Raw genomic sequence first — 249,656 nt, forward strand, 5'->3', positions numbered from 1 at the left:
TCATTTTATAATAATTTAGCACTTCTTTTTTCTTGATTTTGTAGTGGAATTCATATAGTTTGTGTTAAAAACTTGAAATATAAAATATAACTGAGTATATTTTCATTAATTAACATAATAATATTTATTTACATGTTTTATTACGTCATTTATTTCTGTTTAAAAGCCGAAAACTAACTATGGGTAACTGCTTATTGATGTGATGTGTGATACAAATTATTATAAATATGATTAATTTTTTACAGCTTAAATGTTATTCATTTTACAAATATAATACACTTAAATCAAACTACACATACCTTAAATATAAATTTTAAATACAAAAAGAGAGACATTCAAAATATTATGTAGCATTAAGCATGAAAGCAAGCAATATCAGATACCACCAATCAAACTACAAAATTTCTCTAAATAATGCGTAACTTGTCTAAACAATAGTAGTACTGTTACTGATCCCGACATAATAAAAAATCTATCAAGGAGTTGAGTAACTTTCTCGGCTGTTATGGGATTTAATTTAAAAACCACATTTTAATCATAATAAACAAATAAAATTGTGTGTTGCCATCTGTTATAAGATTTCGTAATAAAAACTTTATATGAAAAGTCGGCTTCAATCTTATTGTAATTTGTAATAAAATAAATAGTGCGGTTATAAAAAAATATTAATTTTAATTAATTCAAAGTACGGTAAAATGTGAAAATAATCTCACTATGTGTATTTATATTTTAGAAAATACAAGGGAAGCGGCACTTCCACAGCTGCCATGGACCGCAGGCCACTGAAAGGTAATGATTATATTTTACGATTTTTCTGTCCTACAATTACAAATGAAGTAAAAGTAATATCTTTACTTCCACATATTAACTTTTGTTATTGTATTTGTATTGTTATTGTAACTTTTCTTACTGTATTATTAAGGTATTATACTGCACTTATACGCTTGGCTTTTTTTTATTGTGTACTCATCTAAATTAAAAAATTTTTCTTTGGCTATCCATATCGCTTGTTTTAAGCATCCATTATTATAATCGGGATGGCTCTTGTCATAGATACTGTACATGAATACTTTCGGATGTTTTCGATAAATCTTTCCAGATCTATTCTAGGTCTTTTCTAAGTAGCTATAAGAGAACGTTTATCCTATTATGCGAGAGTCCAGAGCTCATAAAAGCTCGTTTTCTGCCATTTTCGCTCGATTTCACAACGATGTAGATCTCTACTGACTTAAGATTGGTTTATAGTACCGTTTTACGGACGTATTCGCATCGGAAGTTGAACACTGCTGAACTCGCTTTACGCCCGTTTCACGACACACTTCGGCGTGGAATATCATGGTTACATGATTAAAAGTATTTACGGCGAGGATTTTTACTGCTCGATATATTCGATATTATTAACAGTTATCGAAATATTCGATAACTGTTAATAAAAGTAATAGACTACCCGCACTTTTCTAAACAACTCAATAAAGCCATTAACATTATTAGTTAATTCCTTATCGTTACCACTCAAACCGAAAACGATAATGTTATTTTTCTTCGATTCGTTGTATACACAGTCTATATAATAAATGTGAAGATAAAACTTATCCTTACATTCAGTTTTAAAGGTAGAAAGTTCGGTAATTTCTTCTTCCAGGCAGGTTAGACGTTTATCGTTCTTCTTGTGTATATTAGGCATCCAGTCAAAAATTTCGATGACAATTCTTTCAGTTTCGATAGAATAGTATTAAAACGTTCCTCAAAAAACACAGAATGTTGTGAGATATTGGAGAAGAATTATCCTGCGATGCAAAATAATATTTCAATCTAAATTTCAATGTTGATCCGCTTGGAAATCGACAAAGTTTACCAGCAGAAGTGGAAGCTTTATTGCGAGGAGAAGGTGCTGCACGAGACATTGGACCTGGATTAAGTTCGACTCCTCCAATAAGTAAGAACAAAATTAAGAAAGAAAGCATTACGGTAGAAAAAGACATCCTCAATAAAGTCAATTAAATAATGGTAAGCAGTTGAATTGTGGATCGTAGCAGTAACTCGTGAGAAAACACTCCAACAGCCGGAGCCCCTATATACGCAAGAATAAAAAAATTTTAAAGACAGTGGGATCACAGTAAACAAAGGGTTATCCTCTCTAAAACGAAAACTGTGGCCAAGATGTTAAATTTCATAGTAAATAGCCGAAATGACGAAGCTCAGTTTAAAGCTCGTAGAGCCATTGTTTTTACAAATATACTGTTTTAAAAAATATATTTTTTTCTATTTCCCACTTCATATTTTAGCATTTCAGTTGTGTTTCTCGTCCTTAAAACAACACTGCAATCTTATAGAAAAGTATTTTTACTTACCTTCACATCTGTATTAAAATTCTTTCTTAAAATTGTTTAAATTAAGTTGAAATTTTTCTTCGTTTCGTTCAATTGTAAAGTCCGAATATTTCGTTTCTAACTCTTCTTTTATCTTCATTTTCTCGATTTACGATATTCTCGTATGTCAGCAATCTGTATTCAATCAAAGTATTAATTAATAAATTAATGTTCATTTGAAATGTAAAGCAAGTAACGAAGAAAGACAAGTCAGCTTATTACTATTGTTCCCGTTCTAGCAAGTAATCAATGGGTGCACCCTCAAGGTTAACGGAGGAAACTCCAGTAGTGACACGTGTCCAACACACATGACACTGCAGCTATAAAATCAAGTATTATATGGTTAATGTACCCCAATGCCTCTTAACCCATTTTTTCTTGTTAAAAATATTATTAGAGAAACCTTTTTAAGAAACTAACCCATTTTATTCTGACAGTACAGTACATTGTTCTGTAAATCTGGCAACAATTGAAGGCAATGCTTCTTCACATTTAAGTTTTAAAACAAGAAGCAGAAAGGTTGTCAATGACCCCAACCTTTGCCTATTATCACCGTTCACTACCACTACGGGAATTGCTCTAAACAGTCCAGCTTGGTCTTGTTTTCACAGTTCTAATTGGAGGAGTTCTGTGCTTACAAAGGAGGTCACCTTCCCATAGGGCGAAATTGTTGCCTGTGTAGAAGAGGGACAGTGTAGCCGCCAAAATTCCTGAACCGTCGACCTTAAACCACTTGAATGTCCCTAATAAAAGAGAGAGGACCCAGGAAGAGATGAATTAACAAAATAGCTCAAAACCTAAGAAAAAGGACTGACGATGTAACAACAGTGTTTGCCAGACTAGTGATAGAAACGAGGTGGGTTCTAAGAAAAATTGTTTATTATATATCACGTGCGTTTGTTAGCTACAAACTGTCACGTGAGTTGGTGACATGCTACCCCTAGACTTTCTTGCATTAACCTTGAGTGCGTATCTCTTTTAGTGCTATTACGCTAACAATATCACAGTTTACTTGTCTGTCTTTGTCACTCGCTTTAAAATTTCAGTGAAATTATTGTAGATATTTATTAATTGATATTGATTGATGACACTCTATTCAACTAGGAGAAGTAAGTGTTTCTTATTATACGAATTTTATTTATTTATTTAAACAAATCTGAATTCAAACTTGACGGTTTAAAACCCTTTTATTGAAAACAGATTGTTGACATACGAAAATATTCTAAATTGAGAAAATGAAGATAAAAGTGGAACCAGAAAATGAATATTCAGAATTTACATTTAACCGAGGTGACGAGAAGTTTGAAGTTTTAAAGAATTGCAAGAAAGAATTCGATAATAAAAAGTTCTGTAGAAGTATTAAATCAGAACCTTCAGAACATAAAAATATACAGGTGAGTAAAATGTACTTTTGTATACGACTGTTGTGTCCTGCAACAGGATATAAATAACCGTATAATTAACCGTACTCACGTTATTTTTTAAATAAAAATATGATTAAAAGCTGCAGCTAATATAAACGATATTAAACCTGGATTACTATCAATAATTTTAAATGATACAATTGAGTTGATTTCTCTATAGAATCCTTAAAACAGACAAATAAACAGTGGCGCGTTATAATTTCATGTGACCACGGAAAATTTGAATCGGGGGGACCCTACATAAAGTGTTGATTTCAAAAATTTTCCTTCGGAAACTGAAGTGGAGGGGAAAGGTTGACCTTAAGTGCACGTTCGTTTATTTCATTAAATTTTACACAGTTTATGCATTTTATTATATATATTTCAAAATTTCTTCTATGTTTTGCTTCTACTCATTGTATTTTTTGTTTGTGAAGTCATAAAGGATTAACGGGAGGAGATTTATTGAACGTCCGCAGAAGGGAACATATTACGAAAACGTAGACAAACTGGGACAATGGGAGAGAGAGAAAATGAACAGATCCTAAATCTAAGCCAGAGTGGCACTTATTCTAATTTTAAATAACAGAAAAATACAATTAAATAGTTAATAAGAACGAGGTATTTTGTATGTTTTATATCATAGAAATGCTGTGTGAGAATAATTTAAAGGATTTATTTAAACGTTTTGTATTTTGGATCCTTTTGAGTGAATATATATGGTTATAGCAGAAAAAGGTATGAAAATGCTCCAGATTTAAATTAAGTGAACAAATTTTTATAAGAAAACAATTGAAAGTAATGCAGATAAAATATTATTATTTTGAAAAAATTTATCGATTAAACGGAATTTCATGTTTCAGTTTAAACACTTCTATTTATTTATTTTTGTATAAAGATTAATTTGTCCAATAATGAAGCTCAATTTTTCAATTATTTCAGGTAAATACTTATGAAAATTCAATTTTAACAAATAACACAAACGGTTCTAATATTTGGAGTCATTCTTGTTGTAATAGTGAAACAGGTAAGAGGCTTCATACTTTTAACACTATAAAAATATGTTTCTAGTGTTTACAAAAAGAGTTAAAGCATAAATATAAATAAATTCATATTTATATAAATGTTATGTTGATAGCATTCAATAACCTTTGACAATATTTTATATACAGTGCATATGAAATTAAATCTATTTTAATATTATCAATATTTGATCTTGATAGAGTTAAAGCTTTCAATTCAATTTATTAGTGTCCTAGAACAGAAAAAATCTCAATTTATAATTTTCTAAATATCTATCTCACTCCTAGAAGTGAGTTAGTTCGTGAACAGTATATGGATAAGGTCTCTATTCCATCATTTATCGCCGATATTTATTTGTTTATTTCAATTCTTTGCTTAGAAATTTTTAAAACTAAAACACTGGTAATTCTAATACAGATTGTAAGAAAGAGAAAATAAAAGAGGAGAAATATGACATTAAACATGGCATAAAATCAGAATGTAAAGTTGTTTTGAAAAGATTGAATTTTAAAGTGAAAACTGAACATTGTAAAAACGTTAATCTCTTAGATGAATACGAAGATTTAAAGGTAAGTGATAAAACTTCCCAAGATTTTACACATTTTATTAGTTAAATTTGCAGATTAATCTTTGCGCATTATCGAAAAAGAAGGTAAACATAACTAATTTTACACAATTATGCTGTAAGTTTTCGTGTATTACGTATTAAAAAACAGTCAATTTTATGTTTTTCCTCGCTTTCAACTATTTTTTCACGATAAATTTCCGAGAAGTAAAAACAGAAAAGAGAGTAAAATCAAAAAAGCAATTGTGGTAAACAGTTAGATTATTTGAGTTTATAATATGAACATATATATTATACAAAAAAACTTTTGTGAAGTTGCCGAAATGGTGGGAGAAAAGGGAAGAGAACAATTGAAATCAAGTCATAATAAACGAGTGATAAGAAACGGTATATACAGAATGATGTGGAAAATCTTAACAATATAACTCGCTCATTTTCAGCCGAAGTAGATCCTTTACAGAACAGTGGCGTGCCGTGACATTTGATGATAGGGAAGCTGTTTCTGTAAGAAACCGACTTACAGGGGCAAAGATTAATTGCGCGTCAATGCCCGTTCGTATTCGTTTGTTCGATAAGCCAGTAAAAACCGTATACTTCTTTAAATGTATTTTTAATAGATTATCTGACGTACTTAATAAATAAGAAAGTTCAATATAATTACCTCCGTTATTAGATTCAATAAATTCCCTACGCCCTCTAAATGCCAATTCTCGCTTTGAGAAAAAACATATAACGTCTATTAATTTAGATATATCTATTAATCGTAATTACCTTCTTATAATTTTCAATATTTATTTTGTATTGTCTACCAATGTTAAATTCTATTCTATTTTGATATCCAAATTGCTTCAATTTTACGAAAAAATAGTCATTCGTCATAAATTTTATCGTCAAAATGTCGAAATTTTTTTTCGACGTATTTATATTTGATTTAGGCATTGGTCTTTCTCTTTTAATAATGTTTTCTTTTTCATTATATGGTCTTAAACCAAAACTTTTTAAAATAATTTTTTCAATCACTAGCCACGATATAAGGGCTAAAATTAAAATTATAAAAAAAACTTACTTAGTAAAACAAAATGTGTGATGAATATGCATGCTTAGTAAAAAAAATTCTTCAATTGTATAAATATACTTTTAGAGAAACTTATAATTAAGTATAACTTTGTGAAGAAACGTACATAAAAATAACAAAATATTCTTTACTTTTTAAATCTTAAAACAATCCACTTACAAGTTAGTGAAATAGCTCCCTACGAGTGGCTAATGAATGGAATCAGAGACGGTCCTGGTAGGTGCATGCACGCGGGCTGCCAAATCCCAGAGTGCCGATACCGATCAATGTCAAATGCCTCTTTTGTTTCATCACTAGTATATATCAAAGAACGCTACAGGGTTGTTGTAGATTTTAAACGTTTCTCACCACAGCTGTAAAAATCTAAATATGCTAAACTTAACAGATTGTCCGTGGTTCGTTTTCTAACTAATTCGTTTTAGGACCAAGTGTTCACGGAAATTTTCAAAATTTACAACTTTTCGGTCACTCTCATTGAACTAAAAAAATTTCTGTCTTAATTACATCTAATATTACGAAGGGATCAGACCCCACTGTACTCGGCAAGAGCCTGGTTCAGTTAAGCTTCTGTTTAAGTAAAATTTCGGCTCTTTCATCGGGGTTTTATATGTGTTTCTAATTCCCTAATCGCTTAATTATTTAACTACTTTTTAAGTAGAAATAAGTTGAAACCGGTTACTTTGTACGTGAATATCTGTAGTCTTGCGAAAGAAGTGGTAAGAAATTTTTATGACAACCGATACATAAATCGTAAATTTAAAGAAAATAAATTCTAGAGCTTTTTTGTACCTTGTGCATTTCATTCATTAAATTTGGTTGTAAAGATGATGACAAAGTAACAGTTAATTTTTTAACATTGTACAAGAATTGTACACGTTCTTTCTGCATCCCCTTACAGATGAGACATACTAAATCGTAATATCACCGGTTTAACATTGAAATCCGTAAGTAATATAAGAAAGGAGAGCAGAATAAACGCAGAATAAATATATCAAATACTTTAATGGAGTTTTTTTAAACTCCTGTCAACTATACAGAACTATCATAAAAACATGCCAGTAAATTCCTATCGGTTGGGTCAAGTTATAAATCTAGTCTAGGGTGGGCAACCTTTTTTATAACATGGGCCAGAATAAATTTTACGTTATTTCCGCGGGCCGTAGTAGTTAATTGATGCCTTCTTGTGACTCGTAATTTTTTTAGTCTACAAATACGAAATAAATAAATAAAACGTTAATTAATATATTTATTTCTCTTATTGTTTTCGAAAATTACAAAGAATTGAAATAGTAACTATTAATTAGTTATTTTTCCAATTTAATAATCTATTAAAGATCTCGCGGGCCGGATAGAAACTTTACGCGAGCCGTAGCTGGCCCGCAGACCGGGGGTTGCTCGCCGTTGATCTAGTCTACTTGTGATTCACATAATCGGGCGAGGGCGGCCGAATATTTAGCAGGCAGGCGGCTAACAGCCCACAACCGGTCCGGGAGATAAAATTGGACGCTTTACGCGTGTGTTGCTTCTACCAGCTAAACCGTGAGGTTGGGTGCACTATAAACCGCATGTGACAATGCCTATATAATCTGGCTGATTGGAAACTGACCCGGTTTCGACATTCTTTCCGCCGCTTAATTATCCGAATATACAATAGCAATCTTATCTTTTTTTTCACATGTAGTATAGAAATTTGTAAAAGATACATAATGCAGTTATAATAAAAAATTAATTTTAATTAATGCAAAGTACGTTAAAATATGAAAATTTATATTCTATAAATTACAAGGGAAGGTCATTGGAAGGTGGAATCGGCGCTTCCATCGCTTCCAATGACGGCACGCCACTGACAAAAGATAACATTTGGAATCATGTTAATTTTAAATATATTGACAAAAACAATAGCAAGAAAATATTACAAAACTTCACAAATAGAAATCCCCCCATAATATATTTGAACTGTTCCACAACTGGAGAGAAACTAGACCATATGTCCCCACTAAAGTATATCCTTAGGGTACTATTCACTCTACAAATACGTAGTAAAAGCAAAATTTTAATGATAATAATAAAAAGATTGTTAATAATTAAGAAGTAAAGTTCTTAAAGTAAATTGTTCATTCGAATTCATTAAATTTTTATATTTTTAAATTTGTTAACATAGTCTTTTATAAATAATAGTACATATTAATTAACTAATTAATAATTATATATTTTGGACCTAAAGTTTTTAGGGTTTCATTAAAAAATTTATTTTCGTTAAAATCTTTCTATAAAATTATGTTTAAATATTACGTAAGATAGGGAAGAAGTGGGGGATCAAAGAAAATATTACGATTTCTTACACAAAGGTGGGTGGAGATCTATAATGGCCAAAATCGCCCTTACGTAATTTATGGACGGCCCATAAGCCATTTTGCTAAAATTCATTTTGTCTAGTTAAATCAATAGTTTTAACTTAAATTCATTTTAGACTACAGTAGAGCATCGATTAACCGACTTATCGGTTAACCGACCGCATTCTAGTCGGCAAATTTAAATGTCCGCTAGTGATGTGGCGCTACAATATTTGGTTATGTCTTGGCTACTTTAATATTATTTTTGTTAAATTTTTGCATGTTTTAGCTGGCAGCACTGGTTCGACCATAAAAGGGAGGCGGTTTATGTTTACACCAGGCATAATACACTGTACTAATAATGTGTTTTTCCATACTTTTCGGTTATCAGACTTTTCAGTTTTCCGACCAACCGCAGTCTCCAATTAAGTCGGATAATCGATTCTCTATTGTAGAAGTAAATTCTAGTTATAACAAAGACATCCAGTATAAACTAGTTAAAACGCGTCCTTATTAAAAACTGGTTTTAACTGCAACATGGATAAAATCACCAATCACTGGTGTGTCGGTGGCGGCTGTGGCGCCTGGCCAACCAGCAGGCCACGTGGAGTTTTACGGATTTTCTTGACGTTAATAGCGAGGTTGAAGCCAAAGTTTTAAACGCGAAAACGTGTACGTCGAACGTTCGGCGTCGCTTTCCTGTACGCCTAGAAGTTTGACAATAACATTTGGAATGTCGAGCATGATTCCACTGACGTTCCAAACGCCATTGTAAAACTTCTAGGCGTACAGGAAATCGGCGCCGAACGTCCGACGTACACGTTTTCGCGTTTAAAACTTTGGCCTCAACCTCGCTAATAACACCTAAATAGCAACCAGTTAACCATAAGACCTCCCGGGAGGCAACGCCCACGACTACATATAAAGCTAAACCGAAAAATTAAAAATGAAACAAAGACTATTTTGACAATACAAAGCTCTTTATTGATACTTTAATAATGCAGTTACAATATTTAAAGAACATCCAGCAAATAACATTTATTATATTATAGAAGTGAAACCCGAAGTTCGACTGTGAGATCGCCAATTATAGGTTAACTATAAAGTAAAAGACATAATTTTCATACAAAATATTATAAATAAAAATTAATATTCAAGGGCATTTGATTATTTTAAATAGTATTTTGTCTGTATTTTTCAAAACAAGAATTATAATTTCTTAAAACAATTACATATTGGAGAAAAACACAAATAAAAGAGATATTTATACTTGCAAATGAAAGTAAATAGAAACTACTTTATAAATAATTAAAAAATAAATTGATTTCATTCAATAATAAATTAAGAAATTTTTCTGTTTAATAATACTGACCGTTTTTAATTCTATTTATGAAATCTACTCAGTGCTTTAATCCTTTTCCTAGATTTTCTTTTCTTAAGGCTCTTCCCATGACTCTACCAAAAGTACCAAGAAAAGCACTAGCATCATCAAGAGTATCATCAACACCACCGAGACTACCAACAACTCCACTAACAGGGTCATCACCAGTATTTTGCGTACCAAATGCGTTAGCATTTGCAACAACATCTACATTTTTTACATTTGCAAGACTTCCTTCGGAACTTCTTCGTTTTAAATTGAATTGATCACGTCCTTTGATTTTGACGTATCGACCTTCGGTACTTTCTAACAAAATAATTACTGAAACAAAATAAATTTAATTATTGACCTTCAACACTATTAATAATATTATGAGGTATTAATTATTATTTTAGCTTTAATTCAAATTCTAACGTAATAATTCTAATATACCCCATTTTTTCACTCTCTGCACATCAAGTATTCTAATTTATGTGTTTCCTGTTATAATTTCAATTAAAACACATTTGTCAATAAAACAATTGTCAATTAAAACACATTTTATAATAATGAAGGCGAGTCTTGTTAAAGAAGAAATCTCACTTCTGAGTGTTGCCTTAATCTTCTTTTTAAATCACATTCTTATATTTATTTTATTATTATTAAAATAATATATAAAATTAACACAAATTCATTAGAATTAAAAATATATTTTCTATCTGAACTCTCCAAATTTTATCGTTTTTGGGCCGTGCATCTGTTACGACCCAACTCACTTGTCAAATTTAATTGAAAGTTTGTCAACGCACGTGGAAGACCTGCCATATTCTGTTCTATTTACAAATTTATTTAAAATTTTATTTTCCTCTCTTAAATATAAGTGCAATTGACTGTCTTGTTCTTTTTTGCTCCTTATAAGCGATTCTATGAATGAAATTGTAGGTTTAATGGGATAAGGCAATATAATCTACCAATAAGATATTCCCTCTATGAAGGAATATCTATGGTAAATTGGCATGCATATAAATGAAGGAAACTAGGAAAATTCCGAGTACTCTGCAAGAGATAAATTTCACTTAATAATTGATAATTCTGTTATAAAATTGAATACGTTGGAATCGTGGAGGTCCTCAGATCAGTAATGTGCATTTATTTCCGTAATAATATACGTGACAATAGAAACTATCTTTTCATAAAATATAATGTTTATATACAGACATTAATAATCCACATCTATATATCAGGATGTTCGTAAATTTTTAATTTCGGATGGGGAATTTTGACTGTTAGATGGAGATAATTTGGGTTTGGTTCGATGGAATTCGGCAACGGACACACGGGCCATCTGTCGAAAAGAGTACTTTCCGAAAAACTTTTTACGAAGAATTTGGCCTCTACTTGGATATTAAATACGCCAATAAAACCCGAGAAATTTCACGTTGTTAGCCAACACGTGACCAGGTTCGCGGTGAACAGTACCGTGTTTACTGGTATTATTCAGCCATTACTGGTGGGCCCGGTTGTCTGGCAGCCGCTGCTCTAAAAGTAAAGTTCATTTTACCACACGAAGTTATCCTTTAAATTATTTTCGCATTATTGAATTGAATTAAATTAACTAAAATTTCCCATAACATCGTTAACAATAGACACAGGAGCACCAACGATCGACGGTCGTCTAAATCCAATATTAACGTACGGCCACTCGTTTTTAAAACAGCATAAAAATCTGTTTTATATACTAATTCTGTAATAATTCTAAGTGAAATTTAAAAAGTAATTTCACTCGGTGCTTATTGTATAATGTTAAAGATTGGAAGTATTGCAAGATAAAAACTTCAGTTGTGTGTCTGATCTGAACCATCAACAAGAATCTATTAGTGTTGATATAAATAAATTATTATATTAGTATTAATTTAAATGCTGAGATAATAATAATGATAAGATCATACATTATGCAAATAATAAGCAGTAATCGCAATAAAAATATCCTTATTCTATAATGTGTAGAAAGATATTTGGCAGTTCAAATGCCATCGAATTTTTATGGCGACATTAACATAAAACAGATAAATGGCACCATACGAGCCACTATAATAGTCTTAGCGCTGCGAGTCGTTTTATTGTTTTTGTTTATTCTTAAAATGCTCTGGAGGATCTTTATGCGTTTTTATAAGCAAAACTTTTCTGAAAAGAATTATTCTACGTTTAACGAATGACCGAGTGGACAAAACAACCAAGCACTATTTTGATTGTGGGTTCGCATCTAATCAACGGTTTCTTTAAACTCCTTCCACTCTGTGATCACTACGACTACTTCTTCACAATCATATTGTGAGTTTAACCAGGTCCACAATGCCAAGGAGGCGAGGACGGGATCCGACACGCCCGGACAGACCACCCATTCGGGTTTTTCGACGGTCTGGATTCGGACTCAGATCCACAGAGCGGTAAGATTCCATGTTAACCGTCCAATCAACCGTTTGATGGCCAGGTGAAGTTTTCAAGTTTTATTCACGTATCTGATATGTAAATAGGAAACTATTTCCTATAGAAAGTCCTTCCGAGAGGCATTTCTTATTGGCAAATAATCCAGGCGTCACGTTGCCTTATCCCATTAATAGAATCTCTTGTAAGGAGCTAATCGTATAAGGCAATCGGTTGCACTTATACTTAATTTTATGATAGGAAAATAAATTAATAAATAGAACAAACCATGGAAAGTTTTCCACGTGCATTGACAACTTTCATTAAAATTTGACAATAACTTGACAATTAACGGCTGCCTCACCTAAAAACGATAAAATTTGCAGAATTAAAATAGAAAATATATTTTTAATTTTAACGAATATTTTATAATTCCAAATTTTTCTAAAATAATCTCTAAATATACTAAGATTATCGCCATACTCGGAAGTAATATTTTTTTTCAGTACAGTTCATCGTCGTCACTTTAAAATATGTTTTAAATAATATAAATTCAGAAGAATTTTAAATTAAGTCAGTTCATCTTGTTTTATTGATGATAAATTATAATATAAATACATAAATTAAATTAATGGATTCACAGAAAGAAAAAAATGGAATAGTCTTATCAAAAGACAAATTCTTTTTTATAATTTAAAATCGCGTAGTTAGATAGCGCTTAAAAATGATTGAGGATTCCCGCCTATATGTTAATAAATGGGTGTCCATGCGTGTATATAAACATCATATTTTCTGAAAAATTTGTTTATATTAATAGGTATATTTTTAAGCAAAAAAATGCACATTACCGATCTGAGGACCTCCAAGATTTTTCTGTATTTAATTTTATAATAAAATTATTATTTTTGAGCATCCATTAATACTATTTTTGTGTTTATATTTTCAATTTTAACTCTCCATATTTTATCGTTTTTGGGTCAGGCAGCCGTTAATTGTCAAGTCATTGTCAAATTTTAATGAAAGTTGTCAATGCACGTGGAAAACTTTCCATGGTTTGTTCTATTTATTAATTTATTTTCCTCTCATAAAATTAAGTATAAGTGCAACCGATTGCCTTATACGATTAGTTCGCTTACAAGACTATTATAGTGGCTCGTATGGTGCCATTTATCTGTTTTATGTTAATGTCGCCATAAAAATTCGATGGCATTTGAACTGCCAAATATCTTTCTACACATTATAGAATAAGGATATTTTTATTGCGATTACTGCTTATTATTTGCATAATGTATGATCTTATCATTATTATTATCTCAGCATTTAAATTAATACTAATATAATAATTTATTTATATCAACACTAATAGATTCTTGTTGATGGTTCAGATCAGACACACAACTGAAGTTTTTATCTTGCAATACTTCCAATCTTTAACATTATACAATAAGCACCGAGTGAAATTACTTTTTAAATTTCACTTAGAATTATTACAGAATTAGTATATAAAACAGATTTTTATGCTGTTTTAAAAACGAGTGGCCGTACGTTAATATTGGATTCAGACGACCGTCGATCGTTGGTGCTCCTGTGTCTATTGTTAACGATGTTATGGGAAATTTTAGTTAATTTAATTCAATTCAATAATGCGAAAATAATTTAAAGGATAACTTCGTGTGGTAAAATGAACTTTACTTTTAGAGCAGCGGCTGCCAGACAACCGGGCCCACCAGTAATGGCTGAATAATACCAGTAAACACGGTACTGTTCACCGCGAACCTGGTCACGTGTTGGCTAACAACGTGAAATTTCTCGGGTTTTATTGGCGTATTTAATATCCAAGTAGAGGCCAAATTCTTCGTAAAAAGTTTTTCGGAAAGTACTCTTTTCGACAGATGGCCCGTGTGTCCGTTGCCGAATTCCATCGAACCAAACCCAAATTATCTCCATCTAACAGTCAAAATTCCCCATCCGAAATTAAAAATTTACGAACATCCTGATATATAGATGTGGATTATTAATGTCTGTATATAAACATTATATTTTATGAAAAGATAGTTTCTATTGTCACGTATATTATTACGGAAATAAATGCACATTACTGATCTGAGGACCTCCACGATTCCAACGTATTCAATTTTATAACAGAATTATCAATTATTAAGTGAAATTTATCTCTTGCAGAGTACTCGGAATTTTCCTAGTTTCCTTCATTTATATGCATGCCAATTTACCATAGATATTCCTTCATAGAGGGAATATCTTATTGGTAGATTATATTGCCTTATCCCATTAAACCTACAATTTCATTCATAGAATCGCTTATAAGGAGCAAAAAAGAACAAGACAGTCAATTGCACTTATATTTAAGAGAGGAAAATAAAATTTTAAATAAATTTGTAAATAGAACAGAATATGGCAGGTCTTCCACGTGCGTTGACAAACTTTCAATTAAATTTGACAAGTGAGTTGGGTCGTAACAGATGCACGGCCCAAAAACGATAAAATTTGGAGAGTTCAGATAGAAAATATATTTTTAATTCTAATGAATTTGTGTTAATTTTATATATTATTTTAATAATAATAAAATAAATATAAGAATGTGATTTAAAAAGAAGATTAAGGCAACACTCAGAAGTGAGATTTCTTCTTTAACAAGACTCGCCTTCATTATTATAAAATGTGTTTTAATTGACAATTGTTTTATTGACAAATGTGTTTTAATTGAAATTATAACAGGAAACACATAAATTAGAATACTTGATGTGCAGAGAGTGAAAAAATGGGGTATATTAGAATTATTACGTTAGAATTTAAATTAAAGCTAAAATAATAATTAATACCTCATAATATTGTTAATAGTGTTGAAGGTTAACATCAGACATTCAACCGACCTTTTAACTCTGTTTTACTTTAATTCTTCCATTTTAAGAATGTATCTTACACACAAAGAGAATATATTTGTAAATTTTACTTAATTAAAGTTGACAGAATTACCATAAAAATCTATTGCAGCTATAGGCACATATGGCGAGACTTTTACGGACTCCTGTTATTTGTCACTCGATTAGAGACCTTTATATTTTTTAATGTATCCATTAATTCATGGAAAAAGAATCTGTGATATCTTACACGATTAATTGAATAAGGATACTTGGGCGTCTGCCAAATTCGATAGCCTGCATAGAGAACTTATACGTCGACAAAAAAATTTCGACATTTTGACGATAAAATTTATGACGAATGACGATTCTTTCGTAAAATTGAAGCAATTTGAAAATCAAAATAGAATAGAATTTAACATTGGTAGACAATACAAAATAAATATTGAAAATCATAACAAGATAAGTACGATTAATAGATATATCTAAATTTATAGACGTTATATGTTTATTCTCAAAGCAAGAATTGGCATTTAGGGGCCATAGGGAATTTATTGAATCTAATAACGAAGGTAATTATATTGGACTTTTTTATTTATTAAGTACGTCAGATAATCTATTAAAAATACATTTAAAGAAGTATACGGTTTTTACTGGCTTATCGAACAAACGAATACGAATGGGTCCTGACGCGCAATTAATTGATTGCCCCTGTAAGTCGGTTTCTTACAGAAACAGCTTCCCTATCATCAAATGTCACGGTACGCCACTGAAAGAAAATAATAGATACAATAACACGGCATTATTCAAACTCCGAATGAGGGGGCAAATAAAAAACCTAAATGAACCATACCCTACGCGCGACCCTTCACGAGATACAGCTCTGTACAGAATTGCCTACGTCATTTCCAGTCACAGCGCTCAAAAGCAAAACAACTCGCTGTTTTCTTCTTTCTACGGTCATCTTCCTCGCACCTCCCGATCTGTCCTCGCTGCCATGCCATCCACACGTCCAGCAGACCACTTCTCTTCCAACTGCCTATAAATTAAGGCAGTGTTTCTCAAACTTTTTTGTCTGGTGGCACACTGAAATTATTAAATAAAATTCACGGCACTCCTATTATTATTATTATTTGCTTTTTTACGGTTAGTAAAGATATGAAGGATGAAAAGTCTTTGAAAAAATATAAAAGTTTTTTAAAGTAAGTAAGTAAGTTTATTTCCAAACAACACAAAAATATTCAAAACAAAAGTTAATATTATAAAGGTATCTGGTGATAAAATAAAGCTTTGAATTTTTGAAGATTTACTAGTGCTAATTGATTTTTTAGCTTTGCTACCAGTAACCACTTCTTGATCATAGAATCTTCACGTTTTCTTTTTTTAATGAAAAAAATTATTTATGATATTAAACGACATAATTCACTTTAATATTTTATTATAAGATTTAATTACAAGTTAATAATTTATTTGTTCTTGTTGTAAAGAAAAAAAAAATTGTATATCATGCTTTCTCGTTATTGTCTGAACATATAACAATAATAAAAACAACTACATACTGCATTCAACGCATTTATATTGCATTTCTACTCGCTGCAGGAACAGAAGAACAGACAACTAGTAACTAGTTCGTTTTTTTTTTAATAGTATTTACGTATCGCCAATTACCGAGTCATTGAGACAAGTAACGATGTAACAAGATTAGTAGAAATAACCAATATTCATTTTTTATAATTGTTTTAATTATTTATTTAATTTAATACTTTAATACAATTATTTTAAGTAATTTTAATTTAATTATTTAAAAATTTCGCGGCACCCTTGTGGCGTACTTGCGGCACCCTGAGGTGCCGCGGCACCCGCTTTGAGAACCACTGAATTAAGGTGACCAGACGTCCCGGATTGTGCGGGACTGTCCTGGATTTGGGTTGTTAGTTCCGCATTGAATACCGTCCCGGAAAGTGTCCCGCATTTGGGCATGTAACATTTTCAACATGTTCGCAAGTTGTCAAGAGCACAAAGTTGTCGTTTTCTTTTACTACTAGTAGCCCGGGACGCCCCCTAGTGGACGTTCTGGCAGCAACGGTGTCATTCCGTGGTATAAATAATAAATTCATATCAATAATAAATTTCCATTGCAATAATAATATACTGAATTTATTATTAATTTAATTAATATCTAGAAGCGCCTCTAGTGGCCGTTCTAGGCATACCATGACAGATATACAAACAGCGCCATCAAGTTCTGAAAAAAAAATTTTTTTTCTATTTTCTATATATATTTTTGTACTATATTATTTATTAATGAATTAGTTATTATTATTATATATATGTATGTCGGAGGTTTACCCCATTTTTAGCTCCCACAACACAGAAGCGTCTCGCATTTTAACCTAACATATCTGTTCACTTTACTATAAATACAACATTGCCATCTGTTGCCTGTAAATACAACTAATTACAGTCTAAGTCGACACCCCAAGGGGAAGTGGAAATGTGTCGATCCGATTATCCGATGTTACGACTAAAGCGAAGTTGGAAAAAAACCACAAACCTACAATTAATAAAATGCAGTAGTGCGTTATACAGTAGTATAGGCTTACAACACATTGTATTTTCCATTTACAATTACTCTGAAGATGAAAAACTGAAAAATTCGTTTGGTGTTGTTTGTTTTGAGCACTTAACTATCCCGACTTTTTTTCAACGATCATGAACACTTTTAAAACATCATCTTCGCAATTGTCACTTATTGGCAAGTAACGTCTAAGGATTCTTAATGCCTCTGGCATGAGAAAATGTAAAATTGGATTCTGGTATGACGTTGATGTAGATTGTATATTTTCTTTTTATCTGTTATTATTTTATACATAAAATACATGAAATGTTAAGGCACTTTTATTAATTATATATTTATAAAAAATCGACTTCCCCTCCTGAAAAAAATGAGTTCGCACCACACGTGCAGAGTGAATTCAATTTTTTTTCAGGAGGGGTGTCGACTTATCAGAGTGGGGGACAGCAAAAGTATGTCGACTTATTCAGTGGTGACGAGTTAAACGGTGTCGAGTAAAACACAGTTTTTTAACATTAATGCCTATGTAAGTCGGCCGGGACCACAGAAAACTGACTACTTAACCGATGGTGTCGAGTTATCGGGGTGTCGACTTATGCGGAGTCGACTGTATTTATTTTTCCGTATTTTATTTATACATATATGTATAAAAAATGGAAAGCACGAGATGTCAATAGGGTTTACCGGGATTACCTTCAATAGTGTCCTGGCTTTTAGGCATAGAATGATGCCCACCCTACATAAAATTCATCTTTGTTTTATCAAAGTGGAATTAAAAAGACTCGCTATTTTGCCTAAGGGTAAGCGTAAGAGTAAAATGGTCAGGTAAATTCTAGATCTAAAGGAATAAGTACAACCGAGACCGAGAAAATTTTTGTTTTCGTTCTACGAGAGACTGAAACTTTCCTGTCTGACATTTATAAAATAAAAATAATAATAACACTTGTGTTCCAGTCTCACTGTTCCTCGGAGAACCCTGAGACTGGAGTTCTGAATTCCTGGTTTTATAAGTGGTTCAGTAAATAAAACCAGTGATCATTCATTGTTTGTTGTGGGTTCGCTCCTGGTCAATGGGAAAGTTTTCCGGGTTTGTTCACTTTCCAACACCCAAACAGTGGCCGGTTTTCTTTAGAAACACTTCAGCAGGTTGCCCACATTCCCTTATACAATCGTAAACAAAACCGAAAAATATTAATAATTTCTTCAAAATGTGTAAGAAAGAATTTAGTTTTAATGCACTTTTCTAATGCACAACAATACATTTATGATTTACATAATTGTTTTTATGTATAACATGTTTTTTGTGTTTTTTCTACATTCTTTAGCCTGTGAAGAACGAGTTTTTCATTCCCGACAGAAATTCTAACAGAAATGATACGAACGTACAAAGTAAGTAACAAGTGTATCTGTTAAATTCTTTTGTGAATATCACATTTTATATATATAGGTATATGCTGTATGTGACATTTAAAATTTTGGTAATGCCATCTTTTATCATATTTCATTTTTAAAAGTTTCTATATTTTAAACTATTACAGAATGGGAAATGCTTTAATTTTGAAGGTACGGATAAGTTTTACTAAAAATTGTAAATGCTAAGGAATATAAAAATCGTCATTAAATCTAACTTTACTGGAGATATACACGACCCCAATCTCCTCACTTCCTCCATCTTTAACCATCAACATTTAAAATCATCGAGTCAGTGCAAATTTACAGAATATTTCGGCAAATAGCACAGGAGTTATTTAGCTTCAAATAGGGTAAACAAAATTAGTAGAAAAAAACTCAAATTTTTTCATTATTTATTTTTCGACGTTTCAAGGTCCCGTGAGCCCAAAAATGTAAAAATATTGAGCGGTTATTTTCTTCGCCGATTGTCACGCTGGCTGTACCCCGTTGTTTTAAAGAAAAGTTTAAAAAATTATAAATGCTAATAACGAGAACAATCTTATTTATGTCCGATCTCACGCGTGATACCCTCTGTACCCGTTAACTTGTACCACCAAAACTTAATAGCATATAACACCGAAAACATAAACTTACGTGCAAAATTTCAGAAAGTTTGCACAATACTCCAGCAATTATTAAGTACTAAAATGAGTAAAAAAGAATGTTACTAATACAAATCCATAGGCCGGATGGCCGAGCGGTCAAGGTGGCAGCATACCGCTCTGGGGGTCCCGGGATATTATGTATTTAAAAATGCGCAAGTTCTCTTACCTACTTACATTTTAATATTCAAGTTGTGCAATGTTTATTATGTGTCAAATTACGTGAACACAATAAGCACATAACTTAAAGTAAATAAAGAAATTATTGTATTTTACTTTTAAATTTCAGTTAAGGAAAACGAAGAGAGTGAGCAATACGATATTCAGCACAATTTAAAACGACAAAAGCAGAATAAGTGTACAGCAAACAAGACGAAATTCATTTCTTCAATTAGAAAATACAACTACAAAATCCGAAGAAAGATAAAGAGGAAATACCTTAGAGTAACGCGTTCATCTCACTCTAAACGAAATCACACATGTGATTTATGTCAAAAGACTTTCGTAAGTAAGGAAATACTACAAGCGCATTTGAACTTTCATATCAGAAAGAAACCATTTAGCTGCACAACCTGTAATCAGAAATTTTCCTGGCTATTTTTACTAAGAAGACACTTGAAAGAATACAACACCGAAAAACAAATCGAAATTGATCATAAAATACGTCATTTGTCATCATCATTAAAAAATCGTAAAGTATCTAAGCGAAAACACTTTCGATGCGACATCTGCGATAAGCTACTTACCTCAAAGGGCCATTTAGAGAGGCATCACAGAACACATCAACCAGTATCTCATTCTTGTAACATATGTAGAAAAGAATTTCAAACGAAATCTATATTGAGACAACACCAACTTACTCATAGTGAAGATCGTCCTTACAAATGCGATATATGTGATAAAGGCCTTAAAACCAAAGACAATTTAAAAACGCATCCTGAAACTCACAGTGGTGAATGTAAGTATTCTTGTCAGGTGTGTAACAAAAGTTTTAAAACAAAACTAACTTTAAGGAATCATAAAATCACTCACAATAAAGACTTAAATTATTCTTGTCAGATCTGTAACAAGTATTTTAAAACAAAACGCTATTTAAGACGTCATGAAAATACTCACGAAGATAGAAGCGATAAGTATTTTTGTGAGGTGTGTAAAACGGGTTTTAAATGCAAAAGTAGTTTTGACAGACATCGCATTGCTCAACATCAGAACATGTTTCGTTGCGGATATTGTCGTAAATCATTCAAAACTAAAAATATGCTGAAAGCTCATTGGAAAATCCATATTCGAAAATGTAATATCTGTAGAAAGGAGTTTTCGTCTAAAAGCGCTTTAAACGTTCATCAGAGATTTCATTTTGACATAAAACCGTATCTTTGCGTGGTGTGTAACAGACGTTTTGTATCAATCTCCGAGTTGAAACGTCATCAAAGTTCTCACAATAAAGACAAACTTCGTTTCGTTTGTGACGTTTGTAAGAAGGGTTTTTACGATAAATCTCATTTGTTTAGGCACCTACCTGCTCATGAAAGGAAGAAGCATTTTTGCAGCCATTGTAAAGTCAGATTTAAAACAGAAAGTAAACTGAAATTGCATATACAATATTCTTGTTTAGAAATACACCCCAAACGATTACCTTACCAATGTAATATCTGTAAACGGACTTACGTAAATAGTTCTTCTTTGGAGCGGCATCTACTTGCTTACAAGGATCAAATACACTTTTTTTGTGACGTTTGTAAGAGGAATTTTACATCAAAAGTCGAATTCCAAACTCATCAAAAGTCTGCACATTCCCCGGGAGGAATGTATAAATGCGAAATTTGCAATAAGACCTTTCGGAGAGAGATTGATTTAAATAGACATATGAAAATAAATCCCGATTTAAGCGTTAAGAAATGTGATGTTTGTGATAAGAAATTTTGTTCGTTTATCACTTTAAAAGTTCACATGAAAAGTCATTTTTAACAATAAAATTTCCTGTGTGAAATACGTCGAAACCATTTAAATACATTACGTATTTTTTATACTAAATATATTATACAAGACAATAGAAATGTTTTAATTTTATGTCTGTTATTTCGTTTTTAATAATTGGGCTTCATTTGAAGAGATTGTACACCTATAATTTTTGACAGTTCTCTGTTTGTGTGCCTGTATTTCTTTAATCTAGAAAATGAAATAAGATTGATGAAAGTCGTGAGAAGGTATGGAAAGCTTAGGAACAGCAGGCTTCGATAGACTATATGCAAACGTCAGGTTTGCACCAGAAGTCACGTTATTTTAAGCTTTCTCCTTTAGCAATTGAGTCATGATGATCTGAGTACTTTCAGGCAAAAAAGGCTTGAATTAAAATAACATAACTTCCGGTTTGCATTAGAATTTCTTACACAGTTAAATAGGGTTTCCGGACTCTATTGTTTCCATATCTGCTCTCACCTTTCATCTATCTAACCCCGTTCTCGAGATTAACGAAAGACATGCAGACGGACGGACAACAGTGGAAATTTATAGGTCTTCAATCTTTTCAAATTGCAGCCCAACAAAATTTTTAAAATAGAATTTATCAGTTATTGTTATAATAATAATTGTTGAATTTTTTATGAAATCAACATTTAGGCTAATGAAATAAATAATTTTTAAACGTTCTAACATGTTTTTTGTGAACTTTTTGTTTGTTTATTGCTTTATATGTAATGGTTAATCAGAAATAAATAATTTTCGAATAATAACTTGTATGTAATTTTGACAAAAGATCGATGCAATGTCCAAGTTCACAGTGTTAAATGTATGATCGAGGAAAGTGAGATGTCTGTCCTATACAAGCAAACGTACTATGTATTCATACGTGGTAGTATACTAATAACTTTGGAGAAATATGAATGAAAATATCAACCATTTAATTGTTTACATTTATTTTCCTCTAATTTTAATAAACCGCATTTGTGAGAGTCTGGAGACAAACAAGAGCCTTCCTTTAAAGTTTAGAAAAGGTCTCTACATTTTTATTTAATAATTAATGCAAAAAAAAGATGCTTTTATGTGTGAAAAACAAAACACAGACCACTTTACACGTTCGCGAGAACGAATGACAAAGGGAAATAAAAGCTTCAGCCTATTTCGCGTGGCATAATTTTATCTCATCTGCTGTTCATTCTTCTATAGTACCGTCTTACCCGCTGCCCGTGTGGCGCAGTTTGTGCATTTCGTCACATCGCAAAGACTTACACCATTGATAGGAGGAAAGTTGCAGATATAAAGGGGTAGTAGCATCCTAGACTCGGGGTGGACACTCTCTTAGAGTAGGCTAAATTTCAATCTGTCAACTCTCTCGACCAGCTCAGAAATGAATAATTTTTAAATGAAAACAGAAAGCAGATTATAAAATACAATCTCGCATTAAATATTTACGTCATATTTCATAATTTTGTTTTTATATTTCTTTACAAATCTTATTTTTACCAATGGCATTCTGTGACATTGGATGATAGGGAAGCTGTGTTTCCATATAAATTTTGAACAAATACTACAAATGACAAAAATAAACAGTTTATTTATTTTAAAATAGATACATTGATACGAAAAACAAATATTTAAAAACTTGTTTTTAACATAAAAATCGCTCCGTTCGAAATAATTTATTCTGCTTAGGTAGGTCTCGCTTTAAATAAATTAGGCATAATTTAGGCATTAGGCTATTTTACCATTACAAGTGTGGGTTATTTGGTGAAGAGAGCATGGATGAACCCTCTATCCAAACCTACTCCGTTCTTTTTCATTAATAACAGGTTAGACTCTTTCCTGTAAATTGTAAAGCATTTACATACAAGAAATAAAAGTTGTCCGATAATCTGAAGATTTTCGAGGCTACCGTAAACATAAACATGTGTAAAAAAATACTGCAAGTGAGAAACAGAAATGTTCGATTTATACACCAACTAGTAGCCCGGGACGCCCCCCCCCCAGTAGGCGTTCTAGCAGCATTACAAGTTCCTATGAGGCACGTTGACAGACGGACGGACACGCATTCAATGGGTTATATAGATAGATCGTTATATTGACCAAATAATAATTTATATTGTTAATTAAACTGTTTGAAATATGACACACGATAGGGGCGCTTCTAGTGCCCGTTTTTGGCATACCGTTACGCTGGCGGACGGACGGACACGCGTTCAATGGATTATATATATAATTTCGCGTAAACAGCACTCGCAGCAATCGTAGCATTCGAGTAACACAATGCAGATAATCCTTTGTGAACCGAATATTTTTCTGGTTTGATCAAGTTTTTTTAAATACACAAAATGGCTGCATTCCGGAGAACTTTTCCGTTTAGGGAGATTTTCGTTTTGAACAGGTTTTACTGTATATCTAGACGTGGCAGTGAATTTAAGTTTATACAGTAATCACACGTGTTCACCGTCTGACCCTGATTTACGATAACGAAAAAAGTGATAGCGTGTTATGTCAGGAAGTTAATTTGTCATTGAATCTAAAAAATAACCCTGATAATATGTAAAATGAAAGTGATAATGAAATATTTAATTGCGCTGTATAATAATATAATATTAAATCGAGAGTGACGGTAGTGATTCCACACCAAGTAAAAGAGCCATTGAATGACTATACGGAATCACAGTTGCTGATATTCGAGAGTCAATTTCTTTGTCTACCAAGCTCCTGTAGTAAGTCTAATTTTCTCTTTCGAATGATAATTGCTTTCTTAGTTAATGTGCAAAATTTCTTCATTTTCTATTAAGCAGTTGCCGAAATATAAGCGATCGAAAAGTACAAAAATGCTGTATTACCGTCAGCAGACGCCCTAGAGAAAAACTACAGAGTCTAAAAAGATCAAATTTAACACTTGTTCTTTCTCGTTATCGATGAGTTGCTAGAGAAACTTCCGGGTCGCAAGGTCAAAGTTCATGGGGGTTCCCCGTATAGCTATTTTACTTTTTGTCGCATAATATTATGCTTACTCACAAGGTTTTAGCATGTATTATTGTTTTTTACACTTCGATTCGAAGCGCCAAGCTTACTTTTAGCAAAAACATACACCATATCTTTCCTTTAACAATACAGTTGTGCTGATCATGTATGTAATACTTTTCAGGGGAATGTTTGAATTGAAATAACGTGACATCCGGTTTGCATAGGAATTTTATTTATAGTCAAAATCTGAGTTTCCTTTATGGTTTCTATTTGTTTTTGTCTCGGATATCATCTAACTACCTACTCGAGACTGAGGAAGAACAGACAAACAGACTATCGGGTGACAGTGGGAATTAAAAAATCTACAATTTTTTCAAATTTTCGCCAAAATATCCACGGTAAAGACAAACTGCTATCCCTGTTTTTTGTCTTAGTAACAGGAGCTCTGTTTAAATGTTGTGACACGTAAATATTACAGTAAATTCAACAATATCAATCTCCCAATACACAAACCTCCCTTCGAAATTTCATAAATTTTCGATATAAAGCACGGGAGTTGTTAAACTTCAAAGTGAGTTTATAAAATGTGGCCCCCACACTTCTAAAATACGTTGTTAACTAAAGTGGATAAAACAAAAACGTCCAGAAAAAATAATTAAAACAAACGGAAAATAAATAATAAACAGTTAAATCTAAACTATTTTAGTGTAAAATTTTGGAACTAAGTACATTCTATACAAACTGACAAAATAAACAAAATTATACGAGAATTTAAACTGTAATAATATAATACACATCTGTATTTCGTAATTTAATTTGTTGTTTTCTGTGAATATAAACACAGACTTAGCCTATTATAAGCAATAAATCAGTTTGGCATTTCATTTTGTTTCATTTTAACTTGTGATATAAATTGATTAGATTTCGAAATAGTGCATTGAAAATATCACGTAGATAAGACTTTTAGATATGAAATAATTTAGCTAATGGAACCATAAACTACAAGGAACAAGACTTTTATTAATTGAATAGAAACAATGTTTCATTTACTTGTCTCTTCTGTTTAATTATGTGTTAAAATTTGTACAAGTAACACTCAAAAAATAAAAACAAGCTTCACTAATCTGCTGTTTTTCACACGCCCAAGAAACCACTGGGAGAAGTCCTTACTTTATTGCCTTAACAGATATAAGAAAATTGTTTAATATTCTTATATTATTTCATATATTTTACAAATGAAATTTTACAAAACGTGCCATAGATTTATTCGAATATTTAAATAGAAAATAATGTGAAATAATACATAAAAAGATATAACAAAGAGTTAATTATAGCTAACGTAAAAACATAATGTCCCTAGAATATAACCATTAAGAATTTAATAAATATTAAACACCAAAATTTTCTTTGTGAATTAATCATTTATAATGTATTGTATATTAATTAATATCAATCGATAAGCATTAAAATTTATTATAAGTAATGTTATATTTTGTAAAGTAAATTACTATACAATATACAATGAAATCTGGTAATGTGACCACTGAAAATGATCTTTTTACACAGGTGGTTACTTATGCGGGTGGTCACATTAGCAGGTTTCACTGTAATCTTTCCAGCAAAATTATTAAGTATAGTTACTGATGTGCCCAATATTTGCAGCAGTAGAGAAATAATTTCAAATGTAATCCAATTTATCGATCGAATTCCATTAAATTCTGTTCTGAGGTAAGATTCTGCACCGCCTTTTCAAGCGTGTACACGTAAAACTTGCAGTATTGACCAACATTCTTCAACACATTTTATTCACATATCTGAACTATTAGATTTTAAAGAAATTCCAAAGGAATATCACGCATGACGTCAATAGAAATATTAAGTATTTCTATTGACGTCATGCGTGATATTTCTTCTTCATTTATTAACACCTTATAAGTCTTACAGTTTCATTTTTTAAAATATTAGTAACGTTTCTAGATTCTAGTTATAAATTGTAATGTTTAAGAATATTATAAATCAATGAAAATAACTCAATCTCGTAAATTCAATAAAAATATTATGATAGATAGTAATATATATGTCACACAACAGCAGAGAATACAATAAAATATTTAGAAAATGCACGAAACCAATTCCAAAATGGATTCTTAAGAAATCAATATAAAATCAATATCCACAATTCTATAACAACATATAATCACAAGCTGCAACCCTATAAAGCCACCACTTGCCATCGCTGTGCCATACACAGATTACAGTCAAACCTGTTTTTATGCGGTCAATAGGGACCGCATAAAAAAGTCTCACACAGAAAATAACTCAAAACCGTACGAAATAGAATTTATTGACAACAGATGTCAGCACTTGACTGCATCGTCTCGTCTATCGTCTGTTTTACATATTTTTGTCCAGGTGGTGTTTTGTTGACTTAAAAAATAAATTATTTCATTTTTCGCATATTCATGCAATAATATTACTATAATAAGTTCATTTATGCTATAATAAGTTTATTTAGCTATAATAAGTCAACGTGAGACATGACAAATCGCACGAGACTAGTCGCCAACTATACCGCCCAAATAAAAAACCGCACAAATAAAAAATCGCACAAAAAAGACCGCATAAAAACAGGTTTGAGTGTATTAGGTTAAATGGCTGATAGTTGCGTTTATTGTATGATATGCCAACGTTAAACCTCGCCGTACTTTTCGGCGACATATTTTACGCGCGTTGCAAACACAAACGGTTTAGCGAGAAATACAAAAAATGGTCTTCCATATACGAAAAATTTCTGCGCTTACTATTTATTACGCAATTAACTACGTTAACAATGCAGAGACTTGCAACAGACGATAATCCAGTGTTTTGTAGTCCGCCAGAAAAAATAGTAGGAAGCGGATTAAACAGCCCTTTCCTATTGAGCATGGTTTATCTGGCAAACTTTGGCACTCTTTCATTACTCCATACTGGGGCAAAAAATAAATTACGTCTAAATTTAGGCGTTTCAGGGTACGTTGGAGAGGAAGAAAACTTCAAAAATGGCAGCTAGTACACAAATTTTCTGTCTCGGTGGGCGTTCTTTTATACAATAATCGGTTCGGTCGTTTATTCCTTTCACGTATTTAAGACAGTAGAGCAGGGATCAACATGGATACGGGCTTTGGTCTGTTCTGTGTATATACAATATGTCATGATTAATAAATTTGGGGTATTAATGTGGATCATTAATGCAATGGTGTTAATAAGCGCAATACAGTACGAAAGGTTCAACGCTATATCGAGGCAGTTGGCTTTAGCTGTTAGACAAAATGCAAAATATGAAATTAACGATATAATACAAAAACACTTGGAAGTCTGCGAAATAACTGGACAAGTCAACGATATTTGGGGTAATTGTTGCTTTCTTATTTACGGGATTGTCGCCTACATTATATCCTTTACTTTCTATAACGCAATATTCACAACATCAGCTACATATATACGAATTCTTCTTGTACTCTGCTCTGTCCTCAGCATATGCTTGGTGGTATCAGTTTCATTTGTGGTTTCTCGTATCTTCACATTGATAAGTTCGAAGGAAATTACTTTTAAAATATTAATTTATTTGTAAAAGTAATTAATCTTCTTCTTTATCTTCGCCTTTTTCCATGTTTATATGGGGTCGGCGTTTTTTTCTTTAATACGTATCCTCCATTTCTTTTGTCTTAATTTTCCTCTGATTCAAGTTTTCCTCCAGTTTATCTTTCCAACGCAGCCTTAATCTTTTTCTCTTCCTTTTTCCATTTCCTACCAGTTTTCCGACCCTCTTTCCAACGTAATCTTCACTACTTTACAACATAATCTTCACCTCAATCTGCATTCTTGCATTTTCCTGCTCAAGGGACCCACCTTAACAGAACCTCTAATAAACTCTTTCCTTTTTCTATCCTTCTTTGACACTCCACACATTCACCTTAACATTCTCATCTCCGCCACCTCCATCTTTCTTTCTTGTGATTGCCCACTTCTGTGCTAATGTCTAGCACTTCTCCTTCATTTGCCTGTCCATCCTCGTATTAAGTTATGGCGTTTTCCTCATTCAATAAAAAGTTTTCCTTCATCCTTTTCTAATCTTGTAATACCAATCCTTTATCATCTTTGTTAAATTTAATAGAGGTAAAAATCTTTTGATGCCTTATCTCTTGCTTTTGCAATCTTGTGAAAATAATTAATAACTAATTTATTTCTATCCTCTAACAACAGGCTTACGATTCTTTTCAAGAAATTCGGAAATTTAGTTTGATTCCTCTTCCGTTGGAAGTCAATTTGAAGGTAAATTAAAATTCCAAGTTTTGTTTTTAAATTTTTGAATTAACACAGCAAAACTTTCACACTTATAAATTGTTTACAGGCGTTGAATTTTATGAAAAAATTTCGCGAAAACGAAATTGGAATTAGTTGTGGAGGCTATTTTATTATTTCCACACAATTTCCAATTCAGGTATTTGTACATAAGGTCAAAATAGTAGATTTTATTATTTTTATAATTAAAATGTAATAAAGCGTTTTCATTTTATAGATGTACGAATCACTGTACAGCGCTTTCAATATATTACTTCAGATACGCGATATCTTTGAAGGAATCGACAAATCGTGTAAACCAGTCACAAGACCATTGTTTAACACCACTAATACTCTCGATGTATAGTTTAATATCATGTAACAAACATCTTGTTTGAAGAATTTTCTTATTAAAAACATAGCTTAGATTATTAAATTTCGTCGTTAGATAATTTTTTAGTCGATTCAAGAAGACGTAGTCTGTTCAAAAAATAATTTTTGGGTCCACCATTTATTTCTTAACTGTGTTCTAGAACACCCTTTGACGACCGGACCTTTCCTTTGAGGCTGCTAGGCCGCCGGGTTAAAATAGTTCCTTTAAAAAACACAATAAAACATCCAAATTAAAACAAAAGTAAAAAATTCAGAAATTGGCGGATCTTACAGACATCTTCAATTTTAATCTATCCAGCGGCAGACTTCCAGACTTTTATATCCACTCGAGAAGCGCTGTTTAATGCAGATTTCTGGTGTCCCCCTGGTGACGAATTAACTTTAAAATTGTGGACCCAAAAATTATTTTTTGAACAGACTACGTCTTCTTGAATCGACATAGCTTAGAATTAGCTTACTATAAGATTAGTTTTACAGAAAAACCATCTTTTTAATAATAGACTAGCTGTGTTTCAACAATGTAAGACACCGGAACAAAATTATTAATTAGCCATCACGATAGGATTTTACTCGTATTAGGATAGATTAGCATCCAGATTGCCCAATTTAACCACGGTAAGTGGTTGATAAATTTCGGATTACACGAATTATTTTATTTATTTATTTTCTTATTAATTGTCGATGCACATTACTTTCACATAAAAGTTCAAATTTTAAGCAACCAGAATGCAGAGCTGTGGCAAACTCGGTTACAGGTCACCACAATCGAACTTTTATGCGTTGTGTCTGTCTACCTGACCTCACAAATGTTTTGTTAAATTTATTCTTCTAGATTTATATTATTCTGAATCACAGATATTTGTAATTGCAAATATAAGAAATAAAGAAATAGTTTGGTCATTAGAATATATTTATTGTATTAAAACAATAAAAATAAATACAAACACGTAGTATAGAGTACTTATTAAATATAAGTAGTCTTTCTACTTATTAAAATATTTTATTATCACTGTATTAATACATTTAATTATACATTAGATTTAAATTTAAAAATTACCGATATTGGAAAAGTGTAATCAATAGATTCAAAAAATTATTTTATTTTGAAAAAATTTTCACAAATAATGAATTATTTGCCAAAAATGCTTAATCAGTTTTCCCTTTTATCTTCAGACACAACGTACACAATACAGTTATTTCTCTTTATACTAAAGACTTTGTGCTCATACTGTTAAGTATCTTTACTACACATTATACTTAAAATTAATAATAATAAGGAAAACTCTATATTAAAGTACATTTATTACATTAATACAATTAAAATACTATAATTAGTATAAAATATGTAAATTACTTCGAGTCATTTCAGAAGAAAACTCTATTGTGAAAGATGACTTCGCACGTGAATATATTATTAGAATCAGATGCAAACATAACCTTGAAGTACAGTCATACCTCGGTACTCGAACGTTTCGAAACCCGAACAAATCGGTACCCGACCAAAAATTTCGAAAAAAAAATGCCCCTGTTCCCGAACAAAATTTTGGTACTCGAACGGGAAAGCCCGCCAAGTCGACGCCGACGCCACGGCGGCGGCGCGTCAGTTACGAGACAGTCCAGTTAGGCCTAAATTTATTTAAATTATTTAATTAAAATTCTAATTAACACACTAAAAATAAAAAATTTTTAGTTAAATAACAAGTAAAAATTATACTCTTTCCATTTCCGACTTCGAGGATTCTATGAGCCAAAACAAGACAAACAAATAGCAAGGAACAACAATTATTTTATTAATTTATCCATATGCATTTCGCCATCTAGGCCTCATCAGTGGATACATCAGGATGTTATTCGTTGATTACGTTTTATACCCAACAGCCGTTCCCAGCATGCATCAACAATCAATCCAGCATTCAAATTAAGTAAATTTACATGTTCGGCGATACAGAAATGTTCTACAATTTTTCTTTCTAAGTTATTTTCTATTCTATACAAAATTTTAGTATTTTTTATATTTATATTACAATTAAATTTTTGGCAATGTAAAAACCATGCTGATTCCGTTCTTCTCAGTCTAATGGCTGCCTCATGTTCCCTTACTCTCAACTCCAATCTTCTTCCGGTTTCTCCAATGTAATAGTTTGGATTTCTACATGTACATGACATCCTATATACGACACCGGCGATTTTAAATTGGTCTCTGGGCGAATTTTCACTGTTCATTATACTAATGATGTTAGACATCTTATTCTTTTGACTCGCAACTATGCATACAGAGAATTTTTTAAAAATTGGTTTATATTTTTCAAAAACTTTAGCAACATAAGGAACCTTTACATAAGAAATATCTTCTATGCTATTTTTAACATTAAATCTACGTTTTAAATATAAATTGTACCACTTACAGAGGATATGTTTCGGATAATCATTTAACTGAAATTTTTTAAACAATTGTTTTACTTCGATGTCTATGTTTTCTTGCTGAGTTGTTCGATTTAGTATCTTTCTCAATTCCATAATAAAGACATTCTTTTTATTTTCTAAAGGACAGTAAGATTTAAAGTTAATGGTTTTACCATTATTACATAGTTTTTCATACTTACTAAATGATACACTTGTTTCTTCTCTTTTTATAGTGACATCTAAAAAATTCATTTTATTTTGTTGTTCATCTTCACTTGTAAACTTTAAATTTTTATGTAATCCATTTGCATATTCTTCAATGTGTTTGGATGAAACTGTTTGAGAATCATAAACTATTATTATATCATCTACATATCTTGCATAATATTTAATACCTGTTAGACTTGAAATTCTTTCATCTATTTTATTCATATAGTTATCAGCCAATTTTGGTCCTATAACCGATCCCATGGCAATGCCTTTTTTCTGCCTATAATATTCTGTAGAAATTTTAAAGTAATTATTATTGAATACAAATTTAACAAGTTCTATTATATATTCAGGGACGTTATATGTTTTAAGACTTTCTATTATCATTTCTAAAGTGATAGATGGGTACATAGACTTTATATCCAAACTCATAATACGGAAAGATTTTTTTATAGTTACCTTTTAGCAATCCGTTAATTAGTTCTTCTGTATTTTGAATACTATAGGTTGATTTCTCCATATTCTGAAAGAAGTTTTTCAAAAAACATTCCAAGTTATACAAAACAGTTCTTCTAAAATCTACAAGGGGTCTGCAAGCATTACCAGGCTTATGTGTTTTGATTCTTACATTTAACTTAGGCTCTCTTACATTATTAAAGTCCAGAATATTTTTGACTTGATTGGCTGGAATTTTATTCTTGTATTTTTTGATTAATTTAGTAAGATTGCTTTTAATTTCTTCAATAGGATTTCCTGGTAATAATTCATAGTCATCCGATGAACATCATTATCTAATGTTTTTTTTAGATGTCACTATAAAAAGAGAAGAAACAAGTGTATCATTTAGTAAGTATGAAAAACTATGTAATAATGGTAAAACCATTAACTTTAAATCTTACTGTCCTTTAGAAAATAAAAAGAATGTCTTTATTATGGAATTGAGAAAGATACTAAATCGAACAACTCAGCAAGAAAACATAGACATCGAAGTAAAACAATTGTTTAAAAAATTTCAGTTAAATGATTATCCGAAACATATCCTCTGTAAGTGGTACAATTTATATTTAAAACGTAGATTTAATGTTAAAAATAGCATAGAAGATATTTCTTATGTAAAGGTTCCTTATGTTGCTAAAGTTTTTGAAAAATATAAACCAATTTTTAAAAAATTCTCTGTATGCATAGTTGCGAGTCAAAAGAATAAGATGTCTAACATCATTAGTATAATGAACAGTGAAAATTCGCCCAGAGACCAATTTAAAATCGCCGGTGTCGTATATAGGATGTCATGTACATGTAGAAATCCAAACTATTACATTGGAGAAACCGGAAGAAGATTGGAGTTGAGAGTAAGGGAACATGAGGCAGCCATTAGACTGAGAAGAACGGAATCAGCATGGTTTTTACATTGCCAAAAATTTAATTGTAATATAAATATAAAAAATACTAAAATTTTGTATAGAATAGAAAATAACTTAGAAAGAAAAATTGTAGAACATTTCTGTATCGCCGAACATGTAAATTTACTTAATTTGAATGCTGGATTGATTGTTGATGCATGCTGGGAACGGCTGTTGGGTATAAAACGTAATCAACGAATAACATCCTGATGTATCCACTGATGAGGCCTAGATGGCGAAATGCATATGGATAAATTAATAAAATAATTGTTGTTCCTTGCTATTTGTTTGTCTTGTTTTGGCTCATAGAATCCTCGAAGTCGGAAATGGAAAGAGTATAATTTTTACTTGTTATTTAACTAAAAATTTTTTATTTTTAGTGTGTTAATACTAACACCGATCCATTTGTTTTAAATAATTGATTTTATATTTAAAATTCTAATTATTAAATTTAGCAAGAGATGGCGCCTAACTCTAGTACCAAATTATCTTAAATTATTAATATTATTATAGCCATTTGCTAGCCCGATAATATGGCAGTTGTTGGTCTTTACGAGACAGTCATTGTTTCGCATACACATTAACTTACGCTGTGCTATATTTTTTGGATTAGCATTTTTTTCTTTTGATTTATTAGCCCTTAAACATGGGTCCCAAGAAGAATAAAAGTGAAAGTGGTCAAGTGAAAAGGAAAACAGTGAGAACAACAATCGAACTGAAAAAAGAAATCATTGCTAAACACGAAAATGGAGTGCGTGTTTCGGATCTCGCTGTCCAATATTCTATGACTAAGTCGACGATATCGACTATTTTAAAGAATAAAGAAACAATAAAAAAAAATACTAGCGAATCAACTGGGGATTGGAACGCATTAATCCATTTTACATTATTTGTAATGAGAAAAAATGATTTGGAGTCCGAACATATTGGTACTCGAACCTCTTTCTGGAACGGATTATGTTCGAGTACCAAGGTACCACTGTATTTCCTTTTTATCTTTTCGTGAATTTTATTGGAATCTCTATTGGAAGGAAAGTATTTCTTTGTTTTAATATTATATTTACAACGCTTCTTTCTATTTTTGAATTGTGCTGAATATCTTATTCTTCAATCTGCTCTTCCTCCTCAACTGAAAGTTTAAAAAATAACATAATGAAGTACCTATTATATTTCAATGAACATAACATAGCTGCAATATTAAAATGTTAGTGCTTTAGTTGTATAATTGATAAAGAATACCTATATATTTCGTTTAAAAAGCAAGGTATTATTCCAACATTACTTTTATTAATAAATATCTACTTTAAGTTTAATCGAATTTTAGAGCTAATAACAAAAACAGACAAGTAAACTCAGTTTTATTGTTAGCGTATAGAACTAAACAAAGGGTGTACATTTAAGATTAATACAAGAAAGTCCAAGGGTTTCACGTCACCAACTCACGTGACAGTTGGTAGCTACGAAACCCACGTGATGTATGGTAAACAATTATTGTTCCTAGAAACTATCTTTGAATATTTATAATAATTAAAAATTAAGTTTTCTGTATTATCGTTAAAATCTATAAATTTCTGACTCATTACCATTTATCATTGAAAGAATTGAATTTGCTGAGCTAATTTTCCAAATATGGAGACAATTAACATATTGTCTTAGAATATATTATTGTAAATAAACGTGAAAATTAAACAATAAACTTTGATATAAATATCAAATTTTGCGTGATTCTACTTTAAATATTTTTTACGTTTTATTTTCTAATTCTGAAGAGGACAAAGGTTAATTTAGGTCATTGTTTCCGCTTCACTTTCTTCCAGATAACGGCCTATTTCATTTTTACTCAGCCTATTATAAACATTTGTTGGTGCGTTTTAAAAACAATACTGTTAACCATATAACACGTGATTTTAAAGCTGTAAGTATCACACGTGCTGGTGACGTGTCACCACTGGAATCTCTTCCGTTAACCTTGAGGGTGCACCCTTGTTCACTGCTACAACCGGAACAATACTAATGAGTTTACTCGTCTTTCTTTGTCACTTGCTGTAAATTTTGAATGAACATTAATTAATTAATTAATTAATTCTTTAAATCAATGCAGTTTATTGACACACGAGAATATCGTAAATGGAGAAAATGAAGATAAAACAAGAGTTCGAAACAGAACATTCGGACTTTACAACTGAACGAAACGAAAAGAAATCTGAAGTTGATTTAAAGAATTTCAAGAAAGAATTTAACACAGATGTGAAGTGTTATAAAACAACTAAATCGGAACCTTTAGAGGTAAGTAAAAATACTTTTCTATAAGATTGCAGTGTTGCTTTTAGGATGAGAAACAACTGAAATGGCAAAATATGAAGTGGAAAATAGAAAAATATATAATTTTAAACAGTACATTTGTATAAATAACTGCCACACAAGCTTTAAACTGAGCTTTTACCAAGTATTTAATCGATCAATCTAATTGTTTAATAAACTTAACGGTGTTAATTGACAGCAGTGAGATATAAATACTGACTTGGATTACTGTAAATAATTGTAATAATACAGTTAAGTCGATTGTCCTATTGGAATCGATAAAACAGACAAATCAACAGTTACGCGTTATAAATTCATGGAACCAGGGTAAATTTGAATTAGGGGGGCCCCACATGAGCATTTTCCTTCTGGAACCGGAAGGGAAGGAGGGATTGATTTTAAGTGGACGTCTGTTTATTTAATTACAATTTATACAGTTTTTGCATTTTATTATATTCTTGTATCTTTTGTTTTTACTTATTGTATGTATTATTCATAAAGTTATGAAGGTTTAACGGGGAGAGATTTATTAAAAGAGGTAAAATTACGGAAACTTGAATAAATGGTACAATGGGAGAGGGGCGTATAAATTTTAAGAAAAGTGCGGACGTAATATATGGACCAGTGGTGTAGCGAACATAACTTGCGCCCGGGGCACGACACTTTACTGGCCCCCCTCTCCCTCCAGAAACACATATAGTTTGTCTTGGAGACCATTTGGGCGCTCCTATGCGAGTGGCGCCCAGTGCATGATAGACTCCCTTGCACCCCCCTCGCTACGCCACTGATATGGACAGCCCCTAAATGCCACAATCATTCTAAGACAAAACTGAACTTATTCTAATTACAAATAACATAAATACATTAAATAGTTAATAAGAACGAGTCGAAATTGATATTTTGTATGTTTTATATCATAGGAATGGAGTGGAAGGGTTTATTCAAATGTTTGGTATTTTGGATCTTTTTTAGTGAAAAAATGTAGTTTTATTAGAGAAAAAAATCAATATTTTATAAGTAGAAAGAGTGAGATGATGTATTTTCAGGTTTAATAACTTAGAAACTCATTTTTACATATACATTTGATATGATTATAAAATAATCAAAAGTAATGCAGATAAAATATTATTATTTTTAAAAAATTCATCGATTAAACGAAATTTTACGTTTCAGTTGAAATATTTCCTTAATTATTCTTTCGTAAAATATAACTTGTATGAAAATGTAACATAATTTTTGTATTGTTTCAGATAAATACTTATGAAAATTCAATTTCAACAAATTACACAAACTGTCCGAATATTTGGAATAATTCTGGTTTTAATAGTGAAATAGGTAAGAGGCTTCATACTTTTAACAACTATAGAAGATAGTTTCTAGTGTTTAAAAAAGTTAACATAAATATAAATAAATTCATATTTATATAAATGTTAAGTTAATAGAGTTTAATATCTTTTGCAAATGTTTTCTATACAGTGCATGCGAAATTAAATATATTTTAATGTTATGTACATTTAGTCTTCATAGAGTTAAGGCTATAAATATAATTTATAAGTATCGTAAAACAGAAAGAATCCCAATTTAGCTATTTTATAAAAGGAAATTTGATGGTGATACGATAGAATTCAATCTATTTTCAATTAAAAATTTAGTTTATTCTCTTATGGTGTCATTTTATCGTTTAACTCCGGAAGTAGAGCTTGATCTTCTCTATCTTCTCGGACCTTGACTTATAATTTCCAATACGTTATACAGTATATAAATTATAACCGAATATTTTTCTGGTTTGATCCAGGTTTGCTAGATTTAAATTTAAAAAAAAAGCCAAAATTTATTATATATCTTGTATACATTATACTTTAAATATACTTGAAAGCTATTTTATTATATTAATACTTCTTCTCCAAAAAGCATATCTTCATGACTAAGAGAAGAAATTGAATCAGGGGAATACAGTTTCTTAGAAGTAAAATACTCTAACATTTTATGTGAAGGGACAAATTCTTTGCAACATATATTTGAGAACAAAAGTTGTGACCTAATCCTAATAATTGCATCTAGAAGAGAAAGTTGCATTCTATTCCTTGCCTTATTCTTAAAGTGAGTTAAAAGTGAAAACACCCTCTCTACTGTAGCATTGCTAATGGGTGTTATTAGGCAATTGAGGGCATAAGTCGCAAGTTCTTTGAATTGGGATTCTGTAATATTTTTTGCCAAAAAAACTCACTCTCATTGGGTATTCCACATTCCTAAATTGTCTTCTCAATTCATTAATAAATTATACATGACCTTTCCTCGAACTAGCCAGCGAGTTGAAGATGTTTTTTCAAAGGGAAGTGGTGCAATTCTAACAAAATCTGTTGAAAAGTTTAAAACATTAAACAACTCTTTGAAATCTTGGCGTCTTAAATTGCTATTTCTAAACCATTTAGGTATCTCAATCCAACAAATATCCAATATTAGAAGGTAATTCTGAAACGGCATATTGAATACATAGCGCTAAAGAATGACATATGGATTTATAAAATTATATATTAAAACCAAAATCAGTTTCATAATATTTATCGGTTTATTTCAATTCTTTGCTTAGAATTTCTTGAACCAAAAATACTTTGTAAATTCCAATACAGATTGTAAGAAAGAGGAAATAAAAGAGGAGAAATATGACATTAAACACGAAATAAAATCAGAATGTAAAGTCGTTTTGAAAAGATTTAATTTTAAAGTAAAATCTGAAGATTTTAAAGGAGTTTCTCTTCCAGACGAATACAGAGATTTAAAGGTAAGTCATACTATTGAAAGCGAAGGTCACTATAACATTTATAATTTTATACAATTATACTGTAAGTTTAAGTGTATTATATATATAAAACAAAAGTCGTAATTTTATGGTTTTCCTAACTTTCTGTTTGTTTTTCTACGATAAAAGTCCGAGCGGTAGAAACTTTGAGTGTTTAGTTAGTTCAGACTGATCCAGGGCTTTGTCGATCCAGCCATGCCACGCGGTAAAAATGGCAACCTGATAGAGTAGGCCCTCGAATTTGTAAGGCACTAAAATTTTACATTTGAGACCCATCGAAAGACCGATGGTGGTAAACAGTTGGATTATTTGAGTTTATAACAATATGAACATGTTTTTTTAATGGGAACATCCATTTGTGAGGTTTTTATACATTTTCTTCTCTATAACAAAAAATATTTTAAACAAGTTTAGAGAGAAGTTCGAACTTCTTGTAACATCGTCATACAATTCCGGCAATTTTTAATCATATTTTAATTTTAAAAATTACGAGACTTCCGGGAAAGACTGGAAGTTGTGAAAGTTATTTGGTGCCTCAAACCCCTAACCGTGTACTTATATACTTGGCTGAATTGTAAATTTTTTTAAAAGATAATAGTAAAATAGAAAGGATCCCAACGTGTTTTCTTATCGTGGAACCCCTACTTTTTAATAAAAAATGTTGGAACTCTGCAGATATCAACGAATTAAAGTAAACTAATACCCACTTTACTGTTTTGGTGGTTTCCATTACCTTGTCAAACATTATATCATGATTTCAGTTCGTTCCGTTACCGGTAAATTCGTTCCCACCGTTTATAGACCTATAAATAACTTTAGCACGTGTATCGTCATACAAAGACTATCCAGACTACAACAATTACACTTCATATCTCAAATCTGCATTGGCACATTTATACGTCACTAGATTTAATGGATTTTATTGTAGAACACCAAATTTTTTATTAAAGGAACTCTAGGATTATGCGGAACACAGGTTGGAAACCCCTGGTCTAATAAGTAGTCCACTGGATAAAACCAGTAAACATTCTTGTTTGTGGGTTTTCCTGGTCAATGGGATGGCCAAGTGAAGTTTTCGGGTTTCTTCACGTTTGAAACACCCTAAATTGGGACCAGTTTTCCTTAGCACTCTCGGGATAATCCCCTTTAACAGATTGCCGTATGCAACCGTAAACCAAACCGAAAAATAAATAAATAATTTCTACAATTCATGTATGAAATAATTTAGTTTTAATGCAATTTTCTAATGCACAACAACACATTTATGATTTACATAATTATTTTCATGTATAACGTATGTCTTGTGTTATTTTTACATTCTTTAGCCTGTCAAGAACGAATTCTTCAATTCCGACAGAAATTTTAACAGGAATGATACGAACGTACAAAGTAAGTAACATGTTACAAGTGTATTTCTTAAATGCTTTTTTGAAGATCACACTTTACAAATACATCAGCATTATGAGACATTTTTAAAACTTTGATGGCGCCAACTATTATCATATTTTTAACTATTACAGAATGGGAAATGCCATAATTTTGAGTATAGGGATGAGTTTTATGTAGCTAATACTAAGGAAAATTTGACCGGCCCTACTGGATATATACACAGTCCCTATTATGTCCCCACTCCTTTAACCTTTAACCACAATTTAAGCATTAATATTTTTAATAATAAGTAAACCTCACTGCAAAATTTTATAAATTTCCGACAAAAAGCAAAGGAGTTATTAAGCATTTAACAGGGAGAACAAAGTTGGAGAAAAAAACCCCCTTTTTTTATTTCTCGATGTTTCAAAGTCCCGAGTCTAAAAATGTAAAAATTTTGGGGGTTATTTTTTATCTGTTGCCATACTTTCTGTCTGTTATATACAATTGTATAAAGGAAGGCATAAATTAAACATTTCTTACTGTTATGTCAGCAGTTATAAATGTTTGAAACGGTTATCTTCAAACTTGAAAACTTAACGTCTAGAAATGAATTTTTCGATTATAAAATATATTTTTTAACTTGGATTGCCTTAACGGGTAATTTTTATTCTCATTATTTCATGTAAAAAAAGAGAGAGTCAGAATGAGTAGACGATTGGATCTGAGATGGTCTGTAGATGTTTCAATTGTGAATAAAAGGAAGATTTAGTGTGTGAGGATGGAAAAATGATATCTGAAGAGTACGAAGAGCTGCCGAACATAAATTTGACCTGGTTTGTGTGGATCTGAATGGAAGATTCAGCAAGACAGTGTCCCAGTCCACACATCAAAATCGACAAAAGAATATTGGTTTGAGGAGAATAACATAAGTTTTACATGTTTTATAGGGACATTCGAACTTTTGCTGATTAAGTGTTGATCCAAGTGGCATTGTTTTGAAATTATTTTATAACTGTTTTAAACATTTATAACCATAGCCGAGTTTGTCAAAAAAAAAAAACAATAGTACACCCTAGTGACAAATTCCAACCATTATTTGCTCAAAATTACTAAATTATGTAAGCCCTGTGAGTATATCTTTGAAATAGTCAGTGTAAATATTTTTGGTACCTTTTTTCCCTGTAGTTTGTTATGAACAAAATTTGAAGACATTATGTGAAATAGTAAATAATAACATATTTTGTGATTAAACTTTCAAAATGTTAAAAAATTCGATGCGTCTGTATATTTAATGATATAGCTAAACGTAAATGTGTTTTGTAACACACACATTGATATTACTATATAAATACCCTCTTTTTCTAAATTTTGTAGGTCCTCTCAGTCCAAATATGTAGAACTTTGGGCGGTCATTCTGGCCTCATATTGGCTGTTATATGTAACAACAGGAAAGTAAACGTACATAATAAAAGAATGTTTGAGTTTTTTACATTATTACGCAAATTTATCACATTTTAATGATGAGACCCATTTGGAATTCCGTAAAAATTCTCCAGGACTTAATTAAGAAGCAATCGATTCTACATAATAACAACATTTATTGATTTTCAGAACCAAAAATTAAGCTATGAACTTGCTATAATGAGAAAAATTTGATACAAACTTAATAACTTAATGATATAATATAAAGAAAACTTGTTCATTTACAAATGCACAAGTTTTCTTACCTGCTTATATTTAAATATTTCTTAAATTTAAATATTGAATTTGTTTATTATGTGTCAAATTATGTGAACACAATAAGTGCGTAATTTAAAGCAAATTAAGTAGTTAATGTATTTAACTTTTATATTTCAGTTAAGGAGGAAGAAGTGAGTGAGGAATACGATATTCAGCATAATTCAAAAAGTGAAAAGCATAATAAGTGTAATGCAAACAAGACGAAATTCGTCCCTTCAATTAGAAAATACAATAAAATCCAAGGCAAGATTAAGAGGAAATACTTCAGAGTAACGCGTTCAGCTCACTCTAAACAAAATCACATATGTGATTTGTGTAAACAGACTTTTGTAAACGAGGAAATACTACAAGCGCATTTGAACTTTCATATTGGAAAAAAACCATTTTGCTGCACAACCTGCAATCAGAAATTTTCCTGGCAATTTCTATTGAGAAGACACACCAAAGAACACAGCACCGAAAAACAAAGCGAAATTGATCATACAAAAGTTGGTTTGCTATCATCATCAAAAAATCGTAAAGTATCTAAGCGGAAACCTTTACGATATGACATTTCTGATAAGCCACATAACACAAAAAGCCAATTGGAGAAGCATAACAGAACACATCAACCAGTATCTCATTGTTGTAAGATATGTAAAAAAGAATTTCAAACGAAATCCAAATTGAGACAACACCAACGCACTCATAGTGAAAATCGACCTTTCAAATGCGATATATGTGATAAGGGTTTTAAAACGAAATCCCATTTAAAAAGGCATGGTGAAACTCACAGTGATGAATGTAAGTATTCTTGTCAGGTGTGTAACAAAAGTTTTAAAACAAAATGCTCTTTGACGAATCATAAAATCATTCATAATAAAGACTTAAATTATTCTTGTCGGATATGTAACAAAAGTTTTAAATCACAAGTGCATTTAAGAGCGCATGTTGTTATACATACCGATGAATGCAAGTACTGTTGTCAGATATGTAACAAGTATTTTAAAACAAAACGCTATTTGAGACAACATAAAAGAACTCACAAAGATAGAAGTGATAAGTATTTTTGTGACGAATGTAATACAGGTTTTAAATGCAAAAGTACTTTTGACAGACACTGCTTCGTTCAACATAAAAATATGTTTGTTTGCACATATTGTACTAAGTCGTTCAAAACTAAAAATATGCTGAAAGCTCATTCGAAAACTCATATTCAAAAATGTAATATCTGTGAAAAGAAGTTTTCGAGTAGACACTCTTTAATCACTCATCAGAGAATTCATTTTGACATAAAACCGTATCTTTGTGAGGTGTGTAACAAACGTTTTATATCAAATTCTGAGTTGAAACGTCACCAAAGTTCTCACAATAAAGACAATCTTCGTTACGTTTGTGAGGTATGTAAGAAGGGTTTTTACGATAAATCTCACTTCTTAAGGCACCAACCTGTCCATGAAAAGAAGGTGCATCTTTGCATCCATTGCAAAGGCAGATTTAAAACAGAGATTAAACTGAAACTGCATTTACAATTTTCTTGTTTAGAAATACACCCCAAACCATTACCTTACCAATGTAACATCTGTAAACGGATTTACGTAAATAGTTTTGCTTTGGAGCAACATTTACTTGCTTACAAAGATCAGATACACTTCTGTTGTGACGTTTGTAAGTTGCAATTTACGTCAGAAGTCGAATTCCAAACTCATAAAAAGACTGCTCATCCCCCGGGAGGAATGTATAAATGCGAAATTTGCAATAAGACATTTCGGAGAGAGATTGGTTTAACTAGACATATGAAAATAAATCCCGATTTACGCGTTAAGAAGTGTGATGTTTGTGGTAAGAAATTCTGTTCGTTTATTCATTTAAATCTTCACGTGCGAAGTCATCTTTCACAATAGAATTTCCTGTCTGAAATATGTACTATTTATAATAATATACTAAATATGTTATACAGGACAATAGGTAGAAATGTTCAGATATTACTGATTACTTTTGTTTGTAATAATAGGGCTGCAGTTTTAAAACATTGTACTTCTATAAATTTTCTTCTGTCCGCGTGTCTATATTTCCTGAATGTCGAGAACGGAATAAGATGAAAGTCGTGACAAGGTAGGGAAATCTTGGGGGCAGCATGCCACGATTAACTATATGCAACACATATCCGATTTGCAACACAAGTCATATTATTTCAATTGCAGCCCGGCATTGTGACGATGTTTACAATTAGTTTTATTTTTACTTGTAGAAAGCCTCGAAACATATGTTATTCGTACGTTATCTCGTTGTTTCTATTTTCATTATGTTTAAAATTAATTTTACGGAAAACAAGCAATTATTTATTGTGACATGGTCACACTGCCAAACTGCACTTTTTAATCGTATTCTTAATTTATTGTATTTTAAATATATGCTCTCCACTTCAAATTAGTAGTCGCTTGCTCCTGTGCATCACATTTTACCTTTAACATTAGAGTCGTGCCGATCATCTATCTAACCCCTTTCAGGCGAAAAATTTTGAATTAAAATAGCATGACTTCCGGTTGACGTCAGCTCTTACATAATTAATCAAGGCCTACGGAACCTACGTTTTTCAGATCTGGTATCGTCTTTCATCTATCGAAATCCTTTCTCCAGATTGACGAAAGACAGACGGACAGACAAACGTGGGAATTTATACGTCTACAGTTTTTTCAAATTGCAGCCCGTCAAGGTATTCAAAGTAGAATCAATCAGTTATTGTAATAATAATTGTTGAATTTTTAATGAAATAAATAATTTTTAAATATTCTAACATGTTTTTCTGCGAAATTTTTGTTTGTTTATCGCTTTATATGTAATTATTAATCAAAAATAAATAATTTACGAATGATAACTTAACTTGTATTTAATTTTAACTCGAGATCGACCTGTGACCGGAAATATAGAATGTCAAAGTTTACAGTGTTAAGTGTATGGGCGAGGGAAGTGAGGTGTGTGTCCCACACGGGCAAACCTAATACGTATTCCTATTTGTGTTGTTTACTACTAACTTCTGAGAATATTAACCGTTTAATATTTATATTTTAATTCTAATAAACCACACTCTACTGCGTGTTATGCATTTAATACTTCATTAATTTCGTTCTAAATTTGCTCACAGATCTACATCGGTTATTTACTTGAACATTTTTTGAATATTTACATCGATATAACGAGTGTTCTTTTACTTTCCGAATTTTTGTCTCTTTTTTCATATCACTTAATTTAAGCCACTTGTATAAGTAAAATATATATATTTATGATGCGATTTTACTCTTTTTTAAAAGTTTTTTTAAAAATCCTCTTTAAAAATATTAAAACTTTAAAGGTTAAGACAAAATAGATAACCGTTGTTTTCATCTATAACCGCATTTTATCAGACACAAAACAATGCTAAGGTTTACAAACGTTAGTATTTATTACTATGCATTCCGGATGCAAATTTTATCTCTTTTGCATCATCTGTTCAGTTAAATACAGATCAAAAATAGGGAAAAACGTAAAGATAGTACAAAAATAATACAACACATAAATGATTCATAATATACGAACCAACCCCTTTTGCAATATCTATTTTAACTCTAAATTATAAATAATTACAAGTGATTTAAATTAGGCGATATGGAAAAAGAAACAAAATTTCTCAAACTAAGAGAACTTCATTCAAAATGCAAAATAGATATACAATATTTTAAATGCTTTCTGAAGGAAGAGTTCACACCAACAACATTAAGTCTACCTAAATCCATTTCAGCAATCTTTTTATCTCTCATATGTCGCTTAGATGTAAGACAGATCATAAAATCTGCAATAAAATTTTAGAATAAAAAAATAAAATAATACTGTATTAAAAATTGTTCCATTTTAAACTTATTCAATAAAAAATACTGATGACTTATTAAGAAAAATAAGGCAGGGAAAGATAATGTCAACGTATAGGTTATTAAGTTTGGACATAGTATTTATGTACCCATTAGTAAAGTGGGAATTAATTGAAAAAAGTCTACTTGATCTAAATATAAATAACTTGTTATTAGAATTAATAAAATATAGTTTCGTAAATAATTACTTTCCTGTCGGTGAAAAAATATATAGACAGAAAAATGGGATTAGCATGGGCACAGAAATTGGCCCAAAACCTGCCATAATATATATGATAGAAATAGATAAAAAACAAAAAATAGCAAATTTAAATGGTATAATATTTATAGTAAGATATGTGGATGATATTATAATAATATATGTATAAAATATATTTGAAATTATATTTAAAAAATTTTTCAAAAGAAAATATGGCATTGTTCCACAGATACATGGAACACTAACAGATATTAAATCAATTCGTTCAATTCTTTCAAATGAAAGTTCTTTTTGTTTTTTGCACTGTAGAAATTGATCTTCATACTGAGCTTGTAATAAACATTGTAAAAGCTTATATAATTCAACAGTTAAAGAGAGAAATAAATCAGATGGATATGAAAGACCTCCTCTATCAATTTCCTTAATATAACTTATAAGTTCGGGATGTAGAATGTCAAATTCTAATTTTTTATCTAAACAGGATATTACTGATTTACACTTTTCACACGAAATGTTCTGTTATAATTTATGAACAGCATAACCAGCAATAAAAACTAAAACTTTAATGAAAGACAAAGGAACTGTTATCATTTCACATTCAATAGGAACATCATCAAAACATTCGAAACAAATATCCATCCGTGATTTAAAGGAATCTTGCGTACAATTTTCTACTTGAGCTGACATCAAATCATTAATATGGAAATTCCATATTTTCTCAGATTTCAATTTCAGTAAACTTAAAATTTTTAATTTCTTTTCACATTCTAAAACCTGCAAGACACTAACATGAGAATTACCACCACACATTTGGCGATATTATCCAAATCTAGCTTCAAGATTACCTGTTTGGAACTTTCCCAAAAGTACAAACTTCAATGAAAATTTTTCAAACAAATATTCAATAAGATGAATCATAGCATAATTTGTATGTTTCAAATCAAAATGTGTTTCATCTGACGATCTCCCATGCTGTTGTTTCGAGTTAAATTTCTCCCATGCATCCAAAAATTCTATAAAACAATTTAGAAATTGAATTTGCTCATCATTTTTAGTATATATTGGTCTGCAGTAAAGATCTCTTAATCGTTTCCCCTTTTCTGGATGTGTTTTACATTCATTACATCCCACCATGTTGCAATTCTTTCAACATGGTGGTCGTGCTGAGGTTGTGTAATGAACGGTGACCGTAGGCAAAGGTTGGGATCACTGACAACCTTATCCTTTCCTCTTTTAAAACGAATATAAAGAAACATTGCGTTTAGCGGTTTCTAGATTTGGAAAACAATGTACGATAATAATACAAAAAATGAGTTTCTTTAAAAAGTTTTTCTAACAATATTACATTACCTTTTTCATACAAGAAAAAATGTGTTCGCAAGCGTTCGGGTACGGTTGGAGGGGTTGGGTATAACTTGACACTGATTGGTGCGAATTGTTACGAAATGTTACGCTAGAACAATCGAATCTAAAGGAACTTGTGTTATCACATTTTAACAGAAAAGGAAGTTCCTCCTGCAGTTTCGTATGTTTTACAAATAGAATATCGAACAAATTATTAATTATATTTGTAATTAATTATAACTTTTATTCCCCCCACATAACTATTAAAAATTATTTCAGTGTTGTTTCTCACAAAAGATAATCAAAATTAAATGTATTTTCTTAGTAAATTAATTCATTTATTTTATAAATTTACCCGCTTTAAAACTTTTTTAAATTAAATTTTAACTTTTAATTATAAGTTAGTTAATGTTGAAGTATCGATTATGAAGTAAACTAGAAAATTTTTAGATTTTAAGGATGTGATTAAAAAGGCATAATTCATTTTGAATTTCTTACTATAAACATTAATAAATGCGTTTTAAAAATAATACTATTAACCATATAACACTTGATTTTATAGCTGCATGTCACGTGTGCTGGACACCTATCACCACTTGAATTTCTTCCGTTAACCTTGAGGGTGCACCCCTTGTTTACTGCTAGAAAACAATAGTAATAAGCTTACTCGTCTTTCTTTGTTACTTGCTTAAAATTTCGAAAAAACATTAACTAGTTAAGTAACGCTACATCAGCGTGTAGTCGGAACGAAGCTGCTCGCACCTTTATTTTCTAGATTATGAGAGAAAAAATAAACAAAGAATCATTCGTTCTCAACAATACATTTGATTTCTATTGGATCATTTAAAGGTACAAATATAAGGTCAGAATAAGCAATTAATTAATTGCTATGCCAATGTCTCATGAAATTCTGTCTATCACTATAGGCCTTGGACTTGCAGATTGACTCGTTGCGATCTTTATTGTAACTCTTTAAAAATACTATGTCAGTTATTTTTTCACTGTACTCAATGTAACATAGATAAGACCGATAGCTGTTTCTTTTTTCCCTATATCTATTTTGATTTTTGGAAGAGTTAATCCCTGTGATTTATGTATAGTCATCGAGTATGCTAAGGTAAGGGGATACTGTCTACGAGATCACAATATACTGCCATCGTTCGAAGTGTGTGTTATGGGGATTATTGGAAACAGATTATCATAGATGAAAGGTCCCTGATAGCTATCGAATTCCACTAAAATAAACAGAGAAAGAGCTGGAGGGCGAGCATTAGGAACATATATAATGTAGCGTATAGTTCCTAGTGAACCATTGACGAGACCTCCTTGCACCCATAAGTTGACTCAGAATGATTCTGGCATTAACTGAGAGATTCAAAAACTTGGAGGGACCGAGAGACCAAGAGCTTGAGTCATCTTTGGACGAAGGCAGGGCAATATCTGGAGTGTTTTCAGATGATATATAACAGGCATGGGCAAGTGCGGCTCTTTTTGAGTTACATGCGGCTCTTGCTGAAAGTGCTATCCTTTCCGGCCTTACCATACTATCCACCACGATAGTACAGAACTGCGGCTCCCATGCATTTTTCAAAACCTACATTTCGGCTCCCACTGAACTCTTGCTTGCCCACTCCTGCTATATAAGCAAAAGGGCATCCAGTTGACTGCAAGTAGTCTTCATTGCTTTGTTTAACTTGCTCGTTTGTTGGATATAGCTCTACTGCCGTTTGGAACTGATCAAGTTCATCTCTGGATAAATAGGCTCGATTTCTTGTCGTCAGAATGTTCAGATCTGTATCAGAGAAATCACCCGAAGCTAGATGTTGTAAGACATCCGTGAAGGAACTATCTGCGCTATTTTGTCTATGAGAATTACTAAGTTCAATGAACTTCTCAAAAGAATCAAATGCGAATCTACCTTGTTGGGACATTACATCGTAAAAAACACTCGAGTAGAGAGGAGTATCTTTAACAGGAGGAAGCTGACGAAAATCACCAAACAAATAGATAAAGAATCCACCAAAAGGCTCATCTTTCTCGGGGTTTATCTCTCTCAATCTTCTCTCGATCATGTAAAGCATTCTTGCACCAATCATTGACATTTCATCGATGATGATGAATTTGAGCGACTTCATCTCAATTTGGAATCTCTGCGCAGCTTCTCCATTTAGAGATCGAAATTTCGTACTAACGATAGGAAGACGAAGGAGAGAATGGATCGTAAAGCCATCAATATTGATCGCTGCTGCTCTACGTTTTAAAAAGAAGACTTGTTTAAACTTATTATTCTATAAAGATTCTTTATATTTCTTGTGTGTCCAGTTAGCGACAACATTTACCTTTCAAAATTACCGTTTTAATGCTTGTCATATTTTCCGACCACCAGATGGCGCTTCTACACGTGCGTGTAGGTAGCGACGAACACTTGACTTCATGCATTCCTTGTCAAGAAAATAACTCTAGAATGAGTTGTCCGATCTTGATGAAATTTTCCACGACGACTCATCATCACTCAAAGATGAACTGATTAAAATTTCAACTCTCAAAAATGATCCATACTGAAGAAAAACACCTATATCCAGTTCTACAAAAACGGATCATTTTTGAAAGTTGAAATTTTAATCAGTTCATCCTTGAGTGATGATGAGTCGTCGTAGAAAATTTCATCAAGATCGGACAACTCATTCCAGAGTTATTCTGCGGACAAGGAATGCACGAAGTCAAGTATTAGTCGTCACTACGTTCCGATAATTAATTAATTAATTCTTTTATTGAATACGGACTGTTGACATACGTGAATATCGTAAATCGAGAAAATGAAGATAAAACAAGAGTTAGAAACAGAACATTCGGACTTTACAATTGAACAAAACGAAGAAAAATTTGAAGTCGATTCAAAAAATTTCAAGAAGGAATTTAATACAGATGTGAAGTGTTATAAAACAATTAAATCGGAACCTCTAGAGGTGAGTGAAAAATACTTTTCTATAAGATTGCAGTGTAGCTTTAAAACACAACTAAAGTGCTAAAATATGAAGTGGAAAATAGAAAAACATATTTTTTAGAACACTACATTTGTATAAATAATGGCCTTGCGATCTTTAAACTGAGCTACGGCATTTTCGATTTCAAGAAAAAGTCATTTCTACTGTGAAATTTTACAGTGTTCATTTTGGAAAAGTTAATTCTTTGTTTATTGAGAGGGTTTTGTGGTTTTACTGTCTTTAAAATTTTTTATATTTTTGTGTATACGGGGAGGCGCATTTGACAGTGCTGGCTGTTAGCGTGTTTTCTTACCAGTTAATGCTACGATTCACAATTAAACTGTTTACCATTAATTGGCTTTATTGAGAATGTCTTCTTCTACCGTAATACTTTCTTTTTTAATTTTGTTTTTTTTTTTTTACTTATTATTGGAGGAGTTGAACTTAGCCCAGGTCTAATGTCTCGTACGGCACTTTCTCCTCGCAATAAAGCTTCCACTTCTGCTGGTAAACTTTATCCATCTCCGACGGATTAACATTGAAATCATCTCGATTGGACGATCATTTTGTATCGAAGGATTTTTATTTCAAATTTTTCAGAAGATTCTGTGTTTTCTTAAAGAACGTTTTTATACTATTGTATCGAAACTGGAAGAATTGTCAACGAAATTTGACTGGTTGTCTAATTTACATAAGGAGTACGATGAATGTCAAACCCGCCTGGAAGGAGAAGTTACCGAACTTCGGAGATTTGAAACTGTATGTACGGATAACTTTTCTCTTCAAAATTATTACATACACTTTGTATACAACGATTCGAAGAAAAATAACATTATCGTTTCTGGTTTGAGTGGTAACGACGAAGAATTAGTTGATAATGCTAATGCCTTTATTGAGTTGTTTAAAAGACAGAACAAGGAGTCTATTTTTTTATTAACAGCTATCGAATATCTGGAACTCGACTTGTATTGTTCGAGCTCTTACTCAAGCTGATAAGAGGTTTATTTTTAAAACATAAAAGAAAATTTAAACGTTGCCGTCTTTCCGTGCATTAGGTTTTTTGATGATGTTGTTCGACTTGTATTGTTCGAGCCACCATCTTGAAACCATAGGTAACATTAACCGACATTTCTAACCTGAAAATTTAGTCTTTTTCTATTTTATATTAACTAATTAAATAACGCTGAATCAGCGTGTAGTCGGAACGAAGCTGCTCGCACCTTTATTTTCTAGATTATGAGGGAAAAAAGAAACACAGAATCATTCGTTCTCAACAATATATTTGATTTCTATTGGATCATTTAAAGGTACAAATAAAAGGTCAGAATAAGCCATTAATTAATTGCTCTGCCAACGTCTCCCGAAATTCTGAGTATCACTATGGGCCTCGGACTTACAGATTGACTCGTAGCGACTTTTATTGTAACTCTTTAAAAATACTGAGTCAGTTATTTTTTTCACTCGACTCAATGTAACATAGGTAAGACCGATAGCTGTCTCTTTTTTACCTATATCTATTTTGATTTTTGGAAGAGTTAATCCCTGTGATTTATGTATAGTCATCGAGTATGCTAAGGTAAGGGGAAACTGTCTACGAGATCGCAATATACTGCCATCGTTCGAAGAGCGTGTTATGGGGATTATTGGAAACAGATTCCCATAGATGAAAGGTCCCTGATAGCTATCGAATTCCACTAAAATAAACAGAGAAAGAGCAGGAGGGCGAGCATTAGGAGCATATATAATGTAGCGTATAGTTTCTAGTGAACCATTGACGAGATCTCCTTGCACCCATAAGTTGACTCTCGGCATGATTCTGGCATTAACTGAGAAATACAAATACTTGGAGAGACCAAGAGCTGAGTCATCTTTGGACTAAGGCGGGGCAATATCTGGAGTGTTTTCAGATGCTATATAAGCAAGAGGGCATCCAGCTGACTGCAAGTAGTCTTCGTTGCTTTATTTAACTTGCTCGTTTGTTGGATATAACCGTTTGGAACAGACGGCACGGATGGCCGAGCGGTCAAAATGGCAGCCTACTGCTCTGGGGGACCCGGGATCGAATCCGAACGGGTCGAATAATCCCCAGAAATCATTCGGGGGGTAGACCGTTCGGATATGTCGGGCCCCGTCCCTCACACTCGGTCGCCCCATTGTGGGCCTGGCTGAACCCATACTGGGCCTACTAAAAGAGGCCCTCTTGGTGCCCACAGGGCGGAAAGAGTTAAAAAATACCGTTTGGAACTGATCAAGATCATCTCTGGATAAATAGGCTCGATTTCTTGATGTCAGAATGTTCAGCTCTGTATCAGAGAAATCACCCGAAGCTAGATGTTGTAAGACATCTGCGAAGGAACTATCTGCGCTATTTTGTCTATGAGAATTACTGAGTTCAATGAACTTCTCAAAAGAATAAAATACGAATGTAATGTAATGTCCCAACAGGGTCCCTACCTTGATGGGACATTACATTGTAAAAAAATACTCGAGTAGAGAGGAGTATCTTTAACAGGAGGAAGCTGACAAAAATCACCAAACAAATAGATAAAGAATCGGCCATCCAACCAAACGGCTCATCTTTCTCGGGGTTTATCTCCCTCAATCTTCTCTCGATCATGTAAAGCATTCTTGCAGTAATCATTGACATTTTATCGATGATGATGAATTTGAGGGAGTTCATCTCAATCTGAAATCTCTGTGCAGCTTCTCCATTTAGAGATCGAAATTTCGTACTGACGATAGGAGGACGAAGGAGAGAATTAATCGTAAAGCCATCACTATTGATCGCTGCTGCTGCACGTGTTAAAAAGAAATCTTTTTAAAACTTATTATTCTATAAAGATTCTTTATATTTGTTGTGTATCTAGTTAGCGATAACATTTACCTTTTACAATTACCGTTCAAAATGCTTGTCATATTTTCCGACCACTAGATGACGCTTCTACACGTGCGTGCAAGCAGCGACTAACACTTTACTTCATACATTCCTTGTGAACATTATAACTCTAGAATGAGTTGTCCGATCTTGATGAAATTTTCTAGGACGACTCTCCATCACTCAAGGATGAACTGATTAAAATTTTAACTCTCACAAATGATCCATACTGAAGAAAAACGCGATCTTCGTTTTGATTCCTATCTCCAGTTCTATAAAAATGGATCATTTTTGAGAGTTGAAATTTTAACCAGTACATCCTTGAGTGATGATGAGTAGTCCTAGAAAATTTCATCAAGATCGGACAACTCGTTCTAAAGTTATAATGTTGACAATGAATGCATGAAGTGAGGTATTAATCGTCACTACGTTTATATAAAGTTTTAATAACAAAATCTCGTAACAGATAGCAAAACATACAATTTTATTTCTTTATTATGATTAATACGTAATTAAAAGTGGTTTTTCAAATAACAGTAGAAGTTACGCAACTCTTTGCTAGAATTTTTATTATATCGAGAACATTAACTATAATACTCTTCCTTAGACAAGTTACGCGTTATTTAGGAAAATTATGTACTTTGATTGCTAGTAGCTGATATTGCTTTCTTTTATGCTTAATGCTACATGAAATTTTAAAGGTATCTCTTTTTAGTGTTTTTAAATTTATATTTCAGGTAGACCTATGTGTTGTTTGAATTTAGTGTATTATATTAGTAGAATCAACGATATTTAAGCTGCGTGAAATCAATATATGTTCGAGACTTAAGTTCTATAAGGGCCAAAATAGTAGAACTCGACTAGAGATCGCTTTCATTTTCGATCAAGTCTTTTGGAGATTGTCCATAATCGTGCGATTGAACATCACAAAATAGAAAACCTGAACTTATTTCTTATTGAAAATATTCAGCTACGAGTTACGTAACTCTTCCGGCAAAAAAGCTTTACAATTGTATGCGGCACAGTCTACCTGGAAATTTTATTTAAACTCCTGTTTATATTATTAGTTGTTATAAAATGTCAAAAAGCTGGAAATGAAAATTTCTTTTCGTGTATTTTTACAGAGATTTACGATTAGGGATCTTACACCTAAGAACCTAACATATTGTTTATTAAATCTGGCAGCCATTCTTAACTAAATAGCAACGCCCATTAAGATGTTCTACCGCCCTCCCTCTATCATACCCCACTGTGCAAGTCACACTAGACTTTCAGTGTATGATACAGGGAATACACACTTTGTTTTAACCTCTCATATTTTGTCTATGTTCTCTGTACATCTCATGAAAATTATTTCACACCTTACAGGTATTCCGTTATTAATTTTATAAAAATTCTGCCTCTTAATATTTACTTAATTTTAGATTTAAGTTTACCCCTCTTTTATTTTAGCACATCTTATACTGTCCTGATGTGTATAAGTGTAAAGACAAACGAATTTTTAGCTCTATTTTACTCTCCTTTTTCAACTACGTGTATATCTTCATACGAGTCATGTTGGTTTAACTGTCACTATCTCAGTTAACTAAGTTTTATTGTATAAATGATTGTACGCGCATCCTAATTTTTTCAATGCATTCTGTAAATTTGTAAACCTGCAATGAATTTCCTGATAAATATGTAATAATAGGACTGAAGAGGGGCGTTAAGCCCGAAATGCATAACCGTTCACATTAATAAGCCAACCTGTTTCCTGTCTGATATGTTTTCAACGGCAACATTGTGCTTAAAAAATGCATATAATATAAAACAACAAGTACTTTAGATTTTACAAAGTAAATATCTAATGGAGATTGTATTTTTTAATCTGCTTTCTGTTTTATTTTCTATTGCAAAAGTGGTCAACGGTTAATTTGTATCATTGCTTTCTCTTCTCTTCCTTTCGGATAACCTGAACAATTAAGGTAAATTGATATATTTTCACGTAACTTGGTACGTCACGTGTAAATTCCTGTTAAAGTGAGCAAATTTACAACGAAATTAATGTAGTATTAAATGCGAAACACACGGTATAATGCGGTTTATTAAAATTAGAGAAAGAGAAAAATAGAAATAATTAAATGATTAATATTTCCGTTTATTTTTCTTCAGTTAGTAGTAAACAATAGAAGTACGAATACGTATTACGTTTGCCTGTGTGGGGCAGACATCTCGCTTCCACTTAACACAAAACTTTGACATTTATATTTTTGGTGACAAGGCGAACTTTTGTCAAAATTAAATACAAATTAAGTAATCATTCGAAAATTATTTATTTTTGATTAATCATTATATACATGTTATAACCTTTAAAAATTATTTATTTTTTAAAATTTCATTTCATTAAAAAATTCAACATTTAATATTGCAATAACTGATTGACTATATTTTAAATACTTTGTTGAACTGCAATTTGAAAACAATTGTAGACCTACAAATTCCCACAGTGGTCCGTCTGTGTGCCTGTCGCTTTCTTAATGTCGAGAACAAATAGCCGAGAACAAATAATATGAAAAGCTTAGCACGAGGCATTAACTGTGAACGAACTTTCGGCGCTAATCGGAAGTCACAATTATAAGCTTTTCCCCTGAATGCAGTTAATATATGACCGGCACGACTCCATTGTTAAAGGAAAAGTATGCTATACAGGAGAAAGCCACAACTAATTTGAGGCGAACAGCATATATGTTATATTAAATACATTAAAAATTGCAGGCCAGCATTGCGATTATGTCACGATAAATATTTGCTGGTTTTACTTAAAATTAATTTTAAACATAATAAAAATACAAACACCGGGTAACGTACCAAGAACATATCTTTCAAAATTGTTTTACACGTAAAAACAAAGCTACTTTCATTGTAAACATCGTCAGATTGCTGGGCTGCAATTTGTAATAATATCTTTAATTTATTTACTTTGCACCGAAATTTGTAATGTTTTGCCTCTGTACATCATACTTTTTCTGTGAGCAATAGAGTTGTGCCGATCATGTACAGTACCTAACTCCTTTCGGGGAGAAATTTTAAATTAAAGTAATGTGACTTCCGGTGCAAACCGGACGTTTGCATATAGTTAATCGGGGCCTTTTTACCCTAAGTTTTCGATGTCTTTTCACGGCATCATCTATCGTATTCCGTTCTCGAGATTAAAGAAATGCAGACACACACACGGAGAACAGTGAAAATTTATAGATTTACAGTTTCTTCAAGTTGAAGCCCAATTATTACAAACGAAATGAGGGACATATAATTTAAACATTTCTTCCTTTTGTCCTGTATAATATATTTAGTATAAAAAGATCCGTATTGTATTTAAATAGTTTCGACGTATTTTACACAGGAAATCCTATTGTGAAACATGACTTCGCACGTGACGTTTTAAAGAAACAAGCGAACAGAATTTCTGACCACAAACATCACATTTCTTAAGATTATATTTCATATGTGTATTTAAATCAGACCGTGTCCGAAACAGCTTATTGCAAATTTCGCATTTATACTTTCTTTTCGGCGAATGAGAAGTCATTTGATGAGTTTTGAATTCGACTTTTGACGTAAATGTCATTTTACAAACGTCACAACAGAAGTGTATTAGATCCTTGTAGTCGAGTAGATGTTGCTCCAAAGCAAAGCTATTTACGTAAGTCTGTTTACAGAAATTACATTGGTAAGGTAATTGTTTGAGGTGTATTTCTAAACAAAAAAATTCTAAATGGAATTTCAGTTTACCTTTTGTTTTAAATCTGTCTTTACAATGGATGCAAAGATGTTTTTTATGAACAGATTGGTGCCGAATCAAATGAAATTTATCGTAAAAATCTTTCTTACAAACGTAACAAAGATTGTCTTTATTGTGAAAACTTTGATGATGTTTCATCGCAGAAGTTGATATAAAACGTTTGTTACACACCTCACAAAGAAACGGTTTTATGTCAAAATGAATTCTCTGATGAACGTTTAAAGAGTGTTTAGACGCTAACTCCTTTTTACAGATATTACATTTTTGAATATGAGTTTTCCTATGAGCTTTCAGCATATTTTTAGTTTTGAATGATTTACTACAATAAGAGCAAACGAACATATTCTGATGTTTAGCAATGCGATGTCTGTCAACACTAAATCTGCTTTTAAATCCTTTTTTACATACGTCACACAAATACTTATCACTTCTATGTTCGTGGGTTCTTTCATGTCGTCTCAAATAGCGTTCTGTTTTAAAATACTTGTTACATATGTGGCAAGAATAATTTAAATCTTTGTTATGAATGGTTTTATGAATCGTCAAAGAGCGTTCTGTTTTAACACTTTTGTTACACACCTGACAAGAATACTTACGTTCATCACTGTGAGTTTTATTATGCGTTTTTAAATGAACTTTCTTTTTAAAATTCTTATTACATATGTCGCATTTAAAAGGTCGATCTTCACTATGACTAACTTGGTGTTGTCTCAATTTGGATTCCGTTCGAAATTCTTTTTTACATATCTTACAACAATGAGATACTGGTTGATGTGTTCTGTTATGCTTTTCCAATTCACTTTTTTTATTATGTGGCTTATCAGAAATGTCACATCGTAAAGGTTTCCGCTTAGATACTTTACGATTTTTTGATAATGATAGCAAACCAACTTTTGTATGATCAATTTCGCTTTGTTTTTCAGTGTTGTGTTCTTTCGTGTGTCTTCTCAATAGAAATTGCCAGGAAAATTTCTGATTGCAAGTTGTGCAGCAAAATGGTTTTTTTCCAATATGAAAGTTCAAATGCGCTTGTAGTATTTCCTTGTTTACAAAGGTCCGTGCACATAAATCACATTTGTGATTTTGTTTAGAGTGAGCTGAACGCGTTACTCTGAAGTATTTCCTCTTAATCTTGCCTTGGATTTTATTGTATTTTCTAATTGAAGGGACGAATTTCGTCTTGTTTGCATTACACTTATTATGCTTTTGTGCTTTCGAATTGTGCTGAATATCGTATTCCTCACTCACTTCTTCCTCCTGTTTAACTGAAATTTTAAAGTTAAATACAATAATTACTTAATTTAGTTTAAATTAAGTACTTGTTGTCTTTACATAATTTGACAGACAATTTAAATATTCAAATTTAAGTAATATTAATATATCACATAGCTCTAGTACTATATTTAAAGTTTGATTTTCACAAAAGCATCTAACAAATAAACTTGTAACATGTTACTTACAGTTAAAATTTCCGTCGGGAATGAAGAATCCGTACTTTATAGGCTAAAGAAAGAAGAAACGACACAGAAATATGTGATACATTAAAATAATTATTTAAATCGTAAATGTGTGGCGCTCGTAAAACGGATAAAAATTAAAAAAATAAACTAGGCAAAAAGAAGACGTTTTAACGGTGGAAACTTCTTGGATGGCAGGAGCGAAAACATCATTGTTTAATCTACGAACGAGTTTCAAAGTTCGATCAACATGCTTTGGTGGGCGTCGACATAGGGTGTTAGGTGAATACCAATAATCGATTTTCATCGCCACCCGATCTGGTCTACTTTCACTTAGAGACAAAAAGTAACCAATCGGGAAAGAGCAGTGTTCCATTGGAAAAGGAAATTCGGGGATAAAAGTACTTAAAAACCTCGAATTTCAAGGAAAAAATCAGATTTTTCCCACCTCACAGTTTTACTTCGTCTGACATCACGGATTTACTTGAGGAATGATTTATTTATTCATTCTGGTAAAAACACACTTTATGACATTCACCACGTGGCCTGCCCGGTCTGTTTTGGGCTCGACAAAGCCCTAGATGAGTCTGAACTAAACACGCGATATTTTACCTCTCGAACTTTTATCGTGAAAAAAAAAGCAGAATATGACGTAAGTTATAAAGTTTCAACTGTCGTTAAATACAAAATACGCCTAAATTTACAGTAAAATTGTATAAAATTGGTATAAAACCTCCCGTTTCGATAATTTACTGAAAGTAATATGCAAATTTCACTAATAAAATGTGTAAAATATTTTTAACTTTTATCACTTACCTTCGAGTCTACGTATTCAACTTGTTTACAATCTTCTGTTTTTACTTTAAAATTCAACCTTTTCAAAACAACTTTACATTCCGATTTTATATCGTATTTGGTATTACAATTCTCCTCTTTTATTTCTTCTTTCTTACAACCTGTATTGGAATTTACAAAGTATTTTTATTATAAATCTAAGGACGAAATATATCCCTCGCTAGATTTTCGTATAAACATCAAGCAACGAATTGTATAACTTTCCCGGAAAAAAATTTTAATATAATGCTGGCGCCATCTGTTATGATATTTTATTTTAAAAATTTTTTAATTTTAATTATTATAAAATGTCAAAACGTTTAATTTTGAGGCTAGAAATGAATGGTTTACAAAATTATAAACGTTAATAATAAGTAAAATCTTCGCTAATTTCGACTCTACATGACACACGAGTCTTCATCGTGTATAAAATATACATAATGTTAATAAAATGTTAATAATGAAATGTTAATAAATTGTAGACCTCAGTGGCGTAGCGTGGGTGTCAGCAGCCCCCTTAAATAATATACGGGAAATCCCTACAAGTCAGTACAGACGGTGTTGTCATTCGCTACAATGAGCAAGATGTCATTATTATACATTCATTTAAAGAAAGGGGATTCCCCAGTTTCGTCACAGAATAAGTAATGAAAAATTCCGTGCTCGTTTCAATCGGTCCGAATCGTAGGTGCGACAAAAATATGAAATGAAATGGTTCAAATTTTTACAAGATATTATTATTATTTATTGTGAAAAAATGCCTCTCCCTAAAAGTGCCGCCCCCTCTACGCTACGCCACTGGTAGACCTATAAATTCTTTCTGTCGTCCGTAAGGCTGTCCGTCCGTCTTTCCTTAATCTCGACAACGTAGTTAGATAGATGAAATAAAAGACAAGATATGAAAACTTTATTGACAAGAGGCCTGTATTAACTGTATACGAACTTCTGATGCGAACAGGAAGTCGCGTTATTTCAATTTAAAGTTTTCCCCAAAGATGTTACCTAGATGATCGGCATGAATCTATTGTCATGTAGTCATGTAGTAGTAAGTGTTAAGCGCTATCACCTTAACATTTACATAAATATAAATTTATTTATATTTATGTTTTAACTATTCTTTTATAGTTTTCAAAGTATGAAGCTTCTTACCTGTTTCACTATTATAACAAGAATTATTCCAAATATTCGAACCGTTTGTGTTATTGGTTGAAATTGAATTTTCATAAGTATTTACCTGAAACGATAGAACTATTACGTTACATTATAACACAAGTTAAATTTTACAGAAGAATAAATAAAAAAAATATTAAAACTAAAACTAAAAATCTCGTTTAATCAACAAATTCCTTTAAAATAATAATATTTTATCTGCATTTCTTTTGATTGGTTTTTTTTTTTTATAAGAATACATTTAGTTAATTGCACTCTGAAGCATTCTCATACCAAATGAACCCGTAAAAATGACAGTTTTCAAGTTTATTATACCACAGAATACATCATCTCACCCTCTCTAGTTATAAAATATTGAATTATTTCTCTGTTACAACTACAAAAACATCGAAAATAAAAATAATTTAAATAAATTCTTTGTTAATTATTATTTTATACCATTTGTATAATATAAAATATACAAAATATACTCGTTCTTATTAAGTGTTTAATTGTATTTTTTTGTTATTTTTAACTAGAATAAGTTCAGCTCTAGTTTACAATTAATGTGACATTAAGGGACCTCTCATAAGTTACGCTCGCAGTTTTCTCGAAATTTTTACGCTTTTTCCGCCATTGTCCCAGTTTGTTCAACTTTCCGTGATTTCCACCGCTTTAAATTCCTTCAAAATAATAAAATTTTGAAAGAATTTAGAGGAATTGTCCAATAAAACCCTTTCCTTAAAAACTTTCATAACTTTACGATGAAATTCTGAAATAAATATAATTAAACGCATAAACTGTATAAAATTTGATGAAATAAATAGATGTCCCTCATTTTTTTTTTCAGTTCCATTCAACACTTCACGTGAAACTTCTTAATTTACATTTGTCCCGGTCCAAAAAAGTTATAACACGCCACGGTTTATTTGTCTTTTTTAACGATTCTAATAGGGCAATCGACCGAATTGTACCATTTATAATTATTGAGAGTAATCCAAGTTAGTATTTATGTCAATCAACACCGTTAGGTTTACTAAAATTGATGTATTTTTAATTTTCTATTATAAACATATCGGTTCACAATGGTTAAATTACAAATTTTCGAAAAAAGTATTTTGAAAGTTTCAATTAATTTGCAACGATTATAATATAAAAAATATATATATTTTTCTTTGAAACAAACACTGCAAGTCTATAGAAGCACGTGGTGTAAAGTTATTGTATTGATTACAAATGTATTGTTGTTTACCTTCTCTCTCTCTACTGTGGGTGGTGAACTTCGCCAAATGTAAGTCAGTTTATGTCAATGTACTCTGTACTTTAAATAGTGTCTATTAGACGTTTTACTTGTTATTCAAACGATTATTACAACATTCGACTATAATAAGCAGCTTAAAAAGCGTTTAAAGATAAACTTCAACAGCCAATTAATGGCAGGAAGTCTTCTCAACACTATGCTATAGAAGAGAAAAGGGTAGAAACCAGAAACATATTAAATTCATCGCGGCTAGCGTTTGAAACTTTCACTAATCGCAGTTCGAACTTTGGGTCTACGAGACCAGGGGCAAATCTACGTAGGGACTAATAGGGCTTAAGCCCAGAGCTTCCAAGTGTCAAGGGCCCACGAAAATTGAATTTTTCTCATAAATTTTTAATACTTTTCATTAATAATGAGCACTTATCGTATAGTAAAATACAGTTAATATTATTAATAATAATAATATATAAATGAACTTTAAATTCAATTTAAAGATTCTTGATCTAACAAAAAATGGGGCCCCATTGGACTTCAATAGGCCCCGACAACCCTAGATTTGCCCCTGTGCAATACCCAGACCTACTTTCATGTCAAAAAGTGTCTAATGCATGCCGGCAGGTTGAGATGTTAAGAAGTATGTTCAGATTTTTTAAAGAATTTTCAATTTTTTAAAATTTGCTTACAAAGGCGCTACTGGGTCTAGAGGGCTCAGTGTAACACACCCAGAGTTATATCACTAACATAACTTTTATCTGTAATAACATCCGCTACAGCCGGGAAATATACATCAAACATGTCACCGGCAGCAACAACCAACAATACCAACCCAGGAGACCCAACGACGTCCCCGCCAGTAGGAACTTTCAGCTCTCCTGCTTCTTTCTCAGCGCTGGACTTCACTCCGCCTGTTTTATTGTAATATAGACCACTGATTTCTGTACATAGTTTTCTTCAAGCTGGCTTTGTGCCCTTGTTTCGCGCAAGACACTTTGTATAGTTTGGCCGGCTTTGAGCCCGTGTCGTCGCGGTGCTTTTTACATTATCTTTGTCATATACTCCTGTAAATACTTATCTTTTGAATCGTTTGTTACACCTCGAGATAATCCAATAAACTAGAAATTTTAATCAATTCTTTGTAAGTTATTCTCTCATCTCATTCCTTTGGTATAAATCTCATACGGATTATTTATTTTAATTTTTCCTATTAATTATTTATTTGTATTTTCCTGTTCTTTGTAAGTACAATAATTTCAGCTCTAGCTTACAATACAGTCAAACCTGTTTTTATGCGGTAAATAGGGACCGCATAAAAAAGTCTCACATAGAAAATAACTCAAAACCGTACGAAATAGAATTTATTGACAACAGATGTCAGCACTTGACTGCATCGTCTTGTCTATCGTCTGTTTTACATATTTTTGTCCAGGTGGTGTTTTGTTGACTTAAAAATTAAATTATTTCATTTTTTGCATATTCGTGCAATAATATTACTATAATAAGTTCATTTATGCTGTAATAAGTCAACGTGAGACATGACAAATCGCACGAGACTAGTCGCCAATTATACCGCACAAATAAAAAATCGCATAAAAAAATCGCACAAAAAAGACCGCATAAAAACAGGTTTTACTGTACTGTAAATACAACTATTATATAATTGTATACAATCATTGATACATTTAGTATTTACAAACAATATAAATTTGAAAACATATGTATTAGTGATGTAACGAATAGTATATTCGGCCTCAGCCGAATACCGAATATTCGGCCAGGAGCGTGACCGAATACCGAATATTCGGCCAGAAGCGTGGCCGAATGGCCGAATATTCGGCCAAACTATTCGGCTTGATTAACGCACATATAAAAATTAGCGCTCAAACCTCATTATGCAAGGATCGCGCACCCTGCTCTCTATTGGCCCGATGTCACCGATTTTTTCTTCCAGTAGGTCTAAATTATTTAAATGTATTAATTAAATTATAATTATTAAAGTTACTATGAGATTGAGCCTAACGTCTACCTCTAGTGCCAAATTAATTTATAATTTATGTAATAGCCGTAAATAGCCCGATATGATTCGGCAGTTGTTAGTATTTAGATGCAAGTTATAACTTATAAGTTATTTTATTTGCAATCGATCTTTTTTAACTTTTTAATTAAGCAGTAAAATTTTATTTTTACTACGTATTTGTAGACTGAATAGTACCCTAAGGATATATACTTTAGTGGGGACATATGGTCTAGTTTCTCCCCAGATGTGAAACAGTTCAAGTATATTATTGGGGGGTTTCTATTTGTGAAGTTTTGTGATATTTTGTTGCTATTGTTTTTGTCAATATTTTTAAAATTAACATGATTTCAAATGTTATCTTTTGCATATAATGAGAAATGCCCATTCTTTGCTTTATATATAAAATAAATTATATAGTAGTTACTCATCTTCTAGAAATAAATAATTCTTTCATTAAATACGATAAGTTTCAATAAAACGTTTCGTAAATCATTTTAAAATATCGTAAAAAATATTAAAATATACAAGAATACGAATATAACATAATTAACTAAACAATAACACTAATGCCCGATTCGTTCTAACCTACATACCATCAATGCCATAAGATATCGGGCTAGATAAAGGCTATATTATTATTTAATTACGAAATAATTTTACTAGAGTTAGACTCTATTTCTTATTAACGTTAATAATTATAATTTAATGTTTAGCATTAATAAAGTTTCCAAAATGATTAATTTACTGTGTTTTTGTTATTTCTTACTCCTGTTTTTAGGTATTCGGTATTCGGCCGAATAGTGATTTAAATATTCCGTATTCGGCCGAATAGCGAAAAATAGGCCGAATAGGCCGAATACTGGGTAGTAACCGAATATTCGTTACATCACTAATATGTATGCCAAATACTATTTTCTGTTTTTATCTGGACAAGAAATTAATCCTTTTAATGTAATATATATAAATAATTCAAAAATTTAGGTATTATTTCTGTAAAATTGGATTGACAAGTTACAGATGTTTTACTTAAGGCATTATTTATGAATTCTTGTTTACGCTACTTAACACTATAGAGATACGTTTCTAGTGATTAGAAAAATAGTTAAAGCATAAATTTAGTTAACATAATTTATATAAATATTAATTTATGTTAGTGGAAAGTTATTTGTAAATTACGTCATATTTTTAAACACATTCTTTTATTAATATTTAAGGAAGTTTGCGAAGGAATATTTTCCAGATAATTTATTAATTGTTTCTAAGGGTTCATCAGTATTGTGTCCATTAAATAAATCAAAATTACTGCGAACACTTAGTGGAACAAACTGTTGAATTTTAAACTTTGAAACCACACTAATAGGATCATTTATAACGTTGATGGTAATCCATCTTATTATTTATATGTAACTGCTGTTTATTGTATAAGCTAATCGTTTAATTAATAAATTCCTTCGAAATAACATTTTATCTGGATTATTTTTGATTGTTTTCTTATAAAGCTTCGTTCACTTACTTAAAATCTGGAGAATTTTATTATTAAATAAATACGTGAAAATGACAGTTTATTAATTAAACAACTAGCAGATAAGGCTGGCGTTGCTCGGGCAAAACGTAACAATAGCGAAGATTAAGATTATTACATTATAGTGAATCTCACCCGTTTTCACAGAATGCAAGAATTAGGTCGCTCTGTTTCCAGACTAATTAGAGAATTTTTAGATGGGTCTAAAAATATGTTCGATTTTTCACAAAAACGCAAAAAATTGCATCTGCGCCTGTAAATCTTGCACTTCGCTTTCTCTTTACACTTCCATTGTTAACACTCCATTGACTTAATGCTCTCCCTCTCCCCAGCGGGGGAGGAATTTTGAAAAATCCCTTCTTAGTGTATGTTCTCGTGAACGTACCCTAACTGTATACCAAATTTCAACTTTCAACTTTTAACCGTTTCGGCTCTGCGCTAATTATTATTATCAACCCATCTCGATTATAGATATAGATTAAATAGAAACTTTACAGTTTATAGATGCTGTCTTATTTAATACACGTAATAAATAAATAAATATGGTTTAATAATGATTAAAAAATCACGTGACTACAGTTAATCGGGTCCCCGGTAGCTAATTTTTGATGTTCTGTGTTCTCGATATTTAAAAAGGTCAATAGCAGTAACGTACTGTACTACATGTCTGAAATTTGAAAATTTAGCCTAGTTAATATCATAAGTAAAGTCACGTAGCTGCTGCAAAGGATCACCAATTAGTAGTAAATAAAAATTAAATAAATCTAAATCTAATGGCATAATAAAAATCCTGGAGACAACTGTCGCACTGATGTCCGTTTGACAGTTGAGTTCCGCTGACTTCTCTTGCATCAAAATCGTAACATTTTCCCTCGTAGTCATGAATTTAAGTAAACAAAGTGTATTTTGAAATTTTGGAAATAGTAATGAAAACGTAAAAAGTTGGCAAACGACGCTTTTAACCTCTCTAAAACGAACACTGTCAAGTATTGTAATAAACAGCCAAAATGACTTTTTCTTGAAATCGAAAATGTGGAAGCTCGGTTTAAAGCTCGTAGAGCCACTATTTATATAAATACAGTAGAGAGTCGTAAATCGGCACCCTGGTAATCGGAATCGCCAGTAATCGGCACGATTTTCAGTCGGACTGTGTCGTGCTGAATCGAACGTTTTTGATACTAAATTTACTTCTAAAGTATAATTTTCATGTTTTTATATTCTTCAATATATTTATTTTGTTTGTACAAAATAAAGAAATAATTTTTAACGATACAATAGCCTCGATTATTATTATAAAAATTTTCGTTAGGCTTAAAATCGACGAAAATTCAACACGAAGCGACACGCAACGGAGAAAAATTTGAACATCGGACAGGTTAATATATTTTTTCGTACATAGACCGTAATCGGAACAAATCCCTAATCTGAACAACCGCAGTCCCCAATTGATTCCGATTTTCGGTTCTTTACTGTATATTATTTTAAAAATTATGTCTTCCTATGTCTTACTTCATATTTAAGCATTTTAGTTGTGTTTCTCGTCGTTAAAGCAACACTGCAATCTTAAAGAAAAGTATTTTTCACTCACCTCTAAAGGCTCCGATTTAATTGTCTTATAACACTTAACATTCGTATTGAATTCTTTCTTGACATTCTTTAAATCGACTTCAAATTTTCCGTCGTCTCGATCAATTGTAAAATCTAAATTTTCTGTTTCTTGTTTTATCTTCATTTTTTCGATATTATCAACAATCTGTATTCAGTCAAAGAATTAATCGATTAATAAATGTTCTTTCGAAATTTAAAGCAAGTAACAAAGACTAGTAAACTCATTGTCCTTGTTACTGTTGCAGCAGGAAACAGGGGTGTACCCTCAAGGTTAACGGAAGAAACTCCAGTGGTGACACGTCACTAGCATACGTGTTACTCTGCCGTATAAAATCACGTGTTATTTGGTTAATAGTATGTTTCTTAAAACGCACCTATAAATGTTGATAGCAGGCTAACTAAAAATAAAATAAGCTTATTTAATTATAACATCTAACATCTAAACAATCTTAACATCTAAAAATTTTCTGGTTCACATAATACTACGTAGCCTGATGGTTCAATGTTAACTGTCTAATAATAAAAAATTAAAATTAAAAAAATCAAAAAGCAGGAAAATTTCTGAAACATATGAATGAAATTACTAAATAAATTTAAATAAATTTAAATTTGATAATATTCTGTGCGAAAAAAAACCCTAAAATAATTTCTATAGTTATGTGGCAAAAGAAAAGAGAGTTACAACTAATTGAATATATTATAGTATCAGAATAATGAAAATGAGATCATCGATAAAATGTAAAAAATTCAGTCGATAGCAGAAATTTGGGGTTTTTAGCATTACTTTTTCAATGGGCATTGCGAATTCTGTTTCTATTGGTCCATATACAGACTGCTTCAGAACGAAATGATAACAAGAATCCTGCCTCGAAACCATTTCCTAAAGATAATGTAATATTTACCTATCGGACTGATAAAAATCATTAACCAAACCTATCAGAACCAGCCCCGTTTCAAGCATGTTACAATCTGCTAAACGATTTGTATCTATTTCCCTGTTCCAATGCAGTTGTATTGCCGTTGTTTAATTGCTGTTTTTTTTTCATCTCGGACAGTTACAGAAATAATAACTTTCGTTTTATAAGTTAAATGGAAAAATGTGGTACCTGCGTATCACTTCTAAACATTAATGCAGAAAAATTCAATGCAAAATTAATATTATGCAAGAATGCAGAGCTCATAATTTATTTTTAACAAAAGTTTATTTTATTTGTTCGATATTTTTCTCTATTTTTGTACTCTCCAAACCCCCCTTTTTTAATGAGAAATGCTTGGAAACATTGTTAGAAAAAAACTTTTTAAGAAACTCACACTTTAAGTCTTTACTGTAATTGTTCTCCAAATCTGAAAACCATAAGAGATAAGAAAAAAATTGTCAGTTACGTACGGAACAGTTATGTAACAATATGTAATTGAATTGGAATACTCGGAACCACCACTAGAGGGCCAGACCAGTTATAAATATGTTAAGGACTTGATGGTATAGTAAAAAGATTATACTTCTGTTTTTAATGTAAAAACGTCAGATCCTCCATAGAAAGGCTGACGTTGATATCGTTTTAACTATGTGAATTTTCTACTTATTGTTTGTCTTTTCGTAAAGTTTTTCTTCATGTGTTTTTAGCTGTTACTTCTGTGGTTGATGAAAATGGATAAAACATAGACTTGAAAATGTGCACATTTTCTTCATTGTCTTAACTTCGAAATAGAAGATATCCAGAGTTATGTAACAAGATTTCTATCTATTTTCCTTTTTCCAATGCAAACGTGGTATTTTAACGACTTAATTACGGCACCGAGTGTAGCTTTGTTTGCTTTAATTGTTGTTCTTTTATCTCGAACAGTTACAGAGGAACTTCCTTTTCTGTTAAAGTGTGAAAACCCCAGTTCCTTTGGACAGTTGAGTCCATTGTTCTAGCGTGCGATTTCGCACCAATTATCCGCTAAACTAGTGATTCCTAAAGTTTTTCGATCCACCTCCCCCTGTATTCCATAAAGTTATACCCAACGCCCTAAACCCATTTTCTTATATATATATATATATATTATATATATACAGTCAAACCTGGTTTTATGCGGTGGATAGGGACCGCATAAAAAAATCGCACGAAACATCACGAATGGCTGTAAAAAATAGTTTTCGCAACACAATTAAAAAATATTTTTTTATGCGGTCAACAGGGACCGCATAAAAAAAGTCTCGCATAGAAAATAACTCAAAACCGTACGAGAATAGAATTTATTGACAACAGATGTCAGCACTTGACTGCATCGTCTGGTCTATCGTCTGTTTTACATATTTTTGTCCAGGTGGTGTTTTGTTGACTTAAAAAGTAAATTATTTCATTTTTCGCATATTCATGCAATAATATTACTATAATAAGTGCATTTATGCTATAATAAGTTTATTTAGCTATAATAAGTCAACGTGAGACATGACAAATCGCACGAGACTAGTCGCCAACTATACCGCAGAAATAAAAAATCGCATAAAAAAATCGCACAAATAAAAATCGCACAAAAAAGACCGCATAAAAACAGGTTTGACTGTATATATATAAAGAAAAGCTTGGAAATATTGTTATAAAAACTTATTTTAAGAAACTAACGCTTTGTGTGCCTTACTGTAATTGTTCTCCAAATCTGAAAACTATGAAAGGCAATTTTCCTTCACACGTGTTTTAAAAGAAAGAGATTGTCGTGACCTCAATCTTTCTCTACGATCACCCAACCTTTACCCCCCTCCCCCGCCTTTTCTAGATTAATCACCACCAACATGGGGTTGGTAACGCCAACTGCTCTGTGCTAATCAGTCTAACTTCCGTCACATGTCGGAAAAGTGAACATGGTGTTTAGACAGTTCTAATGAAAGAAGTTTACCTGAGACAGACACAGAGTAAAGGAATATATATATGGACACAGGGCACGTCCCTGGTTTCTCCCAAGTAATTCTTGTTTCCCGTGTAGAAGAGAGACGGTGTAGCCACAAAATTTCTAAATCTCCAACGCACATAGAGTGATGTGACCAGATTTTAACATTGGTAAAGCGAGACAAAATTCACGGGGAGGGGGAGAGATTGTCTTGTTTAAAAAATTGTTCTAGAGCAGTGGTTCCCGAGCAGTGGTCCGCAAGAGCTAAAATATGGTCCGTGAAAGATTTAAAACTTTTATTCATTTTAAATTATTATTCCTACATTGATACAAACTGAATTTAATTTTTAATAAAAATGTTATGTTTTCTATTATAATAGTACTGTTAAAGCATGTTACTCTTGAGTTTAACGATTACTTATGTTAAAAGTTTTGATTAAAGTTTATTTTTAGATTGACACAGTTTATTCTTCTTAAACCTTGTGGTCCCTGCTAACAACAATGAAATCAAAGTGGTCCCTGGTCAAAAAAAAGGTTGGGAACCGCTGTTCTAGAGCAACAAAATTTTATCATAAAAAACCGCATAAATTGTATTGTATTTTTTAAAATTTCAACATATGCAAAATTACGAATATAATAAATACAAGGGTGGGCCAACGAAAACGAAACAGCAAAGTGTTCGTGTTCGTCCAAGCAAATCGCTCAGACAGGTCAATTTTATTTTCGAGGGGACATCTTTTGCAATAACGTTTTTGCGATTCTGAATACAACAGACAACAAAAAATTTTAAAAACTCGTTTATTTTGTATTAACTAAACAAACATTTATTTCGAAAAAACATGTTTGTTTAGTTAATATTCAGAATTGCAAAAACTTTATTGCAAAAGATGTCCCCTCGAGAGTAAAATCGACCTGTCCAAGCGATTTGCTTGGACGAACACGAACACTCTGCAGTTTCTTTTTCGTTGGCCCACCCTGTATATATGTTAGTGAAAACGCGTTTTTAGTCAGAACGCGTTTTAACTAGTTGAAACTAGTTTATACTGGATATCTTTGTTAAAACCCGTTTTGTCTAGTTAAAACTAGTTTTAACTCAAAAATTCATTTTTGACTAGCAGTAAATTCTAGTTTTAACTAGACAAAACGGGTTTTAACAAAGATATCAAGTATAAACTAGTTTCAACTAGTTAAAACGCGTTCTAACTAAAAGCGGGTTTTGACTGTAACATATATACTATTATAAATTTTTAAAAACTTTAATCTTTTACATATTTCTCATATTTGAGTGACTTTTTAAAAATAAATTGCTGTGGTTGTTTAAAATGTCATAAAATTTTCACGAGAATTTGTTAAATTATATTTTACACATAATATGACTTCTATAGTCTCAACACTTAATTGTGATTTGTCGGATGTCCACACTTTATTCACGGTAGAAAAAACGCGTTCAGTCGGGGTATTTGTTCCCTGCAAGGAGAGTGCATATTCCACAGTTTTTAATGCGTTATTGTATGAAATATAGTTTGTTTCAAAATGATGAAGTATTTCTAGCCATTTGTTCTCTGTTGAGATTTTTGCTGATGCCCAAGATTTAACCTTTTCCTTATCAATATATATATATTTTTTAATAATGATACTTCATTAAAAAGATCATTTTCAGAAATATTGCTATCTGGAAAATGTTGACTAATGTGATTGAATAATTTTTGCACATCTTCCCAATTAAGTTCTTGTTTTAACATGAACCAATTTAAATGTTCAATATCATTGTAATGTCTCAGCAACGAATGTTGTTCACACACATCTCTCAGGATCACATTCCTCTCTTTTGTTCTAAAGGGATTAGATCACTACCACCCAAGTAGGAAGGGTTGGGAAGGAAATTTCTACAAGGGACAAACAATAGACGAAAGAAAGGAAAATATACAAAAATTACAACAAAATATATATCTAATATGGCGTACAATTACAATACGAAACTATCTTTACCGAATCTTAAACATAAAATGCAAGTTTAAGACACATAATTAACAAAAATTTAATCCTTCCAAAAAGTCGGGACATTTTTAAAACGCTGCGGAACAGGACAAATTGTTTAAGTCCCGCCATACGCGGGACGTCTGGTCACCTTAACATAGAGGAAAAACGGGAAAGAAATTAAAAAACAAAGGAAAATATCGCTGATTTAAAAAGTAATTGTGTAAACATTAACAGGTATATTATATTTAATTTATTATGTAAACTCTCTCTCTCTATTTCCATTCGGAAGGAAAATGCGATATTAGGATAAACCAGCAACGAGTTACGCAACTTTTCCGGAAACATTTAAAATATTGATGACGCAAACTGTTATCATATCTTAAAAAACTTTTTATATTTTTAAATAAGAAAATGACAAAAAGCGTAATTTTAAGGGTAGGGGTGAGTTTTGCATAAAAAATTACAATTGCTATTAACGAGTACAATCGTCATTAAGTCCCGACCTCAATGGAGATACATACGACCCCCATTAACTGTCACCCCGTCGACTTTTAACCATCGAAATTTAATAGCATAAATGAACCTAATGGAGGAAAGAATACCTAAAAGACAGGTGGATGAACAAAATACCTAAAGACCTAAGAAAAAAACTAACGATATAACAACGGTATTTGAGAGACCAGATAGGTTCTAGGAACTTTGGCTGAATTCTTAATGCCTAAATGTAACGAAAATGTTTGCTTGGTAAAAGATTTGTGCTTGATATCTAAAAAGATTTGGTTATTCATTTTTACAAACGTGAGCTTAAAAACAAATCTTTAAACATGGAAATTTTTTCTACTGCTTCGAGTCGAATAAAGTCGAAATGAAAGACTTCTGAACGCGTTAAGCGATAATCAATCCTAGAGAACAGTAAAGTCTTATAATTTACTTGTTGTTGTAGCACCCTTAAATCTTTTCTAGAAAATTACTCTTTTAAAAGAGTTTTTGTAGAAAAGGAAGTGTGTATTTTTAATATTACTGTTAACGTTTAAACGTTTAAGAAAGGAATACGAACACTGCATTAAGAAACGAAAACATTTATTATATTACATAATTCATTTTTACATGAATATTTTCATATACAAGCACCATGATGCAAGTCCATTTCGAAAACTGCACAGATAAATTTTTTTATTTTACTGTGTGGACTCAGAAAATAACAAAACTGACACATTTCCAAGAATTGCTCGTAAGAAAAATATAGAGAATACATTGACAGAAAAATAGTTTTTTAATAACGTTGGTAAACTTGTAATAAATATAATAATATAATATTTAGAATAAGCTACAAAATTATAGCCCTGAAAAGTGTAATTAGATGGAACTAAATAGATGTGAATATAGAAAGTATACATAGAATATGGAAAAACTAATATAAAAAAAAAGTATTACTATGTATTTCTCGATTAGAAAATGTTAGAAAAAATTTATAATTTAACCATTTAGTTGTGATTGTTATGGCTTAGTGATTATATCGAAAATATTTTCCAGTTATATTTGTAATCACAGTAATAAATTATGTAAAATTCAGTCTTGATATAAAAATACATCATTCGAATAGTAATGGCGCTTAAAATATTTAAAGGATTAATTGAAGTTTTCGAATTTTGTTTGAAGAAACTGATGAAGGCAAGCGTATCAACAGTTGTATAATGAACTGAATTTAAGTAAATTAGTTGACTTTGTATGTTTCGATATCATTTTTTCGTAACATTACGATATACGAACTTTTGATTTTGTAAATTGTATTATACTAAAGAATAAAGTTTTTTAATGTTATTCTCCTATATAATGATGTATTTATAATGTTTCTGAACTAAATGATACTTATTAAATTGAAATCCAAGTTTTACAAAGTACTATGAATATTAGAGAAGACCGTTTTACTATAAATTACTACGTCTTACTCTAATGTTGATTTTACGAAAAAGTAGGTCAGACAAGAACCGTTAGACTAATGACGTAGGCTGTTTACATTTTCGGGTTGTATCGGTGCTCTCGCGATAGCGTCATTTACAGAAGTCACACCTACTTTTTTCTGACGCGAGCCAATTAGGAATATTAATTTTTTTAACCAATCAGATGATGGCGGGAGGTTTAAATTCGATTTATGTCGTTAGATGGCCCTCTAAATTTCATATTTATTTTAATTTTCTCTCTTTTATTGTAATTTCTCGACAACTAAAGGATATTCCAAAACAAAGTTGGAGAATCCAACTACTTGTGAAAATTCTATGACTTCAAGACATGGTCCAGGTATTTTATATGAATTTTTTTGCGGATATATACGTCGCGTCACTGTTAAGAGGTGAATTTCGTTATAGAAAGTTACGGTGTTACGGAAGCGTAACTAAGCAAAGCTGGTCCACGGGCTGTCCACACGGGTTGTCCCCAAGAAGTAGTCACGTGTTAGCAGTAAAGGATAATTCTGAACTCGTTTGTGCATTCTGTTGGGAAGCGTGCTGTTTGACGCAACGACGGGTGTTTATAATACTGTAGTAGTTTGCCCTTAGAAGTCAACGTGGCATGCTCAACAGCTCAGATATTTCCGTTTTTGTAGTTTTATGAATAAAAATTTAAAAAGTTGTAAAAACGCACGTCAATATATATACCCACACGGTGATGTAAGTGTTGTCTCGAGTTTTTTTCGCAGCTACTTTGAATGCTATTGGAACCCATAATTTAAATTTTCTCTCTAAAAATTACAGATCCCGCATCAAGATACTCGATATTACTGGCGTCTCTTTTTTCACCTACGTTCGCAAATGTCTACAAACAGCAGCCCAGCTTAGCGACCGCTATTAATTAATGTACGCACCGTTGGGTGTCTTTGCTCTATCACGTGACGCAGCGCCTGATCCAATAGGTGCGAGGCCCGATTGAATTTTTTTTGCGGGGTCTCTCAAACTTTAAATAACAAAATTAATTAACAGCTAATTTACATATTGAAATACAGTAGAACATCGATTATTCGACCCCCGATCAACCGTCACATCGGTTAACCGACCGCATTCTAGTCAGCAAATTTCAAATGTTCGCTAGTGATGTGGTGCTACAATATTTGGCTGTCTTGGCTACTTTAATATTATTTTTGTTAAATTTTTGCGTGTTTTAGCTGGCAACACTGGCTCCACCACGAAAGGGAGGCCAGTATTTAAACGAGGATTAATTTTATTTAACGACGCTATCCAATTGCTGTTTTTAAAACGTGTGCGAGATTTAGCGGCAAAAAAAACGAGTGTCAGCTGTGAAGCAAAAGAAAATTTTGGACTTTTTTTTCTAATCTATAGGCCTACTTTATGTAAAATATGTAATCCGAATACATATATATATATATTGTTTTATACTGTATTTTTCAATAAACAGTACAGTACTGTATTTATTTTGTGCAGAATAAAGAAATAATTTTTAACGATACAATAGCGACAATTATTATTTTTAAAAAAAACTTTGGTTAGGCTTAACATCGATGAAAATTCAACGCGAAGTAGATTAATAGCGATATACTAATATACTAATTACATGGGATATACTAATATACTATACTAATAATGTATTTTTTCATACTTTCCGGTTATCCGTTTTTTCAGTTATCCGACCAACCCCAGTCCCCAATTGAGTCGGATAATCGATGCTCTACTGTATGTTGTTTTATTTTTAATAATAATATAACTAAATATTTATTTTTGTCACATGTACTATTTTTAAATATATAAATTTTGATGTGATGCGGGGCCCGATTGGCACCAATCGCTCCAATCGCCTCAAATCCGGCCCTGACCTGACGCCTGCAAGGTATAGTGCAAACAGAACGAATTCTTCCGCCACAAGAAAAAGTTGTCCGGAACGCGTCAGAGATGTAGTCACGTGAGCGACTGACGTCGAAGCCAGGTCACGCCCTCCAATGTGCAGCTCCACGACGAAAACAAGCTTAACGATGGTAGTGTAGAGTCGGTAAGTAGTCCTATAATTTTTTTGTTTATAGCATTTTTTAAATGAGTTTGCAATTATATATTCGATGTGCTTTGGACATGTCTAGCTTGTATGTCTCTATTGTAAATATAATTAAGAGGGAAAAACTGTGTATATTTTATAAACTTATACCCTCTTGACTTTCAATAAAAATACAAACGTATTTTATGAACATCTTCTAAATATCACATTTATTATAAGCCAGAGCTGAACTTATTTTAATTACAAGTAACAGAAAAATGCAATTAAATCTATATATATAAAAACGAATGTATGTCTGTCTGTGTGTGTGTCTGTGTGTCTGTCCTTCATGCATTACCACACTATTTATCCGATTGCCATGAAACTTTGGGAAGTTGTTTAATACACTCCCGCAAAGGTTTGTGGCATATGTGAAGACCACTATTTCCCCCCTTTCAAAAATATATTTATATATGGATTAAGGCTTTCATGTCCAACAGATGGCGCTAACTTCTGACAACCTAAGTTGGCTTTTCTGTGAGGCGTTATGCTTTTCTGTTAGAATAGACTAAAGCAGATCATTTTCTATCTATCTATATAAATAAAATATAACGTTTGTTTGTTCCTACCGATTCCTTTTGAATTTTGACACAACGTTGCATTCGAATACGCAAGTGTTTGTATATAATATACACGTCTAAATTCCCCCTACTGGGGGGAGATGGACGGGATTAAGGCTTACCGTGAAGAACCCGGCTTCTATTATACTATTTTACATGCGGTTTTTTGCGTTTTTAATTGCGTTTTAATAGGTTACGTCAACAGAATATACACTAAAAAGGGATTTTTCGATATTCCTCAGCGGGGAAAGGGACAAGATTAAGGCTTACTGTGAAGAACTCGGCTTCTATTTATACTATTTTGCATGCGGTTTTTTGCGTTTTTAATTGCGTTTTAATAGGTTACGTCAACAGAATATACACTAAAAAGGGATTTTTCGATATTCCTCAGCGGGGAAAGGGACAAGATTAAGGCTTACTGTGAAGAACTCGGCTTCTATTTATACTATTTTGCATGCGGTTTTTTGCGTTTTTAATTGCGTTTTAATAGGTTACGTCAACAGAATATACACTAAAAAGGGATTTTTCGATATTCCTCAGCGGGGAAAGGGACAAGATTAAGGCTTACTGTGAAGAACTCGGCTTCTATTTATACTATTTTAGCATGCGGTTTTTTGCGTTTTTAATTGCGTTTTAATAGGTTACGTCAACAGAATATACACTAAAAAGGGATTTTTCGATATTCCTCAGCGGGGAAAGGGACAAGATTAAGGCTTACTGTGAAGAACTCGGCTTCTATTTATACTATTTTGCATGCGGTTTTTTGCGTTTTTAATTGCGTTTTAATAGGTTACGTCAACAGAATATACACTAAAAAGAGATTTTTCGATATTCCTCAGCGGGGAAAGGGACAAGATTAAGGCTTACTGTGAAGAACTCGGCTTCTATTTATACTATTTTGCATGCGGTTTTTTGCGTTTTTAATTGCGTTTTAATAGGTTACGTCAACAGAATATACACTAAAAAGGGATTTTTCGATATTCCTCAGCGGGGAAAGGGACAAGATTAAGGCTTACTGTGAAGAACTCGGCTTCTATTTATACTATTTTAGCATGCGGTTTTTTGCGTTTTTAATTGCGTTTTAATAGGTTACGTCAACAGAATATACACTAAAAAGGGATTTTTCGATATTCCTCAGCGGGGAAAGGGACAAGATTAAGGCTTACTGTGAAGAACTCGGCTTCTATTTATACTATTTTGCATGCGGTTTTTTGCGTTTTTAATTGCGTTTTAATAGGTTACGTCAACAGAATATACACTAAAAAGGGATTTTTCGATATTCCTCAGCGGGGAAAGGGACAAGATTAAGGCTTACTGTGAAGAACTCGGCTTCTATTTATACTATTTTGCATGCGGTTTTTTGCGTTTTTAATTGCGTTTTAATAGGTTACGTCAACAGAATATACACTAAAAAGGGATTTTTCGATATTCCTCAGCGGGGAAAGGGACAGGATTAAGGCTTACTGTGAAGAACTCGGCTTCTATTTATACTATTTTGCATGCGGTTTTTTGCGTTTTTAATTGCGTTTTAATAGGTTACGTCAACAGAATATACACTAAAAAGGGATTTTTCGATATTCCTCAGCGGGGAAAGGGACAAGATTAAGGCTTACTGTGAAGAACTCGGCTTCTATTTATACTATTTTGCATGCGGTTTTTTGCGTTTTTAATTGCGTTTTAATAGGTTACGTCAACAGAATATACACTAAAAAGGGATTTTTCGATATTTCCCAGCGGGGAGAGGGACAGGATTAAGGCTTACTGTGAAGAACTCGACTTTTATTATACTATTTTAGATGCGTGTTTGATTGCGTTTTAATAGGTACTGTACGTCAAGAGAATGTACACTAAGAAGGGATTTTTTGAAATTCCCCCCACGGGGGAGGCGTTATACATTTATAATAGATATATTTTGAGCCACAGCAACGCGTGGCCGGGTCTGCTAGTAGTTAATAAGGACGAGTCGAAATAGATATTTTGAGTTTTATATCATACGAATGGAAGGGGAGAATAATTTACAAAGAATTTATTCAAATTTTTGGTTTATTGGAAGCTTTTGAGTGAAGAAATGTGATTTTAACACAAAAAGAATTCAATATTTTATAACTAGAGAAAGTGAGATGATGTATTCTGAGGTATAATAACTTATAAACTGTCATTTTTATGTATTCATCCAGTATTTCAATATGTTTGTAGTCGAATTCATTCAAAAAATTTTAATTTAATTAGAATTTATTGAAAATTTTTATTTTTTAATAGTAGAAGGTAATTAGCATATATTAAAAGGTGTCATGGTTGATCTTCGCTTCCGTTTAAGTTTATCGTCCTAGATACGCGCCAAGATTTGTTTTTAATTTTACTGGTGCTTAGGCTATGTTTATAAAATAATTGACAGATACATTCAATTATTTTATAAACATATTTATTATTTTAATTTTTATAAATTATTTAAATTGATGCAACGCGATGCGCTCAGAATCGATTAATTACCGTCGCGAGGCGGGACTCGATTCATTTATTTCTTTATTTCAGACGTTAATAGAGAGTGTTATTTTAATGTAACTTTAGACATAATGTATGTTTATTATAATTAATAAATCTATATAGGAATAATATATACTACTGACTTTATTTAAAAAATAAAAAAACACAACAAAAATCTAATAGAAAAAAATATGTTTATACAATTGTAAAATATTCTACATCTCTTTTACTTTTAATACAAGATTTATATAAATAATAATTAAGATAAACAGCTTAAATTGGTAATACAAAAACATTATATTATATATTATTCGTTTATACATACTACATTATACAATGCTAAAACTTTATGTATACATTTTTTATTGCAAGAATTACAATATTGTGTGTGTAAAAGGTCCAAAAGATCCTGTATGCTAAATCCGTGAAAGGAACCCCTTATGCTTACATACAGAAAATAAATGAAATATAGAAAAATAGGTAATATAAAATATGAATACGTGTATATAGTGTTAACTTTCTAATTCTATTGTACTTTCTAAACTTTTTATACATGACTATGTTAAGTATGTGAATGCTCACCAAAAATGTATTTATTACATCAAAAACACCGATTTGTCGTCTTATATTTTTTATAACAGCAATCAAAACAGGAAGATCGCTTTCGTGATCTTCCTGTTTTTATTGCTGTTATATCTATATTTATGCTTTAACTATTCTTCTAATCACTAGAAACATGTTTCTATAGTATTAAAAGTATGAAGCCTCTTACTTATTTTACTATTAAGACCAGAATTACTCCAAATATTACAATCGTTTCTATTATTTATTGAAACTGAACTTATATAAGTATTTATCTGAACCATAGAAAAATTGTCACATTGTCACGCAAGTCAGATTTTTTACTTCATAATAATGATAGTTTATAAGTTGTTATAAGAAGACATCATCTCACTTTCTCTAGTTATAAAATATTAAATTCTTTCTGTGTTAAAATCGCATTTCTTCACTCAAAAGCTTCCAATAAACCAAAAATTTGAATAAATTCTTTGTAAATTATTCTCCCCTTCCATTCGTATGATATAAAACTCAAAATATCCATTTCGACTCGTCCTTATTAACTATTTAACCGTATTTTTCTGTTACTTGTAATTAAAATAAGTTCAGCTCTCGCTTATAATAAATGTGACATTTAGAAGATGTTCATAAATTACGTTTGTATTTTTATTGAAATTTTTATTTTTTCTTCCCCATAGTCTCAGTATGTCCAAGTTTCCGTAATTTTCCTCGTTGTTTAGACGTCCAATAAATCTCCCCTATTAAACCTTTATCATTTTACGAATAATAAATACAATACGTAGAAACAAAACATATAAAAAAAATTTGAAATAAATATAATATAATGCATAAACTGTACAAATTTAATTAAATAAACGGACGTCAACTAAAGGTCAACTCCTCCTCTCCCCACACTCCCCGAAGAAAAATGTCTGAAGTCAACACTTCATAAGGGACCCCGTAATTCCAATTTGTCCTGTTTATTTGTCTGGTTTAACGATTCCATTAGGGCAGTGATTCTCAATCTTTTTTTGTCATGGTACACTTTTGATAATTTGAAAATTTGGCGGGACATACGGTTACTTCGATATGTTCCGCAGGACAACCGGTGAAGTCATAACAGTGATTTTTAAACGCAGTTGGTTATTTAGGCAATTTTTGTAAACGCTATGGTAACTAACTACCGGCAGATACCGGTAACACCCGTTACAATTTCCAAACGCGTCCTAGGAAGGTAGAATCGATTAAACTACTTGCCTGACGTCGCTTGCCTATGGGTATTCACACACGTTTGTGGCGCATACTAAAGTTCCGCGGCACAGTGGTTGAGAATCACTGCATTAGGATAATCAACTCAATTGTATTATTTATAATTATTCATTGCAATTCAGGTTTAAAAATCGTTTATATTGGCTGCAATTTTTAATCATATTTTAATTTTAAAAAATCACGTGGCTACGCTTAATAGGTCCTCCGGTAAATAAGTTTTCGATTTTCGTCTACATAACTCTGTTCCGACACGGTCTGTAACAGCAGTCTACAAGTCTGAAATTTAAAAATTTCAGCTCGGCTAATATCAGAAGTGAAGTCAGGTAACTGCTGTGAATGATAATAAGTAGTCATGAATTTAAGTAAACAAACTTCATTTTAAAATTTTGGAAGCAGTAATGTAAACATAAAAAGTTTGCAAATGACGCTTTTAAAACATTTTACTCGCCTGTACGTTTTCATGTTCTGATTTAATTCTTGTACAATAGTTTTTTTTCATCCGTGTGCAATTTTTTAAAACAACTTAAAACTTTTCATTACCTCCACTGAATGTGAATTCTGTATATTTCTTTCTGGTTCTACTTTTATCGTCATTTCTTCAGTTTAGAATATTCTCCTATGTAAACAATCTGTTTTCAATAGAAGGTTTTGAAACCGTCGAGTTTGAATTTATTTTTGCATGATTAGATAAATAAATACCTAAAATGTATATAATAGGAAACACACCTTTTACTTGAATACAGTGTCATCAATCGATGTCAATTAATAAATATTCACAATAAATTCACTCGAATTTTACAGCGAATAAGGCCTATTTTACTCTGTGACCGACCGCTGCTACCCGATTACAAATATTTTAACTTTTTAAATCTGTCGAAGTGGAACGACCTGTGTGTCGACCGACTGTCCGCGATTGGCGCTGTTCGCCGTATCGGCATAATATAGAGCAATGCTCTAGACGCTCGTGGAGTAGAACCAGTCGGCCATAGTATGAAAGAGCTCTAACAACGACAGGCAAGTAAACTCAGTGTTTTTGTTCGCGTTGTAGCAGTAAAAGGTGTGCACACTCAAAGTTAATAGAAGTACAGAGGTAGCACGTAATCAACTCATGTCATAGTTCGTAGCTACGAAACCCACGTCATGTATGATAATCAAATGTTGTGCCTAGTACCCAGGCCATCGTTATTCAAGTCGTGCTTGTGTTATAACGTCACAGTATTGGCATTTCCTGCCTTAATAAGGAGGATGCACACATGCGTCGCGGCAAGGAAAACCGGCAGAATGACGTCACTTTATCCCTCCGCAGAAATCGATTTTGTGCCGCTTTTCTCGTGCAGCAAAAGTTGGTTGAATTCTCTTTTGCGTCGACCGCCGCCAAAACGCGTTCTATCAGCCAATAACAGTTCGACTGGTAGTCACGTGAAAAAACACAATCACGTGGTGTTGTAATGGCGGAAGGTTCGACGCGGTTAACAGACCGCGCATTCTTTTATTCAGCAGTGCGCTGAGCAGTTGCTACCGGAAGTGACGTTTTTGCTGCTGACGGTCGAAAACACTTTTGCTGGAGAGAAAGCTATCTCAAAATGGCCGATGTAAACGATGATTCTCTTACTGCTATATTTACGCGCGTTTGTTCAGTATTATTAGAAGAAAAGCCATTAAGTTCGATGTTTTTTATAAGAAAACGTAAAAATGATGATTTATTTGTGTCATTGGCGTTGACTGATTCTATTAACACTTTATGTATTTTTAAATGATTTAATGATGATAAGTCTACTTCAGAAGGCAAAATTTTATTCTCTCTCAAATATTGCAGTAAATTGCTAGAATCTGTAAATAAAAATTAGAAACAGTATTTCATAAACCAACTTTTAACGGTAGGTTTGACTTCATAAACAAAGACAATAATAATAGATTCTTATATTTCGTTTTGTTATTATACATTTCACATTTATTAAAAAGATACTTGAAGCAAAGGAGTTAAAAATCTGCTCATTTAATGTAGCAAAAAAACTGTTTATCGTTTGGTAATCGAAAAAGATACTTCTTCACGGAGGCGTCCATCTTGTAAGCAGTATTTTTAGCGTGGTCGAGAGGTGCTGCCAGTGCGCTGAAAGCGTAGCTTAAGCGCGCTGGCAGTAGGCTTAATAATTGAACACATGCGCTAAAAGCGCTGCAAGCGCGCTGAATAAAAGAATGCGCGGAGAGATAACTAACATCAGACTAAAGAGGAAAGGATAATAAATTTAACACAAATAATAATATAAAATTTAATTCAAAGAAGAAAACAACCGAATCTTACTCGAAATAGTATTCTTTATCGAAAGATCTTGATCGAGGAATAAGCCTATTTTGTACACTAGTTCTTTCTCGATCCGACAAAATCTCTCTAATCCAATATCTTCCTTCGAATCTCCGACAAAATCTGTTCGCTAAATAAAGCAAGCCGTACAAAACACTTACCGACTCTGCACTACCATCGTTAAGCTTGTTTTCGTCGTGGAGTTGCACATTGAAGGACGGACTCGCACACAGCGTGTCACGTGACCTGGCTTCGACATCAGTCGCTCACGTGACTACAGCTCTGACGCGTTTCCGGACAACTTTTTCTCGTGGCGGAAGAATTCGTTTTGTTTGCACTATACCTTGCAGGCGTCACGTGATAGAGCAAAGACACCAAACGGTGAGTACATTAATTAATAGCGGTCGCTGCGCTGGCCTGCGGTTTGTAAACATTTGCGAACGACGATGAGAAAAAAAAGACGCCGGTAATATCGAGTATCGTGATGGCGGGATCTATAATTTTAAAATATGCGTTTTTAGAAAGAAAATTTAAAAGATGGGTTCCAATAGCATTCAAAGTAGCTGCGAAAAAAACTCGAGACGACACGTACAATACATCACCGTGTGGGTATATATATTGACGTGCGTTTTCACAACCTGTACATTTTCATTTATAAATCTACAAAAACGGAACTATCTGAGCCATGAAGCACGCCACGTTGGCTTCTACGGTAAACTACTATTACAAACCTCCGTTGTTGCGTCTGATAGCGCGCTTCCCGCTTCCCGCCAGAATTTACAAAGCAGTTCAGAATTATCCTTTATTGCTTACACGTTACTACTTCTTGGGAACAACCCGCGGACCAGCTTTGCTTAGTTACGCTTCCGTAACACCGTAACGTTGTATAACGAAATTCACGATTTAAGATTGGACAACGACGATTTATTTTTCGAGGTTAACTTGTTAAAAACATGTATTTTATATAACTAATCCTTTTAATTTTAAAATTAAAAGTTATATAACAATACTTTAAATAACGAGTAACCTAACATTTTTAGATACTTGGCTGGATTATTAATGCCTAAATGTAACGAAAATGTTTGCTTGGTAAAAGATTTGTGCTTGATATCTAAAAAGGTTTAGTTATTATTTTTTTACAAACGTGAGCTTAAAAACAAAACTTTAAAGTTGGAAATTTTTCCTACTACTTCGAGTCGAATAAAGTCGGTATGAAAGACTTCTGAACGCGTTAAGCGACAACTAATCCTAGAGAACAGTAAAATCTTATAATTTATTGTTGTTGTAGCACCCTTAAATCTTTTCTAGAAAATTATTCTTTTAAAAGAGATTATGTAAAAAAGGACGTGTGTATTTTTAATATTACTGTTAACGTTTAAACGTTTAAGAAAGGAATACAAACACAGCATTAAGAAACGCAAAACATTTATTATATTACATAATTCAGTAATATAAGGCTACCCTAAACAGTACTCTGAGAAGTTGAAATTACCCTAGAAAAGGGTAATTACCCTAGAAACGGTAGCACTGGTTACCAGTAAAGCCGGATGCACACATGCGGCGCGGCTGCACAAACACCCTATTTTCATTTCGGCACCTGCGTGCAGTATCCAATATGGCGAACGATACCGACACTGCCGTTATCCACGTGTTTCAAATTTTGTTTTGTACGACTCGCGTTATTTAACTAGAAGATTGTGGATGAGAGATATTTTCTTGGATCGGGAAAGAACTGGTGTGCAAACTTTGCTCATCCTTCGATCAAGATCTGTCGATAAAGAATACTATTTCGACTAATATGCATTTGGGTTTTACTCTGAATTAAATTATACGTCATAATTTTGTAAAATTTGTGTTAAATTTATTATCTTTTCTTCATTCTAATTTCAGTCGTCTCACTTAACCAGGGCCGGATTTGAGGCGATTGGAGCGATTGGTGCCAATCGGGCCCCGCGCTTAAAGGGGCCCCGCATCACATCAAAATTTATATATTTAAAAATAGTACATGTTACAAAAATAAATATCTAGGTATATTATTATTAAAAATAAAACAACATATTTCAATATGTAAATTAGCTGTTAATTAATTTTGTTATTTAAAGTTTGAGGGGCCCCGCAAAAAACATATTCAATCGGGCCTCGCACCTGTTGGATCCGGCGCTGCACTTAACCTTATCGTTCTTTCTGCCATTAAAACACCACGTGATATTATTTTCTCACGTGACTACCAGACAAACCGTTATTGGTTGTGCGGCGACCAGTAATTCATCAGAAATTCGACAGATGGCGCCACTCCTGTAGAGATGTTTCGCATAGCCTTGTACAGTACTGTACATGAGAACTCTATTATTCCCGTTGGATTCTGGGATACCAGTTTTTGTGGAATGATTGCAGCTAGAGCACGTGTAGCTGATTGTACCGTACCTTGTAGTGATTGTTCATTAATGAATATTGTTAGTGTTTAAAAAATAGTTCTGGACTTCGCGAGAATCTGTTTACCGCATCCCGAAAAACGCAAGTTTTAGTAATGATCGAAATGGATGGGTGATGAACTGATGGATGGATGGGTGAAAGCCATTTCTTTTGATTCCACGTGTGGCCCTCCATTACCCTCAGCTGATAGAAACGCGTCATGGCTTTTCCATTTTATAATATTTAACCAGTCGTCTCCCAGATTTTCGAAAAGAAAGGAGAAAAAAGACAAGTTCTGAGGCTCGGATTTTTTGTAAAATAATTTAAAATTGCCATATTTCTCTTGAATTTTGCTCTATAGACGCGCTGTTTTTTCTTTTGTCTATAAACACTTCTGTCTCTCTGGTTATCGTATTTGTTTTTATAATTGATGAGAAAAAATTTTTAAAAAGACAAAAAATTAGCGTATTTTCAATTAAAAAAATTAATTTAAAAAATTGTATTGTTTAACATACTGGTTACAAAGTAGAAGTGTTTCTGTGTCTAACAAAATAAACCGCGTCATTCTAGCTGCAGTAGAACCGGAGATGTTTAGGTTCAAAGTTGTGATTTGTCACATGGGAGTCTTAAATTACAGTGCTGTCACGGCGTCGGCTCCCTGGTGCGATAAGCGATACTTATTTTTTATTATTTTCAATAATTTAAGGTTTAATAAATGTTCGCAATATAATTTCTTGGATTGGCTTTTGTTTAGGTTGTTTGACTGTACACCGACAAAAGAGTTCATCTGTAATCAAAAATATTCTGGGAAACTGTACCTTCCTATAGTAAGTCAATGGGAGATATTCTTGTCGTTAATTGGCTTTAAATTTTTTTAATTGTTGTTCAAAAAAATAGCATATTTTTAGAATTTACAAATAGTTTAAATATCTTGTTTAAACGCCTTTTACTCTCTAATTGGTCGAGTTAGAGTGATTAATAGTTCTGTAAACAGTGGGGGCGGATTCAGCCGTATTATTATTACGTACAAAAAGTTTGACACGTGACGCGCGCGTCACGCGTCGCTTAGCGCCCACTACAATGACAAAATCGTCGCGTCGCTTAGCGCCCACTACAATGACAAAATCGTTCCTGTCTCAGCTAGTATCTTTGAATGACCATCTGAACGTGTGTTACAGTTATTTATAGCTCTGTAAACATGTGGGGAACGATTTAGCGGTAATAAATGTAATAAACGAACCGGAATTGCAGTTTAACGTTTTGATACGCGATGGGGGACCGTAAAATCGGTAGCTAATTGAAATAAAGCAAAAAAATCATTCAAAAAACATAACTTTATTCAGAATCCAACGAAAAAAGATTGAATAAATCGTTAAATATGTGGTATCCTACTGCACGGCTTTATGCAAAATAAATAAATTTTATGTCTAGGAGCTCGAGCTGTATGACGTCAACGGTTCGGTACGTCACGCACCTGGCTTCACCCTCAGGACAGATGTCGTCAACGGGTTGCCGACTCCAGGGTACTGTCCAGTGTGAGGGTGACTTCATTTTTAAGCGCTGAACTCTTTCAATTAGAACTGTCGAAACAAGATTTCGGAAGTTGTCGGAAGTTGGACTGTTTAACGCAGCGATTGCCAAAGTTGGCGCAACGCCCCTTGTGGGTGGCCAGTAAATCTACAGGGCGAAAAGAAACTAGTGGTCGACAGGGGACACTGGAGGCAGAGTATTCGACGCCGGGATTGAGGTCACTGACAATCTTTTTCTGAACTTCTTTAAAACGCGTGTGATATTATTTCCAGATTTGGAGAACAATGTACGGTAAATTGTAAATTTCATAGCAAAGTTTTTCCTAAAAATATTTTCAAGCCCTTCTCACACAAGGATGAATGGGTTAAAGAGCGTTGGCGTATATTAACAGAAAAGGAAGTTTTACCTTTAATTTCGTTTTAAAAAATAGGGGAAAATATCAGACAAATATAACAAACTGTTGTTAAAAGTAAATTATGAACTCTGGGTCCTCACGAAATACTAATTATGCATTGAAATTTCTGCGTTAATTTTACTATTTTAAATTAATTGTAACTGTCATTTCTTTCCACATAACTATTAAAACTGATTTTAGTGTTGTTTCGCCGAAAACATAATCAAATTTATATTAATTTTCATTTTTTAGAAGTTTTATATATTTATTTTATAAATTTACCTGCTTTTTATTTATTTATATTTTTAAATTTTATCTTTCAATTATAAGAGAGTTAACATTAAACTAGGAGGCTACCTAGTCAAGACATAGGGAGGGGCTAATAACACTCAAACCATGAGCCTACAAATGTCAAGGGTAAACAAAAATTCTATTATCATAAAGTTTAATATGTTTTTATTAACATTCTATAAATATGTATATATTTCAACTCTAATTTTGATGTTATTAAAAATAAATTTTTAGGTTTTTAGGATATGATTAAATGTTTCATTTATAGTTTCTTTCTATAAACATTTATAGGTGCGTTGTCAGAACAATACTATTAGTCATATAACAAGTGATTTTGTAGCGGTGTCACGTGTGCTAGACACGTTTCACAAATCTAGTTTCTTTTGTCAACGCTGAAAGTGCACCTGTTGTTTACTGCTACAACGGTAACAATGGCAATGCGTTTACTCGTCTTTCATTATTGCTTGCTCAAACTTTCGAATCAACACTAATTAATTAATTCTTTTTATTCAATACAGATTGTTGACATACGAGAATATCGTAAATCGAAAAAATGAAGATAAAACAAGAGTTAGAAACGGAATATTCGGATTTTACAATTCAACCAAACGAAGAGAAATTTGAAGTCGATTTAAAGAATTTCAAGAAAGAATTTAATACAGATGAGAAGTATTATAAACCAATTAAATCGGAACCCTTAGAGGTGAGTGATAAATACTCTATTTTAAGATCGCAGTGTTGTTTTAAGGACGATAAACACAACTGAAATGCTAAAATATAGAAAAATATATATTTTTAAATTATATATTCATATAAATAATGGCCCCAGGAGCTTTAAGCAAAGCTATGTTATTTTCGATTTGAAGTAAAAGTCATTTCGGCCCGTTACAATGAAATTTGACATTTTGGCCACGGAACAGCTCTTTCAGCTGTATCATTCACTATCTTGAGAGAAAACACTTTTTCTTTAGCTTGTACAAAAGAAGTATTTTTTCCCCATGAAGGAAACTGCTTTCAATTTTTAACCTAGTAAACAGATATTCGCTTTTCCTAGACCCAAAACAATCCAAGGATTTTCCTGAAACAAAGAGTAGGTATAGTTTAAATAAGATATAATTAATTTACAAACAAAACGTGTAGTTCTACATATTATATAAAGATCTGGCTACTTCTTCTCTTGATGGGATAAACTTTCTTTCGAAATCGGATTAATACAATACTTTCCCATTCCACGTTAGCTACTATTTGATAGTAACTGATATTGCTTCATTTCATGCTTAATTCGACATAATATTTTGAACATATCTACTTTTTCATCTGTAAATTTATATTTCAGGTATGCGTAGTTTGAGTTTTATGTATTATATTTGTAGAATAAATGATATTTAAGCTTTGTGAGGTTAGAATTTGCTCGGGACTTTTAAGTCTTGTCAGGCCTAAGCAGTATTAGAACTCGACTCGAGATCTTTCCCATTTTCCATCAAGTCCTTTGCGGATTGACGATGATCGAGAGTTGATAATCACAAAACAAGAAACCTAAAGTTACATTTTATGAAAAAAAATGCAGAAACGAGTTGCGTAACTTTTCCGTCAAAAAACTTCAATATTGTGTGGCATCATCTGTTAGGAAATTTTATTTAAAAATCTGTTTATATTATTGCTTGTTATAAAATGGCAAAAGTTCAATTTTCAGAATAAAGATAAATTGTATTTTTTAAACATTGTAATTTGTAGTCACAAGTAAAATCTTCATATTTTTAAACATTTTTTCGGTGTTCAAGAAGTCTTATAACGTGAAAGATTTCAAAAGCAGAGGGTCAAACTGACACGATTTTTATAGTTTCGCTTGTTATATGCATTACAAATCCCGAAAGTAAGAGAAGTTCAAACTCTTTCTAATTGCAAAAAAGAAAAAACAGTCAAAGAGCAGATATTTATTGTGGCATGGTCACGATGCCGGGCTGCAATTTTTCATTATATTTTAGAAATACTTGGCATGAATCAAAACTTAAATTATAAAACAAGAATTGGAGATCTATCAAAGAATGAAATGTACAAACTAAATAATTTTTTTACCCAAATTACCGATATACTTAACAACGATGCTTATAATCATGTCTCAGAGAACGTCAACCAACAATAACTTCTTATATGTATAATTATATTTATCTTTTTATTCAATTTGTGTAATAACAAAACTACCATATGATGTATACAATTAGATATTACGAGTTTCTTTTATGTGTAAATAACTTCCCTGTAACAAGGATTTTTTTCTTTAGTATAATAAAGGATTTATTGATTTTTCATTATATTTTTCTTTTATTTAATTTAAAAAAATTACATGCTCTTCACCTGAAACTAGTAGTTGCTTGCCCGTGTACATTATCTTTTTTCTGTTAGTAATAGAGTCGTGACGTTTACGTATCTAACTTCCTTCACAGCAAACTTTCTGAATTCATAACGTGACTTCCGAAGTTCTTGTAGTTTCTGTAAGTTTTCCACATCTATTCTCGACTTTTACCTATCTAACTCTGTTGTCGAAATTAAAAAAGGACTGTCAAACAGTCGTACAGAGTAAGGAAAATGGGAATTTATAAACGTTTTTTCAAATTGCAGTTCGATTCTTAATAAACTATTATTTACATATTCATATTGTATCAAATTCATTTAATTTGGCAGGAGAATTCGATAAACTATATATGTATGTCTGTTGAAAACCAGAAGTTACGTTGTTTGAATTCAAACTTTTTTTCTGAAAAGTGTTAGATTGATGACAAGCACTACTATTAAAAGAAAAGTAGTTAGTAGTCCATAATTTATATAAATATATTCATTAAATAAATTTTTATGTTTCAATTTAAATAGCTTTTATTATTAATTTCTCTATAAAGATCAATTTGTCTGATAACATAACGTAGACTTTTATTATTTCAGATAAATATTAAAGGAAAACCAATATCCACGAACAACACAAATGGGTCCACCATTTGGAGTCATTCTGGTTATAAAATCGAAAGAGGTAAGAGGCTCAATACTTTTAATACTATGAACGTATGTTTTTAGTGATAGCAATAATAGGTAATACGTAAATTCATACTCGTATAAATGGTAATGGTAACATTTGAAACACTTTGCGAATACGTTGTATATAATGAATAAGAATTTAAATAGAATTTAATATTATCAATTACATTAAATTGAATTGATAGATTTAAAGTTGCCAATTCAATTTACTAAAATTTTACAACAGAGAAAATCCTAATTTAGATGTTTTAGAAAATGAAACGAGCGATTGTTGATTGTGACATCGTCCCAACGCCAAGCTTGCAATTTTTAACGATATTTTTAATTTATTTAACATAAAAGATATGTTGTTTACCTCAATTAGTAGTGGGTTGCCCTTGTGACTATACTTTTTCTTTAAATATCGTGCCAGCCATCTCGTTAACTGTATTCAGGGGAAAAGTTTGAATTCAAATAACGTTACTTTTCTTAGAAAACGGAAGTTCCTATATAGTTAATTTAGACATCCTGCTCCTAAGGTTTTCAGATCTGGTCTCAACTTTCATCTACCTAACTCCAACTTCGAGATCAAGGAAAGACAGACACAGACGAATGACAGTGGGAATTTATATGTTTACAATTGTGAGATCGGCGCAAACCAATATGTGATTTCTGGTGCCTACCAGGGTTCCGAAAAGGTCGAAACCCCACTCGAGTGACACCAATATGTGAGATCGGGGAGGTAGGAGGAAGTCGTGCCTCCCTTTCCGGTTGCTCACTTGTCAAGGATGGCGGTTACGTGGCTAGCGTTACGCGAATAGGATAGGAGGTGAGATGGGGTCGACGGTAAGGTGAAAGCGATATTCGAGACAAAGAGGACACCAATTAACAATTAAAACAAGGTTTATTAATATTTAACAAGGACACACATACATAAAGCTGACAAAATTCCCTAAGTCGCGTAGGGTTCGAGAGAGAGAGCTTACAAGTTCGGTTCATACCTCATTCGTTCGTTTCCTTAGAGTTTGCACTTGATATCTACGAGGTGGGGATTAGTATCCGAAATAAACACAGTTTTATATAGACGCGACTGAGCGCGGAGACGTTCGGACAGTAGGTCCGAGTCGGTGACGTCCGGCGATGGCGTTTGTCCGGCAGATGATAAGAGACTCCCCGGAGGGGGGAAAGGAGTGGCTTTTATAGTTTTTGCCTGGGAAATTAGGTCACGTGGTCGTAGGTGGATGACGCTTTGTGTCATAGGTGTTCCCGGGATTCAAAATATATGACGAATTCGAACGTTAAGTATAAACTTAGGTTGCAAGATGATCCGTTTAAAGCTTAAGAACAAAGGATTGTTGACAGTTATCTGGCCGGGTACGCATATTTTCTCGTCCAGGGCCGTTTTTAGACAGGATGTTTATATTAGGGGAAAATTCCTAAAACGAATTATTACATGTTTAATTCTGAGGGAATTCCAGATCTCTCACAATTTTTTGAAATTGCAGCCCAACTCTACCATAGAATTCAATTTTCTTTTAATGAATAGTGAAAGAGTCTGTTCATGTTTATTTTATAGTTTTTATCGATATATTTAAATGATATTGTGAAAGTAATGGATTCTCTATTAATGGGTGCTCAAGCTGGGATGTATTGTTACGTTTCACAGGCCCTAAGTTTTTAAAGTACTAATTTTCTCTATGTATAAATAGAACTGATTTCTACTTTCAAAATTCAGTCTTTTGTCATCTATAAATAATAATAATAATAATAATCAGCGCAGAGCCCTATCGGTTAGGAGTTGAAAGTTGAAATTTGTACACAGTTAGGGTACGTCACGAGAACGCACACTAAGAAGGGGTTTCTCGAAATTCCTCCCCACGAGGGAGAGGGACAGAATTAAGGCTTAACACTTCCATCAACAACGGAAGTGTTAAGTAACAACGGAAGTGTTACGTAACAATGGAATTGTTAAGAAAAAGCGACGTGCAAGACGGAGATGCAGTGTTTTCCGTTGTTGCGACAAATCGAATATATTTTTAGACCCATCTAAAAATTCTCTAATTAGGCTGGAAACGGGGGGACCCAATTCTTGCATTCTGTGAAAACGAGTAAGGTTGCCTATAACGTAATAATCTTAATTTTCGCAATCGTTACTTTTGCCCGAGCAACGCTGGGCCTACCTGCTAGTTTTATAATAATTAATAATATAAACCGATTATAACATTTTTGCTGATCAAGTTCCGTAACTCGCTACGGGATTTTGTTTATTTTCAAATCAAACTCAAAATAATTATGTGCAAAACTATAGCATTACACATTTTTTTCTTGCTTATGAGAGCCGGTACCACAGTGAAAGTAAATTATCCGTCGTTAACAAACTCGATAATTAAACATATCACTCGTACGCTCCATCCACATTATTTTTTTACCTTAGTTATTATGTATTTGTGCATATAATATTTATTTAAGATCCAAGCAAAGCATCCTGGAATCGCTTCTAATTGGATAGGGACTGTATTAATCACGCAGTAACTGCAATCTGTTGACCTATGTACTAAGCATTATGTGCTTCTAAGGAATGTTGGAATGCCGTGAGGACAGGATATATTCTGACCCAAAACGCAAGTGAAATTAAATCCTTGTACACTTAGTCCATACTTATACATTACTTGCGTGGAAGTTTTCATTGCATACAAATTTATGTATTATATATGAAACAAAAGTGTGAGAGAGTGACACGCAAAATATGCTCAGTTTTATTTTATATTTCAAGTTTTTCTTGAATCCTTTAACACAAAACTTTGTAAATTTCACTACAGATATCAAGAAAGAAGAAGTAAAAGAGAATTATTATGTAAAATATGGTATAAAATCAGAATGTAAAGTTGTTTTGAAAAAATTAAAATTTGAAGTAAAGACTGAAGATTGTAAAGAAGTTGTTCATCTTCCAGATGATAATGATCAGGTAATGGTAAGTAATACAAATTTCGAAATATTTTACAGTGAAATTTGAACTTAGCTTTCTGAATGTTTGAAAACGTAGCTCAACACCACTAATATGATATTATTCTTTGAATTTAGTTGTGTTCAATATTAAATGAAAAATATGTATTGTATAAGAAAAAAAATCTAACAACGAGTTGTGTAGCTTTCCTGGCTGTTAAGAGATTTTATTTAAAAAATAACTTTTACATTATTAATCATAAAAAAATAAATAAAATTGTGTGTGGCTTTATATGCTATGAAAACTATCAATAATTATTAATTATTATAAAATGAAATGTTTAATTTTGATGGTAGAAATGCATTTTACAAACAATTGTAGACGCTAACCAAAAATAATGGGCCGGTTGAATAAAAAATAGTAAATGCTTAAAAGTAATTAGTAAAAGTAAAAATACTTACTGTAAGTAAAAGCTTTGAAGTAAAAGTACTTACTTTTTATGTGTGAATAAAAGTTTACTTTTACTTATTAGTAAATGCTTACACTTTTGAGTAAATACTGGCAACACAATCAAAATGGCGTCGCCATGCGAAGAAGGAAGCCAACTAATCTTTGCCAATGTTTTAAAATAATATAGAATATTATTAAACAAGTCACAGGTTTCTGCTATCAAAAGAAGAAAGGAAATCGCTATTTAACAAATTATTGAAGAACTGAAGATAAATCATGCAATTGAGATGAATAAGAAACAACTCATGAAGAAACTGAACATGACAATCGACTTAAAAGAGAAGACAGATCTGAAACTGACTGTAAATAACCCGATTATGCTAAAATATAGGAAAAAGATGATTTTTGATTTGCTGGATAGAGAGACGAACCTGACTGTAAATTGTATTGCGGGTAAGTAAACAATAAAGTTATGAATGTGTCCTGATTTAGCAGAACAAATCATCGGCCGATGAACGTGTTTTTGCTGTGTTACTTTCGACTAGTTAATAAAGTTTGAGTTTTTCAATCATTGTTTTGAGTTTATAGTTTGGTTTTGTTGAATTCATTTACCATAACGAGACATATGGACGCTCTTTCGAGGAGGAATGTCTCACTGAAAATTTTTTAAATAGGAAACTGACCCATGTTAAGATGTTACTAACTTGAAGAAAATCCGGAAAACTCCACGTGGTCAGCTCATTGGCCAGGCACGAACCTACGACCAACTACCAATATTCAGTGGTTTTATAAATTCGTCCCCCGGTAGACCTTTTAAGGTTATAAATAATTCTTTTATTTTCAAAATGATTATCTTACAAAATTTATTTAGTTAAATACTTTAACGTTTTTTTTTTTTTTTGTTTTTTAACTTTTGCTATAAAAGTCAAAAAAGAAAGTCGCAGAGTTTATCGATTATAGTACAAAATGTCACCGATGGTTTTCCTGACGTCTTTTCCTCGTTTTTGAATTTGAGCCTTGCTTTTTTCGCATGGATTATCGTCTGAATCATCGCGATCTTGTAATATTTCAGGGAAATCCAAGCAGTCATTATTTAGGTATTTCGATACGTTATGGAGAACAAAACAACAATTGATTAAAGAAGGTAATCGAGCGCAACTCTCATTATATAGGCCAAAATAGGAAAATCGCGTTTTTACCTGCCCTAAAAAGCGTTCAATAATAACACGCTCCTTCGTAAACACTTTGTTAAAGTGTTCTTCTTCGAGAGTTTTTGGATCATTGTAGGGAGTCATCAGCCATAGTGCAATACTGTAGCCAGCTTCTGCGAGTAGAAGTACATCTTTGGACTTCATCATAACTTTAAATTCTGCACTGCATTTTCAAATTTCACTGTCGTGAACACGTCCAGACCAACGCGCATCGATACTAGTAAACCACTGGATGGCATTGCATGTGACCGTAATGTTTATCGTTGAAACTCCATTCCTGTTGACAAATTCGTTCGCATGAAGGCCAGGTTTCAAGACTGGCACGTGTGTAAAGTCAAGTGCTACAATACACTTTGGAATGGAGAATCGTTTTGTCGAATTCTGTTTCGCTGTTTGGTTTTCGATAAATTCCTGAAATCGGCAGTTATCGTATTGTTTTGGAGTCGATACTGCTTAGTTTTTTTGACAATATTGTTGAATACAACAAAGCCATTTTCTCTATATTAAAAATCAAAAATATACGAATATGAAACATTTTACTTGTGGTTGTTGATACCTGTAGAGCTACCTTCAATGTTTTGAAGTATTTACTTATAAGAGTAAGCTTTCACTTATTTTTATTTACAGATTTATAAGCATTTACTAGTCTTTATAATCGATGTGAATAAAACCAAGCTTTTATTTTTTTTTTTTTTTTTTGCTTTTACTACCCTTAACTGTTAGTAAAAGCATTTATTAACTTTTATTCATTAAACTTGTAGTCAACTCTAGAAAAATTGTAATAAAAGTATTTACTACTTTTTATTCAACTTGCCCAATATCTTCATTAAGTCCAATTCCACTCGAGATTTTACACGTGACCATTTTTTATCTTTTTACCCCTCGATATTTTATTATTAAAATTTAATTGCATTAATGCTCCTCATACAGAACGTACGGCACCAAATTTCGTTTCTTATTCTTCAATTTATTCTAAAATATTATATGACATAGACACCAAAATACACGCACACACCCATATAATCACGGAATTTTTTGCCATGTTGTTTGGCTGTACAAGATATCAAAATGTAAAAATTTGCAAGAAATCAGAAGGTGAAAATTGACCAGATTTCAATACTTTATCTTGTTATGCATACGTAACATCCCTAAAAGTAAAAAGCGAATTTCAACATTAAATTTATATATGTAAATTATAGTGTTTCAAACTTTTCTCAGTTGGAAGTTTGTACTTTTTTGCCCGGTTGTACTTTTTTACCCCTTTTTTGATCAGGTTTACAATGGTTGCGGCCACATGTTGAGGAAAAATTACCCGACATACAGGCAAAGCTAGGATTTACGAAACACTTTGCAAAATTTACTTTGAGACCCATTAAAACGACGATAGTACAAAATACTATTTATTCATTTTTCTAATACTATGAATACATTAATTAGATAAACACAGACTATAACAAATTAATAAACACTGCAAATTATAATTTTAACCATTGGTAAAGCAACAGTTGATTACATCAAAATAACAGAGAAGTTGTGGAAAAAGTTTTCATTGCGAAAACGCAGAGCGCCGCCATCTTATAATTCTAGAACTTTGACAATGGCGTATGGAAAGTCGAACGTGGCGAGTAGAAGTTCGGATTAAACGTTTGCTTTTGGGTTACATTTATGACGTATTTTGTTAAAATAATGATTATATAAATATTTGTGAATGAGACTGTAAAAATAGAGACTATTTTAATTCAGAAATTACTTAATTATTCAATTTTTTTGCAACTGATGTGAAGTGCCTATAGAATATTTGATATATTTGTGTTCATAATAGCTTATCGTAATACTGTAAAAGTAGATTTGTTCTTTTACGGCATCTTCTGCCATCAACAGCATAATACGTTTGTAAATTTTCCAAGCTGCTTTCGGATTTATATAAGCCGCTATTTCCCTCAACAAAAGTATGTCGTGAGAACAGCCAAAACACAATAGAATTGTCTTACTATTATATCGGACGACAGGAAAGTCGACGCTAATTAAAGTCGAAAATAATTATTTAGTGTTATTAAACATTCTGAAAATATTTAAAAATTGTTTAATATGTTTATTTACTTTCGCTGGTAACCTTCGTTTTTCTTAAACGTTTCTGTCATTTTTCGTCAATATCCCACGAATGAGTGCGAGACGGCAACGTTGGCGCAACGTGTTTTGCTTGGAGTTCAAACGTCAAACGTGTACTTCTGCTTGTCGTACAAGTTTAAAGTTTGAACTTCGGCCGCAACCTCTTTTATGTAATAAAATGAGCAAAACAGTTTTACAACGAATTTTGAAGTTCAATAGGTGTAAAAATCATACCTTACAGAACAACTTTCCTGGCTTTCACTGGGCTAAATTACTTTATAAAGAACGTAGATCTGTAGTAAAGTGAGCCTACTTCATTAGTAATATCTTTTTAAGTGGACAAGATGGAAAGAGAAGAGTATCGCTTTTTATTTTGTTAATTTCCTTAAAAGACTTAAATAATTTAACAAAATTTTCAAAACATAATTGATTTTAATGCAACTTTCTAATATATTATATATTGTTTAGCCCGTCAACAATGAATTCTTCACTCCGAACGAAAACTTTAACAGGAATGAAATGAACATCCAAAGTAAGTAACATGTTACTTAGTTCAAACTTTTTATATTAGTATTATTCAGAGGGTAGCTGAAGAACTGCATTCAAGTTTCAACTGTCATACATTTAACTGGGATTAGATATTTGAGAATTATAAGTAACTACTTACACCGTATTAATATAACTTTTCAAGTTAATAAAAGTATGTTGGAATAATAAGAATTATTAAATAACAACTCATGAGTTGTGATTTTATAGTTCGTATTAACTTGCTTTGTTCACGGTTCGGCTAAACTAATAAAAAAAAAAAATGTGTTGAAACGAAGTAAACGAGAGCAATATAACTTGTGTAATGACAAGTAAATATTAGCAACGTGTTTTCTAACATGTTGCTTATATTCTTGAAGAACGTTGTACAGATCTACTGGATATACGCTCAAATTATCGAATTTTGATTCAAAAAATCTGAAGAATCCATTAATTTTGCCTTTCTACATAAAAATCCATAGACTTTTGGTGTGGTATTTTTCTTTTACACTAATGATTTCTTTCCCCTCTCTAAAAGAACATGACTTCCAAGTTTCTATGAAATAAATAAAAATAGGTAAAGTGAAACGTTTTAATTTTTCCCACCTATTTAAAAGTCCGATATAGAAAAAAATGCTGAATCAATCAGTTTATGATTGTAAAATGTTTTATTTTTATTGCAAACAACAAATGATGCTTTGCTTTTAAATTAGAAACATAGGCATAGTTTACCAATTATACAACTACAGCTGTAACATTTTAATATTGCAGCTACGTTATGTTTATTCAAATATTATAGGTAATTTATTATGTTATTTTTTAAACTTTCAGTTGAGGAGAAAGAGCAAATTCAAGAATACGATATTCAGCAAAATTCAAAAAAGAAACAGCGTTATAAATATACTATTAAAACAAAGAAATACGTTCCTTGGAGTAGAAAATGCAATAGAATCCATGATAAGATTAAAAGGAAATACTTCAGGATTGTGTTTGCATCTCATTCTAAACAAGAATTTACGTGTGATTTATGTAAAAAGACTTTCACATATAAGAGAATATTACAAACACATCTGTTTTGTCATATTAGAAAGAAAACATTTTGCTGCACAACCTGCAATAAAAAGTTTTTGTGGCAATTTCTATTGCGAAGACACGTGAAAGAACACAAAACTAGAAATAAAAACGAAATCTCTCATAGGAATTTACGTTTCCAGTCATCTGGGGATCGAGTGAAGTCATCTCCAAAAAATGGTAAAAATTCTAATATCGAGGGGAAAACCGTGTTTTGTGACATTTGTGGTAAGCGCGTTCGATATGGTAAGGGCTGTTTAGAAAGACACAAGAGAAGTCATAGGGTACATGCTTGTAAGACATGCGGAAAAGAATTTAAGTGGAACTGTATGTTATTATATCATGAACTAAAGCATTGTGTAGACCGTCCTGTCAAATGCGATATTTGTAATATGGGTTTCAAATGTAATGACCATTTAAAAAGGCATTACGAAACTCATAGTGACGAACTTAAATATACTTGTCAGATATGTAACAAACGTTTTAAAACAAAAAATTCTTTCCAAACTCATAAAATAGTTCATAGTAATAAATTCAACCATACTTGTCAGGTATGTAATAAAAGTTTTAAACGCAAATCTAATTTAAGAGTGCATGCTCGTGTACACACAGAAGAATACAAATATTCTTGTGATATATGTAACAAAAAGTTTAGATCAAAACAATATTTGCCAAAACATAAACTTACTCATAGTGAAAACATGTATTGCGACATTTGTGGTAAGTTTGTTCCGTATGGTAAGGGCCGTTTAGAAAGACACAAGAGAATACACAGAGTATATCCTTGTAAGGTATGTGGAAAAAAATTTAAATTTAACTCCACGTTGTTGCTACATGAAGTAACGCATAGCGTAGACCGTCCTGCCAAATGCGATATTTGCAATAAGAGTTTCAAATGTGAAGACCATTTAAAAAGGCATTACGAAACTCATAGTGACGAACTTAAATATACTTGTCAGATATGTAACAAACGTTTTAAAACAAAAAATTCTTTAAGAGTTCATAAAATAGTTCATAGTAATGAATTCAACCATACTTGTCAGGTATGTAACAAAAATTTTAAAAGTAGTATTTATTTAAAACTTCATGATCGTATACACAACAACAAAATCAAATATCCTTGTGATATATGTAACAAATATTTTAAAACAAAAGTAATTTTGGCTAATCATAAAGTAGTTCATAATGATGAATTTAACTATACTTGTCAGGTATGTAATAAGAGTTTTAAACGCAGTCTTAGTTTAAAACAGCATATTCGTAAATACAACAATAAATGCAAATATTCTTGTCATATGTGTCACAAATATTTTAAGACAGAACACTCTTTGGAAGAGCATAAAATTATTCATAGCGGTAGAAAAAAGTATGTTTGTGACATATGTGAAAAAGTTTACACCAGTGCAACTGCCTTAGCCAAACATCGTCTTATTAAACATGAAAATTTGTATTTATGTTATGTCTGTAGGAAGCCGTTTAAGACTGAAGCCAAGCTAAAAGAACATTCGAAAATTCACGTTGAAAAATGTAATATTTGTAATAGAGAATTTAAAAGTAAAACCATCTTAATTTTTCACCAAAAAAATTCATTAAAACATAAAATGCTTTCATTGCGAGAAATGCAATAGACTTTTTATCGATAAACGTGTATTAAATTGTCACAAGGCAATTCACAATGAAGACAATCTTCGTCACGTTTGTCAAGTGTATAACAAAGGTTTTTATATTTAAAGTTTTTTATTAAGCTATCAATACGTTCATCAGAATTAAGTGTATTTTTGCACATTATTGATGATAATAAAATATTTTAATAAGTACTCTCTACTATGTGTTTCTTTTTCTTGTTTTGTTTTTTATTAATTGTTTTAATACAGTATTAAAATAAAAATAATCATATGCACAATCGTTATTCCTTTATCTTTTATATTCCAATTACAAATATCTCTAATTAGAAATAATAAAAATCTAAAACAAAAAATTTAACCCAAACATTCGTGACGTCAGGTAGACACGACCCTATAAGAATTCGATGGCAATGTGTTTGGCACAGTTGTGCATTGTGGTTGGTTTAAATTTATCACGTGACTTTAAAACCGATAATATAAATAGCGTAGCAACTTTTCAGCCTTTGTATACCTTTAGTCTGAACCTTCATTTATATGTTTAAAATATACTGGAAATTCTCCCGCCAATCATAGTGGAATAGTTTTTGTGAGAAAATAAAGATTGAAGAATTCAGAAGAGCTTCAAGTCGAGCTTGACGTTGTGATACTGTTCCTTAGTCCTTGACAAAGCCATTCTTACTCCATGTTCCTTAAATCAGAGTTTACTGCTCTCGGGGTTCTCGGTTGTTCTTATTCTTTTAGATCTAGAATTTACTTGACCAATTTTACTCTTACGCTTACCCCCAGGCAAAATGGCGAGTCATTTTAATTTCACTTTGATAAAACAAAGATGAATTTTATGTAGGGTGGCCATCATTCAATGCCTAAAAGGGAGGACACAACTGGGGGGTAATTCCTGCGAACCCTGTTGACATCTCGTGCTTTCCATTTTTTATATTTACATATATGTATAAATAAACTACGGAAAAATAAATATATGGAATGTTCAATAATCACTTCAATAATATTAAACGTCAAAAATCGCACATGAAGTAACAATGTAGACAATGTAACAAATGTTGAGAAAGAAAACAAATATTCAGTATTTTATTAAAAAAACAAAGGAAAAAAGTGGGGGTATGGCTGTCTACTTTTTATATTTCTGTTCTTTGCATGCCATTTCGAATCGTTTGTTGTTGGCAAGAAGTGTTTTGTACATAACTGGGCATTCTTCTGTGAAGTTATTAGATATTCGGTGTTCTGCATTGACAGAGTCTACTTTCAAACGATGGGAATTAGAAACAGTTGTCAGTTTTGACTGGAATCTAAATAAACACTGAAAAGATTACATTACTTCTCTAAAATGTATTACTACTGTTAGGTAATACTGTACTATTATGACGGCATTAACCAAGATGTGTGACGAAATTTCGGATTGAAGTAATACTGTACGCGCAGGTTAGAGGAACGTTGTTGGCGACACAGGAACGATTTGCTGAGGGTGAAGCATCCCGGAAAGACATTTTTGTAAAGCTGGCTCCAATTTAAGTGTTACTATTGCAAAGAAATCCCGGAAAACTCCCCGTTGGCCATGCCCAAACCCACGACTGACCTCCTATGTTCGGTGGTTTTATCCACTCGGTTACTGGAAGATAGTTATTGCGCTGCAGTTTGGAAAAATTGTAAACGAATAAATTCCCACTGTCGTCCGTTCGTCTCTGTCCTTTCTTAACCTCGGGAAAAGAGTTCGATAGATCAAAATCGAGACCAGACAAGAGAATCGGATGAGAAACAGAACCAGATTAATTATATATGAACTTTCGATTTATACCGGAAGTCACGCTATTTCAATTCAAAAATGTTTTCCGGAACGGAGTAGATAGACAATCGGCACGACTCCATTTTAACAAGAAAAGTATGATGTACAGGAGGGTCTAATGATGTGTTCACTTGTTTATAATCGATCAGCGCAAATCGCAACCGTCAATCTCGTAACGGTCAACTCTTTGATAACAGGTGCGTGTCTGGGAATTGTAACGGATAAGTTACGGCGGCGCTGATCGATTATAAACAAGTGAACACATCATTAGACCCTCCTGTACAGGGGTAAAGTACTTGTACTGTACTGTACATTTCACGCCGACAAGTGCTATATGCTACCTGTTGCAGTACTATATATTCACTTGATTACTGCCACAGTGATCAAGTGAATTTCGGGCTATTTCGGCAATAATTCAGTGAGTATAATTTATATTTTTTTTAAATTACAGTGGAACGTCTATATTCGTCATTAATCCGTTCCTAAGTAGTGCCACTAGCGGTGTTGGGAATGACGAATTCAGAAAATACTGACGAATATGTAAAGAAAAAAAGTCATCAAAATGTGACAAATAGCGGAATTAATGAGGATTTTACTCATTGCTACAGTTTGTAAGTTATAAAATTCAACCCTACCCTGAAAATTAAGGCTTTTCCATTTTATAATATTTAAAAGTACAGAATATTTGAAAAATTAAAGATGATAACAGATGTCGCCAGGAAAATTTGAAATGTTGCCGAGAAAACTGCTGGTTTATCATTTCGAATGGAGATAGAGGGAGAGAGTTCACATAATAATTTAAATATCTCTTAATGTTTCCACAATTATTTTTTAAATCGGCGATATTTCTTTTCGTCTTCGAATTTGTTTCCTTTTTTCCCCTATGTGCGTCGGAAGTTTAGGAATTTGGACATCTACACTGTCTCTTTTACACAGGCAACAATTTATACAAGGGTAAGTTATTTGTGTGAGGGTGACCTTTTTTTTAAGCGCACCACTCCAATTACAACTGTGAAAACAAGACGTCCAATCTTCTGACACGTGTCGAACGACATAAAGCCTGACCACAATTATAATAGCTAAATCAAAGTCAGGTTACGCTAAAAGAAGGTATTCTTCACATTTCGTACCTTGTGGTTTATAAAACAACACACAAACATCACTGCCATCTCTCATTTCATTCATCCAGGCGTCTGTCTACACTTATTGAATCATTTGTGATTCAATAAGTGTAAACGCCTTATTGAAAGGTGTTTACACTTATTTGTAAACGCCTTTCAATAGTAAAAACTTGATGTGTACGTGCTCTTTGTAATTTGATCTCCTATTATACTTGTTGTGAGAGCGTGTTTGGACATGCATATAGATACGTTTGAACAATTCGTGCTGTCACTAGTATAAAAGAGGCGCTGGCGATTGCACCACTTCAGTTAAGTTTCGTCTGGTTCTTTTATTTCAGTGTGCGATGAACCGTGAAACTGAATTGTTTTCTTTTTAATTTCTAATGCGAAATGGATAAATTTGTGGAAAAACGAAGTGAGCCATCTACATCCAGTGAATCGGTTGGTAAAAAGACAAGGTTGTACAATGACAGTTATTTAAATTAGGGTTCACCTGATTGGATGGAAAACCACAGTGCGTTGTTTGCTCTCAAGTTCTCTCTGATGAAAGCACGAAGCCATCAAAATTAGTTTGACACTTGGAAACTAAACATCCCGCTCATAAAAACAAACCCTTGGAATTTTTCGAAAGAAAATTAGATACAAATAGGGATTGCAATCCAGCAGTGTTTTTAATCCAGCTGGATTTTTGCTGGACCAACATCATTCCAGCTGGATCCAGCGCGGATGTATTTTTGGTGTAATAAAGTGTTATCTATCAATCCATCCAGCAATTTATGTTTTTTTTAAAGAAATAAAGCATTTTTTTAAAAATATTTAAAAAACTTTTATTATTAAACTGATCACTATAAATCAGTAAAACTTCTTACACATTTAGGTAGTAAACTTAACTTTGGTTCGGTTTAACACTTGAGATAGAGATAATTAACTTTAAATGTTTAGTTAGATTATAATTATAATGTAATCTTTAAGTTAAATAATAGCAAAGGTAATACTACTAATTAATTTATATTAATATATTATAATGATGTAAGGATGGATAATCAGTGGCTAAGTGGCTATCAGTCTTACCAGTTTTCTTATATAAGCTCTACATATCAGTCTGTACTTATTTATAACTAATTTAATTATTCGTGTTAGTGAGGTAGTGAGTAAGTAATTAGTAGTAGTCTAGAAGTAGTAGTCATACATTCATATTATCATATATCTAAGATACTGATACTCATTAATTTAATGAACTATTTAAGTAACTAGGTAGTCTCAGTTTCTCACTAATTTTCACAATAAAATTGCCTAGCCTAACCCACTAACCACTTATAGAATAAAAGTTAAAAACTCTTACTTAATAGAATTAGAGTGGAAGTTATAGAATATTAGCTTTGTCTTGAATAAAGTATTTAAAAGGATTAAATAAAATGAAATCAATCACTTCTGTTATTTTTTTGACTTTTCTGGAAGTAGGATCTCAAGAAGCAAATGGAATCGATGGTGTTGTCTCCCAACCTACTTCTTAATGAACTACATATATATCCCGCTGCGGAGAAGGCCCTTTCTGCCTCTACGCTAGTTGGTTTCAGGGTCATCAAATAATCATAAATCGTTCCGTCACGTGGTTCATTGACGTCACAACCCACCGTAAATTAGAATTATGCACCAGGACTAGCAGAGGAATTACTTATTTTATTTAGAGCGAAGATACTTTATTTAGCGAGAGCGGAAAGTCAACTGGCAATTAGATCATCAGAAACAAAAGGGCGGGCGGTGCGGTGTAGAGAGGGGGTGTAGCACGTGCCGCACTGAACGGCAACGTCACTCTCGCCGCCGAGTGATAGCGCACGTAGCAAAGCGGCAACGCCTACAACGTAGACTTTTGCGCCATTATTTAGAAAGTTAGTTGAGTATTTGCGGATCCGCAGCGCTGGATCCAGCATCTGCTGCTGGATCCAAGAAACCGAAGAATGCGCTGGATCCAGCTGGATTGCTTTATGAGGGATCCAGCAATTGCAATCCCTACATCAGCAGCGTGCCGTGACATTTGATGATAGGGAAGCTGTGTTTCTGTAAGAAGCCGACTTACAGGGGCAATCAATTAATTGCGCGTCAGGGCCCGTTCGTATTCGTTTGTTCGATAAGCCAGTAAAAACCGTATACTTCTTTAAATGTATTTTTAATAGATTATCTGACGTACTTAATAAATAACAGAGGTAATTATATTGAACTTTCTTATTAAATTTAATAAATTCCCTATGCCCTCTAAATGCCAATTCTTGCTTTGAGAAAAAACATATAACATTTATTAATTACGATTAATAGATATATCTAAATTATCTTGTTATAATTTGCAATATTTATTTTATATTGTCTACCAATATTAAATTCTATTCTATTTTGATTTCCAAAGTGCTTCAATTTTTCGAAAGAATCGTCATTCGTCATGAATTTTATCGTCAAAATATCAAAATTCTTTTGTTGACGTATTTATATTTAATTTAGGCATTGGTCTTTCTCTTTTAATAATGTTTTCTTTTTCATTATATGGTCTTGAGCCAAAACTTTTTTAAAGTAAATTTTCAATATCACAATTACAGTCTAAATCGCTAGCCATGATATAAGGGCTAAAATTAAAAATAAAATTATTAAAACTTACCTAGTAAAATAAAATTTGTGATGGATATACAATTATACATACCTGGTACAAAATATTCAATTGTATGAATATACTTTTGCGAAGAAACGTATATAAAAATAACAAAATATTCTTTACTTTTTAAATATTGAAACAATTCACTTAGTTAAAATTGCTCCCTGCGAATGGCTCATGAATGGAAACAGACGATTTTGGTAGGTGTACAGTGAACGCATGCATGACAAATCCCGAGGGTGCCGATACCGGTCAATGTCAAATGTCTCTTTTGTCGCTTCACTAGTATATCTCAAAGGACGCCACAGGGCTGTTGTAAATTTGAAACGTTTCTCACCATATGTAAATATGTTAAACTTAATAGTTATTTGTTTTCTAACTACTGTAATTCGTTTTAGTACTAGGTGTACACGGAAATCAGTTCCCAACTGTACTGAGCTAGTAATTGGTTTGGTTACGCTTTTGTTTAAGTAAAATTCTGGCTCTTTCGGCAGGGTTTTATTTATGTCTCCATTCCCTAGTCTCTTAATTATTTAACTACTTCTTAGTAGAAATAAGTCGAAACCAGTTACTTTGTACCTGAATATCTGTAGTCTTGGGAAAACAGTGGAAAGACAAATTTTTATGACAACGGATATATAAATCGTAAATTTAAGGAAAATAAATTCTAGAGCTTTTTTTTTTGTACCATTGTACGTCTCATTCATTAAATTTGTTTGTAAATGACGCTGCCAAAGTAACAGTTAATTTTTAACACTGTACTAGAATTGTACACGTTTTTTCTGCATCCCCTTACAGATGGGACATACTAAATCGTAATATCGCCGGTTTAACATGAAATCCCTAAGTAATATAAGATGGGAGAGCGGAATAAACGCAGAACAAATATATCAAATATTTTAATGGATTTTTTTAAAAACTCTTGTCAACTATACAGAACTATCATAAAAACATGCCAGTGAACTTCTATCGGTTGGGTTAAGTTATAAATCTAGTCTAGGGTGGGCAACCTTTTTTATAACATGGGCCAGAATAAATTTTACGTTTTTTCCGCGGGCCGTAGTAGTTAATTGACGCCTTTTTGTGACTTGTAATTTTTTTAGTCTGAAAATATGAAAAAAATAAATAAAAAGTTAATTACTACATTTATTTCTCTTATCGTTTTCGAAAATTACAAAGAATTGGAAAAATAACTATTAATTAGTTATTTTTCCAATTTAATAATCTATTAAAGATCTCGCGGCCGGATAGAAACTTTTCGCGAGCCGTAGCTGGCCCGCGGGCCGGGGGTTGCCCGTCGTTGATCTACTCATGTTACGCCGTTAGTCTACTCATGATTCACATAATCGGGTGAGGGCGGCCGAATATCTAGCAGACAGACGGCTAACAGCCCACAACCGGTCCAGGATATAAAATTAGAAGCTTTATGTGTGAAGCATCCACCAGCTAAACCGGGTGAGGTTGGTGCTCTGTAAACCGCATGTGCCAATGCCTATATAATCTGGCTGATTGGAAACACCTGGCTTCGACATTCGTTTCGCGACTGAATTATTCGAATATACAATAGCAATCTTATCGTTTTTTTCACATGTAGTATAGAAATTTGTAAAAGATACATAATGCGGTTATAATAAAATATTAATTTTAATTAATGCAAAGTACGTTAAAATACGAAAATTTATATTTTATAAAATACAAGGGAAGGTCATTGGAAGGTGGAATCGGCGCTTCCATCGCTTCCAATGACGGCACGTCACTGCCCTACATACAAATAGAAGTTTGTTGATTTCTCAAGGTAAGTTAAGCATACTGATAAAAGTGTACTTGAAGCATTTTATCTCGTAGCATTAAGAGTAGCTATGATGTCTAAACCCCATACAATCGCCTAAAACCTCATATTGCCTGCTGCAATTGATATGGTCAATGTTTTAATAGGTGTGGAAGAAGCACAAAATTGAAAAGCATACCACTTTCTAACCTGACGGCACAACATTAACGACACAATATCAAGGCGATCGATGACATGGCTGCCGATGCTCGCGATCAGATAATTCAGCAAGTAAGTTCGAGTGAATTTTTTAGTATTCAATTTAATGAATCAACAGATGTTTCAGTTCTTATGTTTTGTGAGGTATGAATGCGATACGGACTAATCAATCAACGAAAATATGTTGTTTTGCAAACAGTATCGGGTCATGCTAGAGGACAATGTCTTGTTGATGTTTTTTATGAAGCTACGAGAAACTATACTAACATAGATTGGACAAAATGTATTGCAGTATGTAGTAATGGTGGAAAGGCGATAACAGAAAAGAAGAGTAGATTAATGAAAATATTAAGAGATCGTCTTATACCAAGGGCGGAATGGACGCACTGCTTCTTTCACAGACATGCTCTTGTCACAAAAAATATGCCGGAAAATCTCAATCAAATTCTTTGTGAAGCTGTAAAGTTGGTTTATTTTATTAAAAGCCGATCGTTACAGAACAGGCTCTTTGCTAAACTATGCGATGAATTGGGCAAAAATAAAAAATCTCTTCTTTTCCATACAGCAGTTAGATGGTTATCGCGAGGAAAAGTGTTAACCCGGGGATTGGAATTGCGAGATGAATTAATAATATTTTTCCAGGATAAACAAACGCCATTCTCATTGTTTTTACAGAATAATCAGTGTATGTTGTTGGCTTACGTAGCTGGTGTATTTTAGCATTTAAACGACTTGAATGTGAATTTATAAGGACGTGATAAAAACACTTTATTAATGACAAACAAAGTTCATGCGTTCATTAAGAAGCTTGATATCTGGATTATTCGCTCTCAAAGCAAAAATTTCGATACGTTCCCACTCACTTCGGATTATATTGAGAAAAATTTGAATGAATTCAGCATAGTTTAAATTGCATGAAGATGCATTTGCGTGAGCTAAAAATTCAGTTGACGGAGTATTTCCCAAAAAATAAAAATGATTTCTCGAAGAGATGGGTACTGAATCCGTTTAGTAAAAATTTTGTTGCCGCTGCTAAGTTACCAGTTGAGATTCACGACCAGCTCATCGAAATGTTTGCCTACAACTGCAATTTACATCTGAAAATTTAAATACGTTTTGCCTTGTTCGTCAACATCAATATGGAAATTTAGTCACAGAAGCATCGAAAATATTAATTCCTTTCGCCACGTCTTATCTCTGTGAAAATAGTTTTTCGTCTATGGTTGCGCTAAAAACTAAATACGGGAATCGTCTTTTATCACTCAAAAACAATTTGCCTTTGTGTGTTTCTAACGAAGATCCACGTATGGAGAAAATTTTAAATGAAAAACAAATGTGAACCATGACATTAATTTATTTTCTTTACATGTGTACTTATTGTAAGTAAAATGTTTATAAGTTTATAATAAATGATTTTTTTCTCATAAAATGATTTCATTATTGTTTCGCGATCCCCAGGTTGAGAAACGCTGCCTTAGAGGATTTGATGACAATTGGAAACTACTCTCAACAGTGGCATAACTAGGGGGTGCGGTAGGTGCGGTCCGCACCAGGCCCCTGGAAAGCGATAGGATAATGAGAGCCCCAAAATCACAAGAAAAAAGACCCGAAAAATTTTTTTGGGGGCCCACAACTCTGGTTCCGCATCGGGCCCGAAGAACCGTAGCTACGCCACTGACTCTGAACATTATGTAGATCGTTTCTGGTTACTAAATGAAGTCTTTGTAGCTCTTCAGGAGTTGTCAGGCTGTCTCTGACTTCCTCTATTATGTCATTGAAAGGTTTCCTCAAAGAAATTTTTGATGCTAATAAATTTCTTTTCTCTGATGACAAAACTGTGTGACACAGTTTATTTTGGTGGCCTACGCGTTGCGGAGTGAATGTAACAACACACTTCTCGTCATCTTTTATCTTCACTCTCATTTGGGATGGACAGAATCCATTAATATTTTTGCTTCCTTGTATTTTTAAATGACGAATACCTTTACCCCTACTTTTGAAATAATCAGATCTATGACAGTTATAATATCTATAGGCCTATACTATAACTGTCATAGATCTGATTATTTCAAAACTATTAGGCTTAATGTTCCTTTCTGAACTACTTATTATAATGTACTTAACGGTATTTTCCACTTCATATTTCCGTTTCCATTCCTTAAAATCACTAAATGAATTATATGTCTGAATATTATTAGTGATAAAAATATCATGTACCTTTGTGAAAATGTGAAAATATTTATTTTTCTGAAATTCATTTAGACATAAACTACATTTAAATATTTTTAAAACTTTATCTTTGCCAAAATCCTTGTTTTTCTCTCATATGTTTCCTTAAACTCTGTTTGTATTTATGCTTCAAATGGCATATAGAGCATTCCATTTTTAACAAACACTGAACACCAAACAGAAACAACAGAAGACCACAAGGGGTATCGACGGCTCGAAACGGAATCCAGTTGCTGCGATTGGCGCTGTTCGCCGTAGCGGCATAATTTAGAACTAAGTTTTTAGCAGTGCTCTACACCTTTGTTTCCCAAAGTGGGCGCAACCGCCCCTCGTCCCTATGGGTGGCAAGTAAATCTAGAAAAACGAAAGCAGCCATACTGCAGGAATACATTACTAACCGGTCGTTGTTAAAGTCAGCGCTTCAGCGTCGCTGCTTCAGCACTGCTGTATGACGTAACACTCGTGGCTTAACAACACGACTGCTGCAGCAGTAAAGATGGCGGCTATTTGGGGTGCAGTTTACACATTTTGTGAACTTTTTAATTCTAAAACTAATTCTCGATCATCATCAACGCTGCTATTCTCGTCTTTTTTTAATAAAAGGCCAAGAGAAGTGGAGGAAGAAGAAATTCTTACGGTAATAAATGAGTCTCCAAGAAAAAAGGTAAAAATCATGAATTATGTCAAAGAAACCATTCCACGGTACAATGATATCGACTTCAAAGCACATTTTCCTCCACAAGAAGTCAAACACTGGTAGGCCATCTTTATATTATTCTGCTATTTTCTTAAAGACTCGGTATATCCTTTATCGACATATTTAATGGTGTGTCATACAAGGATAATGGCCACTTAAATAGGAAAGAAAAATTGTTTAACAAGAGAGTTCTTCACGTGTGATTATTGAACAAGCCTACGGAGATCTTTTTGACCGGTTCAGGCGATTAAAACTTCTGCATGTAACACAGCGGTCGAATATCCCTAAAATGATCATTTCAGCATGCATTCTTCATAACTTGTGTGTTTTACAGAATGACGAAGCACCTGAAAGGAGCGACAATTACATACAAAATAGGAACAACTTGGCTGATTATGAGATCAATCAAGAGTGAAGGTCTAAGAGAGATATTATTGCAGATTATTTGTATCGGCAGTTAGAATAATTTTGTGATATTTGTTCTTTAATCTGCTGTAGTAGTAATTGGCCAAAGCCAGCAAAGATAACCAGCATTGTTTATGTAACAACCGATTAAAATTTTTAAAATAAAATCATTAATGTTTTTATTAATGTGTGTTTGAGCTTTTGAACACTGGTCTTGTGTTAAATAGATTCGCCATCCTACACTGCTTAACTGACATTGTGCAAATGAAGGGTGAAACGCTGTAGCTATACCTTTTCACCCCTTATTTGCACAATGGTTTTATTTATTACTACTACAAGAAGCTACTTGTAGTAGTAATAAATAAAACAATTGAAACAGATATCATCAATACCAGTTTCTTCAAGATGCATTTAATACTGGAAAAGTAAAGTAAAAAATTGCCAGAATAAATAATAGTCTTGCACTTTTTATACAAATTTGTAACAAGATAGACATGTTTGAAATGAGCTGTTTCAATGTAATTTAGTTAAATTAATTCTGTTTCTGCAAAGAATACAAGGTGTTCTGTAAAGTAGTTTTTTATACAAATTTTTCTAATACTGGACATTTATAAAAGATTTCATAAAATGCAGTGGCGTGCCGTCATTGAAAGCGATGGAAGCGCCGATTCCACCTTCCAATGACTTTCCCTTGTATTTTATAAAATATAAATTTTCATATTTTAACATACTTTGCATTAATTAAAATTAATATTTTATTATAACTGCATTATGTATCTTTTACACATTTATCGTTTTTTTTCACATGTAGTATAAAAGATTGCTATTGTATATTCGAATAATTCAGTGGCGGAAAAAGTGTCGAAACCGGGTCAGTTTCCAATCAGCCAGATTATACAGGCATTGGCACATGTGGTTTACAGTACACCAACCTCACCCGGTTTAGCCGGTAGAACCAACACACGCATAAAGCATCAAATTTTATATCCCGGACCAATTCTGAGCTGTTAGCCGCCTGCCTATTAACTTCCAAACAGCCAGATTATAGGCATTGGCGCTTGCGCTTTACAGAGCACCAACGTCACCCGGTGAAGCTGGTGGATGCTTCACACATAAAGCTTCTAATTTTATATCCCGGACCGGTTGTGGGCTGTCAGCCGCCTGTCTGCTAGATATTCGGCCGTCCTCGCCCGATTATGTGAATCATAAGTGGACTAGATCAACGGCGGGCAACCCCCGGCCCGCGGGCCAGTTACGGCTCGCGAAAAGTTTCTATCCGGCCCGCGAGATCTTCAATAGATTATTAAATTCTTTGTAATTTTCGAAAATGACAAGAGAAATAAATGTAGTAATTAACGTTTTATTTATTTCGTATTTGTAGACTAAAAAAATTACGAGTCACAAGAAGGCGTCAATTAACTACTACAGCCCGCGGAAAAAACGTAAAATTTATTCTGGCCCGTGTTATAAAAAAATTGCCCACCCTAGACTAGATTTGTAACTTAACCCAACCGATAGGAATTTACTGGCTTGTTTTTATGATAGTTCTGTATAGTTGACGGGAGTTTAAAAAAATCCATTAAAATATTTGATATATTTATTCTGCGTTTATTCTGCTCTCCCATCTTATATTACTTACGGATTTCAATGTTCAACCGGTGATATTACGAATTAGTATGTCCCATCTGTAAGGGGATGCAGAAAAAACGTGTACAATTTTAGCAGTGTTAAAAAATTAACTGTTACTTTGGCAGCATCATTTACAACCAAATTTAATGAATGTGACGTACAATGGTACAAATAAAGCTCTAGAATTTATTTTCCTTAAATTTACAATTTATATATCCGTTGTCATAAAAATTTCTTTCCACTTCTTTCCCAAGACTACAGATATTCAAATACAAATAACCGGTTTCAACTTATTTCTACTTAAGAAGTAGTTAAATAATTAAGCGATTAGGGAATTAGAAACATAAATAAAACCCCGATGAAAAAGCCGAAATTTTACTTAAACAGAAGCTTAACCGAACCAATCTCTTGCCGAGTACAGTGGGGTCTGTTCTCTTCATAATATTAGATGTAATAAAGACAGAAATTTTTCCAGTTCAATGAGAGTGACCGAAAAGTTGTAAATTTTGGAAATTTCCGTGAACACTTGGTCCTAAAACGAATTAGTTAGAAAACGAACGACGGACAATCTGTTCAGTTTAACATATTTAGATTTTTACAGTTATGGCGAGAAACGTTTAAAATCTACAACAACCCTGTCGCGTCCTTTGAGATATACTAGTGATGCGACAAAAGAGGCATTTGACATTGACCGGTATCGGCACCCTCGGGATTTGGCACGTCACACACCTACCTGGACCGTCTCTGATTCCATTTATTAGCCACTCGTAGGGAGCTATTTCACTAAGTGGATTGTTTTAAGATTTAAAACGTAAAGAATATTTTGTTATTTTTATGTATGTTTCTTCACAAAGTTATTTTTAATTATAAGTTTCTTTAAAAGTATATTCATGCAATTGAAGAATTTTTTGTACTAGGTATATATATTCGTCACACAGTTTGTTTTACCAAGTAAGTTTTTCTGATAATTTTAATTTTAGCCCTTATATCGAGGCTAGTTATTCAAAAATTCATTTTAAAAAAGTTTTGGCTCAAGACCATATAATGAAAAAGAAAACATTATTAAAAGAGAAAGACCAATGCCTAAATTAAATATAAATACGTCAACAAAAAAATTTTCGACATTTTGACGATAAAATTTATGACGAATGACGATTCTTTCGTTAAATTGAAGCAATTTGGAAATCAAAGCGGAATAGAATTTAACATTGGTAGACAATATAAAATAAATATTGAAAATTATAACAAGATAATTACGATTAATAGATATATCTAAATTAATAGACGTTATATGTTTTTTCTCAAAGCGAGAATCGGCATTTAGAGGGCGTAGGGAATTTATTGAATCTAATAACGAAGGTAATTATATTGAACTTTTTTATTTATTAAGTACGTCAGATAATCTATTAAAAATACATGTAAAAAAAGTATACGGTTTTTACTGGCTTATCGAACGAACGAATACGAACGGGCCCTGACCCGCAATTAATTGATTGCCTGCCCCTGCAAGTCGGCTTCCTACAGAAACACAGCTTCCCTATCATCAAATGTCACGGCACTGATAAAATGCCATTTTTCTTGTTGACACATTTGAATTTCTTTTACTTCTATTGTCTCTCTTCTCTTTTTAAGTATGAAAATAGTATTAAGATTTTTCAAAGCATTTTGTACCATAGGTTGTCTGTATTTCTCATTTCTTAATTCTGTGCATGAAAAAGGTAAAAAACTCATTTTGCAAAGAATAGAATTCTACTTGTATTTGCATCACTAACTGAAGAGGGGGAACCTTAAAACATTACAATATGTTTGCCACTATCCCATATCAAATTACAAAAATGGGTTTATATAAATAAAAAAAAAACAATTCTGATATACAAACTTAATTGTTTATTATTGGTTTTACAGCAAATTTTTAATATAATGAGGTAAAAATATAAATGGCTAGTTTATTTTTTTGTAAGTTTATCCAAAATATCTATTAATGATCGCATCATTTTTCTCCTTTCTTCTTCACTTTCCCTTTCTTGTTGTAATTTTTTTTTTTTTTTTCAATTTCTTTAAATTTTTCCCATCGTTTGTTTTCTTTTTTTTCTCTCTCTTTCTCAAGTTTTTCACGCTTTTCCATGTACAGTACTGTGAAAACCACAGTGGTGGTTCATTTGCTTTCCTTTTTGGTGCTTTTTTAAAATTTTCTAAAGTACAATCAGGAAGACTAGATGTGCTGCTGCTTGTTGAAGACAACTGTACTGAAGAGGGGAAGGAGTGCTTGAAGTAGCACTGTAATTTTTTTCCAGTAGTGAACTCATTAAAGTTTCTGGAGAAGGAGTAACATCAGACCTACAACCTATTGCTGCATTGAAAAGATCAAAGTAGGGCCAGGTTATAGCCCCTTCCCCAGTTTTATTATTCACTATATCTTTGTTTCTTCTGTATGTGGATAAAAGGTTTCGCCACATTTTATCATACTCCGTACCAGATACTTTATAACCTTCTTTTGTCAAGTGATCAGAAACCTTCACCCACAGTTTATTTTCGGCTTTTGGTTTCCGAAATTCCTCCTTCATTTCCAACTTAATACTGATTATAAGTCTGGTCGTAGCATCAGTCCAGTAGGCATTTGACGTAAGTAAATCTGAAAAACAATATATCAACTTTAAGTCTTTATCTTTAGGAACATTTTGAAAGTTTTTTAATCATGTCCAATTATTGTGTAACTATTATCCAACAATTGTAAAGACTGTCCATTTAACTATGAAATTTGAAAATATTTTTTTGTAATGATAAATTATTTATATATATTTATAAAAATAAGTAGAATTAAAAGTATATTTTAATTAAACATTCCATCTGAAAGAGGTCTCTTTCCATCCCTAATGACTGAAGTGCTTGGAACTGTTTTAAAATAAAAATTATATATATTACACTGTAAATTAACAATGAAAGTAATTATGACAGTCACATTTCTTTTAATACCTGAATTTGTATTATTTTCTAAATTTTTATTAGACTCCACCAGTGTATGTTCTTCAGGTTTTGTCTGTTTTTGTCTGTTTTAACGATTTCATAGAGTAATCAACCCTATGGAATCGTTAAAACAGACAAATAAACACACGGAACATTTCTCAGTGGTTTTGTTTTTTTTTAATATATTAAAATATACGTATTACACTCTGTAATATACTAAACTAGAGCCTTATACCCCGTTCGCACCGAGCATTTCAATCTAGATTGTGAACAAGGTCGGGGACTATGTCTTGGTGCGATCTCTCTCAACCGTTTCAATCTCGACCGAAACGAGGTTTAATCGCGATCGATTCAAGAGTTCTCGAAACTAGATCCAGTCATAAGAGAGATCCCACAATCTCACGAGCGCGAGATAATACAAGATGGCTGTGGAACACGTGTCGGGCTATGGACAGCGAAATAAAAAGGATATTGTATTTCGAGAGACGATGACATCTGTCTATTATCAGCAGTGCCATTCGGGGTGAAAAATTTCTCTGCCTAAAAAAAAAAGGTCGACAGCACTAATATACTGTTGTTACTTGGTCTTCGCCCAAGGCCCCTTACGTTTCAAGTACGCCACTGATTATTACATATATCGCAAGAAAAGGTATTGTATTTATTTCTAGCCAAAACTTCCATTTCGTTTGTCGGTGATTGTCAGGGAAAAATTTTCTGCTAGCGAACCCTTTATTAACTATTTCGTATATCACCGCTGCCTGTACATATTTATGGTCTGAAGGTTCAGATTTAATTCTTCTACACAAATTTTTGGTATCCTTATTAAATTCTTTCTTGCAATTCTTTAAAACTTCAAACTTTTCATCGCCTCCGTTGAATATAAATTGTGAATATTCATTTTCTGGCCCTACTTTTATCGTCATTTTCTCAATTTATAATATTCGCGCATGTCAACAATGAAAGATTTTAAAACCGTCGAGTTTGAGTTTACATTTGCCTTAATAAATAAATAAAAAGCTCATATAAAAGGAAACACTTGTCTCTTCTAGTTAAATAGTGTCTCATCAATCCATATTAATTTTACTCAAATTTTTGAATGAATAAGGGCAATTTCACACTGTGATCGACTGCTCCGACCCGAGTAAAAATATTTAACTTTTTAAATTTATTCGAGTGGAACGACTCGTCTGTCGACCGACTGGTCCAACTCCAAACGTGTTGCCATGGCAACACGTTTGGAGTTGTACCAGTCGAATCGGTCGGCCATAGTATGAAAGAGCCGTAACAAAGACAGGCAAGTAAACTCATTGATATTTTCGCGTTGTAGCAGTAAAAAAGGGGTGCACACTCAAAGTTAATAGAAGTCAATAGGTAGGGCGTCACCAACTCACATCATAGTTTTTAGCTACGAAACCCTCGTGATAATTATATGAGAAATATTGTTCCTAGAACCCACCTCGTTTTTATCACTCGTATGGCAAACACCGTTGTTACATCGTCAGTCCTTTTTCTTAGGTCTTTTGTTTATTCACCTCTTCCTGGGTCTACGGTAGGTCTTCTCCCCTTCATTAAAATGCTATTAAATATCGAAGATTTAAGTTTGATGGGGTGGAGAATTAATCAGAGTCATGTGTATCTTCGTTAGGGTGGATTCACTCACGTGGCGCGGGAACGCAAACGTATTTTCACCGCGCAACTGCACAACCACACAAGCGACAACCTAATCACATTTCGGCGCATGCGTACAGTATTCAAGATGGCGAACGATACCGACACTGCCGTTATCCACGGCTTGCCTTATTTAACTAGAAAATTTTGTCGAAGATTTTGGATAAGAGATATTTTCTTGGATCGAGGAAGAACTGGTGTACAAAATACGCTTATTAGTCCACCAAGATCTGTGGATAAAGAATACTATTTCGACTAAGATTCGTTTGTATTTTCTTTCTATTAAATTATATGTTATTATTAGTGTAGAATTTGTGGCACTTGTGCTGATTGGGGGGTACGGCTATTTCAGAGGTTTTCTTCCAGAAAATTAATAATTTCTAGACTAATTTGACTCAATCATGTCCAAAACACGTATAATTTGTTGGAAATTAGCGATATAAAATATGCTATAAACAAAAAATTGTCGGAATACTTACCGAGTGTACCCCGTTCGAAGACGCCATTGCTTAAGCACGATGTCGTCGCCGAGCGGTACATTAGATGGCGGACGCGTACGAAGCGTGTCACGTGACATTTCTCGGGTCCCTTCGGTCACGTGACTATTCACTCGTTTCGGCCACGCCTCTTATCTCTGACGTGTTTCCTGATAACTTAATCTTCTCGCGGAGGAATTAGCTAAACTTTGGAGACATCACGTGATTTAACCGAGCCTTTGAAGCAGTCCCCGGACTACAGGTTGATAAACTTTGCATTAGTTACGTTTCCGGTAATACCGTAACGTTCTACAACAAATCCCCCGAGTCAATTTTTAAAAACTAAAGTAATAAATAATCGAATTACTTTAAAATTCAGATGAAATTCCTGTAGTTCCTAAATTATTAAATAATTATAAAGTTGTTATCTAAATTTACAAAAAAATATGATTTTATTTTTTCACTAAAGTTATATAACAATATTATACATATAATTTATGTAAGATATGTGACTAATTCCATATAAAGACTTTTGTTTGGAAATAAAATGTTCTCATTAAAACAATAGATGAAACGTGTATTAGATCGGTACTCAGTGTCAACACTTTATCGTTAAATAATGTACAATTAATTTTAGTACTTTCATAATATTTTCGAAAGTTCCAAATGATATCACAGAAAAATTCACTTGTTAGAATGAAAAAACATGAGAAATGACCTTCAAAATGAATAAAATGAACCTATAAAGGTTACGACAGTTACGTTACAGAACGTATAGTCAAAAATAATAATAAATACAAAAATTAATTATTCTATTATTTTATCATTAACTCATTTAATATGGCCAGTGACATAATAATGAGTCGGTTTCAAATTACAATATTTATTATAATTTTATATACATTATCTATTAAATTATTAATAATATGATATATATTATGATGATAAATATTAGTCAGATGCAACAAAAGATGTCTAATGTCTTCAGATAAATATATATAACTCTTTATATAACTCTCTTATTTTTTTCTTAAGACACGAAAGAGATTAGGCTATTTAAAAGCAGAGTAAAATTATTAGTTATTTATCGAATTATCGTACGTTGTTACATGTTGATTTTAATCCATATTTAAAATCGCATGATGTTTGAGATTAATCTCAAAAGACACTGTGGCCATTTGGCCTTTTTCAGGTGCCACAAAAATACAAAACAAACCAAACATTAGAAAATTAACAAAAAAAAAAAAGTGAACAAAGTAATTTCCTGCATTAAAACAGAAAAGGCATAAGTGATCCGTTGTAGCCAAAAACCCTTCCGAAAATTTACTTCGCCCCTTCTTCCCTCTTTTCTTTTTGGTGTATATCAATTATCATTGTTAGAAATGATTATGCAGGAAAAAGTCTTTGATTAGCAGAATCGTTGGTTTTTTTTTTCCTTTCTTGTTTTCGGTTAGAACGTTCTTACTTTGAAGATCTGACTGAAAGGGTTTTTCTTATGTTTGTGTTAAATTTATTCTTGTTAGTTATTTCTTGAAAATTTCTACGTAACAAGTTCCAGTATTTTATCATTTGAAAGACTGGGTCAGTTCGTCCAATTGAAAGTTTTGTTGAGGGTTTTAAGAAGTTATAATTTAGACGATGGCAGTAGTTTTCCTTCCTGCGATGATTTTCGAAAATGCTTAGAAGATAACTGTTATGCGTTTTAAGTTTTATAAATTTAAAGGAGAAAAGTATAGTTTGCTTTACGTATAAAGTTTTTATGTTGTCGATTTTTTCTTGTTGATAACAATTGGAAGTTGATTCGTAGTAATTGAATTTGATGATGGCTCTCATTAGGTGATTTTGTTGTGTTTGCAGACGGTTAACGATATAGTTCCCCATATAGTTATACCGCATAGAATTTTCGGTTCTGTACAGATGGGATATAGTCGTTTAATCGTATTTATGTTTAGGAAATCCTGTATTTTTCTGATTATGCCAGTAAACTTGCTGGCAGTTTTTGTTACATTTTCGATATGTCTATCGTATTTGAGTTTATCATCTATCAAAACTGAGATATCACTTCAAATAGGTCATTCAAGTAGATATTTGTAAGTTTTTACAAAACTCATCTTTACCCTGAAAATTAAGGTTTTTCTATTTTATAATATTTTAAAAAATATAAACATTTCAAAAATTAAATATGATAACAGATGGCGCCACCAAAATTTCAAATATTGCCGGGAGAGTTGAGTACTAGTTTATCCTATATTCGAATTTTCCTTTCGAATTCAGATAGAGAAAGAGAGAGTTGACAGATGAACTTAAATATAATATACCTTTAATGTTTTCACAGTTATTTTTTAAATCGGCGACATTTCTCTTTGTTTTTGAATTTCTTCCCTTATTTTCGAATATGTGCGTCAGAGGTTAAGGAATTTTGGCGGCTACACAGACAACACGTATTACCAGAGTGAATCCATGGAACTGTCCTGTTTCAGGGTGACTTCATTTTTAAGCGCAGAACTCCTCCAATTAGAACTGTTGAAACAAGTTTTCTACTTCTCTGACACGTGTCAGAAATTGGACTGTTTAGCGTAGTGGTTCCCAAAGTGCCGCAACGGTCCCCTGTGAATGGATAGTAAATCTAGGGGGGCGAAAATAAACAAGTGGTAGACAAGGGGCACTGGAGGCAGAGTATTGGATGGTGACCTTCGGCAAAAGTTGGGGGTCACTAACAATCTTTTTCTTAAAGGAGGATGCACATATGCGGCGCGGCAAGGAAAAGCGGTGACGCAAACGCGTCTTCGCCGCGCGGCAGCACGACCACACAAGCGGCAATCCGTTTACATTTCGGCGCATGCGTTCAGTATTCAAGATGGCGAACGATATCGACACTCCGCTATCCACGTGTTTACAAATTTTGTTTTGTACGGCTCGTTTTATTTAGCTAGAAGATTTCGTCGAAGATTCGAATCAATATTTTGGATTAGAGATATCGTGTTGGCAAGAATCTTGCCGAGATATTTTGTTGGATCGATAAAGAACTGATGTACAAAATAGGCTTATTCTTCGATTAAGATCTCTCGATAAAGAATACTATTTCGAGTAAGATTCGGTTGTTTTGTTCTTTGAATTAAATAATATATGATTACTGTATCTGTGTAGAATTTGTGTTAAATTTATTATTCTTTCCTCTTTATTCTGATGTTAGTTATCTCGGTTAACCACGTCGAACTTTCCGCCATTAAACACCGCGTGATTGTATTTTCTCACGTGACTGCCAGACGAATTGTTATTGGCTGATAGAAACGCGTCTTGGCGGCGGCCGCCGCGAAAGATAGAATTCGACCAACTTTCGCGGCATGAGAAAAGCGGCACGAAATAGACCTCTGCGGCGAGAAAAAGTGACGTCATTCTGCCGCTTTTCCTTGCCGCGCCGCATGTGTGCATCCGGCTTAACTCTTTTAAAACGGGCATTGCGTTTAACGATTTCCAGATTCGGTAGAACAACGCAATGGAGTACGACAACGACACGAAGTGTGAATTTTATAGAAAAGTTTTTCCTAAAAATATTTCCAAGCCTTTCTCACACAAGGAAAAACGGGTTAAAGAGCGTTGTTGTGCATTAACAAAAAAGGAAGTTCTTCTTTTAATTTCGTTTTACAAAAATAGGAGAAAATATCGAACAAATATAACAAACTTTCGTTAAAAGTAAATTATGAACTTTGGGTCTCCACGAAATATTAATTATGCATTGAATTTTCTGCATTAATTATACTATTTTTAATTAATTGCAACTGTCGTTTCTTTCCACATAACTATTAAAAATAATTTTTGTGTTGTTTCGCCCAAAAATTAATCAAATTTATATATTCATTTTCATATTTTTAGTAGTTTTATTTATTTATTTTATAAATTTACTTGTTTTTTAAACTTTTTTTAAAGTTTATCTTTTAATATAATAGAGTTAACATTGTACTATCAGGCTACCTAGTCAGAGGCAAATCTATATAGAGATTAGTAAGACTCAAGTTCTGGGCCCCTAAGTGTCAAGGAGGTACAAAAAGTGAATTATCATCATAAATTTTAATACGTTTTTATTAACATTTCATAAATATATATATTTCAACTCTGATTTTGATGTTATTAAAAATAAATTTTAATTCCTAATTTAAAAACTCTTAATTTAACGAAAATGGGGCCCCATTGAAATTCAATAAGCCCTAGGCCCGTAAAACCTAAATCCGCCCCTGTACTGTACCCAGTATAATGTAAACTGGAAAGTTTTTAGGTTTTAAGGATATAATTAAATATTTCATTTTTAGTTTCTTACTATAACCATTTATAGTTACGTTTTCAAAACAACACTATTAACAATATAACAATCGATTTTGTAGCGGCAAAGTGTCACGTGTGTTAGACAGGTGTCACTACTCTAGTTTCTCCTGTCAACGCTGAAAGTGCACCTGTTGTTTACTGCTACAACCGGAACAATAGTAATATTTTAATACATCATGTACCAATATAAAAACGTAGTTTTATTTATGATAACAGCTCTTAACCTTTTTATACTCGCGGCCCACTAAATATTTCATAATTTTTTGTGACCCCCATTTTTTAATAATAAATTGATTTTTTTATTATTGCTTTATTTTTTATATAATAAATATAAATCATAACTTTATTATTTCATTATCTATTTAAATAACATCCAAACTTCACAATTAAACTCGAAAACTCATTAATTTTTAACAAAAAATAAAATAAGAAACATGTCGATAAATCGATTCAAAGTCGATGCTAAAACCAAACTAAAACTAAACTTATTTGTTCTCCATTTGGTCATCGCAGTAGTCGTCACCGATGAAAACTGAACAAAGGCTCAAGCATTGAACAAACACGTGGTCGGTCCCTTACCTGTTTCGGCAGCCATCTTGATCGCCCCCTGTCGGATTTGGCGCTTGCCATATAACAAGTGATATTATAGCTGCAAAATCTCACGTGTGCTGGTGACGTGCACCACCCGAGTTTTTTCCGTTAACTTTGAGGGTGCACCCCCTTGTTCACTGCTACAACGGGAACAATAGTAATGAGTTTACTCGTCTTTCCTTATTGCTTGCTGTAAATTTCGAATGAACGTTTATTAATTAATTCTTTGATTGAATACAGATTGCTAACATACGAAAATATCGTAAATGGAGAAAATGAAGATAAAAGAAGAGTTAGAAACGGAATATTCGGACGTTACAATTGAACGAAATGAAGAAAACTTTCAAGTTGATTTTAAAATTTTCAAGAGAGAATTTAATACAGATGTGAAGTGTTATAAAGCAATTAAATCGGAACCTTTAGAGGTGAGTGAAAAATAGTTTATTGTAAGATCGCAGTGGTGCTTTAAGGTCGAGAGAAACAACTGAAATGCTAAAACAGTGTTTCCCAACCTTTTTTGTGCTATGCCCCACCTAAGCCTTTCTAAAATTCTTATGCCCCCCAACATATATGTTGAACTCTTTTGGAAAGTCTCTCATTGTCGTGTTCATTGATGTTTTTTCTTGCACTTAATTGCCACACTGTTTTATCATAACCACGATAAAACCCAATCCTTTCATCAAAGTCTCTTGCACTTTCCAGTCATTGCCAAACGCGGCCTGGAACACCACAACTCACGTCTGTCCACCTCGAGGTCTGGGCAAAGAATGTTCTTTCTCCTCTTTCACCTGCCTCAGGGCCTCGTTCATCTCTTTGTTCTCAGTGGTTCTCAGAATTGTTAATCCCACCCCAAGGGAAAAGGGTTATAAAGGAAAGTTCTAAAATATTAAAACTAACTTAAATCAATATTTACAATAAATATGGCTTACAGCGGCTATACAGCTAACTTAAACTCTGGACGAGTTTCAAATTGCCCCCCTGTGGGGCGTGGGCCCCACGTTGGGAAACACTGCTAAAATAGAAAAGCAGGCACTTGTACAGTTTAGGGGGACGGCAGTTTCTTCCATAAAATTAATTAAATGTACACTAATTTCACTCGAATATTTGCAAAACACGTATAATTTGTTGGAAATGATCGATATAAAACAGTGGCGTGCCGTGACATTTGATAGAGAAGCTGTGTTTCTGTAAGAAGCCGACTTACAGGGGCAATCAATTAATTGCGCGTCAGGGCCCGTTCGTATTCGTTTGTTCGATAAGCCAGTAAAAACCGTATACTTCTTTAAATGTATTTTTAATAGTTTATCCGACGTACTTAATAAATAAGAAAGTTCAATATAATTACCTCCGTTATTAGATTCAATAAATTCCCTAAGCCCTCTAAATGTCAATTGTTTTGAGAAAAAACATATAACATCTATTAATTTATATATATCTATTAATCGTAATTATCTTGTTATAATTTTCAATATTTATTTTATATTGTCTACCAATGTTAAATTCTATTCCGCTTTGATTTCCAAATTGCTTTAATTTAACGAAAGAATCGTCATTCGTCATAAATTTTATCGTCAAAATGTCGAAATTTTTTTTTTGATGTATTTATATTTAATTTAGGCATTGGTCTTTCTCTTTTAATAATGTTTTCTTTTTTATTATACGGTCTTGAACCAAAACTTTTTTAAAATAAATTTTTGAATCACTAGCCACGATATAAGGGCTAAAATTAAAATTATAAAAAAAAACATACTTGGTAAAACAAAATGTGTGACGAATATACATGCCAAGTACAAAAAATTTTTCAATTGTACGAATATACTTTTAAAGAAACTTATAATTAAATATAGCTTTGTGAAGAAACGTACATAAAAATAACAAAATACTCTTTACTTTTTAAATCTTAAACCAATCCACTTAGTGAAATAGCTCCCTACGAGTGGCTAATGAATGAAATCAGAGACGGTCCAGGTAGGTATGTGCCTGCCAAATCCCGAGGGTGCCGATACCGGTCAATGTCAAATGCCTCTTTTGTCGCATCACTAGTATATCTCAAAGGACGCGACAGGGTTGTTGATTTTAGACGTTTCTCACCATAGCTGTAAAAATCTAAATATGTTAAACTTAACAGAATGTCCGTCGTTCGTTTTCCAAGTAATTCGTTTTAGAACCGAGTGTTCACGGAAATTTCCAAAATTTACAAGTTTTTGGTCACTCTCATTGAACTGGAAAAATTTCTGTCTTTATTACATCTAATATTATGAAGAGATCAGACCCCACTGTACTCAGCAAGAGATCGGTTCGGTTAAGCTTCTGTTTAAGTAAAACTTCGGCTCTTTCATCAGGGTTTTATTTATGTTTCTAATTCCCTAGTCGCTTAATTAATCTAATTCCCGCTTAATTATTTAACTACTTCTTAAGTAGAAATAAGTTGAAATCGGTTACTTTGTACTCGAATATCTGTAGTCTTGAGAAAGAAGTGGAAAAAAATTTTTATGACAACCGATACATAAATCGTAAATTTAAGGAAAAGAAATTATAGAGCTTTTTTTTGTACCATTGTACGTCTCATTCATTAAATTCGGTTGTAAATGACGTTGCCAAATTAACAGTTCATTTTTTAACACTGTACTAGAATTGTACACGTTTTTTCTGCATCCCCGTACAGATGGGACGTACTAAATCGTAATATCACCGGATTAACATTGAATTCCGTAAGTAATATAAGATGGGAGAGCAGAATAAACGCGGAATAAATATATCAAATATTTTAATGGATTTTTTAAAAACCTGTCAACTATACAGAACTATCATAAAAACATGCCAGTAAACTCCTATCGGTTGGGTTAAGTTATAAATCTAGTCTAGGGTGGGCAACCTTTTTTATAACATGGGCCAGAATAAATTTTACGTTATTTCCGCGGGCCGTAGGTAGTTAATTGACGCCTTCTTCTGACTCGTAATTTTTTAAGTCTGCAAATATGAAATAAATAAATAAAAAGTTAATTATTACATTTATTTCTCTTATCGTTTTCGAAAATTACAAAGAATTGAAAAATTAACTATTTATTAAATTGGAAAAATAACTAATTATCTATTAAAGATCTCGCGGGCCGGATAGAAACTTTTCGCGAGCCGTAGCTGGCCCGCGGCCGGGGGTTGCCCGCCGTCCATCTAGTCTACTCATGATTCACATAATCGGGCGAGGGCGGCCGAATATTTAGCAGGCAGGCGGCTAACAGCCCACAACCGCTCCGGGATATAAAATTAGAAGCTCTATGTGTGAAGCATCCACCGGCTAAACCGGGTGAGGTTGGTGCTCTGTGAACCGCATGTGCAAATGCCTATATAATCTGGCTGATTGGAGACTGACCCGGTTTCGACATTTCTTTCACCAATTAATTATTCGAATATACAAAAGCAATCTTATCGGTTTTTTTTCACATATAGTATAGAAATTTGTAAAAGATACATAATGCAGTTATAATAAAAAATTAATTTTAATTAATGCAAAGTACGTTAAAATAAGAAAATTTATATTTTATAAAATACAAGGGAAGGTCATTGGAAGGTGGAATCGGCGCTTCTATCGCTTCCAATGACGGCACGCCACTGAATTTTATAAAATATGCTACGAACAAAAAATTGTCGGAATACTTATCGAATGTACCCCGTTCAAAGACGCCATTGCTTAAGCTTGTTTTCGTCGCGGAGCATCACATCGGATGGGACGCGTACGAAGCGTGTCACGTGACATTTGTCGGCGCTCTTCGGTCACGTGACTACTCATCTCTGACGTGTTTCCTGAGAACTTAGTATATTATGATCTATCATGTGATGTCTTCAAAGTTCAGCGAATTCTTCGCAAAAAAATAAGTTCGGATATGACGCGTCCCATCCGATACGATGCTCCGCGACGAAAACAAGCTTAAGCAATGGCGTTTTCGAACGGGGTACATTCGATAAGTCTTTGAACGGGGTACTTGGGCAGTTTAGGGGGTTAGGTTAACCCCCTAAACTGCACAAGTGCCGAAAAGTATATATTTTTAAATGGTATATTTGAATAAATAATGGCCTTACCAGCTTTAAACTGACTACGTTATTTTCGATTTCAAGTAAGAGTTATGTCGACTTTTCACATGACTAATAAAAATGCAAGACTGTGTATATATGCATATTTATTATTACATATAAATAAACGTAGTGATAAAGTATATATTTTTTATTTTTTGGAGTTTCCAGAACGAATTACTGTAATCAAATTCCCATAAAAATTTATGCTAAATCGATAATCGGTTAACGAACAAAGTCTTGTAACGGATTATGTTCGTTAATCGATCACCCACAGTATACATACATATATATATATATTTCTTTGTGCGTGAGTGTGTGTGCGTGTGTTGACGTTTATTTCGCTTAATATCTCAGGACAGAGCGAAGATAAAGGAACGAAATTCCGCATGGTAGCTTGTATTTAAGTGGCATTGATGCTATTAGTTGTGAAAGATCAAGAGGATAAATAGATAGAGGGTAGTCGCGTGCAGTGACGTTTCATGATAGGGAAGTTGTGCCGGCCCTGGATAGAATCATTGAAAGCGTTATACGATATTTTGGTGTGCAACATCCACCAGCTAACCGCGTGAGGTTGGTGCTCTGCACGCATGCCTTTAATCTGGCCGCTTTACACCATTTAAATACTTTATCCGTGGAAGCTGTCCCGAATTCGATAATACGGCGCTTCCATTGAGAATAGGCGTATACGAATTTATATTCGAATGTTGTCATTGTTTTCCACATGTATATAAATTTGTAATAAAATAAATAATGCGGTTATGATAAAATATCAATGTACGTTAAATTATGAAAATAATCGCACAATATGTATTAATATTTTACAAAATATAAGGAAAGCGGCGCTTCCACAGCTTCCATAGCGGCTCGCCACTGATTGCGTGTCATATCTCGCGAGGAAGAAGACTTAATAAAGATTTTACTTAAACTAATATAAAGAAAATTGCTTTTTGCCCTTGGTATAATTAAATTAATTAAAAATTTATTAATGTAAGGTGGATAATAAGGACTTAATAACAGTAATAATAAGCACAAACACCCAGGTATCAATGGAGTATATTTAATAAAAGTGAAAAGGGCTGTACTGTACATTAAAATTGATTACATGAGCAATTAACATGAAATAACTAAAATGCATTTCGGACTATCGGAATAGTCCCTCTTCGGTTGGTATACATATATAAAAAAAGGGGAGGCTATAATACTTAAAACTATACATTACAAAGAGACCGTTATAAAGGTATGATCATTTACCATTAAATGGGTGTAGAGAAGACAGACTTAAGGCTGCTTCCTAATGTTACACGGTAGCTTGATGTAAGGGTTACTAATATAAACAGTATTAACATTAGCTGAATAATAAGGTAATGATGTTATACAAAACAAATTATATCTATACACCATAACAGTAGTAATATGGAGTTTGAAGGTAGCATTACTACAAGGCGCAGAGCAGTTATGAAGGAGGTGTGGTACAGGTTTGAAGATTTTACTTGTTACCATTCGCAATGTTTTATAAACTTCTCTCTATCTTCATAATTAAGTGTTTTGCTATTTTATAATAATTAAAAATATGTAAATTTTTAAAACAAAATCTCATAACAGCCAAGAAAGTAACGCAACTCCTTGCTAGATTATTTCGGAATCAATAACTATTATGCTCTTGTTTAGAGAAGTTACGCGTTATTCAGAGAAATTTTGTAGTTTGATTGGTTCTAGCTGATATTGCTTCATTTCATGCTTAATTCGACATAATATTTTGAACGTACCTACTTTTGTATCTATAAATTTATATTTCAGGTGTGTGTAGTTTGAGTTTAGTGTATTATATATGTGAAATTAACGATATTTAAGCTGTATGAAGTTAAAATGTGTCCTGTCAGGCCTAAGCAGCAGTAGAACTCGACACGAGATCTCTCCCATTTTCGATCAAGTCCTATGGAGGTTGACGATGATCGAGAGATTGATCATCACAAAATATAAAACCTGAACCGTTATCTTTCATCAAAAGATCCAGAAACGAGATGCGTAACTTTTCCGGCAAAAAAACTTCAATATTGTGTATTATCATCTGTTAGAAAATTTTATTCAAAAACCTGTTTATATTATTATAAAACGGCAAAAGCCTAATTTTCAGATTAAAGATAAATTGTATTTTTTAAAAATTGTAATTTGTAATAACAAGTAAAATGTTCACATTTTTAAACATTGTTTGGGGCTCACGAAGTCTTAAAACGTGGCGGTTTCCAAAAGCTGAGGGTCAAACTTAACACGATTTTTATAGTTTCGCTTTTTTTTATGCATTAAAAGAGCCGAAAGTAAGAGAAGTTTAAACTCTTTCTGATTGCAAAAAAGAAAAGACAATCAACGAGACGATATTTATTGTGGCATGGTCACAATGTTGGGCTGCAGTTTTTTATTATATTATTCTTTTATTTCATTTAGAATATATATGCTCTTCACCTGAAATTAGTAGTGGCTTGCCCGTGTACATTATACCTTTACTGTTAGTAATAGAATCGTGACGTTCAAGACTGTCAAACAGTCGTATAGACTAAGGAATGTGGAAATTTATAAGTCTATTTTCTAATTGAAGTTCGATTCTTAATAAACTATAATTTACATACTGTATTCATATAGTATTAGATTTATTTAATTGGGGAAGAGGATCGGATAAACTGTATACTTACCGTTGCTAAAAACCGGAGTTCACGTTGTTTGAATTTAAAATTTTCGTTTGAAGGGTGTTAGATAGATGACAGGCACTACTATTAAAAGAAAAGTAGTTATTAGGCCATCATTTAAATAAATTCTTATATTCCAATTTAAATGGCATTTTTATTAATTTTTCTATAAAGATCAATTTGTTTGATAACATAGCGTAGACTTTTATTATTTCAGATAAATATTAAAGGAAAACCAATTTCCACGAACAACACAAATGGGTCCACCATTTGGAGTTATTCTGGTTATAAAATCGAAAAAGGTAAGAGGCTTAATACTTTTAATACTATGAAAGTATGTTCCTACTGATAAGAATAATAGGCTATACATAAATTCATATTCATATAAATGGTAATGGTAACATTTGAAACGTTTTGCGAATACATTGTGTATAATGAATAAGGATTTAAATAGAATTTAATATTATCAATAACATTTAATTTAGTTGACAGATTTAAAATTGTCAATTTAATTGATCAGAATCTTACAACACAGAAAAATCCAATTTAGATGTTTTAGGTTTCAATGAAACGAACAATTATTTATTATGACATCATCACAATACCGGGCTGCAATTTATAATCATATTTTTAATGAAATAATTACAGAAATGGCTTTTAGCCCTATGTAAAATTTAATTAACTAAAATATCTATAATCGTGTCAGATAATAGTAAGAACGTATCACAATGATAATAGGCACAAACGCTCAGGAATCAAAGTAAAAACATTTAATAAAAACAGAAAGTGGTGTACAATGAAAATGACTACATAAGTATGGAAAGGAAAAACTCAAAATGCATTTCGGACTATTTTCTAAATAGTACGTCATCAGTAAAGATTTAATATACTTAAAAATTATCCAAGATAAAAAAATTAACTTAAAACTATGCCTAAAGCTATACAATATAAAGTTGAAAATGCCGTTATAGGCTACTGTATGAGCAGTAAGCATTATCAATGTAGTCAGGTGACAATACTTAATGCTTATGTAGTCATTTTTATTGTACACTCCTTTTTGTTGTTTATTAAATGTTTTTACTTTGATTCCTGACCGTTTGTGCCCATTATCATTTGTGTAATAAGCCCTTTTTATTATCTGCCTCAAAGTTGTAGGTATTTTAATTAATTTAGTATTTTTAATGTTTAATTTAAAATGTAAGCTCTTCATCTCAAATTAACAGTTTCTTGTCTCCGTAATTATTCTTTTTCTTTAACAATTGAGTTGTGCCAGTGATTTATTAACTGTTTTCACAAGAAAAGATTTTAATTGAAATAACGTGACTTTCGATCTTCACCAAAACTGTGTACACATTTAGTCGGTGTCTCGTTCTTCAAATCTTTTCATATTATTTGGTCTCGGCTTTCATCTTTGTCTGTTCTCGAGATTAAGAAAAACATGACACACAGAAACTGACAGTGAGAATTTATAGGTCTACAATTTTTCAAATTACAGCCCAATTATATGATTAAATTGGACTTTTTTAAATAAATACCGAAAAAGTCTGTTTGGTTCTCTATTAATGAGTGCTGAGACTGGGATATATTGTTACTTCTCACAGGCCTCAGTCCCTAAGTTTTTAAAGTACTGATTTTATGTATCTACAAATAAAACTCTCTCTCTGTGAAAATTCGGCCTTTAGCCATTTTATAATAATTAATCACACATGGCGCCATGACCAATTGTGACATTTTTGCTTATAAAGTTTCGTAACACGTTCCCGGATTTTGTTTCTTTTCAAATCAAACCCAAAATAATTATGTGCAATACCATAGCATTACACATATTTTTCTTGCTTATGAGAGCCTGTACCACAGTGAAAGTAAAGTATCCATCGTTAGAAAATTCGATTCATAAAAGTAACACTCATAAGCTCCATCCAAGTTATTTTTTTAACTTAGTTATTAAGTTCTTGTGCATAATAAATATAATATTTATTTAAGATTCAGGCGAAGCATCCTGGAACAACTTTTAATTGATAGGGACTGTATTAATCACGCAGTAAATGCTATCTGTTAACCTATGTACTGAGCAACATGTGCTTCTAAGGAATGTTGGAATGCCATGAGGACAGGGTATTTCTTGAGCCAGAATGCGCATGAAAATAAATCGCTGTACAATTAATCCATACTTATACATTACTTGCGTTGAAAGAAGTTTTCATTGCATATACATTTATGTATTATATGTGAAACGAAGTGTGAGGGAGTGACACGCAGATACGTAACGCACTGTACAGTACATCGTACATACGTCTGAATTTTCAGACATAAAGTTATCAACGTCGACAAATAGAATTTTGTAAGGTATTTTATATTTTTGTGCTAAAGGAGGGTCATAATGTGCGGAAATGGGAAAACACCGGAATATCGAACTTTGATTGATTAACATAACTTTCTTGTGATATTTTACAACTTCTACGAGAATAAATTGTAAAATGTAATGATTGTAAATTTCTAATTAAAAATGTTTAAATCCGTGATTATTTAACACTTTAACTAAGTTTTACTTTCTCGGCTGTTATATATAACAGAAAGGAAGTCGGTCGAAAAATAATCCTCTCGAACATTTCCATTTATAACCTTAAGATAGCTTTAAACGTCGAGAAATTTAAAAAGGTTCGAGGATTTTCTTGTATGCATAAATATCGACGTGTGTGGAGGGGCACGATGATTTTCTTCAACCTTTTTAAAGTTTAATAATTACTGTGCTTTTTGTCGAAAATTTCTGAAAATTAGAAGGAAGATTTGTTTATTAAGGGAATTGATGCTTTTAAGTTTTTGTGATTAAAGGTCGAGAAGCTAGATAGATAATGCGGGTCGTGCGTATCTTCAGTAGGGTCGGAGTTAAAGACAAGTTTACTCATTTTCTCATTTACAATTTTTTTCATAAAACTCATCTTTATCCTCAAAATCAAGCTATTTTTATTTTATAATAGATTTTTTTTAACAAAATATCATAAGATGGCGCTACACGTAGATTTAAATGTTTCCGGTAAATTTAAGCAGTCGTTGCTGATTTATTTCATAACGAAAAGAATTTTATAATCATATTTATTATAATTTTTATCAGACATCACACCAATTCGCCGTGACTCGTAGCTAGTTTCCGGCTTGTCATCAGAAATGAATGACGTAGTGAAATATGTAATTTAATATTGTTACGTTAATTAATGAAAGTATCGTCAGTTTTATTCTCTATTTCAAGTTTTTCTTAGAATCCTTTAACACGAAAACTTTGTAAATTCAACTACAGATATCAAGAAAGAAGAAGTAAAAGAGAATTATGATGTAACACATGGTATAAAATCGGAATGTAATGTTGTTTTGAAAAAATTGAAGATTGAAGTAAAGACTGAAGATTGTAAAGACGTTGTTCATCTTCCAGATGATAATGAACAGGTAATGATAAGTAATAGAAATTTCGAAATATTTTACAGTGAAATTTTAATACTACTTTAGCTTACTGAATGGTTGAAAACGTAGCTCAATATCACTAATATTCTGCTTTGAATTTAGGTGTATTCTGTACTAAATAATAAATATGTATTATATAAAAAAAAATCTAACAACGAGTTGCGTAGCTTTCCTGGCTGTTAAGAGATTTTATTTAAAAAATAACATTTATATTATTAATCATAATAAATAAATAAAAGTTGTCTGTGGTCCCATATGTTATAAAAACTCTCTATAATTTTAAAATATAATGTTAAATTTTAATGGTAAAAGTTCATTTCACGAAAAATTATAGATGCTAACAACAAATAACATCTTCATTAAGTCCGATCCACTCGAGATTGTGCTGTACACGTGACCATTTTTATCTGTTTATCCCTCGACGTTTCTTTACCAAAATTTAATTGCATTGGTGCTCCTTACACAACGTATAGTACTAAATTTCGTTTCTTAATCTTCAATTTATTCTGAAATATTAAATGAAATAGACGCTAAAATATACGCCCGCGCACACAGATATTCACGGAAATTTTTCCCATGATTTTTGGATATAGAAAATTTGAAAATTTGCAAACAAAGGGAAGTTTTCCAAACCTCCATCGATCCAGCGAAAGGAGAAGACTCCGGTTTGGAAGACATTTAGCGACTCCGATTCTTCCAGATAGCAACGGATCGTCACGTACGGCTCTCCATTAAGACTGAGAAGTATTTTCAGCCAGAAAGAGTGAACTCTCTCTTTGCGATATAGAAATTAGGCACGCGACACAGAAATTAGATCTTTTGTAAATATTTTGCATTTACTCGTATTTAACTTTATTTAGCCTTGTATATCCTCACGTATATTAGATTTAGATGTTATTAAATATTTATTAGAAATTCTAAAAGTAGTTATAAATTCTTTGTTTATTGGTTAACCTGTCAAACTGTCTATAATTTCGTATCCGGTCAACTATCAACGTACTGTACCTAACTGACCTCCCCGCTCGAAATACTTGCCCTCCTACACACATCCGCAGACAATGTGTGGGGTCTTTGCAGACTTTTGCCGGTTAAGTGGCATTTCGGGACATCCCCTGTGCCCTCGGTTGCCTCACATTCGGTGTAAAATGCTTTCGTTACAGAACTACTCTCCTGGCTTTCACTTGGCTAAATCACTTTATAAATAACACAGATCTGTAGCAAAACCAGTCTACTTCATTAGTAATATCTTTTTTCAATGGACGAGATGGAAAGTCAAGAGTCTCGCTTGTTATTTTGTTAATTTCCTTAAAAGACTAAATAATTTCTACAAAATTTTCAAAACAATTAATTTTAATGCGACTTTCTAATATGTAGCTTATATATGAAATCACAAATGAAGGATTTGTAATTTATAAGTGTGTAATGACTTTCATATTACTTTTCCGACTGTTATATAGGCCTATAACACAGGGAAAGTATGACGATCGGTCAAAAAATGACTCCCCAAGATTTTTACATTTCTAAACTTAGAACACCTTCAAACGTCGAAAAATGCAAAATAAATAAATAAATAAATAAATAATCTAGACTTTATCTGTATGGATGTTAGTGCACGATTTTGTTTACCCTGTTTCCTATTTATTAATACGCGTGTTTTTTTTTGTCGAAAATTTCTAAAATTTTGCAGGAAAGTTTATTAGGGAAATTGAGGATATTAAATTTTGCATGTTTAAAACCAAGAGGGTGGGGAGCTAATGGGGGTCGTGTGTATCTCCAGTAGGGTCGGACTTAACGACGATTTTACTCGTTATTCGCATTTAACTTTTTTATATACAACTCGTCCCTACTTTAAAAATTCAGTTCTGTAATACTTAAAAATATCGAATTTTGTGTAAAGAAACGTATTATTACAGACAGTACCACCAAAATTTGATAAGGTTGCCGGGAAAGTTGAGCAACACGTTATATATCATAACTGATTATTTGTGGTTGTCATGTATTGTTTGTGTATTCTTTAGCTTATCAACAATGAATTCCTCACTTCAGACGAAAACTTTAACAGGAATGAAACGAACATCCAAAGTAAGTAACACGTTATTTAGTTTAGACTGTTTTATATTAGCGTTATTCAGGGAAGCTGAAGAACTGCATTCAAGTTTCAACTGTCATACATTTAACTGAGATTAGATATTTGAGAATTATAAGAAACTATCTATAGTGTATTAATATAAATTTGAACTTAATAAAAATCTGTTGAGATGATGAGAATTATTAAATTACAACTCATGAGTTCAGATTTAAGGATTCATGTTATATTGCTTTGTTCATGCATCCACTAAACCAGAGATTCCCAAACTTTTTCGATCCACCACCCCCTTTGTTCCATAATATTATACCCAACGCTTCTTAGCCCATTTTCTTTTGTGTGAGAAAGGATTGGAAATATTCTTATAAAAACTTTTCTATGAAAATCACACTTTGTGCCCTTACCGTACATTGTTCTCAACATCTGGAAACCATTAAATGCAATGTTTCCTCTTATCCCTTCAACAGAGGATGGGGAACGGCTGTCAGAGACTTTTGCCTTTGGTCACCGTTCAGTACCCTGCCTCCAGCCCCCCCCTAGAATTTACTCACCGTCCACAAGTGGGCGTTCATTGCCCACTTTGAGAAACGTCTGCCACTAAACTAACAAAGAAAATGTGTTAAAACGAAGTAAACGAGGGCTATATAACTTATTTAATGACATAATTAAAGAAATATTTGCAATGTGTTAGAATACACGTTGCTAATATTCTTGAAAACGTTGTACAGATCTACTGGACATATGCTCAAATTATCGAATTTTGATTCAAAAAATCCAGAGTTCAACGATTTTTCCTCTTTTCTTAAAACTCATAGACTATTGCTGTGGTACTTTTCTTTTTATACAATATTGATTTCTTCCCCTCTCTACAAGAACACGATTTCTTCCACGCTACTATGATAACCAGTGGAACAAACTAATACAAATAATATAAATTAAAACAGATAAAGTAAAACAATTTAATTTTTCACATTCATTAAAAAATCCGATAAAGAAATTGAAGCTGAATAAATCAGTTTATGATTGTAAAATGTAAAATGTTTTATTTTTAGTGCAAACAACAAATCATGCCTTGCTTTTAAATGAAAAACGTAGATATAGGCCTACTTTACCAATTACAGTCAAACCTGTTTTTATGCGGGGGATAGGGACCGCATTAAAAAAAACGCATAAAAAAATCTCACGAAACTTCACGAATGGCTGTAAATAATAGTTTTCGCAACACAATTAAAAAATATTTTTTTATGCGGTCAACAGGGACCGCATAAAAAAAGTCTCACATAGAAAATAACTCAAAACCGTACGAAATAGAATTTCTTGACAACAGATGTCAGCACTTGACTGCATCGTCTGGTCTATCGTCTGTTTTACATATTTTTGTCCAGGTGGTGTTTTGTTGACTTAAAAAGTAAATTATTTCATTTTTCGCATATTCATGCAATAATATTACTATAATAAGTGCATTTATGCTATAATAAGTTTATTTAGCTATAATAAGTCAACGTAAGACGTGACGAATCGCACGAGACTAGTCGCCAACTATACCGCACAAATTAAAAATTCGCATTAAAAAAATCGCACAAATAAAAATCGCACATAAAAAGAGCGCATAAAAACAGGTTTGACTGTATATAACTACAGCACTAATATTTTAATCCTTTAGCTATGTTATGTTTATTGAAATATAATAGATATTTCATTATGTTATTTTTTAATCTTTTAGTTGCGGAGGAAGAGCAAATTCAGGAATACGATATTCAGCACAATTCAAATAAGCGAGAACATTTTAAATATAATATCAAAAGAAAGAAATACGTTCCTTCCAGTAGAAAATGCAATAGAATTCATGATAAGATTAAAAGAAAGTACTTCAGGATTATGTTTGCATATCATTCTAAGCAAGAATTTACGTGTGATTTATGTAAACAGACTTTTACAAATCAGAAAATATTACAAACACATCTGTTCTGTCATAATAGGAAAAAACCATTTCGCTGCACCTCCTGTAATAAGAAGTTTTTGTGGCAATTTCTTTTGCGAAGACACGTGAAAGAACACAAAACTGGAAATAAAAACGAAATCTCTCATAAGAATTTACGTTTGCAGGCATCTAAGAATCGAGTGAAGTCATCTCCAAGAAATAGTAAAAAATGTAATATGAACAGGGAAATCGTGTATTGCGACATTTGTGGTAAGAGCGTTCCATATGGTAAGGGCCGTTTAGAAATACACAAGAGAACACACAAAGCTCATGTCTGCAAAATATGTGGAAAAGAATTTAAGTGGAACTGTACGTTGTTGCAACATGAAGCAACGCATAGTGAACTCTGTCATTTCAAATGCGATATTTGCAATAAGCGTTTTAAATGGATATCCCGATTAAAAAAACATAAAATAACTCATAGTGAAGAACGTCCTTTCAGATGCGATATTTGCAATAACAGTTTCAAATCGAAACAGCATTTAAAAGATCATCACGAAACTCATAGTGACAAACGTAACTATTCCTGTCAGGTATGTAACAAAAGTTTTAAACACAGTTTTAGTTTTAAACGGCATATTCTTCTTATACACACCGATGAATACAAATATTCTTGTCATATGTGTAACAAATATTTTAAGACAAAATATTCTTTGGAAAAGCATAAAATTATTCATAGCGATAAAAGAAAGTATGTTTGTGACATATGTAACAAATGCGTTAAGAGAAAAGAGTCTTTGCAACGGCATAAACTTATTCATAGTAGAAAGTCTAATGTCAAGCAGGATAATGTGTGCGACATTTCTGGTAAGCGCGTTCCATATGGTAATGGCCGTTTAGAAATACAGAAGAAAACACACAAAGTTTATGCCTGCAAGATATGTGGAAAAGAATTTAAGTGGAACTGTATGTTGTTATCTCATGAACGAAGGCATGGTGACGACCGTCCTTTCAAATGCAATATTTGTAATAAGGGTTTCAAATGGAAAGTGAATTTAAAAGTACATCTCGAAACTCATAGTGATGAACGTAAGTATTCTTGTCAGGTATGTAACAAAAGTTATAAAACAAAAAAATGTTTGATAGCTCATAAAATAGTTCATAGTGAATTTAACCATACTTGTCATATATGTAACAAAAGTTTTAAACGCAGTGCTCATTTAATACGGCATATTCGTATACACAGCAATGAATCGAAATATTTTTGTCATATGTGTAACAAATATTTTAAGACAAAATATTCTTTGGGACAACATAAAAAAGTATGTTTCTGATATGTAAAAAAAGTTATACGAACACAATTGCCTTAGCCAGACATTGTATTATTAAACATGAAAATATGTATGTATGCAATATTTGTAACAAGCCATTTAAGACGAAAAGCACGCTAGAAAAACAGTCGAAAGTTCACATCTAAAAGTGTAATATGTGTAATAAAGAATTTACAAGTAAACGCAACTTAATTAATCAGCAGAAATTTCATTTTAAGAAAAAACCGTTCTGTTGTCAGAAGTGTAATAGACGTAGACAATGAAGACAATCTTCGTTACGTTTGTGAAACAAGTGTGCAACAAAGGAGTTTATATTAAAAGTTTTTATTAAGCCATCAACTCGTTCATTGGAATCATTCGTATTTTAGAGGCTGTTGTAAAAGAAAATTTTAAAACAGAAAGTAAACTGAAATTGCATTTACAGTTTTTTTCAGAAAGACACCTCAAACAATTACATTATCAATGTAATATCTGCGAACAGAGTTTTACGGAGGTTTCAGAGAAGCATATGAGTGTTCTTCATTAATAAACAGATTCATTTCTGTTGTGACATTTGTAAAAAGAAATTTACAACAAAAGTCGAATTCCAAACTCATCAAAAGTCTGTTTATTTGACAGGAGGAAAACATGAAGGCAAAATATGCAAGAAGAGATTTAAAAAACAGATTGTATTAAATACAGTATTAAAATGAATATATTCATGTGCACAATCGTTATTTCTTTATCTTTTATATTCCAGTTACAAATATCTGTAATTAGGAATAATATAAATCTAAAAGAATAAATTTAATCCAAACATTCGTGTCGTCAGGTATATACGACGCCATAAGAATTCGATGGCGGTGCCTTGTAATCGAGTTTGGCACAGTTGTTTATTGTGACTGGATTAAATTTATCACGTGACTTTGAAATCGATAACATAAATGGCGTATAAAAGTTTCAGCCTCTGCGAATCTTTAGTCTCTGCCTTTATTTATATATTTATAATATACTGGAAATTCTCCCGCCAAGCATGGCAGAATATTTTTCTGATGAAATAAAGATTGAAGAATGGAGAGGAGCTGTAAGTCGAGCTTCGCGTTGTGATACTGTTCCTCAGCCGTTGACAAAGCTATTGTTTCTCCATGTTGCTTAAATCGGAGTTCAATGCTTTCGGAAGTCTCGGTTCTTATTCTTTTAGATCTAGAATTTCGGAAAAACAGACCTCGTGGTCATAATTGAAATTACCTAATGTTTTAATTTATGGTATGTCTTCATCTAAACAATAATAACCTTATTCTTCTTCCTCTTTTACTGCTATATTTATTTAGTACAATAAAGATAAAGTTTTATAAACAATATACTGTAATTTTTATTCTTGTAAATTTTTAGGTTAGGAACGGATTAACATTACTAAGACAGGTAGCATATAACACTTGTCGGCGTGTAATGAAGTATTTTACCCTCGTACATCATACTTTTCTTGTTAGAATGGAGTCGTGCCGATTGTGTATCTACTCCGTTCGGAAAAACATTTTTGAATTGAAATAGCGTCACTTCCGCTATAAATCAGAAGTTCGTATATAGTTAATCTGGTTCTTTTTCTCTTTCGATTTTCATGTATCTAACTCCTTTCCGAAGATTAAGGAAGGACAGAGACGATCGGACGACAGGGGGAATTTATAAGTCTACAATTTTATAAACTGCAACGCAATAAATATTTTCCAGTAACCGTGTGGATAAAACCACCGAACACAGGAAGTCGGTCGTGAGTTCGGGCATTGTAAACGGGTTGGCCACGTGGAGTTTTCCGGATTTTCTACGCGTTAAGCCTGGTACTCACATGCGGCAACGGACAACGGAAACTGTCGACGGAACGGCAAAATGACGTCACTTTTGCCGTTGAACCCGACGGAATACGATGTTGAAAATTCTCAACTTTTGCCGTCGCGGAAAGCGGAACGACAAAAATTAGACCAATAGGAAAGGCGTTTAGCAATGTCGTCATAAAAATCACGTGGGACGATAGCATTCGAACTAGGGCGGTCGCCGAGCTAAAAAGCTTGATTTGTACACTAACACGCTAATATATTTTATTTATGCGTTATATTACTATCCGATTTAAATTTTAATGCCAAATAGACATAGTTATTGCCTAAAGTTTTCGGAATGGCGTAATCGAAATTCGGTGACGAAAGCTAACTTTCGACGATTTAGAATATTCTAAATCTAAATAATTTCCAAATTATTCGTTTTCGAGGTTTTTTTATTTGCGATAAGATCAAAGGCAAACTTAAAAAGTTTAATTGATATAACAAAGCAATCCAGGTAGACGCCATTTTCGACTACTGGCACGTGGCCTACCTACTGTAGTAGCTTGTTTATATTTACGGCTGGCAGATGGCGCGCTTCAAATGTAGGGTAATTTCCGCATGTGAGTACACGCGACACGGAAAGACGACGGAATGGCAACCGTTTCTGTCGACGGTTTCTGTCGTCCGTTTCCGCATGTGAGTACCAGGCTTTAGTAACAGTTAAATCGGGGCCAGCTTTACACAAAGCTCTTTCCGGGATACTTCCTCCTCGGGAGATCGCTCCTATGTCGCGTTGCCGTAACCAACAATGTTCCCTCTAAGCTGCGCGTACAGTATTACATCAATCCGAAATTTCGTCACACATCTTGGTTAATGTCATAATCTTTAGTACAGTATTGCCTAACAGTAGTAATACATTTTAGAAAAGTAATAAAATCTTTTCAGTGTTTATTTAGATTCCAGTCAAAACACAACTGTTTCTCATTGCCGTGAATAAATTTGGAAAAAAGAAATATCAATCACTGACACATTAAACTTTCCACGCAAACTTCTGCATGTAACATATGGGAAGAAATTTTAATTAGCCATTACAATAGAACCTTACTCGAAATAGGATAGACTAGAATTCAGATCGTCCCCTTAACCATGATACCTGGTTGATGAATTTCGGTACACGAATTATTTTATTTATTTATTTATTTTTAGCCATGCACTTTTGTGTGAAAGTAATGTGCATTATATTACAGAACCGTTGAACAGAACGTTATTGTAAGCAATTTGGAACCAGCGCAATATCGATTCGAATAAGTCTAATTAAAGAATGCGATTTTTTTAGCAATAACTTACGGTGAATGTCGCATTCACCGTAAGTTATTGCTAAGAGTCATAAAAATGGCTGCTCGCAGAAAAGAACGTGGAGAAGCAATTGTTACGATGTTGATAACAAACTATGGCTCTTCATGATTTCAATAGCGTCTTTCTCTTTCCCTCTTTCCCTCTCTTTCTGTGTATATATATATATATATATTTATTTATTTATTTATTTATTCCTTATAACTCCTGCAATCTTTGTCCAATCCGGATGAAATTTTGGTTATATTCGTTTTATGTTCTGACAGAAAGTAGCCTATAAGCTACTTATTTTGCGGAAATATTAGCTACAGAATAAACGTTATATCGATTTCGGATCCGTGATGACCCTACGTTCAGTGACGTCAATGAATACGTGACGTTCATGCTCGACGAGGAAATTTCCCTTAAGTTGCATATATAAATATTTTGAGAAATGGCGTATTTTAAACTTACTTAATTAAATTAAAAGTTAAACTTTAAAAAAATTATAGCCTCATCGTATCACTTCTATAACATTTTTTTAAAAAAATTATCCCGTGACGTTTTATTATCCAATCGGTAGTCACGAGCCAACGAGCCCGTTGTTTAGAAAGTGTTATCCCTGATCTAACACTTACATACAGTACATACAATTAGGATGGCCAGACATCCGGCTTTTCGCCAGATTGTCAGGCATTTGACTACTTTGTCCTCCATCCGGCATCACCTTGCGCCAGGCACTTTATCTTTCTATTAGGGGTGTGATGAAAAATGTGTATAAAAATAGTTCAGTAGTCACTTTAAATGAATTGAGGAAGCTGCTTAACGTTTCCAGATGACCCATACTACTTTGACTTAGTGTCACTTTCGCCATTTTCTTCGTTAAGAAGCCAAAGAATTACACGGGTGTTTAAAATGGTCAAAAATAGCGAGGTTAATGCCGAAATTTTAAACGCGAAATCATGTACGTCGGACGTTCAGCGCCGCTTTCCTGTAAACCTACAAGTTTGACAATGGCGTTTGGAATGTCGAGCATGATTTCACCGACTTCCCAAACACCATTGTCAAACTTTTAGGCTTACAGGAAAGCTGTGCTAAACGTCCGACGTACACGTTTTCGCGGTTAAAATTTCGGCCTCAACCTCACTAATGTTTATTGGACGAGGGCACGCAGGGATAAACGGTATAACCGATCACCCTCGGACTTCGGCAGAATTCTCCTTGTAACTAGATGGAAGTTGCATGTGCGGCTAGCGAGGTAGAGAAGGTTGAAGTCATTAAAATTTGAAAGCAGACTGTTGCTGATCTTCTAGAAGAAGAGACGTTTTCTTTGGAAGTTGCTTCGACCGAGTGCCGACGCCCGAGTCTTTCCCAGCTCGCTTGACCGCTAATTTGTTGTCTATCGTACTTCTCTCGCCGAGTTATTCCTCAGAACTACTGTTTGTGTAGACTTTCACATCAGCAGACACGTCCACTAAACGACCATAATTTGTAGTCGATTCATGAAACTAAAACTGCTGGAGGTTCCAAGAGACACTGCGATAGCCATTTATCTCGTACTGGGAAATGCCGAAAAGAAAAACGAAATTTCTTGATGAATATATAAAAGAAGTTTGGTTCGTTTCTAAAAGCAGAAAAGATGACTTTTATGCCTTTTGCACAGTATGCGAAAACAGGAAGTAAAGGCAAAAGTGCGATTGAAAAACATGCCAGTACTGAAAAACATAAAGAGGTAAGCACACATGCGGCGCGGTAAAGAAAAGCGGTGTCGCATCTTCGCCGCGCGGCAGCACAACCACACAAGCGGCAATCCTCTTACATTTCGACGCATGCGTTCAGTATTCAAGATGGCGAACGATACCGACACTGCCGCTATTTACGTGTTTACAAATTTTGTTTCGTACGGCTTGCTTTATTTAGCTAGACGATTTTGTCGAAGATTCGAACGAAGATTTTAGATTAGAGATATTTTCTTGGATCGAGAAAGAAGCTGGTGTACAAAATAGGCTTATTCCTCGATTAAAATCTCTGGATAAAGAATACTATTTCGAGTAAGATTCGGTTGTTTTATTCTTTGAATTAGATTATATATGATTATTTGTGTAGAATTTGTGTTAAATTTATTATCCTTTCCTCTTTATTCTGATATTTGTTATCTCGGTTAATCGCGTCGAACTTTCCTCCATTAAAACACCACGTGGTTGTATTTTCTCACGTGAATACCAGACGAACAGTTATTGGCTGATAGAAACGCGTCTTGGTGGCGACCGCCGCCGAAGATAGAATTTAACCAACACGAGAAAAGCGGCACAAAATCGATTTCTTCGGCGAGAAAAAGTGACGTCATTCTGCCGCTTTTCCTTGCCGCGCCGCATGTGTGCATCCGGCTTAAAACAAATATTCTAACTGCAGGTAAGTCTCCATTATTCTTATTTGTTTCTACAGTCCGATCTGCTCAGGACGATAAAATTCTGACTGCAGAACTTTGAAAAGTGTATCATGCTGTGAAACACCAGCAATCGTATACAAGTATCAATTGCGGAGTAAAAGTTGAAAAAGAACAGTGTGACGTAGGGAAAAACTAAAGCAAAAGCTTTGTGCGAAAATATTCTGGCACCCTATTCGGTAAAAATGCATGTAAACTAGGCTATATCAAGGACATAGCCTACCGTTTACAATAGGAACTGGTGCTTCCATTAAAATTACTACAAAGTGTTTCCCAATAATTCTGAGGTACTTTCACTTTAAAGGTGTTCAGCATGTTGTACTTGACTTTTACAGTGATAGCAACCAATCGTCAGACAATGTCACAGATCGACTGCTGACCAAACTTCAGATTTCATGTTTAGATATAGATAAAGTTTCACCATGTAATGACGATAATGTCAGCGTAAATTACGGAAAAAAAACAGTGTGTACCAAAAATGAAGCCCATTCAAAAGAATGTACTTAGTTGTTGCAAATCATCTGGTTTAGGGCCGGATGGCCGAGCGGCCATGGTGGCAGCCTACCGCTCTGGGGGACCCGGGATCGAATCCGAACGGGTCGAAAAATCCCCAGGAATTTTTCGGGGGTGGTCCGTTCGGATATGTCGGGCCCCGTCCCTCACCACCCGGTCGCCCCATTGTGGGCCTGGCCGAACCCATAATGGGCCTACTAAAAGAGGCTCTCTTAGTGCCCACAGGGCGGAAAGAGTTTAAAAAAAAAATTCATCTGGTTCATATTCTACCCAACGCAAGAAGGGTCGCTGCAGGTAAACTTTTAATCGTTGTTTAAAATATTGTGCTATAAGTGTACAGCATCTCTAAGAGAACACAAGAAGTAATTGAATTAAGCGAATTCGTGGACTGTGCAGATCATTGAAATATCTTAGGGCATGTTGTTGCTAGGTGGTTGTCTGTTTTGCAGTACATTGACAGAATTCTTTGTGGGATTGCTTTCGAAATAACGTAATTGCTTGCAATTTGTCAGAGACTTTTTTACCCCTCAGTCACACTTTGAAATTGTTCTCAGACACTATTATTGCCTTAAAAGCCAAGTATTTAAGTATAATTTCTGCATTTAAGTTAGTCATAATTGAGAATTAAAGTTGAAAGAAAACTGAGCGATAATTTTTCTGAATTTGCAGTAAAAACTAAACTATGTGCTTGTAGGAAATGTGATGCAGACTTTAAGGTTTTCTATGAAAGAATAATAAAATATTTAAGTGACAGATATGATTTTTCCGAAAACAGTCTTCACTACAAAGTGTCAAAATTGAGCCTAACAAGTGTCATACTTTTTGAAGAGTTCTGCGATCGTGTGAAGGCATGTAACATACCTGATGTTGACACGGATGAATTATACGAAAACTATGGGTTTGTGGAGCCCATTAAAAATAATCCTGAGATGGTAAAGAGCAGCTGCGAAGAACGTTATCTGAAGTTATTCAATAAAAGTGACATAAAGATTCTTTTTCACAATATAAAGAAAAATAGTGCCGATATCTTTTCCAAAGCATGCAGCAATGCTCATGCCAAAAGAATTTTCTCAACGGTGACTTTAGTATGCAGAAATGAAAGAAATCGTTTGAAAGTAGACTCTGTCAAAGCAGAACTCCAAATACATAATAACTTCACAGAAAAACACTCATTTATGTACAAAACACTTCTTGCCAACAACAAACTACTCGAAATGGCAAGCAAAGAACTGGAATATAAGAAAGTAGACAGCCATGTTTTCAGTTTTGTTTTATTTTTTAAATAAAATACTAAATTTTTGTTTTTTCTTTCTTAACATTTGTTGCGTCATGAACGATTTTCGACGTTTAATATTATCACTAATTATTGAACATTCCATACACTTATTTTTCCGTATTTTATTTATACGTGTATAAAAAATAGAAAGCACGGGAGTCAACAGTTTACTTACTCCCTTTTGAGCATTGCGTGATGGCCACCATACATAAAATTCAACTTTGTTTTATCAAATTGAAATTAAAAAGACTCGGTATTTTTCCTGGGGGTAAGCGTAAGAGTAATATTGCCAAACTCTGTTACAAGGCAGCGCCATCGAATTCTTACAACGTCGTGTATACCTGACGTCACGAATGTTTGGGTTAAATTTATTCTTTTAGATTTATATTATTCCTAATTACAGATATTCGTAACTGGAATATAAAATATAAAGAAATAACAATCGCGTACATGAATATATTTATTTTAATACTGTGTTTAATATAATCTGTTTCTAAATGTCTTCTTGCATACTAAAACCTCCACAAACGTAAAAGTTTGTTCATATATATTACATTAAGGAGTGTATTTCTAAACAATGCAATTTTAAATGCAATTAAAGTATATTTTCTGTTTTAATTTAGCTTTAACAATAGCCTCTAAAATACGAATGATTCTGATGAACGAGTTGATGGGTTAATAAAAAACTTTTAATATAAAAACCTTTATTACAAAATTCACAAACGTAACGAAAAATGTAAACTTTTAAAAGTTCTTCTAGTGTACTTTTAGACTTAAATGGCTTGTTACAAATATTGCATACATACATATTTTGATGTTTAATACAATGTCTGGTTAAGGCAGTTCGATTGGTATAACCTTTTTTTTTTTTTTTCATGTCACGAACATACTTTTATCTATCTCTATGAATTACTTTGTGCTTTTGTAAATATTGTTTTGTTTTAAAATATTTGTTACAGATGTCACAAGAATAATTGTATTCATCGCTGTGTATATTAATATGCCGTTTTAAATGACAACTTCGTTTAAAACCTTTCTTACATATGTGACAAGTATAGTTAAATTGATCACTATGAACTACTTTATGACTTTCCAAAGAGTGTTTTGCTTTAAAACGTTTGTTACATACCTGACAGGAATAGTTACGTTCGTCACTATGAATTTCGAGATGGCGTTTGAGTTTCTGTTTGAATTTAAAACCCTTATTACAAATATCGCATTTGAAAGGACGTTCTTCACTATGAGTTTTTTGATGACATTTTAATTGGACTCTCAATTTAAAACTCTTATTACAAATATCGCATTTGAAAGGACGAATTTCACTATGCCGTGCTCCATGAAATAACAAGATATTTTTCGACTTGAATTCTTTTCCACATATCTTGCAGGCATGTACCTGTACTTTGTGTATTCTCTTGTGTATCTCTAAACGGCCCTTACCATATGGAATGCGCTTACCACAAATGTCGCAATACACGTTTTCACGCTTGATATTAGATTTTTTACTATGGATAAGTTTATGCAGTCGCAGATACGGTTTTCTCTTAAAGTATTTGTTACATATGTCACAAGGATATTTGTACTCATCGCTGTGTATAATAATATGCATTTTTAAACTAAGACTGCGTTTAAAGCTTTTCTTACATATGTGACAAGTATGGTTGAATTTATCGTTATGAACTATTTTATGATTTATCAAACAAACTTTTCTTTTAAAACTTTTGTTACATACCTGACAAACATAGTTACGTTCATCAGTATGACATTCGTGATGCGATTTTAAAGTGCCTTTCAATTTGAAACTCTTATTGCAAATATCGCATCTGAAAGGACGTTCTTTACTATGAGTTATTTTATGTATTTTTAATCGGGACATCCATTTAAAACCCTTATTGCAAATATCGCATTTGAAAGGACGGTCTTCGCTATGTGTTCGTTCATGTTGCAACAACGTATAGTTCCACTTAAATTCTTTTCCACATATTTTGCAGACATGAACTTTGTGCATTCTCTTGTGTCTTTCTAAACTGCCCTTACCATATCGAAAGTGCTTACCACGATTGACGCAATACGCGTTTTTCCTGTTGATATTACATTTTTTACTATTTCTTGGAGATGACTTCACTCGATCCTTAGATGCCTGCAAACGTAAATTCCTATGAGAGATTTCGTTTTTATTTCCAGTTTTGTGTACTTTCACGTGTCTTCGCAAAAGAAATTGCCACAAAAACTTCTTATTGCAGGTTGTGCAGCGAAATGGTTTTTTTCCAATGTGACAGAACAGATGTGTTTGTAATATTTTCTGATTTGTAAAAGTCTGTTTACATAAATCACACGTAAATTCTTGCTTAGAACGAGATGCAAACACAATCCTGAAGTATTTCCTTTTAATCTTATCATGAATTTTATTGCATTTTCTACTGGAAGAAACGTATTTCTTTCTTTTGATATTATATTTAAAATGTTTTTCTCTTTCGGAATTGTGCTGAATATCGTATTTCTGAATTTGCTCTTCCTCCGCAACTGAAAAATTAAAAAATAACATAATGAAATATCTATTATATTTCAATAAACATAACATAGCTAAAAGATTAAAATATTAGTGCTGTAGTTATATAATTAGTAAAGTATATCTACGTTTTTCATTTAAAAGCAAGGAATCATTCGTTGTTTCCAGTAAAAATAAAACATTTTACAATCATAAAAACTGATTGATTCAGCATTTGTTTTTATATCGGATTTTTAAATGAATATGAAAAATTAAATTGTTTTACTTTATCTGTTTTAATTTATATTATTTGTATAGTTTGTTCCACTGGTTATCACAGTAGAGTGGTAGAAATCGTGTTCTTGTAGAGAGGGGAAGAAATTATTATTGTATAAAAAAAAGTACCACAGCAATAGTCTATGAATTTTAAGTAGAGAAAAAAAATCGGTGAACTCTTCGGATTTTTTGAATCAAAATTCGATAATTTGAGCGTATGTCCAGTAGATCTATACAACGTTTTCAGGAATATTAGCAACGTGTATTCTAACACATTGCAAATATTTCTTTATTTATGTCATTAAATAAGTTATATAGCCCTCGTTTACTTCGTTTTAACACATTTTCTTTGTTAGTTTAGTGGATGCATGAACAAAGCAATATAAAATGAATTGTTAAATCTGAACTCATGAGTTGTGATTTAATAATTCTCATCATCTCAACAGATTTTTATTAAGTTCAAATTTATATTAATACACTATGGATAGTTTCTTATAATTCTCAAATATCTAATCCCAGTCAAATGTATGACAGTTGAAACTTGAATGCAGTTCTTCAGCTTCCCTGAATAACGCTAATATAAAACAGTCTAAACTAAATAACGTGTTACTTACTTTGGATGTTCGTTTCATTCCTGTTAAAGTTTTTGTCTGAAGTGAGGAATTCATTGTTGATAAGCTAAAGAATACACAAACAATACATGACTACCACAAATAATCAGTTATAATATATAACGTGTTGCACAACTTTCCCGGCAACCTTTTAAAATTTTGGTGGTGCTGTCTGTAATAATACGTTTCTATAAATAAAATTCGATATTTGTAAGTATTACAGAACTGAATTTTTAAAGTAGGGATATGTTGTATACAAAAAAGTTAAATGCGAATAACGAGTAAAATCGTCGTTAAATCCGACCCTACTGGAAATACACACGACCCCCATTAGCTCCCTACTCTCTTGGTTTTAAACCTGCAAAATTTAATATCCTCAATTTCCCTAATAAACTTTCCTGCAAAATTTTAGAAATTTTCGACAAAAAGAACACGCGTTATTAATAAATAGCAAACAGGGTGAACAAAATTGTGCACTAACATCCATACAGATAAAGTCTACATTATTTATTTATTTATTTATTTATTTTTATGCATTTTTCGACGTTTGAAGATGTTATAAGTTTAGAAATGTAAATATCTTGGCGAGTTATTTTTTGACCGATCGTCATACTTTCCTTCTGTTATATAGGCCTATAACAGTCGGAAAAGTAATATGAAAGTCATTACAAACTTATAAATTACAAATTCTTCTTTTGTGCTTTCATATATAAGCTACATATTAGAAAATTGCATTAAAATTAATTGTTTTTAAAATTTTGTAGAAATTATTTAGTCTTTTAAGGAAATTAACAAAATAACAAGCGAGACTCTTGACTTTCCATCTCGTCCATTGAAAAAAGATATTACTAATGAAGTAGGCTGATTTTGCTACAGATCTGTTATTTAATAAAGTAAATTAGTCCAGTGAAAGCAGGAGAGTAGTTCTGTAAGGAATGATTTTTATACCTATTGAGTTTCACAATTCCTTGTAAAACTGTTTTGCTCATTTTATTACATTAGAGAAGTTGCTCCCAAAGTACACGTTTGACGTTTGTACTCCAAGTAGAACATGTTGCGCCACACGTTGACGTCGGGCACTGATTCACGGGATATTATCGAAAAATAAAGGAAGTTTTCTGGAAATTTGAAAATTTTGCACACATACAGATATTTCGTGAATATTTGTGTGTGGGGGGGCGTGTATGTTGGCGTTTATTTCATTTAATGTTTCAGAATAAATTAAAGGTTTAGAAACAAAATTTAGTACCGTACGTTGTGTATAAGGAGCATCAATGCACTTAAATTTTGGTAATAAAACGTCAAAGGGTGAAGAGATAAAAAATGGTAACGTGTAAAATCTCGCTTGAGATCGAACCTAATAAAAATTTTATTAGTTATCATCATCTATAATTGTTTGTAAAATGCATTTTTACCATTAAAATTTAACATTTCTTCATTCTGTAATAATTAAAAGAGTGTTTTTTAACATATGGCGCCACAGACAATTGTTTTATTTTATTATGATGAATAATATAAAAGGAATTTTCTAAATAAAAGTTTTTAACTGTCGGGAAAGTTATGCAACTCGTCAGATTTTTCTTATATAATACAGAATACACCTAAATATTATATTAGTGGTATTGAGGTACGTTTACAACCATTCAGTAATTTGATATTAAAACTTCACTGTAAAATATTTCGAAATTTGTATTACTATACTTACCATTACGTGTTTATCATCATCTGGGAAATGAACCACTTCCTTACAATCTTCAGTCTTTACTTCAGTCTTCAATTTTTTCAAATCAGCTTTACATTCTGATTTTATACCATATTTTACATCATAATTCTCTTTTACTTCTTCTTTCTTGATATCTGTAGTGGGATTTACAAAGTACAGATGAGTTTTATTTATAGATACATAAAATCAGTGTTTTAATAATTTAACGCCTGTGAAAAGTAACAAGACATCCCAGTCTGAGCATTCCACTGTTTTCAGAATATCCCAGATATATATCGATAAAAACAATAAAATAAATACCAACAGACTTCTTCGGCATTTATTTTAAAAAATAGAATTTAATCATATAATTGGGCTTTAATTTGAAAAAGTTGTAGATCCATAAATGCTCACTGTCGCCTGTCTGTGTGTCATTCCTTTCTTAATCTCGAGAACGGACGAAGATGAAAGCCGAGACCATATAATATGGAAAGATTTGGAGCACGAGGCACCGATTAAATGTGTACGATCTTTCGGTGAAGATCGAAAGTTACGTTATTTCAATTAAAATCTTTTCTCATGAAAGCAGTTAATAAATGTCCGGCACAACTCCTTAGTTAAAGAAAAAGTATAATGTTCAGAAATAAGCCACTACTAATTTGAGATAAAGACCATATATTTTAAATTAAATACATTAAAAATATGATTATAAATTGCACTCCAACATTGTGACGATGTCATAATAAATAATTTCTTTTCTATTGAAAATTGGACATCTAAATTAGAATTTTTACTGTTGTAAGATTCTGGTAAATTGAATTGACAAGTTTAAATCCGTCAACTAAATTAAATGTTATTGATTCTTTTTAAATCTTTATTCATTATAGTGAGTCCTCTACTTACGAACTTAATCCGTTCGTAGCGGATGTTCGCAAGTCGAAAAGTTCGTAAGTCGAAAAGTTCGTAACTCGAAAAGACGATGCTTGGCGCAAAAACTCAAATACAACGTTGCTTTTACAATTATATAATGTTTAGGCTACTTGAATAATGTTGAATTAAGATTGTTATTAAAGTAAAGTATAAATTCAAATTAATCATATGTACATTATTTATTAAAATTACTCATTTAAAACAACTACAAATGTTCATATGTATGTACTGTAAATGTTTTTAACGTAAAACTTCAAAAATAAACTTGACTGTACATAAAAAATAACCAAGTGTACTTTAATAGTAAACAAATGACACCACACACGATTGACACACGACTACAGTCCAAACTCAACTAAGAGCCTCTCACCTACCTCACACGCTTAGAGTACCTAGATATCAGAGTAGCGACACACGAGTCATCGTCGCCATGTTCTGTCGACTGTCATCACGTGGTTTATGGGTTTACATTAAGAAATAACGATTCTTTTTAGTTTAATAAAGCATTTTATTGTAAAAATGCTTCATTAAACTAAAAAGAAACGTTATTTCTTAATGTAAACCCATAAACCACGTGATGACAGTCGACAGAACATGGCGACGATGACTCGTGTGTCGCTACTCTGATATCTAGGTACTCTACTCACGCTCATGTTAATTAACCCGCCATTCTGTCGGCTTTGTTCGTAACTTCGAAAGTTCGTAAGTCGTATGTTCGTAAGTAGAGGACTGCCTGTATATACAAGGTATTCGCAAAGTTTTTCAAATGTTAATATTTCGATTTACACGAATATAAATTTATGTATTACGTATTATTATTATCATTAGAAACATACTTTCATAGTATTAAAAGTATTAAGCCTTTTACCTGTTTCAATTTTATAACCAGAATGACTCCAAATACTAAATCCGTTTGTGTTGTTTGTGGAAATTGGTTCTTTTTTAATATTTATCTGAAATAATAAAAGATTACGTTATATTATTAGACAGATTGATCTTTATAGAAAAACAAATGAAAAAATTATTTAAACTAAAGCATAAACATACACTTACTGAATAATTTTTTTTCAAAGAAAATTTTTGAATTCAAACAACGTGAATTCCGGCTTTTAGCAAAGATACTTATACAGTTTATCGGAACCTCCTGCCCAATTAAATAAATCTGATACTATATAAACTTGTAAATAATAGTTTATTAAAAATAGGACTGCAGTTTAAAAGTAGACTAATAAATTCTCACTTTCCTTAGTTTGTACGATGTTTGGCAGTCTTTGAACTTGACAACTCTATTAATAACAGAAAAAGTAAAATGTACACGGACAAGTCACTACTAATTTCAGGTGAAGAGCATATATATTCTAAATGAAATAAAAGAAAAATATAATGAAAAATTGCAGCCCGGCATTGTGACCATGCCACAATAAATATCTGCTCTTTGACTGTTTTTTCTTTTTTGCAATTAGAAAGAGTTTGAACTTCTCTTACTTTCGGGATTTGTAATGCATATAACAAGCGAAACTATGAAAATTGTGTCAGTTTGACCCTCTGCTTTTGGAATCCTCCACGTTATAAGACTTCTTTAACCCCAAAAGACGTTTAAAAATTTGAAGATTTTACTTGTGATTACAAATTACTATGTTTAAAAAATACAATTTATCTTTAATCTGAAAATTAAACTTTTGCCATTTTATAACAAGTAATAGTATAAACAAATTTTTAAATAAAATTTCCTAATACTACGTTCGCACACAATCCTCGACTAACTTCGATCTCGATTTACCTACAATCTGGATTGTGACTGTCGCTATTCAAACGTCGTGCCGTTCGCACAGGTAACTCGCTTGAGAATAACCCGGCTATTGCAAGCGATGATAAAACTGACATAACTACGCAGTAAGTCACGAACAGTGCTGTCGTTTCTAGGTAAAGGTCAATCAAGTGAATGGCTTTATTTAATTAATTTTTTATCTCCATATCAGATGTGAATTAATACTTCCGATAAAACGAAAAGTCCTAAGATATTTTAGTTATTAATATTTTTAAAAACAATGAATTAAGAATTGTTCTGATTATTATTTTACGATAATAGTACAGGGATCTGTGACGTAAAATCGTTCGTCTTATTTTTTTATCCGTGCGTGAGGTCGATTATGGTCAAGCTCGGAGAGTTTCCTGTTTAGGGTAATTTAGGGTAAAACGAAGACGCCGTTGGGGTAATTCCACTAGAAGCAAGTGGCAGCACTGGTCACGAACATAAACAAAACAAAATGGAAGCTAATAACGAAGATGCGTTACTGGTAGGCGTATATGCAGCAAAGTTAATAGACATCCGCAATCAAATGACTGTAAACAGAAATCGTTTAAGTCATTTGATCAACATACGTCGTCGTATGAAGAAAAGGAATCAAGACATTAAGATTTTGCTAAGTAATGTATTGCAGAATCGTGCCTCACCAAGTTGTTGGTCATATCCAAAAGGCAGCGACTGGTGGACAACTGTTGTAAAAGCATGGACGCCAGCAAAATGGAAGGAGAATTTCCGAGTTTCTCAAGAAACATTCCATTTTCTGTGTGAAAACCTTAAGGAAATGAACCGCCAAGATACAAACTACAGAAAATGCATTCCACTGGATAAGAGAATTGCGATAGCTCTATACACACTGTCTTCCACAGCGGAATTTCGAAGTATTGCAAACTTATTTGGAGTAGGCAAGACATCAGTTTTCGAAGTATTGCACGAGTTTTGCAACCTGCTGATCGAAAAGCTAGACTCAAAAATAATGTTTCCTGGAACGACAAAAGAGTTGTTAAAAAAAGCCGAAGAATTTGAGAATTTATGGCAATTTCCACAGTGTATCGGGGCAATTGATGGGACTCATATTAAAGTCAGTCCACCAAAGGAACATGCAGTTGATTACTATAACTACAAAAGCTTTTATAGTGTTGTACTGCTGGCAATATGTGATGCAAAATACAAGTTCACCTATGTCAATGTTGGTGCGAACCTGGGAGGAATAACGACTCCCATGTGTTTCAAAACAGTGGAATCTATCAAATGTTTAATGTGTTCACTTTGTATAGTGAACTCAGAAAAAGATATAATGGGGTTAATGTACCTCTACTTTTATTAGGTGACTCTGCATTTCCACTTATGCCTACCTTAATGAAGCCATTTCCTGACAGTGCTGATTTGCCCAATGAGAAAAAGCAATTCAACTACCATTTATCTCGAGCCAGAAGAGTGGTGGAAAATGAATTTGGTCGTCTAAAGGCACGATTCAGATTCATCAGCAGAAGATTAGAACTGAACCTAAATAATGTATCATTCCTAGTTCGGGCTTGTTGCATCCTACATAACATATGTGAAGAACTAAATGATAACATACATGATGATTGGCTAAATGAGCTGCAACATGAGACCACTGTTAATTCTGCTTCCACAGTAGTAGGGGAATATGATCAATCAGCACAAGAAATTAGAAATGCACTTGTCATGTACTTTAACAACTAAGATAAGACATTTACTTACACAAACCAAGAATGAATAATTCAGATTTTATTTCATATCAGATTGATCAATAATCAACACATTTTGTTTACTTGTTTTTATTTAAAAGAGCAGCAATTACATTGTTAAATTCTTTCTGTAAATTTAAACTCTGTCGAAAGAGATCATTTTGTTCTTTTAATAAATTTACAATTTGATTATCAACATCTTTTGTTTCTTCATGCTGCCTTTGAATAAGCTGTGAAAGTTCTGTAACGTGGCTAATTTTCTGTTTTTTATTCAATTGCCTGCTTTCTTCAAATCTCCTTGATGGAGCACTCTGTGAATCTGAGGTGCTTGCAGTAGGTGATGGTGTACTCGAACTTAGGTCTAGTAAATAAATGATAAAAGCATATTAAGTATAAAAAACAGGTTATAATGCTAGGTATATGGTCCTTAAATAAGCAAATAAGGTTGCACGGTTTAAAAAACCTAGCTAGCATCAAGTTCGACAATTCTGTACATTCGTGTCAATATCACAGCTTTTTAAATTTCTAATTAATTTTTTTTTACTATAATAGCTCTGACTTATGAGCTATAAAACAGTTAAACTGAATGTGCTAAAAGGCGGTAGCTTTTGAATAAGTTTTCAGGACCCAGACAACTTACCTAATACAACTAAATTTTCATCTTGTATGTTGAGTGTTTCAGTATAATTTATACTGGAATTTAAAATTGGCAGAGTTGATTCCTGCATCAGGCTTGTGTCATTGACAGGCAAACATCCCAATATTTGGTGAATTTTGTCAAAAAATTTCCACATGGAGGGTTGTCCACCACTAGGACCAACTGCAATTTTTTCTTTGCTAAATGAAAGATTAATTTAAGTAATTATGTAGTTTTAATATTTATCATAAAGTATTATAATTTACAGTAATGTGAAAAAATATTAAAATAATGAAATAATGTGCATTTCTGCATTACATTGAAGTTGTGCTAATTTTTTGGAACCACTGTATATTTATTAATAGTTATAGGCTACATAATTAAAGCTGCACACCTATCTAGATCTGGCTCAGTTCCAGAAACAAATAACGTAACCAGAGTATTGAATCTGACAAAAAGTCACTAATTTTCAAGCTGTAAATGTCGGTAATTACATATACAGTCAAACCTGTTTTTATGCGCTCTTTTTATGTGCGATTTTTATTTGTGCGGTATAGTTGGCGACTAGTCTCGTGCGATTTGTCATGTCTCACGTTAACTTATTATAGCTAAATAAACTTATTATAGCTAAATAAACTTATTATAGCATAAATGCACTTATTATAGTAATATTATTGCATGAATATGCGAAAAATGGAATAATTTACTTTTTAAGTCAACAAAACACCACCTGGACAAAAATATGTAAAACAGACGATAGACCAGACGATGCAGTCAAGTGCTGACATCTGTTGTCAATAAATTCTATTTCGTACGGTTTTGAGTTATTTTCTATGTGAGACTTTTTTTATGCGGTCCCTGTTGACCGCATAAAAAAATATTTTTTAATTGTGTTGCGAAAACTATTAATTACAGCCATTCATGAAGTTTTGTGAGATTTTTTTTAATGCGTTTTTTTTAATGCGGTCCCTATCCCCCGCATAAAAACAGGTTTGACTGTATATATATATTTCGAATTTTCTAATAAAATGAAATAAAAAATATTGCATCAAAACTAGAAATATTAATAAATATATGTGATTTTTTTCATATGAATATAATAATCGATTTTTGGTAAATTTTTAAAATAACAACATTGCCTGAGTGACCTTGACTGACCTATATTGACCTCGGTCACTCACAAAATGTGTTAACCGGAAATTGGTCATGCAAGGGTTAATGGCATTTTTAAAATTTTAATGTCTCAAAGTTAAATAGATTATGAAGTATAATACCATAATGATAATCATATCTTTATTCCACTTACCGATATTCTGCAGTCAAATTCTTTATTTTCGTTTGTATCTGCTCCCACGTTCTTGTATATTCATGCTCTCGTAGAGCTACAGCCATCGCCTGATATACCGTCCTATTTCTCTTGGCTTTGCGTAGGTCATCTACTTTCTCTTGCCATATATCTAATAGAGCGAAAATCTCGTCATCTCTCCAAACATCTTTTTTATTTCTTTGCCGATAGCCGGACACGTTTTCTGTAGCCATCTTGTATTTTCTTGCGCGCGTGGGATTGTGGGATCTCTCTTATAACTGGATCTAGTTTCAAGAACTCTCTCCAGTCAATCGCGATTGAACGTCGTTTCAGTCGAGATTGAAACGGTCGAGGATGTTCGCACTAAGGCATAGTCGCCGACCTTGGTCACAATCTAGATTGAAATGTTCGGTGCGAACGGGGTATAACAGACGATGCCACACAATATTGAAGTTTTTTGACGGGAAAGTTACGCAACTCGTTTCTGCATTTTTTTTTTATAAAATATAACTTCAGGTTTCTTGTTTTGTAATTATAAACTCTCGATCATCGTCAATCTGCAAAGGACTTGATGGAAAATGGGAAAGATCTCGAGTCGAGTTTTAATACTGCTTATACTACGTTCGCACAAAATCCTCGACTAACTTCGATCTCGATTTACCTACAATCTGGATTGTGACTGTCGCTATTCAAACGTCGTGCCGTTCGCACAGGTAACTCGCTTGAGAATAACCCGGCTATTGTAAGCGATGATAAAACTGGCATAACTACTCGGTAAGTCACAAACACCAACACACAAAATGGAAGTTTTGATTAGAAATAAATACTTTATCTTGCCATATATCTAATAATAGACAGATGTCATCGTCTCTCCAAACATCTTTTTTATTTCTTTGCCGATAGCCCGACACGTGTTCTGTAGCCATGTTGTATTTTCTCACGCGCGTGGGATTGTGGGATCTCTCTTATGACTGGATCTAGTTTCAAGAACTCTCTCCAGTCAGTCGCGATTGAACGTCGTTTCAGTCGAGATTGAAACGGTCGAGGGTGTTCGCACCAAGGCATAGTCGCTGACCTTGGTCACAATCTAGATTGAAATGCTCGGTGCGAACGGGGTATTAGGCCTGACAAGACTTAAAAGTCCCGAGCAAATTCTAACCTCACAAAGCTTAAATATCATTTATTCTACAAATATAATACATAAAACTCAAACTACGCATACCTGAAATATAAATTTACAGATAAAAAAGTAGATATGTTCAAAATATTATGTCGAATTAAGCATGAAATGAAGCAATATCAGCTACTATCAAATAGTAGCTAACGTGGAATGGGAAAGTATTGTATTAATCCGATTTTGAAAAAAAGTTTATCCCATCAAGAGAAGTAGCCAGATCTTTATATAATATGTAGAACTACACGTTTTGTTTGTAAATTAATTATATCTTATTTAAACTATACCTACTCTTTGTTTCAGGAAAATCCTTGGATTGTTTTGGGTCTAGGAAAAGCAAAAATCTCTTTACTAGGTTAAAAATTGAAAGCAGTTTTCTTCATGGGAAGAAAATACTTCTTTTGTGCAAGCTAAAGAAAAGATGTTTTCTCTCAAGACGGTGAATGATACAGCTGAAAAAGCTGTTCCGTAGCCAAAATGTCAAATTTCCTTGTAACGAGCCGAAATGACTTTTACTTCGAATCGAAAATAACATAGCTTTGTTTAAAGCTCCTGGGGCCATTATTTATATGAATATATAATTTAAAAATATATATTTTTCTATATTTTAGCATTTCAGTTGTGTTTATCGTCCTTAAAACAACACTGCGATCTTAAAGTAAAGTATTTATCACTCACCTCTAAGGGTTCCGATTTAATTGGTTTATAATACTTCTCATCTGTATTAAATTCTTTCTTGAAATTCTTTAAATCGACTTCAAATTTCTCTTCGTTTGGTTGAATTGTAAAATCCGAATATTCCGTTTCTAACTCTTGTTTTATCTTCATTTTCTCGATTTACGATATTCTTGTATGTCAAGAATCTGTATTGAATAAAAAGAATTAATTAATTAGTGTTGATTCGAAATTTTGAGCAAGCAATAAGGAAAGACGAGTAAACTCATTGCCATTGTTCCCGTTGTAGCAGTAAACAACAGGTGCACTTTCAGCGTTGACAGAAGAAACTAGAGTACACGTGTTTAGCACACGTGACACTTTGCGCTACAAAATCACTTGTTATATGACTAATAGTATTGTTCTGAAAACGCACCTATAAATGTTTATAGAAAGAAACTAAAAATAAAATATTTATTTAATCAAATTCTTAAAACCTAAAAATTTTAAAAATACATTTAATTCCCAATTTAAATTGGGAATTAATATTTATTTTTAATAACATCAAAATTAGAGTTGAAATATATACATATTTATAGAATGTTAATAAAAACATATTAAACTTTATGATAATAGAATTTTTGTTTACCCTTGACATTTGTAGGCTCATGGTTTGAGTGTTATTAGCCCCTATGTCGCTTTGCTCTTGACTAGGTAGCCTCCTAGTTTAATGTTAACTCTCTTATAATTAAAAGATAAAATTTAAAAAAATAAATAAATAAAAAGCAGGTAAATTTATAAAATAAATAAATAAAACTTCTGAAAAATGAAAATTAATATAAATTTGATTATCTTTTGGGCAAAACAACACTAAACTAATTGTTAATAGTTATGTGGAAAGAAATGACAGTTACAATTAATTTAAAATAGTAAAATTAACGCAGAAATTTCAATGCATAATTAGTATTTCGTGAGGACCCAGAGTTCATAATTTACTTTTAACAACAGTTTGTTATATTTGTCTGATATTTTCCCCTATTTTTTAAAACGAAATTAAAGGTAAAACTTCCTTTTCTGTTAATATACGCCAACGCTCTTTAACCCATTCATCCTTGTGTGAGAAGGGCTTGAAAATATTTTTAGGAAAAACTTTGCTATGAAATTTACAATTTACCGTACATTGTTCTCCAAATCTGGAAATAATATCACACGCGTTTTAAAGAAGTTCAGAAAAAGATTGTCAGTGACCTCAATCCCGGCGTCGAATACTCTGCCTCCAGTGTCCCCTGTCGACCACTAGTTTCTTTTCGCCCTGTAGATTTACTGGCCACCCACAAGGGGCGTTGCGCCAACTTTGGCAATCGCTGCGTTAAACAGTCCAACTTCCGACAACTTCCGAAATCTTGTTTCGACAGTTCTAATTGAAAGAGTTCAGCGCTTAAAAAATGAAGTCACCCTCACACTGGACAGTACCCTGGAGTCGGCAACCCGTTGACGACTCTGTCCTGAGTCTGAAGCCAGGTGTCTGACGTACCGCCGTTGACGTCATACAGCTCGAGCTCCTAGACATAAAATTTATTTATTTTGCATAAAGCCGTGCAGTAGGATACCACATATTTAACGATTTATTCAAGTTTTTTTCGTTGCATTCTCAATAAAGTAATGTTTTTTGAATGATTTTTTTTGCTTTATTTCAATTAGCTACCGATTTTATGGTCCCCCATCGCGTATCAAAACGTTAAACTGCAATTCCGGTTCGTTTATTACATTTATTACCGCTAAATCGTTCCCCACATGTTTACAGAGCTATAAATAACTGTAACACACGTTCAGATGGTCATTCAAAGATACTAGCTGAGACAGGAACGATTTTGTCATTGTAGTGGGCGCTAAGCGACGCGACGATTTTGTCATTGTAGTGGGCGCTAAGCGACGCGTGACGCGCGCGTCACGTGTCAAACTTTTTGTACGTAATAATAATACGGCTGAATCCGCCCCCACTGTTTACAGAACTATTAATCACTCTAACTCGACCAATTAGAGAGTAAAAGGCGTTTAAACAAGATATTTAAACTATTTGTAAATTCTAAAAATATGCTATTTTTTTGAACAACAATTAAAAAAATTTAAAGCCAATTAACGACAAGAATATCTCCCATTGACTTACTATAGGAAGGTACAGTTTCCCAGAATATTTTTGATTACAGATGAACTCTTTTGTCGGTGTACAGTCAAACAACCTAAACAAAAGCCAATCCAAGAAATTATATTGCGAACATTTATTAAACCTTAAATTATTGAAAATAATAAAAAATAAGTATCGCTTATCGCACCAGGGAGCCGACGCCGTGACAGCACTGTAATTTAAGACTCCCATGTGACAAATCACAACTTTGAACCTAAACATCTCCGGTTCTACTGCAGCTAGAATGACGCGGTTTATTTTGTTAGACACAGAAACACTTCTACTTTGTAACCAGTATGTTAAACAATACAATTTTTTAAATTAATTTTTTTAATTGAAAATACGCTAATTTTTTGTCTTTTTAAAAATTTTTTCTCATCAATTATAAAAACAAATACGATAATCAGAGAGACAGAAGTGTTTATAGACAAAAGAAAAAACAGCGCGTCTATAGAGCAAAATTCAAGAGAAATATGGCAATTTTAAATTATTTTACAAAAAATCCGAGCCTCAGAACTTGTCTTTTTTCTCCTTTCTTTTCGAAAATCTGGGAGACGACTGGTTAAATATTATAAAATGGAAAAGCCATGACGCGTTTCTATCAGCTGAGGGTAATGGAGGGCCACACGTGGAATCAAAAAAAATGGCTAGTCCATCACCCATCCATTTCGATCATTACTAAAACTTGCGTTTTTCGGGATGCGGTAAACAGATTCTCGCGAAGTCCAGAACTATTTTTTAAACACTAACAATATTCATTCATGAACAATCACTACAAGGTACGGTACAATCAGCTACACGTGCTCTAGCTGCAATCATTCCACAAAAACTGGTATCCCAGAATCCAACGGGAATAATAGAGTTCTCATGTACAGTACTGTACAAGGCTATGCGAAACATCTCTACAGGAGTTGCGCCATCTGTCGAATTTCTGATGAATTACTGGTCGCCGCACAACCAATAACGGTTTGTCTGGTAGTCACGTGAGAAAATAATATCACGTGGTGTTTTAATGGCAGAAAGAACGATAAGGTTAAGTGCAGCGCCGGATCCAACAGGTGCGAGGCCCGATTGAATATGTATTTTGCGGGGCCCCTCAAACTTTAAATAACAAAATTAATTAACAGCTAATTTACATATTGAAATATGTTGTTTTATTTTTAATAATAATATACCTAGATATTTATTTTTGTAACATGTACTATTTTTAAATATATAAATTTTGATGTGATGCGGGGCCCCTTTAAGCGCGGGGCCCGATTGGCACCAATCGCTCCAATCGCCTCAAATCCGGCCCTGGTTAAGTGAGACGACTGAAATTAGAATGAAGAAAAGATAATAAATTTAACACAAATTTTACAAAATTATGACGTATAATTTAATTCAGAGTAAAACCCAAATGCATATTAGTCGAAATAGTATTCTTTATCGACAGATCTTGATCGAAGGATGAGCATAGTTTGCACACCAGTTCTTTCCCGATCCAAGAAAATATCTCTCATCCACAATCTTCTAGTTAAATAACGCGAGTCGTACAAAACAAAATTTGAAACACGTGGATAACGGCAGTGTCGGTATCGTTCGCCATATTGGATACTGCACGCAGGTGCCGAAATGAAAATAGGGTGTTTGTGCAGCCGCGCCGCATGTGTGCATCTGGCTTTACTGGTAACCAGTGCTACCGTTTCTAGGGTAATTACCCTTTTCTAGGGTAATTTCAACTTCTCAGAGTACTGTTTAGGGTAGCCTTATATTACTGAATTATGTAATATAATAAATGTTTTGCGTTTCTTAATGCTGTGTTTGTATTCCTTTCTTAAACGTTTAAACGTTAACAGTAATATTAAAAATACACACGTCCTTTTTTACATAATCTCTTTTAAAAGAATAATTTTCTAGAAAAGATTTAAGGGTGCTACAACAACAATAAATTATAAGATTTTACTGTTCTCTAGGATTAGTTGTCGCTTAACGCGTTCAGAAGTCTTTCATACCGACTTTATTCGACTCGAAGTAGTAGGAAAAATTTCCAACTTTAAAGTTTTGTTTTTAAGATCACGTTTGTAAAAAAATAATAACTAAACCTTTTTAGATATCAAGCACAAATCGTTTACCAAGCAAACATTTTCGTTACATTTAGGCATTAATAATCCAGCCAAGTATCTAAAAATGTTAGGTTACTCGTTATTTAAAGTATTGTTATATAACTTTTAATTTTAAAATTAAAAGGATTAGTTATATAAAATACATATGTTTTTAACAAGTTAACCTCGAAAAATAAATCGTCGTTGTCCAATCTTAAATCGTGAATTTTGTTATAAAAAGTTACGGTGTTACGGAAGCGTAACTAAGCAAAGCTGGTTGTCTCCAGGAAGTAGTCACGTGTTAGCTGGTTTGTACAGTCGGAAGGGAAGCGCGCTGTCGGACGCAACGACGGGTGTTTGTAATAATAGTTTAACGTACAACTCAACGTGGCGTGCTCCATGGCTCAGATAATTCCGTTTTTGTGGTTTTATGAATGACAATTTACAAGTTGTGAAAACGCACGTCAATATATATACCCACACGGTGATGTAAGTGTCGTCTCGAGTTTTTTCGCAGCTACTTTGAATGCTATTGGAACCCATCTTTTAAATTTTCTCTCTAAAACGCATATTTTAAAATTATAGATCCCGCCATCACGATACTCGATATTACGTGTGTCTTTTTTTCTCATCGTCGTTCGCAAATGTCTACAAGCAGCGGGCCAGAGCAGCGACCGCTATTAATTAATGTACTCACCGTTTGGTGTCTTTGCTCTATCACGTGACGCCTGCAAGGTATAGTGCAAACAGAACGAATTCTTCCGCAACAAGAAAAAGTCCGGAAACGCGTCAGAGCTGTTGTCACGTGAGCGACTGACGTAGAAGCCAGGTCACGTGACACGCTGTGTGCGTGGCCGCCCGCCAACGTGCAGCTCTAGGACGAAAACAAGCTTAACGATGGTAGTGCAGAGGCGGTAAGTAGTCCTATCATTCTTTTGTTTATCGCGTTTTTTAAATGAGTTTACCATCGTATATTCGATGTGTTTTGAACATGTCTAGCATGTATGTCTCTATTGTAAATATAATAATTCGATTTAACTTAAATGATGAGTAACGCTTTGATAATCGGCTAAGGCAGGAAATGCCAATACTTGACGTGATAACACTTACAAGCACGTGTTGAATAACGCTGGCCTCGGTTCTAGCTAGACACATTTGATTATCGTACGTCACGTGAGTTTCGTAGCTACAAACTATGACATGAGTTGGTTACGTGCTACCTCTGTACTTCTATTAACTTTGAGTGTGCACACTTTTACTGCTACAACGCGAACAAAAACACTGAGTTTACTTACCTGTCTTTGTTTGGGCTCTTTCATACTATGACCGACTGGTCCTATTCCACGAGCGTCTAGAACACTGCTCGAAATTATGCCGATACGGCGAACAGCGCCAATCGCGGATAGTCGGTAGACAAACAGGTTGTTCCACGTAGACAGATTTGTAAAAGTTAAATATTTGTAATCGGGTCGGAGAGTCGGTTACAGTGTGAAATAAGCCTTACTCGCCGTAAAATTCGAGTGAATTTATAGTAAATTTTTGTTAATTGATATCGATTGATGATACTCTCTCTATTCAAGTAAAACAGGTAAGTGTTTCCTATTATATACATTTTATTTATTTATTTATTTATCTGTTCAGACAAATATAAATTCATACTGGACTATTTTAAAACCTATTGAAAACAGATTGTTGACATAGGAAAATATTCTAAACTGAGGAAATGACGATAAGAGTAGAGCCAGAAAGAAATATTCAGAATTCACATTCAGTGGCGGTAATGAAAAGTTTAAAGTTGTTTTAAAAAATTGCACACGGATAAACAAAGAAAAAAAAACTATTGTACAAGAATTAAATCAGAATATAAAAATTTTCAGGCGAGTAAAATGTACTTTTGTATACTATTCTTGTGTTGCTTTAAAAGCGTCATTTGCAAACATTTTACGTTTACATTACTGCTTCCAAAATTTTAAAATAAAGTTTGTTTACTTAAATTCATGACTACGAGGGAAAATGTTATGATTTCGATGAAAGAACAGTCAGCCGAACACGAAAGGATCCATCATGTTTATATATAAAATCTGTCAAACAGACGTTTATGAGAGAGTTTGCTCCAGGATCTTTTGTTATGTGATTAGATTTAGATTTATTTTATTTTATTTACTACTTATTAATTATCATTCGCAGCACTTACCTGACTTCACTTCTGATATTAACCAACCTGTAGACTGCTGTTAAAGACCGTGTGTTCGTTCGTGTCTTTCCTTAATCTCAGAAAAGAGTTAAGTAGGTAAAAATCGGAAACTTATTTACCGGAGGATCGATTAACCGTAGTCACGTGATTTTTTAAATTAAAAATTGAAGCCAATATAAACTATTTTTAACCTTGAATTGCTATGAATAATTATAAATAATACAACTGAGTTGATTACCCTAATGGAATCGTTGAAACAGACAAATAAACATGGCAAATTTGAATTATGGAGATCCCACGATAAGTGTTGACTTCAGACATTTTTATAACAGCAAATGAAAACAAAAAGATCACGAAAGCGATCTTCCTGTTTTGATTACTGTTATCAAAAATATAAGACGACAAATCGGTGTTTTCGATGTAATAAATACATTTTTGGTGAGCATTCACATGCTTCACATAGTCATGTATAGTACATTTAGAAAGTACAATAGAATTAGAAAGTTAACACTATATAAACGTATTCATTTTTTACCTATTAAAACTGTGAGGAGGGGAAGCGTTGACCTGTAGTGGACGTCCATTTATTTAATTAAATTTTACACGGTTTATGCATTTTATTATATTTATTTCAAAATTTCTTGTATATTCTGTTTCTACTTAGTTTATTGTATTTATTATTCGTAAAGTGATAAAGGTTTAATAGGAGGAGATTTATTGGATGTTCAAACAACGAGGAAAATTACGGTAACTTGGACATACTGAGAATATGGGGGAGGGAGAATAAAAATTTCAATAAAAATAAGGACGTAATTTATAGACAGCCCCAAAATATTAAATTCATTGTAAGCCAGAGCTGAACTTATTTTAATTACAAGTAACAGAAAAATACAATTACAGGTAAATAGTTAATGAGGACGAGTCGAATTGGGATATTTTGAGTTTTATATCATATGAATGGAATGGGAGTATAATTTACAAAGAATTTATTCAAATTTTTGGTTTTTTGGAAGCTTTTGAGTGAAGAAATGTGATTTTAACACAGAAAGAATTCAATATTTTATAACTAGAGAGGGTGAGATGATGTATTCTGAGGTATAATAACCTATAAACTATCATTTTAATGTATTCATTTGGTATTAAAATGCAACAGATTTTCATTAACTGAACGAATTCTAATCATAAAACAATTAAAAGTAATGCAGATAAAATATTATTTTGAAGGAATTTATTGATTTAACAGAATTTTATGTTTCAGTTTAAATATTTTTTCTATTTATTCTTCTGTAAGATCTGACTTGTGTGACAATGTAACAATTTCTCTATTGTTTCAGATAAATATTTATGAAAATTTAATGTCAAGAAATAACACAAACGGTTGTAATATTTGCAGTAATTCTGGTTTTAATAGTAAATAGGAAAGAGGCTTCATACTTTTAATACTATAAAAATACGTTTCTAGTGATTAGAAGAAGAGTTAACACTTCTTCACGCGTCGAATATAAATTATAAATCGCACACCCGCGGTCAATCCGGCACCAATTTAAAATATTAATTAATTAAAATTTATCGTCGAAAAACGGATATTTATACTTTAATCCAGTTTTTCAATATGTTTGTAGTCGCATTCAGTCAAAATATTTAAATTCCATTATAATTTTTTAATACTAGAAGGTAATTAGTAGGCCTATATATTACAAGATGTCATGTTTCATCTTCGCTCCCGTCGAAGTTTATTGTCCTAGATACGCGCTAAGATTTGTTTTTAATTTTATTGGTGCTTAGGCTATGTTTATGAAATAATTGACAGATACGGTCAATTATTTTATAAACATATTTATTATTTTAATTTTTATAAATTACTAGCTGACCCGGCCACGCGTTGCTGTGGCTCAAAATGTATCTATTATAAATGTATAACACTTCCCCCGTGGGGGGAATTTCAAAAAATCCCTTTTTAGTGTACATTCTCTTGACGTACCCTATTAAAACGCAATCAAAAACGCATCTAAAATAGTATAATAAAAGCAGAGTTCTTCACAGTAAGCCTTAATCCCGTCACTTTTCCCGCTGGGGAATATCGAAAAATCCCTTTTTAGTGTATATTCTGTTGATGTAACCTATTAAAACGCAATTAAAAACGCAAAAAACCGCATGTAAAATACTATAATAAAAGCCGAGTTCTTCACAGTAAGCCTTAATCCCGTCACTTTTCCCGCTGGGGAATATCGAAAAATCCCTTTTTAGTGTATATTCTGTTGACGTAACCTATTAAAACGCAATTAAAAACGCAAAAAACCGCATGTAAAATAGTATAATAAAAGCCGAGTTCTTCACAGTAAGCCTTAATCTCGTCCATCTCCCCCCACTGGGGGGAATTTCGACACGTATATTATATAAAAACACGTGCGTATTCGAATGCAACGTTGTGTCAAAATTTCAAAGGAATCGGTAGGAACAAACGAACGTTATATTATATTTATATAGATAGATAGAAAAATGATCTGCTTCATCCATTCTCACAGAAAAGCATAATGCCTGACAGAAAAGCAAACTTAGGTCGTCGGAAGTTAGCGCCATCTGTTGGACATAAAAGCCTTAATCCATATATAAATATATTTTTGAAAGGGGGGAAATGGTGTAGGGGTATGAAAAATAGATAGTAGCCGATTCTCAGACCTACTGAATATGCATATAAAATTTGGTAAGAATCGGTAAAGCCGTTTCGGAGGAGTACGGTAACTAACATTGTGACACGAGAATTTTATATATAAGATTTAAATTGAGGCAACGCGATGCGCTCCGAATCGATTAACCCCTTCCGCTGCGCTTTTTTTTTAAATTTTTTGAATTAATTATGTTTAATTACATTAAAAATATTAAAAACGAAAAAAAAACGAAAGAAATGTGTTAATTTTGAAGAAAACACTTCAAAGTACAATTTCCTTTTTCTCGCCTTAGCGCGAAACTTGACACTGATGAGTCATTGTTTACACAGCTGGATGACCTTGAGAACAGCTGGTGTCGTGTTTCGCGGGACATTCTCATGAAACTCTCGGGAGGAGAAGGGTAAAAAGTAGGGTGAATACTAGATGGCGGGATATTTCAAAACTTTTTTTTTAAATTACGATTTTAATTGAAATTTCCGACCCCCCCGACTTAATTAAACGTAATTATAAAAAAATCTATTAATTAAAAAAATTAAAAAACTATCGGATGTTGTTTTTTACATCAGAAAATAGCTTTAAATAACTTTACCGAAGTAAAATCGGTGCGCTAGAAGTTTAGAAGGATAAATAAAGTTCTATAAAAAAATCCCATAAAAAAACAATTAAGCGTTAATTGCCCATCATTAAGGGTTAATTAAAATCGCAATAAAATTTTTTCGCGCGGGAAAAAATTTTTCAAAAAATTTGGGGACTGAAAATACATCCGAAAGTCCAAAAAAACATTTTTTTTTTCGCCGATTTTTTTTCTCCGAGGGTCTAAAACACCATTTTCTGTGTAACGCTATGTAAACCGATCGAACTCAGTTCGATTGCGGGTACCGTCGCGTGGCGGGACTCGATTCATTTATTTCTTTATTTCAGACGTTAATAGAGAGTATTATTTTAATGTAATTTTAGACATGTTTGTTTATTACGATTAATAAATCTATATAAATATAATATGTATTATTTAAAAAATAAAAAAATAAACGCAACAAAAATGTAATATGAAAAAATATGTTTATACAATAATAAAATGTTATATATCTCTTCTACTCTTAATGCAAGATTTATATAAATAATAATTAAGATAAACAGCATAAATTGGTAATACAAAAACATTATATTATATATTATTCGTTTATACATACTACATTATACAATGCTAAAACTTTATGTACATCTTCTATTGCAAGAATTACAACATTGTGTGTGTAAAAGGTCCAAAAGATCCTATATGCTAAATCCGTGAAAGCAACCCCTTATACTTACACACAGAAAATAAAAGAAATATAGAAAAATAGGTAATATAAAAAATGAATACCTATATATAGTGTTAACTTTCTAATTCTATTGTACTTTCTAAACTTTCTATACATGACAATGTGGAGTATGTGAATGCTCACCAAAAATGTATTTATTACATCGAAAACACCGATTTGTCGTCTTATATTTTTCATAACAACAATCAAAACAGGAAGATCGCTTTCGTAATCTTCCTGTTTTCATTGCTGTTATATCTATATTTATGCTTTAACTATTCTTCTAATCACTACAAACATGTTTCTATAGTATTAAAAGTATGAAGCCTCTTACTTATTTTACTATTAAAACCAGAATTACTCCAAATATTACAATCGTTTCTATTATTTACTGAAACTGAACTTATATAAGTATTTATCTGAACCATAGAAAAATCGTCACATTGTCACACAAGTCAGATTTTTTACTTCATAAAAATGATAGTTTATAAGTTGTTATAAGAATACATCATCTAACTTTCTCTAGTTATAAAATATTGAATTCTTTCTGTGTTAAAATCACATTTCTTCACTCAACAGCTTCCAATAAACCAAAAATTTGAATAAATTCTTTGTAAATTATACTCCTATTCCATTCGTATGATATAAAACTCAAAATATCCATTTCGACTCGTCCTTATTAACTATTTAATTGTATTTTTCTGTTACTTGTAATTAAAATAAGTTCAACTCTGGCTTATAATAAATGGGGGAAACGTAATTCATAAATTACGTCCGCATTTTTATTGAAATTTTTATTCTTTCTCTTCCCCATAGTCTCAGCATGTCCAAGTTTCCGTAATTTTCCTTGTTGTTTGGACATCCAATAAATCTCTCCCTATTAAACCTTTATCATTTTCCGAATAATAAATACATTACGTAGAAACAAAACATACGAAAAATTTTGAAATAAACATAATATAATGTATAAATTGTAAAAAATTTAATTAAATAAATGGACGTCCATTAAAAACGAAGACCTCTCCTCTCCACAGTTCCCGAAGAAAAATGTCTGATTCAAATATGACCTCTTTTTTTTAAAGTATTCCATTAGGGTAATCAACTCAATTGTATTATTTATAATTATTCATAGCAATCCAGGTTTAAAAATCGTTTATATTGGCTGCAATTTTTAATTATATTTTAATTTAAAAAATTAGGTGACTACGGTTAATCGTTCCTCCGGTAAATAAGTTTTCGATTTTCACCTACATAGCTCTGTTCTGAGATTAAGGAAGGACACGAACACACGGTTTATAACAGCAGTTTACAGGTCTGAAATTTGAAAATTTCAGCTCCGTTAACATCAGAAGTGAAGTCAGGTAACTGCTACGAATGATAATTAATAAGTAGTAAAGAAAATAAAATAAATCCAAATCTAATGACATAATAAAAGATAATGGAGCCAACTCTCTCACTAACTGATCTGTTTGACAGATTTTATATATAGATCCTTTCGGGTTCGGCTGACTTTTCTTTCGTCAAAATCGTAACATTTTCCCCCTCAGTCATGCATTTAAATAGACAAAGTTCATTTTAAAATTTTGGAAGCAGTAATGTAAACATAGAAAGTTTGCAAATGACGCTTTTAAAGAAACTGTAGAGTCTTATACGAAAGTACTGTACATTTCACTCACCTGTGTATGTTTATGGTCTGAAGGTTCAGATATAATTCTTCTACAGAACTTTTTGTTAACGTATTTAATTCTTTCTTGCAATTCTTTAAAAGTTCAAACTTCTCACCACCTCGGTTAAATGAAAATTCTGAATATTCATTTCCTCTCTCTCTACTTTTATCTTCATTTTCTTAATTTATGTCTAATTATGTAATATTCTCATATGTCAACAATCTGTTTTCAATGAAAGGCTTTAACACAATCGAGTTGGAGTTTAAATAAATAAATAAAATCCGTATAATAGGAAAGGCGTACCTCTTCTCGTTAGAGTGTCGTCAATCAATATCAATTAATATCTACAAAAAATTTAATAGAATTTTTGAATGAGTAAGATCTATTCACACTATGACAGACTGCTCTGGGCCCTTAGTCTCGAGTTTTTCGTGTTACAACTCCCAACGTGTTGAGGGTGTTAAACTCACCATGTGAGTTGCTACTCACGTTGAGTCGCGCATGTGAGTTCGCTACACGAAAGTGAAAATGGCTGACAGATACGCAATTCTTAACGCTATCGCAGAGTTAGAAAGAGCCGAAAGACGTTGTTTGAAAAGGCAACGAATTTTTCGACCACGAGTAGATGCCTTTGATCTTCATGAAGAACATTTTAGAAGATTATTTAGGCTTTCCAAGGATGTGGCATCAAATTTACACTTCGACCGACACTGAAAGAACAGACTAGAAGATCGGCATTAAGTGTTCAAACTAGAGTAAGTTTAAATTATTATAATACAATACAGATATATGAATGTGCTAAATAATCAATTATTAAGTTTAAATGATATTACAATATACATATTTAAAATATCTTCCTCTAGTAATAATTGCATACATTGTGTGTCACTATAAATTGTAAACATTGTTAATTTTAGTAAGAGAATTAAATCTTTTAGAATTAAAATCTTAATGTAATCTTTAAATTTATATTGAGTATTGTGTAGTAGTATTTTTCATTTTGAATGAATTATTGCTAGCATTTATAAGTAAGTTTGATTCTGTTTTATTTATCATGTATTTTATTACTGTTCATTAGGTTTTGGCAGCTGTAAGATTTTTTGCCTGTGGTTCCTACCAGTTAGGAATAGGCCAAGATTTTACTTTACGTATTAGCCAGAAGTCAGTAAGTCGAGCTATTAGAAGTGTTTCAGTAGCTATAAAAGATAATTTATTAAAGGATTGGGTTATAATGCCATTCAATATACAAGATCATGCACAATTGAAACAGCAGTAAGTGAATTAACAATATTGTGGCATTCTTAATAATAATAATAATAAATTGTACATTCTTCATTTTAGATTTTATGAAAAATACTCTTTCCCTGGTGTAATAGGGGCAATTGATTGTTGTCATGTAGCAATCGTATCACCACCTGTAGAGGATATCAATTATCCAGAACATATATATGTTAATAGAAAAGGATATCACTCTCTTAATGTTCAATTGGTAAATATTGCATTACTTATCTATCAAAATATATCTAGCAATTAAAAAGTTACTTTTGATATTTATTGTATTTTTATATTGAATTAATAATTCATTGCTGAAAATGAATTATGATATGAGCATATGCAATAAGGAATCAACCAACATTTTTTATTTTGATTCAGAATATCACAAAATATCATCTTACAAGAAAATGTTGGTTGATTTCTTATTGCATTTGTGGATCCAATATTGGTATGCATTTAATTTTATGATACACTAACAACATTTATATAGAATTAATACATAATTTCATTCAATACACTTTTTTTCAGATATGTGATGCAAACATGTACATAATGAATGTAAATGCTCGTTTTTCTGGTAGTGTCCATGATGCATTTATATGGAAAAATTCTAATGTTAGAAAAGCCTTTCAGAGATGGCATAACTACAACAGAAATGCGCATACTTGGCTTTTAGGTAATGATAAATTAAATATATTATTATAGTTGTTAACAGTAAGTCTCTGTTTAAATTTCCAGATACTTTATAAATAGTTTATAGGCAGTATTTACAAATCATAATTAGCTTATCAAATTATGTATTGTATTTTCTAGGTGACAGTGGATACCCTTTGGAGCCGTGGTTGTTGACTACACTTCGTACAACCGATACTCGAGCTGAAGTAAAATATAATAATTGTCTCACTGCAGCTCGAAGTATAATAGAACAATGTAATGGACTCTTGAAAAATAGATGGAGATGTTTGTTGAAACATAGGGTCTTACACTATCATCCAGAGACAGCATCAAATGATTGTGCTTCACAACATTTGCATTAAAAATAATATTGCTCTGGAGGATGATGATGTATTGCAACCAGAAGACCAGTTACAGCAGATCATACCATCAACAGAGTTTGAAAATACATCAAATGATATACTTCTTAATGAAACTAGAAGGATTCAACAACAACTAATAAGCTTGTGTTTTTCATAAAAATAATTTTAATGATATATATATATATATATATCTATATATATATATATATCATTAAAAAATCGTTTGTATATTGTATATACTAATAAATTGTGTGTGTGTGTGTGTATATATATATATATATATGTCTGTCAACAGCCTGCCTTTTTCAAGAATATTCAGATATAAAGAACAGAAAAATCAGTATTTGAAAAACAAATTTAATTTGAAAATAAATCAATTATTATTCTAAACATATACGGTACATAAAAATAATATATTTTCTCAAATATTATACATTATTTTGGGATAATATATCAGCAATAGTAGTTAATACTGTTGCAATTTTTTTAAGTGAGTCTCTGTTTTCTTGAGATATGGAAAGTTCTTTCTCCCTCAACTCCAGTTCTTGTTTCTTTCATTTATTCATCTAGAACAGGAAAAATTAAATTAATCTGTTCTTTTCTTTGCTTCAGTTAATTCTTGTTCAGCAGAAATATGTTTTCTTTTTCTTCCTTTTACTATAAAACATAAATTCACATGAAAAACTTACTATAGATATAAAATTACTATAAAATTAATTTTTTTTCACTAAATCTTCTAACTTTGTATATTAAATTAATATGACTTAATACTATGCAGTTCATTTATAACAGATTCTATAAATTCAGTTCTTGTAATTAATGCTACAGGTGCTTTAATGAAGTAATTTGAAAAATTTACTTACACTGATTCACTCCTTTTGATATATCTGTATATTCACAATCTGTTAGATAAATTGAAAACATTTGAAAACCATTACAAATTTTTGTGTTATAACTATTTTGTATATGAGATTATTTATTTTGATGCATACTAACCCTTTTCAGAATCAGAAATAGAATTTATTCCTGTCACAGTGATATTTTCAGTTTCTGGCAGTGCTGTAGATTCTTATTATTATAATAAATTACATTTTTAAAACATAAAAAGAGATGATAGTAGTACTGATAGAAATTTCAAAACTTATTATTAATACTGTCCATTATATACAGAAAAATGATAAAGTATAACATTTTAAATTTAAAGATTATTATTCACCTGAGTCTGCAATAAGGTTGAAAATTCTTCAACTTCAGATTCCACAGAGTTTTGCTGGCCCAAAACCACTGTATCTCCCATTATAGAAATAATTCTTTCTTGTAAAGAAGATAATTTTTCATGCAATTCTCTACCACCCCCAGTCTTTTCTCTGCTGTTTTTTATTCTTGATGCCTTCTCTTTGGCATTTGTCTTCATGTCAAGCCAGCACTAATAAAAAAGTTTTATTTGATAAAATTATACAGCAAATTTTTCCAAAAATAAAAAGAAGTATAATTCATAGAAAAAGAGAATGAATTAAAATGGTAGTAAATTATATGTATAAATTATTAAGAGCATAGACACTATAGTAAGATTATTAATCAGAAGTGTTAAGTTCGTTGAACAATTTAAGAAACAGATCAAGGAAGAAAACTGAAGAAAGGATTAAATTAAAATACTTACTTTTTTCCATTCCACAACGGATTTTTTTGCTCCAAAGCACGCATTTAATTTTTCAACTAATTCTTTCCACATATCTGTTTTTTTTCTAGTAAACTCATTGTCAAATTTTCCAGAGTTCATTTTCCTGTTGTTTTCAATGTATGTGACTAATATCTCTTTCTGTTCGTCACTGATTTTTTTAAATAAAGCATAGGAGCTCTCCATTTTCTTTGTGGCTTTATAACAAAAGTAACCGCAACACGTGCAAACTTATTCACGTGAATTTGTTTACAACTTGCTACAGTTAAATTGATTGGTCGAATCATTATAGTATCAAACCCAGATGCATTGTAAATAATCCCATCACGCTTAACGACATACGTAACCAAGTGAGTATGACGCATTTCCTCTCGCTTTTCGAGTTCGCTCGACTGGTCTAACTCGAGACTACCGATTATGTGAGTCATAGTAACACGAGTGAGTTGAATGACGTCAATTTGAGTACAACACGAAAAACTCGAGACTAAGGGCCCAGGGAACTGTTCTGTGTGAGGATAACGTCATTTTTAAGCGCAGAACTCTAATTTGAACTGTTGAAACAAGATTTCTACTTTCCCGACATTTGTCGGAAGTTGTGCTGTGTAGCGCAGCGGTACCTAAAAGGGGCGCAACGTCCTCTGTTGGTGGCTAGTAAATCTAGGGGGCGAAAAAAACAAGTGGGCGACAAGGGACACTGGAGGCAAAGTATTCGACGGTGGCCATAGGCAAACATTAAGGTCATTGACGATCTTTTTCTTAACTCTTTTAAAACGGGTGTGAAGGAACATTGCGTATAATGACTTCCACATTTGGAGAACAATGTACGGCAAGGACACGAAGTGTGAATTTCATAAAAAAGTTACTCCTAACAATATTTCGAAGTCTTTCTCACATAAGGCAAATCTATATAGGGACTAGGGTTTCTCGTTTCCCTGTCTTTTGCTTGTCCCTGGTATCCGGGATAAAAATGAACTGTTTCGCGGGATAGAATTAATTATTTTTAAGATATACAAAATATCTTGAAATCAAATGTTATAATTATTTTTTATTTTTTAAAGTAATTTAATACGTTTGCAACCTCCAAAATCATATTAATAACGCTGTGTAAGATATACATTAAAAATTATCTTTCAATTACGTAGAAATGTTCACCAATAGAAAAAATTTATTAAACTTTCCTGGAAACTGCATACAACAATTAAAAAATGTGACTTTGAATTGAATTGAAAATGTAAAGAAAAAATGAATTTAGATCAAACTTCTAACTTAGAAGGTAATTTTCGTTTTTTAAATAAAACATAATATAAAATATTATTGTAAATTTTTATAAGATTTTAAAAAGCAAAGATAATCAATACTCCGATTACTCAATTTAATTTTTATTTTAGTAATGAAAAGTCTTGCTACCGAGAATGCTTTTTCCGATTCAATTGATGTGAATCGTGTTTAATGCATTTAAGAGAACACAGATGTTATGTGTTTTTCTCCTGTATCCTGAAAGATTTCTAGTTCGTTTTCGAGATTGTAGTACTTCTTTTGCTCTCTAGTATTCTTGATTTGTCTAACTTGGCTGCTTTAATAGCGGTATTAAGCTTGTAGCCCGATAATTCAACAGTTCGTTTGTCTTTAATAATTAGGTTTATGAAGAAAAACTTCATACTTGCAGACTTCGTACTCGTTTGTATCCTTGCCCAATTTGCCCAACCTGGCGTTACGTAGTTATTGAAGCTACTGGGCATGATTAAAAACTAAAACAGCATAATCACAATTATTCCAGATATTACAGGTTCCGACAAGTAAAGAATTTTCGGAATCCTGCCACAAATAAGCTACGCATTGATTATTGACCATTTGTGACATGCCATAACCAGCAAAAATTTAAAAAACTAATAAGTAAGTTTAAAATTAATAAATACAAATGTATTCTGACCGTTTATACTTTCTATTTGCAAAACTTCCTGAACTTTAACACAAAATAAGAAAAAAGTGAATTTTTGAGAAATTTGCGGAATTTCCCGGGATAAGAAAAATTTTTTGGGATATTTCCCAGTTAAAAAAAACAACCGGGATCTCGTTTGAGAAACCCTAATAGGGACTAATAAAACTCAAGTTCTGGGCCCCGAAAAATTTAGATCCGCCTCTATACCTAGTCTATATATATATAATCGAGACGAGTTAATAATAATAATAATCAGCGAAGAGCCCAAACGATCAGGAGTTGAAAGTTCAAATTTCGTGCACAGTTAGGGTACGTCACGAGAACGCACACTAAGAAGGGATTTTTCGAAATTCCTCCCCACGGGGGAGAGCGACAGGATTAAGGCTTAACACTTCCATCAACAATGGAAGTGTTAAGAGAAAGCGACGTGCAAGACGCAGATGCAGTTTTTTTCGTTTTTGCGGAAAATCGAACATATTTTTAGACTCATCTAAAAATTTCTAATTAGTCTGAAAACAGGAGGACCCAATTCTTGCATTCTGTGAAAACGGGTAAGGTTGACTATAACGTAATAATCTTAATCTTCGCTATCGTTACTTTTGCCCGAGCAACGCCGGGCCTATCTCCTAGTATAATATAAACTAGAAAATTTTTAGATTTTAAGGATGAGATTAAAAAGACATAATTCATTTTTAATTTCTTACTATAAACATTAATAAATGCGTTCTAAAAACAATACTATTAACCATATAACACTTGATTTTATAGCTGCATGTTACGTGTGCTAGACAGTGTCACATATCTAGTTTCTTCCATCAACCCTGAAAGTGCACCCCTTGTTTACTGCTACAACAAGAACAATAGTAATGAGTTTATTCGTCTTTCTTTATTGCTTGTTCTAAATTTCTAATGAACATTAATTAATTAATTAATTTTTTAATTTGAATACAGGTTGCTGACATACGAGAATATCGTAAATGGAGAAAATGAAGATAAAACAAGAGTTAGAAACGAAATATTCGAACTTTACAATTGAACGAAACGAAGAAAACTTTGAAGTTGATTTTAAAAATTTCAAGAAAGAATTTAATACGGATGTGAAGTGTTATAAAACAATTAAATCGGAACCTTTAGAGGTGAGTGAAAAATACTTTGTTGTAAGATCGCAGTGTTGCTTTAACGACGAGAAAAACAACTGAAATGCTAAAAAATAAAGCAGGAAATAGAAAAATAATTTTTTTAAACAGTATATTTGTATAAATAAAGGCTTTTGAACTTTAAACTGAGCTACGTTATTTTCGATTTCAAGTAAAAGTCCTTTCTGCTTTTTACAATAAAATTTGACGTTTTGGCCACGGTGTGCGTTTTAAAAAGGATAACCGTTTTTTACTGACGGAATTTTGTGGTCCCACTGTGTTTAAATTTTTTTATATTGTTGTGTATACGTTACAGCTGACTGGCAATTACCTGTTCCTATTGTATGAAGTCACAATTTGCACAATTGTAAGTTTTACTTTCTTGGTTGTTATATCTTGATAACAGGTAATGATATCCTGTCAGATTTGACACTCCGACTTTTCCGCAAATCTCCACGTGTTGAGACTTCTTAAACCCAGAAGAGTAAAAAAGATCAAACTGGTTTTGTGTGTATACAGGGTGATCGGAAAATGTCTGGCCAAAATTCAACGGGGGTTAGAGGGGACGAATATAAAAGCATTCGCAGTGCAATGCTTGTCCGGAAACTCTACGTAAAAGTCCTGGAGAATAAAGAAAGTGGAAAGGTAAAAGGAAGGAGACACAAATGTAACAAGCCCTTTATTAAATCACTGTACAATCTTTGCGCAGCTCTCCCATTTTCATTCGCAGCTCCATACGTCAGATGGATATCTGCTAGTTCAGCATTTGTGAAGCGCTGCACGTTGTTTGAAATCACAGCAGGGAATGATAGCTTCCCGCATTGACATTTTGTTTCGACTGCCCTACACAGCACCCTCTACCTACCGCCTTCACGCAACATTTTCGGACAAGCATTGTATTGCGAATCCTTTTATATTCATCCCCTATAATCCCCTTTAAATTTTGGCCAGACATTTTCCGATTACCCTGTATATACTTTATATGTGTTTGCGTTGACGTCTATTTTGCTTAATAGCGAGGTTGAGGTCGAAGTTTTCAACACGAAAACTTGTACAGTACGTCGGACGTTCAGTGCCGCTGTCCTGTAAGCTTAGAAGTTTGACAATGGCGTTTGGAATGTTGAACATGATTCTACTGACTTTCCAAACGCCATTGAAAACTTCGGTTTCAACTTCGCTCATATCTCAGGACAAGGATTAAGATAAAGGTGCTATTAAAATTTAGTTGTGAAATGTCAAGAAGACGGACAGATAGAGAGTGGTCAAGTGCAGTGGCGTGCGGTGACATTTGATGATAGGAAAGCTGTGCCGGCCTGGACAGAATCATGGGAAGCGTTATACGATATTTTGGTGTGTAGCATCTACCAGCTCAACCGCGTGAGATTGGTCTCTGTAAAGCAAATGCACATAATTTGGCTGCTTTACGCCATTCAAATACTTTCAAGTGGAAGCTGTCCCGTATTCGATAATATAGCGCTTCTATTTTTTTTTTTTTTTTTAACTCTTTCCGCTCTGTGGCCACTTAGAGGGTCGCTTTTTTGCAAGCCCACTATGGGTACGACCAGGTTTACAATGGGGCGACCGGGTGGAGATGGACAGGGATTAAACATTTACCAACCCCATCGCGTGAGGTTGGTGCTCTGCACTCATGCCTTTAATCTAGCTGCTTTACACCATTCAAATACTTTCTCCCTGGAAGCTGTCCCAAATTCGACAATTCGGCGCTTCCATTAAGAACAGGATATTCGAATTTATATTCGAATCTTATCATTGTTCTTCACATGTATATAAACTTGTAATAAAATAAATAATGCGGTTATAATAACATATTAATTTTAATTAATTCAAAGTACGTTAAAATATGAAAATAATCCCGTAATATGTATTTATATTTTAGAAAATACGAGGAAAGCGGCGCATCCGCAGCTTCCATAGACGGCTCGCCACTGCTCACGTGTTATATCTCGCGAGGATTCAGACTTAATGATAATTTTACTTGTTTCCATTTACAATGTTTTATAAACTTGTGGATACTATAGATTACTACCTATGGAATTTCGGGACTTTGAGTATATATCTGAACTGAGGGGACCGAGACAAGTTCAACGATTCCCTACGTTTGTACCGGAGACGAAAAATAAGAAAGTTATCATGCATTTTAAGTTCTCATATGTTTTTAATGCTATCACGCAGACGACACCGTAGTTACTAGTGCCGCCATCTTGCGGTAAAGTTTTCAAACCATTAAACAAGCTCTGTGTAAGGCAAAAAATTGCACGAACGCCCTTCCTTTTTTTTTCTTTTCTTCAAAAACTACCATGAATCAATAATTAGTGACGTTAAACACTCGGCGGCCTGCCGGTGGCTCCCCTCCGGGAAATCCGCCAGGAGCACGAACATCGGACGATACCTAGTGGAAAACTAAAATGGCGTAGAATGCATTCTGAAAGGCAAGAAATTGTAAATATGATAACTTTCTTATTTTTCGTTTCCGGTCCAAACGTAGGTTACCGTTGAACTCGTCTCGGTCCCCTGAGTTCAAGTATATATTCAAAGTCCCGAAATTTCATAGGTGGTAATCTATAGTATAGCTATAAACGTATCCCTATCCTCAAGACTAAGTCTTTTGCTATATTATAATAATAAAAAATATGTAAATTTTCAAAATAAAATCTCATAACAGACCGGAAATTAACGCAAGTCCCGGTTGGATTTTTTATTATGTCGCAATCAGTAACTATAATACTCTTGTTTAGACAAGTTACGCGTTATTCAGGGAAATTTTGTATTTTGAATGATAGTAGCTGATATTGCTTCATTTCATACTGAATTTCACATAATATTTTGAACATATCTACTTTTTCATCTGTAAATTTATATTTCAGGTATGCGTAGTTTGAGTTTTTTGTATTATATTTGTAGAATAAATGATATTTAAGCTTTGTGAGGTTAGAATTTGCTCGGGACTTTTAAGTCCTGTCAGGCCTAAGCAGTATTAGAATTCGACTCGAGATCTCTTCCATTTTCGATCAAGTCTTTTGGAAATTGACGATGATCGAGAGTTCATTATCACAAAACAAGAAACCTGAAGTTATATTTTATAAAAAAAATGCAGAAACGAGTTGCGTAACTTTCCCGTCAAAAAACTTCAATGTTGTGTGGCATCATCTGTTAGGAAATTTTATTCAAAAATCTATTTTTATTATTGGTTGTTATAAAATAGCAAAAGCTTAATTTTCAGATTAAAGATAAATTGTAATTTTTAAAAATTGTAATTTGTAATAACAAGAAAAATCTTCATATTTTTAAACATTTTTCGAGGTTTAGGAAGTCTTAAAACATGGATGTTTCCAAAAGCTGAGTTTAAAATATGACACGATTTTTATACTTTCGCTTGTTATATGTATTACAAGAGCCGAAAGTAAGAGATGTTCAAACTTATTCTAATTGCAAAGAAGTAAAGATAATCAACGAGCTGATATTTATTATGACATGGTCACAATGCCGGGCTGCAATTTTATGTTATACATTCCTTTTACTTAATTTAGAATATATATGCTTTTCACCTGAAATTAGCAGTGGTTTCCCGTGTATATTATACTTTTACTGTTAGTAATAGAGTTGTGACGTTTACATATCTAAGGGGACGCATACATATTCTTTTAGGGGAAACTTTCTGAATTGAAATAACGTGACTTCCGATTTGTGTCAGAAGTTATTGTATAGTTCAGACATGGGCAAATGCGGCTCTTTTTGAATTACATGCGGATCTTGCTGGCAGTGCCTTCCAGCTTACCATACTACCCGCCACGACACTGCAGCTCCCATGCATTTTGCAAAACCTACATTTCGGCCTTCACTGAACTCTTGCTTGTTCACCCCTGGTATAGTTAATCAAGGCTTCGTGCCTCTAAGTTTTTCACATCTGGTCTCCACTTTCACCTATCCAATTCCGTTGTCAAAATTAAGAATGGACTGTCAAACAGTCCTACAGACTAAGGAAAGTGGGAATTTATAAGTCTATTTTCAAATTGCAATCCGATTCTTAATAAACTATTAATATTAGGCCTATTTTCATATTCATATAGTATCAAATTAATTCAATTGGGCAAGAGTTTCCGATAAACTGTATATGTAGCCTGTATCTGCTAAAAACTGGAATTCATGTTGTTTGAATTCAAAAATTTTTTGAAAGAAAAATTATTTAGTAAGCGTATGTTTATACTTTACTTTGTATGTTTATTTTCACTTGTTTTTCTATAAAGATTAATTACTCTAAAAATATAACGTAATAGTTTATTATTTCAGATAAATATTAAAGGAAAATCAATTTCCACAAGCAACACAAATGGATCCACTATTTGGAGTTTTGGTTATAAAATCGAAAGAGGTAAGATGCTTAATGCTTTTAATACTTATGTATTGTGAAATCGTATATTTCTTTTTATCTGCTTTTATTGTCACGACTAGGTGCGTAGATAGACACTGGGAATTCTGACATCATCTTTATTCGGAATATCCTATTGGCCGATACGCGTTTCGGGCATAAGCCCCTCATCTGTCGGCATTACTTTCGTGATATCTTGTAAAGTGGTGTTAACATGTATACATTTCGTTTAAAATTACTTATTTACAGTTAAAATACCTTTATAGTTTAAAATATATTCACAGTTAAAAGTACTATTACAGTTAAAGTTTCTTGACTTTATCTGAACATCATCTAACATATACTCTTGGCGTCAAGAGTATGTGTTAGATGATGTACTGTACATTATACTGTACTTTTCTTTCAACAATGGAGTTGTGCCGGTCGTTTATGAACTGTTTCCAGAAGAAAAGATTTTAATTGAATTAACGTGACTTTCGATCTTCACCAAAAGTTCGTACACAGTTAATCTGTATCTCGTGCCCATATCTGATCTCGGCATTCATTTGCCTAAACCGTTCTCGATATTAAGGAAAGACAGCCATATAAGACAGACGACAGTGTGAATTTATAGGTCTACAATATTTTCAAATTAAAGCCCAATTATATGATTAAATTCGATTTTTTTAAATAAATATCGAAAAAGTTTGTTGGTATTTATTTTATTGTTTTATTATCAATATATGTCTGGTATTATGAAAACAGTGGTTCCTCCATTAATGGTTGCTAAGACTGGGATGTGTTGTTACTTCTCACAGGTTCTAAGAAGCTAAGAAGGGACTTTTCGAAATACCCCCCCCCGGAGAAGAGAGAGAGAGGATTGAAGCTTAAGCTTTGTTCACACTGAGCGAATAGCAAAATCGAATGAGAAAAGCGAAAAACGAGTTTTATTCGCTTAGCGAAATTGACCCTACAACCAAAAGCAAAAAGCGATTGCTAATTTTAAGCAACCAATCATTTGCAAGCAAGCGAAGACGTCATCTCGAAAAACAAAATGGCCGCTTCCGATATTCTGTCGTTAACCACATTTGTTTATTAATTGAGAAAGAAAGATAAGACGAAAAGAAAACGATGCTGTGTAAGAGAAATATTAAAAATCCGTAATTACAACATTTACTCTATTGCGTGAGAAAGTTTCTGTAGCCATCTTGAAAACAACAATAACCACGTGACAACTAGCGGGAATACAATTGGTGCGAAATTTTTTCGCTAGCGAAAAAGTTCGATGGTTCCGAACTTCAAAGCGATTCGCGAAATGGTAAAATTCGCCGGAAACGACGTCACGTCTGACGTCGTTCTGTTTTTCGCTCTGTTTTTCGCTTTCGCCAGCGAATCGCGCTTAGTGTGAACTAAGCTTAAGTTTTATCCTGAAAAACTCAGCTTCTACAATACTATTTGAAATGCGGTTTTTTTAAAGTTTCTGCGATTTAATAGGGTATGCCATGAGAATGCACATTAAGAAAGGATTTTTGAAATTTTCTCGCAAAAAAATTTAAAGAAGAACTCAGCTTCAATTGTACTATTTTTTGAATTTTTGTGGGAAATCGAATATATTTTTAGACCATTTTAAAAATTTTCAACTATATTTTGTGCTCCATCGTATTTAAAGTTGACACGGGAAGCGCATGCGCACACGTTCGCTTTATTTGAAATCTTCGTCTTAATGTACGATTATATATTCAAATTCATATTTATAAATGACTCTGGAAGATTTAACTTACTTTTGGAATTAAGTAAAACAACACGGGTTAGTGGTTGCAGTGAATCTTAATTATCGTTATCCCGGTGTGGTAAGCAGATATCTAAAAATACTCTAATTAGTCTCGGAAGAGGGGGGGCCTAATTCTTGCACCCGTTGAAAACGGATAAGATCGGCTATAATCTAATAATCTAAATCTTTGCTATCGTTACTTTTTGCCCGAGCAACGCCGGGCTCATCTGCTCATAAATAAAGCTCATTTCTACTTTCAAAATTCAGCCTTTCGCATTTAAAAATAGTTAATAATATAGAACGACTTTTTACTTAAAATCTCATAACAGTTGGCGCTATAACCAATTGTAACATTTTTGCCGAGAAAGTTCCGTAACTCGTTGACGGACTTTGTTTCTTTTCAAATCAAACTCAAAATAATTATGTGCAACATTATATCATTACACATCTTTTAAAGATCGAGGGGCTAAAGAGATAATGCAGGTCGTGTGTATCTTCAGTAGGGTCGGACGTAATGACCAGTTTACTTATTTTCTCATTTACAATTTTTTTAAATAAATTTTTTATCTATACTTTCAAAATTATGCTTTTTGCTAAAATATATTTTTAAGAAAATATCATAAGAGATGGCGCCACACACAGTTTTAAATGTTTCCGGAAAAGTTTAGCCTCGTTGCTGGTTTATTTCGTAACGAAAAGTTTATAATCATATTTATTATAATTTTTATCAGACATCACACCAATTCGCCGTGACTCGTAGCTAGTTTTCGGCTTATAATTAAAAATAAATGATGCACTGAAACATGTAATTTAATATTGTTTTGTTAATTAATGAAAATATGTTCGGTTTTATTTTATATTTGAAGTATTTCTTACAATCCTTTAACACAAAACTTTGTAAATTCCACTACAGATATTAAGAAAGAAGAAGTAAAAGAGAATTATGATGTAAAACATGGTATAAAATCGGAATGTAAAGTTGTTTTGAAAAAGTTGAATATTGAAGTTAAGACTAAAGATTGTAGAGAAGTTGTTCATCTTCCAGATGATAATGAACTCGTAATAGTAAGTAATACAAATTTTAAAATATTTTACTCATTATTAGTGAAATTTCAATATTAACTGAGTTTTTACAATATCAACTAAAATAAAGATGAGAGGAAGCCAAGTGATTGTTAAGTTGCATTGTATTGTGTTTGCAAAACAATAGAAATAGAATACGGTACGGTTTCAGGTTATCAAAAAAAAAAATTAGTTTTATAAATAGTTGAAAACAGCTCAATACACTAATATACGAATAGTAATTATGCTAATATACAAGTATAATGACACTATCGTAAAATTATGCTTTGAATTTACGTGTATTCTGTATTAAATAAAAAATATATATTATATAAGAGAAAAATCTACCAACGAGTTGCGTATCCTTTCTAGCTGTTAAGAGACTTTATGTTAAAAATAACTTTTATATTATTAATTTTAATAAATAAATAAAATTTAGTGTGGCATCATATGTTATAAACCTCTCTATAAATAAAATTCTTATAAAATGACAAAAATGATGATTGTATTATTTTATTTGATAGTAGAAAGACTAGTGAAGATAAAATTTTAAAACAGGCAAACTCAATAGAAACAAACATACAATTTGAAGCCGAAACAGAATGTAATAATAGTTTAAATTATTTAGATATAACCATTAATAGAACTGACAATAAACTAGAATTCAGAAAATTTATAAAACCTATGCAAATACCAAACGTACTAAATTAGAAAACCAACGTTCCACAAGCTATGAAATATAACATCTTTAAAATGTACATAGGAAAAATTAAAAACAGAACTAGTAAATTAGAAAATCAAGAGATAGAAATAAAACAAGTCATAAAAATGTTCTTATTGAATAGTTACCCCAAAAAAATATTAGAAAAATGGTGAAACTGGACTAATAATAATGATAATAAAATTAGAAATTTTCACATAGAAATGGGTGCCAAATCGACAAAAATACTATAAAAATTAAGAAAAAAGAATCAAATAATTACAAACGTCAATTATACGAACGTTTAAACATAAAGAAAGAAAAAAATAGAATAAACAATAATTTGGGTCAGATAATCCACCAATCCTGGAGCACCATACTTGATGACGTTTATAAAAAAGCATAGTTAACAGTCTCCTTATCATAACGCCGTTGAATGGTGGCAAACGAAACCTTGATGTGAGTTTTCTTAATGGAATTTTTTACATGATGTTGTCAGATTTTAATAACTTATAGTCTTTATTTACTCTGTTTATTTAATTTTAATTATACAGTGAAATGTTTAATTGTAAAACGAGAAATGTCCACTTACACTCGGGATTGGAATATGTATTTACAGTAAGTTTTAAAATTGTATTTTATTGCTAAGAAATTTTAAGTTATAGGCTACAGTAACTTATTTGTTTTGTTGTTGTTACTTTTTAGTGTTTGGTAGTAATACTGCTGATGAGGGGTATGCTAGCCCGAAACACGTATAATATGTGTACAGAAATTATTACTACAGGTGATATAATAAAGAAATTTTGTTTTTTTTTTAACTAACTCTCATTACTGTGCCAATCTTTAAACACCAGTATAAAATCCTATTAATAAGTAAAGTCCAAGTAGACAATAACAATAATATTTTTTCTCTATGTTTGAAGATTAATAACACCGGTACTTTTTGTCGAAAATTTCTGAAATTTATCAAGGAGATTAGGTTATTAGGGGAATTGAGGATGTTAAATTTTTGTGAGTAAAAGTTGAGGAGATTCGTGGATTCGTGTGTATCTCCAGTACGGTCGGACTTAATGACAATTTTACTGATTATTAGCATTTTAAATTTTTTTATAAAACTCATACCTACCCTGAAAATTCAGTTTTTTGTCTTTCTATAATAATTAAAAATATCATATTTTATTTAAAAAACGTTTTATAACAGATGGTGCCACCAAAATTTTGAAGGTTGCTAGGAAAGTTAAACAACTCTTTATTGTTTTATACGTTATAAGTGATTATTAGTAGTTGTCATGTATTGTTTGTATACTCTTTAGCCCGTCAACAATGAATTCTTCACTCCGGACGAAAATATTAACAAGAATGAAATAAATATCCAAAGTAAGTAACATGTTACTTAGTTCAGATTTTATATTTTTATTATTTAGCAAGCAGCTGATGAACTGCATTTAAGTTTCAACTGTCATACATTTAACTGGGATTAGATACTTGAGAATTATAAGTAACTACTTACATGGTATTAATATAACTTTTGAAGTTAATGAAAATATGTTTGGATGATCATGGGATATGATTTAGTAATTCGTGTTATTTTGCTTTGTTAATGGACATGCTAGAATAATAAAAAAATATACTAAAACCATGCAAAGGGCTATATAACTTATTTAATGATTTAAATAAGTAAATATTTGCAACGTGTTAGAAAATTCTTGGAAAACGATGTACAGATCTACTGGACACACGCTCAAATCATGGTGTTCTGATTCAGAAAATCTCAAGAATCCGTCGATTTTTTCCCTTTTCTCATAATCCGTAGTCTTTTGTTATATGATTCCTATTCTTTTACACTTATGTTTTTCTCCTCTCTCTAAAAGCACATGATTTCTGCCGCATTTCTATGATAACCACTGGAATAAAAAAGTAAATAAATTACATAAATAAAAACAAATATTGTCGAACAATTTAATTTTTCACGCTCATTTGGGCCCACCAGTGGCCAAGAGAGTCCACCCCTGAACACTGGGAGTTCGGTCGTGGGTTCACGCTTCGCCAGGGCCCTTAGACTCGAGTGTTTCGTGTTACATCACCCAACGTGTTAAATATGTCACGTGGTACCATCTCACACTCTGACGTCGAATTGCTAGTCTCGAGTATATAATACACGTGCTTTCCCATCTCACCATGTGAGTTCCTACTCACTTTGAGTTGGGCATGTGAGATCTCTAAACGAAAGTGAAAATGGCTAACTGATATGCTTTTCTGATCGAAATCGAAGCATTAGAAAGAGCCGAAAGACGTTGTTTAAGAAATATATTTAATGATAATTAAAACGATAGTAAATCATATGTATAAATTATTAAGATCAGAGAAACTATATCGAGATTATTTATTATAGTGTTTATGCTAAATAAACTAAGTAAAAATAGATAAGGTGAAACAATTTAATTTCTCACACTTATTTAAAAGTCTGATAAAGAAACTAAAGCTGAATCATTCAGTCTATGATTGTAAACATGGAATGTTTTATTTTTAATGCAAACAACAAATGATGCCTTGTTTTTAAACGAAAAACATACGTATACTTTATCAATTATATAACTACAGCACTAATATTTTAATATTTTAGCTATGTTATGTTTATTCGAATATAATAGGTACTTCATTATGTTATTTTTTTAACTTTCAGTTGACGAGGAAGACCAGATTCAAGAATACGATATTCAGCACAATTCAAATAAGCGAGAACGTTTTAAATATAATATCAAAACGAAGAAATACGTTCCTTCGAGTAGAAAATGCAATAAAATTCATGATAAGATTAAAAGGAAATACGTCAAGCTGATGTTTGCATCTCAATCTAAACAAGAATTTACGTGTGATTTATGTAAACAGACGTTTACAAATAAGAGAATACTAGAAACACATCTGTTCTGTCATATTAGAAAGAAACCATTTCGATGCACAACCTGCGATAAGAAGTTTTTGTGGCAATTTCTTTTACGAAGACACGTGAAAGAACACAAAACTGGAAATAAAAACGAAATCTCTCAGAGGAATTTATGTTTGCAGCCATCTGGGGATCGAGTGAAGTCATCTTCAAAAAATGGTAAAAAATCTAATATCAAGCGGAAAAACGTGTATTGCGATATTTGTGGTAAGTGCGTTTGTGGTAAGGGCCGTTTAGAAAGACACAAGAGAAGACACAGAATTCATGCCTGTACGATATGTGGAAAAGAATTCAAGCGTAGAGGTAGTATGTTACGTCATAAAGCAACGCATAGTGAAGATCGTCCTTTCAAATGCGATATTTGCAATAAGAGTTTTAAACGGAACGACTGTTTAAAAGCGCATCGCGAAATTCATACTGATGAACGTAACTTTGTTTGTCAGGTATGTAACAAAAGTTTTAAAACAAAACTCTGTTTGCAACATCATAAAGTAGTTCATAATGATGAATTTAACTATACTTGTCACATATGTAACAAAAGTTTTAAACGAAATTGTGAATTAAAACAGCATATTTACTTACACAGCGATGAATATAAATATTCTTGTGATATATGTAACAAATATTTTAAAAAACCATGTACTATGCGACAGCATAAACTTAATCATATTAAAAAATCTAATATCAAGCGGGAAAATGTGTATTGCGACATTTGTGGTAAGCGCGTTCCATATGGTAAGGGCCGTTTAGAAATACACAAGAGAACACACAGATCTCATGTCTGCAAGATATGTGGAAAAGAATTTAAGCGTAAAGATGGTTTGTTACGTCATAAAGTAACGCATAGTGAAGATCGTCCTTTCAAATGCGATATTTGCAATAAGAGTTTTCCTCGGAAATATCAAGTAAAACTTCATCACAAAACTCACATTGAGAAACGTCGTTACAAATGCGATATTTGTAATGAGGGTTTTAAATGGAAATACCAAGTAAAAAGCCATCACAAAATTCATACTGATGAATGTAACTATTGTCAAGTATGTAACAAAAGTTTTAAACATAGTTCTTATTTAAAACGGCATATTAATACAAACACCCATTTAAAACAAAAAACACACTGGAAAAACATTCGAAAGTTCACATTGAAAAGTGCAATTAATATGGGTAATAATGAATTTAAAAGTACACGCAAATTAATTAATCAGCAAAATAAATCGTTTTAGCGTAAAACCGTTTTGTTGTCAGAAATGAAATTGACATAGACATTGAAGACAATCTTCGTTTAGGTTTGTGGAGCGTGTAACAAAGGTTTTTATATCAAAACATTTTTACTAAGCCATCGTCCCGTTTATCAGATTTATTCGTATTTTACAGGCCATTGTAAAACCAAATTCAAAACTGAACGTAAACTGAAATAGCATTTAAAATTTTTTGTTTAGAAAGACACCCCAAACAATTGCCTTATCTATGTAACATATGTGAATAGAGTTTTACGTTTGGGAATGTTTTAGAGAAGCATATGACTACTGTATTTTTAATAATCAGATTCATTTTTGTTGTGACATTTACACACACACACACACACACACAAAATTTACAACAAAATTTTTATTCCAAACTCATCAAAAGTCTGTTTATTTGACAGAAAGAAAACATGAATGCAAAATATGCAAAAAGACATTTAGAAAACAGATTGTATTAAATACAGTTTAAAATAAATATATTTATGTACATAATCGTCTTCTTTATTTTTTGTATTCCAGTTAAAAATATCTGTAATTAGGAATAATATAAATCTAAAAGAATAAATTTAACCCAAACATTAGTGACATCAGGTAGACACGGCGCTATAAGAACTCGATGGCGGAGCCCTGTAACCGAGTTTTTTTGGCAATTTCTTTTGCGAAGACACATGAGAAAACAGTTTGCTTAAAGGCAACTTGCAAATAAAATGTTTCTTCTTCCAGGGGGTCAGCAGCACTCTGCTTACAAATTTTAATAACTCCAACGTTTTCCACCTCGCCAGCCTCACATTCAACTTCCGTCTTCTTACAAGGAGAATTCTGCCGAAGTCTGAAGATGATTGGGTAGATCTTTCATCCCTGCGTGTCCTTGTCCAATAAACACTTGTGACCATTTGTAAATATTTATGTAATTCTTTGGCCTCAACGAAAAAAATTGTCGAAGTAGTATGGGCCATCTTGAAACGTTAACCAGCTTCCTCAGTTCCTTGGAAGTGTCTACCGAACTATTTTTATACACATTTTTGTTGTAATAACTGTACGTACTGTACGTAAGTTTTAGATTAGGGATAACACTTTCTAAACAACGGGCTCGTTAGATCGTTACTACCGATTAAATAATAAAACGTCACGTGGTCGCTATGGAATAATTTTTAAAAAAATGTTATAGGAGTAACACGATGAGGCTACATGTTTTTAACATGTAGCCTCATCGTGTTACTTTTAAATGTTTAACTTTTAATTTAATTAAGTAAGTTTAAAATACGCCATTTATCAAAATATTTAAATATGCAACTCGGGAAATTCCCTTATCGAGCATAAACTTCACGTGATCACTGACGTCACTGAACGTAGGGATCACGTGAAATCGATAAAACGTTTAGGGTCGATTTACACACAACAGTGACGTGCCGGCACAGTGCAGTAAGCATCGATAAATATCACACATAGCAAATCAGAATTTCATGTACGACACTTATATGATTGACAGGATACAGATCACGTGTCGTAGATGAAATTCTGATTGGCTATGTGTGATATTTATTGATGTTTATGCACCAAACGATCACTGTGCCGGCACGTCACTGTTGTGTGTAAATCGACCTTTATTCTGTAGCTAATATTTTCGCAAAATAAGTAGCTTATACTTGTTTTTCAAAATAATGATTTGTTCCGCAAAATAATTTACTCAAATAATGATAATGGTAATGAGAAACAGTTGTCTGTTTTGACTGTACTAAGGATTATGATGTCATTAACCAAGATGTGTGACGAAATTTCGGATTGATGTAATACCGTACGTCCAGCTTAGAGGGACGTTGTCTGTTACGGCAACACGACACAGTTGGAAGCATACCGGAATGACTTTTATGTAAAGTTGGCTCCAATTTAAGTGTTACTAAGGCGAAGAAATTCCGGAAAACTCCACGTGGCCAGCCCGTCGTCCATGCCTGATCCCACAACCGATTCTCTGTGTTCGATTTGCAGAAACAAAAAAAAGTAAAAAAAAAATTACAGCTAATATATTTGATAAAAATTACAAACGATATTCCAAATTCGTGGGTTATGTAAAGGCTACAATTAAATATTAGAAATTAATTAATTTGACTAGAAGTAGCAGTTATGCTTTCATCTCGCATTAAATTTAATAATTATAAATAGTTACTTTTTAATTCAGACATTTCTAAAATTTAATTTGAAATCGGTCATTATATTTAATGACCCAAGAATTTGACATATCGTTTGGCGTGTATATTATATTACGGGCTATGGTTGTTCAGTGGCGTGCCGTGACATTTGATGATAGGGAAGCTGTGTTTCTGTAAGAAGCCGACTTACAGGGGCAATCAATTAATTGCGCGTCAGGGCCCGTTCGTATTCGTTTGTTCGATAAGCCAGTAAAAACCGTATACTTCTTTAAATGTATTTTTAATAGATTATCCGACGTACTTAATAAATAAGAAAGTTCAATATAATTATCTCCGTTATTAGATTCAATAAATTCCCTAAGCCCTCTAAATGCCAATTCTCGCTTTGAGAAAAAACATATAACGTCTATTAATTTAGATATATCTATTAATCGTAATTATCTTGTTATAATTTTCAATATTTATTTTATATTGTCTACCAATGTTAAATTCTATTCCGCTTCGATTTCCAAATTGCTTCAATTTAACGAAAGAATCGTCATTCGTCATAAATTTTATCGTCAAAATGTCGAAATTTTTGGTTGACGTATTTATATTTAATTTAGGCATTGGTCTTTTTCTTTTAATAATGTTTTCTTTTTCATTATATGGTCTCGAGCCAAAACTTTTTTAAAATAAATTTTTTAATCACTAGCCACGATATAAGGGCTAAAATTAAAATTATCAGAAAACTTACTTGATAAAACAAACTGTGTGACGAATATATACATACCTAGTACAAAAAATTCTTCAGTTGTATGGATATACTTTCAAAGAAACTTATAATTAAATATAACTTTGTGAAGAAACGTACATAAAAATAACTAAATATTCTTTACTTTTTAAATCTTAAAACAATCCACTTAGTGAAATAACTCCCTACGAGTAGCTAATGAATAAATCGGAGACTGTCTAGGTAAGTGTGTGCGTGCCAAATCCCGAGGGTGCCGATACCGGTCAATGTCAAATGCCTCTTTTGTCGCATCACTAGTATATATCAAAGGACGCGACAGGGTTGTTGTAGATTTTAAACGTTTCTCCCCATAGCTGTAAAAATCTAAATATGTTAAACTTAACAGATTGTCCGTCGTTCGTTTTCTAACTAATTCGTTTTAGGACCGAGTGTTCACGGAAATTTCCAAAATTTACAACTTTTCGGTCACTCTCATTGAACTGGAGAAATTTGTCTTTATTACATCTAATATTATGAAGAGATCAGACCCCACTGTACTCGGCAAGAGATTGGTTCAATTAAGCTTCTGTTTAAGTAAAATTTCGGCTCTTTCATCAGGGTTTTATTTATGTTACTAATTCCCTAATTGCTTAATTATTTCACTACTTCTTAAATAGAAATAAGTCGAAACCGGTTACTTTGTACTTGAATATCTGTAGTCTTAGGAAAGAAGTAGAAAGAAATTTTTATGACAACCGGTACATAAATCGTAAATTTAAGGAAAATAAATTCTAGAGCTTTTTTGTACCTTGTGCATTTCATTCATTAAATTTGGTTGTAAAGATGATGACAAAGTAACAGTTAATTTTTTTAACATTGTACAAGAATTGTACACGTTCTTTCTGCATCCCCTTACAGATGAGACATACTAAATCGTAATATCACCGGTTTAACATTGAAATCCGTAAGTAATATAAGAAGGAAGAGCAGAATAAACGCGGAATATAAATATATGAAATACTTTTAATGGATTTTTTTAAAAACTCCTGTCAACTATACAGAACTATCATAAAAACATGCCAGTAAATTCCTATCGGTTGGGTTAAGTTATAAATCTAGTCTAGGGTGGGCAACCTTTTTTATAACATGGACCAGAATAAATTTTACGTTTTTTCCGCGGGCCTTAGTAGTTAATTGACGCCTTCTTGTGACTCGTAATTTTTTTAGTCTGCAAATATGAAATAAATAAATAAAAAGTTAATTACTACATTTATTTCTCTTATCGTTTTCGAAAATTACAAAGAATTGGAAAAGTAACTATTAATTAGTTATTTTTCCAATTTAATAATCTATTAAAGATCTCGCGGGCCGGATAGAAACTTTTCGCGAACCGTAGCTGGCCCGCGGGCCGGGGGTTGCCCGCCGTTGATCTAGTCTGCTCATGATTCACATAATCGGGCGAGGGTGGCCGAATATCTAGCAGGCGGCTAACAGCCCACAACCGCTCTAGGATATAGAGTTGGACGCTTTACGCCTGTGTCGCGTCTTCCAGCTAAACCGTGACGTTGGTGCTCTGTAAAGCGCATGCGCCAATGCCTATAATCTGGCTGATTGGAAACACCTGGTTTCGACATTACTTCCGCCACTGAATTATTCGAATATACAATAGCAATCTTATCGTTTTTTTTCACATGTAGTATAGAAATTTGTAAAAGATACATAATGCAGTTGTAATAAAATATTAATTTTAATTAATTCAAAGTACGTTAAAATATGAAAATTTATATTTTATAAAATACAAGGGAAGGTCATTGGAAGGTGGAAGCGGCGCTTCCATCGCTTCCAATGACGGCACGCCACTGCTTTGCACAGTATGCGGAAATAAGAAGTGGCAAAAGTGCGATTGAATTTCTTTCTCAATATCGAATATTAAACCTCTTTTTTTGCTACACTAGTTACATTTGTTACATTCAAACTTCACAATTAATGAAGTTTGAATGTTATTTAAATAGATAATGAAATAATAAAATTATGATTTACATTTATTATATAAAAAATAAAGCAATAATAAAAAAATCAATTTATTATAGATAATTTATATTTGATAATTTGATAATTTATTATTAAAAAATGGGGGTCACAAAAAAATTATGAAATATTTGGTGGGCGACGAGTATAAAAAGGTTAAGAACCACTGCCCTAGACCATCACTGACGCGCAATTGACTGATTGCCCCTGGAAGTCGGTTTCTTACAGAAACACAGCTTTTCTGTCATCAAATGTCACGGCACGTCACTGCATCTGAGAAGAATAAAAGCAAAATAAGAACGAAGTTTTTGTTGTGAAATGTTTCTAGAGTCATTTTAAAACTAAAAGTTAAATAGGAATTTTTAAAACTTGCGAAAAACAATTAATGTGTGATGTAGTTAAGGTTCTAAAGTTTCCATTGTCAGCTACCGCCAATCCCGATCAGAGATGCTAGAACGCGTGACTCCACTAGGGATCTTACTCCGACAAATGGGAAAGATGCCACATTTTTTTTAAGGTAACATGCCTATTTACTGAGTTACCACATTATGTAACGAATTACAATATGCCTATTTTTAATAAATTTTTGTTTTCTCGTTTTATTGCAGGATATGCATAGAAATTATACAGCGTGTATCAGAATGACGTTTTAAAAATTTGGGGGATTGTAGAGGATAAAATTTTGAACGTTTTGATATAAGGAATCCATAGACACTCTATAAACCAAAGGGGATGAAAAACCCAGGAGGACTCAGAGGTATTTCCTGGGGGTGAAGATGGGGAGGGGGGTGGGGAGGGGGGAAGAGCGGAGTGGGTGTGAAGAGGGGGGAAAGTAGAATAGGAAAGGTGGTGAAGATGAGAAGCTCAAGGCGTCTGCGTCGGTAAATATTAGAATGTACAAAAATGGATATAAAAAGGGTACATAGAAGATTTAGCTGATGTTTACAAAAGAAATCGCGTGTGTTTACAATAGAAGAAAAAGACAGAATACAAGTGTAACCCGACAATTAATATGTATAAAATGAAAAAGTACAGAGGTACCCGCATAGTAGTCCGCGTGTGAGAGCAAATATGAAGCCGTTGTATAAAAGTTCCTGATTACTGGAATAATACAGTAAAACCGAAAATTACAAGGTACCCGCATAAAGGACGCGTGATGTGGCATAGCAAATAAACCGTTAAGATACACAAAATCGCGATGACTATACTAAAAATAACAAAAAATTAATTGAGGAGTATTTACAATGACCCGCATATATTTCGCGTGAAGACACACAAGGCAGGCTGCGCCGTTAAAGGAGAAAATCCATAAGACAGCCAATAGCTGAATGCTGTGTAGAACGGGAGTCCAAACTGCCGAGGCTCGGAGAAAATACCAAGGCACACAATGAAGCCTAATAGCTTCTAGAGAAGCAAAGTTCAGTTACTTGTGTTTCTTAAGTCCAAGGCTTTGGTCTGAATAATGAATTTTATTAGTTTATTGTAGATATTTTTGTTGGACACAAGGACCTCGGGCAGGCAAGGCCAATTGTGACCCTCGATGAGGACAGTCCTGAAGAGTGCAGTTCGTTGTTGGTCGAAATGCTTACACTCGTAGATGAGGTGGAAGTTGTCCTGACTTGAGCTGCCATCACAACTACAGTTGGGAGTATCGCTGTGCCGAAATCGATGTAAATAGGCAAGAAAGTTGCCGTGGCCAGTCAATAATTGTGTCACAATGTAGTCAGGAATCAGGTGGTGATACTCAAGTCGTTTGACGACGTTTGGTAGAAGTTTATAGGTATTTCTACCCGTGGTCTCTTCCTGCCAGTTTCGCTGCCAGATGTATATCATTGTCTGATGAATTAGTCTTTCAGTTGCGACCATGGGAATCTCCTTGTAGCCTATATGTAAAGTACGGATGGCTGCTTCCTTTGCACAACGATCGGCCTCCTCGTTGCCAATATTTCCAGCGTGGGCTTTAACCCACTGAAAAGTAATAACGCCGGTATTCATGGCCAGCTCTCTGATGATTTGCTGCTGAAGGTGCCCTTTGCAGCTATAGTTTGCAATGCTCAATAGGGCAGCTCTGCTATCAGAGCAAATTAGGACCTTTGAATGGTTAAGGTCTGAAGTGATATTGATGTAATGCAGGGCCTTTAAAATTGCGAACAGTTCCGCCTGCATAATGGTGCAATAATTCGCAAGCTTGTAGGTACCAATGTGCCTGGGGACCCCACAGTTAAACTGATAATGGACGAAGGCCGCACCCACCATGTCTGCTGACTTGGATCCGTCAGTGAATATGTAATGCTGGTAGCCGCGATCTTCCTTATCATTGATGATGTTAACATTAACCTCCTTGGCGGGGTGTATCATAAGTGGCTGAGTATTCCATAGATCCGTGTTAGGATTAGGATGAAGGAGATCATCGATATTTAGGTTGGGAAGGCTACCTATGTTTAAATATGTACGGAGTTGTTCCTTGTTGTGTTCACTGATGTCCAAGTGTTTAATCTTCCATACAGCTTGGTTGGCTTGAATTGTCAGATGTAAAGGGGCGATGCCTGTGATAACTTGTAGGGCCGCCGTCGACGTGGTCCGGTAAGCTCCAGCTATACGAAGCAAATTGATCCTTTGAACTTTGGAAAGGGTTCGTTTGATATGTACCTTGGTAGACACTTTTCCCCAAATTGGAGTACCATAAAGGATAATCGGTTCGATTGCCTGTTTATAGATGTTCGTTAGGCTTATGCTGTTCAAGCCCCATTTCTTGCCAGCAATGTGGAAGAGGAGGTTCGATAACTTTTGTGCTTTGTTGCAAACGTATTCAATATGGGAGGTCCACTTAAGCCCTTGGTCCAGGACAAGCCCCAGGTACTTCATTTCGGTAGTATAAGGGACTCTGATGTTGTTGATTTTAACAGAGGGAGGCTTCTTAAGTTGTGTTCTTTTAGACATAAGCATACAAGAGGATTTTGTGATATTAATGGTAAGGTTATTATTTTTGCTCCAGCTGTAGACCTCCTCAAGTAATTTGTTGGTTTCTGATTGTAGTTTTTTGTTGTTTTTATCACACATCATTAGTAAAGTGTCGTCTGCATACGCTTGAATAGACCAGCGACTATGAATGTTGGGAGGATTTATATTTAGCAAACTGTCATGCATAATATTCCAAAGTCCTGGGCCAGAGCGAGAGCCCTGTGGGCACCCCTTTGTCATGGGTAGGACTAGCGGGTTATCCAGATCATAGATTCCTATTGTTCTGTCTTTAAGGTAATCCTTTATCATCAGGTATAAATTTTTGGGGCAATCGAATGATTTGAGTTGATGTAGTACTGCTGGCCACCACAGCGAGTTGAATGCATTCTGGTAGTCGAGGGATGTTAGGAGGACATGTTGGGAACTTTGCCAAGCCTTATAGATGAATTGTGTGGCGCAATGGAGAGCGTGGCAAGTTGATTTCTTGGGGACAAAGCCAAATTGTTTAGGATTTAAGAGTTTTTTGTCGTAGAGGTGAAAGTTCACTCTGCCAATAACAAGACCATCCAGAACTTTGCCCAGAGTCGGTAGAAGACTGATGGGGCGAAAATCATTGGCGGTGGTGTGACTATCCTTGCCAGGCTTGGGTATGAATTTGATTACAGCCTCCTTCCAGATTTTGGGAAAAGCAGAATGAGTCATACATTTGTTATAAGTGTAGACAAATGCCATAGGGATAGCGTTGTAGGCATTTTTCACCATTTCTGCAGTTATAGCATCCTTACCAGGTGCTTTCTTGTTACGTAAGGAGTTGATAGCTAGTTTCACTTCTCGAAAGGTAAACAAGGGATCATCCTCAGTGAGTGGTGCCGTTTCCGTTGATCTTCTGATGTTAGCCTGATCATCGGTGTCATTATCCGTGTTATCCCTTGGAAAATGGGTGTTCAAGAGATGGTTGAGAGTGTCCCTCATATTAGCAGTGCTTGTGCCGTCAGGTTTGGCAATATGAGCTGGGATGTTGGTATTTTTCCTGGGCTTTAGCACGATCCTATAAGGATCGCTCCACGCCGTCCTATTGCCAATATCGGAACAATACTTTTTCCACGCTTCAGTGCGAGCGATGTTAATGTTTGTCTTATAGTTATTCAGCTTTTCTATGTAATCTCGCTTCTTCGTTTCTTTAATTATTGGGTCAGTCTCTCTCAGGAAAGATTTATAGAGCCTACGTACTATAGTCCTCTGATGATGAAGAGTGGAGTTCCACCAAGGAGCGTTGGTTCCACTAGATTCTATTATAGTTGTAGAATGATGATAAGCCTCTAAGATAGAAGAGGTTAAGTGCTCAGCCAAGGCGTCAGGGTCCTGAACATTGTGTAGACAGCCTACATTCAGGTAGCCCCAGTAGACTTTGAAGAGGTCTTGAAATAATTTCCAGTTCGTTTTTTTGATAGTAGCTTTTTTCTTGATTGAGGGATCAGAGTTTTTAATAACAGTTTTAATATATCTATGATCACTCCCCCCTGTTTCATCAATGGTACTGCAGGATTTGATAAGATTACGAGCCCTACTGTTGGCGAGGACCAGATCGACCCAACTCTTGCCCCTCGTGCAGTAAAATGTTGGTAATGGGCTAGTGTTACAAGAAGTAATGCGGTTAGTAGATATAAATTCACAGACTTTGAAACCTCTAGGGTCCTCGTCTGGACTATGCCAAACTGGTGACTTTGCGTTGAAGTCGCCGGTTATAATCCAACTTCTGTCCCCAATATGCGTATTAATTTGGTCGAGTTGTTCAATTACTTCTTCGATGTTTTGAAATGGAGAACAGTACACTGATGAAATGAGGACTTGTCTGCTATTGAGTGTTAGAAGAACGGTGGTGACCAGATCTGTAGTAAGGTTAGGGCAATAGTTAGCGAGAATGTTATTGTTCCTAATAAGGATGCCCGTCTTGATGAAAACAGGAGAGTTGTCGTTAGAAAAGACCCTCCAGCGGCCATAACGGACTATCGTGTTATTAATAACATAGGGCTCCTGAATACAAATAATGTCGGCATTCTGTTCCTCGGCGATCTTGATAACCATTGAGGATGCCGCTTTGGACTTCTGTGTATTGATGCTAAGAATAATTAAATCGGTGTTGGTGTAATTGTGACTGCCATACTGCATATTGTTAGGCTGATGGTGAGGTAAGTTCTGAGTGTTGGTTGGGTTTCCATTATATGCCATAATCTGTAAGTTGTACTTGTTGGTTTTTTATTCTTTGTAGCATGGTACAGTTTCTACTAAAGGCGTTATGATTTGTCGGTATTTTCTTGTTAGGTGGCTGATTTTTGTTAAACTTCATACAGTTGATGCAGTATGGTGTCTTATTCTTGTTGTTGCACTCCTCATATCTATGGTCTTCTGTGCATTGGCTGCAGTGACTCTGGTCCTTACAGTCGGCAGCCACGTGATGGAACCCGCAGCAGCGGTAACAGCGCCGAATCGGGATGTAATCATCTGTGACAATGTTAGCCCATGCCACAGATAAGTATTTGCGATTAATAATAGTAGCACGCGTAGACGGGGAGACAGACAAAACAACGTGCCGACAGTTATGTCGTATGTTCCCTCTACTAATTATTGTGCTGATGCGGCAGTTGTTGATAAAGGCTTTTGGATCGTCTTTTTTTAGAAAATCATTTTGTTTGTAAATAGTTTCCACTATTTTATCTTCTTCGACTGAGTTTGGCACATTTAAGAGGATTATGCGGGGTCTTCTCCCCTCCGATACCTGACATTTGATTTTGTTTTTTATTGTCTGGATTTTCTCTATTTCTTTTTTTAAGGTTTCTCCATCCTTTAGTTCTTGTACTCTGATACATATGCCGTCGTTCCTGATTTTTCTAATATTCTTGACCCGTATCCCCAGTTCTTGGGGTTGTATTTCATCTTTTATGGTGTTTGTTATTTGTTCCATGTCCACGTTGTCTTCCTGAGTCTCCTTAATAGGGTATATTATTACTGCGTTGTTGCCTCCCCTACCTTCGTGTACAAGTTTGGTGGACAACGATTTATTTATTGTTTTAGTGGTGTTGCTAACAGCACTGTTGTTGCTTACGATTTCAGCATATGTCCTTTGTTTTATAGAGGATTGCTTGGTGGTTTCATTATTTACATTGTTAATACATATTTCTTTGATCATATTTCTTAGTTGAGGGACAGTATCCCTTAGCTCCTCTTTGGAAGCCCGAATTTCACATAAAATGCCAAACATTTTGTTGACGTCAGCAAAAAGCTGAGTGACCCTTTCCTTGATCTCCCTTCGGTCTTCGATCCTTATATTGCTCTTACAAGGCTCGGGAAGCAAGTCCATAATGCGCTTTAATTGTCTGCTAGCATGACTCAGAATTTCTTTTTCTTTAGGGCTGGTTGTGTCTAAGTCAATTAAGACAGCTGGGGGTTTTTCTGAACATGCCACCATGGACTCGTCATGAGCGATGTGGTCTACAACGACAGAATCCTCCATTGTATAAAAAGCAGCTGACAGCTAAACAAAAGAATACTAGCCACTGGGCAGCAGGGAGGCACAGAACCAAGCCAGATGGTCAAGCCGAACGGCTAGAAGTTAGTAGAAGCGGTGGAAGAGGTCTTTGGCAACAATTGCACAGAATGAGCACAGAAGGGCGTCAAAGGCGTTGTTACGAAGAGACGAGACAAAAAGTCAAAGCAGGGACCTTTGAATAAAGAGACGCCAATCGGCTACACCCAAGCCGAACGGCGGAATACGGCCAGGGGGGAAAAAAAACTGGAGCAAGAAAATTAGCCGGAAAACCCAAAAGGGAAGGCTTAAACACCTCAAAACGTCCCGAACAGGCCCGAAAAACACAGCGAACGTCCGTAAGAGTCGAAACGCCGGTGCGGCTAAAACGCGCCGAGTGGCTGAACCGACCACGTGGCGCGATACCTGTCCTTTGTATAACGGAAAATTTTAAAACTTTAATAACTCCGTAAAAAATAGACCTGCGAACACCGGATTTGGATGGGCCGTAGAGTGGCTTGCGGGCCAACAGAAACCGTCTGAATAACCGCCGGATTGACGACCACAGGCCCGATGCGGGCCGACAAAAGTCCGAAAATATAAAACAGCGGAAACTCGAATAATAATGAACCGATTTTAACAAAAGTGACCCTCACGGATAGCTGACACTACGGTGATTCCAACGATATGTAGAAGTCCAATATCCATAAAGTATTCCAGGCGAAAAACCGATCGAAACATGGAGCCGATACTCGCACGTACGCAACTTTTCTCAGCAGGTCCACCTCATCCATAAGGAATCCATAGCCGAAAATGTGATATAAAGTTTCTATAGCGGTAGGAAGTGCTTGACCGCCCTTCACTTTAGTAGCTACGCTTCTGTCCATTCCGTCATGTTATCTAACTTGACTTCTTCCTCTCGGGTTATGTAAAGTCCCTTGTGTACGCATCACCTGTAGGAACAGTACATGAGCTTACTGAGCGCATCTTTACAGCATTTAATACCACCAGAGGGTAGCATGGCATCTTACAAAGGACAAAACATGGTTCGTCGTTGCACATTATGTAACGAAGTTGGTGGTCGTCACATTGAACATTTACTTTAAAGTAGTGCAGCCACTTATTCGATGTACAGTTTGATTGTACTCTACTGTTTTGTCAATAAAACTTGTCATAAATACTGTATTTTGCTGTTTCATTCAGCATACCGACCGCAAAGTTTAAAGTGCTGTAAAAACTTTATATCACATTTCCGGCCATGGGTTCCTTATATGCAAACGTTCAAACTTTCATCCTCTACAATCCCCCAAATTTTGAAAACGTCATTCTTATGCACGCTCTATAAGGACTTCTCAAAAACGTTTTTGGACTGAAAAAAGCTTTCAGCTAGCTATAGAGCACGTTAGAACGAGCGACTGAAACATTTGTACGCCATTTATGTAATCCATTTTAAAGTCACGTGATAAATTTAAACCAATCACAATGCACAACTGTGCCAAACTCAATTACAGGGCATTAACATTGAATTCTTATATCGTCGTGTCTCCTTGACATTACGAATGTGTGGGTTAAATTTATTCTTCTAGATTTATATTATTCCTAATTACAGATATTTGTAACTGGAATATAAAAGATAAAGAAATAACGATTGTGCATATGAATATATTTATTTTAATACTGTATTTAATACAATCTGTTTTCTAAATGTCTTCTTGCATATTTTGCCTTCATGTTTTCCTCCTGTGAAATGAACATACTCTTGATGAGTTTTACAACAAACGTCGAATTTCAATTTCTTTTTACAAATGTCACAATAGAAATGAATCTGTTTATTAATGAAGAACACTCATATGCTTCTCTGAATCCTCCCGAAACGTAAAACTCTGTTCGCAGATATTACATTGATAATGTAATTGTTTGGGGTGTATTTCTAAACAAAAAAAATTTTAAATGCAATTTCAGTTTACGTTCTGTTTTAAATCTGCTTTTACAATGGCTGCAAAACTACACTTAATTCTGCAAACGAGTTGATGGTTTAATAAATACCTTTTAAAATAAAATCTCTTGTTACATACTTCACAAACGAAACGAAAATTGTCTTCCCTGTGAGTGGCTTCGTGGTATTTTAATTTATGTTTATGGGTAAAACGTCTATTGCATTTCTCACAACGAAACAGTTTTATGTCGAAATGATTATTCTGGTGATTAATTAAAGCGGCCTTACTTTTAAATTCTTTATTACAAATATCACACTTTTCAATATGTACTTTGGTATGTTCTTCTAGCATGTTTTTAGTCTTAAATAGCTTCTTACAAATTCTGCATATATACATATTTTCATGTTTACTAAGACAATGTTTGGCTAAAGCAGTTGCATCGCTATAACCTTTTTTATATATGTCACAAACATACTTTTTTGTATCGCTATGAATAAGTTTATGCCGTCGCAAAGACTGTTTTGTCTTAAAGTATTCGTCACATATGAAACAAACATACTTATTAATATCGCTATGAATAATTTTATGATGTTCCAAAGAACGTTTTGTCTTAAAATATTTGTTACACATATGACAAGAATATTTGTATCCATCGTTGTGTATACGAATATGTTGTTTTAAACTATAATTTCGTTTAAAGTTTTTGTTACATACCTGACAAGTGTGATATTGATTATTATGAATTATTTTATGACATACCAAATAGTTTCTTGTTTTAAAACGTTTGTTACATATCTGACAAGTATATTTAAGTTCGTCACTATGAGTTTCGTAATGATTTTTTAAACACTGTTTCCATTTGAAACTATTATTGCAAATATGGCATTTGAAAGGACGTTCTTCACTATGAGTTTTTTCATGTCTTTTTACTTGTTCTTTCAATTTAAAACCCTTATTACAAATATCGCATTTAAAAGGATAATCTTCACTATGCGTTCGTTCATGTTGCAACAACGTACAGTTCCACTTAAATTCTTTTCCACATATTTTGCAGACATGAGCTGTGTGTGTTCTCTTGTGTATTTCTAAACGGCCATTACCATATGGAATGCGCTTACCGCAAATGTCGAACATATTTTCTTGCTTAATATTAGATTTTTTACTATTTGTTAAAGATGGCTTATTTTTTACCATTTGTTGGAGATGAATAAGTTTATGCCGTCGCAAAGACTGTTTTGTCGTAAAATATTTGTTACACATATGACAAGAATATTTGTATCCATCGGTGTGTATACGCATATGCTGAGTTAAACTAAAACTGCGTTTAAAACTTTTCTTACATATGTGACAAGTATAGTTAAATTGATTATTATGAACTACTTTATGATAATCCAAAATATATTTTGTTTTAAAACGTTTGTTACATATCTGACAAGTATATTTAAGTTCGTCACTATGAGTTTCGTGATGATTTTTTAAATTCTGTTTCCATTTGAAACTATTATTGCAAATATGGCATTTGAAAGGACGTTCTTCACTATGACTTTTTTTATGTCGTTTTACTTGTTCTTTCAATTGAAAACCCTTATTACAAATATCGCATTTGAAAGGATGGTCTTCACTATGCGTTGCTTCATGTTGCAACAACGTACAGTTCCACTTAAATTCTTTTCCACATATTTTGCAGACATGAGCTGTGTGTGTTCTCTTGTGTCTTTCTAAACGGCCCTTACCATATGGAACGCTCTTACCACAAATGTCGCAATACACGTTTTTCCGCTTGATATTAGATTTTTTACCATTTCTTGGAGATGACTTCACTCGATCCCCAGATGGCTGAAAACGTAAATTTTTCTCGGAGATTTCGTTTTTATTTTCAGTTTCGTGTTCTTTCACGTGTTTTCGCAATAAAAATTGCCACAAAATCTTCTTATTGCAGGTCGTGCAGCGAAATGGTTTTTTTCTAATGTGACAGAACAGATGTGTTTGTAATATTTTCTGATTTGTAAAAGTCTGTTTACATAAATCACACGTAAATTCTTGCTTAGAATGAGATGCAAACATAAAGTATTTCCTTTTAATCTTTTCGTGAATTTTATTGCGTTTTCTACTGGAAGGAACGTATTTCTTTCTTTTGATATTGTATTTAAAATGTTTTTCTCTTTCGGAATTGTGCTGAATATCGTATTCCTGAATTTGCTCTTCCTCCGCAACTGAGAGTTTAAAAAATAACATAACGAAGTATCTATTATATTTCAATAAACATAACATAGCTAAAATATTAAAATATTATTGCTATAGTTATATAATTGGTAAGGTATACTTACGTTTTTCATTTAAAAGCTAACAATTATTTGTTGTTTGCACTAAAAATAAAACACTTTACAATGATAAACTAATTGCCTCAGCTTTAATTACTTTATCGGATTTTTAAATAAGTGGGAAAAGTTCAATTGTTTCAATTTATCTGTTTTTATATGTATTATTTATGTAGTTTGTTCCAGTGGTTATTATAGAACCTTGGAATAAGTCGTGGGCTTGTAGAGAAGAGAAGAAATTGTTAGTACAAAAAAAGAGTACCACAGCAGAAGTCTGTGGATTTCAAGTAGAGAGGAAAAATCGGTGAATTCTTCAAATTTTTTAAATCAAAATACGATAATTTGAGTGTATGTCCAGTACAACGTTTTTCAAGATTAGCAGCAATGTGTTTTCTAACACGTTGCAAATATTTACTCATTTATGTCATACTTTTATTAAGTTCAAATTTATATTAATACACTATAGGTAGTTACTTATAATTCTAAAATATCTAATTCCAGTTAAATGTATTACAGTTGAAACTTGAATATAGTTCTTCAGCTGCCCTCTGAATAATACTAATATAAAAAGTCTGAACTAAGTAACATGTTACTTACTTTGTATGTTCATTTCATTCCTGTTAAAGTTTTCGTCCAGAGTAAACAATTCATTGCCGACAGGCTAAACAATAGGCAAAGAATCATGTATAATATATAAACCGGTAACGAGTTGCTCAACTTTCCGGGCAACGTTTGAAAATTTTGGTGGCTCTGTCTGTAATAAAACGTTTTTAAAATAAAATTCGATATTTTTAACTATTATAGAAGAGCAAAGAACTGAATTTTGAAAGTTTTATAAACCAGCAAAATTTAATAGCCTGAATTTCCCTAATAACCAAACTTTCCTGCAAAATTTCAGAAATTTTTCGACAAAAACAACAGGAGTTATTAATAAATAGCAAACACAGTGAACAAAATCGTGCGCTCTCCACACAGTAACATCCATACATAGAACACCTTGGGTTTTATCTGTAAGTTCAGAAATCTAGGGGAGTCATTTTTTGACCGATCGTCATTCTTTCCCTCTGTTATATATAACAGTTGGAAAATAAATATGAAAGTCATTACAAACTTATAAATTACGGATCTGTATTTTATGATTTTATATATAAGATACATATTAGATAATTGAATTATGAATTAATTGTTTTGAAAATTCTGTAAAAATTATTTAGTCGGAAAATTAACAAAATGAGAAGCGAGACTATTCACTTTCCATCTTGTCCATTGATAAAGAGTTCACCGCTTTCTAGCTGAAAATACTTCTCAGTCTTAATGGAGAGTGGAATGTGACTATCCTTTGCTATCTGGAAGAATCAGAGCCGCTAAATGTCTTCCAAACCGGAGTCTTCTCCTTTCGCCGGATCGATGGAGGTTTGGAAGACTTCCCTTTGTTTGCAAATTTTCATATTTTCACATCTTTTACACCCAAAAAAACATGGCAAAATCTGTGTATGCGGGCATGTATTTTCGTGTCTATTTCATTTAATATTTCAGAATAAATTGAAGATTAAGAAACGAAATATAGTACCGTAAGTTGTGTATAAGGAGCATTAATGCAATTAAATTTTGGTAATAAAACGTCGAAGGGTGAAGAGAGAAAAAAAATGGTAACGTGTTAAATCTCGAGTGTGATCGGACTTAATGAAGATTTTATTTGTTGTAAGCATCTATAAATTTTCGTGAAAAGCATTTCTACCATTCTTCATTCTATAATAATTAAAATTATTAAGAGTTTTTATAACGTATAGCTCCACAGACAATATTTATTAATTATGATTAATAATATAAATGTTATGTTTTAAATAAAATCTCTTAACAGCCAAGAAACTTATGCAACTCGTTGTTAGATTTTTTCTTATATAATATACATTTTTTACTTAATACAGAATACATCTAAATTCAAAGCATAATATTATATTAGTGATATTGAGCTACGTTTTCAACCATTCAGAAAGCTGAGTTAATATTAAAATTTCACTGTAAAATATTTCGAAATGTATATTACTTACCATAACCTGATCATTATCATCTGGAAGATGAACAACTTCTTTACAATCTTCAGTCTTTACTTCAAATTTTAATTTTTTCAGAACAACTTTACATTCCGATTTTATACCATATTTTACATTATAATTTTCTTTTACTTCTTTCTTGATATCTGTAGTGAAATTTACAAAGTTTTATATTTTTAACTGTTATGAAATTTAAAAAAAACAACTTAATTTTAAGGATGAAGATGAGTTTTATAAAAATTGTAAATGAGAAAATGAGTAAACTTGTCACTAAGGCCGACCCTACTGATACAGATACAGACACACCCGCATTATTTCTCTAGCTTCTCGACCTTTAATCACAAAACCTTAAAAGTATCAATCCCCTTAATAAACAAATCTTCCTTTTAAATTTCAGAAATTTTCGACAAAAGTACAGTAATTATTAAACTTTATGCATCCTAGAAAATCCCTGAAATTTTTTAAATTTTTCGACGTTTTAAGTTATCTTTATACATGGAAATGTTTGGAAGGATTTTTCTCCGACCGACTTCCTTTCTGTTATATATAACAACCGACAAAGTAAAACTTATTTAAAGTGTTAAATAATCACGAATTTAAACATTTTCAATTATAATTTTACAATCGTTACATTTTACAATTTATTCTGGTAGACGTAAAATATTGCAAAGAAGTTATGTTAATGAAAGTTCGATATTCCGGTGTTTTCCCATTTCTGGACATTCTGGCCCTCCATTAGCACAACAATATCAAATACCTTACGAAATTCTATTTGTCGACGTTGATAACTTTATGTCTGAAAATTCAGACGTATGTACGATGTACTGTACAGTGCGTTACGTATCTGCGTGTCACTTCCTCACACTTCGTTTCATGTATAATACATGGATGTGTATGCAATAAAAACTACTTTCAACGGTAAGTATGGATTAATTGTGCAGGGATTTATTTTTATGTGCATTCTGGGTCAAGAAATATCCTGTCCTCGTGGCATTCCAACATTCCTTAGAAGCACATAGTGCTTAATACATAAATAACAGATATCATTTACTGTGTGATTAATACAGTTGCTATTTAATTAGAAGTGGTTTCAGGATGCGTTGCTTGAATCTAAAATATATATTACTGTATATGCACAAGGATTTAATAACTAAAGAAAAGGAATAAGTTGGATGGAGCTGATGAGTGATTTCGATTCTTATAAATATAAATTTATGTATAACCTATTATTCTTATCAGTAGGAATATACTTTCACAGTATTAAAGGTATTAAGCCTCTTACCTCTTTCGACTTTATAACCAGAATGACTCCAAATAGTTGATCCGTTTGTGTTATTTGTGGAAATTGGTTTTCCTTTAATATTAATCTGGAATAATAAAAGACTATGTTATATTATTAGATAGATTGATCTTTATAGAAAAACAAATACAGAAATTATTTAAACTGAAGCATAAAAATACATTTACTGAATACTTTTTTAAAAATATGCCTACTTTTCTTTTAATAGTGGTGTGTGTCATCCATTTAACACCTTTCAGAAAAAAATTTTAACTTCAAACAACGTGAATTCCGGTTTTTAGCGAAGGTACGTATGCAGTTTATCGGAACCTCCTGCTCAATTAAATACATCTGATACTATATGAATATGCAAATAATAGTTTATTAAGAATCGGACTGCAATTTGAAAATAGACTTATAAAATTCCCACTTTCCTTAGTCTGTACGATTGTTTGACAGTCCTTTCTTAATTTCGACGACAGAATTAGATAGGTGAAATTCGAGACCAGATGTGAAAAACTTAGAGGCACGAGGCCCGGATTAACTATACAGGAACTTCCGATTCAAATCGGAAGTTATATTATTTCAATTCAGAAAGTTTCCTCTGAAAGAAGTTAGATACGTAAACGTCACGACTCTATTACTAACAGAAAAAGGATAATGTACACGGGCAAGCAACTACTAGTTTCAGGTGAAGAGCATGTATTTTTTTTAAAATTAAATAAAAAAAAAAATATAATGAAAAATTGCAGCCCGGCATTGTCACCATACCACAATAAATATCTGTTCGTTGATCGTCTTTTTTTTGCAATTAGATTAAGTTTGAACTTCTCTTACTTCCGGATCTTGTAATGCATATTAGAAGCGAAAGTATAAAAATCGTCTCAAATTTCACCCTCAGCTTTTCGAAACCTCCAAGTTTTAAGACTTCCTGTGAGCCCCAAAAAGTGTTTAAAAATACGAAGATTTTACTTGTGATTACAAATTACAATTTTTAAAAAATACAATTTATCTTTAATCTGAAAATTAAGCTTTTGCCATTTTATAACAACTAATAATATAAACATGTTTTTGAATAAAATTTTCTAACAGATGATGCCACACAACTTAGAAGTTTTTTGCCGGAAAAGTTACGCAACTCGTTTCTAGACTTTTTCGTTGAGAGATAATTTCATGTTTCTAACTAATCTCTCGATCTCGTGTCTACTTCTAATACAGCTTAAGCCTGACACAAAAGTCCCGAACACATTTTAACCTCACGCAGCTTAAATATCATTGATTTTACAAATATAATACATTAAACTCAAACTACATATACCTGGAATATAAATTTATAGATACAAAAGTAGATACCTTCAAAATATTATGTGGAATTAAGTATGAAATGAATCAATATCAGCTACTACCAACAAAACTACAAAATTTCTCTGAATAACGAGTAAATTGTCTAAACAAGAGTATTATAGTTATTGATTCCGACATAATAAATAATCTAGCAAGGAGTTGCATTACTTTCTTGGCTGTTATGAGATTTTATTTTGAAAACCACTTTTTAATTATTAAGCATAACAAATATATAAAACTGTATGTATGGCCATCTGTTAAGAGAATTTGTTTAAAAAATTTACATATTTTTAATTATTATAAAATAGCAGAAGACTTAATTTTGAAAAATTTATAACAAATTATACATGGTAAGAAGTAAAATCATTATTAAGTCTGACCCCTCGAGGAATATGACACGTGACCAGTGGCGAGCCGTCTATGGAAGCTGTGGAAGCGCCGCTTTCCTCGTATTTTCTAAAATATAAATACATATTGTGCGATTATTTTCATATTTTAACGTACTTTGAATTAATTATAATTAATATTTTATTATAACCGTATTATGTATCTTATTAGAAATTTCTAAACTACATGTGAGAAACAATGATAAGATTTAAATATAAATTCCTATATGCCTATTATCAATGGAAGAGCCGTATTATCGAATACGAGACAGCTTCCGCGGAAAAAGTATTTGAATGGCATGTAGCAGCGAGAATCTAGCTGCTAGATTAAAGGCATGCGCGCATAGCACAATATCGCGGTTAAGCTAGTGGATGATACACACCAAAATATCGTATAACGCTTCCAATGATTCTATCCAGGACCGGCACAGCTTCCCTATCATCAATCGTCACCGCAGGTTACTGCACGTGACTACCTCTATCTATCCATCCTCTTGACTTTTCATAACTAAACTTTAATAGCATCAATTCCCATTATATACGAGCTAGCATGCGGAATTTCGTTTTTTTTATCTTCACCCAGTCCTGAGATATTAAGCGAAATCGACGTTAACACACACACACACACATAAATTTATATACAAACACGAAAGTTTGGTTTTTTTCTTTAATTTTTGGGTTCAGGAAGTCTCAATACGAGAAAATTTGCAAAACAGTCGGAGGGTCAAATCTCACAGGATTGAATTACCTGTTATCAAGATATAACTACCAAGAAAGTAAAACGTACAATTGTGGAAATCGTGACTTCATACAATAGGAACAGGTAATTGCCAGTCAGCTGTAACGTATACACAACAATAAAAAAATTTAAACATAATGCGACCACAAAATTTTGTAAGTAAAAAAAAAGGGTTTTTTTTTTAAACTAACACCGTGGTCAAAACGTCAAATATCATTATAAAGAGCCGAAATGACTTTTACTTGAAATCGAAAATAACGTAGCTCAGTTTAAAGCTGGTAAGGCCATCATTTATTCAAATATACTATTTGAAAATATATATTTTTCTATTTCCCACTTTATATTTTAGCATTTCAGTTGTGCTTCTCGTCTTAAAAGCAACACCGTGATCTCACAAAAAAGTATTTTTCACTCACCTCTAAAGGTTCCGATTTAATTGTTTTATAACACTTCACATCTGTATTAAATTCTTTCTTGAAATTCTTTAAATCGACTTCAGATTTTTCTTCGTTTCGTTCAACTGTAAAGTCCGAATATTTCGTTTCTAACTCTTCTTTTATCTTCATTTTCTCCATTTACGATATTCTCGTATGTCAGCAATCTGTATTCAATTAAAGAATTAATTAATTAATTAGTAACTTTGCTATAGTGTTGCTTTTTTATCAATTTTCTATGACAATTCCATAAGTCTTTTTTATATATAATAGTAATTTATAATACAATATACCTAGTCGATGTTTTTACATCGAAGCCAGAGGCCTATTGTACAAACAAATTCTTATTGATTTAATGCTCTGTGTTCATTTACACAGTGATGTGGTAGATAGGCCACCTTGTGGCAAACTTATTTTAAAAAGACATTAATTTTATTTTATTATTTTACATAGAGATGTTTTACTTAATTTCTATTTATAATATGACGAGCCAATTTTCGTTTATTTTTATACTAAAGTTTTTATTTATACAGTTTTTACTTTTTATGATCTCTGTGCTTTCTTTAAACTTTCTTCTATATGTTTCTTTTTCTTTATGAAGGATTTTCACATTATCTTTATCTATTTTGCAACCGTTCAGAGTACAATGGTCATGAAAGACGAAATTTATTCTATGATATTTTAGGTCAGCGATATGTTTCTTCTTTTCATCTGACTCCCAATTTTCTTTTTGTTTCTCCTATGTAGTGTTAATTATTATTACAAGTACAAGGGATTTTATATACTACATTTTTAGTTTCAGTTATTGCTTGTTGTTTTTACAATGGGTTGAGGTGTTTTAATCTGTTAGACATTTTTATAAATAGAAATTAAGTAAAATATCTTTATGTAAAATAATAAAATAAAATTAATGTCTTTTTAAAATAAGTTTGTTATCTACCACATCACTAAGTAAATGAACACAGTCATACGCATTAAATCAATAAGAATTTGTTTGTACAATAGGCCTCTGGCTTCGATGTAAAAAGATCGACTAGGTATGTTGTATTATAAATTATTATAATATATAAAAAAGACTTATGGAATTGTCATAGAAAATTGATAAAAAAAGCAATACTTAATGTATAATTCGCCATCAGATGACAAAAATTGATTAATGTAGAGAGAAGTTTTAAAACAATTTTATGTTTACAAAGATCTGTGATTTGAAGTTGGCTGAAGAGGGGGGTCAACAACCCGAAACGTGTACAAGCACTTAATACACGTATCAACTGAATAAAAATTAGTGATGAAATTTGCCATGTGTCCGAGTAAATACACTATGTAGTTGGTGTTCAAGTTGCAGAATAAGTACCGGCACGGTTTCATAAATACTAAATAATTAGTGTTGATTCGAAATTTAGAGCAAGCAATAAAGACCGTAAACTCATTACTATTGTTCCTGTTGTAGCAGTAAACAAGGGGTGCGCTCTTAAGGTTAACAAAAGAGACTCCAGTTCTAACACGTCACTAGCACACGTGATACTTGCAGCTATATGGTTAATAGTATTGTTTTTAAAATGCACCAATGAATGTTTATAGTAGGCTAACTAAGAATGAAATAGGATTATCTAATTTAGGGGCGGATCCTGACAAAAATTTTTGGGCATGCTGAAAGATATAATAAGAATAATAGGCCTAAACAATAGGCAAAAACGTTATTTGGTGTGAATTAAAAAGTATGGACTATTAAAAAACCCATTATATTTACACACGAAATATATGATATACAGTATATTATAATAAAAAGTATTAAAAATTTATGATAATGATTTAGCTTTTGTGGGCCCTAGATACTGGGGGCCTAGGGCTAGTCCCTATGTAGACCTGCCCCTGTATACAATGCATGTATACAAAGGCACCGCAAGCTTTCGACACAATCTGGCTGTGTTAAATGCTTCGAATGACATCATGCGCCTGCACTTGTTTGCTGCACACCAGCAAGCGATCGGGGTTGACGGAAGAAACTAGAATAGTGACACGTGTCTAGCGCACGTGACACTTTGCCGCTACAAAATGACTTGTTATATGGTTAATAGTGTTGTTCATAAAACGCACCTATAAATGTTTATAGTAAGAAACTAAAAATGAAATATTTAATCGTGCCCTTAAAACAATTACTTTCTGGTTTACATTATACTAGATATAGGGACGGATCTAGGTTTTTCGGGGCCTAGGGCTTATTGAAATACAATAGGGCCGCATTTTTGTTAAAATAAGAATTTTTAAATTAGGAATTAAAATTTATTTTTAATAACATCAAAGTTAGAGTTTATATATATATATATAAAATATTAATAAAAACGTATTAAACTTTATAATAATTCAACTTTTGTGCGCTCTATAGATTTGCCTCTGACTAGGTAGCCTGATAGTTCAATGTTAACTCTCTTATAATTAAAAGATAAAATTTAAACAAAAGTTAAAAATCAGTTAAATTTTATAAAATAAATAAATAGAACTATTAAAAATATGAAAATTAATATAATTTGATTAACTTTTGTGCGAAACAACACTAAAATAATTCTTAATAGTTATGCGGAAAGAAACGACAGTTGCAATTAATTAAAAATAGCATAATTAATACAGAAAATTCAATGCAAAATTAATATTACGTGAGGATCCAGAGTCCATAATTTACTTTTAACAAAAGTTTGTTATATTTGTTGTAAAACGAAATTAAAGGAAAAACTTCCTTTTCGATGTACACCAACGTGCCCTAATCCATTTTTCTTTATGTGGAAATATTTTTAGGAAAACTTTTGTATGAAATTCACACTTTGTGACCTTACCGTACATTGTTCTCCAAATGTGGAAATCATTAAACGCAATGTTTTTTCACACCCGTTTTAAAAGAGTTCAGAAAAATATTCTCAGTGACACCAACCTTTGCCGACGGTCACCGTCCAATACCCTGTCGACCACTTGTTTCTTTTCGCCCCCCTAGATTTACTATCCATTCACAGGGGAGCGTCGTGTCCACTTTAGGAACCGCTGCGCTAAACGGTCCAACGCGTGTGGGAAGAAGTTCTGCGCTTAAAAATGAGGTCACCTTGAAACAGGAACAGTTCCGTGGATTCTTCCTGGTAATACTTGTTGCCCGTGTAGAAGAGGACAGTGTAGTCGCTTAAATTTCTAAACCTCCGACGCACATAGACAAAAAAGGGGAAGAAATTCAAAAACAAAGAGAAATGTTGCCGATTTAAAAAATAATTGTGAAAACGTTAAAAAGTATATAATATTTATGTTATTTTGTAAACTCTCTCTCTACTCTATCTCCATTCTAAAGGAAAATTCGAATGTAGGATAAACCAGCAACAAGTTACTCAACTCTCCTGGCAACATTTGAAATTTTGGTGGCGCCATTTGCTATCACATTTAATTTTTGAAATTTTATGTATTTTCAGGATAGTGTGAAATCTGGAAGTTAAGAACCTAAAATTTCTGAATTATTTCACTCCAGTTATAAACGACTTAATCAACAACATTCCATACCCGGGAAATTGTTGACCCTCGATTGGCAACGATCGTCTCCTAACTGTCAACAAGCCGTTATTCCCTTGGAGCAGGTAGATCAACTTGCACGATAGTTTACAGTTAGCGTCCGAACTAGTCATTTATTTAAATCCCGGGAACACCTATGGCCCTAATTGCGATCAGCTATTGATCACGTGACTGGTTTTCTCATCAAAAACCTATAAAAGACGCTTCCTCTCCCCCCTAAAAGGCTCTCCGATCGTCTCTCCATTACGAAGTGCACTACGCCGTCGACCGAACCCGAAAGTTCCTAAATTTCTAAGTTTTTAAGTGCCGCTGTCCAGTCTACGAGTTTCTAAGGTTCTACGTGCCACCGTCCAATTAACTGACTCTCCGTCATCCCGAAGATCATTATCTCTTCTGAGTGAATATTTACCTACTGGGACATTCACCGGACTCCGTCTATTACGGAATTTATAGAGGTATGAACGAATATTTGTAAACTCTCTCTCTCCGGCCCCCCTTTTGTATATGAGGGTAGAAGTGTAATTTTGTTCGTTTCGATTTTAATAAATCTTGTTTTGTTATAACATGGTGTCTTTTTTGACTGTCGGCTTCGCCTTATCGTCGACCCCATCCTTCCTCCTCTTCCACTCGCGTAACCCGTAACGCGCCCTCGACGTAACAGCCATCCTTGACAAGTAAGTCGCCGGAAAGGGAGGTACGACTCCCTCTTACCTCCCCGGGATCTCACAATAGGGACGAATTTTATAAAAACTTACGAATTCTAGTAACGAGTAAAGTTGTCATGACGCGTTTCTATCAGTTAACTGTTCGTGAAAAAGTACAATTACGTGGTGTTTTAATGGCAGAAAAAACGATGCGGTTAACAGAGATTAGTGACATTAAAATAAAAAGGAAAGGATAATAAATTTAAGGCAAATTCTACGGTAATAATCACATATAATTTAACTCAAAGGAAAAAACAAACGAATCTTAGTCGAAATAGTATTGTTTATCGACAGATCTTGATGGAGTAATAAGCGTATTTTGTACACCAGTTCTTCTTCGATCCAACAAATTATCTCTAATCCAAAATCTTCGACAAAATTTTCTAGTTAAATAAGGCAAGCCGTGAATAACGGCTGTATCGGTATCGTTCGCCATCTTGAACACTGTACGCATGCGCCGAAATGTGATTAGGTTGTCGCTTGTGTGGTTGTGCAGTCGCGCGGTGAAAATGCGTTTGCATTGCCGTGCCACATCAGTGAACCTACCCTAATGAATATACACATGACTCCCATCAACTTTTCACCCCGTCGAACTTAAATCTTCGATATTTAATAGCATCAATGCCCCTAATGAAGAGGAGTAAACCCTGGAAGAAATGGATGAACAAAATAGCTGAAGGCCTAAGAGAAAGGACTGACGATGTAACAACGGTGTTTGCCAAACGAGTGATAAAAACGAGGTGAATTCTAGGAACAATATTTTTCATATATTAGAAGGGTTTCGTAGCTACAAACTATGACGTGAGTTGGTGACGTGCTACCTACGCGAACAAAAACATTGAGTTTACTTGCCTGTCTTTGTTAGGACTCTTTCATAGTGTGGCTAGCCACTTAACTATGACCATCTGGTTCGACTGGTCCAACTTCAAACGTGTTGCCACAGCAACAGCAGGCGGTCGACAGACGGGTCGTTCCACTCAGAGAAATTTAAAAGGTTAATTTGTACTCTGGTCGGAGCAGTCGGTCATAGTGTGAAATAGCCCTTACTCGTTCAAAAATTCGAGTAAAATTAATATGGATATTTTTTAATTGATGCTAATTGATGACACACTATTTACCTGGGAGAGATAAGTGTTTCTTATTCTATGAACTATTTATTTATTTATTTAGGCAAATATAAACTCAAACTCTGCGGTTTTAAAATCTTTCACTGAAAACAGATTGTTCACATACGAGAATATTTTAAATTGAGAAAATGAAGATTAAAGTAGAGCCAGAAACAAAATATTCAGAATTTATATTTAACCCAGTACGGGACGGTATTCAATGCGGGACTAACAACCAAAATCCGGGACAGTATTCTCCGGAATTGGGTAATGAAGAGTTTGAAGTTCTAAAAAATTGCAAGAAAGAGTTTAATACGGATAATAAAGAGTTGTGTAAAAGAAATAAATCAGAAAGTTCAGAACATAAAAATATACAGGTGAGTAAAATGTACTTTTGTATACGACTCTTGTGTTGCCTTAAAAGCGTCATTTGCAAACTTCCTACGTTTACATTACTCTTTCCAAAATTTTAAAATGAAGTTTGTCTATTTAAAGCCATGACTACAAGGGAAAATGTTACGATTTTGAAGTGAGAGAAGTCAGCCGAACTCGAAAGAATCCATCATGTCTACATATAGACGTTAGTGAGACAGTTGGCTCTACGATCCTTTATTATGTTATTAGAATAGTGATACGAACTGGGCTGAAATTTTTAAATTTCAGACCTGTATATTTCCGCTATAAATCGTCTGCTCGTCTGTTCTTTTTAAATCTGATAACAGAGTAAAAATCGTAAACTTTTCTACCAGAGGATTGATTAACCGTAGTCACGTGATTTTTTAAATTAAAAAATAAAATTCATAAATAAAAAAGTTTAAATATGAGTTTATTCTAATTTCATTTATTGAATTACAGCTGACCCTTGATAATCCGACAGGTATGGGACCAAAGGAGTTTCGGATTACCAAAAGTGTCCGGATTACCGAAAGTGATTACATATTTGGAATTATTTTGCTAGCAGTAGCCTACAATATTCCTACATTTTATGAGTAAAATGCTACCTAAGTTAATATGGAAATGAAACACCCATTTCGGTTAACTAAAACATGTTTATTAAAAGAAATATGGAAGCCAATAAATGTGCATACAGTATGTATATGCATAAATAATACAGTACGTACAGAACTGCTCACGGAAAACACAAGAAATGTGTCATTGTGTAGGAATTGGGTGGGGAGATTCGTGTCGCAACATCCTTCTGTGCAAGCAGACATGTAACGGGACGGGGACTACGGTGACCTTGACGGGAGATGCGTCGGACTACTGAGCATGTCAGATTACAAAAGCGTCGGATTATCAAGAGTCAGCTGTAATGATAAACTGATAGAAAATAATTTTTCTGGAAGTTCATAATTCTAGTTATTTTAACAGATAAAAAAATACTATACTTGTTATGATACAGTAAATAAGTTTATTTTAAATTTTGACTATTTAACACTGAGAATATTACATTATTACTAAAGAAACACAAATGTATTAAATACATACATATATTATAAAAGAAAATAATAGATACAATAACATGGCATGATTCAAACTCCGAATGAGGGGTTTCGACTCCCACAAATTGCAACCCTCCCTTGTGCAAACAAAAACCTAAAGCCCTGGTCACACTATGCGATTTCCAGCCGCGCGGGCGACTGCAACTGCGACGGCTGTTCCCGTTAACTGGTAATCCCCCCTCGAAAACCGGCGCGACTGCAACCACAACTAGAAACAAAAAGTTTGTTCTACTGGCGACGGTTGCAAACGCGCATCCAATCAGAAAACGTCTTTGTGCCACGTCATACTTTGTGTTGTATATTTGTCAACATATCTTGATTATAGCATTTGTATTAACTCAGTTTCAGTATATTTAAATGCTATATTTGATATAAATCAAATCTGAATTTATAAAAGTTATTTGTTAGATTTATTTTAAAAAGCTTGATTACTTTTAATAATATACAATTGAATAAAATAAATGCTTATATAAAAGAAAAAAATATATCGATTATAAATGAATTAAATCATTCATGCTTTCCTCTAAATAGCATCCAAAACTTCTAGGATAATGACTGATATCGAATTATGGGCCACTCTAAATTGATATGCCAAACTACGAAACGTTTCGCCTAAATTATATATAAGTATTGGTATTCATACGGATATATCCCCTATAACCTACGGCATCCGAAAGCCTTAACTCATTCATCAGCTGGTGAAGGCACGATTGTTTTTTTGATTGTTTTAGCCCGTTGATTTTAATTTCGTCAAGTTTTAACCCAGCATAAACGTTTTTTCTTATTTTTCTCTTCGTATATTCTTGCCAGCTCTAACAAAATTAGCACTTTTTTTTTTTTTTATTCATTCCAGAAAAGGAACTGCTTGCTATTTTAATAAGAAAAGTAGCTAAAATTCCGTAAATACTCTGAAGTAGAACGTAAAAATGTCAGTAAACTTACGAAAGTAGACAAAAACAAGCTATTGTAATTTTATTGGTTTATTATAGGGTCAGGTGTGACCACGAGAAGACGCGCGCGACTCGCGTTTGTTGCAGTTGCGGTCGCCTGCGCGACTGGAAATCGCATAATGTGACCAGGGCTTAAAGAAACCATACTCTACGCGCGACCCTTCACGAGATACAGCCCTGTACAGAATTGCCTACGTCATTTCCGGTCACAGCGCCCAAAGCAAAAAAACTCGCTGTTCTCTTCTTTTTACGGTCATCTTCCTCGCACCTCCCGATCTGTCCTCGCTGCCACCCCTTTCACACGATCAGCAGACCACCTCTCCTTCAACTGCCTATAAATTAAGGTGACCAGACGTCCCGGATTTGGGTTGTTAGTCCCGCATTGAATATTGTCCCGGAAAGTGTCCCGCATTTGGTCATGTAACATTTTCAACATGTTCGCAAGTTGTCAAGAGCACAAAGTTGTTTTCTTTTACTACTAGTAGCCCGGGACGCCCCCTAGTGGGCGTTCTGGCAGCAACGGTGTCATTCCGTGGTATAAATAATAAATTCCCATTGCAATAATAATATACTGAATTTATTATTAATTTAAATAATATCGAGAGGCGCCCCTAGTGGCCGTTCTAGGCATACCATGACTGATATACAAACAGCGCCATCAAGTTGTGAAAAAAAAAACATTTCTATAGAGTTATTTTTAAGTTTATTTATTCATTTATGTATTTATATATTTTTGTACTAAATTATTTATTAATGAATTAGTTATTATTCTTATATATATGTATGTCGGAGGTCCACCCCATTTTTAGCTCCCAAAACACAGAAGCGTCTCGCATTTTAACCTAACATATCTGTTCACTTTACTATAAATACAACATTGCCATCTGTTGCCTGTAAATACAACTAATTACAGTTTAAGTCGACAGCCCAAGGGGAAACGGAAATGTGTCGAGTTATCGGGGTGTCGACTTATGCGGAGTCGACTGTATTCATTTTTCCGTATTTTATTTATACATATATGTATAAAAAATGGAAAGCACGAGATGTCAATAGGGTTTACCGGGATTACCTTCAATAGTGTCCTGTCTTTTAGGCATAGAATGATGCCCACCCTACATAAAATTCATCTTTGTTTTATCAAAGTGAAATTAAAATAACTCGCTAGTTTGCCTGGGGGGTAAGCGTAAGAGTAAAATGGTCAGATAAATTTTAGATCTAAAGGAATAAGTACAACCGAGACCCCGCAAGCAGCAAACTCTGATTTAATAATAATAATAATAATAATAATAATAATAGATAAAAAATTCCTAGATCCCACAGTACAGAAAGTAGACTACAAAAACAAATTAAAATATTAAAAACATGAATACAAAGGAATAATCTTTCTATTTGTTGATTCCATGGAACAGTTGGATCAGTCCAACGGACTGATCCAACAGTTCCGATAGTTCCAATTTCAGAAGTCATTAAGTATAGAGATTTGAAATCTCTACACTTAAGGGCATCCCTCTCTAAAAAGCGTTACATGCTGGCGGAAATCGTAATTAAAATGTGCATAAAATTTTTCCTCAATAAAACAATAACAACAAAAAGAAAAATCTCGTCCTACCGAATAAACTGCTAGGAACATTTTGTTCTGCAAAAACTTTATTTGCAAAAACTATATTATTTTTACTTTATATTATTACAGTAGAAGACATTCCTGAAAAAATATAAGCAATTTGATTCACCAATTCGATGTTTATAAAAGATTTTCACGAGGATAATTCGTAAATGCCAGTTTCACAAGTTATGCCACTTGTGAAACTGGCATACTCTCAAACTACCACGCCCATCACTGGTCGAGTGGATGACACCATCGAACACCGGTATTGTTCGCCACTCACGTGGTTCCGTGTTGTTTAACCACGTGGAATTTTCCGGGTTTCACGTATCTAATATCTACATAGGAACCAATTTCTTATAGAAAGTTCTTCCGATAGGCATCTCTTATTGGCTGATGGTCCAGGCGTCACGTTGCCTTATTCCATTAATCCCACAATTACATTCATAGAATCGCTTGTAAGGAGCTAATCGCATAAGGCAATCGGTTGCACTTATACTTAATTCTATGAGAGGAAAATAAATTAATAAATAGAACAAACCATGGAAAGTTTTCCACGTGCATTGACAACTTTCATTAAAATTTGACAATGACTTGACAATTAACGGCTGCCTGACCCAAAAACGATAAAATTTGCAGAATTAAAATAGAAAATATATTTTTAATTTTAACGAATATTTTATAATTCCAAATTTTTCTTAAATATTCTTTAAATATACTAAGATTATCGCCATACTCGAAAGTAATATTTTCTTTCAGTACAGTTCATCGTCGTCATTTTAAAATATGTTTTAAATGATATAAATTTAGAAGAATTTTAAATTAAGTGAGTTAATCTTGTTTTATTGATGATAAATTATAATATAAATACATAAATTAAATTAATGGATTCACAGAAAGTAAAAAATGGGGTAGTCTTATCAAGAGAGAAATTCTTTTCCATAATTTGAAATCGTGTAGTTAGATAGCGCTTAAAAATGATTGAGGATTCCCACCTATATATTAATAAATGGGTGTCCATGCGTGTATATAAACATCATATTTTCTGAAAAATTGTTTCTATTAATAGGTATATTTTTAAGCAAAAAAAATACACATTACCGATCTGAGAACCTCCAAGATTTTTCTGTATTTAATTTTATAATAAAATTATCATTTCTGAGCATCCATTAATACTATTTTTGTGTTTATATTTTCTATTTTAACTCTGCAAATTTTTATCGTTTTTGGGTCAGGCAGCCGTTAATTGTCTAGTCATTGTCAAATTTTAATGAAAGTTGTCAATGCACGTGGAAAACTTTCCATGGTTTGTTCTATTTATTAATTTATTTTCCTATCATAAAATTAAGTATAAGTGCAACCGATTGCCTTATACGATTAGCTCCTTACAAGAGATTCTATTAATGGGATAACGCAACGTGACGCTTGGATTATTTGCCAATAAGAAATGCCTCTCGGAAGGACTTTCTATAGGAAATTGTTTCCTATTTACATATCAGATACGTGAATAAAACTTGAAAACTCCACCTGGCCATCGGACGGTTGGTTGGACGGTTGGTTGGACGGTTAACATGGAATCTTACCGCTCTGTGGATCTGAGTTCGAATCCAGACCGTCGAAAAACCCGAATGGGTGGTCTGTCCGGGCGTGTCGGATCTCGTTCTCGCCTCCTTGGCATTGTGGACCTGGCCAAACTCACAATATGATTGTGAAGAAGTAGTCGTAGTGATCACAGAGTGGAAGGAGTTTAAAGAAACCGTTGATTAGATGCGAACCCACAATCAAAATAGCGCTCGGTTGTTTTGCCCACTCGGTCATTCGTTAAACGTAGAATAATTCTTCTCAGAAAAGTTCTGCTTATAAAAACGCATAAAGATCCCCCAGAGCATTTTAAGAATAAACAAAAACAATAAAACGACTCGCAGCGCTAAGACTATTATAGTGGCTCGTATGGTGCCATTTTTCTGTTTTATGTTAATGTGGCCATAAAAATTCGATGACATTTGAACTGCCAAATATCTTTCTATACATCGTAGAATAAGGATATTTTTATTGCGATTACTGCTTATTATTTGCATAATATATGACCTTATCATTATTATTATCTCAGCATTTAAATTAATACTAATATAATAATTTATTTATATCAACACTAATAGATTCTTGTTGATGGTTCAGATCAGACACACAACTGAAGTTTTTATCTTGCAATACTTCCAATCTTTAACATTATACAATAAGCACCGAGTGAAATTACTTTTTAAATTTCACTTAGAATTATTACAGAATTTGTGTATAAAATAGATTTTTATGCTGTTTTAAAAATGAGTGGCCGTACGTTAATATTGGATTTAGACGAACGTCGATCGTTGGTGCTCCCGTGTCTATTGTTAACGATGTTATGGGAAATTTTAGTTAATTCAATTCAATTTAATAACGCGATAATAATTTAAAGGATAACTTCGTGTAGTAAAATGAACTTTACTTTTAGAGCAGCGGCTGCCAGACAACCAAGCCCACCAGTAATGGCGTGGATAATATCAGTAAACACGGTACTGTTCACCGCGAACCTGGTCACGTGTTGGCTAACAACGTGAAATTTCTCGAGTTTTATTGACGTATTTAATATCCAAGTAGAGGCCAGATTCTTCGTAAAAAGTTTCTCGGAAAGTACTCTTTTCGACAGATGGTCTGTGTGTCCGTTGCCGAATTCCATCGAACCAAACCCAAATTATCTCCAACTAACAGTCAAAATTCTCCATCCAAAATTAAAAATTTACGAAGATCCTTACGTATAGATATGGATTATTAATGTCTGTATATAAACATTATATTTTATGAAAAGATAGTTTCTATTGTCACGTATACTGTGTATTATTACGGAAATAAATGCACATTACTGATCTGAGGACCTCCAAGATTCCAACGTATTCAATTTTATAACAAAATTATCAATTATTAAGTGAAATTTATCTCTTGCAGAGTACTCGGAATTTTCCTAGTTTCCTTCACCTATATGCATGCCAATTTACCATAGATATTCCTTCATGGAGGGAATATCTTATTAGTAGATTATATTGCCTTATCCCATTAAACCTACAATTCCATTCATAGAATCGCTTATAAGGAGCAAAAAAGAACAAGACAGTCAATTGCACTTATATTTAACAGAGGAAAATAAAATATTAAATAAATTTGTAAATAGAACAAAATATGGCAGGTCTTCCACGTGCGTTGACAAACTTTCATTAAAATTTGACAATGACTTGACAATTAACGGCTGCCTGACCCAAAAACGATAAAATTTAGAGAGTTCAGATAGAAAATATATTTTTAATTCTAATAAATTTGTGTTAATTTTATATATTATTCTAATAATATTAAAATAAATATAAGAATGTGATTTAAAAAGGAGATTAGGGCAACACTCAGAAGTGAGATTTCTTCTTTAACAAGACTCGCCTTCATTATTTAAAAATGTGTTTTAATTGACAATTATTTTATTGACAAATGTGTTTTAATTGAAATTATAACGGAAACACATAAATTAGAATACTTGACGTGCAGAGAGTGAAAAAGTGGGGTCTATTAGAATTATTACGTTAGAAATTAAATTAAAGCTAAAATAATAATTAATATCTCATAATATTATTAATAGTGTTGAAGGTTAAGATCAGACATTTAACCGACCTTTTAACTCTCTTCTACTTTAATTCTTCCATTTTAAGAATGTATCTTACACACGAAGAGAATATATTTGTAAATTTCACTTAATTAAAATTGACAGAATTACCATAAAAATCTATTGTCTAAACAGTTATTAATACGAGTTGCTCATAACTTAATATTGAATTAATTTAATTCGAATTAATATTGTATAAAGCTCGTTATTTGTGGTAGATCGTCCATGTAGTCTGTCAACTCTATAATACTATGTATAATGTTTTCTCCTTTTTCCCTGTGTGCACTAAAAGGGTCATTTTTCTATACGTATTGTGAGTTTGGCCGGGCCTATAATGAGGACGATTAGGTGAAGAGGGACGGGTGGTGTGCCACATAAGATTTAAAAAAAAAAAACTGCAGCTATAGGCACATATGGCGAGACTTTTACAGACTCCTGTTATTTGTCACTCGATTAGAGACCTTTATATTTTTTTAATGTATCCATTAATTCATGGAGGAAGAATCTGTGATATCTTACACGATTAATTGAATAAGGATATTTAGGCGTCTGCTAAATTCGATAGCCTGCATAGAGAACTTGTTCTTTGAAACAGACTCCTGTTTAGGTGTTAGATACGTGAACAAAACCCGAAAAACTTCACGTGGGCATCACATTGGTGAGGGGCAAACCTAGAAAGTGTCCGGTGGTTTTATCGACTCGGTCACTGGTGAGTTCTATATATTAATTAATGCATAGAGCCTCAAGTTTAAGTTCAACCCTGGGGACCGGACCCAATTATCCATAAAAGTTGTATATTCCTGTGCAGAAATAAACTTCATACATCATGCATGAAATATTTTGTTACAATTCCTATTTCTAAAGAATGTTTTTATGTGTTAATTTAACCGTCAACAGAAATTTTTCACAATTCGCTTCCGCACTTTCTGATTTCTGTGTCGATGAAACTCTTCTATTTTCTCACAAATACGGACAGAAATATTTTATCAGTAGACATGTTTACAGCCTCGAATCGGGTCAGTTACTGATGTAAAATATGTGAATTTAAATAAACTTTCACGCCATTGGATGTTTTAAAATTTCCACACGCAACATCATCGATTTTGATCGACATCCAGCTGTCCCGCAACCAAACCAATGAAATTACGACGAATTGCACATTTCTCTTATATAAAGAGGTACCAATTGCATGTTGTCAGCGTACACAGGGACCAAAACCTCCAGGAAAAACCAGAACGAGTCAGAACACCACAAACAGAAGATGAACAAGTTTCTATTTACATTCGTCGTTATCGGTAAGTAAATTTTATAGAGTATGTATTGAAGTACTTTAAATAATTTTGTATAGTCCAACCTGCAATAACGGCCAGTTCCCAGCAAATGGCCACTTTTAAAAAGTTGTCTTTTTTTTTTAAACTGTTTTTGAGACAAAAATGCGTATAAAATAATCTGCAAAATCGTCTATTTTTTTAACGTTCCCATCGGTGGCCTTTGATTAGAGATTGAAGTGTGTTTGTAATCAATGTAGATCAATGATTAAATTTATTTTGTTTCAGGAATTATTTTGTTAGAAAGTAGCGAAGGTCGATACGTGAAAATCAAAGGACGTGATCAATTCAATTTAAAACGAAGAAGTTCCGAAGGAAGTCTTGCAAATGTAGAAAATGTAGATGTTGTTGCAAATGCACTTGGTACGCAAAATACTGGTGTATACCCTGTTAGTGGAGCTAGTCTCGGTGAAACACTTGATGATGATGCTGCTGATATAATTGGTAACATCTTGGGATGACTTTAAGAAAAGAAAATCTAAGAAAATTATTAAAGCACTGAGTAGATTTCATAAATAGAATATAAAAAGGTCAGTATTATTACACGGAAAAATTTCTTAATTTATTATTGAATGAAATCAATTTATTTTTTTAATTATTTATAAAGTAGTTTCTATTTACTTCCATTTGCAAGTATAAATATCTCTTTTATTTGTCGATTTTTCCGACCGATGGCGAGATTATTATTAATCAAATTGAAGACAAGTCTGCCCAAGAGGGACCACCATTTATTTTGCGCTCCAGACTAAAAACATACACATATGGCGACAGGCCTTCCTTTTTAGGCTTCATGTCGCCAAAGGTAAAAAAGTGCTTTAAAAAACACAAACATCCAGTTAAAACTAGGAGTCGGTGACACACAGACGTCTTACTCTTCAACCATCCAGCCAGTGGGTGTTTCTGCTTTTTTATCTGCTGGAACAGTCTGGAGCGCAAAATAAATGGTGGTCCCTCTTGGGCAGACTTGTCTTCAATTTGATTATTAATCTTTTATTTGTATTTTTCTCCAATATGTAATTGTTTTAAAAAATGATAATTCTTGTTTTGAAAAGTACAGACAAAATACTATTTAAAATAATCAAATGATTTTAAATATTAATTTTTATTTATAATATTTTGTATTAAAATTATGTCTTTTTCTTTGTAGTTAACCTATAATTGGCGATCTCACAGTCGAACTTCGGGTTTCACTTCTATAATATAATAAATGTTATTTGGTGGATGTTCTTTAAATATTGTAACTGCATTATTAAAGTATCAATAAAGAGCTTTGGGTTGTCAAAATATTTTTTGTTTTATTCTTAATTGTTCGGTTTAGCTTTATATGTAGGCGTGGGCGATGCCTCCCGGGGGGTCTTACGGTTAACTTGTTGCTATTTAGGTGTTATTAGCCAGGTTGAGGCCGAAGTTTTAAACGCGAAAACGTGTACGTCGGACGTTCGGCGCCGCTTTCCTGTAAGCCTAGAAGTTTGACAATGGCGTTTGGAACGTCAGTGGAATCATGCTCGACATTCCAAATGCCATTGTCAAACTTCTAGGCGTACAGGAAAGCGGCGCCGAACGTCCGACGTACACGTTTTCGCGTTTAAAACTTCGGCCTCAACCTCGCTATTAACGTCAAGAAAATTCGTAAAACTCCACGTGGCCTGCTGGTTGGCCAGGCGTCAACCCACCACCGACACACCAGTGATTGCTGATTTTATCCATGTTGCAGTCAAAACCAGTTTTTAGTTAGGACGCGTTTTAATTAGTTTATACTGGATGTCTTTGTTGTAACTAGAATTTACTTCTACAGTAGAGCATCGATTATCCGACTTAATTGGAGACTGGGGTTGGTCGGATAACTGAAAAGTCGAATAACCGAAAAGTATGGAAAAATACATTATTAGTATAGTGTATTAGGCCTGGTTTAAATACTAGCCTCCCTTTCATGGTCGAGCCAGTGGCACTCATTTCATAGTGAAAATAGTAATATGATTTATAGTAATTTTATTCAAACGAACATTAAAAATACATAAACAAAACATGTACCTCGAACGATAATTACATCTTTAACTCGACTATTTTTTCCTCGTAGCCCCTGCTGTTAAATTAGCTCGATTAAATAAAAATAATTATAAAAGCAGTTTAAATGCATTTAGCGATATTTTAAATAATTATGTAAGTAGAGATAACGAACGGTTTTGTCGGATGAAATTAAGAATTTGATTAAAGATATTTCAGATGAAAAAAAAAAACACTTGCCTGCTTCAAGAAAAAGAAGTTGATAAGGCAGACATCATCTTCTTAGTCTGTTACGTGATGAGCGTGTGTTGCATCTAGGGTGCATATACTTTTGGAATCAAACTGATCCAAGATCACTTGGATCGTTCGAATCGTGTATACAAAGGAACTACTGCGATCCGATCAATCTCTATTTGCGTATACAAACGCCATCTAGGATCAACTGGATCGCGATCAAACTAATCCGAGCGAAGGATAGGATCGTTTGGATTAGTTAAAAGAGATTAAAGATGGCGGCTTCCATGGTTGAAGTTAAGCTTACAGTAAATAACGAAGAAACACGTTTAATTGTTGACAAGGAAACTTATTTAAAACTTATAAATGGCAAGTAAAAACATCATTATTAAAATATCCGATAAACTGAGATGAAAAAATAAGTATTTAGAGACGATTTTGCGAGGTTGTACAGCAAGAATGTATGGCGTGCACTTTCATCTTTTCTGCAAGTTTTGTTATTTAAATTTTATTTTGTAGAAAACAATTTTATTCACAGAGTAATACGATTTAAAAATTCGTACGGATGAGCACAAACAATTTTGTCAAATAAACGATAATACGTAACAGCGTATGTCGTTTAGTACTAACTACAGTTTTAATATCGAAAGACAAAATGGATTATTTTAATTTAATTAATTGATCCTTGTTAGTTAAAATATACAGAGTTTCAAAGATATTATACGTATAATATTTTTAAAACTCAGTATATGTTAACTAACAAGGAGAGACTATTATTAACTAACAAATGTTTGCCGCCATCTTCGATCCTACTTGTATACTTTCCGCCATGACAGAAGCTATCTGTATCACATGACAAGGACTGATCCGATTTTACAGATCGATCCATACAAAACGAAAAGTATATGTTGGTGAGTCACACGTGCAAGGTATTTTGTAAACGACGTCAGTAGTGTTGTATTTGTCTGATTGATTATTTGCGCTAGGTTTAGTCTGCTGGATTCTTTTTTGTAGGTTTTTATAGGTTGGTGCCAGTTTTATATTCATTTTATCAAAACTTTTATTTATCTGTTCGAAGAAACCACGGATGTAAGGGAAGGGGGTATATCTTAGACTGCTTTTATCTTTGCTTCGAGTATTTATCGGTTTGACGAGGGGCAAAAGCCCGAAACGCATTTCTGTAAAGCTTATGTAATAAATATCGATGAATTTTGCAAAGTGTCTTTAAATTCACCAAGTTGTGACATCATACAAAACATCTATAAAATTGTTAAAGGTAGTCAATTAAAAATATGGGAATTACAGAAATTTGTTGAGCTAAATAGTTCAATTAAATTTACAACTAGTGATTCCTGGGTTGCTAAATGCAAAAAAGAATACGGATTAGTATCTCGAAAAACTACAAAACTTGTAAATAAAATTGAAATATTAAACGAAAAGGATATTTTAATAAAAGCTGCTCAATTTCAAACAACAGTAAACAATTTATTGCCATCTTATTCGCGTAACTTTATATTCAATACAGATCAGTGTGGTTTTCGTACGAAATGACTTCACCAAGAACACTTTCATATAAAGGAGAAAAAATACTATTTGATTTGCACATTCTTTAAGTAATAAAGTTGCGCATTCCTACAATGTTCAATATTTAATTAATGCTAACGGACAAGTTGTAGGTAATGTATTTATGTATTTAACTACTCACAACAAACAGTTCCTTTCCAAACATTTTATGGGAAGATATGGAAAAAAGAGAGAAGCTGTAGTTTTCTGTTCCTGTTTCTCTCACTCTGTTGATGGATGTTGATGATAAGAAAGAAACTGTGCATCGTTTTAAGAATAATGTACGAGCTGAACATAATTTGTCACCTACTTTTTATTTTAAATTACTGTATTTATTACGGCTTATATGGTAAGGGAATAATACAAATCGCCATGCTGAATATCAGAAAAATCAAAATAAGACTATCGATAAAATGTAAATAATTCAATCGACAGCAGGGACTTGAGCTTTTAGCATTTTTTTTATCAACGGGTGTTGCGAATTGTCTATTTACACACTGCTTGGGAACGAAATGATAACTAGAATCGTTCCTCGTGATTATTTCCCGAAACTAATGAAATATTTACATCTATCAGACAGATAAAAAGAACTTACCATACCTATCAAATCTAACCTTGTTTCAAACATGTCACAATCTGCTAAAAGATTTGTATCTATTCCCTTGTTCTCAATGCAGACGTCGTATTTAAATGATACTAAGTACGGCTCCGAGTGCAGCTTTGCTTGCTTTAATTGCCGTTCTTCTAACTCGAACAGTTATAGAAAATATATCCTCTGTTTTATAAGTGATATGCAAGAATTTGACATCCGTTTCCTGTTTTCTTTCCGTCTCCTGTACTCAAATTGTCTTTAATGAATAAAGTCAATTTGCCACAGTAAATAATAATTCGCCAATTGGGCTACTGTTTCTATAAACTGCAGTTACTCTATTAAGATTTTTACTTTATTCTTGGCTGTTATAACAGTATGAAATTATGGCGATCCAGCAGGAAATGAGCCCCAGATTTTTACACTTTTGACTTAAAACACATTGAAACGTCGTAAAATGCAAAGATATTCGGGGGGGGTAATTTCTGCATGTATGGGTGTTCGTGTGTGGGAGAAAGTTGGCACGATTTTGTTTATTTTATTTAAAGCTTAATAACCCTTGTGCTTTTTATCAAAATTTACTGAAATTTTGCAGGGACTCTTCTTTATTATAGAACTGATGATGCTATTATATTTTGGTGTTTAAAAGTCGAGGGGTGGACAGAGAGAAAGAGAAAGAGAAAGAGACTTTTATTAATAACCAAAATACTGTATTAAAATTAAATAAGGTTTCGGAATTTTAGCGACTAGGCTACACTGTCTCTCTTCTACACAGGCAACAGTTTCTACGAGGGAGACTCCAGGGAACTGCCCTGTGTAAAGTTGGTCTGCATTGGAACAGGGAAATAGATACAAATCGTTTAGCAGATTGTAACATGCTTGAAACGGGGCTGGTTCTGATAAGTTTAGTTAGTAATTTTCATCAGTCCGATAGGTAAATATTACACTATTTTCAGGAAACGGTCTCGAGGCAGAATTCTTGTTATCATTTCGTTCTAAAGCAGTCTGTATATGGACCAATAGAAACAGAATTCGCAATGCCCGTTGAAAATGTAATGGTAAAAACTCAAATTTCTGCTATCCACTGAATTTTTTACATTTTATCGACGACCCTATCTTGATTTTTCTGATACAATAATATGTTTAATTAGTTGTAACTCTCTTTTCTTTTGCCACATAACTATAGAAATTGTTTTAGGGTTTTTTTGCACAGAATATTATCAAATTTAAATGTATTTATATTTTTTTTAGTAATTTCATTCATCTATTTCAGAAATTTCTCTGCTTTTTAATTTTTTAATTTTAATTTTTTATTATTAAACAGTAAACACTCAACTATCAGGCTACGTAGATAATGTAAATTAGAAACATTTTAAATGTTAAGAATATGATTAAATAGGCATATTTCATTCTTAATTAGCCTGCTATAAACATTCATTAATGCGTTGTAAGAACCACACTATTAACCATATAACAGGTGATTTTAAACGACAGAGTAACACGTGTGCTGGTGACGTGTCACCATTGGAGTTTCTTCTGTTAACCTTGAGGGTGCACCCGTGTTTACTGCTACAACGGGAAGAAGAGCAATGAGTTTATTCGTCTTTCTTTGTTACTGGCTCTGAATTTCGAATGAACATTAATTAATTAATTAATTCTTTGATTAAATACAGATTGTTGATAATATCGAAAAAAAATGAAGATAAAACAAGAAACAGAACATTCTGATTTTACAATTGAACGAAACGAAGAAAAATTTGAAGTCGATTTAAAGAATTTCAAGAAAGAATTCAATACGAATGTGAAGTTTTATAAGACAATTAAATCGGAGCCTTTAGAGGTGAGTGAAAAATACTTTTCTTTAAGATTGCAGTGTTGCTTTAACGACGAGAAACAACTAAAATGCTTAAATATGAAGTAGGAGATAGGAAAACATATTTTTTTTAAATAATATATTTATATACATAGTGGCCCTACGAGCTTTAAACTGGGCTTCGTCATTTTCGATTTCAAGAAAAAATCATTTCGGTTGTTTATTATAATACTTGACAGTGTTCGTTTTAGAGAGGTTAACTACTTTCAGGGGAAAAGCTTATAATTGATATAACGTGACCCGGACAGTGAGTTAATTCCCGGACTGTCCGGGTGAAAACCGGACGGGTTTTAACACTAGTATATATAAATGAGAATATTTATTTGTTTGCTTGTTCGTTATACACTCCTAGGTCGTTCGACAGTTACATGTCGTACAGTACATCCCACTTCAAACTATCGCTTGCATTTTTGTCAGTTTTTACAGTCGCTTTGCTGAGTTACTCTTAGCCCCATTTATTGGCAACAAAACAATCAACAAAATATATGGTAATTCTCACAAAAAAGGATTTAATTTTAAAAACTATATTCTATTTAATTAGGTTTCCGTTATTGGTTTTTGTAGAGTTTAAAAAATTAAAAGCTAGTGGCTCTCTTTCTTCAGTAACACATCACGCAGGAACAGTTGATTTATGTATATTTTATTAAAGAAAATATATTTCGGGGTTTTATTAACCCCTTTTCAGTCCTTAGACTTTACAAAAAAAAAGAGATAGATATGGATTACATTATACAGAATAATACATATATCATTTTTTAACAAAATTTAAAAAAAAATAACTTATGTCGTTGATTGTTGGTTACAATTGGCATTTGAGAGTATGTTGGGTTACTTGGGTAATTGACTTGGTAATCATTATTGCCTTACTGTCCCTATTCAATTTATTATAGGCCTATATTTGTCAACATGGACATTATACTGGTGTTAAGCATTTACAGAAGAATGAGGAAATGTTTTCAGAGAAAACAGACTCTATTAATTTACCCGTACAGTGTACACACATCAAACAGTGGACCCGTTTGTGTTGTTTGTAGAAATTGGCTTTCCTTTAATATTTATCTGAAATAATAAAACATTATGTTATATTATTAAACAGCTTAATGTTTATAGAAAAACAAATGGAAAGAAGTATTTAAACTGAAGCATAAAAATACGCTTACTGAATAATTTAAAATATATATAAAAAAATATATATATATATATATATATGGCCTACTAACTACTTTCTTTTAATAGTAGTGCATGTCATCTATTTAACACCTTTAAAAGGAAAGTTTTGAATACAAACAACGTGACTTCTGATCTTCTGCAGATATACGTATACAGTTTATCGGATCCTCCTGCCCAATTCAATAAATCTGATACTATATAAATATGTAAATAATAGTTTATTAACCTGATACAGCTTAAATATCATTTCTTTTACAAATATAATAGATTAAACTCAAACTACACGTACCTGAAATATACATTTTCAGATATTGTTGGGTCGGCTGTTTTGCGCGTGTGAAAACCTAACGACCGGGGTCTAATCTGGAACTGATCAGGTTACACTTAGGTGTGGGCGCGAGATTCGGGAACGTCTTTTGTTCGAGTCAATGAGACAAGCAGGACGTGCCGGTGTCCAGTCCGACCGTTATAACCTAAACTCTGTTAAATATAAAACAGCGATTTACGATTAGGGATCTTACACCTAAGAACCTAACAGGTACAAAAGTAGATTCGTTCAAAATATTATGTGGAATTAAGCATGAAATGAAGTAATATCAGCTACTAACAATTAAACTACAAAATTTCTCTGAATAACGCGTAACTTATCTATACAAGAGTATTAAGTGCCTTTTTTTGATTATTAATTATATAAAAGTAAAAAAATTGGCGGTATTTTAAGTACATAACTAATTATTATTTAGGTCATTTTTAAACATTTTCAACTTAATTTGTAAATATACTTCAAAAGGAAAGACATTTTAGTTATACTTTATATTTTATGTGCATAAAGTCAGTTTGATTTATATATTGGATATGGGTAAAAATATGTTACTAATTATTTTACATTATCACTAAAAAGTATTTAAATATATGTATTTACTTAATAGGTGGCCCAAAGATGCTGTGTGACAGTCTGTAAAAGCAATTACTCATCTACAGAGTACACAACAATTTTCTCTTTCCCCAAAATACCAGAAATGATTAGTAAGTGGATTAAAGATGGTATTTCCAATCATGTTGCAAATTCTTGATTGTGTTTATTTGATACAGAATATGTTTTATTGTATAAAATTTCAATGTCAGATATTCCGCAAGTAACCCATGCTGTTAAATTGTCTCAAAATTCTGATATATGCATATATTTTAGTGGAACCTAATTACATAACAAAAACTTTATACGGCTGTTAGGTTCAGAGAAAAAGTGTAATTAGTGGACTAAATTTGAGACATTATTGAGTCATTCACAAGGATACACAATGAAAGATAAACTGCATCAAGCTGCACAAATAATATTCAAAATGTTTAAGCACCCAAGAATGAGGATCCTTTTGAATTTTCAAATACAAAACTATCCTTTCTCTGTGAACAGATAAATTTCTTTAGTTGGAAACAACCAAGATACAGTTTTAATATGGGCTTCCATGTTATTTTTTCATTCTCCAACTGCATGTAGGTTCATTAGAAATAGTAATGTTTTGACATTACCACATACATCCTATTTGAGGAGTTTTACTAGTTGCATTACTAATGATATTGATTTAAATACTGAACATATTACACATCTTAAAGAAAAAGTTCAATGCCTTAACTCAAAAGATAAAATAGTTATACTACAATTAGATGAAATACATGTAAAACTCGAGTCATTATACAAAGGTGGTAGAATTTATGGACTAGCAGTAAATGAAAAAAGTCAGAAACTAAATGTGTTTTGGCATTTCTAGTGGCATCATTACTTTCTAAAGAAAAAGATATTATTGCATTATATCCATTTTGCAGTCTTAAAGCCGAGCTGTTGTTGGAATTAACAAAACAAGTGTTGAAAGTTGAAGCGAGTGTTGGTTATCGAGTTGTTTCCATGATTTCCGATAACAACAGAATAAATCGTAAAATGTTTACTCTCTTTTATGGTAGTGAATTAAAGGTATCTATTAAGAATCCATTCTCGGAGGAATTGATTTTCCTACTATTTGATTTCGCGCACTTATTAAAATTAATTTAAAATATTGTAATTGGATAAATCAACACCATACTAACCAGACATTTTTTATCTCGACATACAAAAGGAAACAAGATGTGTTGCTAGTTTGTTTCATCTAAATGAGATATTAAGAGCAGAAGAAGGCAAATTGTGAAGTTTGCATCATCTTTGACTTCAAAAGTTTTATATCCTTCATCATTGAAAAGACAGAATGTTTATATGTTTATATGTTTCACTGCATATGTTTCATATGCAGAGAAACTTTTTGATAAAAAAGTAGCTGCAGCTCTGCAGGAATTTGCATGAATTGTTTTATAGAATTTTTGGATGCATGGGAGAAATTTAACTCAAAACAACAGCGTGGAACAGATTGTCAGATGAAACACATTTTGCTTTAAAACATACAAATTTTGCTATGATTCATCTTATTGAATATTTGTTTGAAAACTTTTCATTGAAGTTTGTACTTTTGGGAAAGTTTCAAGCAGATAATCTTGAAGCTAGATTTGGATAATATCGCCAAATATGTGGTGGTAGTTATGTTAGTGTGAAATTCGGCTTTTATCTAGTTTTTCCGAATTAGTTATTCCTATGATTTTAGGAGCGAACAACAGAATTCGTGGGAAATTTTATATCTTGTAACATCGTAAATTGTACACTCAACATCCGAATTCATCATTTTCTTCTGTCTTAACAACGATCTCGTGACTTAGTTCCCACGGCGAATCTATAAAAACCACGTCTTCCCCCCCTCAGGGGAAGCTCATTCGGTCTGCCAGTCGAACTGTACGTGCTCGTGGACGAGCCGCGAATTAATTGTTCGTCGGAGTCGCGAAAATTGACCTAGTGCCTAACTGGACTAGTGGACCTAACGCTTTTTGGATTATATACATTTGATCTAGTGATATTCCGACGTCTACGGAACTTGAAAAGAGGTATGAAATGCTATTTGTAAACTCTCTCTCGAGCTCCCCTCTCCTACGCGTAATTGAGAGTTAGAAAGGTAGTGAACTTAGAAATGTAATTAAATTTTTCGTTGATTTTAATAAATATTGTTTTGTTGTTATAAATGAAGTCTTTACTTGACCGTCGGCCACACCTTATCGTCGACCCCATCTCACCTCCCCTCGCGTAACGCGTAACAAACGTAACAGCCATCCTTGACAAGTGAGTAGGTCAACGACCTGTTGCCGGAAGGGGCAGTCGGAGTTCTACCGACTGTTCTGCGGGTCATATTAGTGTTGTCCAGGTTTTAGAATGTGAAAGAAAAAAAAAATTAAAATCGAAGAGAGTAAGGAATTTCCATATTAAAGATTTGATGTCAGTTGAAGTAGAAAATTTTACTCAAGATTCCTTAAAATCACAGATAGATATTTGTTTAGAACAGGGCTTCTTAAACTATGGGTCGCGACTTCATTTGGGATCGCTTAGCGAAATCTTGGGGTCACGAGATTTGGTTAATGTTACCTTAGGTCACAAAATAGCGGCGGTGGGATTTTTTCCCTATCTTGGCGACCGCGGCGGGGAAAAATTTTTTCCCTAGAGTCGTGACGTCGACGCCGTTGAGAATTTTTCCCCGTTTGGTTTCAACCCTGAGTTCGACGTTGCCGAGTATCCTGTAACCTCGAAACGGCGACCGTCGCGTGTAAATTTGCGACGGTAGAGGGAGCTTTTTTGTGACGTCGTGCGAGAGTAATATCGGCGGGGAATTCGTAGTGGTGTTACGAACGAATATGCTAATGCTCGATCTGTGACGTTATTTTGTTCGTTTCGATGCAATTTTATGCAAATTGACTACCAGTTGGAAACGTGTGCTGCCGTGTTTTGCGATTTGGATTATGACTAGTGTTTTTTTTCGTGACGATTTTTCGTTTCCAAATGAACTCTTATCGGATAATAATTGTGGTTAATATTTCTTCTTGCATTAGTAAGTATTCTTTTTTTTTTTCTTTTTACAATTTTTAGCTAAACGTTAGACGAACCTGTACCTAGAAATTAAGGATAGGCTGTGTTTTTTTCTTCCCACCATTCCAACCGCCCCTCGTTTAGCTATTACCGATTGTGTGAAAATGAGCGGTTCGGTCGATTTGAATTGCAACGACGAATTTCGGTCGAAATGCACTTCCCGTGATGTTTACAAGTCGATGGAAGACGACCGTTTGGAGTTAGGTGTACCTTCCTTTGTCGATAGCGTATTTAAATTTGCTGTGAAATTAGGCATACACCGACTGAGTCTGTATGCATTGATTGCGATTCCTGGCCCTCCAGAAAACCAGGCGAGAGATTTCCAACTTTTGCCCAACACTTAAGCAACGCTTGTCCGGGCAGGTAAAAGTGCCGATTTGGCTCGAGCCCGAAACCGTTCCCGCAGCGCCTGCGACGATTACGAAAAAGAAAGCTAACAAGACACAAGAAGAAGGGAAAGATACCAAAAAGCAGCATAGTAATACTAATTCAAAAGAAAAAAAAACGCCAACCGACCAATAAAAGGGCAGCCGAAGCGAAAACATCATCGAAGAAAAGAACTTCACCGAACAAAAATCCGGAATTTAGCGAAACCGGCAAAAAATTGGATCGAAAAGGAAAGAAACAAAGGAATAAGTATTCGTCCTTCATCGAAAAGTGAGTAAAAAATTGCTTTTTCCCTTTTTTTTACTTTTTTTTCATTTCGGTTAACATCCGCGGAGTCTGCAGAGAAAATCAAGATGGCGGCCGGAATCGCGGCCATCTTGAATCGAGGGAAAAATTTTTTTCCCGTCGCAGTCTCCAACGTAGGGAAAAAATCCCACCGCCTCCATTTTGTGACCTAAGGTAACATGAACCCGAGATTTTAATGCAAAATATTGAAAATAATTTGTGAGAGTTTGAAAATGGTATGCTTTGTGTCGTAGGTTTCGTGAGTTGCACTTTGTGTCACTTCTGGTGCAGCGAGACAACGATTCAGCAACACTGATTGTAGTGTGAACTAGTGTAGTGTTGTTGCTTTTCAGTGTATTCAGTTGTCTCTGTTCCATTGTAACACGAGAGTGAACTGTGGTAGTACACCATTATTGTTTTTGCAAATTTGTATATGTCTTCAATATATATGTATATTTTTATTGTATTACATATGTATATTGCAAAATATTTATATATCTTTAATTTATATATTTTTGTGGGGCGCGAAAAAAATTACAATCATAAATGGGGTCGTGAATAAAAAAAGTTTAAGAAGTTCTGGTTTAGAATGTTTTGATGATGTTCCTATTGAATGTGAAATTGATAAGTCTTTTTGTCTACCATTAAAGTTTTAGTTTTTATTGCTGGTTATTCCGTTCATAAATTATTACAGAAGATTTCGTGTGAAAAGTGTAAATCAGTAATATACTGTTTAGATAAAAAATTAGAATTTGACATTCTACATCCCGAACTTATAAGTTGTATTAAGGAAATTGATAGAGGTCTTTCATTGAGCATTGAACACAGGACCGTGTTATTTATCAAACACCTGGTTTTTTCCATTTGTAATAATGCTAGTATTTACATTGGAAAAACAAAACGTAAGCTGAATGTCAGATTAAAAGAACACGTCGCTGACATAAAATATCATCGTTCACATTCTGTATTTCATGATCACTGCCTACTTACCAATTGTAACATAAACAAAGATGGTGCAAAAATTTTATATAAAGAAAAGAATGCTTATAATAGGAAATTTAAAAAGAGCGTAGCTATCATAAATTCCAAGAATTGTATAAATAAAATATAATATAAACGAGAACTGGTTGCGAATATTCTAGATATAAAATATAAAACATTTTTTAAGAATTTTATGAAAAAATTTGAAGCTTGTTTGGCTAATTTTGGCTACAAAGATAATTATGTAAATTCAGATCGTCACAACCAATCGAATATGCATATAGTTAACAAACAGCAGCACAATAATGAGTGACGTACCATAAAAAATAAGTTTCTCGATTAAAGTAATAAGTTTCTAGATTTAGTGTTATATCAAGACAGAACTAAAATGATGATCGTCAATAAGAAGATAAAAGATTTGTTGCGTTTATTTCAAAAAGTCAATTTTACCGTGACAAATGTACAGAAGGTGGAAAAAGCCAAGTGTTTGATAAATAACACGGTCTTGTGTTCAATGCTCAATATACAGTAAAAACACGGTTTCGAATTAATTACTTTAAATACTTTACCTATACATTAGGCCTAATGTATTAGATATTATAAGTCAAAAAGCGAGAAGATAGAAGAGATCATCTTCCTCTTCCGGAGTTAAAAGACAAAATGACTAGATTAAAGGATAAACTAAATTTTTAATTAAAAACAAAGGGAATTCTATTACACTCTATTTTCTAAAACACGTAAATTGGGATTTTTCGGTTCTAGGATGCTGATTGCCTTAACTTTATGAAGCACAAATATTGATAATATTAAAATACTTATTTAATTTCATGTACACCATATATAAAATATTTGCAAAGCTTGTAAAATATTATCAACTAAAAATGTATATAAATACAAATTTATCTCTATTTGTGTTATAACTCTTTTGTAATCACTAGAAACATATATTTATAATGTTAAAAGCATTAAGTCTCTTACCTATTTCACTGTTATAACCGGAATTACTCCAACAATTGGAACAGTTTGTGTTATTTCTTAAAATTGAATTTTCATAAGTATTTTTCTGAAACGATTAAAAACTTATGTTACATTATTACACATATTAAAATTTACACTAAAATAAATAAATAAATAAAAAACAAATATTTAAACTAAAACATAAAATTACATTTAACCCATAAATTCCTTCAAAATAATAATATTTTATCTGTTTTTCTTTCGATTGTTGTTTTATAAAAGTTCGTTCACTTAGTTAAAATCTCGAGCCATAAATTACTTTCGTATTACACTTGACACTTACTCCCTCTATCTCATTGTTTCAGTTTGTCAAAGTTTCCGTAATGTTTCTTCTCTTCAATAAATCTCCCCCGTAAAACCTTGATCACTTCACGAATAATAATTACAATAAGTAAAAAGAAAACACAAGAAATTTTGAAATAAATCTAATAAAATGAATAAACTGTATAAAATTTAATAAAATAAACGGACGTTTACTAAAGGTCAACTTCTCCCCTCCCCTTCAGTTCCCGATGAAGTCACTTCACACGGGGCCTTCTTAATTTGCCTTGACCCATGAACTTATAACTCGCCACTGTTCATTTGTCTGTCTTAACGATTCAAATAGGTCAATCGACTCAATTGTAGTATTTATAATTATTCATTGTAATTCAGGTTTAAAAATCGTTTGTATCGACGTCAATTTTTAATCATATTTTAATTTAAAAAATCACGTGACTACAGTTAATCGGTCCTCCGGTAGAAAAGTTTACTATTTTCACTCTGTTATCAGATTTAAAAAGAACAGACAAACAAACGGTTTATAGCGGGAATCTACAGGTGTAAAATTTGAATATTTCAGCCTAGTTCATATCATAAGTGAAGTCAGGCAAATGATAACGAATAAGTCGTAAAAAAAGAATTAAATAAATCTAAATCTAATAACATAATAAAAGATTTTGGAGCCAACTGCCTCACTAAAGTCTGTTTGACAGTTTTTATATACAGACATGATGGATCCTTTCGAGTTCGGCTGACTTCTCTCACTTCAAAATCGTAACATTTCCCCCCGCAGTCATGCATTTAATTAAGTAGACATACTTCATTTTAGAATTTTGGAAGCAGTTATGTAAACACAGAACATTATAAACGACGCTTTTAAAGCGACACAAGAGTCGTACACAAAAGTACATTTTACTGACCTGTGTATATTTATGGTCTGAAGGTTAAGATTTAATTCTTCTACAGAACTTTCGTTATACGTACTGTATTTAATTCTTTCTTGCAATTCTTTAAAAGTTCAAACTTTTCATCACCTCGGTTAAATGTAAATTCTGAATATTCATTTCCTGGCTCTACTTTTATCTTCATTTTTTCAGTTTAGAATATTCTCGTATGTCAACAATCTGTTTTCAATGAAAGGCTTTAACACCGTCGAATTTGAATTGAGGTTTGTTTAAATAAATAAATAAAATCCGTATAATAGGAAACAGTTACTTCTCCTGGTTGAATAGTGTGTCATCAATCAATAGCAATTAATAAATATCCACAGAATATTTATCGAATTTTTGAATGAGTAAGGGCTATTCACATTATGACCGACTGCTCTGACCAGTTCTGACCTATTTAAGTTTTCAAATTTGTGCGGGTAGAACGACCCGTCTGACGACCAGCTGCTGTTGAGTGGCAACATGACTTGGAGTCGAACCAGTCGGCCATAGTATGAAAGAGCCCAAACAAAGACAGGCAAGTAAACTCGTTAATATTTTTCGCGTTGTAGCAGTAAAAGGTGTGCACACTCAAAGTTAATAGAAGTCAATAGGTAGGGCGTCACCAACTCACATCATAGTTTGTAGCTACGAAACCCTCGTGATATATGATAAATATTGTTCCTAGAACCTCCTCGATTTTATCACTCGTATGGCAAACACCGTTGTTACATCGTCAGTCCTTTTTCTTAGGTCTTCAGCTATTTTGTTCATCTACCTCTTCCTGTGTCTACGCTAGGTCTTCTCCCCTTCATTAGGGACATTGTTGCTATTAAATATCAAAGATTTAAGGTCGATGCAGTGGAGAGTTAATGGGAGTCACATGTTTCTCCATTAGGGTGGATTCACTCATGTGGCGCAGAAACGAAAAGCGGTGACGCAAACGCGCGACTGCACAACCACGCAAGCGGCAACCTACTTACATTTCGGCGCATGCGTATAGTATTCAAGATGGCGAACGACACCGATACTGCCGTTATCCACGTGTTTACAAATTTTGTTTTGTACGGCTTGTTTTATTTAACTATAAAATTTTGTCGAAGATTTTGGACGAGAGATATTTTCTGGGATCGAGGAAGAACTGGTGTACAAAATACCTATTCCTCGATCAAGATCTGTGGATAAAGAATACTATTTCGACTAAGATTCGTTTGTTTTTCCTTTCAATTAAATTATATGTGAATATTTCTGTAGAATTTCTTTTAAATTTATTATCCTTTTCTCTTCATTCTAATGTCAGTCATCTCAGTTGTTCTTTCTGATATTAAAACACCGCGTGATTGTATTTTCTTACGTGACTACCAGACGAACGGTTATTGGCTGATAGAAACGCGTCATGGCAAACATAATGACAACAAGAAACAAGTGGGGCGACAGAGCGCACTGGCTGCAAAGTATTGGACGGTAGGCAAAAGTTGGCGTCACTGACAATCTTTTTCTTAACTGTTTTAAAACGGGTGTGAAGGAATAATGCGTTTAATAATTTCCGGATTTGAAGAACAACGGTAAGGACACAAAGTGTGAATTTCATGGAAAAGGTTTTCCCAAAACTATTTCCAAGTCAAAGAAGGAAAAATGGATTACGGAATTTGCTGTATATTAACCATATAACAAGTGATTTTGTAGCGGCAAAGTGTCACGTGTGACTCTAGTTTGTTCCGTCAACCCTGAAAGTGCACCTGTTGTTTACTGCTACAACCGGAACAATAGTAATGAGTTTACTCGTCTTTCCTTATTGCTTGTTCTAAATTTCTAATAAACATTAATTAATTAATTCTTTGATTGAATACAGATTGTTGACATACGAGAATATCGCAAATCGAAAAAATGAAGATAAAAAAAGAGTTAGAAACGGAATATTCAGACTTTACAATTGAACGAAACGAAGAAAACTTTGAAGTTGATTTTAAAAATTTCAAAAGAGAATTTAATACAGATGAGAAATATTATAAAACAATTAAATCGGAACCTTTAGAGGTGAGTGAAAAATACTTTATTTTAAGATCTCAGAGTTGTTTTAAGGACAAGAAACACAACTGTAATACAAAAATATAAAGTCGGAAATGGAAAAATATATATTTTTAAAACAGTATATTCCTATAAATAATGGCCTTACGAGCTACAATTGTACGTTTTACTTTCTTGGTTGTTATATCTTAATAACAAGTAATTCAATTCTGTCAGATTTGACTATTAAGACTTTTTTGAAAATCTTTACGTTGGGTTCAGAAAATCTCTATTGACAATTCCTGAAACCAAAACAGTATAAAAGAACCAAACTTGTTTCTTGTGTGTGTGTGTGTGTTGACGTCCATTTAGCTTAATATTTCAAAACGTGGTGAAAATAAAGGAACGAAATTCCTCATGGTAGCTTGTATATAAGGGGCATTGATAGTATTAAAATTTAGTCGTAAAAGGTCAGGAGGATAGATAAATAGAGTGTAGTTACGTGCAGTTGCGTGAAGTAGCATGTAATAATAGGGAAGCTATGCCGGCCCTGGATAGAATCGTTCAACGCGTTATACGATATGTTTGTGTGTAGCGTTTACCAGCTCAACCGCGTCAGGTTGGTGCTGTGTAAACTGCATGCGCCTGTAATATGGCTGCTTTATGCCATTCAAATACTTTCTCCGAGGATGCTGTCCCGTATTCGACAATACGGCTCTCTCATTAAAAAAAGGAATATAAGAATTTATATTCGAATCTTATCATTGTTTTTTATATGTGGACACATAATGCGATAATAATGAAATAGTAATTTTAATTAATTGAAAGTACTGTACGTTAAGATATGAAAATAATCACACAATATATATATATATAGACTTTACTTGATACCATTTACAATGCATTATAAACTTATCTCTATTCTTAAAATTAAGTCTTTTGCTATTTTATAATAATTAATAATATGTAAATTTTTTAAACAAAATCTCATAACAGCCAAGAAAGTAACGCAACTCCTTGCTAGATTATTTATTATGCTAGAGTAAATAACTATAATACTCTTGTTTAGACAAGTTACGCGTTATTCAGAGAAATTTTGTAGTTTAATTGAAAGTACTGATATTTACCTGCTTATATTGTTTTATTTCATGCTTAATTCCACATAATATTTTGAACGTATCTACTTTTGTATCTATAAATGTATATTTCAGGTACGTGTAGTTTTAGTTTAGTGTATTATATTTGTTAAATTAAAAATATTTAAGCTGTATTCAGTTAAAATATGTTCGGGACTTTAAAGTGCTAAAGATAAATTGTATTTTTTTAAAAATGTAATTGTAAAAACAAATAAAATCTTTACATTTTTAAACATTTTTGAGGGTTCGGGGACTCTTAAAAGGCGGAGATTTCCAAAAGCTGAAGGTCAAACTTGACACAATTTTTATACTTTTGCTTGTTATATGCACTACAAGACCCGAAAGTAAGAGAAGTTCAAACTTATTCTAATTGCAAAAAACAAAAAATAATCAACGAGCCGATATTTATTGTGGCATGGTCACAATGCCGGGCTGCAATTTTTTATTATATATTCTTTTTACTTAATTTAGAATATATATGCTTTTCACCTGAAATCAGCAGTGGCTTGCCCGTATACATTATACTTTTACTGTTAGTAATAGAGTTGTGAAATTCAAAGACTGTCAAACAGTCGTACAGACTAAGGAAAGTGGGAATTTATAAGTCTATTTTCAAGTATACTTTTATAAGTCTATTACTTAATAAGCGTATTATTATGCTTCTGTTTAAGTAATTTTTTTATTTGTTTTTCTATGATGATCAATTTTTTGATAATATAACGTAGTTTTTTATTATTTCAGATAAATATTAAAGGAAAACCAATTTCCACAAATAACACAAACCGTTCTAATATTCGGAGTCGTTCTGGTTATAAAATCGAAAGAGGTAAGAGGTCTAATGCTTTTAATACTACGAAAGTATATTCCTACTGATAAGAATGTGAGATTTTACGCTCTATTCGAATTTTTAATGGCAATATATGAATCATTATTTCTCTCCTTTCCCCGAATTTTTTTTCGTGGGAGGTCAAGAGAATGGCCTTTTATTTTCTCTCTTTACTACGACGCAGTAAAGAGGTGACCTTCTCATATTTCTGAAAAAGTTTACCTCCTAGCACCTAGGTTTGAATTTGACATATTCACTGTCGGGCGACATTCTCGTTAACCAATTAGCGCTAGACGGAATTGGACACTCGTTTGAGAATGGAAAAAAAGGCCACTTTGCTGAGGAATCTGAACCAAACATCCTCTCCTGTTTCCTATCGCGCTCGATAGTTTCAATAGGAATTCCAATTGAATGATTCATCAATAAAGCAATTATCTCACGAATCATCAAGCAAATCTTTACCTTCTGACCCCTCCGTTCTCTGTTATAAATGATTACACTCCTAATAAGGTACAAACCTTTAACAAAACGTTCGAGTTCGAGTTGGGACAGTGTATACAAACAATTGTTAAGTCACAACTCGAACTTATAATCTCTTAGATTACCTGATATATGAGTCAGCTTCCGCAATAGCGGATATAAAAGAGGGGTCCTCTCCAGGCCTCGAGTGTGATCGTCATCAGGAGAGATCAAGGACCCAATCGACCTCCGCAACAGCTGACTCCGAGAGATATTTCGGACTCCTTAGCCATAAGTTTTCAGGTATTCACTTAAACCCTACGCTCTTTCTCTTTTTCGGCCTTTTTCCGAATGTACGTTACCCTGTATCGACCGGAACGAGCGCCGACGTAGGTACGACCGAAACCGCCTAACCGAGAATGGTAGGAACCGGCTTAATAGCCTTCAGAAATTGTCGCGTTTATAACGGAACAGGATATAATATAAGCTAGTTTCGTGATTCGTGTTTTGTATCTACCTTTATTTTACTCTATTAAATGTTTGTCTCAGTTAATTCCTGTTGTCAGTTTTGAGTACGACCGACGCCTTATCACGACCTGACCAGCCCCTCCACTCGAATTATCCCCAGCCACTGACGCTGTGTCGGACCCAGCCGCTCTCTCCCCTCGGTCTCACAAGAATAATAGGTAATATATAAATTTACATTTATAGCAATCGAAATGAGAACATTTGAAAAACTCTGCGAATATGTTGTGTATAGTGAAGAAGGAATTAAATAGAAATTAATATTATCAATAACATTTAATTTAGTTGACAGATTTAAAATCGTTAATTGAATTAACCAAAATCTTACAACAGAAAAAAGTCCAATTTAGATGTTTTAGATTTCAACTAAGCTTGCAATTATTTATTATGACGTCGTCACAATGCCGGGCAGCAATTTTTAATGTATTTAATTTAAAATATATGCTCTCTATTTCAAATTAATAGTGGCTTTGACTCTGTACATTATACGTACTTTTCCATTAACAATGGAGTTGTTCGGATTATTTATTAACTGTTTTCAAGAGAAAATATTTTAATTGAAATAGCGTGACTTTTAATCTTCACCAAAATTTCGTACACATTCAATTGGGGGTATCGTGTTTTTTATCTTTTCATATTATTTGATCTCGGCTTTCATTTTTGTCTATTCTGAAGATTTAGAAAAACTGACACACAGACAGGCGACAGAGAGAATTTTTAACAATTTTAGCCCAATTATATAAATAAATTCAATTATTTTAAATGAAAACCGAAAAAGTCTGTTCGTATTTATTTTATTGTTTTTATAGATATGTTTTTATGATATTCTGAAAAAAGTGAATTCTCTAATAATGGATGCTCAGACTTGGATGTATTGTTACTTCTCATAGGCCCTAAGTTTCTAAAGTAGTAATTTTATGTATCTATAAATAAAATTTATCTCTACTTTCAAAATTCGGCCTTTTGCTTTTTTATAATAATAAATAATATAAAACAATTTTTACGTAAAATCTCATAACACACGGTGATATTTTTGCTGATAAAGTCCCGAAACTCTTTGCCGGATTTTGTTTCTTATCAAATCACATTCAAAATAATCATGTGAAATGCCATAACATCACACATTTTTCTTGAGCGAGAGCCTGTACCACAATGGAAATATTGAAGTCATGTTTATCTTTAGTTGGGCCGGACTTAATGACTAGTTTACTAATTTTCTCATTTACAGTTTTTTTTTTTTATAAAACTCATCTTTATCTTCAAAATCCAGCTATTTTTATTTTATAATAGTAAAAATATCACACATCACACCAATTCGTTGTGACTGGTAGCTAGTTTTCGGCTTGTAATCAGAAATAAATGATGTAGTAAAACATGTAATTTGATATTGTTATGTTAATTAATGCAAATATACTAAGTTTGATTTTATATTTTAAGTTTTTCTTAAAATATTTTAACACAAGACTTTTAAATTCCACTACAGATATGAAGAAAGAAGTAAAAGAGAATTATAATGTAAAACATGGTATGAAATCAGAATGTAAAGTTCTCTTGAAAAAGTTAAAGATTGAAGTAAAGACTGAGGATTATAAAGAAATTGTTTATCTTTCAGATAATAATGAGCAGTTAATGGTAAGTAATACAAATTTCAAAGCATTTTATAGTAAAATTTTAATATAAATTTAGCTTTCTTAATGGTTGAAAACGTAGCTCACTATCACTAATATAATATTATGATTTGAATATACGTGTATTCTGTATTAAATACAAAATATATATTATATAAGAAAAAAATCTAACAACGAGTTGCGTAAGTTTCCTGGTTGTTAAGAGATTTTATTTAAAAAAATTTATATCATTAATCGTAATAAATAAATAAAAATATTTGTGGAGCGATATTTTTTAATAACTCTTAATTATTTTAACTACGATTAAATGAAGAAATGTTTAATTTTGATGGTAGAAATGAATTTTACAAACAATTGTACACGCTAACCATAAATAAAAACTTTATTATGTTTGAACCGACTTGAAATATTACACGTGACCATCTTCTATCTTTTCACACCTTGACGCTTCATTACCAAAATTTAATAGCATTAATACCACTTATACACCAGTGGCGTGCCGTCATTAGAAGCGATGGAAGCGCCGCTTCCACCTTTTAGTGACTTTCCCTTGTATTTTATAAAATATAAATTTTCATATTTTAACGTAATTAATTAAAATTAATATTTTATTATAACTGCTTTATGCATCTTTTACAAATTTCTATACTACATGTGAAAAAAAAAACAGTAAGATTGCTATTGTAAATTCGAATAATTCAGTGGCGGAAAAAATGTTGACACCGGTCAGTTTCTAATTAGCCAGATTATATAGGCCAGGAATGGGCAATTTTTTTCTACGTAAGGGCTGCATTTCAAAACTTTTGAACTGACGCGAGCCGCACACAAGAGAAAAAAACGGGGAACTGTCAGTAAATCACAATTCTTTATTCATATATAATTATAAATTAGCATATGTATACTTAATATAGCTTTTGGCACCGATTTAAACGTAATATATCGGAAATATTTGGTTAAATATTAGTCATTGCTAGTTTTAAATTAGTTTCGATGTGTCTGTTAGCCGGTTTCTTGTTTCAATTTTCACGAAATTCATTGCGAAAAAACTTTTCACGAATATAAGTTGT

At 32.8% G+C, this 249,656-nt stretch overlaps 9 protein-coding genes, 5 long non-coding RNA genes and 1 pseudogene across 15 annotated transcripts; 8 read left to right on the top strand and 7 right to left on the bottom strand.

Annotated features, from left to right (window-relative positions):
- The first annotated feature begins 3,172 nt into the window (after positions 1 to 3,172).
- On the top strand, positions 3,173 to 22,154 carry LOC136990255 (zinc finger protein 271-like). The gene is made up of 6 exons (XM_067288643.1): positions 3,173 to 3,225; positions 3,570 to 3,763; positions 4,715 to 4,799; positions 5,213 to 5,364; positions 19,332 to 19,395; positions 20,350 to 22,154. Exons 2-6 carry the CDS (start codon positions 3,605 to 3,607, stop codon positions 22,026 to 22,028), a joined length of 2,139 nt encoding a protein of 712 aa, XP_067144744.1. The 5' UTR covers positions 3,173 to 3,225; positions 3,570 to 3,604; the 3' UTR covers positions 22,029 to 22,154.
- On the bottom strand, positions 9,730 to 242,382 carry LOC136990292 (uncharacterized). The gene is made up of 2 exons (XR_010883033.1): positions 242,298 to 242,382; positions 9,730 to 9,866 (listed from the first exon to the last, which is right to left on the bottom strand). It is a non-coding gene; the product is annotated as an uncharacterized lncRNA (long non-coding RNA).
- Positions 31,475 to 33,008, bottom strand: LOC136990265 (uncharacterized). The gene is made up of 4 exons (XM_067288653.1): positions 32,781 to 33,008; positions 32,507 to 32,611; positions 32,114 to 32,446; positions 31,475 to 31,972 (listed from the first exon to the last, which is right to left on the bottom strand). The coding sequence occupies exons 1-4, from the start codon at positions 32,839 to 32,841 to the stop codon at positions 31,548 to 31,550; spliced, it is 924 nt and encodes a 307-aa protein (XP_067144754.1). The 5' UTR covers positions 32,842 to 33,008; the 3' UTR covers positions 31,475 to 31,547.
- Positions 33,138 to 34,004, top strand: LOC136990281 (uncharacterized). Its single transcript, XR_010883027.1, has 2 exons — positions 33,138 to 33,365; positions 33,507 to 34,004. It is a non-coding gene; the product is annotated as an uncharacterized lncRNA (long non-coding RNA).
- LOC136990244 (zinc finger protein 271-like) lies at positions 35,809 to 43,893 on the top strand. The gene is made up of 5 exons (XM_067288638.1): positions 35,809 to 36,007; positions 37,273 to 37,357; positions 38,653 to 38,804; positions 40,148 to 40,211; positions 42,051 to 43,893. The coding sequence occupies exons 1-5, from the start codon at positions 35,849 to 35,851 to the stop codon at positions 43,814 to 43,816; spliced, it is 2,226 nt and encodes a 741-aa protein (XP_067144739.1). The 5' UTR covers positions 35,809 to 35,848; the 3' UTR covers positions 43,817 to 43,893.
- Positions 46,536 to 58,930, bottom strand: LOC136990299 (zinc finger protein 431-like). Its single transcript, XM_067288688.1, has 5 exons — positions 58,919 to 58,930; positions 56,991 to 58,257; positions 52,878 to 53,137; positions 52,580 to 52,798; positions 46,536 to 46,790 (listed from the first exon to the last, which is right to left on the bottom strand). The coding sequence occupies exons 1-5, from the start codon at positions 58,928 to 58,930 to the stop codon at positions 46,536 to 46,538; spliced, it is 2,013 nt and encodes a 670-aa protein (XP_067144789.1).
- LOC136990285 (uncharacterized) lies at positions 59,312 to 66,937 on the bottom strand. Its single transcript, XR_010883030.1, has 3 exons — positions 66,826 to 66,937; positions 60,441 to 60,525; positions 59,312 to 59,413 (listed from the first exon to the last, which is right to left on the bottom strand). It is a non-coding gene; the product is annotated as an uncharacterized lncRNA (long non-coding RNA).
- LOC136990205 (zinc finger protein 90-like) lies at positions 99,549 to 111,360 on the top strand. Its single transcript, XM_067288584.1, has 3 exons — positions 99,549 to 100,401; positions 108,033 to 108,091; positions 111,280 to 111,360. Exons 1-3 carry the CDS (start codon positions 99,549 to 99,551, stop codon positions 111,358 to 111,360), a joined length of 993 nt encoding a protein of 330 aa, XP_067144685.1.
- LOC136990276 (uncharacterized) lies at positions 114,852 to 117,717 on the bottom strand. The gene is made up of 2 exons (XR_010883026.1): positions 117,400 to 117,717; positions 114,852 to 115,611 (listed from the first exon to the last, which is right to left on the bottom strand). It is a non-coding gene; the product is annotated as an uncharacterized lncRNA (long non-coding RNA).
- On the top strand, positions 135,229 to 190,429 carry LOC136990212 (PR domain zinc finger protein 5-like). Its single transcript, XM_067288595.1, has 2 exons — positions 135,229 to 135,288; positions 188,946 to 190,429. The coding sequence occupies exon 2, from the start codon at positions 189,101 to 189,103 to the stop codon at positions 190,427 to 190,429; it is 1,329 nt and encodes a 442-aa protein (XP_067144696.1). The 5' UTR covers positions 135,229 to 135,288; positions 188,946 to 189,100.
- On the bottom strand, positions 146,576 to 212,504 carry LOC136990230 (zinc finger protein 85-like). Of its 2 annotated transcripts, XM_067288619.1 has the most exons (7): positions 212,295 to 212,504; positions 209,413 to 209,497; positions 208,128 to 208,276; positions 152,780 to 152,864; positions 150,985 to 151,136; positions 149,283 to 149,346; positions 146,576 to 148,427 (listed from the first exon to the last, which is right to left on the bottom strand). In XM_067288619.1, the coding sequence occupies exons 1-7, from the start codon at positions 212,451 to 212,453 to the stop codon at positions 146,797 to 146,799; spliced, it is 2,325 nt and encodes a 774-aa protein (XP_067144720.1). In that variant the 5' UTR covers positions 212,454 to 212,504; the 3' UTR covers positions 146,576 to 146,796. The 2 variants fall into 2 exon arrangements, with proteins under 2 accessions (XP_067144720.1, XP_067144728.1); XM_067288627.1 differs by lacking the exons at positions 208,128 to 208,276; positions 209,413 to 209,497; positions 212,295 to 212,504 and adding exons at positions 159,223 to 159,407; positions 164,763 to 164,822.
- LOC136990307 (uncharacterized) lies at positions 154,178 to 155,423 on the top strand (annotated as a pseudogene).
- On the top strand, positions 171,627 to 173,949 carry LOC136990314 (putative nuclease HARBI1). Its single transcript, XM_067288709.1, has 6 exons — positions 171,627 to 172,053; positions 172,377 to 172,570; positions 172,640 to 172,787; positions 173,102 to 173,249; positions 173,387 to 173,831; positions 173,906 to 173,949. The coding sequence occupies exons 2-5, from the start codon at positions 172,530 to 172,532 to the stop codon at positions 173,608 to 173,610; spliced, it is 561 nt and encodes a 186-aa protein (XP_067144810.1). The 5' UTR covers positions 171,627 to 172,053; positions 172,377 to 172,529; the 3' UTR covers positions 173,611 to 173,831; positions 173,906 to 173,949.
- LOC136990222 (zinc finger protein 493-like) lies at positions 203,780 to 205,993 on the bottom strand. The gene has a single exon (XM_067288607.1). The coding sequence runs from the start codon at positions 205,991 to 205,993 to the stop codon at positions 203,780 to 203,782; it is 2,214 nt and encodes a 737-aa protein (XP_067144708.1).
- On the top strand, positions 226,611 to 227,059 carry LOC136990324 (uncharacterized). The gene is made up of 2 exons (XR_010883040.1): positions 226,611 to 226,697; positions 226,959 to 227,059. It is a non-coding gene; the product is annotated as an uncharacterized lncRNA (long non-coding RNA).
- Positions 242,383 to 249,656: the final 7,274 nt, after the last annotated feature.

This window comes from Centruroides vittatus, unplaced genomic scaffold (assembly GCF_030686945.1).
Source record: "Centruroides vittatus isolate TY-2023 unplaced genomic scaffold, ASM3068694v2 contig_1311, whole genome shotgun sequence".
Lineage (NCBI taxonomy): Eukaryota > Metazoa > Arthropoda > Arachnida > Scorpiones > Buthidae > Centruroides > Centruroides vittatus.

Coding starts and splice junctions, on each gene's coding strand:
- LOC136990230 (XM_067288619.1), bottom strand. CDS start 212,453: ATGGAGAAAATGAAGATAAAAGAAGAGTTAGAAACGAAATATTCGGAC. Junction 209,498..212,294: donor TTAAATCGGAACCTTTAGAG/GTGAGTGAAAAA, acceptor TTATTATTCCAG/ATTAATATTAAAGGAAAACC. Junction 151,137..152,779: donor TGGTTATAAAATTGAAACAG/GTAAAAGGCTTA, acceptor ATCCCACTACAG/ATATCAAGAAAGAAGAAGTA.
- LOC136990265 (XM_067288653.1), bottom strand. CDS start 32,841: ATGGAGAAATCAACCTATAGTATTCAAAATACAGAAGAACTAATTAAC. Junction 32,612..32,780: donor AATTAACGGATTGCTAAAAG/GTAACTATAAAA, acceptor AAATTTCTACAG/AATATTATAGGCAGAAAAAA. Junction 31,973..32,113: donor TTATCCGAAACATATCCTCT/GTAAGTGGTACA, acceptor CTGTATGCATAG/TTGCGAGTCAAAAGAATAAG.
- LOC136990314 (XM_067288709.1), top strand. CDS start 172,530: ATGCCATTCAATATACAAGATCATGCACAATTGAAACAGCA. Junction 172,571..172,639: donor CATGCACAATTGAAACAGCA/GTAAGTGAATTA, acceptor TCTTCATTTTAG/ATTTTATGAAAAATACTCTT. Junction 172,788..173,101: donor ACTCTCTTAATGTTCAATTG/GTAAATATTGCA, acceptor ACTTTTTTTCAG/ATATGTGATGCAAACATGTA.
- LOC136990255 (XM_067288643.1), top strand. CDS start 3,605: ATGAAGATAAAAGTGGAACCAGAAAATGAATATTCAGAATTTACATTT. Junction 4,800..5,212: donor TTGTTGTAATAGTGAAACAG/GTAAGAGGCTTC, acceptor ATTCTAATACAG/ATTGTAAGAAAGAGAAAATA. Junction 5,365..19,331: donor ATGAATACGAAGATTTAAAG/GTAAGTGATAAA, acceptor TACATTCTTTAG/CCTGTGAAGAACGAGTTTTT.
- LOC136990222 (XM_067288607.1), bottom strand. CDS start 205,993: ATGTTATTTTTTAAACTCTCAGTTGCGGAGGAAGAGCAAATTCAGGAA.
- LOC136990244 (XM_067288638.1), top strand. CDS start 35,849: ATGGAGAAAATGAAGATAAAACAAGAGTTCGAAACAGAACATTCGGAC. Junction 36,008..37,272: donor CTAAATCGGAACCTTTAGAG/GTAAGTAAAAAT, acceptor GTATTGTTTCAG/ATAAATACTTATGAAAATTC. Junction 37,358..38,652: donor TGGTTTTAATAGTGAAATAG/GTAAGAGGCTTC, acceptor ATTCCAATACAG/ATTGTAAGAAAGAGGAAATA.
- LOC136990299 (XM_067288688.1), bottom strand. Junction 53,138..56,990: donor AGACAGATTTAAAACAAAAG/GTAAACTGAAAT, acceptor TAACACGTGCAG/CAGCAGCGATCAATAGTGAT. Junction 46,791..52,579: donor ATCTTGATCAGTTCCAAACG/GTATTTTTTAAC, acceptor AGTGTCTTGCAG/GTTTTAGAATGTGAAAAGAA.
- LOC136990205 (XM_067288584.1), top strand. CDS start 99,549: ATGTATTGCGACATTTGTGGTAAGTTTGTTCCGTATGGTAAGGGCCGT. Junction 100,402..108,032: donor TTGTAATAGAGAATTTAAAA/GTAAAACCATCT, acceptor AACATTAACGAC/ACAATATCAAGGCGATCGAT. Junction 108,092..111,279: donor GCGATCAGATAATTCAGCAA/GTAAGTTCGAGT, acceptor TGTGTTTTACAG/AATGACGAAGCACCTGAAAG.
- LOC136990212 (XM_067288595.1), top strand. CDS start 189,101: ATGTTTGCATCTCAATCTAAACAAGAATTTACGTGTGATTTATGTAAA.